Consider the following 275817-nt stretch of genomic DNA (forward strand, 5'->3'; position numbering starts at 1 on the left):
CAGCCGCCTCTTCCAGGAAGCCTACCCAACCCATACCACACTGACAAACTGGGGTAGGGGCTCGCCGGGGCCGTCGGGAGCTCTGTGGGTTGAAGCCGTCCTCTTCCCTCCAGGAGTGCTCAGTAAATCGTTAAAATGAAACAGACAGGTGGATGGAGATTTTGATGAAGGAAAGAAGAGATGGATTCAAGCATGGATGGATGGGTGGATGGCTGGGTTGGTGGCTGGATGATGGAGGATGGATGGACGGATGGATGGATGGATGGCTGGGTTGGTGGCTGGATGATGGAGGATGGATGGATGGATGGATGGATGGATGGCTGGGTTGGTGGCTGGATGATGGAGGATGGATGGATGGATGGATGGATGGATGGCTGGGTTGGTGGCTGGATGATGGATGATGGATGGATGGATGGATGGATGGATGGATGGGTGGATGGATGGATGGATGGATGGATGGCTGGGTTGGTGGCTGGATGATGGAGGATGGATGGATGGATGGATGGATGGATGGATGGATGGCTGGGTTGGTGGCTGGATGATGGAGGATGGATGGATGGATGGATGGATGGATGGCTGGGTTGGTGGCTGGATGATGGATGATGGATGGATGGATGGATGGATGGATGGATGGATGGATGGATGGCTGGGTTGGTGGCTGGATGATGGAGGATGGATGGATGGATGGATGGATGGATGGCTGGGTTGGTGGCTGGATGATGGAGGATGGATGGATGGATGGATGGATGGATGGCTGGGTTGGTGGCTGGATGATGGATGGATGGATGGATGGATGGATGGATGGATGGGTGGATGGATGGATGGATGGCTGGGTTGGTGGCTGGATGATGGAGGATGGATGGATGGATGGATGGATGGATGGCTGGGTTGGTGGCTGGATGATGGAGGATGGATGGATGGATGGATGGATGGATGGCTGGGTTGGTGGCTGGATGATGGATGATGGATGGATGGATGGATGGATGGATGGATGGATGGATGGATGGCTGGGTTGGTGGCTGGATGATGGATGATGGATGGATGGATGGATGGATGGATGGATGGATGGATGGATGGGTGGGTGGATGGATGGATGGATGGCTGGGTTGGTGGCTGGATGATGGAGGATGGATGGATGGATGGATGGATGGATGGCTGGGTTGGTGGCTGGATGATGGAGGATGGATGGATGGATGGATGGATAGATGGCTGGGTTGGTGGCTGGATGATGGATGATGGACGGATGGATGGATGGATGATGGACGGATGGACGGATGGATAATGGTTGATACATGCATCAATGGCAGGTGGATGGAGGATTGATGATGGATGATAGATGGAGAAATGTGGAGGGTAGATGGTTAGTTGAGTGGGCCACAAGGCAGGGGAAGGTGGCGACAGGTCGTTAGGAACAGAGGACAGAGACAGAATCTGCCTAGTAGGTTTTTTTAATTTTCTGAACTCCACACAGTTGTGCCAGGCATTTTCAAGTTAACCCATCCCTTTATGTGTCCAGTGCTTCTTCCCTCACCCCCGCCCGTCTGCCTGGTCCTCCACCCCAGACTGCCTTTATTACACATGTACCCTGAGGATCTGCGCTTGATCGGTTCCCCTTTTCATTCGCTCACCCCTTCTTTCCATCCCTCCCATTCAAACATGTTCCCGTTTCCTGATATTTGTTTACCTAAAAGGTTGTGTATACGATACTTCATCCTGGGCATATTAATACTTCACTCAACTAAATCACAGCTATACCATGTGCATATGCATGTTCCCTGTGTGTGTTTGCATTGACAGTTGTATGAAAGAAAGCATGTGCCCACATACTCTTTCTGGGCCTGGCTTATTTTACTCAGTTTGGTATTTTCCAGATCTATCCATTTCCTTGAAGAAGGTATCATTGCATTCCTCCTGATGGCTGCATAAAACTTGGTAAAGATAGTTGATAGATAGGTAGATAGATAGACGATAGGTAGATAGATGATTGATAGATATAGTTAGATGATAGGTAAATGGATATAGATAGATGGTAGGTAGATAGATGAGCGATAGATTGATAGGTAGGTAGGTAGATAGTTGATAGGTAGATAGATGGTTGATAGATATAGTTAGATGATAGTTAGGCGGATATAGATAGATGAGAGATAGATAGATTGATATAAGTAGATAGGGAGGGAGGGAGGGAGGGAGGTGGGATAGATAGATAGATAGATAGACAGACTGACTGATAGATAATGGATCAATAGATAGATCCATTCATCCTGCAGAACATCTAAGCTGTTTCCATAAACTGGCTATTGTGAACGTGCTACCATGAACGTGGGTGTGCAAGTGTCTTTCTTGTTTCCTGACGTAAGGCCCATGGTGGCGTTGCTGGGTGTTAGGGTAGCACCACGGTTACTTTTCTGGGGAGTCTCCACGCTGACTTCTGTAGCGGTGGCACGCATTCACACCCACGGGACGGGATCGTGGCTCCTTTCTCCCCGCTTCGTTGACACCATTTGGTGGTACTCGTTTTCTTCCTGGGATGGGAAAGACACTGAGCGCTGCTTTGATTGCATTTCCTTCCACCCAGGGCTGTTGAACACTCCTTCCTGTGTTTATTGGCCGTGTGTACTGCTTCCTCTGCAAAGTGTCTGTTCGGTTCCTTTGCCCACTTATTAGCTGGGCTATTGATTTGGGGAAGGTTTTGTTTCTTGAGCTCCTTGTATATTGCAAATTTGAGGCCTGTCAGATATACACCTGGCAAAAATCCCCCATTCCATTGGCTCTTTTTAGCTTCGTAACAACGTCCTTCGCTGGGCACACCCACTTGTCAGTCTTCCTACTTTTTGCTGAGCCCCTGGAATTCTACTCGGGAAGTTCCCACTGCCAGTGAGCTCACGTGTTTCCCTCCTCCTGCTACTGTGATGTTTTGAGGCCTGGGCCCTGCACCGAGGCCTTTGATGTGTTTGGCCTTGGCGTTACTACATGGTAACAGAAGGGATCCGGCTTCAGCCTGTGTGCAAGACGTCCGGCTTGGCTGGACATGTCTGCAGGAGGCTGACTGTTCCCAAGAGATGATCTTCGGCTCCCTGGTCACAGCGAAGGTAGCTGGAGACTTGTAGGTTTTGTGTCTGCTTTCCTGTGGGTTCCTTTCTTTCCATTACCCTGGGTCTCCTGAAATGGCCACTGCTACAGAGGCAGGGAATTGGGCTCAAGACTGGATAGTTTGAAGGGTTGGGGGCTCAGGGGCTGTCCCCCATCACCCGGCACTGGTGTGGGGCACAGCGGCGGTGCGGGGCACTGCTGGCGGCTGGCAGCGTGAGAGCCAGTGTCCAGGGGCAGCTGCTGATGCACATCAGGAACTTGCTGGAGCAGGGAAGACTGGGTGGGTCCAGGACAGTCCATGGAGGAGACATCAAGACCCCAAGGGGCACAAAAACAACCGATACCTGTGGCACCTGCCATCAGGAATCAGGAGGCAGACTTGGCGCTCCGCGGCCTGGCAGCGGGAAGGCCGCATTCCCAATGGCGTGAGGTCTGTGCTTGGCAAACGTACCCTGTCAATGTCCCGGCTAGTCAGGAAACCAGGGGCCTTCCCCGCCAGGCGGAGGGGACACAGCCCACATCTTCACCTGTGTCTCACGGACTCAGTCCTCCTCTGTCAGTCCTCCCCTGTGTCCGTCCTCCTGTGTCAGTGCTCACCTGTGTCAGTCCTCCCCTGTGTCAGTCCTCCTCTGTGTCAGTCCTCCTCTGTCAGTCCTCCTGTGTCAGTCCTCCTGTGTGTCAGTCCTCCTGTGTGTCAGTCCTCCTGTGTCAGTCCTCCTGTGTCAGTCCTCCTCTGTGTCAGTCCTCCTCTGTGTCAGTCCTCCTGTGTCAGTCCTCCTGTGTGTCAGTCCTCCTGTGTGTCAGTCCTCCTGTGTCAGTCCTCCTGTGTCAGTCCTCCTGTGTGTCAGTCCTCCTCTGTGTCAGTCCTCCTCTGTGTCAGTCCTCCTCTGTGTCAGTCCTCCTGTGTCAGTCCTCCTGTGTGTCAGTCCTCCTCTGTGTCAGTCCTCCTCTGTGTCAGTCCTCCTCTGTGTCAGTCCTCCTCTGTGTCAGTCCTCCTCTGTGTCAGTCCTCCTGTGTCAGTCCTCCTCTGTGTCAGTCCTCTGTGTCAGTGCTCCTCTGTGTCAGTCCTCCTCTGTGTCAGTCCTCCTCTGTGTCAGTCCTCTGTGTCAGTCCTCCTCTGTGTCAGTCCTCTGTGTCAGTCCTCTGTGTCAGTCCTCCTCTGTGTCAGTCCTCCTCTGTGTCAGTCCTCCTGTGTCAGTCCTCCTCTGTGTCAGTCCTCCTGTGTCAGTCCTCCTGTGTCAGTCCTCCTCTGTGTCAGTCCTCTGTGTCAGTCCTCCTCTGTGTCAGTCCTCCTCTGTGTCAGTCCTCCTCTGTGTCAGTCCTCTGTGTCAGTCCTCCTCTGTGTCAGTCCTCCTGTGTCAGTCCTCCTCTGTGTCAGTCCTCCTCTGTGTCAGTCCTCCTCTGTGTCAGTCCTCCTGTGTCAGTCCTCCTCTGTGTCAGTCCTCTGTGTCAGTGCTCCTCTGTGTCAGTCCTCCTCTGTGTCAGTCCTCCTCTGTGTCAGTCCTCCTGTGTCAGTCCTCCTCTGTGTCAGTCCTCCTCTGTGTCAGTCCTCTGTGTCAGTCCTCTGTGTCAGTCCTCCTCTGTGTCAGTCCTCCTCTGTGTCAGTCCTCCTGTGTGTCAGTCCTCCTCTGTGTCAGTCCTCCTCTGTGTCAGTCCTCCTCTGTGTCAGTCCTCCTCTGTGTCAGTCCTCCTGTGTCAGTCCTCCTGTGTGTCAGTCCTCCTGTGTCAGTCCTCCTCTGTGTCAGTCCTCCTGTGTCAGTCCTCCTCTGTGTCAGTCCTCCTCTGTGTCAGTCCTCCTGTGTGTCAGTCCTCCTGTGTCAGTCCTCCTCTGTGTCAGTCCTCCTGTGTCAGTCCTCCTGTGTCAGTCCTCCTCTGTGTCAGTCCTCTGTGTCAGTCCTCCTCTGTGTCAGTCCTCCTGTGTCAGTCCTCCTCTGTGTCAGTCCTCCTCTGTGTCAGTCCTCCTGTGTCAGTCCTCCTCTGTGTCAGTCCTCCTCTGTGTCAGTCCTCCTGTGTCAGTCCTCCTGTGTGTCAGTCCTCCTGTGTGTCAGTCCTCCTCTGTGTCAGTCCTCCTGTGTCAGTCCTCCTCTGTGTCAGTCCTCCTCTGTGTCAGTCCTCCTCTGTGTCAGTCCTCTGTGTCAGTCCTCCTCTGTGTCAGTCCTCTGTGTCAGTCCTCTGTGTCAGTCCTCCTGTGTCAGTCCTCCTCTGTGTCAGTCCTCCTCTGTGTCAGTCCTCCTCTGTGTCAGTCCTCTGTGTCAGTCCTCCTCTGTGTCAGTCCTCTGTGTCAGTCCTCTGTGTCAGTCCTCCTGTGTCAGTCCTCCTCTGTGTCAGTCCTCCTCTGTGTCAGTCCTCCTCTGTGTCAGTCCTCTGTGTCAGTCCTCCTGTGTCAGTCCTCCTGTGTCAGTCCTCCTCTGTGTCAGTCCTCCTCTGTGTCAGTCCTCCTCTGTGTCAGTCCTCCTGTGTCAGTCCTCCTGTGTGTCAGTCCTCCTGTGTCAGTCCTCCTCTGTGTCAGTCCTCCTCTGTGTCAGTCCTCCTCTGTGTCAGTCCTCCTGTGTCAGTCCTCCTGTGTCAGTCCTCCTCTGTGTCAGTCCTCTGTGTCAGTCCTCCTCTGTGTCAGTCCTCCTCTGTGTTAGTCCTCCTCTGTGTCAGTCCTCTGTGTCAGTCCTCCTCTGTGTCAGTCCTCCTGTGTCAGTCCTCCTGTGTGTCAGTCCTCTGTGTCAGTCCTCCTCTGTGTCAGTCCTCCTCTGTGTCAGTCCTCCTCTGTGTCAGTCCTCCTGTGTCAGTCCTCCTCTGTGTCAGTCCTCCTCTGTGTCAGTCCTCCTGTGTCAGTCCTCCTCTGTGTCAGTCCTCCTGTGTCAGTCCTCCTGTGTGTCAGTCCTCCTGTGTGTCAGTCCTCCTCTGTGTCAGTCCTCCTGTGTCAGTCCTCCTCTGTGTCAGTCCTCCTCTGTGTCAGTCCTCCTCTGTGTCAGTCCTCTGTGTCAGTCCTCCTCTGTGTCAGTCCTCTGTGTCAGTCCTCTGTGTCAGTCCTCCTGTGTCAGTCCTCCTCTGTGTCAGTCCTCCTGTGTCAGTCCTCCTGTGTCAGTCCTCCTCTGTGTCAGTCCTCCTGTGTCAGTCCTCCTCTGTGTCAGTCCTCCTGTGTCAGTCCTCCTCTGTGTCAGTCCTCCTCTGTGTCAGTCCTCCTCTGTGTCAGTCCTCCTGTGTCAGTCCTCCTCTGTGTCAGTCCTCCTCTGTGTCAGTCCTCTGTGTCAGTCCTCCTGTGTCAGTCCTCCTGTGTCAGTCCTCCTCTGTGTCAGTCCTCCTGTGTGTCAGTCCTAGTATACACGTGTCCCATCACCCATGTGTCCCATCAGCCTGTGTCCCCTGTGTCCTGTGTCCCCTGCTTCCTGTGTCCCCTGAATCCTGTGTTCCGTGCTTCCTGTGTCCCCTGCTTCCTGTGTCCCCTGCTTCCTGTGTCCCCTGAATCCTCTGTCCCCTGCGTCCTGTGTCCCCTGCGTCCTGTGTCCCCTGCGTCCTGTGTCCCCTGCTTCCTGTGTCCCCTGCTTCCTGTGTCCCCTGCGTCCTGTGTCCTGCCCACGGCGCTGCAGGCAGCTCTGTGATCCGCCATCTCTGACAGCTGTGGTGAACCGGCCCCTGAGGCCTGAATAAAGGACAAAATCCGAGCGCAGCGCCCCTGTCCCTCTGGGTGGAGACTCCCGGGCCGGGGCAGGACCGGCTGGCGGGCAGCTGTGTGCACAGGGCCCTGCTGGCCTGGCTCAGCGCTCACTCTGACTCCTCCGCCTCTGAGTCACGCGGCTCCCTGAGCCCCAGCGGGGATCCCACATCCCCTCAGGGTGTCCGGGCTCAGCTGCGTCATGTCTGCGTCCCAGCCCTCAGGCTGCCGCTCCCCCTCTGTGCCCGGGGGGCGCAGGGAGCGATGCGCCTCCCCGCGGCGGCGGCCCTGCCCGCTGGGCACCACGGTGACCCAGGTAAAGGTGACCGCGTCCTTTTGCTGGGGCTCGGGGAGCTTGGCCACCGTCTGACTTTGATGCCCACTCTGCGCCCCCACGCCCTGCCGCTCCTTTTCCGGGGGGGGGGGGGGAGGCTTCGAGCCTGTGTGAGCCTGTGCTGAAGCTCCGTGACACCCCCCCACGGCCCCCGGCATCCCCACCCGAGAAATGGGGTGAGGCGCCAGGCCAGCTGGTGAGCGCACAGCTGGCAATGAATGTGGTTCCCCAGCCTGTGGCCCGGGTCCCGCAGCCGGAGTCCCTCGGGTGTCCCCAGGCTCCGGGGCGCAGGCCGGCTGCACCCCAGGAAGTGCGTGTGCATTGTAATCATGTGTGGGAGACGGTGAAAGGTTAAACTAAAGAGAACAGGAAGTGAAGGGTGGGATGGTCTCAGGACAAATGTCGTGAGGGGATGCTTCGAGACGTTCTTTCAACCCATGGGAAAATCTAGACGTGGATCCGTTTCTTTAGACGCCCGGCCCGCAGCGCTGAGGCAGGAGAGGAGCCGCCCGCCGCAGCTCGACCAGACAACTCGCCCAACGAAGAGACGCGGACCCGAAGTGTCAGTGACAGAGTCCACCAGACCCGTAAGAAGAGCTGACACAGCCCCCCGCCGACCCGCGCTGCCCCGCCCCTCGGCTGCAAAGCCAGGGTGACAAACCAAGGACAAGACTCAGAAGAGAACAGGAGGAAGCCCCAGGGACTGTCACGTCTCCTGTTTTGGCCGTGACACCGCTGGCTGGTGATGTACCTGCAGCCCGATGGGGACCCTTGGCCACCCTGCGAGAGGGGCTCACGGAGCCCAAGAGCCCATCCGCCTCTGCCCAGAGCAGGGACTGGCAGGGAGCTGCGATAAAGGTCTGGAGACAGGAAGTGCCGTTGGCATGTGACGTCCTGTCCTCACAGGGGAGAGGACCGTGGTGACCGAAGGAACCGCCGAGCAGGGGCGACCGCAGGGCCCCAACACCCAGTCACAGCACGGTCGCAGAAGCAGAAGGAAGGGAGCTGGCTGGCAGGAGCTGCCGACCAGCCCGGCGGCGTCTCCACGCCTGGGGGCCTGGGGCACCGCCGCCCTCCCACGGGTAAACTGAGAGCCTGGGACCGAGCCACGCCTGTCCACCCAGGACCGGGAGCCGAGCCAGGCAGGACTCGGGGGCGGAGGGACAGCGGCTGGAAGGGTTACGCCATGTGTGAAGGTGGGGAGCGCCGGGAAATGGGCTGCACCTGATTGAGGAGCGAATGATCGGAAGGTGCTAGAAGATCAACGTCGCTCTCTGGGGAATGGGCCGAAGCCGCGGTCAGGCTGGCCTGCTGTCCCCCCGGGCCCCGCTGGCCTGCTGTCCCCCCCCCGGGCTCCGCTGGCCTGCTGTCCCCCCGGGCCCCGCTGGCCTGCTGTCCCCCCCCCCGGGCCCCGCTGGCCTGCTGTCCCCCCCCCGGGCCCCGCTGGCCTGCTGTCCCCCCGTGCTGCGCCCCCCTCGGGCCCCGCTGGCCTGCTGTCCCCCCTCCGGGCCCCGCTGGCCTGCTGTCCCCCCGGGCCCCGCTGGCCTGCTGTCCCCCCCGGGCCCCGCTGGCCTGCTGTCCCCCCCGTGCTGTCCCCCCCGGGCCCCGCTGGCCTGCTGTCCCCCCCGGGCCCCACTGGCCTGCTGTCCCCCACCCCAGGCCCTGCTGGCCATACTCTCGCTTTAGGGCGCTCCAGGTGCCAGGCAGCATACACCCCGAGCCAAGCGCCCTGGAGCAGACACTGCCGGGGGAGGGAGATGGAATTCTACCTGGAGGAACCAGAAGCTTTTACAGATGTCAGCGTCACAAACAGGAGCACGCTGAGCCCCTGGGGCACCTGTAGGATAGAAAGGAGGGACGCCTGGCAAGCCAGGACCCCTGGACCATAGACGAGAGCCCCCGCTCCATCATGAGGCTGAGCCGTGCGGTGCACCCACTTAGATAGGTTAAGCATCACCAGAAAGCTTCAGCTTACCGTGTGTGTGCGCGCGCGCGTGCGTGTGCGTGTGTGTACGTGTGTGCGTGTGTGTGTGTGTGCGTGCATGTGCGTGTACGTGTGTGTGTGCGTGTGTGCGTGTGTACGTGTGTGTGCACGCGTGCGTGTGCGTGCGTGTACGTGTGTGTACGTGTGTGTGCGCGCGTGCGTGTGCGTGTGTGTACGTGTGCGTGCATGTGCGTGTGTGTACGTGTGTGCGCGCGTGCGTGTGCGTGTGTGTGTGCGTGCATGTGCGTGTGTGTACGTGTGTGTGCGTGTGCGTGTGTGTACGTGTGTGTGCGTGTGCGTGCATGTGCGTGTGTGTACGTGTGTGCGCACGTGCGTGTGCGTGTGTGTGTGCGTGCATGTGCGTGTGTGTACGTGTGTGTGCGTGTGTGTGCGTGCATGTGCGTGTGTGTACGTGTGTGTGCATGTGTGTGTGTGTGTGCGCGCGCGTGCGTGTGCGTGTGTGTGTGTGCGTGCGTGTGCGTGTGTGTGTGTGTGTGCGTGCATGTGCGTGTGTGTACGTGTGTGCGCGCGCGTGTGTGTGCGTGTGTGTCAGTCCGTCCCCCCCCCCCCCCCCCCCCAGTGCCTCAGGCCTTCCTCTCTCTTCCCTGGCCCATCTGCTCTCTCTACTCATACCTCCTTCTACCTCTACCAGGAAAACCCCAGAAAGATTCTGATTGGCCAGGCTTGAGTTCTGCAAACATCCCTCAGCCAATCACGGTAGCCTGGGAAATGGGGAACTCTGATTGGCCAGGGTGAATCGCTTGGGCACGCCTCCACTGGAGGCAGCTGTCCCGGTGTGCCAGCATCTGGGGACGGGAAGGGCTCCAGAGAGGGAAAGGCCACAGCTGTCAGCAGAGGGGGAGGGAAGACACTCGCCTTCCAGCAGCCCAGGAGTTCCCTGGCAGGCAGCGCCTAGAACATCAGTCAGGGGCCGGCACCAAGGTGGTGGCTGAGCCATGCCTCCCGGGGAGCCAGTGCCGCCCTTGCCCGGCCCTCGGTGTGTGCAGGGTCTCTGGGAGGGGCCCCGGCTCCCGGGCTGTCCTGTGCAGGATGGACGTGGGTCTGCTGCCCCACAGAGGAGAGTAAAGGTGTGCTGGGGTCAGGGCTGGTCCCCAGTGAGGGACCAGCGCCACGCCTCAAGCCTGAAGGTAGAGGAGGAGCAGATGAGTGGCCTTGAGCATCTCCAGAGCAGACGCCGAGCCCACCGGTTCTGGCTGAGCTCCAGGGCTCCCAGCCAGGCTTCCCTAATTGCCTTCCATGCCCCGGCTCCACCATGCAGCCCAGCCCAGCCCACCCGGTGTTTGATCACCAGTTACAGAGGATCATGCTGCATTTGTCCAGGAGAGGTGGGTAGACAGGCCGCATCAGCTGTGTGATGGGAGGAGGAAGAGGAGAAGGTAGAGGAGGAGGATGTAGAGGAAAAGGAGGAGGAGAAGGAGGAGGTAGAGGAGGAGAAGGAGGAGGTAGAGGAGAAGGTAGAGGGGAAGGAGGAGGAAGACGTGGGAGACGCTTCCCAAAGCTGGCTTTGGGGAAGTCACACACCTCCTCTCTCCCCTTCTCTGTCCAGCGTGAGATGGCCGGCTCCGTGGAGCTGAGAGGTAGCGCATTCTGCAGATCTCCACATTGTCCTCTCCCCTCTGGCCCCCCAGTTTTTTGGGGGGGTCAGTCGTGGGGCTTGAACTCTGGGCCTGGGCACTGTCCCTCAGCTCTTCAGCTCAAGGCGAGCGCTCTACCACTTGAGCCACAGCGCCACTTCCAGGGGTTTTTTCTGGTGATTTACTGGAGATAGGAGTCTCACAGTCTTTCCTGCCCAGGCTGGCTTTGAACCGAGATCCTCAGATCTCAGCCTCCTGAGTAGCTGGGATGACAGGCGTGAGCCACCAGCGCCCGGCTTCTCCCCGCTTTTTCTTGGTGATTACTTGGAAGTCCCTGCCAGCAGCCTGGGGGACTGAGGGGGAGGAGACCCGCGTCCCCGCTGCTCTCAGGCACAGTGTGGGGTGTCCACAGAGGCCTTGGGATGGTCCTGATCGGGTGGAGCTGCCCCTGGGTCCCCTCCTTCCCCCCTCGGCCACGCCCCGACCAGGCAGAAGGCAGCCGCTGAGCTGGCCTCCTGACTGGGCCGGAGCCTTGTCCCTGGGGGTAGGACCCCGGCGTATCCCCCCTCCCCGGCCTCACGAGTGCCCCGCCCTGGGTCGAGACCCGCTGTGGACCTGCTTATGTTCTCATGCCTGCGCTTGGACAACAGCTCCGTCCAGTCCACTGTAGGGACCTGGGTTTGCATCAGCACCACCCCCCTCCCCCCCCGCCGGCACAGTCCCTGCCGTCCCATGGGACACCACCTCGTCCCTCGGCATCCGAGGTCCTGTGGGGCTGGCTCCTCGGAGGCTGCTCTCCTGGGACTCTTGTGGTGTCTGCGTCCCCATCTTCTCTTCTTAAGGGGTCCCCAGTCCCTTGGGACTGGGCCCCACCTTGGTGACCTCGGCTTGACGCAGCTGCCTCTGTGAAGACCCCTCCCGCTTCCCCGGGGGAGGGAGGCTTCGGCATGTGGGCCCCAGGGAGCACCGCCGAGCCCGCCGAGGCACGGAGGGACGCGCCCAGGCCCCTCAGTGCCCATCGGGGTCCAGTGTGTCCCTCAGGGACAGCGTGCACCGCCCCCTGAAACAGTGATGGTGTTTGGCAGTCACGTGGAGAGTTCTAGAAGCTCTTTGCCATCAGGGAAGGGAACTGGTACGTCTGAGTAGTGGATGGACGGATCAGAGCCAGGTGGGGCTCTTTGATCGTGTTTAGCAGACACACGGGCCGCGTGGCAGAGCGGAATCGTTCTTCCTGTCCGGGTAATTAATGAAGGACCTCAAAGGCTTGGGGCTTTCCTGCATGGATCAATTATTCAGATCAATGCTCGCGGAGGCCTGTGTGCAGGAAATGAGGAGAGAGCAGATTGCTGAGTGGCGATGACAGGGACTAAACGGGTTTCTTGTTAACCACGTGACAGATGGCGTCTGACCTGGTGTCCGCGAGCCGGCCTCGCGGCGTGGCGTGCTGATCTGTCAGTGCTGGGGGGCCAGCCTCGTGGCGTGGCGTGCTGATCTGTCAGTGCTGGGGGGGGGGGCCTCGCAGCGTGGCATGCTGATCTGTCAGTGCTGGGGGCCGGCCTCGCGGCGTGGCGTGCTGATCTGTCAGTGCTGGGGGGGGGGGGCCTCGCGGCGTGGCATGCTGATCTGTCAGTGCTGGGGGGGGGCCTCGCGGCGTGGCATGCTGATCTGTCAGTGCTGGGGGCCGGCCTTGCGGCGTGGTGTGCTGATCTGTCAGTGCTGGGGGGGGGGCCTCGCGGCGTGGCATGCTGATCTGTCAGTGCTGGGGGCCGGCCTCGCGGCGTGGCGTGCTGATCTGTCAGTGCTGGGGGGCCAGCCTCGCGGCATGGCGTGCTGATCTGTCAGTGCTGGGGGGCCGGCCTCGCGGCGTGGCATGCTGATCTGTCAGTGCTGGGGGGCGAGCCGGCCTCGCGGCGTGGCGTGCTGATCTGTCAGTGCTGGGGGGGGGGGGCCTCTCGGCGTGGCGTGCTGATCTCTCAGTGCTGGGGGGGGGCCTCGCTGCGTGGCATGCTGATCTGTCAGTGCTGGGGGGCGGCGGCTTCGAGGCGTGGCGTGCTGATCTGTCAGTGCTGGGGAAGGGTGGGTGCGCCGTGCTCCGCAGTGGCTCCCCGAGTCTGTCGGTGTGAGCATGAACCCCAGATGAGTGGGGCGTGGGGTCCAGGCTTCATGTGGCTCAGGCCACGGAGCTACCCTCCACGGGGAGCAAGCCGCGCTGGGGACTCCGAGCCTTGGGGTCCAGTCACTCGAGTCAGAGCAATGGATGGTAAGACACCAGGGAACAGACCCCGATGGCTGACAGACAGGAAAGCAGCAGGGAGGGGCTATGCCGGCCCAGCTGCTGGGTGGAGCGTTTTTGGGAGCTGAGCGTGCCCTAGCGGCAGGTGGGGAGGCCCTGGGCTGAGGGGATGCACCGGTGAGAAAACCAGAGAGGAGATGGCACCCAGACAGACTCTGGGACCAGCAGAGCCCCCAGAAGCTCAGCTGGGTGTTGACTAGTGCATAGATAAGAGGAAACTTCCAGAAGCGGCGTAGAGGGGCACCCAGAGCTCCATCTACCCACCCAAGTTACAGCCTCTGCCCAGCCGCCAGGCAGCAAAGGCCCCATGGCCATGGAGCACTGCTTCCACTGCAGAGAGGCCAGACCGAGCCTAAAGATGAATCCCACCTAAAACCATCTTCTGTGAAAGGACCCAGAAGGATGCACTACCCCAGGTCACTTGAACTGTACCCAGAGCAAAACTCAGGAACATTTATAAGAAGACAACTGGGAACCAGGCATCTGCCAGGCCCACACCTGTCATCCTAGCTACTCAGGAAGCTGAGAGAATCAAGGTTCAGTCAGCCTGAGCATAAAAGTCCACAGGCTTTACCTCCAATTAGCAAAAGCTGGGCTAGACATCTGGCTCAAGTCGTAGAGCACCAGCCAAGCATGTATGCCCAACACTGAAACAAGGGAGTGAGGGACTGAGAATGGAGCTGATGGACTGAGGATGGTGGTAACGTGATACCCAAAGCCTTGGGTTCCATCCACAGCACCACCAGCCCAAATTGAAAAGAAAACAGAGTTAAACTTCCAACTGTATGGATAATCATATTAAATGTAAATGGTATAAATACCCCGAACTAAAAAGACAAGGTTTTAAAGTCAACCATTTTTCCCTCCGAAATACAATTTAATTATAAAGTATTAGAAGTAAGGAAGGAGGAAATACACCGCACTAACAGGAATTCAAAGAAATTGGAATAGTTGTATTAATATCAAAGTCGGCTCCAGAGTAGAAGATACTGGAAGAAAAAAAGTTCTTCCATAGTGAAAGACATGAGGACACTAAATATGTATGCACCCCAAAACAGAGCTTCAAATGCATAAGGCAAACAGATAGACCTTCAAGAAACCTCAATAAAATGATGACGAGCATCGAAGAGCTCAGTACAGCAGCTATAGAAGAAGCAGGTGGGAAACCTTGAACAGGTCCATCCATCGGCTTTGCCCATTTGTGCCTTCCTTTTATGACACTTGGAACATTTTCGTCCACCAAGCAAGTCTCAGTAAGGTCAAAATCAGCTGATACCGATGGGTTCCTAAACTGTAGTGCAATCATTACACACAGAAAAGGCAGAGAAAATCAAGAGGAAGGTTCTAGAGACTCCCCAAATGTTTGGAAAGCAAATATGTTGTTCCGAGTGATGTATGCACTGAAGTAGAAATTAGAGGGGTGTTTAGGAAGCGTTGTAACCGGGTGCCAGTTGAAAGCGCAACACATCACCATGTGTGAGGTGCCGCGCACACCGTGCTTGTGGGAAACTTCACAGCATGGGTGCCTGTGTTCTTACTGCGGTGGCGAAGCTCAGCCAGCATGCCGGCTCACACCATCAGTCCTAGCTACTCAGGAGGCCGAGATCTGAGGATCACATGAAATTTAGAGAGTCCATCTCAACTAATATTAAGAAAAGAACCCGGGCCCTGGTGGCTCACACCTATGACCCTAGCTACTTAGGAGTGAGATGGGAGGATTGTGTTTCAAAACCAGCCAGGACAGTAAAGTGTGTGTGAGATTCTTATCTCCAATTAACCACCACCAAAAAAAAAAAAGCCGGAAGTGGGCTATGGCTTAAAGTGGTAGAGCACTAACTTTGCAAAAAGAGCTCAGGGACAATGCCTAGCCCCTGAGTTCAGGCCCCACAACTGACGAGAGAGAGAGAGACAGAGACAGAGACAGAGAGACAGAGACAGAGAGAGAGAGGAGGGAGGGAAGGGAAGGGAAGGGAGGGAGGGAGGGAGGGTGGGAAGGAGGGAGGGAAGAAGACCAGCTAGTGCAGAGACTGCCAGCTCTTGTGCAGCTACACAGGGAGCTTGAATAGGAAGAGCGTGGTTCAGGTCGGCCCAGGCATAAACACGAGAGCCTATTGAAAAGCGTCTGCGGATGTGGCTCGGGTGGAATGGATGCAGGACCTCGAGTCCAAATTTCAGTGCCACAACGAAGAACACTGGTGAACGTCACCTCTGTGGCCTCGACTTCCAAAAGAAGCAGGCGTGGGGCACACACCTGTAACCCCAGCATGAGCCAGGCAGCAGTGGGGGATTGAGAGTTCCAGACCAGCTTGAGCCACACAGACCCCGGAGTCAGAGTAACAGGGAAGAAGGAAGGGAAGCACGGAGCCCAAAGTAAACAGAAGAAAGGAACTAGTGCAGATCAGAGCCACTGAAGGAACAGAAAATCAGACACTGGAGAAGGAAGGAGCCATTGTGAGGTTTGGGAACAGCTTAACGTTGCTGAGTGGAAGAGCCTGGGGGGGGGGGGGGGGAGGGAGGGGCTGATCTCTGCAGGGCTGCTGAAGACTCTGCCAAAGCCCCATTCACGCCACATCCCTCTGTTTCTCTACTCTTTTTGCCCCCTTGTCTCTCTGTCCTCCTGCCCTTCTGTCTGTCCTGCCACACTGTCTTGATCACTGTAAATTTGTGACAAGCCCAGTGAGCAGCCATGAGAGCTACAGGAGACAAAGCACGGGCCGCGCTCGGACGGTCCTGGCCATGTCCTGTGTCTTTGCATTTCCACACAGCGTTTTCTCCCCGAAGCCTGCTGGCCTTGTGACTGGGGGTGCGTCGACCCCATCAGTCGACTTGGGGAGAGCCAAGACCCACCAAGGCCGTGCTGAGCCCTAGCCCATGCCAGCGGGGGCCCCGGCTCCCCAGGTCTTCCTGTGTCCCGCTGGGCCACGCGCCCGTGATTCTGGTGCACTCACCCCTTGGGTCTTGTCCGATGGTCCCGAGGCTCCTACGCAGCCTCCCGGGGTGCCCCCCCCCCACATCCTGAGACTCCTGCTTCTTGGGACCTGGATCTGGGGTCTGGACAGTGCAGGGAAAGGGCAGGCACCCTCTTAGATTTTGGGGGAGGTTTACATGGGCTCATCTGCCCTGAATGCAAGAAAACCAACTCCCATTGACAGTGTCCAGCACAGATGTGCACTTCCCATGCGTGTGCTCCGGACTGGCGTGGCCGGGCTCGTGGCCCGTCCCCCCAGCACGCCGCTCCTTCCTGGCCTTGGGCTTCTTCAGACAGCTGACCTCTGAAACCTGGGGAAAGCGGGTTGAATGGATGGATGGTTCCGCGGTTGCCTAGAACAATGCAAGCTACAGCATTGGCCGGGGTGCCCGGCCGTGGCGGCTCAGTGCTGGTCCTGAGCTCCAAAAGTAAATAAAGCTAAGCTCACACCTGTAATCCCAGCTGAGAGTCAAGGGTCACAGTTCAAAGCTAGTTCAGCCAGGGAAGTCTGTGAGACTCTTACCTCCAGCGAATCCCTTTGGGTAGAGTGGTAGAATGCTAGCCTTGAGCATAAAACCTAACAGACAGTGCCTAGGCCCTGAGTTTAAGCCCTAGAACACACACACACACACACACACACACAAAGGCATCAGTGGCTCACACCTGTAATCCTAGCTATCCAGGAGGTTTAAATCTGAAGACTACAGTTCTAAGCCAGCTTGGGCAGAAAAGTCCTTGAAACCCTTATCTTTAATTAATGACCAAAGATTGGAGGTGGAGCTGTGGCTCAAGTGACAAAGCACTAGCCTTGAGCAGGAAAGCTCAGGGACAGCACTCAGGTCCTGAGTTCTAGCCCCAGTACTGGCATACATTCCCTCTCCCCCCTCTCCTCTCTCTCCCCTTTCTCTCTCTCCCTCCCTCTCCTTCCCTCTGTCTCTCCCCCCCGCACGCCTATTGAGGGTCGGCCTTGGTCCCTGCCATGCAGCCTGCCATCCCGCGTGGCCCTAGGTGCCAGCCCCTCACAACCACGGGTCCATCCGGGACCCAGGACACAGGGGAGCAGGTGTGATGGTGCCCAGCGAACTCCGGATTAGAGCCCCGGCCGGCTCAGTCCTGAGCGCTGAAGCCTGCAGGCAGAGTCTGTGGGGTGTGTCCAGGGTGGGCAGTGTCTGTGGGTCTGCAGGGTGTGTCCAGGGTGGGCAGTGTCTGCGGGGTGTGTCCAGGGAGGGCAGAGTCTGCGGGTCTGCAGGGTGTGTCCAGGGAAGGCAGTGTCTGTGGGTCTGTGGGGTGTGTCCAGGGTGGGCAGTGTCTGTGGGGTATGTCCAGGGAGGGCAGTGTCTGCGGGGTGTGTCCAGGGAGGGCAGTGTCTGTGGGGTGTGTCCAGGGAGGGCAGAGTCTGCGGGTCTGCAGGGTGTGTCCAGGGAGGGCAGTGTCTGTGGGTCTGCAGGGTGTGTCCAGGGAGGGCAGTGTCTGCGGGGTGTGTCCAGGGCGGCCTCCTCAGCGTGGGCAGTGCCATGCACTTCCGGGCGGGGGCGGGGGTGGGGCCTCTGTGGGGAGCACCGTGACCGGCTGGGCCCCGGAGACAGTGTCCGGGCCCGCTGGCGGCCTCACCTCCTCCCCGCGCCGGTGGCATTTCTCTGCGGCAGAGATGATCCGAGTTCCCCGTGGCATTTATTCCCAGCTGCTAATTTAGCGTGTTTGCTGAAGGCTGTCATGTTGAAGGGGAACGTGTTCAAACAGTCGCAGTGACTCAGGCCCTGGCTTGACACCCCTGGAGTCACGGCAGCTTGGCTGCGGGGTCCGGGGGGAGCTGGTGGCCTGACACCTGCGGGCCCACGAAGCCTGCCTCCCTCCCGGCCGCCATACCTCAGGCTCCCAGGGGACCTCGTCTAAGACGGAGGAATCTTGGGGGGTGTAGCGACCGGGGCTCGGCTCACCTCCCCCTTCCAGCAGCGCCGCCTGGCCCCAGCTGCCCTCCCCAGATGGGCCTCCCGCCCAGACTACTGCCCTGCCCTCCTCCTGGCTTCAACACCAACGCTGCCTGTGGAGCGTGCTGGCCTCACGGCCCAGCTTGCAAATTCCCCCACTGCTCCTGCAGTGGGAGGAAGCATCTAGAAACTCCTGGACGCTTCCGTGGGGAACCTCTCCCGTGTCAGTCCCTCCTAAGGGACAGGGGTTGGTTCCTGGGCCCCGGGGCGCTGCCCGTGTGGCAGTGTGCTTGCCGGCGTGACAGCTCTGTCTGGCTCCTGGCACCTGAGCCAGGGAGGCTTTGTCCCTGGTAGTACTCAGAGTGCGGGGCGGAGGAGCGGCAGAGCCCAGCTCAGGGGTGGGGGCGGGGCCAGGGGCGGAGGGGGGGCAGGGGTAGGGCATGGGGCGAGGGCGGGGCAGGGGCAGGGACAGGGGACAGGGGCAGGGGCAAGGGCTGGGTGCGTCGCAAAAGCCACTAGGCCTCGGACTCGCAGAGATGGCTGGGGCTTTGGGCTGCCCGCAGGGGCTCACAGAGGCCACAGCAAAGTCACCCCAAAGTGGTCTCATCTGAGTGTCCACAGGAGGTGGGCATAGGGCAGTGCGGTCAGCCGCCAGTCAGACCGGGCCGGGCAGGAAGAGGCACAGAAGAACTGGGAAAAAAGAACTTCTACCAGTCCCGGGACGCGCTCAGGGCCGGGCGCTGTCCCCGAGCGTGTCCACGCAGAGCGAGCGCTTTACAAACCCTTGAGCCACAACTCTGCTTCTGCCTCTTGGTGATTAATTAGAAATAAGAATCTCACAGACGTTCCTGCCTGGGCTGGCTTCAAACTTCCATCCTCAGGTCTTGGCCTCCTGAGTAGCTGGGCTGACAGGCGTGAGCCACCGGAGCCCAGACAGAGAGCTGGAAATATGGGAAGTCAAAGAAGCCAGCGGGACCAGGCTGCACGCAGTCTGCTCCAGCTCTGACCCTCTGAAGGCAGTGACCTGTGCAGTCAAGGAGGGGGAGGAGGAAAGGGCAGGGGGGAGGGGGAGGGAGGAGATGGGGGAGGAGGGGGAGGGAGGAGATGGGGGAAGAGGGGGAGGGAGGAGATGGGGGAGGAGGTGGCTCTCTCCTGGGTGGATATAGGGCATTTGTCATTTTTTAAGACCCAAAGAGCATGCAAGGCCAAGGGTGAGCCCAGGATAAGCTAATAAGAATGTATCCATACCAGCTCATTAAAACCATAATTAAAATAATCTGTGGGCACTGGTGGCTCACGCCTGTCACCCCAGCTACTCGGGAGGCTGAGAGCTGAGGATCTTGGATCGAAGCCAGCCTGGGTAGGGAAGTCCATGAGACTCTATCTCCAATTAACTACCAGAAAGCTAGATGTGGAGCTGTGCATCAAGCGGTAGAGAGCCAGCCTTGAGGGAAAGAAACTAAAGGACAGGGCCCAGGCCCTGAGTTCAAGCCCCAGTATTGGCACCAAAACAAATCGTCACCATCTATGATCAGTTTCAGCCCTCGTGTTTCGCCCATGGTAGTAGAGTAGGATTCTGAGGGGGCCCTTCACCCCAAGAGGAGGGGATGGACAGGAAAGAAGTGGCTCTAGAATGATCCAGAATGTTCTAGAATGATAAAAGAGCTGAAGTTTTTTTAGCCCTGGTGGCCACCTGTCGGCTAGTAGCTTGTTCTGAGCCATGGGTAGTCTCAGGCTGGTGGTTCGTCCCGGGCCATGGCTTGTCCTAGACCGTGGCTCGTCCCGGGCCGTGGTTGTCCCGGGCTGTGGCTCGGCCCAGACTGTGGTTCGTCCCGGGCCGTGGCTTGTCCCAGGCCATGGCTTGTCCCGGGCCGTGGCTTGTCCCGGGCCGTGGCTTGTCCCGGGCCGTGGTTTGTCCCGGGCCGTGGCTTGTCCCGGGCCGTGGCTTGTCCTAGGCTGTGGCTTGTCCTGGGCCGTGGCTTGTCCTAGGCCGTGGCTTGCCCTGGGCTGTGGCTTATCCTGGCTTGTCCTGGGCTGTGGCTTGTCTCGGGTTGTGGTTTGTCCTGGGCTGTGGTTTGTCCTGGGCTGTGGCTTGTCCTGGGCCATGGTTTGTCCTGGGCCTTGGTTTGTCCTGGCTGTGGCTTGTCTCGGGCTGTGGTTTGTCCTGGCTGTGGTTTGTCCTGGGCTGTGGTTTGTCCTGGCTGTGGTTTGTCCTGGGCTGTGGTTTGTCCTGGCTGTGGTTTGTCCTGGCTGTGGTTTGTCCTGGCTGTGGTTTGTCCTGGGCTGTGGTTTGTCCTGGCTGTGGTTTGTCCTGGCTATGGTTTGTCCTGGCTGTGGTTTGTCCTGGGCTGTGGCTTATCCTGGCTTGTCCTGGGCTGTGGTTTGTCCTGGCTGTGGTTTGTCCTGGCTGTGGTTTGTCCTGGGCCGTGGTTTGTCCCGGGCCGTGGCTTGTCCCGGGCCGTGGCTTGTCCCGGGCTGTGGCTTGGCTCGGGCTGTGGTTTGTCCTGGCTGTGGTTTGTCCTGGCTGTGGTTTGTCCTGGCTGTGGTTTGTCCTGGCTGTGGTTTGTCCTGGGCTGTGGTTTGTCCTGGCTGTGGTTTGTCCTGGGCTGTGGTTTGTCCTGGCTGTGGTTTGTCCTGGCTGTGGTTTGTCCTGGCTGTGGTTTGTCCTGGCTGTGGTTTGTCCTGGGCTGTGGCTTATCCTGGCTTGTCCTGGGCTGTGGTTTGTCCTGGCTGTGGTTTGTCCTGGCTGTGGTTTGTCCTGGGCTGTGGTTTGTCCTGGGCTGTGGTTTGTCCTGGCTGTGGTTTGTCCTGGGCCGTGGTTTGTCCCGGGCTGTGGCTTGTCCTGGGCCGTGGTTTGTCCCGGGCTGTGGCTTGGCTCGGGCTGTGGCTTGGCTCGGGCTGTGGTTTGTCCTGGGCTGTGATTTGTTCTGGGCTGTGGCTTGTCTCAGGCTGTGGCTTGTCCTGGGCCAGGCTTGTCCTGGGCCGTGGTTTGTCCTGGGTGGTGGTTTGTCCTGGGCCGTGGTTTGTCCTGGGCGGTGGCTTGTCCTGAGCCGTGGCTTGTCTCGGGCCATGGCTTGGCCTGGGCTGTGGTTTGTCCTGGGCAGCCCCTACAGGGTTGTCCTGGCTGGGCAGTGACAAGGGGCCTCCCAGATGGAAGTCACCGGATCAGAGCCCAGGAAATGAGGTGTCTAATCCCTGTGGGGTGCGTCGCTCACTGGAGGGCTGGTTCTTCAGTTGTCTGAAAGCCAAGGCACTCAATAAATCACTTGCTGTGACTCGGAACAGGCAGGAGCTAAATTGAGCCATAAATCTCCCCGGCTGTGTGCCAGCCAGCCCAGCCCACACGCTCGGCCCTCGGGAGGGGCACAGCGGACTGGGGTGCTGTCGGGGCCCTGTGCGCAGATCCGGGGTGTTGTGGGGGCCCTGTACGCAGATCTGGGGTGCTGTCGGGGCCCTGTGCACAGGTCTGATGTGCTGTGGGGGCCATGTGTGCAGATCTGGGGTGGTCAGGGCCCTGTGGGCAGATCCGGGGTGCTGTCGGGGCCCTGTACGCAGATCTGGGGTGCTGTGGGGGCCCTTGCACAGATCCGGGGTGCTGTCGGGGGCCCTGTGGGCAGATCTGGGTGCTGTGGGGGCCCTGTACGCAGATCTGGGGTGCTGTGGGGGACTGTGCGCAGATCCGGGGTGCTGTCGGGGGCCCTGTGCGCAGATCCGGGGTGCTGTCGGGGGCCCTGTGCGCAGATCCGGGGTGCTGTCGGGGGACTGTGCGCAGATCCGGGGTGCTGTCGGGGCCCTGTGCGCAGATCCAGGGTGCTGTCAGGGGGCTGTACGCAGATCCGGGGTGCTGTGGGGGGACTGTGCGCAGATCCGGGGTGCTGTCGGGGGCCCTGTGGGCAGATCTGGGGTGCTGTTGGGGGACTGTACGCAGATCCAGGGTGCTGTCGGGGCCCTGTGGCAGATCTGGGGTGCTGTTGGGGCCCTGTGAGCAGATCCGGGGTGCTGTCAGGGGCACTGTGGGCAGATCCAGGGTGCTGTTGGGGCCCTGTGCGCAGATCCGGGGTGCTGTCGGGGGACTGTGCAGATCCGGGGTGCTGTCGGGGGACTGTGCACAGATCCGGGGTGCTGTCAGGGGACCGTGCGCAGATCCGGGGTGCTGTCGGGGGACCGTGCGCAGATCCGGGGTGCTGTCGGGGGACGGTGCGCAGATCCGGGGTGCTGTCGGGGGACTGTGCGCAGATCCGGGGTGCTGTCGGGGGACTGTGCGCAGATCCGGGGTGCTGTCGGGGGACTGTGCCCAGATCCGGGGTGCTGTCGGGGGACTGTGCCCAGATCCGGGGTGCTGTCAGGGGACTGTGCACAGATCCGGGGTGCTGTCGGGGGACTGTGCACAGATCCGGGGTGCTGTCGGGGCCCTGTGGCAGATCCGGGGTGCTGTCGGAGGACTGTGCCCAGATCCGGGGTGCTGTCGGGGGACTGTGCACAGATCCGGGGTGCTGTCGGGGCCCTGTGGCAGATCCGGGGTGCTGTCAGGGGACTGTGCGCAGATCCGGGGTGCTGTCGGGGGACTGTGCACAGATCCGGGGTGCTGTCGGGGGACTGTGCACAGATCCGGGGTGCTGTCGGGGGACTGTGCACAGATCCGGGGTGCTGTCGGGGGACTGTGCACAGATCCGGGGTGCTGTCGGGGCCCTGTGGCAGATCCGGGGTGCTGTCAGGGGACTGTGCGCAGATCCGGGGTGCTGTCATGGGACTGTGCGCAGATCCGGGGTGCTGTCGGGGGCCCTGTGGACAGATCCAGGGTGCTGTCAGGGGACTGTGCGCAGATCTGGGGTGCTGTCTGGGCCCTGTGGCAGATACGGGGTGCTGTCGGGGGACTGTGCGCAGATCCAGGGTGCTGTCAGGGGACTGTGCGCAGATCCAGGGTGCTGTCGGGGGACTGTGCACAGATCTGGGGTGCTGTCTGGGCCCTGTGGCAGATACGGGGTGCTGTCGGGGGACTGTGCGCAGATCCGGGGTGCTGTCGGGGGCCCTGTGGACAGATCCAGGGTGCTGTCAGGGGACTGTGCGCAGATCCGGGGTGCTGTCGGGGGACCGTGCGCAGATCCGGGGTGCTGTCGGGGGACCGTGCGCAGATCCGGGGTGCTGTCGGGGGACTGTGCACAGATCCGGGGTGCTGTCGGGGGACTGTGCACAGATCCAGGGTGCTGTCAGGGCCCTGTGGCAGATCCGGGGTGCTGTCGGGGGACCGTGCGCAGATCCGGGGTGCTGTCGGGGGACTGTGCCCAGATCCGGGGTGCTGTCGGGGGACTGTGCACAGATCCGGGGTGCTGTCGGGGGACCGTGCGCAGATCCGGGGTGCTGTCGGGGGACTGTGCACAGATCCGGGGTGCTGTCGGGGGACTGTGCACAGATCCAGGGTGCTGTCAGGGCCCTGTGGCAGATCCGGGGTGCTGTCGGGGGACTGTGCACAGATCCGGGGTGCTGTCGGGGGACTGTGCACAGATCCGGGGTGCTGTCGGGGCCCTGTGGCAGATCCGGGGTGCTGTCAGGGGACTGTGCGCAGATCCAGGGTGCTGTCGGGGGACTGTGCACAGATCCGGGGTGCTGTCGGGGGACTGTGCACAGATCCGGGGTGCTGTCGGGGGACTGTGCACAGATCCGGGGTGCTGTCGGGGGACTGTGCACAGATCCGGGGTGCTGTCGGGGCCCTGTGGCAGATCCGGGGTGCTGTCAGGGGACTGTGTGCAGATCCGGGGTGCTGTCGGGGGACTGTGCACAGATCCGGGGTGCTGTCGGGGGACTGTGCACAGATCCGGGGTGCTGTCAGGGCCCTGTGGCAGATCCGGGGTGCTGTCGGGGGACTGTGCACAGATCCGGGGTGCTGTCGGGGGACTGTGCACAGATCCGGGGTGCTGTCGGGGGACTGTGCACAGATCCGGGGTGCTGTCGGGGCCCTGTGGCAGATCCGGGGTGCTGTCAGGGGACTGTGCGCAGATCCAGGGTGCTGTCGGGGGACTGTGCACAGATCCGGGGTGCTGTCGGGGGACTGTGCACAGATCCGGGGTGCTGTCGGGGGACTGTGCACAGATCCGGGGTGCTGTCGGGGGACTGTGCGCAGATCCGGGGTGCTGTCGGGGGCCCTGTGGACAGATCCAGGGTGCTGTCAGGGGACTGTGCGCAGATCCGGGGTCCTGTCGGGGGACTGTGCGCAGATCCGGGGTGCTGTCAGGGGACTGTGCACAGATCCGGGGTGCTGTCGGGGGACTGTGCACAGATCCGGGGTGCTGTCGGGGGACTGTGCGCAGATCCGGGGTGCTGTCGGGGGACTGTGCGCAGATCCGGGGTGCTGTCGGGGGACTGTGCGCAGATCCGGGGTGCTGTCGGGGGACTGTGCGCAGATCCGGGGTGCTGTCGGGGGACTGTGAGCAGATCCGGGGTGCTGTCGGGGGCCCTGTGGGCTGTGGCATTGAACCTGCCTTCCTTCCATCTCATCCTCCCAAGCAGCTGGAACTACAGGCATGTACCACTGCAGCTGCCCAGAGGTCATGCGCCACACCTGAGCCCTGGGAGCCGAAGCAGAGCCCGGGGTCCCATCCAAGGGACTCCAGGAGCGGTGAGCACACGTGGGAATCCCGTGGCCGAGCCGCCCCATGGCCGTGGCCAGGCCCAAGCACTGATGTGTGTGCTCTGCAGCCCCAGGCGCCGCCTCCAGAAGAGTCTGTGACAGAGAGCAGCGACGTGGCTCGGGGCACAGGTGTCCCAGCAGGAGGAGGCAGCTGTCCACCAGATGTGTGTGAAGGCGCTAGGGCGAGGAGAAGCCGCATGGCCCGGGCAGCTGCCCCTGGCACGGGGCCTGCAGGACACCGGCACCAGCCGCCCCCTGCATGGGGGTGGCAGGGCCGGCTTCAAGGAGGCTCCTGCCAGCCGGGCTGTCACCGGCCAGGCGTCTGTGTAAACGCTTGTGGGGACCACGTGTCCTCAAGCGCGGCAGTCAGAACCAAGACTCCGGCCTGCTATGCTTGGGGTTCCCCAAGAGCCTAGCCCTCACCCCAAGAAGTTCTCTCTCTGCTTTTCCACGTGGGTCTGAGCTTTGCTTTTCCACGTGGGTCTGAGCTCTGCTTTTCCACGTGGGTCTGAGCCTTCCTTGAGGTCCCTCCTCCTCGTTTAGTACCCAGCCGTGCTCCGCCCGCCTGGCGGCCACAGCCTAAAAACCAAAACCAGAGCTGGACAGAGCAGCTGTGAGCACGCTGACCGCTCGGGACTCGCGGCGGGGAAGAGAGGGCCGGGAAAGGACGGCGGCTGAGGTGGGGCTGACCGGCCAGCCGGTGACGTGGCCGGTGGCACCCACATCGGCCGGGGGAGAGGATTTCCGCCAGGACACAGAGTGTAATCGGGAACCAGTGCCGCAGGACACACGCGCCACCATGAAACACCCATGAAACACCTGAGCGAGCAGGGAGCTGGACAGTCAGGCTTCAGGCAAAAAGAGGAGCTGCCTAAAACAGCCCTGGCTCGAGGACCCCCAGGGCAGGGCGGGGCGGGACGGGGCAGGGCGGGGCGGGGCAGCCCTGGGCAGGGTGGGGCGGCAGGGCAGCCCTGGACAGACGCCTTTCCAGAAGTGTGCCTCCCACAGCAGACGCTGTCATGGGAGGGGGGGGTCCTCCAGGGGGGTGTGCCAGGCCCTTTGGAGTTTAAGTTTGAACACACGGCTTCATCCTGATTCTATTCACACTACAGAATGAAAGCTAGCCAGGGCTGTGGCTCACACCTGCAATCCTAGCTACTCAGGAGGCTGAGATCTGTTCCCTAATCACAGAAAAAGCCGATGTAGAGCTTCAAGTGGTGGAGCACCAGCCTTGAGCCAGAATAGCTCAAGGATAGCACCCAAGGCTGAGTTCAAGCCCCAGGACCAGCAACAAAACAAACAAACAAAGCAAAAAACAATGCAAACTGGGTTGGTGCTGACCTTCCCTGGTAGGAGGATCATGAGTTCAAAGCCAGACTGAGCTCTGCAGGAAGTTGTTAAATGAGGCGGGGAGCTCCTGGGTTTGGGGTGCCCACCCACCTGGCCCCCTGTAGCAGGCCCCGACTGTCAGTGTCACCTGGCTGTGGGGGGGGGGGGGGCGCTGTACCCTCCGGTGTGAGACTGGGGTCAGACCCGTGGGGTCCCAGGCTGGCGGAGACGCACACTGGGAAGCAGTGACTGTTGGCTTGATGTACATAGCTGGTGTTTACTGCGTGCCGTGAGCCAGGCCCTGTGCTGGGGCCAGGCCTCCTGAGTCCCTGCCCGGCACCTGGGGAGCCACACAGTGCCGGTCTGCTCCCCTGGGAGGAAGCTGAGGCCCAGCAAGGCAGGTGCCACCAGGAGGGAGCGTGCAGCAGCCTGGCTGCGGGAGCCCACTGCCCGCCAGCGGCCTGGATGGCTTCCCGGAGTCACTACGGTGGTGAGACCCGCCCAGGAGGCGGCTGGCACCGCAGCCACGCTGCGGGACCGTACATACCGAGCAGCCAAGGGGCACCGAGGCCGCTGCTGGGCAGGAAGGCCGCGCAGCCTGGCTGAGGGGCTCAGAGCGCCGTCAGTGGCTGCGGGCTCTCCATCTGCCTGGCGCACGTGCCGGGGCACTGGCCTTTGCTCTGCCAAGCACCAGCCTACCGCTGGCACCGACATGAAGGGGCTCCAGGCCCTCAGCCCCTCCCACCCCCCCATCCTGCAGGAGGCAGCACCAGTGGCCGGCATGAGCGCCTCGCTGTGCAGCCCAGCCTCTGCTGCCAGCCATGAGCTCCATCCAGAGGGCTCCAGGCAGGGACTCGGCTGGTGATGGGCCGCCAGGTCCCTTCTCGAGGCCCCATGACACTGGCTCCCCCATGACATGGCCCAACAAGTCCACCGGCGCCGGCGGCCCTGGCCATGGATGCAGGATGGACACTCAGATCCCAAGAGGCAGGCAGGGGTTCCCACACCTTCTGCTTCCTGCCAATGGGAGGCCAGGGCACTGCAGAGGTGGGGTCAGGCCAAGTGGCCTGTGCCCACAGGGTCCTCCATGGTCTCTTCCCCTGGGACAGGCTTTTGGGCAATGGCCTTGACCCTGTCCTTCACGCCAGCTGCTGGCCACCATGACCAGCTGGTATGAAGGCTCAGTGTGGGCCTCCACTGGGAATCAAGTTTTGGCTTCTAGAAAAGTCTTGGGATGTAGCGGGATACAAGACCAGCCGGCCCCAGCCCCAGCTCTCCCTGCCATGCAGCCGCACTCCCTGGGCTCTCCGTGAGCTCTCTGGGCTCTCCATGAGCGGGCTCCCATGACCACACCAGGCCGTGCCCCACTCCGGGCGGCCGGTGCCCTGGCTCTGCCCGGGGATGCAGCAGACCTCGCCCGCGGGTGAGGACTCACCCTGCAGTGCCCTCGCGTGCGCGCACGCACCATCTGCAGCCCACGCTGCAGCCCGTGTGGGGGACCAACTGGCCGCACATCAGGATGCGCGTGTTTTGGGGTCACCAAGCCCACAGTCCCCGTGCCCGTCCTCAACAGAGCCTCAACAGGATAGGGGCTGACCCTATCCTGCAGCTTGAAGCAGAGCCGGGAGGCTGGGGTGTGGCATCCCGGGGTACTGGGGCTCCCTGGGCCTCCAAAGAGAAGGGCTAGCCACCCTCCCGGTCCCAGAAAGCCCGTGACTGCTCCCTGCCCCTCTCCCTGGTAGCGGGGAGCTGGTGAGCAGGCCACTAGACGCCCCGGGTTTCAGGAAGGCATTGCCCAGGGTCCACCATGCAGAGGGGCCTCCTCCGATAGCCTGGCACCCCCAGACCCCCCCATCAACCATGGTCAGACAATGTTACCTGGAAGATTCCAGAAACCAACTGTATGTGAGTTTTAAATGGTATGCTAGCAGGGTGGTGGAACCTGGAGCCCGCCCACTCCGTCGCATGGACATGAACCCATCCCATGCGTGGCGTGTCCACCCGTGCGTGGCGTGTCCACCCGTGTGTGCTACGCACCCGCTAACCAAGTGGCCATGTCATCATCAGGCCAGCTGCCTGGTCCTGGGCTCATGTCCCTTCACAGTGGCTCCACAGCCACTCAGAGGCACCAAAGAGAAGCTGCATAAAAGTGCTGCGAGAGAAGGCTTCTAAAGGACAAAGAAAAACGCTCCACGATGTCTCCCGTGTGGACAAGGGGCCTGATGCGCTCCCAGAGTCTGGCAGCCCTTCCAGCCAGCCGCGCCGGGGGCTGGGCCTCCCCGCGGGCACAGAGCTGAGGGGCCCTGGGTGGGCTCGTGCCCAGCGGGGCCCGGCTTCCCCGCGTCTGTGTGCTTGCTCTGAGCCCAACCCCGGCGGTGACCACCGCTCTGGGCCCGGGGCGGGGGGGGGGGGGGGGGCGCCGCACTGTGGAACTCTGGATAAAGTGGAAGCCACTGTGGTTGGAACTAGAGGCCAAATGTTTGATGAGCTGAGGGCCGACTTCTCCTTCCTTTTCTTTTGGTGCCAGTTCTGGAGTTTGAACTCAGGGCTGGGCGCTGTCCCTGAGCTTTTGTGCTCAAGGTTAGGGCTCTACCACTTGAGTCACAGCTCTGCTTCCAGCTTTTGGTGGTTCATAGGAGATAAGAGGCTCATGGACTGACCTGCCTGGGCTGGCTTTGAGACGGTTATCTTCAGATCTCAGCCTCCTGGGGAACTAGGGTAACGGGTGAGCACGGAGGCCCAGCCAGGTTCTCCTTCCTGAGGGGTTGTCTGTTCTGCCCTGCACTCAGCAGCCATGCTGCTCCCCCCGGGCACCCCCCACACTGCCTGTCCTCATCCTGGAGCCGCGCGGGAGCTCTGTCCACTCTCGTCCTACCCCACCTGGCGCAGAGGCCAGCGTGAAGTGTGAGAGCCCCGCCGGCAGCATCCATCCCACTGCCCCGCTGCCCAGGGCGTTTCCAGGGCAGCTCCCCCAAACCCGGAACTGGCAGGGCCCCAGCGCCCCCAGCCTCCCCCCGGGGTCCTGCCAGTCTCCCACCACCGCCACAAGCATCTGACAGGAGCAACTCTAAGGAAGGAGCAAGGCTCCGTTCTGGAGGCTCCTGTCCCCCGTCTGATGTCCGGTTGCTGTGGGCCTGTGACTCGTCGCCGTGTGGTAGAGGCCTGCTCACGGTCAGGTAGCAGAAGGGAAGGGTGTGTCCCAGTGACCTCACTTCCTCCCACCAGGCCCCACCTCCATGACCTGGCTTCCTCCCACCCAGCTCCGCCTCCAATGACCTCATTTCCTCCTGCTACTGTCCTGGGAGCATTACCTTCAACAGGATGTTGGAAGGACTTATCCAAACCGAAGCGGGGATGGTGTGGCTTTAGGATCACTTAGTCAAGACGCATTCCTCACCGGCGGGCAGCCAGCGATCTCACTCAGGTTCTCCGGCCTGAAGCCCTCGGGATCTGGGGCGCCCTCCTGCCTCCTCCAGCCTCTGTTCCCTTGGGTAGAGGGCTCCTGACCCCCAGGCCCCCCTGAAGGGGCCCATGGGGATGGGGATGGGGACCCAAGCCTTGGCTGTACCACGGCTCCTTGTCTCTGTTCATCATGGTCTGGCCCAGGCTTGGGTCCCGGCTGGCTCTCCTGTCCTCAGATGTCCAAGAGGTGGCGCTTGTTAGCCCCTGGGTACATCAACACCTTCCCCCACCCCCGGCCGCATGATGGCCCCTCGGCTGCTGCAGAGCCGGCCCACACACTGACGCAGCGCGGTTTATTTTAGCCCGAGCCTCATGCTCAGCTCCGTCCGACAGACTCAAACTTTAACGAGACGCCTGACAGGCCCAGCCCGCCCGCCATGTACAGCTGGCACCCTTCCGGTGCGCGCACAGCACCGTGCCGCACAGGGGCTGGGCGAGGGGCCCCGGCCCTGGGGAGGGAGGAGGGCGCGGGCTGGCCCGCGTCCCGGGTCTCACTGGGGACCCTGCGGAGGCTGCCTGCCCCTCCGTCCTGTGGCCTTGGGTGAGCCGGCATTCACTCTGTGTGCACCCCGGACGGGCAGCCAGCCCTGGCTTCCCCTGGGTCTGAAGGCACCACCCTGCTCCTCCTGGGCCCCTGCCTGCCAGTGAGCAGGGCTCTCCTCCCGCTGCACCCTCGTTCCCCAGCCCCCTCCAGCGGCCGCTCTCCGTGCTGTTCACCCCGTCCGGCCCAAAGTGTGCCACGCGCCCTTCAGCAGCTGGCGTCGTACCCGGCGCCGGGGGACCTAACGGTGGTCAGGTGACCGTGGCTGGAAGGACAGGCGGCGGCAGATGGAGGCATGGACAGGCAATGGGTGGACACATGATGGATGGGGGGTGGACAATGGAGGAAGGCAGAAGTGGGCCCGCGGGAGCTTCCTGGCGGGAAGCGTGGTCTCGGGCCGAGCAGAAGGCCCCGCTCAGGGTTCTGGGGACCATCCGAGTGTTCACGTGCGGTGCCATAGTTGCAGGAAGAGAACTGCGCATTTGTGGCACACACACACGTGCACACGCACAGGCTCTAGACACGGGCCCCTGGTGAGCTGTCAGAAGGCCCCCAGGCCCTGCGTCGGCCCGGCCCGCAGGGTGGAGGCCTCGCACCACCTGTGTCTGTGCAAAGCCGATGGGGCGTCTCCGGAGCCTGGCAGGCACCCGACCGCGAGGGCCCGGATTCCTTCAGAGACGCTGGGAAGCGGAGTTGAGAGTCCAAGCCATGGAACAGTACTCTGCCATGAAAAGGAAATGAGGTATGGACACATGGAGGAGAGCCACCTTGCGGGGTCACCCAGGGCTGCGTGCGGCCTGGCTCCCGCCCGACCCCTGCAGGCCCTGGAGGGAGGGGCCCGCGCTGTGTGCTCTGAGTCCCTCTCCCCACGGGGCCCTCGGAGGAACTCGCTTCCTTTAGAGAACGGCAGGGGCCCCACGGCGCTCACCTCCGGCCGCTGCGGGCCCAGTGGGCGGGGGGGGGGCGGGCTGCTGTGGGCTGGCTCCCATCGCTCGGGTCGGGCCTCGACCTCCGTGGAGACGGCCAGGGAGGAGCTGCTGTGTCCGGCCTCCGCCTCACCGCACCCTTCTTCGAGAAGTGGGTCTCCCCACACCAGACCTGCAAAGGCCGTGGAGGGGAGGGGTGTCGCGGTGTGGCTGACCCCACACTTGACCTCGTGGAGGTCTGCCCGGCATCTGTTCACTGGAGATGGCGGAGCGGGCCCTCGTGCGGGAGTAGCCATGCCTGCGTGGGTGTGGACTTGGGGGGGTGCAGTGGCACCAGTCAGAGTGTGGGGGGCACGTGTTGCCGGTGCTCTTGGGTTGAAGCGGAGTCTCACGTGCCTCGGGGCTGTGCCGGTCCTAGGCGCAGGCAAGCGGGCATGGACACCAGCGTCTGGAGGGACACTGCACCCACACCGTGAGCAGTGCAGGCGGGCAGGCCGCGCGGTCCATCCGCACAGGACCCTGTCGGGCCACAGAGAGGGAGGGCGTCCCGGCCAGGCCACAGCCCGGGTGACCAGACAGAGCGCAGGCGTGAAAAGGCCGACGAGCCGATGCTGTTTGTGAAGTGTGCACAGCGGGTCAACCCAGAGTGGGAGGCCAGAGGGGGCCGCGTGGCGTGTCCCGACGCCCGGCCGAGACAGGCGGGGGCTGCGCGGAGCGCACGAGTGGCCAGTGCGCCCGGCGGAAGCACCGGCCACCCGCGTGTCATCACCACGCACGCGAGGCCTCCTGGGCATGGAGGGCCTTCCGGGGCCTTCTAAAACTACCCAGAGCCAGCATCAGCCGTGCCGAGGGCACCGGGGGGGGGGGGGGGGGGGGCGGGGCACGGGTGGCAGCCAGGAGCTCGTGCTCACAAGCCTGGTGTCCGTGCGGCCTGGGCCCTCCCCATGCATGGGAAGGGGACAATAGCGGCCAGCCCAGGGCCAGGAGAGCGCAGGGAGCGCAGGGCGGTCAGAGCCGGGGGGGGGGGGGGAGGGAGGAAGGAGGGGACACACCACTGTCATCGCTGAGACCGACATGCAAGTCTTACTCACCCAGACTCTTCTGCCAGCGGGCAAGCCTCCCCTCGGGTAGGGTAGGGGCTCCTGAGCACTGGCCACCACCTGGGGTCCCTCCGGCTGCAGCTCCAAGCGTCCACTCACGCAGGGGTGGGGCTGTGCCTGGGGAATTTGCTCACGGATAGGCACCAGCCCCTCAGGCCTGTCACCCTCGCTGCTCAGGAGGCTGAGATCTGAAAGTCCATGGAATCATCTCGGCCAAACGTCAGATGTGTCTGACTCAAGGGGTAGACAGCAAGCTTGAGCAGAAGAGGGACAGCGCGGCTGGGAAGGTGGCTCAGGGGTGGAGCGCTCACCTCGCATGCATGAGGCCCTGGGTTCGATTCCTCAGCACCACATAAGCAGAAAAAGACGGAAGTGGTTCTGTGGCTCAAGTGGTAGCATTGAGCTGAAGAGCTGAGGGACAGCGCCCAGGCCCTGAGTTCAAGTCAATGGGTGTCTTGTATAGCAAAGCAAAGCCCAGCTAAGCAAATGGCCGACCACCCAGGGTAGCCGGGGAAATCGGGAAAGGTGCCTACAGGCGCAGGCCGGCCACTCAGGAGGAATCGGGAGGGCATGCGGCAGGGACAGCGCTGTCCCAGGAGAAATGGGGAGGCTCTGGGTGGGAGACTGAGCAGGTCCTGGGAGACAGCTTCCCGCAGGATTGGGTTGTAAGGAGACGTGGGTATCCAGAGCCCCAGCTCCTGGAGGCCGGCCCAGCTGAGCCGTGCCCAGTCCTGACACCAGCGGGGCAGGAGGTGCGGGGAGGAGGGTCGGACTGGGGTGCACAGGCGATGGGGGTGCAGACAGCAGCCCGAGAAGTCAGGGCGCTCCCCTGGGATGCCACTTCCAGGGGTGAGGGGCTGCAGCCGGCAGCTCCCCGCGGCCCCTCCCGTGCCCAAGGCCCTGGCTGTGGCTTCAAGCCCTGTGAGCCAGGTGCATCACCCGGTTCCCGTGGTGCTTGGGTTGAATGTCACCGCGAGCCACGTCCTCGGCACTGGGCGGGCGCAGCGCGGGGCGGGGTTGGGCGGGGTCAAGAGTCACCCTGGCTCCCTGAGCCTCTTGGGTTGAGAGCGTGCTCACCGTGGGGGACGTCGGGACCGGACTGCCGGACCGCTGACCGGACCCCTTCCCCAGGGACACGGGCAGTGCCCAGGGCCGGCAGAGGGGCCGAGCGGGGCCCCCCGGCCAGCTTCCGGCTTGGTTTGTATCCCTACCCCCACATTCCCAAGGGACGAGAGACTGGCTTCTCTCCCAGGAGCCTACCGTCCAGCTCCAAGGGGCAGCTGTGTTGGGGACGGACAGGGACAAGGAGGTTCTAGGCCTCGGGTGGAGCCATTGGGCAGCGTGGGAGGCAGAGAGGAGAGGCCAGCCTCCGGGCCCGCGCAGTGGCTCACACCGGTCATCCCACCGCTCAGGAGGCTGGGGTCTGAGGATGGTGGTTTGAGGCCAGCCAAAGAAGGAAAGTCCGTGACATTCTCACCTTCTGTTACCTAGCAAAAAGCTAGGAGTAGAGCTGTGGCTCGAGTAGTACAGTACTAGCTTTGAGTGGAAAAGGCTAAGGGAGAGCAAGAGCCCCTGAGTTCAAGCCCCAGCACCAGCAGCACACACAGAGGCAGCTGCAGGAGGCCCCAGGACTGGAGCTCGGGCGGAAAACCTAGACGGGGAGCTGGGAGAGCCATGCAGGCCCACATGGGTGAATGTTCCCAGACACACGGGGGGAAGCGGGGAAACACGCGTGCATGCGGCTCTCCGTGTTGGCTGTTTGCAATGACAGGGAGAGTCTGAAAACACCAGCACCCCACCCATGGAGGCCGGCACGCAGTCACGCGGGGCGTCTCCAGGATGTGTTGTTACGTGGGAAGGGCCGGGAGGGGAGAGACAGCAGGCTGCCTTCATTGTGTGTGTGGGGGGGGCCACACGTGCGCTCACAAGAGCTGCGCACACACACACGCACACCTACACACGGTGTTTGTCGGATGCTTTTTGTGTTGCCAGGCGTGTGGCTTGGACTTGGAGCCTGGGTGCTGCCCCTGAGCTTTTACTGCTCAAGGCTGGTGCTCAACTACTTCAGTCACAGCGCCACTTCCAGCTTTTTTTTGGTGCCTACTGGGTCCCCAGATCTCAGCCTCCGGAGTAGCTGAGCTCACTGGCATGAGCCACCTGTGCCCGCTGGGTAATCTGCTTTTTAAACTTTATCGAGATAAGAAGTAAAACGACTTTTCTGAATAGGAGCCACTTTGTACATTTCGGGCTGGGAAGGCATCTCGTGTAATGGTTGAGCAGTTAAGACTTTTTAAATCTCTAAAGATCCAAAAAGAAAGTCCCGTGGTTGAACATGGCTGCAAATGAAATGACAGGCACTAACAAGCACAAGCAGTTTCCAGCAACAATGTGTGTGCCACTGCCACTGCGAGGGGGCCGCCGGCGGTTGTCAGGGCGCCTTGTTAGTGGAGACACGGGCATTGCTGAGCTCCGACTTCTGAATGGCAGGCCAAAAACGAGCAGATGATGGAGTGATTAGTGATCATTTCCCAAGGTCTCAGGACGGAGATGTGAAGCCAAAGAACTGAGCCCATGGCCACGGTGAATTCGGGTAGAAACCAGGGAACAATCTCCGAGAGCCAAAAAGGCTCAGGGCCCTGTGCCAGGGCTCACGCCCATAATCCTAGCTACTCAGGCAACTGAGATGTGAGGAGCTGAGTTCAAAGCCAACCCCAGGCAGATCATCTGAAACTCTTATCTCCCATTTACCAGCAAAAAGCCAGACGTGGAGGTGTGACGCTAGCCAAACAGGAGAGCAGGACCCCAGTACTGGCACCAAAAAAAAAAGCCTAAAACTTGCCAGGCGCCAGCGGCTCAGGCCTGTCATCCCAGCTACTCAGGAGGCTGAGATCTGAGGATCGCAGTTCAAAGCCAGCCTGGCAGGAAAGTCCATGAGACTCTTATTTCCAATAAACCACCAGAAAACCGAAGTGGCGCCGTGGCTCAAGTGGTAGAGCGCTCGCCTTGAGCTGAAGAGCTGAGGAACAGCGCCTAGGCCCAGCGTTCAAGCCCCACGACCGACCAAAAATAAACCCTAAAACAGTCCTAAAACACACTGTAGCACGTCTAGTGTTCCCCACCCCATACCCAGCTTTCTCTTTGCTGCCCATGGTTTTGCCTCTCCACCATGTCCAGCAGCTACTAGAATCACCGCTGGCCTGGCCGGGTCCCCCGTCTTACGGCGGGCCCCGCTGCCCTGCCGCTGGCCTGGCCGGGTCCCCCGTCTTGGGGCGGGCCCCGCTGCCCTGCCGCTGGCCTGGCCGGGTCCCCCGTCTTGGGGCGGGCCCCGCTGCCCTGCCGCTGGCCTGGCCGGGGTCCCCCGTCTTACGGCGGGCCCCGCTGCCCCACCGCTGGCCTGGCCGGGTCCCCCGTCTTGTCGTGGGCCCTGCTGCCCTGCCGCTGGCCTGGCCGGGTCCCCCGTCTTACGGCGGGCCCCACTGCCCTGCCGCTCGCCTGGCCGGGTCCCTCCGTCTTGTCGTGGGCCCCGCTGCCCTGCTGCTGGCCTGCAGAGGGTGTCCTGGGTGTCCCCTCATTTCTGATATGCTCCCAAGAAGCACCTGCGTGCGGGTTTTCACGGTGGCCTAGCTTTCAGGATTGCGGGCCCCTGGGCCGGGAAGGCGGTGTTTTCTCCACACTGCCCGTGCGTTCCGTGTCTGAGCATACCCGCCCATACGTAGAGGTGCCTCCGTGTGTTTGCGATACTGGGGTGTGAAATGGGGGCCCTGTGAGCCGTAGGCAAGCGTTTCCCCCCCACCCCCCGTCCAGTCGTTCTGGATTTCGTTTGGTTTTCCGTTGAGCTCTCACACTGTCTTTGGCCTCGGACTGTGATGCTCCTACCTCTGCCTCCCGAAGCGTGTCCGACTGGTTTCTGAGACAGGACACTTGGTCCAGGACCTTCCTCTCCCCACCTCCCCTCGCCACGGCTGCCTTCTTATTGCTGAATTTGACTCTTCTTCTGCCTGTGTTTGCAAAGATTCGTATCTCTGGTGTCTTCACCATAAATTTTGCACGACACAGGCTTTTAATTAATGGTCCAGTCTGTCAATCTGCTTTTCCATGTTTACTTTTGGTGTTGTATTTAGACACTCGACGTCACCTGGGTGTCTCCTACATTATCTTCCAGGAGTTTCTGGCTGTGTGTCCTCCTTGTCCGACTGTGATGCACTGGGGTTGCTCTGTGGAAGGTTTAAGGTCCACACCAGCATCACCCTTTGCACCTGGGGGTCCAGCTGTCCGTCCTGTCCCCCAGGGAACCGCCTTTGCCCCTTGTCAAAGGACCGGCGGGCCGGATTCCCGTGGGTCAGTTTCCCCACCGTTGGTTGTTCTGTGGAGCGGTCTGTCCCTCGCGGGGACCCCGCCTCAGGGTCAGGTGGCGGCAACTCCCGCCGCCCTCCATCAACACTGGGTTTGCTATTTGGGTCTTGGCGCTTTCCCTACCAACTTGGTGAGAATCGGTTGGTTAGTGTTCATGAAATAACAGGGGATGGACGCTGGCTTCTCGGAGGCCGGTCCTATTGATGAGCTGCCCACAAGTGTCCTGGGCACATGATGTGAGGGTGAGCAGTCGAGACGAAGCCCAAAGCAAGCACAGCACGAGAAGCTGGGGGGGAGCACGGCGTGGGGAGGGCGAGGCGGGGAAAACAGATCAAAGAAGAAGCTGCCGCCTCGGAGCGAGAACAAAATGCTCCTTTATAAAAGAACACGCAGAGAACAAAATAAAGAGTCCTGGAAATTAGAAATATTAGAGCAGATGTGAGTATTTTGATAGATGGACTAAAAGATAAACCAGAGATTATGTAAAACCAAAGGGGAAAGTGAACAAAATGGGACGGTTTACCTCGAGGGAGGGGTGGGGGCTGAGGAGACGGGACGGGAAAGGTCCCCCACGCAGGGGCAAACGGCCCCCCGGGAAGCCCGGGACGGAGTGAGGCTGCGAGGTCCACGTGGAGATGAGACGCAGCACGTTTGGCGATCCGGCGACCGCGGGGTCTTCACTGATCTGTCCATGCGTCCCATCAACCTGAGCCGCCTACCTCTCCTCAGTCCTGCCAACTTTGCTTTATCCAGTCAAGGCCCTGTTATTAGGGGCATGCGTGTTTCTGATCGCCCCATCCTACTGGTGAATGGTATCATTTCCCCTCAGGAGGTGTGCCTCTTGGTTGCTAATATTTTTTCTTAACAGTTTTGCTGATGCGTAATTCACATATTCTAAGAACGGACCTTTGAAAACACAGAATCCAGTAGGTTTGAGCTAATTTTCAGGTTTACAACCATTAGCACTAGGTTGCTTTAGAACTCATCACCTCTAATGAAAGAAAATCTCATGGGGGTTGGAGACATGGCTCAGTTGGTAGAGCACCAGACCGTGAGCCAAAGTATCAGGTACTGAGTTCAAGTCCAAGTCTAGGGCCGAGAAAAAAAAAAGAACACATAAAATCTGGTGCCCATTAAAGCATGCAGGGCAGCCGTGGGCACGGCCACCAGCGCGTGTGAGCACACACCGGGGGGGGGGACCCGGGGCACACACCAAGGGGCAGGGGTCCGGGGACGCCGGAACTCTACATTTGACTTTTTTCTAGCTAGAAAACTACTTTTATGTTGGTGGGAGACTATTTTATTGATACTAATACAGTCACTCCACCCATGGGCTTTTTCCCTTTATTTACCTTCAACCTCTTGGTCTTCGTGTGGTCTACCTTTCAAGAATATAATTGCTGAGGTTGGTGAGTCTTTGAGTCTGTTTTCCATCCATCTCCGTTTCCCCTTCCCTCTGTCACTGTGGGTTATTGATCTGCTGATGGGGCTTCTGCCTGCCCTTCCTCGCGGGCCGTTGGCGGCGGCTCTAGGGTTACCACACACGGCCTGGGCCTCTCCCAGCCCACAGTGTTCGCCCCAAGCCCAAAGCCCTGGAACCACACGCAGGTCACCTGACCCACCGCTGCCTCTTCACGCTCTGTGCATTGCGTCTGAATACTTGTAAACAGTCCACACCGTGTGTTCTTTGTCTTAGTCTTTTTTTTTTTTTTGTCAGTTGTGGGGCTCGAACTCGGCCTGGGCGCTGTCCATGCGCTCTTCAGCTCAAGCGAGCAGCTCAAGGCTTGAGCCACAGTACTACTTCCGGTTTTCTAGTGGTTTATTGGAGATAACAGTCTCACAGACTTTTCTGCCCAGGCTGGCTTTGAACCAAGATCCTTAGATCTCAGCCTCCTGAGTTGGTAGGATTACAGGCGTGAGCCACCAGCGTCCGGCTATTGTAAAAATACCATACAGAGGGGTTACAATTACATGGGCAAGGTAATGAGTACATTTCTTATCAAGCATTGTTGCCTCCTCCTTTGTTTCCCCTTCCCCTCCCCCCTCCCCCTTCCCACCCCCCCCAAGCCCCTGGCCAAAGTTGTAAAGTTCATATTTTGACATAATGTCTTGTACAGCTCTCTTTGCCCTACTCCTATTTTAATCAAGAAGGAAAGCAATCTTCTACTTAACGTTTGACCATTTTTATGCCTCCGATCTGAAGGGGCTCCTCGGACACCTTTTCTGGGGCACTGTGGGCACTGGAAGCATGCTCAGCAGAGCTCTGCCACCCGCCCCGCCCCGCCCCTCCTTAGAGTGCTCATGTACCGCCCACACATAACTTGGTCTTTATTGGTGAAGGTCTTAGTTTGCCTTCATTCTTTCGAGGTATTTTAAGCAGACATAGAAAGTTCTTTCACACACTGAGAGGTTATGCCACTGTCTTCCGGCCTGCAGTTTTCTGTGTTGTTTTCTTTTGTGCCAGTCCTGAGGTTTGAACTTGGGGCCTGGGTGCTGCTCCCAAGCTTTTTGTGCTCAAAGCTAGCGAGCACTCTACCACCTGAACTACAGCTCCACTTCTGGCTTTTGGGTCTTTAATTGGATTTGAGTCTCGTGGAAGGGTTAGGGATTTAGCTCAGGGGAAGAGCACTTGCCTGGAAAGAGCAAGGCCCTGAGTTCAATCCTCAGCTCTGAAAAAAAAAAAAGTCATAGAGTTTTTTGCCCAGGGTGGCTTCAAACTGCAGTCCTCAGGTCGCAGCCTCCTGAGCAGCTAGGATCACAGGCGTGCCCACCAGAGCCAGCGCCAGCCTGCAGTGGCGGATGGAAAGTCATGGTGGCTTTAAGATCCCCACCTGGACCCTGGCTTTCAGCAAACTCACTAAAATGTGTCTACCCGTGCGCTTCTGTCTTGTTCAGACTTGCTGAGCTTCTTGGATCTGTGGATTTATTTCACCAGATAGAGGACATCTGGGGCCCATTGTTTCCCCAAGTTTTCAGTGATCCATTTCTCTCCTGAAATCATTACGTTGAAGCTGTGTTGTCCCATGCATCCAAACCACTGTTGATTTCTTCAAAGCTCTTCTTCCTCCCCTCCTCCTCTTCCTCCTCCTCCCCTCTTCTCCCCTTCTCCTTCCATCCTCTTCCCCCTCCTCCTTTCCTTCCTCCTCTCTTCCCTCTCCCGCTCCCCCTCCTCCCTCTTCCTCCTCTCCCTCTTCTCCACTCTTCCCCCTTCTCCTCCTCCTCTCTTCCTCCTTCCCTCTCCTTCCTCTCCCTCCCCCCTCCGGCTTGGGTGGGTTCTGTGGCGTCGCTGGCTCTTAGCCCTGTTGTATCTATTCTGTTCTGTACCACTGCATCTTTAAATGCTCACAGGTTGTATTTCATTGCTGATGTTTCCCTTTATTCATTCTCTTTTCCTTACCTAATTAAGTATTGTTATGGTGGCTGTTCTGAGTTCTTTGTCTGAGGGTTCCCGGTCCAGGGCGTCCGCGGGTCAGGGCCTGGACGTGTCCTGGGTGTGTGGCAGCTCTGCCCTCGGCCACCGTTTCCGTGCGATGAGACTCGCGCTGCAAGCTGGCTGCCCTGCAATGGCAGCAGCTCACATTTCCATCTGAGTGCTTCATCCTCACCTCCAAGATGCCCTGGTTTACCCTAGACTCGCAGACATAAACCAGAGGCCCAGGAAAGCCTGTCCACAGTGCGCAGCGCACGCCTTCCATCTCTCTTGGCTGAGACACCCTCCCCCCTCGGTATTCTGAGTGCTGTGGCCACCCTGGCTGTCTCGTCCAACTTCATAGGTTCCCTCTGGTGAGCTTTGGCAAGGGCCCTGGTCTGAGGAGGGCGCTTACTGAGGCCCCTGTCTGGAAGCTGCCTGCTGTGCTCAGACTCCAAAGCCTTTGAAGAGTGTTCCCATTTGGGTCGGGGTGGGGGGGAGGACTGTATTTTGTTCAGACTCTGTCCTTGTTACCTGCAGAGGAATTAGTACTAGAAGCTTCCTTTATCTTATCCTCCAGCCTCGAATTTTTATACCCAGCCAAAGTGCCAACTGTTACAGTAAAGCCACCGTGGTGTATATTGAAAACAATCCTCATACTGGGAGTTTAGGGGATATCTTCTGTCTAAGCAAGGCTGTGTGAATGTGTATGCACATGGGCCTGGCTTCAGAGACAGCCACGTCCTGAGATGGCAGCCATGGGACAACAGGCTTCGAACACAGAATACAACCACTCAGAGCAAACCACAAGACTTCGGGAGAAATTTCTTCAGGAAAAAGACAAATTTAAAATACCTAGTGGAGTTGAGGGTTTTGAAGTGATTCACATAATTAGAGAACTGTTTGGATTTGAATTACTGTTAAGTACACAGAAAATTAAGCCAATAAATTATTTTGCTCCACAGGAAAAATGTACAGGAAAAGACAAAGTAATCACAGTAAACTGTATGACTTCACTATGAATGGGTGCTGCATAGCCAGGGTGGAAGCCTAAAGGTTGGTGTAGTTAAAACGCTGATGTCGCCGGGCGCTGGTGGCTCACGCCTGTAATCCTAGCTACTCAGGAGGCTGAGATCTGAGGATCGCGGTTCAAAGCCAGCCCGGACAGGAGAGACCGTGAGACTCCTATCTCCAATAAACCACCAGAAAACCGGAAGTGGCGCTGTAGCTCAAGTGGTAGAGCGCTCGCCTTGAGCTGAAGAGCTGAGGGACAGCGCCCAGGCCCAGAGTTCAAGCCCCACGACCAACAAAAAAAAAAAAAAACGCTGATGTCAACACAGCTGGAGGACAGCGGTGCTGGGGAGTGGGGGAGGGCCAGGGGAAGGAGGCTCACACCTGTCACCCCAGCTTCTCACCAAGCTGAAGTCTGATCCCCAGCATCAGGCTTTGGGACACTTGGGGACATTTTGCTGACCACTTCCGACTGCACTGGGGCAGTGGGGAATAAGGGGGTCCATGTCACGTTCACCACCTGGTAGACGTACGCCTGTGGTCTGACGGAGCAGGCAGCACAGTGACAAATGGGGTGGACAGCTGCCGCCAGCACTGTGTGACCCGCCGCCCGCCGCCCGCCCCTCCACAGGGAGCCCGCCAGCGCCAGCCCTGCCCAGCAGCCCGAGCGCACCAGGCCTGTGCTCCGGGTGTCGCAGCAAGTCAGAAGCAACAGCCCAGGTGACACCAGGACTCAGCTCAAGACCAGCCACGTGCCAAGTTCATTTCATCCCTTTCCAAACTTAAGCAGATAGCACCCAAGGCAGCGGTGGCTGATGGGGTCACCAGCCCTCCCCACCAGGCCCATGGCAGCACACGCAGCCCAAGTCGGAGGCTCCCCACAGTGGGGCGGGTGGAGATGGGCTCTGACCTTCCTGTGTGCAAGCCTGACCGCTGACAAGCCCCTGACGACGCACGTGCGCTGGAGCACGGCTGGGCGGGGTTCCGGCCCTGGAGGCTGGGATGGACAGAAGGCACTGACGGCCTCTGGCACTGCCTGTCCTCTCCCGGCTGCAGCCTGGCTGGGGCTGCTGCCGTGACTGGGAACACAGCACAGGGCACCTCCTGCTCGTCGCATGGCCTTCTCCAGTGCAGCCCCTCCCTCCTGCCCCACGAGGGCACCAGGGAAGGCCAGGGTGCAGAGTCACGAGGCGCCCTCCTGGCTGTGTGGCAGACATTGTCCCCCGTGGCTCTGGCTCCAGCTGTGGCTTGGGGGTGGGTGCTCCTGAGCACACCAGGTTAGGCAGACGGCAGCTCGTGGGAGGGCCAGGACGGGGCTCCGGCCTGTCCAGCCCCCGCGGGGCTATGCAGACCGCAGGTCGTGCACGCATGAAGCCCGTGCTCAGGGTCTGGGCACTGTCCCTGAGCATTTTTTGCTCAAGGCTAGTACTCCACCTCTTGAGCCAGATGGCTTTTCTGGGGGTGCTAAATTGGAAATAAGAGTCCCACAGACTTCAAAGAGTCCCCAGGCTTCAAACCGCAATCCTCATAGCTCAGCCTCCTGAATAGCTGGGAAGACAGGCGTGAGCTACAGGCCCCAGCCCCTGGCCACTTCTAGCTTTTTGCCAGGTAATTGGAAATAAGGGCATCACAGACTTTCTTGCCTGGGCCGACTGCACACTGTGATCCTCAGATCTCAGCCTCCCAAGTAGCCAGGGTTATGGGATGAACGAGCGGCGCCCAGCTCCTCTCTGCCTTCTGGCCCTGCGTCCCTTGTCCCAGAAGCATGGAGACACAGCCCACCTCCTGATGCAGCACGGGCTGTGCCCTGCCAGCTCCTCAGAGCCAGCCCTCCATGCCATCTCAGGCCTCGGGAGGGAGAAAGGAGGCGCTGGGGAAGGGGCTGTGTCAGTGTGATGCATGCTTCCAAAATACACGGGAAACAAGGGTGGACTGTGTTTCTTTCTCACTGTGAAGATGGAGTGCTGTGCCTGCAGCCCCTGGACATCTTGGGGCACAGGGGAGACACAGAGCCGCGGGCCCTGGGAACTGGAGAACACTGGGGTGCGTGGCCTGGCTGCAGTGGGGGGGGGGGGCACGTGTGGAAGGTGCGGGCTGCAGGCACCCCACCCCTACAGTGAAGCACCCTCCAGAGCCACTGTGGTGTCGGGGCTCCACTTCCCAGCGGGGGACCCCAAATCTCTCTCCACCTGCCCCAGCCGGCCTGCCACCCACTGGTGTGCCCCGTCTGCCCGCAGGTCAACAACGAGAATGTGGTCAAGGTGGGCCACAGGCAAGTGGTGACCATGATCCGACAGGGCGGCAACCACCTCATCCTCAAGGTCGCCACGGTGACCCGGAGTCTGGACCCTGACGACACTGCCAGGAAGAAAGGTGCGTGTCCCGCAGGGTCCTCCTGGCTCCTGGCAGAGCAGGGGCCTCAAGGCCCGGACACAGACAGGGTCCTGACACTGGCCGGACCGGCCTCCATCCAGGGGACCCTGAGGCTGGGACACTCCGGGACAGGGCAGGGGTGGAGGGGCGCGGGCCTCCTCTCCCGGCAGCCCTGTGGCGGCTGGGCCTGGGGTGACTGTGGGACTGGTAGGGTCCCCAGATCCAAGGGCAGCCCCAGCCTTCCCCAGAACTTGCATTAGCAGGAGGGAGGTCTACGCCCTACTTGACCTCAGCAGAGCACCACGCAGAGGCCTGCTGCTCCCTCCGCCCGGCCGGTGCCCAGCCGCCCCATCCCCAGACCAGCAGCGCCCTTCGCCAGGGCCCCCTGTCGTGTTGGCCCCCCTGCGGGCCGCCCTGGAAAACCCAGGCTCTCCCCACCCTGGGGGCAGGGGGCGGCTGAGCCTGTGGGGGTCCCAGGGCTTTGCGGGGGTCCTCACGCCGGCCTTTGTCCACCCATCAAGCTCCGCCGCCTCCAAAGCGGGCGCCCACCACAGCCCTCACGCTGCGCTCCAAGTCCATGACAGCGGAGCTGGAGGAGCTCGGTAAGAGCCACTGCCCTCGCCCGGACCCTGCTGCCCGCCCGGGCCCCGGGGCCACCAGAGCCCCGCCCTGCCCGCCGCATGCCCTGTGCATGGCTCTGTGCTGCTGGCCTGCCCTCCACCCACCCGCGTGGCGCTGCTGCACGCCCTTTGCCCTCTGCATGCCCGGGGCCTCACGGGGTGCTGGTATGGTGGGGGTTATCTAACATTGTTTTATTTTGAATTTTTGGGCCTCTCACTAGTGGATAAAGGTAAGCCGCCCCAAGGGGTCCCTGCTGTCCAGGGCCCCCCTCTGACCCCGCCTCCGCGCGGCCCACCCCTCCCCCAGCCAGCAGGTGTGGCCATGCCCGGGGGATGCAGGAGGCTCTGCACACCGGGGGATGCAGGAGGCTCTGCACACCGGGTTCGGTTCCGTGCGTGCCTTTAGAGCAGATGGTGCCTGGGGGGGGGGGGGGGGGTAAGGGTGAGCAGCAGCCTGGAGCAGGCCACAGGGGGCACGGGGCGAGAAAGCGGAGGAAAGCAGGCTGCAGGCCGGCAACAGCGCCAAGGACCCTGAGCCGCCTGGAGGACACAGAGCCAGCGGAAAGCACATCCTGGGGCAGCACAGCAGGGCTCCTCTCCCCACCCCGCCCTTCCGGGGCAGAGTCTAACAAGACCCACCCCTCCTTCCAGGGCGGGGTCTAACAAGACCCGCCCCAGCCCTTCCGGGGAGGAGTCTAACATGAACACGCACACCCCAACCTTCCAGGGCAGAGTCTGAGGCTAGGCAGCAGCGCCCACTGCCTTCCCATCCTCCACGTGACCCACACCATGTCCTTCCCTTGTGAGCCAGGGCTGGGCAGTGGACGCGTCCCGTGTCCTACTCCAAGAGGAGCAGCCCTCACTGGCTCTGCCCGGGGCCTTGGGGTCCACTGGGGCATAAGCAAGCAGCACACGTTCATGGGGCTCCACAGAGGCCTCCCAGCCCTCGGCCTCCCTCCTCTGTGCTCCCAGCCCTCGGCCTCCCTCCTCCTCTGTGCTCCCAGCCCTCGGCCTCCCTCCTCTGTGCTCCCAGCCCTCGGCCTCCCTCCTCCTCTGTGCTCCCAGCCCTCGGCCTCCCTCCTCCTCTGTGCTCCCAGCCCTCGGCCTCCCTCCTCCTCTGTGCTCCCAGCCCTCGGCCTCCCTCCTCTGTGCTCCCAGCCCTCGGCCTCCCTCCTCCTCTGTGCTCCCAGCCCTCAGCCTCCCTCCTCCTCTGTGCTCCCAGCCCTCGGCCTCCCTCCTCCTCTGTGCTCCCAGCCCTCAGCCTCCCTTCTCTGTGCTCCCAGCCCTCGGCCTCCCTCCTCTGTGCTCCCAGCCCTCGGCCTCCCTCCTCCTCTGTGCTCCCAGCCCTCAGCCTCCCTCCTTCTCTGTGCTCCCAGCCCTCGGCCTCCCTCCTCCTCTGTGCTCCCAGCCCTCGGCCTCCCTCCTCCTCTGTGCTCCCAGCCCTCAGCCTCCCTCCTCTGTGCTCCCAGCCCTCAGCCTCCCTCCTCCTCTGTGCTCCCAGCCCTCGGCCTCCCTCCTCCTCTGTGCTCCCAGCCCTCAGCCTCCCTCCTCCTCTGTGCTCCCAGCCCTCGGCCTCCCTCCTCTGTGCTCCCAGCCCTCGGTCTCCCTCCTCCTCTGTGCTCCCAGCCCTCGGTCTCCCTCCTCCTCTGTGCTCCCAGCCCTCGGCCTCCCTCCTCTGTGCTCCCAACCCTCAGCCTCCCTCCTCCTCTGTGCTCCCAGCCCTCGGTCTCCCTCCTCCTCTGTGCTCCCAGCCCTCAGCCTCCCTCCTCCTCTGTGCTCCCAGCCCTCAGCCTCCCTCCTCCTCTGTGCTCCCAGCCCTCGGCCTCCCTCCTCCTCTGTGCTCCCAGCCCTCGGCCTCCCTCCTCCTCTGTGCTCCCAGCCCTCGGCCTCCCTCCTCCTCTGTGTTCCCAGCCCTCGGCCTCCCCCCGGTCCCAGCCTCCCTCTATCCTCCCTCCCTCTGCCTTCCTAGCTGGTCAACCTCAAGCCTGATTTGTGTCCCAGCCTCCCAGCAGAGCTCTCTCCCTCTTTGCCCCGGGCCTTCCCTGTCAGGAAGGGAGTTGGTTAGCAGATGAGAAGGAGCTGGAGCGCAGGCACTGGTCCTGGGAGCCCCTCTCCCCACCCCTGCACGGTGCCCTCCCTGCCTCTGCCATGAGCACCCTGAGCAGAGCAGGGCAAGGCCCTGGGTGCGCGCTGTGGGGGGCTCTGCCATCGGCCGTGGCTCACATCGCTCCCCTTTCTGTTTGCAAGCCTCAGTCCGGAAGAAGAAGGGTAAGGGAAGCCAGTGTCTGTCTCCAGTCCTCCTGCCCCTCGCTCCTCAGTAGAAGAGAAACCCCCTGTGACGGTTGTGTGAAGTCTAGAATGTGCTGTGAGCCTTGCATCCTCTCCCTGTCTCAGGGCTCTGCCCATGGGTCCAGCCCCGAGCACCACCCCTGTCCCCGTCCCCGTCTCCATCTGCTTGGCTTCTGTCTGTGTGTCCCCTGGGCTGTGGGGACATCCTGCCTGAGCTGGCTGGGAAGCCCTGAGGACCTCGGAGCCCAGGAGGAGCACGTGTGTGGCGGGCAGTGGCGGTCAAGGCTCAGCCTACTGCCAGGAAGCGGCTCTGCCTGCCCGACCCGGCTCCCGGCTGGGGACGCTGGGTCCACAGCCCGAGCACGCACACACACCCAGAGCCCCCCATGGGATTGAGAATGATTGAGAATGCGGCTGCCTGCCTGCGAGCTCAGCTCAGCCAGGCCCTTGACACCACAGCGGGAGGGGCTGGAGCAGTCAGGTCACACACTACAGGAAGAAGGCCGCCATGCTACCTGCTACCTGGCTGCCTCCTCCTCCCCTCCCCCCTCCCCACCACCCCGCCTCCAGGCAGGGAGCGGCCGAAGGCCCGTGCAGGCCCTCCTTTCTGGCGGGCAGCAGCAGATCGCCTGCCTTGAAGGGAGCCCTGCCTCGCGGGGGATGCGCTGGCTGGTTTCTGGAGTTGCCTCTCTAGGTGCTCTCTAACCTGAGGGGCCTGCAACCCCAGGCCCAACACCAGCTCCCACCTCCCTGACAACAATGCGCCCCCAGGGCCCCACAGAGCGGGCCCAGGGAAGCAGCACACGGGACCCAGGGCAGAGAAGGCGCCGGGGCGCAGGGCCGCCTGCCCGCCCCTTCCCCCCCCGCCCCCCCCGCAGAGGGCGGGCTCAGAGGGCCGAGTCTTGGAGATGGGACCCCACTTTGTTTGAACACAGAATGTGGTCCACACATTGGAGCTGGACGCCCTGCCCCAGGCTGCCCCTCCCTCCTCAGGAGGCCTGGGAACAGGAAACGGGCCTGGCCTTTCCGCTCATGTTGCAGAGCATGTCTCCCCAAAGTCTATGCCCAGCAGAACCTACAAAGGGGATCTTACCTGAAATAAGGCCTTTGCCAAGACGGAGTCCCACAGAGTAAGCAGAGGCCGTCCTGACGGTACGGAGGAAGGAGGCCTGCGCGGAGCCCTGCCGCCACCGCCGGCAGCTGGGAAGAGCAGAGCCTCCTCATGGCTGCAGGACTGAGAAGGGGCGGGAGGGCCTGCCCCGTCCTGCGACCTGTCCTGTGGCCTGCGACAAGTCCCCCCTCTCCCCGGGGGTGCACACTGACTGGACGCTGACACCCTGAGCTCAACAAGACGAGGACACACACCGGCCAGGGCGACACTGGCAGCGGAGGGTGTGGGACCACGACCTCTGACCCGCTGGGCTGGTGTGGCTGGTGCCCACAGGGCAACTGGGCCCAGCACCCGGGGCTGTGGCGTCTCTGGTTTGCTCCTAGAAGTGGCACTCTCATCCCAAGATAGGCACAAGGGCACTGGACTGTAGGTGAGCGAGAGAAGTAAGCCGTGGGCAGAGCGCAGGTCGTGGGCAGAGCTGGGCCGTGGGCAGAGCCGGGCCGTGGGCAGAGCCGGGCCGTGGGCAGAGCCGGGCCGTGGGCAGAGCGCAGGCCATGGGCAGAGCCGGGCCGTGGGCAGAGCCGGGCCGTGGGCAGAGCCGGGCCGTGAGCAGAGCCGGGCCGTGGGCAGAGCCGGGCCGTGGGCAGAGCGCAGGCCATGGGCAGAGCGCAGGCCGTGGGCAGAGCCGGGCAGTGGGCAGAGCGCAGGCCGTGGGCAGAGCGCAGGCCGTGGACAGAGCCAGGTCGTGGGCAGAGCGCAGGCCGTGGGCAGAGCCGGGCCGTGGGCAGAGCGCAGGCCGTGGGCAGAGCGCAGGCCGTGGGCAGAGCCGGGCCGTGGGCAGAGCGCAGGCCGTGGGCAGAGCGCAGGCCGTGGGCAGAGCGCAGGCCGTGGGCAGAGCACAGGCCGTGGGCAGAGCGCAGGCCGTGGGCAGAGCGCAGGCCGTGGGCAGAGCGCAGGCCGTGGGCAGAGCGCAGGCCGTGAGCAGAGCCTAGCCGTGGGCAGAGCCAGGTCGTGGGCAGAGCGCAGGCCGTGGGCAGAGCCGAGCTGTGGGCAGAGCGCGGGCCGTGGGCAGAGCCGGGCCGTGGGCAGAGCCGGGCCGTGGGCAGAGCCGGGCCGTGGGCAGAGCTGGGCCGTGGGCAGAGCACAGGCCGTGGGCAGAGCTGGGCCGTGGGCAGAGCCGGGCCGTGGGCAGAGCTACTCCTTATCCTGCGCACTCTGGAGCACCTCCCTGTGACCCTCACGTGAGCACCTGGGTCTGCAGACTGCATCCTGGGGGAAGTGAAGTGCTCTCCTCCCAAAGCCGTGCGCTCCGCATGAAAAGCAGCAAGCCGGACCAGGCCCCGGGCAAGGATTCGTGATGCCCCTCCCACCTGCACTCAAGAGCTGCTCTGGAGTGCCTGCGGCCAGGCCAAGGGGGAGCAGGCCCCAAACCACTGCCCCCCGCGGGAGATGGCGCATGCCAGCCCAGACTTCGCAGGTAGTGCGTGGTCTGCTGCCACCCGAGAAGCAGATTTACAGCTTCCGAAGGGGCCCAGCTGGAAGCTTGCCCCGAGCTCAGCCGCCCAAGAGGAGCTCTGTTCCTCAGTGTGCCAGACCTGCTCCCCCAGGTACCAAGGTCCTGGCCGCCAGCCGCCAGGTGAGCTTGGGCCCAACCTTCCCCGGAAGACCACTGCGTCTCAGGCCTCCACCGCCGCTCCAGCCGATAACCGCCCTTCCAGAAGCCCAGCCCCAGCTGCCACCTGGAGCCACGGAGCTCAACCAAAGCCCCACCAGGCCCTCCCGGGCCTTGCCCACTCCTCCGCTCAACAGGCCCCAGCGGGCCCGGCAAGGCCAGCAGCCCCATTCCCTTGCCTCCTGCAGCTCACGCATGGACTGCGGTGTCTCTGTCGGAAGCCCCGTTGCTCTGTCAGACTCCAGCCCCCCCACCCTGCCCCCAGCGCTGGGCCCCCGCTCAGTCTCCCTAGGCAGAAGGTCAGGACCAGCACGTTGATGAGAGGCGGTAGTTCGCGGGGCTCTCTGAAGAAGTGGACATGGCTCCCCAGTTCCGGGGAGACGTCGCCCTTCCTCAGAGAGAAACATGCGGGGGCCCCCAGTGGCTGCACCTCTCCTGAGGCGACCAGCACCCTTGACCCAAGCCAGCCGTGCCACCGCACTGGCCCCAACAGTCAGCCAGGCGCCCCTGAGCCCGGGCAGGGGAGAGCGAGGCCCGGCTGCCAGGGGTGGCAGAGCAGGGGAGAAGATGGGCACAGAGCTTGTTCAACCCAGCCATCGGCATACACGGAGGCCAGCCCAGAACCAAGGGCGTGGCTTCATGGACGAAGCAGATGCCAGGATGGGAAGCGGATGGAGGCAAGCGGGTGCGGCCTGCGTAGCACAGCAGCAGGCAGTGAGCTGGCCCAGCAGCAGGAGGCGGCCTGGACACCCAGCAGAGGCCAGAGGCCGGGGGTGCGAGGAGGCCCGGGGGACCTCGGAGCCCAGTCAGCTGGAGTTGGCCGAGCACGGAGCGGGGCCGGAGGCTGCCAGCCTGCCACATTACAGGAGGGCAGCAGAGGCCGCTTAAGGAATCTTTGCCACCTGTTGCTGGCAAGTGAAACAGGGACATGGTCCGGTGTCAGCAAACATCTTTCCCAAAGGACCAGCCCGTGAGCTCGTGGGTCCACAGCTGTGTGGTCGCTCCGGTGCCTCCGCCCTGCTCGGAGGGCGCTGCCCTCACCTGTGCACCCCTGGAACCCGGAGTCCCATCTGGCAGGAGCCAGAGGGGCTGTGATGGCACTGGCTCGTCCCCTCCGCCCCTCACCGTGGGGACCTCAGGTCTTCCTCACCACCCTAGGGGACGGCAAGGCAGCGGTGGGGGGAAGGGGACAGGGAGGCTGCCAGTGGCCAGCTCCTCCAGAAGTGGCCATCGAAGAGCCGCTTCCATGGCTCCCTGAACACCACAGACATATAACCAGCGCTCACTTCACAGGGAGCCACCTGATCCCTGCAATGGGCTGGGGTTTCCCAGGAGAAGGCCTTGAGCTTGCAGAAAGAACATTCCAGATGGTCTGCTCCTCCTGCCCTCTGTGGGTGCATGGGAGTGCCCGCAGCACGGCTCTGCACGGACTCCATCTGGGGTCATTTAGGGCCCTGCAGGGTACCTGAGGCTGGACACTGGCGCGCGGGTCTCAGCCTGAGACACGGCCCTTGACAACGCCCACCATCAATCGGGCAGCTCCAGAACACGCCCCACCTTTCAAGTTAGAAAACATGGCTTAAATGTTCATTCTAAAATATATATTTTTTTTCCTTTAATTTTTAAGGATTACCTAAGCTTTTGACTTCCTTGAGAACTGGGAATGTTCTAGTGCAAGGAGAATAAATGGTAGTTCCGTGTGTGTGTGTGTGCGCACGCATGCGTGTGCACACATGAACCTGCACTGTCTGTGGCCCAGCCCGGGGCACAGGGTTCTTATCTTGGAAACTGCATTTGATTACAAAAGGGAACCCCATTTCTGAGTCTTCTATTTTTAATTCTACAAGTTGAAGCTGGGTGCTGGTGGCTCACACCTGTAATCCTAGCTACTCAGGAGGCTGAGATCTGAGAATGGTATTCAAAGTTCAAAGCCAGCCCAGCAGGAAAGTTTGCAAGAATCGTTAACTCCACCAAAAACACCCAGTGGTGGCACTGTGGCTCGAGTGGTAGAGTGCGCTAGTCTTGAGCAAAAACTCAGAGACAGCACCCAGGCCCTTAGTTCAAGCCCCTGGACACACACACACACACACACACACACACACACACACACACTCCACAAATTGAGCCTGGCATGGTGATATAGCCCTATAATCCCAGTTCTCAAGAAGTAGCATCACAAGTTCAGAGCCAGCCTATGCTACAGAGCAAGACCTGATCTCAAAATATTAAAGAAAGCAATCCAAAAAGTGGATAAGGCAGACCCTGGCATGAGGCAGTGGAGACTCTGCTCCCGGCTCTGGTGATGTAGCAGCTGCAAAGGGGCGGGCTGAGCTGCTGAGGCCCGCCGCCATCCCACCTGCATGTGCCCCTCTGGCAGGTGCGGTCCGGTCATGGGGCCCTACTGGATGCATATGGCTGAGAAAGATGCATGCATGCGCCCCACGTGATCCGCCTGCCTGCAGCTCCAGGCGCTGGAGCTGTCGCTGCTCTTTTGCATTCTAACCAAGCCAGCTCCTCCTGGAGGCAGTGGTCGCTCCAATCCTCTCTGTCTATTGCAGACAAACCAGAAGAGATTATCCCAGCCCCCAAGCCCTCTCGGACTGCCGAGAATGTAGCCATGGAGTCGAGAGTGGCGACCATTAAGCAGAGGCCCACCAGCCGGTGCTTCCCAGCGGTCTCCGATATGAATGTGAGTAGCCATGCCTTGGAGCTAGAGATGGCGCTCTGGGGGCCCTGGAGGGCAGACAGATGGACTTCACATCGGCAGGAGGGGGCAGGCGGACTTTGCGTGTGTGGGAGGCAGGCTCAGCAGTCCATGTCACAACCCTCCTCACGCAGGCTCAGAGCCCAAATCCCTGCAGCCACAGACACGTGCCCTTGTCCAATGTAAGCCATAGTGGGGGCCGGGGGCCAGGGCCTCACGCTTCTACTCTTAACTTCTCAGAAGGATCATGGCTCAAAGCTAGCCAGGGCAGGAAAGTCTGTGAGGCTCTTATCTCCAATAAACAATCCAAAAAAGCTGTAAGTAGGGCTGTGGATCAAGTAGTACAGCACTAGCCTTGAGCAGAAGCAGCTCAGGGACAGAGTCTAGGCTTTGAGTTCAAACTTCAGGACTGGCAAAAACAACAACAAAACCACCATAGTGGGGGACCCAGTCCATTCTAAGCCTTTGTCCTGCCAGCCTGGGCAGCTCAGCCACTGCACCCCAAGCCTTGCGGGCGTCTATTATGGGCCATCTGAACGTGGACCGGGAGCTATGGGAGGGCTCCTCACACAGGGCTCTGGGCTCCTTGCCTGCGCAGACCTCGGAGCCCATCCCTGACAGCACCCGTGGCCCTCTGCAGGCAGAGTCCCCCACAGACATTTGGTTGGGGCTCTGGGTGACAGAACAGGGGCTGCCTCAATACCTCACGCTTCACTGTGCCAGGGCACCAGGCGCCAGCTCAGAGCCTGTGCCCGTGCTGGGCCCCCAGCCCTAGGCCGTGGGCACCATCCCATAAGGAAGGGATGGTGCTGCCCAGCAGCTCCCTTGGGCAAGTCCTGGGCCTGGGCGAGGTCACGCAGACCCCTGCACCCCAGGGCTTCTGGTGCAGCCCTTTCTGCCCCTCGTGGGGCCAGACCCAAACACTAGCTCTTTCCATTTGCTTTCTATTTGCTTTGCCTCCATTTCAAGTTGACTCTGATCTAGCCTTCCTAAACAACAGCCGCCACAAACTGCATACACTGAATACAAATTTTAGGTGATAGGCATTAAAACCACTGCTACCGAAGACACTGGAGTGTCACCTCAGGCTCCTCTCCTCAACCTCAGGATTCCACAGAGGTACCCCACCTGTCCCAGCTCCCCCAGACCCTGTGGGACTGTGTCCCTGACCTCCTAGCCTTCCCCAGAGGTTAGGGGCCCAGGATGACCTGTCCCTGGGCTGGGGACCCAAGAGCAAAGAGACCAACATGCTTCCAACACACCTCAAACCCCACCCCTCCTGCTCCCTCCCGGCACCGTGAGGCACGCTGGCCAGCAGCCTCGGCCTTGCGGGGAACGAACGCCCCGTGAGCGGCGGCTACACAGGAGTCGGCCTCCAGACCCCCCAGGGTGCCCCCTGAGTAGGACTCAGGGAAGCAGCCAACAATGCCCATCTGCTGCAAGTTGGGTGCTGTGTACCAGAGCAAGCCTGCACCCCAAACAGCCCAGGAACCCTGCTCGCCAGCCAGGAGCCTGGCACCCTGCCACCTCGTTGGGCTTTGTTTTGTTGTTTGGGCAACACTAGGGGTTAAACTCTGACCTCACACGTGACTGCCTTACTCGCTCATTTTGCTGGTGCTCTACTACTTGAGGCAGACCTTCGGTTAGGGGTGTGTGTGTGTGTGTGTGTGTGTGTGTGTGTGTGCATGCACACGCACACGCAGGTCCTGGGGCTTGAACTCAAAAGCCTGGGTGCTGTCCCTTAGCTTTTGTGCTCAAGGCTAGCACTCTACTACTTGAGCCACAGCTCCACTTCCTGCTTTTTTGCTGATTGATTGGAGACAGGAGTGTCGTGGGAAATCAAGACAGGGAAACGGCACCAAGGCTTCCGGGAAGCAGTATTTTCTATGCTCACACTGTCTTCAGCGAGTTTCGACCATAAAGGCTGGAGCCCTAAGAACACGGGGCTCTGCCTTCTATGCTGCAGCGAGCAGGTTACAGAAGCAAGAAGCAAAGCTCCTCCACACGGTCAGCGGCGGTCCCACCGGCTGCCCCGCCTCTACCTGTCTCCCCTTGGGTCTCTGTTCCCATGTTTCAATTTCTTGTCACTTCATCCCCTTCTCCAGAACGCAGGGCAATGAACTTAGGCAAGTCTGTTCCTTGCCACTCAGCCTTCCTGCTACAAGAATCTCACAACTTATCGTGCCCAGGCTGGTTTTGAACTGTGATCCTCAGATCTCAGCCTCCTGAGTAGCTGGGATGACAGGCGTGAGCCACCGTGCCTAGGCTCCAGCCAGGCTCTTGGTTGGCTCCTTTGGAGATGGAGCCTAGCGTACTTTGTGCTATCCTCAACCCATCATCTGAATCTCAGCCTCCTGCGTGCCTGGACTGCAGGCTGACCCTCAGTGCCCAGCACACACTGTTCAGCTTTCTGGAGGAAAATGAAGGTTCTTACATAAGGACTCTGCCAAGGTCAAAGGGCATGTGGGCCAGAATACTGGCCAGGTCTGACCCCACTGCCGTGCTGTAGGACAGCTGGCCCGATGAGTGGCTCCCCCGGACGGGCCGGCCGGCACGGCGGGCTGTCAAGGCTGAGGGGAAGGGCGCACAGGGAGCTCCGCCTGGCTGTCAGTGCTGGCCCTGGACAGCCAGGGAGGCCACAGTGACCAGCCTGCCACACCCCGCCCCCCGGCTGCTGGTCCCAGGAGGGGGCCCCTCTCACCCCAGCTCTCTGGTTTGCAGTCTGTGTACGAACGCCAAGGGATCGCGGTCATGACGCCTACCGTTCCTGGGAGCCCAACAGGCCCGTTTCTGGGCCTCCCTCGAGGCACGATGCGAAGGCAGAAGTCCATAGGTAAGAAGCCTGGCCCGCCCTTGGCCTGCAGCTGCAGTCCCTGGTGCCCCGGGGAGTCCTGGGCCCTGGGCCCCTAGAGCGGCTTGCGCAGACGCCCTCCTCCCCTCGGGTCACCGTGTGAACCCCGAGGGGTGGGAAGCCTTTCTCCCCTGACGGACAGGAAGTCCAGGGTGCTTTCTCTAATCTAGAAGCCAGGTCATGTGTGACGGTCCGGGCAGGTGGAGAGGGTGGTGTGGAAGGAGGGAAGGTGGAGGGTGGGAGGGCAGCAGGCAGGGTGAACAGACTCCCTACGGTCCCGTTTCCTAGGACGAGCTCAAGAAACAGACTTCTCCGGGCAGCCGGGTCAGTTCTTGAACGCAAATGAAACTGTGCCCTGTGTGTTGCAGAAAACAGCTTGCCTACCTCGCTCACACCGCTTACCCCCACTGACGCGGGGGCAGGCCAAACGAAGCCCGACCCCTAGAGACGGTCCCTTTGGTTGAAGCTACCAATAACCTCCCCAGCAGCCAAGGCCACTGCCATTCCCAGTGGAACTTGTGGTGGGAAAGAAGTGTTATGTGTGGCTCTGCCTCAGCTCCGGCTCAATGCCAGCCCAGGCCAGTCCAGACCAGTCCCAGTCCAGCCCAGTCCCAGGCCAGTCCAGCCCAGTCCAGACCAGTCCCAGGCCAGTCCAGACCAGCCCAGGCTAGCCCCAAGCCAATCCCAGACCAGTCCCAGGCCAGCCCCAGGCCAGTCCCAGGCCAGCCCCAGGCCAGTCCCAGGGAATATGGTTCTGTGTGTTCTAGAAATGCTGCTGGAGGCAGGGCTTACTTGTTCTTGTTTGGGGAGGAGGCAGCAGTAGCTGTCAGTGACCTAGTGGTTTCTGCCACCCATGAAGCTTGCCACTCCCAGTGGCTGCCCGCCTCCCCTCCCCCCTCCCCCAGGCTCCCCTCCCCCCCCCTCAACCCCGCAGGGCTCACAGCACCTCCACGCCTCCACACACCTCTGGATCTGTACTGGTTAATAACGATTGATCTCCCCCTCAGACAGCAGAATCTTTCTATCAGGTCAGTGAGCCTTCCGCTCGACAATCTGTACTTTGAATGTACCCCAGGTTATAAGGTGTATTCTTAAATTATTACTCCTTGGGAAGGTAAGACCACCAAAACAGAGGCACTACTACTCAACTAAGAACCTGATCTTTGAACTGCCAAATTATCCCCCACAGGAGTATGTTAAATTTGGAATACCCTTATCATTGGAATAAATGGCTGTATTTTGTCCTGGGGATTCCCCCTCCCCACCCCCCCAGTACTTCGTTTTGCTGCCTCTTTGGGAAACCCGCATGTCCCCAGCCCGAGACCCTGGTCCTTGGTGTCCGTCGCCGTGCACTGCTTCTGTCTGTGTCTGTGTCTGTGTCTCCGTTTCCCCGGGCTGCAGTCACACTGGGTGACACCATGACCACAGCAGGGCCTTGCCAGTGCTTTTGGAGATGGAGTTTGATTGGACCCACTCTCACTCCTGTTCAAAGCCCACGTGCTTTCATTAATCAAAAGTCTCAGAACATGACACTGATCTCGTGCCAGTCAGCTGCACTCGGGCCCTGGTTAACTCATGATAAGCTGCCCCACCTCGAGGCCCTGTTCCAGAGGATGCACAGTTTCCATGGCAACTCAGCCAGGGCCGGGCAGACCCGTTGCTGCACCTTTGCCCAGGACCCCACTCCTGGTTTGAGCTGGAGGCATGCTCCAGACCAGACTCGCCCTTCCTGTGAGCCAGCCTCCTGCACCACCCCGGCTGTGGACCCCGGCCGGGCTGCAACGCACACCGTCCTCACCGTGGCCTGCCAACGTCAGGCGACAAAGCCTTCTCAGAGACCACGAGCAGCACCAGTGCCTCCTCTCCACATGCCCAGGACCACCCACTAGCTTGCAGCCAGCTCTCCTGACAGGCGGTGGGTCGGCCTGGGAGCCGGGCAGGCACGACCACGCTCAGAAGCCATTTCAGCAGCGGTTCAGCCCTCGGCTCCATAGGCCAACCCGAGCACATGAGCAAATTCAGCAAGACCTGCGGCCCTAGTGTAGGGACAGGTGATAAAACCTGAGGCCTTCAGGGCCCTCGGCCAGGCGGGCACGGGTGGATGCCTGCTGCCCTCGCCAGTCGCCCGCCTCCCGCATGCACACCTACACGCACACGCAGTCACGGGGAGGTCAGATGGCCAGGGTGTGAGCTGGAGACCTGCCCGGGGCCCGTCGCTCTGGTCTCAGAGTGGACACCACGAGCACCCTCTCCACGCATGCACGTGAACACGGCTCCTGTGTGCAGCATGCGTGCACAGCGCCCCCAGCCCTGCGCTTTCCTTTCCTTTGGTTCTTGGCTAAAGCGGGCATCACTGGCCTCGCGCGTTGTGGCTTGCGCTGCGTGTCATCACAAACCAGTGTCGCCGCATCTGTGAGCTGTGGAGATGCAGTGTGTTGCTCAGCCCTGAAAGAGTGCGTGAGGAGTCTGTGTGTTGCTGTGCGGCATCTATGTGCTGCTGTGCTGAACGTGGCCTGTCTTCTCCTCGCAGGAATCACGGAGGAAGAGCGGCAGTTTCTGGCCCCTCCGATGCTGAAGTTCACCCGAAGCCTGTCCATGCCAGACACCTCGGAGGACATCCCCCCTCCGCCGCAGTCTGTGCCCCCGTCGCCCCCGCCGCCCTCCCCCACCACCTACAACTGCCCCAAGTCCCCGACTCCAAGGGTCTACGGGACCATCACGCCTGCATTCAACCAGAACGCGGCCGCCAGGGTGTCCCCAGCCACCAGATCCGACACCGTGGCCACCATGATGCGGGAGAAAGGGATGTTCTACCGGCGCGAGCTGGACCGCTACTCCCTGGACTCGGAAGACCTCTACAACCGCAGCGCCGCGCCCCAGGCCACCTTCCGCAGCAAGCGGGGCCAGATGCCGGAGAACCCGTACTCAGAGGTGGGCAAGATCGCCAGCAAGGCCGTCTACGTCCCTGCCAAGCCGGCCAGGCGCAAGGGCATGCTGGTGAAGCAGTCCAACGTGGAGGACAGCCCCGAGAAGACGTGCTCCATCCCCATCCCCACCATCATCGTCAAGGAGCCCTCCACCAGCAGCAGCGGCAAGAGCAGCCAGGGCAGCAGCGTAGAGATCGACCCCCAGGCCGCCGAGCCGCCGGGCCAGCTGCGGCCCGACGACAGCCTGACCGTCAGCAGCCCCTTCGCGGCCGCCATTGCCGGGGCTGTCCGCGACCGGGAGAAGCGGCTGGAAGCCAGGAGGAACTCCCCGGCCTTCCTCTCCACCGACCTGGGGGATGAGGACGTGGGCCTGGGTCCACCGGCACCCCGGGCGCGGCCCTCCAAGTTCCCTGAGGAGGGCGGGTTTGGTGAGGAGGATGGTGCTGAGCAGCCCGTGTCGCCCAGCCCGGGCACGGCGCCCAGGGAGCCAGAGAACCACTTTGTCGGTGTTGGGGAAGCCAGTGCTCAGGGGGAGGCCGCGAGGCCCCCTAATTCCATAGCCAAGGCCAAGGGGCCCGAGAGCGGCCCGGCACCCGCCAAGAGCGGTGGCGCGGCCAGCCCCGAGAATTACGTCCACCCCCTGACAGGGCGGCTGCTGGACCCCAGCTCCCCGCTGGCCCTGGCGCTGTCTGCGAGGGACCGGGCCATGAAGGAGTCCCAGCAGGGGCCCAAGGGGGAGGCCCCCAAGGCTGACCTCAACAAGCCCCTCTACATTGACACCAAAATGCGGCCCAGCGTGGAGGCCGGCTTCCCTCCGGTCAGCAGGCAGAACACGCGGGGGCCCCTGCGGCGGCAGGAGACAGAGAACAAGTATGAGGCGGAGCTGGGCAGGGCCCGGGGGGCCGAGGACAAGAAGAACATGCTCATCAACATCGTGGACACGGCCCAGCAGAAGTCGGCCGGCCTGCTGATGGTGCACACCGTGGACATGGCCAAGGTGGGCCGGCCCCTGGAGGAAGAGGAGGAGAAGCAGGACGTGGACCTGAAGCCAGACCACTCGCCCTCCGCGGTGCCGGAAGGCGTTTCCGAAACCGAAGGTGCTTTACAGATCTCCGCTGCCCCCGAGCCCGCCGCTGCGCCCGGCAGGACCATGGTGACGGCGGGCTCCGTGGAGGAGGCGGTGGTCTTGCCATTCCGCATCCCTCCTCCCCCCCTGGCATCCGTGGACTTGGATGAGGATTTTATTTTTACAGAGCCATTGCCTCCTCCCCTGGAATTTGCAAATAGTTTTGATATTCCCGATGACCGTGCCGCTTCTGTCCCCGCTCTCACCGACCTGGTCAAACCGAAGGAAAACGACACCCCTCCATCCCCTTTGCTGAGCTCCAGCCCGCCAGCCACCTCTGCAGACAGGAAGAAGCCAGCCGGCCTCTCCAACTGTCTGCCTGCCTCGTTCCTGCCACCTCCTGAGAGCTTTGACGCCGTCGCCGACTCTGGGATCGAGGAGGTGGACAGCCGGAGTAGCAGCGACCACCATCTCGAGACCACCAGCACTATCTCCACAGTGTCCAGCATCTCCACCCTGTCTTCCGAAGGTGGGGACAGTATGGACACTTGCACAGTCTATGCAGACGGGCAAGCGTTTGTGGTGGACAAGCCCCCCGTACCTCCAAAGCCAAAAATGAAGCCCATAATTCACAAAAGCAATGCCCTTTACCAGGACGCACTGCTGGAAGAGGACGCGGATGGCTTTGTCATCCCCCCGCCCGCGCCGCCGCCGCCGCCGGGCAGTGTCCAGTCCGGGGTGGCCAAGGTCATCCAGCCAAGGACCTCCAAGCTGTGGGGTGACATCACGGAGGTCAAAAGCCCGATTCTCTCAGGCCCAAAGGCTAATGTCATTAGTGAATTGAACTCAATCCTGCAGCAAATGAACCGAGAGAAATCGGCAAAGCCGGGGGAAGGACTGGAGTCGCCGGCCGGAGTCAAGCCTGGCAGCCTTGCTCCAAGGTAAGTTCACAGCTAGCCGGGACGCATGCCGTCCGCAGGTGCCAGCCAGGAGAAAAGCCCATAGACAGCAGCCCAAGCAGACGAGAAGAGGGGACTCGCCACGCCCGTGCTGGCCACACGTGTTAGGCCGTGGCCTTGCGTCCTCTGCCATCCTCCTGGACCCCAGGACCCTAGTCCAGGCCACAGACACCCTGGCAGCATGCGACACACACACCTAAAGACTGACCAGGAGACAAGTCACGCAGAGCTGTGCCCACTGCACACACACCCCCCACCCCGGGGAAGCTCAGCTCTCTGCACTGTGCCCTTCAGCTCTTTGCTAGGAGCACCCTGAAAACAAGCAGTCTTGCTAAACCCAAAGAAGCTTCACATCAGTTGCGAGAGAGTAGCTGCGTCGAGTGGGGGTGGTGAGCGCGTGGGGCGGGGGCAGGGGCGGCGGCGGAACGCGGGGGAGGGCGCAGACCCACTGGTGGTGGAAGGAGGGAGGCTCTGAGGGCTGGGGGCACTGTTTCTGGTGAATTCACAGAGGAACACAGGCCTCTCGGCCAGCTCACCCCACTCCAGCATCACAAGGAAAAGCCTCTGGCTGTCCCTAGCCAGCCATGGGTGGCAGCACGCAGGGTTTAAGCATGAAATAAATGAGGAATGATTTCTGAGCCGCTCGGGGACGGCAGCCCTCGCAGCTCCTGGCCGCGTCTCCCCTGGGGGACCGGCCCCGGCCCAGTGTGCCCAGGCCAGTGCTCCTCAGGTTTCATCATGGAGACTAATGAAGCCTCCTCATCCTCCCCCTGCCCCTGGGCAGGCATCTGATTCAAACAAGCGAACTCGGTCATCAGCGAGATCGCTCTGCACTCGGGTCCTGGGATGCAGGCCGAGCCGTCTTACTCACACGGCCTTGGCCATGTCCACGGTGTGCACCATCAGCAGGCCGGCCTTTCCGTGTGATGCACACCACAGAGGAGCCGGCTAGCTCCCATGCCCTCCGCGCAGTACCGGCTGGCAGCCTGGGAAGGCAGCACGCTGACCAATGCCCCGCCCACCAGCTAGGTGGAGAGAACACAAATGCCTTAGGAATCCCATTTTGATGGACATGTGCATACTCACCTGCAAACATTACACACTGGGCTCACGGAGCTCCTCAGTCTGCTGGGGGCCTCAGTGCTCTCCACGTAAGGCATCTCCTCCTGGGCGTACAGTGTTGACGACCACACGGGAGGGCAGAGACGGGTAGTCAACCCATTTTTCAGAGAGGCTGAGTCGCTGGTCCCCGCAGGGTGGAGCCAGAGCCAGGACTCAAACTGATGCATCTGGCCCCTGCCTCCCCTCATTCGCACTGCTCTAGAGTAAGACAACCCCACAGCCGCAGAAGCACATCCACTGTTCGTGCTGGTGAGGAGGTGCGGTCTGCCCGGAGCCAGGGTCCCCGGGCGGCGTGCAGGTCCAACGCACATCCAGGGCAGCCTGAGTGTGCGGGCCACTCCTGGACTGCCACAGCGGAGGGGGGCTCTACCTGTGCCCTTCTCTAGGTGCGTGTCCAGCAGTGAGGGGGGGGGTCTCAGAGACCCCATCTCCAGGGAATCCTGGTAGACTGCTTGAAGAGAACAGCCATGACCCACGCCTGCTGGTCAAAAGTCACCACCTCCTGGCCACTCTGTTCAGCACGAGTCACTCCGTGGGAGGGCCAGCCATCACCTCTGAAGCACCCACCTGCTAGACACCCTGTCTCACTGGCACCAGCAACAGGGTCTCTGCAGAGTCCCACTGCACAGATGAGAGGCTGGAGGCCAGAGCTGGGAAGCAGGGGCCTGCAGCGAAGGTGCAGAACCCAGGCGCCAGCTGGGGAAGGAAAGGCCAGTACCAAATGAGCACCGGTCTGTGAGCCTGAGGGCCTGGAGGTCGCAAAGGGATGGCGGAGCTGTCTGAGGCTGAGGCTCCTGGGAGGCCTGCAACCACCAGTGAGCAAGCACGGCCACTAGCTGTGACGCCACTGGCACTGCTGCTCACCCAGGGCCGTGGCAGCCTTTCCTGCCCACAGCCCAGGCCCACACCCAGGCCTCAGTGAAGAGCAAGGCCGCAGCTCCGACCTGCCTTTCCCTGACCTGAGGGCCCCACCAGGCAGGGCCCGGGGACAAGCCCTGGAGGGTGCGACCCGCGCTATGGCCAGCCAGGGGGATCACGCACGCCCTCTGGCACGGGCGCCTTGCTGCTGCAGACATGGAGCGTCCTGTCTGCTCACACCTACCGCTGATGCGCCCTCTCCACCACCTTCATTTCACGTTACCCACGTGAGGGTACTCTCAAGCCTGGGTGCCTCACTGCCACTGTAAATGCATCTAAACATTAAGAGCCATGAATTTCACTGAACAAAGTGAGGCTTCAAAGTGGATACAGGTTAGTCCTTCCTACCGGAAGAGGAAAAATGACAAGCAGCCCAGCTTTCTGAATGAAGACAGGCCGTGGTGCAAAAACCCATCTCCATAGAAACAAGTTTTGATCACCAAGAAAGGGGCAAGCTCCCATGGTCCTCAGGTCTCATTCCTCAGGTGGGCACCAGTCCTTGAGTGTGCTCTAATACAGCTGCCTTGCCCTTGGAGCCTTTCTGACGCTCCACACCTTGCTGGCCAGGACCCAGGAGGTGGAGAACCGGATGCCAGGCTCTTTGCTTTTCTGGGTATGTTTAATTTAAGCAGTGTCATGACTGAGCTTCTACTCCTCGAAGTGGTTCCTCGCGACGCAGATGGCAAGGTGTTTGGAGACGTCGTGATTAAGTACATTGTCAAAAGGAAGACAGGGGACTTTCTTCAGTCCATGGTGTCCGGGGCACTGAGCACCTGCAGGGGAGTCTACACCCGAGGTCTGTACAGCCACCACTAAGGCACAGGCTTCCCTACCTATACCACTGGCCAGCTGCCGCATGGGTGTGGCTGCGGGGCCCGGCTCTCCTCTCAGGACTGGGGCGCACATGCAGCCCCGCTGCGTGCGCTAGGATGGCTGTGCAGTGGCCCCACATCCGGAGCTTGCACCGTGCTCTGACCCCCCGAGCCCCAGCTCTCCCCTCCTCGCCCAGTGCGCTTGCTTCTTACATCACAGAAGGTGTTGAGCATCTGTGGTGTCCATGGTGTTCTGTGGTCTAAGAGCAGAGCGCTTGGTACAAACAAGCTGCCCAGGTTCGGACCAATGTGCCCTCATCCTTGGGCGTGGGCTGAGCTTACTGGCAGTTCACCGAGCTGCTGCTCTGCCTGAGCCCTGCGGCAGGCCTAGGGAGGAGCAGGAAGAGGACACGAGGAGGACGCCAGGGCCCTCAGAGGACGGGCAGACTGGCACACAGGCCTTACCACTGATCCACAAAACACGGCCCCTCTTCCCTTGGGAAGCTCGCATTCCTGCAGTGGGAAAGGACAACAAACACTAACCAAAGAACCCCAAATGTGCTGAGTGCGGCGGGGGAACCGTGGCAGGCTGGTGGCTGAGGGGAGCCGCCGTGAGGCGGTGACATCGGGATGCCTCGCGTGCACACGCAGGCCCCTGGTGTGGGGGCAGGGAGCCCCGGGCAGAGCAGGCCACAGGAAGCATAAGCGTCAACCGGGGGGGACGAAAGCCATCGGACCGCACCCCAGGCCCGGCACCGGCACCGCTGTGTGGCCAGGGGCATCCTAGGGTGTCCTGGGAAGGATGCTTTGGAGGTCTGTGCTCAAGATATGGCGGGGCCTGTGTGCTGGAGACAAATCGGTGTCTCAGAACCCAGGAAACCACCTCCTAGATTGTGCTCACCCCCTCCACACTGGCTGAGCTGTAAGAAACCATGCTCCACTCCCTCAGCCTCACTGAAGTATACCTGACAACGCCAGGCTCAGTGCGTGTGTGCGCGAGCGCACGCGTGTGCATGCATGTGTCAGCGTTGCGGCTTAAATTGGGGGCCTGGGTGCTGTCCTTGAGCTCTTTTGCTCAACGCTAGTGCTCTGCCACTTGGGAAACATGAGCTCCGCAGGAGAGAGAGGCACTAGCCCAGGCCCCAGTGGCAGGCCCGGGAGAGAGAGGCACTAGCCCAGGCCCCAGTGGCAGGCCCGGGACAGGCATCTTAACAGTCCTGCACCCCACTCTTGCTTCAGCGCCCATCACGGAGAGGCTGTACAGGCTGTTCACACACAAGGCTGGGCACTAACGTCTGCAACAGACTTAAAAGTAGAGATGAGTCAGTTCACACCAAGAGTGTGAACTCCAGCAGTGGTGTGGGGCCATGGGGGACGGGGCAGGCACCAGGAGTCCAGGGCCCTGAGCAGCTGTGGGCTCCACTACTGTTCAAGGGCTGAACTGAATCTGCAAGCCATTTGCGTCTCTCAGGAAACAGCAGTGCCTCTCTGAGTGGCTCCCCTCCCTCTTGGGCTGCGTTTTTCCCCCTTATGTTTCTATATGAATTTAATTTAAAAGGCAGGCTAGAGTGATCAGCCAAGAAGGGGGTGTTTGTGAGTGTGTGTATGTGTGCCTGTTCTAAATCAGGGCAGCAGATCCCTGTGTGTTCCGCCGGCAGACCCGCGGTTGCTTAGCAACATAATGATCTGCGCATGAGGGAGGATCCAGTGAATCATATCGGTGTGATTCACGGGAGGGGATCAGGCTCTTGGGAAGACACGCTGTGGGCCAGCTGGCCAGCCCTTTGCTCCAGCTGCTCAGCTCCCAATTACGCTCTTCTGTAGCTAGCTGTGCTGGGTGGACCCCAAGCCCAGGGCCGAGTCTGCCGTCCCTGGGTGGGCTGACGGACCGCCGTCTCATGGTGCAGACCGGGGCAAAGCCCAGATTCCACTAGAGATGCTCATTTGTCCTTCCCGAGCCACAGAAGGGAAAATGTCTCCAGGGCCCGAGTTAGGGAATTAACAGTGAGCTGCTTCTGAGGTTTCCAGGAGAGGCTGGAACCCTTCCTGCCCTCCAGGGCTGTAATGTCAGAGGCCAAAGTAGGCGGGGCTGTGGATTTCCTGTCTGCTATGAAAGAGAGCGGCCACCCTCCAGATTCTGGGCTGGTGGGCAGCCTGCCAGGTTAAGGGCTGCCACGGACCCCTGCTCGGCCCAGGCCAGGCCGTTCCATCCCACCCCGGAAGGAAGCTGCTGTGTTCTTGCTTTTTAATTGATTTTGCAGTGCTGTCTCATTTCCCTTTGCTCCCATGATGGGTGTTTGCAGAAGAGGGTCATGCTGAACAGAAGTAAGTGCCGCGTGCCTGCCGAGATGAGTGTCCTCTGTGTGCCACTGTCCCTGCTCCCACTGTCCTCGGGGTCAGCCTGGGCTGCGGGGGAAGTCCTTCCACGGCAGTGGGGCGGGCTCAGAGGCCCCGCCACGAAGGGCACGGGCTAGGGCAGATGGGGTCGGAAGGGTTGCCGGGTGTTCCCAGCAGGACCACAGGACAGGCGAGCGTCGGTCAGAGCACAGCCCCCACAAGGCAATGTTAGAGAACGCGCAGCCTTGCCTGAGCCAGGCGCTCCTGCGGGATGTGCTCCGCCGCACATCCCCCCGCTTCCCCCAGGCTCCTCTGCTCAGAGCTACGGTGTCAGCTCCGCTGGCCTGGCAAGTGCGGGCACTGGCCTCCGCGCACGGATGCACCTGCGCCGTGGAGGGACCCTGCACGGGCTGGCCCTGCCATGCGGGCCATCCTACCTCAGCACCTACACTCTCAGCTGCCCACGTGGGCTCCAGAGCCTCCGCTCGGACTCAGTGGTAGGGTGTGGCAGGGCTTCCCGGGCTTGCTGGTGGGACCCCCTACCCATGCAGGGGCGGGCTCAGGGACAGGCTGGTCACAGATGTCAGGGAGTGAGGGCTGAGGTCCTCACCCAGCTGTCCCTGGCCTGCGGTGTCCACCACCGGCCCTGGAAATCCTTCTCATAATAGGACGGACACTACACAAGGCCATGGCATGCTCTCCCTTCAGATGTGCCCCTCTTCCCTCATTCTGGAATGTTCCATACTTGAAATAATGACCAAATACGTTAACCCAAGTACTGTGAGGCTGAGAGCTTCTGGATAAGCACCTGGGGCTCCCCCCCCCCCCCCGCCTCCCCAGCACGTAGCAGGTAGAAAAGAAAAGCAGCCCAAAGGAAAGGGCCCCTGCGCTTGCTCCCTCCCTCCCTCCACTCCAGGAGCTTCTCACTTTTGAGTGTTTGGCAGCCCTAAAGGGGCCAAAGCCGGTGGCTCACGCCTGAGGTCTGAAGATCACAGCTCACAGCCAGCTGGGCTGGAAGGGTGCGGAGACTCTTCTCTCCAATTAACCCCCAAAAGCCAGAAATGGAGCTATGGTTCAAGTGGTAAAGCATCAGCCATGAGCAAAAAAACCTAAGGGACCATGACAGCACTCAGGACCAGCACAACAGACAGACAGACAAAGGCCTAAGCAGATGATGCTAATGCCCAGTGTCTGTATCACGCAGACTCGGGTCAGGGGCGTCTGGCTCATGGCAGACCAGCCGGGAGGGGAGGGGCACAGCCCACCATCCCGCCCCACGACTGACACAGCTCAGGGCTCCTCACTTCCCACCAGCCTCCCCAGAGGTGGGAGCCAGCAGGCCCGGGCTACACAGAAAGGCGTGGGGACGTGTGGGCTCCACCCACACCTAAACCGGCATTTGGCACATCCTGGCTCGACCAGATCCTGGTGGGTGGGCTGGTGAGCCTGGTGCCGAGATGCAGCCTCTGTTTCCTCTACAATGTGCATGGCCACGGGGCGGGGGGGGGGGGGGGGCAGCAGAGGGAGAAGCAGGCTCCACGGTGGTGCTAACATTCCCGGGTACGGCCATGCGCCTGCCAGGCTAACGCCGGTGACAGAAGGTCTCACAAAAACCCACTTCCACACAGGTGAGCAAGGACAGGTGTGTCCTCCTCCCCTCCCCCTTCTACTGAGACCTGGGAGGGGGCCGTTCCTCCCCAGCTCCGAGGGGGAAAGGCAGGGGGTCCTGTGGATACCCGTGTCCACTGCTGGGAAGTGGGGTTCCCATCAGCCTCTGCTTCTGGTCAGAAGATCATATTCTGCCAGTGAGCCTCCCCTCGTCCTGCAGGGAACCTGTCCAGTGGGCATCTGAGAAGTCCTGGCTTAGGACAGACCAGCCACTGTAAAGATTAGTAGGTAGTTTCACTAGTAGCGGATGAAGTGAACACCATGTGCTATTTAGACAGGAAAAGAAGTTTATTTACAACCTGCTGCCCCCGCCATGCACGTGCACAGTGGAGAGGCATGGCCGAAAGGGGAGACTCAACCCCCGCCCCCGCCCAACTCCCCGCACCCCCCTAGCCCCCGCCAGGACTCATCTAGACCAGGGTCAGGAAGAGGTGTGGCCAGGTGGGGAAAGATGTGGCCACACTGTATCCGGATGTGACCTCAGGGCCTAGGACCCTCCTAAAGCCAGATGGGAGCTGTGGCCAGAGGTGGCCCAGGGCGTGACCTAGCAGGAGGGGGAGGTGACTGCTTCCAGGTCTGCCAGTTACGTAGGTAACAGATACTGGGCGGAGACTTAGCCAGGAGGTGGGGAGGCCTCTGCCCAGGGCCCGCATGGCCCAGGCAGACCTGACACTGACCACACGAGCCCTGAGCACCTTTAGCCAGGGCAGCGCAGAGCGGGGCTCTCCAGGGCGCATGACCTCTGCCCGCGGAGATGGACAGGTGCCGTCACAGGCACCCTCCACGCCCTGAGGGGATGCCCTGCCCGCCTCTCCCGGCGGGTCGGGTGCGGGGCGGGCTTGCTGTGCTGTGGTGCTCCCGCCGTCCTGGCGCAGGTGGCCTCGGCTCGGCGCCTGCGCCTCCTTGCTCCTCGGGACTCGGCTGTAATGCTCTCTCTCTTGCTGTTTCAGAGGCGCGGAAGTCCTGAGCACTGTCTCAGGTGCACGCAGCACGACGGTCACCTTCACTGTCCGCCCTGGCGCCTCCCAGCCCATCACCCTGCAGAGCCGGCCCCCCGACTATGAAAGTAGGACCTCAGTTACGAGACGCGCCCCAAGCCCTGTGGTCTCGCCAACAGAGATGAGCAAAGAGGCTCTGCCCACCCCGCTGCCTGCCGCCGCCACCTCTCCTTCTCCCACACTCTCCGACGTCTTCAGCCTTCCAGGCCAGTCCCCTGCCGGGGACCTATTTGGCTTGAACCCAGCACCCCGCAGCAGGTCACCATCTCCCTCAATACTTCAACAGCCAATCTCAAATAAGCCTTTTACAACTAAACCTGTCCACCTGTGGACTAAACCAGATGTGGCAGACTGGCTGGAAAGCCTGAACTTGGGTGAACACAAAGAGACCTTCATGGACAATGAGATCGATGGCAGTCACTTACCAAACCTTCAGAAGGAAGACCTGATCGATCTGGGGGTGACTCGGGTCGGGCACAGGATGAACATAGAAAGGGCTTTGAAACAGCTGCTGGACAGATAAGGACGGCTGTTCCTCACCTTCATAGACGTTTTGTTATAAGTAGAGATGGGCTCATGCTGAAACATCCGATGGCCAAGCAGTCTGCGAGCACCAACTCCGCTCAAGGGTTTGTCTCCCGGTACCCAAAGAAGTGCTGAGGGTGTCCAGGGTGTGGCCAAGCCAGCGCCTTGAAATGTCCAGCTCCCCGAGAGGGGCTTTGTGGACAGCCTCTGTCCGACGGGGTGGGCGGGGAGGGGTTTTCTAACATGGGGGGGTCGCAGCACGCCTCCCTGCATGCGGTGGGCTGGCTTTGCCAGGCCCGGGGCTCTCATGGAGGTCACGTGGGATCCCTGCTCGCATAGGCAGACACCGATGCACTCCAGATACCTCCTGAGACCTCCCTCTTCCGCTTCCCGGGCAGCTCTCCCTACTCCCGGGCCCGGCACGTGGCCTTTTCTCAGTCCCGTGGCCTCTTGGAGGAAGCCCGCTGCTCACTTGCTCCTGTCTGTCTCCTGTGCTTTGTTTGCAGTGAGATGCTCCCAGACGGGTTTGGCCAGGGCCTCCTGGGCCTGAAAGGTAGAGACTCACTTTCTTCCTGTCCGAATCTTTGCCTGTCTCCTCCTGTGAGGTGCAGCATGGTTCTTTGCCCACAGGTTCTTGGCCATGGTGGGCGTTTACATGGGATCGTGCCCAGCTTTGCTTAGCTCGCTTGCTTGCTTTCTGCCAATTGACTAGTGTATTTCCAAGGTGGCTAAGCAGATGTCACGCAGAGTTAGGTAAAGCACACAGTCTCGATCCCGAGGAGTGAGGCCTGCCAGGGGGCCGGCCAGGGTGCAGCCGCCCGGACCCTCAGCCTCCTCCAGGACAAGAACAGGCCTTTTTCCAGGAGCACCGACCTGGGAGGGCGAGAAGGGAGGGCTCGGCCACTCACGGTTCCTTCCAGCCATTGAGGAAAGCCTGTTGAGCTCCGCACGGTTGGGGCAGGTGAGCATCCACTCTGACATGGACAAGAAGACACAGGCTTGAGGCGTGCACGTGCCGCCACCGGTGAGCCGGCATTCTCGGCCAGGAGCCGGCGAGCTGCCAGTCCCTCCACCTAAGCCTGGCACGGGCAGCATTGCCTCTCAGATGGCCCCACGGCTCTCAGAGGCCAAGCAAGGTGGACTGAGGGCCTTTCCCCCTTCTCTCGGGTGTCCAGGGATCCCACCAGCTTGTCTTAATAGTTCCACAGGGTCTGAGAGAGCCCTGTGGGCAGGGAGTGGGGCAGGACCCAGGGCAGGGGAGAGGCGGGGCGGGGCACAGGATGCAGGGGAAGGGCAGAGGCACACAGAAAGGACATCAGGGCGTACCCCTGAACCTCAGCCCTGCCTCTGGCTGGGCTGCTAAGCCTGCCCCCTTCTGGCCCTGGGGTCTCCCCCACCCTCCCTCCCCAAAACCATACCTCTAACGTCGAAGGGAGGTCAGCAATGGCACACCGGCCACAGAGCACCCAGCCAGGCTCTCCACACTTGGAGGAGACACGAGTGTCAGGTGTTTGGTTTTATTATGATTTCAGAACTAGCCCAGCCCATCTCTAATTATAAGACATGATTTCTTTTCTTTTCTTTTCTTTATGCTCATGACCACGTGTTTGATGAGGTCTGGAACAACTCTAGAATGAACTCATAAAATTTAGCAATTTAAAAATCTCTTTCTTTACTGCAAGTTTAAATAGGTGTACAGATAGTTTATAAGCACAATATTTTAAGAAAAAAGTGGCTGGTCTACTGGGCAGCCTTTGTGCCACTTCAGTGCTAGAAATGAAAGAACAAAACTTTTGTGACTTACTGACACTATTTCTGTGGGATAATTATACAAGTAAGACCTTTTTAAATCAACTTTATCTGGACGCATCTGAACCAGCAGAGCTGTGTTATATTTTCTATCTTTGCTAGAACTTCATCGCTGAAAGACAATTATTTCTTCAAAAGATGTTACAATTCATAATGCAGCAGTTTCTCCAAAAACAAAAGCAAAACACCCACGCCCCTCCCCTGCGCACGCATGCGTTTTTTTCTCTCCTCTCTCTCTTTTCTCTCTCTCTCTCTCTCTATCTCTCTCTTTCTCTCTCCTCTCTCTCTCAGTTTGGAGACCAAGTATTTGACCTTATTCTGTTCCAAATCCTTTGGCAGGCCCATCTTTCCATTTGGTGATTCGATCCACTCCGACAGGAAGCGAGCAGAGTATTAAATTAAGGCACTTTGCTTTGTGTACTTTCAGTTTTTCTACCACCTTAAGGCACGTTAAGTATCACTCTAGAGAAATTCCAAACCCAGCCCCCCACTGGCCACGGGGTGGGGTGGGGGGACTGCCCCAGTGTCTCCGAAAATGGAAAATGGTGGTTCTGCCATGTGTTTTGTCTTCCACTGGGCAACACTGCAAATTTTCCTCAACAGCCACTTCAGCAGATCATTCTTTGCCTTCAGTTGGCATTACCTCTAAAGTCAGTGCCAGGCAGGGTGCCAGACAGGAGATCTGGTGGCTCTGCGTCCACTAAACTTAGGCAGCCAGTCAGTGACGACGGCTACTCCCTTCCTTACAACTCCAAGCCACATGCCACTAACCGGAAGCCTCGGGAGCTGACAGCACACGTGGCCCTGTGGCGCCTGTCAGAACCCGCACTGGCCAACAAAACACACATTGCCAAGATGACTCATCCCTAGCTCTACCAGGCGATTCAGCTGAGAAAGCAATAGTCCTCGTTTCAGTCGCTGCCCACTCCCTCCCGCCCCTCCGGCCCTGTCCCAGGACTCTCTCTTGTGGCGGGGCAAATGTTAAACTGCTCATATAATGATCATGTTAATATTATTCCAGGTTTTAAGATCCACTTTTGTTATATACTGTAATTTAAATAAATTGCATTCAAATGCCTAGTTTCTGTAAAATTGTGTATACAAAACCAAAATCTCAAGATGTAAATTATGTATACCTGCCAAGATACCTTTTCCAGGTGTCTGTGCACATTTAGGTTAATTCATACACTATAAAAACTGATTCAATGTGACTGTTGATTTGCTGGACTTTACATAATTATTTGTGGTACCTTAGTTAATAAAATGGTGACTTTTTTCTGAGTTATTGAACAAGCAAACACTATCCAGTTGATCTGGCAACAACTTTTTGTGTGTGAGCCTCAAAAATTAATTTTCCCATTAACAATTTGTTTTTGTTTTTTGAATATGAATATGTTTCACACTATAGTTTGTGTAATGACACATGTTCGCATTATCTATGTTGCTGTTACTTTTGTGCTTTTGTTCTTTTTAGACTTTATTAAAAAAAAAAAAAAAAAAAGCTCCTGTAATTTGCACTTTCTCCCAATCCTTAAATCTCTTGTATGGCAACCAAAATTACTGTAAAAAAAATAAATATACTCTTGCACTAAGGTCGTGGTTCTGATTGCAAACAGTGAAAACTGTCTGAACTAAACAAACGTGGAGTTGCCAACCTTGCGATCTAACGTAGGATACTGGAAATGTCATTGCCAGCTTTACCTCTAGAAACTCACTGAGTAAAAAGGCCTTTTTTTATTGATCTATGAGTCGTGGTTCCCTCTCCTTACGTATTTTCAATGTCTAAATGGAAATGTGTATACTATCTCAGAAATGTGCCAAATGTCTAAATGGGCTTCTGTGACCGGGGGCCCCGGTGCCCACAGGATGGGACTGAGGCCTGGCCTAGGCGCACCCAGGAGTCTGAGCCGCTCTGCCGGCCCTCCTGCGAGGACAGCTGTCCCATGCCCCTGCACACTGCCTTCTAGCCATAAGGTCCGGCATAGGAGTGGCAGATCTGGGCAGCCCCTTTGGCTGACATAGCCCGACAACACTCTGATAAGCCAGCCACACACTAAAGCCTGGAGCAAAGAGAATGTGTGTCTTTCGGCGAAGAGCTGAGCCAGGAAGACCCGCGCTGTTCTCTTGTGCTTCATAAGGAAGCTTGTGTTTAACTTCAAATACTGAACCTCTCCAGCTGCCTCAGTGGAAATGGGTTCTCGGCTTCTAAAGCTTCTTCTACTTTGACCTGTCCCCAATTTATGCAGAAGTCTAAATAACCCCTCAGTCTCTGTAGTTTTACCCCCTGCCTCACCTTCTAATAGTTCACCACCCCAACATCACAGCCAACCGTCTCTTCCAGACCTCTTTCTTACATGAGGATTAGAATGTCTTATTAGGGGAAACAAATTATTGGAAGACTTTTTCTTCTGCCTGAACTTGGACACATTTGAATAGCAGTGATCTGGAATGTATCTCTGTACCCGTGGCGATCGTGTTCGCGCGTAAGTGGAGAAATGCCTCAGTGGCCGGCGGGGCAGGCAGCTGCACGCACAGGGGAGCGCCAGCTTTGTGGCGGCGCAACGATTGTCTCCGGACCCTCGACTTCAGCAGACCCCACCCCTACCCAGTCAGTGCACACGGTTGGTAACTGCTCCCCTCCACGCCCCGTGCCATGTCTCCATGTCTCTACTGTTTTATGATGTTAAAATTACAACACTCACTGTTCATAGCTTCTACTCTGGAACTCTTGGTTCATAGCAATTCTGAAACTTTAATATGAGCCTTCCAATAAATACAGAGAAGAAAACAAAAGGAAAAAGCAAAGTGTGTGCCTTGGGTGTTTTGAACCTAATTTGCATAAACCATATTGTATTCAAATGCTGTGTATTTAATGAGAGGATGAACCTATCTTCAATGTATCAATGTAGCTGATAAAATAGTTATAGTGCCTTGTTTTCTGAGCTGAGAAGCCCATATCAATGCACAGCGCAAATCAAAGATGATTGGAGGAGTGGAATGTGGAGAAGACCTCACCCTAATCTGGAGCCTTGCTCGTCAGAAGACTGGAATATGCAGTCATTTAAGTTTGAATAAAAACAACATTGAAACAACATTGTGTGATCAGTTAATTTCCCATTAAAATGCTTCCACTGCATCACGTTCAGTATTTTCATTTAGCTACGATACAAATGTGTCTGAGAGTTTTCCTAGAGGTGGTTTTGACGGAGTCCTGGGCTTTCAGTCCTCCCTCCCTTGTGTCCTGTCGCCCCCTGGGGGTTCGTGTCAGTAATACGCATCGAGGTCAGCGGCAGTCCTCAATTTTCATCAGTTCTCCCGTTTTGTTAAAGATGCACAAAATCTTCATGTTTAGTGATGAATGCCACACAACTGTCTTCCTTTGAAAAGAAAAATGATGTAAAGAAACCCATTTGCCTACCTCTTGTCTCAACACTGTCAGGCTCTGTTCTGGAGGTTCACTGTGCCACCTCCCCGGGCAGCCCCTGGCATCTTCGGTGACGGGCATGGGGGAGGTGGGGGAGCACTCCAGGTGCCAGAGCCTGCCTGTGGGGCCCGAGGCGCCGCGGTGAGAGCGTGGTAGGGTCCTTCTGCCAGGAGGGGAGAGCAGCCCACTGACCACTCCCGAGGCTGAGCAAACCCCACCTGCTCTGTCCACGGGCGTGCCGCCCTTAAGTGATCCTGCTGCACACCTCACAGGAGCAAGTCGCGTCTGGAGCTGCCCCCTGAATCTGCTGACCCCACAACACTGCCCTCGGTGCTGTGCCACAAGTTAACCGGACATCCAAATGGTGTAGTTTCAGGAACACAGGTAGCCAAGAGCTTGAGAACCTCTCTTCTGCCCTCCAGAAGCTACCTCCATCTCTGCTCTAGAGTACCTGCCATGGGGTCAAAAGTCAAAGGTAAGGCAGAGCACAACTGTGGCCCTGTGGGGAGAGGGCCAGGCGGTCGGGCCCTGGGCCCTACATGAGGTGCAGGTCAGGGACACAGCCGGGTCACAGAACCTGGAAATAAGTTCAGCAGCTACATTCTAAAAGGCCGGCCAGCCTGCCACTGCCTGGGATACGTGCACAAATACATTCTCCCAACTCAAGAACCCAGAGAGCAAGCAGAGTGCCCTGCAGGGCTGTATCAGCCATGCTGGCAGGCATGCTGTGGAACCCAGAGGAGTCTACCTATGCTGTCTTCCCTGGCACGGTGCAGAGCGCCACACCCTGCAGGCCTAGCAGCCCCATTTTACAAATGAGGAGACCCAGTCCTGCCAAGGTCCACAGTGAGTCTCAGACACCACTGTCTGTCAGCAGCCTTCCTGGCCAAGTCCGTCTACAGTGAGGGAAAGAAACCACAGGGCGCTGGGAGTCCCCACCCGCTCAGAGTCTGCCCCTGATGACAAGGACATCCTCTCTCCCTCTCCTCCTCCAAAGTCACTTGTGTGCGGGAGTGAGGGGGACTGGCAAGGTGAGGGTCCCCATGCTCGCTCAGCTCAGGGCAGCCAGACGCACGGAAGCCTGGGTCGCAGGAAGAACACCTGGCACTCACCATGGCTTCCATGGGGCAGGAGCAGTTGTTTTTATGAGAATCCAAGAAGAAAGTGTCAACGAGGTGACAGGAAAGTAAGGCTGGGAGAACAGATGCCCGCGCCGTGGCCCACAGGCATCTCCTGAAGCTCTGCACCACACACAGGGCAGACAGAGGCTTTCCCAGGCCCTCTGGTGACTCTCTTCCCAGGAACAACCCAGGAAGGAACCTCCAGACGTGCTTCGTCAGGGCCCAAGTCAGCCAGAGCCAGCTCTGGTGCTCACACTGGCCAGGCTCCTGACCCATGACAGTGTTTTCTCCCCCAGCTGCCCTCCTCTGGTGAGAACTGGGCCACCCAACGACATGCCGGCTGAACAAGGGACAGATGAGCCAGAGGCGCGCTGCACAGACCCACCTCTTTGAAGCAGACACAAAGCCAGCGGCATGGAGTGGCAGCAGTCTATCTTGGCCTCAAAACCTGCCATCTGGAGAAGCTAAAAATAAATGCCCCATTTTCAAGCACAAGTTTTATCAAATGTGACTACATAAAGGAACGTGGGCTCTGGGGGACCACACACTCTGAGACCTTTGGCACGCCGCAGGCAGCTCCCCTCCTCCACCCAGGAACCCAGAGCAGCCTTCCTGGAGGCTCAGGGGAGCCTGGGATCGTTCCTTCCAGGGAGAAAGAAGAATACACAGAGAGCGCTGAACACAGCATGAAAAGCAAGCCAGCTCCATTGATGGCAGCAGCACAAAGATGGTCACTCTGCCCCAGGCCCACCCATCCTGAGCCATCTGCCCCAACCCATCTGTGTCTGTAAGCAAGCCTCCTTCCCTGCTCACCTTGCTTCAGCCAAGATGTCAACAGAGGGTGTCCTCTGTGCTGGCTCCTGAGGTGCCTGGAAGGTCATGAGCATGTGTGTGCATGCACACATGCATGCACATGCACAGGCACACACACACACAAACACACACCTGTGTGGCTTCCTGGACCACCACACTTAGATCAGAGCATACACCACTCACACCTCACACCACCCCAAGCACTGATTGCTACTTCCAAAGGCTTACTACTTGTATGGCAGCTGACCAGATGCATGCTTCCTGCCCTCCACCCTCTCTGGAAGATCCGCCCTATGCAGCAGCTCTACTTTTTTTCGTGAACTGCCTTAGCTCAGAGCAGAAGATGACAAAGATTCCCCTCTTGGCTTAACTCCAGCCAGGCAACTCTCAGCCGTCTTCTCCACAAGCCCTCAGCCCTGGCCTAGAAAGCTAGACTCTTGCTGTACGCTACTGGCTCACACCTGTAATCCTAGCTACTCATGAGACTGAGATCTGAAGGCTACAATTCAAAGCCTGTCTGGGCAGAAAAGTCCATGAAACTCTTATCTCCAACTAACCGGCAAAAAGCCAGAAGTGGAAGTGTGCCTGAAGTGGTAGAGTGTAATCCTTGAGCATAAAAGCTAAGGGACGGAGCCCGGACCCTAAGTTCAAGGCCCAGGATCAAAACAAATGAAAAAATTAGACTCAGTTCTTCCCAGGTGTGGTGGTCACACCTGTAATCCCAGCACACAGGAGTCTGAGGCAGGAGGATCACAAGTTCCAGGCCAGCCTAGGGTACTTTGTGACCGTCATCATCACAGACCCCAAGCTAAGAGCTTTCACACCCTTCTCCTTCCACCCGATTGAACAGATAACAGTGCTAGAAGCCACACGGGAAATGCCCACCCCAGTGACCCCTGGGCCAGCCCCCAGCGCCCTGGCTGTGAAGGACTAGGCTGTGGCGCCTGGGAGGAGCTTGAGGCCAACCCCGCCCACCGTGGCTGGTCACGCCCACCAGGCCAGGCCACGCCCCTCCGCAGCCCCCTCCCTCCCAGCCTGCCTCACTCCGGAGCCGCGGCCTTCCTCCTTCCCGTGCCCACAGCGGCTTGCCCGCACGTCTGTTTCCCCTGCGCTTTTACCTTACACGGCGTCGAGGCCTTCACCCTCTTCAGGGCCCGCACAGCTCCTGGACTCTCCTGTCAAGGCTCAGCGGGGCAGAATGGTCCCAGAGAACCGCCAAGGCACGGGCGGCCGCGTCCCACCGTGGCGTCGAGGGCCGCTCGCTCCCGCCTGGCGGCTGAAGGCGCAAAGAATGCTGGGCTGACAGGTCACGTGTCCCACGTAGCCCAGTCGCAGGCAAGGCCTAGGATAGGCCTATGATTGGCTGAGGGTCTTCCAGCCAATCTAGATGGCTGAGGGTCTTCCAGCCAATCTAGATGGCTGAGGGGCGGGCACAAGAGGGGGGTGGGATGCTGCAGGCCCGAGCCCAGCCCCGGAGGCGCCCGGGGAAGCTGAGGACGGCAGGTGCAGGCCCCGGGGGGCCTCGCACGCGGGGAGCCTGGGAGGCTTGGCTCAAGTCAGAGCACAAGCTCCCCAGTGCAGACCCCCAGTGCCTCGGCGTAAATTAAGATCGAACACGGGGAGTCGCCGAAGCATGCAGAGAAAGCCCAGCTGTCCCCAGGCAGAGCCGACCTCTGGGCGCAAAGCCGCCCCAGCCTCGGGCCCTCCCCAGCCTCGGGCCCTCCCCAGCCTCGGGCCCTCCCCAGCCTCGGGCCCTCTCCCTCCAGCTGTCCCCAGGCAGAGCCGACCTCTGGGCGCACAGGCCGCCCCAGCCTCGGGCCCTCTCCCTCCAGCTGTCCCCAGGCAGAGCCGACCTGTGGGCGCAAAGCCGCCCCAGCCTCGGGCCCTCCCCAGCCTCGGGCCCTCCCCAGCCTCGGGCCCTCCCCAGCCTCGGGCCCTCTCCCTCCAGCTGTCCCCAGGCAGAGCCGACCTCCGGGCGCACAGGCTGCCCCAGCCTCGGGCCCTCCCCAGCCTCGGGCCCTCTCCCTCCAGCTGCAGAGCCGACCTCTGGGAGCAAAGCCGCCCTAGCCTTGGGCCCTCTCCCTCCAGCTGTCCCCAGGCAGAGCCGACCTCTGGGCGCACAAGCCGCCCCAGTCTCAGGCCCTCTCCCTTTCCCTCCCTCTCGGAGGGCTGAGGCTCGGCCGTTCTCTGCCTGCCCCGGGCTTGGTTGTGTGCCTGCAGGCATCCTCACCACTTGTTGGACGTGGTGGTGTGATATCTCCTCCACTGGGAGCATCAGAATCCTGACCCCAAATGGACCGCTACACCCAACTTCCTGGAATGTTGGACGAGTCACTCCCAGCTGAACATTTCATTTCCAGTTTTCACTATTCCTACAGCGCGTCCTACACCCTGCTCAGAGAGGGGATGGTTTACACATCACCCTGCGACTGCTACACGTCTCAACCCGGTGACAGACACCCACATCTATGCAGATGTGAGCTGGGTATCAGCTAGTCGGCCGTGGGAGACAGAGTCGGGGCACCAGGCTGGAGGAACACCTGTCCACCTACAAGTTCTGCATTTTGCGAGTATGTGGCCAGGACATCCTCACATGTACCCCTGGAAGCTGGCCGATTTACATATTCATTATATACCTGATGCCTCGTTTGGCTGGCATAACAGAAAGCAATTCAAAGACACTTAAACAAATAATGTTTTCTTGTTTCCATATGACACAAAAATGTCTCTCCCAAAGGAATTCAATCTTGTCTGTCTTGTCCAGTCTCAGCACCTACAAAGAAAGATTCCCAAGAAACATGGGGGGGGGGGGGGAGGAGGAGGTGGTCAATCTCTGTCAAATAACCAGTCGCCAAAAGAGCTCAGCAATACAGTGAGTACCTACCTAGCCAGCTCAAGGCCCTGAGCCAGTCACAAATGGCCATATTGTAAGAGACCTTTTATATGAAATGGCCAGAACAAACCAATACCCAGACAGAAAGTGGCCCAGTGAGTGTCCTATGGGGCCAGGGAAAGGATGGGCAGCAATTACTGAAAATACATGGTTTCCATGGGGATGAGCTAAACACCAGAAATGTTTCCATAATCTGTAAGTACACCCAAAGCCATTGTGTTACATTTCCTAAATCTGTGAATTATGGCTATGCAAACAATGCCTCAATATGTCTATTTTTTAAGAGGAAAAAAACTGCTTGTTTAAATTCAATGTGAAATTCTGGGTTGGATCTTGAAGTATCCAGAAAGCACTTAAGGAAAAATGTATGAGATCAAACAAAGCCTGTGGTTTAAGAGCATTACACCCTATCATAGTTTTCCATTTTCATAAGTGTGTTTCTCATTTTTGTAAGTGCACCAAAGCTAAGATGTTAATCTTGGGAGAAAACTCAGAGGCGGTGTGCAGGAACTCTCTGCATTCAATTTGCACTTTGTAAACCTGAAGTTACTTCACACTTCCACAAAGAGTTTGGTGAAAACACAATGGTAAAGGACAAATCTGCCACTCTTATCTCCAAGTAATAGCAAAAAGCCTATGACTAGAGTGTGGCTCAAGTGGTAGAGCACCAGCCTTGAATGAAAAAACAAGAGAGAACATAGGGTCTTGAGTTCAAGCTCCAGTACCAGCAAATACACAAAGGTGGTTAGAATAGCCAGACATGGATTCCAAATGCACATCTGTACTCTTAGCACTCAGGAGGCGGGGGCAGGAGGATCTTAAGACACAGTGAGTCTGGGCTACATAACAATACCTTATTCTCAAGTACCAAATACAAGTTGGGTGTCAGTGGCTCACACCTATAATCCTAGTAGTCAGAAGGCTTGAGATGTGACAATCATGGTCCAAAGCCATCCCAAGTAGGAAAGTCCATGAGATTCTTATTTCCAATTAACCAGCACAAGGGCAGAGTGGAGCTGTGGCTCAAGTGGTAGAGTACTAGCTTTGAGCAAGAAAGCTCAGAGACAGCACTCGGGCCCTGAGTTCAAATCCCAGGACCAGCACACAAAAAAAAACAAAAACTCCAAGGATATGATAAACAGAGCTTAAATAAATTACATCTGCCAGGCGCTGGTAGCTCATGCCTGTAATCCTAGCTACTCAAGAGGCTGAGATGTAGGCTGGGAAGGTGGCTCAGTGGTACAGTGTTTGCCTCGCATGCATGAGGCCCTGGGTTCCATTCCTCTGCACCACATAAACAGAAAAAAGCTGGAAGTGGCACTGTGACTCAAGTGGTAAATGCTAGCCTTGAGCTGAAGAGCTGAGGGACAGTGCCCACGCCCAGAGTTCAAGCCCCACGACCAACCAAAAGTAAAAAAAAAAGAGGCTGAGATCTAAGGATCATGGCTCAAAGCCAGCCCAGCAAATAAAGTCTATAACATCCTTTCTCCAATAAACTACTAAGAAAAAGCTGGAGCTAGTGCTGTGGTTCAAGTTGTAGAGCACTAGCCTTGAGCACAGAGAGGCTCAGAGACAGAACCCAGACCCTGAGTTCAAGCCCCAGGGCTGGCAAAAAAAAAAAAAAAAAAATCAAGAGATAAAAGACAAGTTTTCCTAAACAAATGAAAGATGTTGCCCAATGTGGTATCACAGGCACCTGCGGGTGCCTGGCTCCCCATGGAGGTAGCTGTCAGCAAGGACTGAAACTGAAACAGCCAAAGCTTGCCAGGTACAGTGGTTCACACCTGTAACCCCTGCTGCCAGAGAGGTGAAGGTCAAGATTAGGATGCAAGGCCTGCCTGGGCACAAAGTCTATGAGGCCCCCATCTCCACAAATAGCTGAGCACAATGAGTGGCGCACGCCTTCATCCCAGCTATGTGGGGGACTGAGGTCGGGAGCCTGCTTCCGGCCACCTAGAAGCGGGGGAAAAACTCTAGTGGTCCTGTCTCAAAAATAACCAGAAAAATGAGCTGGAGACGTGACTCAAGCAGTAGAATGAGTGCCTAGCAAGCCAGAGCCCTGAGTTCAAACCCAGTGCACGCGTGTGCGCGCGCGCGCGCACACACACACACACACACACACACACACACACACACACACACACACACGATGTTGTATTGGTTGTATTGCAGTTGACAATGTAGGAAAGCTAGCAACAATGTATCCGATCTGCCACTAGCAGATTTTAACTGTTCTCCCAGTCAGCATCAGCTGGAGGTATGTGCTGGTTAACAGCCTGATGTAGTCATCCAATAAAATACACAGGTAAGAAAAACATCATGCCGGAGGCCGTCAACAATACGTGTTATATGTGTTGGAGGAGGCTGGGGAGCTTAGTGGGAGAGAAGCTTGCCTAGCATGCAGGGATCCTAGATTCCACCCTCAGCACACACACAAAAAGCCAAAACCATAAAACATAAAGCTCATGCCAGGCGCCAGTGGCTCACGCCTGTCACCCTAGCTACTCAGGAGGCTGAGATCTGAGGATCACAGTTCAAAGCCAGCCTGGGCAGGAAGGTCTAAGAGACTCTTATCTCCAATTAACCGGAAGTGACGCTGTAGCTCAAGTGGTAGAGCGTTCACCTTGAACTGAAGAGTTGAGGGACAGCACCCAGGACCAGAGTTCAAGCCCCAGGACCAACCAAAAAAACAAAAACAAAAAAACATGCCACATTAACACCAACCTGCTCCGCTCACCTGTGCCCTAAGGTTCCATCTGATATGAGCACCTTCTGGTGCCCAGCATTGACCCAGCAGAGAAGAGAGTGAGGAGCCTGTGGTTGGAGCTCACACACACCCACTTCGCGTGCTGGGGTTCTGGGCCTGTAGCCATCATGCCCACAGATATGGTGGTGGCCCAAAGCACCACCAATCTACCCTTTCACTATTCTGTGGGAAGTCTGGCTTGGGGCTGGCACACAGCGTCCTGCGTTCCGCAGGCTTCCCTGAGAAGCTATTTCCTCTCCAAGCACAAGGCCTGAGTTCAAACTCCGATACTGCCAAAATAAAATGCTCACACCTTCAAACAAGCTTTTTTTTTTCCATTTGTGTGGGTGCTGGGGCTTCAATTCAGGGCCTGAGTGATGTCCTTGAGCTTCTATTTGCTCAGGGCCAGCTAGCATTCTACCACTTGAGTCATAGCTCTACTTCTGGCTTATTTGGTGGTTTATTGGAGACAAGAGTCTCATGGACTTTCCTGCCCAGGCTGGCTTTGAACCACAATCCTCAACTCTCAGCCTCCTGAGTAGCCAAAAAAGGTTTTTCATTGTGGCAAAATACCTATGATTTCACTATCTTAGCTATTGCCAAGGGCATTCATCCTGTGCAACCATCACCACATCCACCTTCAGAACTTTCTCATACGGTGCCATGAAACACAAGTCCCCTCCATCTGCAACTGACACTCCCAGGTGCTGGTGCCCGCTGAGTGGGCAGCGCTAGGAGCCTGCTGAGACATAGAGGCACTGGTTCCAATCACATCTGTGTGGCGCTTCCCTATCTACCAGCAGGAAGTTTCAGGAACAAAGCATCACCAGACACAACATGGAAAGATGGGAAACCTGCCCGCCCACAAATGTCAATTTAGCAGTCATAGATACTGACAATGGGGAATATCACCTCCTGGCTATCAGTTACTCTTTTGTTTTGTTTTTTGTTTTTTTCTGGTGCCAGTCCTGAGGGTTGCACTCAGGGCCTAGGCGCTGTCTGAGCTTCTTTTGCTCAAGGCTGTGGCTCTACCACTTGGGTCACAGCTCTACTTCCAGCTTTTTTGGTAGTTTATTGGAAATAAGTCTCATGAGCTTCCCTGCACAAGCTAGTTTCAAACCGCAGTCTTCAGATCTCAGTCTCCTAACTAGCTAGTGTTACAGGCTTATTATATTTTTTTTACTAAGTCCCTTCCACAACCCCCTCCAGCCATAACCAAGAACAGAGCGTGTTTTTCCAGGTTGCAAACAGCCAACAGATCAAATGTCGCCAAAATGTCACCAGGGAAAACAGAAAACAGCCTAGACTCTTAAGACATTGGTTTGTTATACCAGTCCTGGAGCTTAAACTCAGGGTCTGGGCACTGTCCCTGAGTTCTACTCAATGTTGGCATTAGACCACTTCAGCCACAGCTCTACTTCCAGTCTTTTGGTGGTTAATAGAACATAAGTCTCTGAGACTTTCTCGCCCAAGCTGGCTTGAAACCGCGATCCTAAATGGCAGCGTCATGAGCTGGATTCTGGGTGTCACTGATGCCTGCTGGCTCATCAGTGTTTTGAACAGAATTCCAAATAAAGGACCCAGAGATGGGGAACCTCAATGTGTCCTGTCACATCCTTCTGGTAAGGGACATTCAACCTGCTCCTCTCACTCCCTCTGCCGCCATCGATTCTTCTGCCAGGGTCCCACCCTGCTGCCCAACTTGGTCTTAAACCTGTGGACTTAAGGAACCCTTCCTTCTACCTCAGCCTCCAAGGGCTGAGTGTGGAGGGGCTGCTGCACAGGGTGGTACCCCATTTGTGAAGGCGTCCTGGAAGTGTCCAGCTCCAGCAGGACTGTGAGCTCGACTGGGAGGAGGCAGCAATCTCCAGCTTCATCTTTAGATGACAAGTCAGAAGGCAAGGCCGTGCACATGGCAAAGCCCATGGTATGTGAATCCCCACATGGGGGCTCCTGTGGCTCTGTGGCCTGCAGGGCAGAGCTCAGGAGGGCCTCTGCCAGCCCAGCAGTACCCACAGAGTTCCCGATCTGGCCAGCATCCCCTTAGGGCCAGAATCCATAGCTGGAACTGAACATCACCCCGAGGATTGCCCATTCTGCCGGCTGGCAGCACCGGGGGACCCAACACATCTGGACGCCCCCCCCCCCACCCCCCCCCCCCCCGTGGACATCTTGTGAAGACGCAGGAGTGAGCAGCTGACCTTCAGGCTATGCCCAAAAGAAGCCATCAGAGCCGCCTGCCCGGCCGGCCGCCTGCCCGGCCGTCCCCCTGCCCGGCCGTCCCCCTGCCCGGCCGTCCCCCTGCCCGGCCGTCCCCCTGCGCGCCCGTCCCCCTGCGCGCCCGTCCCCCTGCCCGGCCGGCCCCCTGCCCGCCCGTCCCCCTGCGCGCCCGTCCCCCTGCCCGCCCGTCCCCCTGCGCGGCCGTCCCCCTGCCCGGCCGGCCCCCTGCGCGCCCGTCCCCCTGCCCGCCCGTCCCCCTGCGCGCCCGTCCCCCTGCGCGCCCGTCCCCCTGCCCGCCCGTCCCCCTGCGCGGCCGTCCCCCTGCCCGCCCGTCCCCCTGCCCGCCCGTCCCCCTGCGCGCCCGTCCCCCTGCGCGGCCGTCCCCCAGCCCGCCCGTCCCCCTGCCCGCCCGTCCCCCTGCGCGCCCGTCCCCCTGCGCGCCCGTCCCCCTGCCCGCCCGTCCCCCTGCGCGGCCGTCCCCCTGCGCGGCCGTCCCCCTGCGCGCCCGTCCCCCTGCGCGGCCGTCCCCCTGCCCGCCCGTCCCCCTGCGCGCCCGTCCCCCTGCGCGGCCGTCCCCCTGCCCGCCCGTCCCCCTGCCCGCCCGTCCCCCTGCGCGCCCGTCCCCCTGCGCGCCCGTCCCCCTGCCCGCCCGTCCCCCTGCGCGCCCGTCCCCCTGCCCGCCCGTCCCCCTGCCCGCCCGTCCCCCTGCGCGGCCGTCCCCCTGCCCGCCCGTCCCCCTGCCCGCCCGTCCCCCTGCGCGCCCGTCCCCCTGCGCGGCCGTCCCCCAGCCCGCCCGTCCCCCTGCCCGCCCGTCCCCCTGCGCGCCCGTCCCCCTGCGCGCCCGTCCCCCTGCGCGCCCGTCCCCCTGCCCGGCCGGCCCCCTGCCCGCCCGTCCCCCTGCGCGCCCGTCCCCCTGCCCGCCCGTCCCCCTGCGCGGCCGTCCCCCTGCCCGGCCGGCCCCCTGCCCGCCCGTCCCCCTGCCCGCCCGTCCCCCTGCGCGGCCGTCCCCCTGCCCGGCCGTCCCCCTGCGCGCCCGTCCCCCTGCCCGGCCGGCCCCCTGCCCGCCCGTCCCCCTGCGCGCCCGTCCCCCTGCCCGGCCGTCCCCCTGCGCGCCCGTCCCCCTGCGCGCCCGTCCCCCTGCGCGCCCGTCCCCCTGCCCGGCCGTCCCCCTGCCCGTCCCCCTGCGCGCCTGTCCCCCTGTGCGCCCGTCCCCCTGCGCGGCCGTCCCCCTGCCCGTCCCCCTGCCCGCCCGTCCCCCTGCCCGCCCATCCCCCTGAGCGGCCGTCCCCCTGCGCGCCGTCCCCCTGCGCGCCCGTCCCCCTGCCCGGCCGGCCCCCTGCGCGGCCGTCCCCCTGCCCGCCCGTCCCCCTGCCCGGCCGTCCCCCTGCCCGCCCGTCCCCCTGCGCGCCCGTCCCCCTGCCCGCCCGTCCCCCTGCCCGCCCGTCCCCCTGCGCGCCCGTCCCCCTGCGCGCCCGTCCCCCTGCGCGGCCGTCCCCCTGCGCGCCCGTCCCCCTGCGCGGCCGTCCCCCTGCCCGCCCGTCCCCCTGCCCGCCCGTCCCCCTGAGCGGCCGTCCCCCTGCGCGCCGTCCCCCTGCGCGCCCGTCCCCCTGCCCGGCCGGCCCCCTGCGCGGCCGTCCCCCTGCCCGCCCGTCCCCCTGCCCGCCCGTCCCCCTGCGCGGCCGTCCCCCTGCCCGGCCGGCCCCCTGCCCGGCCGTCCCCCTGCCCGCCCGTCCCCCTGCCCGGCCGTCCCCCTGCCCGGCCGGCCCCCTGCGCGGCCGTCCCCCTGTCCGCCCGTCCCCCTGCCCGGCCGTCCCCCTGCCCGGCCGTCCCCCTGCGCGCCCGTCCCCCTGCCCGCCCGTCCCCCTGCCCGCCCACCCTTTCCCCAGGGGCCGAGCACACACGGCTTGTCCAGCCAGCCCACCCCTAGCTGGCTCTTCAGGGAAAAAGCGAGGGGAAGGGGGGGGGGCAGCAAAGAAAACCCTGGCCCCAAGGCAGTGATTTTTAAAACAAGCACTCAGAAAGGAAACCGGGTTGGGGGCGGGGGGAGGGGGGTTGGGGGTGAAGATAAGGAGGCCTGCGGTGCCCTTAGTAACCAACAGACCAGAACCAGAGCTCCTGTGGGCCTTTTCCTGGGCCTCTGCCAGCCATCTGTGCTCCTAGACACCGCCCGCCCCACTGTCACACTGGCCCCCAGCCCTGCCAGAGCTTCCTCAGGACCAGCCTCCCACAGGCCACTGAAGCCTTGCCAGTCGCTCGTCTCTTCCCCCCACCCCCGCCCCTGCCCCAGAACTGAGTGAAGGACAGGCCCTGCCCTCAAACAGGGCACCTGTGCAAGCCCTAACCTGGGAGGTCGGTGCAGGCCAAAGCCGTGCTGGGGACGGCAGGGCTGCTCAGGGGGGTGTGGTGGTGTGGGAGGTGGTCGTGAATGCACGAGCTGGAGGGAGCTTGTCAGTAAAGCCCTCAGGAGGCTCCACGGTGGGGGGAGGAGAGGGAGACAGGCCCTGCTGGCCCCCAGAAGCCCAGACAGCTCCACTCCAGACGGGGAGGGGCCACAACGGCCAGTCCCATCTTAAATCTCAAATCATGGGAAAGGAAACTGTACAGGACTGGTGCTGCAGCCGGGCCCATGCCACTGTGGACATGGGCGGCCCAGCAGGCCTCGTCCAGAGATGAAGGACTCATGGAGGTCTGGGCAGCCCCCCAGCGGGGCCACGGCTTGCTTGGGAGGGTGGTCACCAGCACAGGGTGCTGGCTGCAGAAAAACAACAGTGCACAGAGCAGCACGTGTGAGGGACTGAAAAGACAGGAGGCAAGCCTGTGAGCTGCTCAGGAAGCGGAGGCAGGAGCATGGTCCAAGGTCAGCCAAGGTCACAGGTATGAGACCCAATCAGGAAAAAAATAAAGCCAATAGGGCTGGATGTGTGGCACAGAGGGAGAGTGCCAGCCTAGCAAGCGCAGGGCCTGGAGTTACAACCCCAGCACCACCAAAACAAGGAGAAAAAAGAGGACAGGACGAGGAGGAGCCACCGCTGGGACTTGGGACTCTAGGCCTGTCCCCATCAAGACCTTCTGGTGGCAGGGGTGACACCAGCTCTCCTATTTCCTCCTGACACCAAGGCTATGGGCGGCCACTTCGGCTGCTGGACACCTTCTGCCCACCAGCCACTTCCCCGCACACCCGCTCTGCCCAGGGCCACTGGCTCCTTCCGTCTGAAGATGACCTGTTAGCTACACAGCACTTGGTGGGGTTGAGTCCTTATTCAGAAACAATCTGTAAATACATTTTCTCTTTTGCTTAGAATTCTTGCTCAAAAACCTGGTGGAAAAGTGTCTGTGTGGGCTCCTCGTGAGGAGCCTGTGTGGCTGGCAGGGGCGCAGCCAGGGGACCCGAAGGCCATGGGCCCCAGGGGAAGTCCGAGCTGGCCACTTAGGGACACACGGGCCCAACGCCACCTTCAACTGCAGAACAAAGCAACCAAACAGCCAAGGAAATAATGGAATCAAAAAAGTTTATTCTGAATACTTAATTTTAAAAAAATCATATCTATGAGGTGTGCTACAGAAATGCAGATACAGCAGGCGCCTATAAAACCTGTCCTGTAGTGGAAAGGCAGGGACTATGCAGAAACGCACTTCGAGAAAGAACAGGCAGGCAGCAAGCACGATTGTTCTGCGTCCCAGGCGGCGAATGTCTGCTGGTTTCTTGGGAGACACAGCCAGCCTGGTCCAGCTTCCCGGCTTCTCCACAGGGCCAAGGGGGTCACCATTGAAAAGCTGCAGGCAGGCAGGGACAGCCGCTCCGGGAAAAGCTGCGGCAGCCCCTGGCAGGAGCAGTCCCACAGCCACACTGCATTTTAACCCAGTCCATCCCCTGCCTTTTGCTGTGCTGGAACACAGTTTGGCAAACAGCACACTCCCTGACGGAGCAAACTTCTGCCATCTGCACTGAGGCACAAAGACACACGTTGGGTTGCCAGGCTGCAGGGGCTGTGGGCCTGAGCCCAACACCAGCGTCGGGCATAACACTAAGACGGGCTTTTCCACTGTGGCCTGGAACTGAGACAAGGCAGGGAGGGGCAGGGCCCTTCAGGCAGGGCAGGCCAGGCCAGGCCAAGGGAAGAGCCCTCACAGAAGACTGGAGTCCCAGGGCCGGTGTGGGATGGGAGACAAGGCAGGGAGGCCACCTAGAGGGCAGCCTGGGTTGTAGCTGTTATGAGCCCTGCAATTTCACAGCACACGACTGGAGGTCCTCATTCCAGATGCTGGACTCCACCACGCCCCTCATCTGGGAAGCCGGGCTGGCCGAGCAACTCCACAGCCAAGACCCACTCTGCACACGTGCTATGAGATGCCAGCCATCTCCCTGGACACTAGGACATGGCACTCCGCGCCGCAGGAAAACTAGCCCCTCAAGTGGCTGTGCATGACAGTCAACTTGGCAGAAAAAGAAAAAATCCTTCAATGGATAAACAATGACCCAAGTCCTCCTAAGAACATGATTATAATATATTAGCGAGTTCTGGGGCATAGACATTTCTGAAAGCATCAGCAAAAGTATTAAATATAAAAGCAATATGTATATTCCCCTCCCCTCCTTTGGAAAACAAAACACAAAAACCAAACCCCAAACCAGTGAAGGCATGATCTGTAGTGTCAGCTGGAATCAGCCGTGGCCGGCCTGCGGCCGCTGGCACCCTACTGCCGCAGCTCCACGTAGTTGGCCGGGAAGAGCCCATACCGGCCCTTGCATACCCCTCGCCACCAGCCATCATCGATCATTTCGATGTTGGTGATGATGTCATCAGGGTCAAAGGAAATCTCGTCATCGCCCGCTGGGGAGAGAGCAGAGAGACCGGCTCAGATGCACATACTGTCTCATCTGCGGCCGAGGTGGGGGTCAAAGCCTCAGCCCCAAGGACACGGGACCCATGACGGTAAAGGTGGGCACCACAGAGGTGGTGGGGAGAGAGCACGCACTCTGGACAGCTGCCGTAGTGGGGGTCAAAGCCTCAGCCCCAAGGACATGGGATATGGGATGGTGAAGGTGGGCATTGCAGAGGTGGTTTAAGGGAGCACAAGGAAATCTAAGAAGCTGAGGCTATGGGCTGGCCAGGAAGTAGGGGGACAAACAAGGTGTTCGGAATGCCCACAACACAGAGCTCCATGACACCCGGGCACACGTGGACACAGGGCCGTGTGGGAACCTCCTCACAGGAGAGTCAGCCTCCTGCTCAGAAGGCAGGGGCACTGGGAGACTGCTGTCAGAGGAAGCTGGGGTCTAAGGACCTCAGGGACCTGCATCCCAAAAGTGTTTTTCAACCACTAAAATAGTGGAGGCTCCGGACGAGGCAGCAGTGTCCACCATAACAGCAAGGGGACAGACACAGGGTGACTCGGGAAGGTACGGGAGGAACTGTGCCATTCACAGCCTGGAAGTGAGGACAGCAGGGGACATGCGGGGGTTATGGGCATGGAGTCCTCGCTCAGGCAGGGCATGCTCCACCGGAGGCCTTCAAGGACAGAGACCGCCTACAGAGAGTGAGGGTGAGGGGTGGGATCCGGGAAAGGTATCAAGAGTAGGGGGTGGGATCTGGAGAAGGGGTGAGGGGGTGGGATCTGGAGAAGGGGTGAGGGGGTGGGATCTAGTGAAGGGGTGAGGGGGTGGGATCTACTGAAGGGGTGAGGGGGTGGGATCTAATGAAGGGGTGAGGGGGTGGGATCTAGTGAAGGGGTGAGGGGGTGGGATCTAGTGAAGGGGTGAGGGGGTGGGATCTGGAGAAGGGGTGAGGGGGGTGGGATCTGGAGAAGGGGTGAGGGGGTGGGATCTAGTGAAGGGGTGAGGGGGTGGGATCTGGAGAAGGGGTGAGGGGGTGGGATCTGGGATCTACTGAAGGGGTGAGGGGGGTGGGATCTGGAGAAGGGGTGAGGGGGTGGGATCTAGTGAAGGGGTGAGGGGGTGGGATCTAGTGAAGGGGTGAGGGGGTGGGATCTGGAGAAGGGGTGAGGGGGTGGGATCTGGAGAAGGGGTGAGGGGGTGGGATTTACTGAAGGGGTGAGGGGGGTGGGATCTACTGAAGGGGTGAGGGGGGTGGGGTCTGGAGAAGGGGTGAGGGGGTGGGATCTAGTGAAGGGGTGAGGGGGTGGGATCTAGTGAAGGGGTGAGGGGGTGGGATCTAGTGAAGGGGGTGAGGGGGTGGGATCTACTGAAGGGGTGAGGGGGGTGGGGTCTGGAGAAGGGGGTGAGGGGAGCAGGATCTAGTGAAGGGGTGAGGGGGTGGGATCTAGTGAAGGGGGTGAGGGGGTGGGATCTAGTGAAGGGGTGAGGGGGTGGGATCTGGGATCTACTGAAGGGGTGAGGGGGTGGGATCTGTAGAAGGGGGTGAGGGGAGCAGGATCTAGTGAAGGGGTGAGGGGGTGGGATCTAGTGAAGGGGTGAGGGGGGTGGGGTCTGGAGAAGGGGGTGAGGGGAGCAGGATCTAGTGAAGGGGTGAGGGGGTGGGATCTACTGAAGGGGTGAGGGGGTGGGATCTGGAGAAGGGGGTGAGGGGAGCAGGATCTAGTGAAGGGGTGAGGGGGGTGGGATCTAGTGAAGGGGGTGAGGGGGTGGGATCTAGTGAAGGGGTGAGGGGGTGGGATCTGGAGAAGAGGGTGAGGGGAGCAGGATCTAGTGAAGGGGTGAGGGGGTGGGATCTACTGAAGGGGTGAGGGGGTGGGATCTGGAGAAGAGGGTGAGGGGAGCAGGATCTAGTGAAGGGGTGAGGGGGTGGGATCTAGAGAAGGGGGTGAAGGGGGTGGGTGGGGTCTGGTGGAGACAAGGGGGTTCTTGGCACCATATGACCAACTTTTCTAACATTTCAAAAACAAGTTGTTATTTTTTTTCTGTGTATGCGTCAGTACTCAGGACATCATGGTCTTGCTTGGCTTTTTCTGTTCAAGGCTGGTTCTCTACCACCACTTGAGACACCTCCATTTCTGGCATTTTGCTACATACTAGAGATAAGAATCTCTCAAATATGTCTGCCTGGGCTGACTTAGAATGAAACCCTCAGATCTCAGCCTCCTGAGTAGCTAAGATTACAGGTGTGAGCCACCGTTACCTAGCATGTTCTAAAACCATACCCAGAAACTAGCCATGGTGGTAGAAAGCCTACAATCCCAGGGTAACATAGTGAGGCCTTGCCTCAAAAAGTAGGTTAAGAGGGGCTGGGAATGTGGCTTAGTGGTAGAGTGTATGACCCTGGGTTTGGTTCTTCAGTACCACATAAACAGAAAAAGCCAACAGTGGCACTGTAGCTCAAGTGGTAGAGTGCTAGCCTTGAGCAAAAGCTCAGGGACAGTGCCCAAGCCCTGAGTTCAAGGTCTAGGACTGGCCAAAAAGAGAAAGAGAGAGAGAGAAAGAGAGAGAGAGAGATGGGGGGTGGGGAACCGGGTGCCGGTGGCTCACACCTGTAATCCTAGCTACTCAGGAGGCTGAGATCTGAGGATCACCGTTCAAAGCCAGCCAGGCAAGAAAGTCCGTGAGACTTTTTTCTCCAATAAACCAACAGAAAAACCAGAAGTGGTGCTGTGGCTCACCTTGAGCTGGAGAGCTGAGGGACAGCACCCAGGCCCAGAGTTCAAGCCCCATAATCTACCAAGAAAAAAAAAAAGAAAGAAAGAAAAAAGAGAGAAAGAAAAGGTACCAGTGGCTTACACATGTAATCCTAGCTACTCAGGAGGATGAGATCTGAGGATTGTGGTTCAAAGCCAACCCAGGCAGGAAAGTCCATGAGACTCTTATGAGACTCTTATCTCCAATAAACCACTAGAAAACTGGAAGTGGCACTGTGGATCAAGTGATAGAGCTCTAGCCTTGAGCTGAAGAGCTGAGGGACAGAGCTCAGGCCCAGAGTTCAAGCCCCATGACAGATGGGAGGGAGGGAGGGAGGGAGGGAAAGAAGAAATTATAACCAGGAGTAGTGGAGGGAAGGAAGGAGGGAGGGAGGGAGGGAGGGAGGGAGGGAGGGAGGGAGGGAAAGAAGAAGTTGTAACCAGGAGTAGTAGAGGATGCCTATGTGGTTCCAGCTACTAGAAGCTAAGACAGGACTGCTTATGCTTACCCAGCAGTTCAAGGCAAACTGGGCAACACAGCCATACCCCACCAAAAAGAGAAGGAAAGTATAGTCTAGCCAGACGAGACTCTCCGGGAGGGGCAGGGAGGGAGGCTCACCAGCCTGGTAGTCGTAGAGGGCGATGGCTGTAACACCCAGGTCGTTCTCGTACTCATCATATGTGTTCTCTGAAAGCAAAGTGAGAAAAAGCTAAGCAGAGGCTAGAGACCGACGCCCTCTCTACCCACATCTTCAGACAGCATGCCCCCAAGACCCGTGCCAGGAGGACACAAGGACAACACCTCCCTACCTAGCAGGGGTTGGAGAGCAGGAAATCAAGCCTCAGAGCAACAGAAGAAAGGCCTCCAGCTTTGAAGGGCAGGCCCGGGACTCCACCCCCAGAGAGCCCACCACCCAGCCAGGTGCACAGACCTTCTCCACTAGAGTTTGAGAGCAGAGAGCTCAGTGATCCAGGGAAGGCTAGGAGAGCCCTGGCCAGTGGGGAGGTGGGAAGACGCCTCACCCCAGCACCGTCCTCCTGACTGGAATGGGGGGACAGTGGGAAGATACCGCACCCCGACACTGTTTGCCTGACTGGAGTGGCTCCCACTCCAGAGCCACCCTACACTGCTGCAGGAAGGACTGAGGTTAGACCATCACGCACCACTGTGGGAAGGGCTGAGGGGGGCGGCCTGTGTCTCAGGAGGGAAGCATAGCATAGCACTTCTGGGATGCCTGGGCAGGGAGGAGCCCACAGATGGGGCAGGTAAGGCACTGAAGGACATGGATGGGTGGGTTTGGAGGGGTCTTCCCCCCACCCCTCACTGGCAGGTGCTAGAGTGAGGCTCACCTTCTTGGTAGTGGCCTGGGGCTTCCGTGGTTTCGTAGACGGCCTCCGTGGTGTAAGCCGGGCCCTGCTGGCCGGTGGCCTCAGGGAGGTCTGCAGCCTTGATGCTGTAGGCAGGCTCTGGCTCACTCCCACCTGTGGGGCCTCGGTAGCTGGGCTCTGCCTTGAATGAGGCTGCATCCTAGGGAGCAGTGGGGATTTCTCAAGGCCCATTCTGGCCAAACCATCGTTCCTAGTCCACCATCTCCTAGGAACCAATCGTAGCCCCCATGCCGGTCCCCAGGGCTGACATCTGGCCGTGCCTGGCTGTTTCTTTCAGGCCTGAAGTCTCTGAGGGCACACCAGCCCTCCCACCTGGCAGTGGCTTGCCACCCACCCCAGCCACTGCCTGGCGCTGGAAAGGGGAGAGCAGGCTCTGATCTAACCAAATCCTCCATCCCTGCCAGCACAGAGCTGCCACCGAATCACACTCTAGAACAACAAAGGTTTAGAGATAACCAACCACATGGTTATTTAAACCACCGGACCTCAAGCTGTCTGCTGTCTGAATCAAGGTTTCTGAGCAGCAACCCAACCCCTGCACACACACCACTGCAGGGCAAGACCGGGAATATCCTGCAGGGAGTCTCAGGGGGTGGCAGGTAGGACCAACAGCCCCTAGGCCAAGGACAACATCCACTTCCAGGCAGGGGCCAGGGTCCACGGAAGAGTTCAAGCCACGGGAGTGACAGGCCCTGGGTTCCTTCCAGCCAGCTCCCTGGCACCAAGGGGAGACATGAGGGCGGGCAGCCAGTTCGTGGTGTGGCAGCCTTGTGTCTGTCCCTCTCCTGGCAGGGCTGCTGATAATCACACAGCAAGCAGCACACACCGCCAGTCACCCAAGATCTTCTTCTGGAAGGAGACTGGCTACGTAGGGACAGCTCAAGGATAGGCGTTTGCCAGATTGTAGCTACAGGGCCACGTCCACTACATCCTGCGTCTGCCACACGGGGGAGGGGCAGTGATGGATCCCGGCAGTGATGAAGAGTGGCCCGTTCCTGCCAGTTGCCACGGGAGCTCCCTGACTAAGTCTTGCTGTGGTAAGAGGACCCTGTGGCCCTGCGGTGCCAGGGGCAGACGCATGGAAAGAGAGCCCCCAGCCCAGAGAGTGTCTGCCGGGCAGACAGTCCAGCGCCTCCGGGCTGAGGGAGAGCTGAAGAGGAGACGCAGAGCACAGTGAAGATGGGCCAGAGCAGGTGCCAGCCCAACCTGTGGAGAACAAGTGAGAGAAGACCAACATGGCCGCCCCAGCTGCAGGGCATGGCTGGGAGGCGAGGGAGAGCAGCCACACCCGCAGGAGTGCTGCCACCCAAGGCCCCGCTGTGCACACCATTCCACACAGGAATGACACTGCCTGGCACCACCCGTGTCAAGCAGTGAGCCGCTTGTTCACAAAGCAAATGAAAAGACCAACCTCGTAGACAGGGCTGGAAGGCAGCCTCTCCTCAGCCGGCTGAGGAGTGGGGGAGGCAGGGGGCGTTTGCTTTTTGGCTCTGGCTTGCTCCTGTAATGGGAAAACATCAACACCATCCTTACCAGGTCAGCCCAAGTCACACCTGTGTCCACAGAAACGGCGTGTCACAAGGTGGCGCTCGAGTGCAGCACAGAGAGGAGGGCAGGGCTTCCAGCCAAGGCCATGCGGTCAGTCAGGCATTCTCCAGGACGGCCCTGGTGGCCCACAATGCCAGTATCGACCAGACCTGACGATGCCAAGCCGTTCCACATAGCGTGTCGAGGACAGAGGCCCCAGCTGGCACAAAACTGTTGCTGATACTCATCTCATCACTGAATGATGGCCGATGGGCCCTGGGGGAACTGGGACTGAATGGGGGGGGGGGGGCGAGGGGGGGAGGGCGGGGTGAGTGCCTCTGCAGCGGGCAGACATGACTCTTGATGCCATCAGCTAGGCTGTAGGGATATGACGCTGCCCACAAACCCCACTCCCACCCCCAGCTTCTGTGACCACAGCCTGTGAAAGGGACTGTAGGTACAGGGGGCTGAAGGAACCTCTGATGGATAGACCGCTCCAGGCCATCTGGCGGCTGACATCCTGCCCTGTTTAACAGGAGGGGGTGAGGAGAGGGGGCAGCCAGGCCGTGTGATGCTGAAAGGAGGCACGGGAGTGTGGGGATGGGGCCAGGAGCCAAGGAGACTAGGTGGCCTCTAGAGGTGCAAAAGGCAAGGTAATGGGTCTACCCAGAGTGAGACCCTCTAAAGTAACAGCACAGGAAACACCTGGGGAAGGAGAGGGTGGCTGGGAACGTGGGGAGCCCATCTAATGGGGTGAGAGTCTCCTGGAAGACCCTGAGCAGAGCCTCCACATCTGTGTAGCTCTACTGCCCTACTGCCCTGCACCGCCCTGCACCACCAGGTCAGCCCTGGAAATGCCCAAGGCACCAGTGCCCCTCCCGTGGGTGCCTGAGGGCAGGACAGGCTGAGCAGCAGCAGGTGGAGGCCACGGCGGCTGGGCCTACCCAGTCACTTACAGGTGCTACTCCCAGCCCCTCCCCACTCCCAACACAGCTAGATTTGTACCTGTGTGAAAAACCCAACCTCACACACCACCCATGAGCACGCAGTCCTGCCAGCCAACTCTTTACTCACTTCCAGCCTCCTTCTAGCCTCCTCCTGCTCCTGTCTTTCCTTGGCCATCCGCTGAGCTCTCTCTGCCTCCGCCTTCCGCCTGTCTTCCTGCTCTCTCTCCTTGGCCAGGTTTTCAAAGTTAGCTCTGATGTTACTGGTTTTGCTGGTCACTGGAGAAAGGAGAGAGGACATCTCTCTCAAAACACAACCCCAGGACAAAAGCCGCTCAAGGGTGACCCCCAAGGGGGGGGGGGGCGCGCCCCATCCACGGGGCACCGCAGCCTCGAACCTGGGACATTCAGCTTGCACAGGCCCAACAGCCTAGCTCCCTTCAGGATGAAACACAGAAGGAAGTGCTGAATACTTGTCCTTCCGCTGACTAGTGGTGCAAGAGCTGTGTGGATCCCATGTCAGGAAGACATTTCCACCAAAGCCAGTGCCCGGGCACAGCTGGCAGCAAAGTACACTGTGATGTTTGTCACCAGGGGAAACTTGACGCTTTCCAGCAAACTCAGGGCTTTGCAGAATTTGTTGGGGCCACCATCAACATGGAGTCGCTTAAGATTCTGTTGGTGAGTTATATGACAGCAACACATGTCCACGCTGCACAGGAGCATAACCAAGTCAGAACTGCCCAATGGGCAGCCTGCAGAAGCACTGCAGGGCAGGAGTGCACAGCACGCCTGTACACTGCGTACACTCCTGCTGTGACTGAGAGGGGCTCAAAGCTCCTTCCCACCCCCTGCCTAAGGCAGGCGGGGAAAGGACGGGAGGCAGGCATGCAGCCTGCCATTCTCTAGGAGACAAACTGGACTGGCCACTCTTCTCACTAAGTGTTCTTCCAAGTTGGAAACTGCAGCTGCTTTCCAAAAGGAATGATATCAGGTCGGCGTAGTAATGGCCTTCTTGTTAAATGACCTAATTTCAAACTGCTGTGTAACCCAGTAGGCATCAGCTAAGATGACCACCAGAGCTCCCTGGCCCTCAGAGAGAGTCATGCATGAGTGAGTGTCCTGGAACACAGAATCAGGACCTCTGGTGACTGCTTCATCATGGCTTTGATGACTGCTATTCCGTATTACTTTTCTTCAACTACGTAATACTTTCCTCAGGGCGTGGCCTGGCAGCCTGTGACAGGACATGTATGAGCAACCTGGTCCATGGCACAGAGGGAGGACCAAGGCCTCTGGTTTTGTTCACAAGGGGATGCCAAGATACTGTCCTCCTCCAGTGGCTGTGGCCAGTGAGTTCAGGGAAGTGAACGTGTGGGTGGTTCTCAGAATCTGTCTCAGGACCCTTGGGGACACAGTCCCTCTCTCTAGAAAGTGCCCTCAAACAAATCCCACCCAGAGCCCTTACTGGAGGGCTTACTGGAGCAAGCAGGACCCCTGTCAACTGTCCCAGTGTCTCCCTGAAGATCCAGCGGCCACAGGCTCTTGGCCAAGCCCTCCGTGCTCCTGGTTCCCCTCCTCACTGGATCCCGGTGCACCTTCACCTACAAGCCCTCTCTGGGCTTTGGGAAAGCAAGACTCACCAGCCTCAACTGGGATGGTCTTCTGGTAGGCGGAGGACACCTGTGCAACTTCCTCAAAGGTGGACGCATTCTGCATACAGGAGAGAAGGAGGACAGCACTCTTCTCAGCCCTCTACCCACAATGACGCCAAACTGACTGACTGTCACAGCCTTCTCCATAGCATCCGAAGCCCCAATAGCTCAAAGCAGGCAGGCTCCTGGGTCCTGAGGCCTGGCCACACTGATCATCGTGAGTCAGCACCACACAAGGGCACACAGAGGGCAGGGTGCTGGTGGCTCATGCCTGTAATCCAAGCTACTCAGGAGGCTGAGATTTGAGGACTGCGATTCGAAGCCAGCCTGGGCAGTAAAGGCCGTGACCCTCTTATGTCCAATAAACTACTCAGAAAAACCTGGAAGTGGTGCTGTGACTCAAGTGGTAGAGCACTAGCCTTGAGCAAAAGAAGCTTAGGGACAGTGCCCAGACCGTGAGTTCAAGCTCCAGGACTGGCAAAAAAAAAAAAAAAGCATAAAGATCATACAGATGCCACCAAATCTTCGGGATGAAGAACTGGGCCTCTTCCTCAGCCCAGCCCACCCTGCCTACAGGGAAGCTGTGCTCCGTGGATGAGGACCCTGGACACACACAAGGCCCTGGACAAGTCCTCCTAGTGCATGTGATCATGCCTTCAACTCCTTTCATGGGCTCTCAACTGACAGCACCAGGCTGACCTGGGTGCTGGCTGTCAGGGCTCTGAGAAGCAAACTAACTCTAGGCCTCTGAGAAGGAAGCCAGGTTAGGCAGGCACAGAGCCACATCCCAGGCCACACGCTGACCACAGCTTCCACCTTCTCACACTTCCGTCTCCCTCACTCAAAGCGCTAACCTCCCCTGCTTCCACCCAGCGAGCCCAAGGTCAGGACACTGCCACTACCCTCAGCACCCACCAGACAGGACAGCAACTTCCTCAAAACCTGACCACAAAGCCACAACCAGACTTTCACTCACTCCCCACACCAGCTGGTTCCTCCTCCTTCCCCTCCTCCCCAGGCCTCCGGTGACCAGCCTGATCACTGTGGGGCAGCCCTGGGGGCAGCCAGCCCCATCTGTTGTCTCCTCACACTCTGCCCCATTCTTCATCCCTGCCGCCCAAGGTCCCCTGGTGTGCCCTCCTCTGTACCCAGAACCCCCGCCCCGCCCCTCTACCCCACACGCCTCAGGGCAGAGCCTCTCCACTCAAAATCCGAGGGGCTCACCTGCAGACTGCCCTCCCCGCTGTGGCCAGTGCCACTCAGTACATTCATGAAAGCCCTCACACAGTCTGGGGCTCCTCAGCTCCTCTGCCCTGTTGTACAGTTGTCTCTGCAGCATGTGCAGGGCCCGTTCCCACACCTGGCACGTACCACATCCTCTGCTCTCAACCCACGAACCGTCTCCCAGATGAACTCCTACTCACCCTTAAAAAACCAAATCGGACCACGCTGCCTTCCTCAGACCCCACCTGCCCTGTTGTGTTCTCAGAGCCCTCAGTGGGGCCTGCCTTGCTTGGGGGAGCGATCCAAGTACCATGTGCAACCAGCTGTGGCTCAGCAGAAGCAGCTGTCACCGAGGACAGCCGTGCTGCAGGTGGGCCTCGCAGAGCTGCGGGGGGAGGGACACGCAGCGGAGCTGACAGGAAGTGGACTCATCGCTGGCTGGGGACTCAGTGCCCACCAGGCAGCCGGAGGACCCCACTTTTGACATCACTCCATAGCTTAGAACTGATTTCCCAACACAAAAGAGCACAGAACCCCCAGGAGAGGACAGGTATGTTTCCACAGGAACCTTCCAGAGGCTAAGAGTGGGAAGGCGGCTCAGTGGTAGAGCGCTTGCCTCGCATGCATGAGACCCTGGTTTGATTCCTCAGCACCACATAAGGAGAAAAAGCCAGAAGTGGGCACTGTGGCTCAAGTGGTAGAGCGCTAGCCTTGAGCTGAAGAGCTAAGGGACAGCGCCCAGTCCCTGAATTCAAGCCCCATGACTGACCAAAACAAACAAACAAAAACACCAAAAGAGCACAGATTTAGTCTTGCAAGGTGGGGCACCCAGGAGGTAAGATAGGATGAAAGTGTTTGAGGCCAGCCTGCGCGAGACAGCCAGGCCTGAAGAAGCTGACATTGTCTCTCCAACCAACCATCTGCGGGCCGCGAGGGTCTGATGCACTTTGTCCAAGATGGCAGCCAGCAGCTGCACCTGACCACCTCACCAGCAGCCACATGTGCCCACCCCAGTGCGACCGTGGACCAAGTTCTTCTCACATGACCAGTGTGATAAAGGAACTCAATGCTCAACCTGAACCAATAGGAGTCAAGTCCAAATAGCCATGTGACTTCAAGGGCCCCAAGTTAAAGGTCTGGGCTCAGCTGAGGCACCCTGTCCTCACAGCTAGGCTAGGGCAGGCATGGAGCCAGCTGCCTGGTCCCCGACTGGGAAATGAACAGGTGTAGCATACAGGTGTGCTGAGGGGGCCACGCCAACCTCCCCAGGTGATGCCTGGCCCTCAGAGCGGAGTGCTAAAGGACAAGGGCACAGCCGCAGGTACACACAAACCTGCAGGCAGAGCACTGCCCATCTCAAACGCTCACCTTATCCATCCGATCCTTCTGGACCCCGTACTTCCCGCCAAATCCTTTGGCGTAATCTGGAAGGTGGTAAAAGACTTGCTGTGAGGTGAGGGCGAGGGTGGGGGGTAGGGGGGGCCCAGCTCACAGCAGGTGCATGCACACAGGTCCAGAGACAGCCAGGAAATGCACCCAGAGCCAAAGGACACGAGAGCTACCGGGGGACAGGCTTTCCTGGCCAGGCAAGTGTGGCATCTAACCGTGGCGTTCAGTGCACAGGCAGGGAGCAGGACGGGTAGGGGACATGCATCCAGCATTCTCGAGGGAACAGGAAGGGAAAGGGCAAAGGCTGGTGGGACAGAAGCCGAGGAAGGCGGGCACAGGACAGGCCTTTGCAGTGGGCCACTTCAATAGCACAGTCTTCTGCACCAGCCAGGGGCCTTATTGCCATCTGTCTCCCGTGCGCCTGCTCGACTGAGCGCTAAATAGAGGCTCAGCTGCAGTTCTCTTGCTTTTTAAAAGAAAAAGAAACTCCATGTGGAAACCTTGGCAGCCAGGGGGTGGCTGCAATACATGTCCACCTGACAGTCCTACTGCCTGGCAGCAGGAGGCCAGGCTGGCCCTAAACCTGTCTCAAGTCTCAACTCTGCCCTGCCTTCTAGTGCGGGCCCAGGTTCTAGTCCCCAGGGCCAAACCCTGAGGGCAACAAAGGGCTGCATACGGCAAGCCCAGTCAGCTCCGGCCTGCCTACCTACATATGCCTCTAGCTTTGTGGGCCGACACGGGGCTCTGTGTGGGGCAGGCTACACATGAATGGTGTCAGAAATACAAAACGAACGAGACACCAGCACAGACGCAACACAGAACCCACACGGAGCGCCTCCTTCCTCCCTGAGGTGACGAGGCCTGGCACAGAGCAAACAAGCTCCTGCAGGGGCCGCTGGCACGCGGTGGAGACCCCGCTCCAGGAACCGAACGTGACACGGGACCAGAGTGGCATGACCTGCACACTGCCTCTGGCCTCCACGAGGCTGCAGGGCGGAGGGGGAAAGAGGGCGGGAAGAGGACCCAGTTCCAGGTGGGCTGGGTGAAGGAGGCCAGTGCCCTGGCAGTGAACCTGAAGCCTGGCTACACGTGGCCACACTGCAAGGGGAGGCGGGGAGGGGACAACTGTGCCTTGCTGGGACTCGTGCTTGGCCAGTCTCTCCTTGTAATCAAACCCCACAGCGGAGGAGTCCTGCCTCTCGGACTGAACACCAAATTTGCCTCCGAAACCCGTCTTATAATCTGGAAATCCGCAAGCAACAGTGGGGAGAGCAAACCAAGAGCAAAGACAGGTCGGGTTAGAACCACGCAGGCGGTACACGGCTCTCACACAGGGCCCGACAGCCTCAGGTTGGCCAGGGAGGTTAAGGGTCAGACTAAAACCAGCATGTCCAAGCTGAGGCCTGAGCCAGCAGCAGGCAACTGAGAGACCCAGAACTACACTGGCAACCGAATAGCAAGAACACTCCACGCCAAGGCTGCTGGCCAGAAAGCGCGGCTCCGCATGGGAAGAGGCTCGGCAAACCTGAGGGCTTTCCCCCACACCCGTTCCCTGTTCCCCACTCCCCCCGCAACCTCCCAGGGCTCCTTCCCCTGGAAGGCCTCCTGTTCTGATAAGGAAACACTTCCATTTAGGAGTGTGCTGGGGCTGGGGCGCCTGTGACACAAGATTGCCTAATGGGCACAAGGCCCTGGTCCATCCCCAGCCCTCCAGATGAGGAGCCCACAGCAGGAGCTCCCTCCTGGGTGGGTGTGGCAGGAAGGTATGACCCTCCAGGAGGCACAGAACAGCTTCAAACAGTGAGGACGTGACATCACTAGGACAGGAATACAGTAGACAGCACAGGGATGGATCTAGGACAGAGGAAAGTTCCAGAATGCCTGAAGAATGTACCTTTTTGGGATTCATGCAGCTGCAGCTTCTCCTGGTGATCCCAGCCAAGGGCACACTTGTCTTGTCTGTCTGTCTGCACACCAAACTTTCCTCCAAACCCTTTCACATAGTCTACATGTACAACAGAAGGCCACAGTGGACCATCAGCCGTGGGGGTGGGGGGTGGGGTGGGGGTCGCACAGGCAGGACACCCCTCGTGGAACACACCCTCGCACGCACAGCTTCTGTCACTGTCTGGCTCATGTCCAACAGGAGGCCCTCCTCAGGGTAGCCCCAAAACCAGGGTGTCTGTAATGTCAGTGTCGTGACAGACAGACAGCCACAGAGCAGCTCCAATGCATGCGGCGCGGACAGCACTCCGACCGGCATGGGAACAGCCAGGGGCACCACAGGCAGGCACCGCAGGCACTTGCGGAGGTGTGGGCCCACAGAAAGCAACACCAAGGGTTTGGGGGCCCTGGGCACATTGGCCCTATTACAGTGGTAAAACCAACCCAGAGCCACACACTTTCAGGGCTTCCCCGTTCTGAGTGACTTCTAGTCCCCAGAGAGACCTGGCTGGGCAAGCAAAGGGGAGGGGGGAGGGAGGGGGAGGGACTAAGGCACCTTTCTGGGACTCATGCTTCTCCGTCTTGCCCTGGTATTCAAAGCCCACGGCGCTCTTGTCCACATTGTCCTTGTCGATCCCGTATTTGCCACCAAACCCTCTGGAGTAATCTAGGAGCAACAGCAGCCACAGACCAGTCAACACACCAAGGTCTCAGGAGCCACTAAAAGGCATTTTCTCTACTGACTTCTATTCTTAAGAAGCTGGGCGTCAGCTGGAAAGCACACATGCTGTAGATAAGAACTGCCATTTTAAGTCCTCAACTCCTATTTCCTGCACAGGACAAAGACAGTACTCTTCTCTACTTGATATACTGAAGTATATCCTTGCTATATTGAAATGGGCTCCAGGAAATGGAAAAAAGGTTTTTTTCCTTTGTTGTTTTTGTTTACAGAGGGGCACAGAAATAGAGGAACAAAGTGTGAACAAATGCAGCAGTGGTACTCACTAGACAATATATTGCAAGCGAACAATACAACTTGTAGATGGAGATGGGAGGGAAAAACTGGAGAGGAGAGGGATGACACTGTCCAAAAAGAAATGTACTCTATACCTGATTTACATATCTGTAACCACTCTGTACATCACCTTTAAAATAAAGGACCACACACATTACCTGATTTACATATCCGTAACCACTCTGTACATCACCTTTAAAATAAAGGACCACACACACACACACACACACACACACACACACACACATTACCTGATTTACATATCCGTAACCACTCTGTACATCACCTTTAAAATAAAGGACTACACACACACACACACACACACACACACACACACACACACTACCTGATTTACATATCTGTAACCACTCTGTACATCACCTTTAAAATAAAGGACCACACACACACACACACACACACACACACACACACACACACACACATTACCTGATTTACATATCCGTAACCACTCTGTACATCACCTTTAAAATAAAGGACCACACACACACACACACACACACACACACACACACACACACACACTACCTGATTTACATATCCGTAACCACTCTGTACATCACCTTTAAAATAAAGGACCACACACACACACACACACACACACACACACACACTACCTGATTTACATATCCGTAACCACTCTGTACATCACCTTTAAAATAAAGGACCACACACACACACACACACACACACACACACACACACACACACACGCTCGAGCGCTTTTGCTAAACTTTTTAAAAAGCTGCTGGGTACCACTGGCCCACGCCTGTAACCCCAGCTACTCAGGAGATCTGAGGATCTCATTTCAGTTCAAAGCCAGCCCAGGCAGGAAAGTCCATGAGACTCTTTTCTTTTCTTTTCTTTTTGCCAGTTCTGGGGTTGAACTCAGGGGCCTGGGTGCTGTCTCTGAGATTCATTTTGCTCAAGGCTAGTACTCTACCACTTGAACCACAGTGCCATTTCCGGCTTTTTCTGTGTATGTGTATAAACCCAGGGCTTCATGCATACTAGGGAAGCACTCTTCTACTGAGCCACATTCCCAGACCCTCCATGAGACTCTTATTTCCAATTAACCACCAGAAAACCAGAAGTGGTGCTGTGGCTCAATGGTAGAGTGCTAACCTTAAGGAAAAGAGTTCAGGGACAGCACCTAGGCCTCAAATTCAAGCCCCACAAATAACCAAAAAAAAAAAGGGGTGGGGAGGGGGACTGGAGGTACAGTTCAAGAATACTGAGTTCAAACCCCAGTACTACAAAAAAAGAAAGAGAGGGGCTAAAGGGAGGGAGAAGGAAGGAAGGAAGGAGGGAGGGAGGGAGGGAAGAGGACAGTGCTCTTACCTGTAAAGGCACTAGGAGGGGAGAGGTGCATACCTTTTTGGGACTCATGCTTCTCCGTCTTGCCCTGGTAGTCAAAGCCCACGGCGCTCTTGTCCACCCGGTCGGCTTGCACACCGTATTTGCCCCCAAAGCCACTGGAATAGTCTAAGGAGACAGGACAGTCAGCTTGGTGATTTTTCATTTTGTTAAACGAAATGTAAGTCTTTAGTGTTACAGCTCCCAAGAGCAATAATATTCTAAAATGGACACACAGCCCACAATTCCTTCCGGGAGGTGCACAATGGAGCTCTGACTCCTCCCACCGAGAGGGGCCTTCATCTGTGCTGGCCAAACCCACTTAAAACGACTGCTCAATCCTGGGTGCCAATGGCTCACACCTATAATCCTAGTTACTCAGGAAGCTGAGATCTGAGGATCTCAGTTCGAAGCCATCCCAGGTAGTTAAGTCCATGAGGCTCTAATGTCCAATTAACCACCAAAAAGCTGAAAGAGGAGCTGTGGCTCAAATGGTGGAGCACCAGCTTTGAGTGAAAAAGCTGAGGGACATCATAGGCTGAGTTTAAGCCCCAGGAGAGACACACACACACACGAACGAACACACACACACACACACACACACGAACACACACACACACACACGAACACACACACACACACACACACACACACACACACACACGGAAATGTCCAGAAAGTTCAGCAGCCTGGGGTGAGGAGGGCGCTGCTGCCTGGCTGCACCCACACCTTGCCCCAATGTACGGCTTGTGGGCTCATAGCTCTTTCCCGCATTGCAGGGGAACAGAGACAAGTAGAAACAAGCTTGCAAAAAAACCAAACTGATTCCTCAAAAGGCAGCAGCAGATCATAAATTCAAAGGCAACCTAGACTACACAGGAAGACCACATCTCAAAACAGTAAAACTAAGGGCCAGGCTTGGATTACAGACTTGTAATCCCAGCTCAAGAGTTAGAGATTGGAGGACTACAGTTTGAGCCTAAACCAGGCAGAAAATTAGTAAGACTCCATTTTAATAAATGGAGCACAGAAGTTCATGCTCCTGATCTCAGCTACACAAGAGACACAGGTATAAAGACTGAGATCTAAGGCAAGCCCTGGGTAAAAATACAAGACTATCTTAAAAAAAAAAAAGGATGGGGGGGGGGGGCTGGGAAGGTGGCTCAGTGGTAGAGCGCTTGCCTTGCATGCCTGAGGCCCTGGGTTCCATTCCTCAGCACCATATAAGCAAAAAAGAAAAAAAGCTGGAGGTGGCGCTGTGGCTCAAGTGGTAGAGCGCTGGCCTTGAGCTGAAGAGCTGAGGGACAGCGCCCAGGCTCAGAGTTCAGGCCCCACGACCAGACCCCACCCAAAAAAAAAAAAAAAAGGATGGGGGCGGCATGGCTGAAGTAGATGAGCACTTGACTAGTAGGTATGAGATCCTGAGTTCAAACATTAGTACTGCCAAAAAGTAAAACAACAAAAAAGATACTCAGCGCTGTAGGAAAGCAATACACATTTATCATGAAATAGACTGTGTGGCAGCGTAAAGATGCCTTTCCCGTGCAGCAACAGCTGTATGACGCAGTGCGAGTGGCTAGCACCTGGCAGGGCCAGCACCTGGCACAGCTCACCTTTCTGGGAGGCATGCTTCTCCGTCTTTCCCTGGTATTCGAAGCCTACAGCAGACTGAAATCACAAAAAAACAAACAAACAAGTTAACACATTTGTTTTAAATGCCTCTAAAAGTATCTTTTGGAGCTGGGAAGGTGGCTCAGTGGTAGAGCGCTTGCCTTGCATGCATAGGGCCCTGGGTTCAATTCCTCAGCACCACATAAAAGCAGAAAAAGCCAGAAGTGGTGCTGTGGCTCAAGTGGTAAAACGCTAAGCTCTGAACTGAAGAGCTCAGGGACAGCACCCAGGCGCAGAGTTCAGGCCCCATGACCGACAAAAAAAAAAAGCTAAATTTTTGACCCTTGGTTTTCTAAGCCAATTACCAGTCAAAGTAGTGGCAGGTGTGGTATTGTGACCTTACACACTGTTATCCAAGAACTGGGCTGTACTACCTGGCCATGCTTCCAGGGCATTGGTGCCCTGGTGTCTCCGCAGCCACACATAGCACCTACATACCCTGCCCACCATAGGCACAGTGTGTCCATGTGGCCGGAGGCACAGCTCAAGCTGGGAATTCCCATCACCCCCGCATTCCAGACACAAATGTGCAGCAACTAGGCCACAAGCCAGGCATGGACAGCCCAGCCAGAGCGCCCAGCATGAAGTATCTGACAGCCAAAGAGGAGAGAAGGAGGAGGACTGGGAGGCCCCCAGTGCAGAGCGCCTGGATGCTAGGACCAATGCTGGCTCTGATACAGATGTGCAGACCATGCTGCAGACAACAGGGTGGGAGTGGGCCCTGCTGGCCTGCTCTGGTCAACATCTAAGGCCAGCACCTATGAAAGAAGTGCGCGGGCCACTTGTGCAGCGGACACAACGAGGGCCTCTCCCAGCAGTGGGGCTCAGGGGGCCGGCCTGGGAGGTCTTGCCTGTACTGTGCCCTAACTCAGAGGACAACCCCATCCTGCTGCATGTGGCTCAGAGGATGACATGGCAGTAGTGTTTGGGGTGTGGGTCCTCTCCCCCAATCTCATCACTCACCTGATCAACTCTGTCCATCTGGACACCAAACTTGCCTCCAAAACCCCGGACTGAGTCAACCTGCGAGCAGTGCTTGGAAAGTTTGGACTGGTACTCATGGCCAACGGCTGACTGGAACAGAGTACAAAGGCAAGTGTCACCAACATCGCAATGTCACCTGCACACACCCATACAGCAGTGTCACCGACATCCATACCCCTAGGTGTCACCTGCATCCACATCTCTCGATATTACCCACACCCATGCACCAGTGTCACCCAGACTTTACTCCCCCTTGGTATCACCCATGTGCAGCAGAGGTGTCCCCCAGCAGGGATAGGGTGCCCCTCCCCCGACGAGGGTAGCAACACCCTCCGCGGGGACGACTCCAGGGACACAGTTGAGGTTGGCACTTCTGCTGCTCAGCCCAAGGCTGGGATGACACATTTGCCTGGCTAACTGCAACAGACGCAACAGCAGTAAAAGCTCAGCTTCAAGACCCTCACACCAACAGCACCAGGGCGATGCAGGCAGGAGCTGGGCCCTGCCCCTGCCTGGCACAGCATTCCTGCACCACCAACGACATCACCAGCCCCCATCAGGGAAGAAGGTGCCAGGACCTACTGATCACACATGAACCAGGGGAAAAACAAGCACCATAGCCCAGGATGCAGCACACATCCCAGCTGGCAAGGCAAACACCAGGCGAGGGGCTGCTCTCCAGCATGGTCCCAGCCCCACAGGCCCCGCCTTCTCCACAGCACAGGTGTCCAGGTGGCTCCTGTGCATGTGGTGAGGACACAGGTGCGTGTGGGGCCACCTGAGCAAGCCTTCTCACTGCACTCACAGACCCTGGGACAGCCGATCCTACCCCACAGGCCTCCCCTGGCTGTTGGCCTACCACGGGAGGACAGCAGGGCCTTGAACTTGACGATGGTCAGCCCATGAGTGACACCTGTGTCCCCTCTTCCTAACAATCTTTGGAGCTGTGATGCTGTCCTTCCCAGGCTCATGCTGAGTTCAACGGCAATGGCCAAGCCATGAAACATGGCCCCTCAAAACCTGTGGGGGCAGAGACAGCTGCCCTCAGCCTCTGGAGCCTCACCCAAGACAAGCAGGAGAGGGGCACATCACAGGACTAGCCAGTACACTCCCCAAGGAAGGATCTGCAAGAGAACGGTTCTAACAGCACAGCAGGTGCGAAGGCTTTGGGACTGGCCTGCAGTCCTCTGGACTGCTTTCCATCTCCCGCTGACAGCAGCCCATGCGGGAACAGGCAAGCAGGAAGCCCGCAGGATGGACCCAAACCACCTGTATCCCGAAAGAAGGGTGCAGTGTCGCCGAGCAGCCAGGGCCCCATCCGCACCCAGCCTTTTTGCAGTTTCTAGAGTGGACAAGTTACAATCAGCCAAGCAACTTATCCTCAGGTTTGGCACTGAGAGACTTCTAACAACAAAGAGTCTCGCAGCACTACCATGAGCCGGGGGACCTTGCCTGAACCGGCAGGACAGGACAGATGTCAACACTGAGCGGCGGTGGCAGTGGTGGCAACAGCAGCGCCCTCAGTATCTCCAGGACAGACAGGGCCTCAGCTGAAAGTTTAGGGACTGGTGAGATCAGCCAACAAGGGGAGCAGGCTGGTACAATCACAGCCATCATATTCCCCAGTGCATAGTTTGCAACCCAGACCAGAGAGCGCCATCCTTTCTGGAACTGCCTTCGGTTCCAGAGAGCATGACGTCACATGTGAGGCGTCAGTCACATCAGGAGGGGAGGTGTCTGGTGGGCTTTTAGGTCTGTCAGCTCACCTGCTGGTTTCGTTTGTTTTCTATAGATACTGGGGCTTGAACTCAGGATTTCTCCTGCTCTCCTGTGATTTTTTTGTGATTATGCCTGGTGCTCTAGCACTTGAGCCACACCTCTACTTTTTGGTGGTTATTTGGAGATAAAGAGTCGAGGAATTACCTGCCTGGGCTGGCTTCAAACCAAGATTCTCAGATCCCAGTCTCCTGCATAGCTAGAATTAGAATTACAGGTATGAGTCATAGTGCCCGGCTTACTCTGGTTGTTGAAAGGCTACTAGACTTCTTCTAGAATCCTGACAATTCTTCTCCCTACACTGCGTGCTTAACAAGAGGACATCTGGGTGGAGGGACACACTGACACTGCCAATGTCGCTCTGTCCTCATCAGACTCCAGCTCTACGAACTCTCTGGCTGTGGTCAGGGTACCTTAGCCCCCAGTCCACTCTGCTTCCTGAACCAGGCACTAATCAGATAGATGCAGCATGCAGCAGGGGGAAGAGGAATGAAGTACCACCTGAACCTCACACCACTTTTGTCCACCTGTCAGAACAATCTCATGTGCCTCGGACACAGAAATTCACCTGGACAACAGCACCTGCACAACGTCAAGACCAGCTTTACTGAAGAGACACACACACACCTCTGTCCACACCAACTCCTCTGAGGGGAGACCAGCTGACCCTGCTGGGAGAACATCGCTCCCTCTACTAGGGAGAGAGGTCCTCACCCCTTACCACTGAGTGCCAGTGGCTCCCACCTGAAATCCCAGCAGCACGGGAGGCTGTGATCTGAGGATCACAGTGAAGCCAGCCCAGATAGGAAAGTCTGTAAGATACTTCCCTCCAATTAGCCACTAAAGAGCCAGAAGTGACACTGTAGCTCAAATGGTAAAATGCCAGCCTCAACAGCACCCAGGTCTGGCATGAAAAACAACTTGCTGTATTTAGTCCACAGCTTCTGCTGCCACCTGCAGGGCGATTACCGGGACTGCTCCCAGAGGCTCGCCACAGCTGCTGCCCAGAACACACTGCCCCCAGCCTGGCTAGCACTGAGGCTCCACAGGAGGCATGGGCTGCTCCCTGAAATCAACAGATGTACATGGGCTGTTGGCCAGGCAGAGGCGAGCAGGCATCTGTGGTCAGGACTCTGCCCTGTTCACAAGGCTTCCATTTGCCCACAAGCCCTGCCTACTCACTGACCCTCTCCAGGCCCCCTGACACTGGGGAAGAGCTGCTGGAAAAGTGAGCAAAGGCTTGTGAGTGGCCCAGTTGGGAGGATACTGGGGACCTCGCCTCGACAAGCCGCCCGCTCGCTCGCTGGCTCGCACTGTGGAGCTAAGGGGTGCCTCTCGACTTGGCAGCCCTGTAAGCGCTTACTTTGTCCATCCTGTCCTGCTCCACGCCAAACTTCCCGCCATAGCCGTGCGAGGCTTTTGGTCCTGTTTCCAGCTCCTTCTCCTTGAGGGTCTGGTGTTCCTGGAAGACGTTTTCTCTCAGCTTGTGGATGCTGGAGGCAGACATGGAGACATGAGACACACAAACCAAGCTGCCCAAGGCAAAGGAGACCAGGTGACAGACAACCCATGCAGCACAGCTGGCTGTCCTCACGTGATGCTGGCCAATGGCCAGAACACCACCCTCCTCCCCCCACCCCCCCCCTCACTTCCCGGGCTCTCCTATCGCCACCTTTCCCTGACATGTGTCTGTGGGTCACCTACAACCTCAAGCAGCTCTGCTGAAACCCAAGCTTTACTTCATTTGGTGAAAAGCTGCTCATTTTAGTAGCTCTGTGATGAGGGGAAAACCAAGTCAAAGGCCCTGTCCTCAGATCCCCAAAGCCGCTCACCAGTTGAGGACCCTTGGCACTGGACTTTGAGTTAGCCCTTATTATTATTATTTTTGTTGGTCATGGGACTTGGACGCTGTCCCTCAGCTCCTTTTGCTCAAGGTTAACACTCTACCATTTGAGCCACAGCTCCACTTCCAGTTTTCTGGTGGTTAACTGGAGACAAGAGTCTGGTGGACTTTCCTGCCCAGGCTGGCTTCCACTCAATCCTTAGAAGTCAGCCTCCTGAGTAGCTAGGTTTACAGGTGTGAGCCATAAGCACCTGGTCCTTTTTAAAATTTTTGGTAGTTAATTGGTGATGAGTCTCATGAGGGCTGGGACGTAGCTCAGTGGCAAAGCACTTGCCTAGCAAGTACAACATTCTGGCTGTGATCTCCAGTAACAAAAAAAAGAAGAAGGAAAAAAAAAAACAAGAAACTTTCCTGCCAGTACTGGCTTCGAACTGCAATCCTCAGATTTCAGGCTCCAGCATGGCTAGGATTACAGGCATAAACCACTAGTACCTGGCCATGAGTTAATTCTTTTTAGATTCCAAGGATATGATAAAGACTACTGTACACTATCATTGCTGCATTATATTATTGCTGCCCTAATCACCATAACCAAGTTATGGAAACAACCTACATGCCCTGCAATGGACAAATGGGTCAAGAAAATATTTATACATATATATACACACACATATAAGAACATTTATAAGGCTAGGAGTGTGGCTTAGGGGTAGAGTGCTTGCCAGGTATGCAGGAAGCCCTGGGTTCGTATCCTCAGTACCACACACACACAGAAAAAGCCAGAAGTGGCGCTGTGGCTCAATGGTAGAGTGCCAGCCTTGAGCAAAAGGAGCTCAGGGACAGTGCCCAGGCCCTGAGTTCAAACACTAAAAAAAAAAACTTATACACACACACATGTATTTGTATTTACTCATCTATTAGGAAGATTATTTCATTTGCAGAAAACTGTCTAAACCTGGAAAAACTATGTTAAATGAAATGTCAAGCTCAGAGAGACAAAAGGATGTAATTTTTCTCATACATGTAAATTAAATATAAAATAACACATAGCTGGGCACCAGAGGCTCACAGCACTTCAAAGCCAGCCTGGGCAGAAAAGTCCATGAGACTCTTATCGCCAATAAACTACTCAAAAAAGTTGGAAGTGGCACTGTGGTTCAAGTGGTAGAGTACTCGCCTTGAGCAAAGAGAAGCTCAGGGACAGCACCAGACCCAGAGTTCAAGCCTCAGTTATGGCAAAAAAATAAATAAATAAATAAATAAAAAAGGTCATATGCAAATATACATGACTATATTGACTAAAGTATGGTATATGCAGACGTCCAATGGTGTAACTCATTCAAACAAGTAACCAAATGAATACCAAACGAAACGTGTTGACATGAGGGAGGAGGTCAAGAGAGAGGCAGGCAGACCCCTGGAGAGGAAAGGGGGGCACCTACCTATACGCCCATAATCCTAGCTACGCAGGAGGCTGAGATCCAAGGATTGTGGTTCAAAATCAGCCCAGGCAGAAATGTCCAGAGGTTCTTATCTCCAATAAACTACTCAAAAAAGACAGAAGTGGGGCTGTGGCTCAAGTCGTAGAGCATTAGCCTTGAGCAAAGCAGCTCAGGTATAGTGCCCAGGTCCTGAGATCAAGCCCCAGGACTGGCCAAAAATCCCCAAAAAACAAAAACTTAAGACAACTCCATAAAAGCACAGTAAAAGCCACTTTAATTCCATTCTAAGCAGCTGTCAACAAGAGACCTTAGAGGAGCACAAAGGCCAGCTCAGCACAGGGCTTTCTGCCCAGCAGACATCTCAGGAGATGGGCATGATGGCACTCACCAGTCACCCCAACTATACAGAAGGTATAGGCAAAAAGATTACAATCTGAGACCCTATCTGAAAAATAAGCCAGTGCCTCATGCCTATAATTCCCGCTATTCAGGAGGCTAAGACCTAAAGAATCATGGTTCAAAGCTAGTATGGGCAGAAATGTAACTGATATTCCACCTTCAATTAACCAACAAAAGCAGGACCGGGGCTGGGAAGGTGGCTCAGTGGTAGAATGCTTGCCTTGCATGCATGAGGCCCTGGGTTCGATTCCTTAGCACCACATAAGCAAAAAAAGCTGGAAGTGGTGCTGTGGCTCAAGTGGTAGGGCGCTGGCCTTGAGCTGAAGAGCTGAGGGACAGCGCCCAGGCCCAGAGTTCAGGTCCCAACAACCAGCCCAAAAAAACGCAGGGCCGGAGGCATGACTCAAGTGGTAAAGCACCAGCTATAAGCAAGTAAACCTTACAAATGCAAGGCCCTGAGTTCAAGCCCCAGTATCACCAAAAATAATAACTAAATAACTAATAAACCAAGCAAGCCAGCAAGCAAGTGAAAAGGGATGGAAGCAGAGGCACAGAAGGCCTGCCTAATCAGTACAAGACACTGAGCTCGAACTCCAGAACCACCAAGATTCTAATCATCTCAGGGGTGTGGATCAAGCCACATCAGGCCTGGAAAGCACCTGGTGCCCTGGAGCAGACAACACCCTAAACCTGAGAAGCACAACAGATATTGGGAACTTGCCCTCCCCCCTGGTCCTGGAGAATCTGACCCATCTAAAGACCAGGTGCACACTCCCATTCAACTCCCTAATGCATCCTGGAGACACAGGAACTGGAAGTGGAGGGGCTGAGCAGAGGTGTGGAGACATGGCCAACAAACCAAGGCTGCCACTGACTCCTGGCTTTCCTCACTCCAGATCCCCTCCATCCCAGCCCTGAGCTGCAAAGCCGGAGGGCTGGCATTTATACAGTGCCATGGACATGCTCACTCCGTTCCCCTGGTCTATCTCAGGCTCTTCAGGATGGCTGCAATTCAGTTCACATCACCCGACTACTAAATCTGCAGTGCACCACAGCACTATTAAATCTGCAGTGCACCACAGCACCGTGTTCTCAGGCCTCTTCTGGGGAGTGTGGGTGAGGCAGAGGAACCAATGTGAGTCTACAAGCGACCACGCACACTCTGCCTCCTGGCAGGACAGGCATGAAAACTGCATGCTGTGCATCCCTGCATGCTGTGCGCTGTACAGGCCTGCACACTTGGCACTTCCTGACCAGAAAGCAAGTGGCACACACTGCCGGCTGTTGATAGGATCAAGTCCTCCCATTTCAGACTCTCCCATAGCCTCCAACTTGGCTCACCATCCAACTATCAGAGACTGTAAACAGGGGCTTCTGGTCTGTTCCTGGAAGGGCCTCACCCTTTAGAAACTTCCAGTTCTAAGAGAAGAGCTTTTTACGAACTGGTCCTTGATGCAAAGCTCAGCATGGGCAAGCAGAGTCAACACATAGAAAATTGCAAAGGGAAATGTCACGTGACGTGTGTGCATACACATAATAAATACAGGCGTCAACGAATGTGTCCTGTCCCATGTCCACCTCCTGAAGCAGCAGTCAGCTAACGAGAAGCACGCGCCACCCGCTCAGAGCTCTTACTTGATGTGCTCCTGGTGCCCAGACCCCTGCACAGTTTTGGCACCCCATCTTTGCTCCTTTTCGCTCACATCATTCTGCAAAGAAAAACAAGCAGTAGCTCTCACACCCCACATGTGTGAACCAGCAAACACCCAACCCAACAAAAGCCCAGGAGAACACTTAGAGAGGGAGAAAGGAAAGCCGGCAGACTGCCTCCTACCACAAAATCAGGGTCAGTCTCCCAGTCATCGGCTCCCCCGTCGTCCTGGGTGATGGACACAGCGTGGCCTGCCGACGCTTTCCACATCTGCAAGAGCAGCACTGAGGTTAGAGAGGGCTCCCAAGGCCATGGGCAGGAGAGACACGGTCCCATCACTGCACCTACACCAGAACGACATATCCAGGGGTCAGATGCTAACCCACACCAGTCTCGCACTGTTACAGTCAGCACAGAAATACTCTGGCTTCACTTCTACTCTGCTAAAGCTTAGGTTGAGACTGTTTCTAAGCAGAAAAACAGGTGAATTTGGGGCTGTGCTGAGGGCAAATTTCACACTGCATTTACCACAAGCTTAGAGAGCACTTATTTTGACTTCAAACAGTTAGTGACTGTCCTAATTTAAACTGTAATTTAATAACTGTTTCATGCACCAAGTGGTGCTTGCTCTACCATCTACTCGGACAATCCACAGCAGGAAGGCCCAGTCTCCCTGTCCCAGCGGTCCTAGAAGCAGAAGTCACAGGTGTCATCTGCTAGAGAGACAGTGACGCAGCTCAAGACACCAGCAGGGTCCTGCCTTCTGTCACCTCAGGTATAGGAGCTCTGCAGGGAGTGTATAGATTCATTCCCCATGAGACAGACTCTCCCTTAGGCCAGGAAGGTAATGGATGAGAAGTTAAATCAACCAAAGCTACAGCCAGGGCTTATACCAGGGGGAGCCCAATTCCCTCTCGGTAACCCACAGGGGTGCAGGCCTTGAATCCCACAGGACAAAAGCTCTTGGCTGGCTTGAAAACCAACGTCTCTACTCTTCCCTCAGCTCTGCCAGGTCTCAAGTCCACACCCAAGATGCCATTGCGGGTTGGAGCAAGGGAAGGGTCAGGGTGAAGATTTGTGCCACCAGGTGGAGCAGGACATAAAACAGCCATCTTGAACTTTATCTAGAGGCCCCTATCACGGCAACAGCTTTCCATACAGGACCTGCTCCTGACAAGACGTTAAAGCGCGGATGAACACACCAAGAGGCCAGACTAGACCCCCAATCATCTGAGTGGACACAAAGGGAAAAGTTGAGGGCTGGGCCCTGGCTCCAGGTGTGGACAGTCAGGAGCTGCCTTCCATTTCACATACCAGGCAAACACCACGGAGGAGGGCGGCGGTCTCAGGGCAGGCCAGACTGCCTCACACAGGTGAAGGAGAGCAGCTCCTGTTGGCTGCCTTTAGATCCCTCAGGGGATGTTGGGAGGGAGGGAGGGAGAGAGGGAGGGACGGCCGGTGCTTCCAGCCGGGTGAGAGCTCCACACCTGATGCCTCACCACCCACGGGAGACCGCAAGTTATTAGTTCTAGCGCTGTCTGCAACTTCTTTTGTTTCCTTTTTCTTTTTTTCTAGGGGGGCGGGGGACACAGCTAGGGGATTGACAGTACTGATGTTTGAACTCTGGGCTCGAGATTGCTAGGCAAGCCCTGGACCACCTGAACCATGCCACCAGTCCTTTTGCTTTTGGCTGGTTTTTCAGGGAGAGTGTGATGCTAATACTTCTGGCCTGAGTCTGCAAGCTGGGATCTTTCTTTTTTTTTTTTTGTCGGTCGTGGGGCTTGAACTCTGGGCCTGGGCGCTGTCCCTCAGCTCTTCAGCTCAAGGGGAGCGCTCTACCACTTGAGCTACAGCGCCACTTCCGGTTTTCTGGTGGTTTATTGGAGATAGGAGTCTCACGGTCTTTCCTGCCCGGGCTGGCTTTGAACCGCGATCCTCAGATCTCAGCCTCCTGAGTAAGCCGGGATCTTTCTACCTCTGCCTCCTGAGTTGCTGGGGTTACAGGCATTGCCACCATACATGACCTGATTTTAGTTACTGTTGTTTTTCCTGCCGGTCCTGGGGCTTGAACTCCAGGCCTGGACTCTGTCCCTGAGCTTTTTACTCGAGGCTAGAAGCTCTCTACCACTTAAGCCACAGCGCCACTTCTGGCTTTTTCTGAGTAGTTTATTGGAGAGAAGAGTCTCACAGACTTTTCTCCTCAGGGTTGGCTTTGAACTGTGATCCTCAGATCTCAGCCTCCTGAGTAGCTAGAATTAGAGGCGTGAGCCACCAGCGCACCCGGCTCTGCTTTTAGTTTATAACCATGGAATTTCTTTTCAGAACATTTCTCTCAACATTCCAACACAAAGAACACCCCATGCCTCCTGTGTACTGAGGGAGTTCTCCCTTAGCCCCAGAGGAGAATGCTGGGCATTCACAGTCCACATACCTTTCTTTCTTGCTGTCCAGTGGCAGAGGTGGCTCACAGTGGGCTTGAAACCCAGTACTGCAGTGAGGAGCGGCTGGGCATGGGGAGCACTGCTCTGCAGAGACAAGGAGGAAGCTCACAAGGGTGTCCCTCTGTGCTTATGTGTGTAGATCTTCTCAAGCCAACCTCAGAAACCCCCCAGACGTAACAAGGCTTCAAAAGCACTCTGAACAGAAAGCAGGAGGACTGTATTCTACTAAAGAAAATGCTCAGGGCTGGGAAGGTGGCTCAGTGGTAGAGGGCTTGCCTTGCATGCCTGAGGCCCTGGGTTCGATTCCTCAGCACCACATAAGCAAAAAGAAAAAAGCTGGAAGTGGTGCTGTGGCTCAAGTGGTAGAGCGCTAGCCTTGAGCTGAAGAGCTGAGGGACAGTGCCCAGACCCAGAGTTCAGGCCTCACGACTGGACCCAAAAAAAAAAAAAGAAAGAAAATGCTCAACACAGCAGCTAAAGAAGGGAGCTCCAAGGTCTTCCAAGTACATGTTGTCTCTCCTCGGTGCCTCAACTGTCCACCCAGGGCTCCTGTGCTACAATCCTGATGGTTTCAACCTAAGACATTGGTAAAGATAATAAAATTCTACTACTATTTTTTTAAAAATCAGTAATAAAATCTCCAGACTGTCTCAAAAAAAAAAACCCAATTGGAAATAAAATAATAAAAAGAACTCAGCACGGTGAGCCAATGGCTCATGCCTGTGGCTACTGAAGAGGCTGAGATGGGAGGACTGCAATTCAAAGTTAGCCCAGGCAGAAAAGTCTGTGAGACTCTCATCTCCAATTAACCACCAAAAAGACAAAAAGCCAGAAGTAAAGCTGTGGCTCAAATGGTAGAGGGCTAGGCCTTGAGTGAAAAAGCTCAGGGACAGCACCCAGGCCAAGTTCAAGCTCTAAGCCTGACACCAAAAACAACAACATAAAAAAACTGTGCTTCAAAAGACACCATCAACAAAGCATAAAGAACCAGGCACACAGTAGTACATGCCTGTAGTCTTAGCACTCAGGAGGATCAAGTAGAATTGCTTGAACCCAGGAGTTTCAGCATGGCCTGGGAAACAGAGACTCACCTCAAAAAAGGGTTTGGGAGTGCAGTGGGCTGAATTCAATGGTAAAGCACATGGGCCGTATGGTCAAGGCTCTGGACTCCATCTCCAGCACAGAGAGGGGGTGAGCACAAGGCAAGGTTAAGGGAGTGTGGAGGACCAGGGCATCAGACGCTGACACACACAGCTGATGGGAACCCAGCCTGGGAAGATGGGTTAACCACAGGTACCACACCGCCCAGCAACTCCACCTGCAGCTATTCACAAGAGCAAGGAGAGCCAAAGTCCACACAAAACCCTGCACGTGGATGCTCAGAGCAGCAGAATGGAACCACCTAGAAGAGGGAATGGGGCCAACACCCGCAAATGGAGCTATGTTACAGATGCACAGTGGAATAGTAGTCAGTCATAAAAAGGAGTAAATGATACGCACTGCACTGTGAACGAACCCTGAAGTCATGACTCAAAGACCACGGGCTACAGCCTCATTCTTATGAAATGTCCGGAACTGTGGACAAAGTGTATCAGTGGCTATCCAGCACTGGGGCGCCAGGGAGAATGGGAGATTGTGAAGTCATGGCTGAAAGGTACAGGCTTCTTTCTTCTTTAAGAGATGAACTCTCACTGTGGCTGGGACTACTCTGTGCCCCTACTGTTCCTTCCAGAGGTGATAAAACTGTCCCAAAGATGACAAGTGGGGATGGCTGCCCTCTCTGAAAATACCCAAAAGCATGGAATAGTACACTTAGTTTTTTGAGGCAGTCTTGTGCTACGTAGCCCTGACTGGTCTTGGTTTTTGTTTTTTTTTTAAGTGAACAATACAATTATTTCATCTTTTTATAATCTTCAAGTAGTTGTATAAAAGGGTTTCAGTTGAACACTGGCCTTGTTTTCAAGGCCTCCAGAGTGCTTAACTGCACCCTCTAAATGGGCAAATCGCATGGTATGTGAATTATATTGCAATAAAGTTGTTACAAAACACACTGTTGAACAGATAATGCATCCACCCAGGAGGAATGCAGCCTCCCTTCCTTTCCAGCATCCCCACAGGCCGAGTGCACTGAGCCAGTGGTCCATGCTGCCATGTATAAAGCAAACATCTCCGCCCCCTCACAGAACGTCTTACTGGTCTGGTGAACGCACAGCCCAGAGCCAGCTTCCCAGACACCTGTCTACCACCTTACAGAAGAAAGCCAGAGAGCACAAACAGCAGTGGAGCGGCCCAGGCAGCCTCACAAGCCTCTCCTAACAACCCGGGATGTCCACAGTGCACCTGGAACCCGAGGCCAGGCCCACACAGAGGGCTCCCTTGCCCCGTGACACTGAAGGGCAAGCTGGTGGGCACATACCTTCCCTGCTGTCAGCCGGCCTGTATGAAGAACCCTACACACAGCTGGGGTGCTGCCACTCTGCACCTCCTGAGGGCACAGACAGGTGACTCACCATTGTGCTCAACGTATTCTGTATGTGTCTGTCTGGGCTAGAGCTTACACCAAGGACCTTATACGATCACTTGGCTTCTTCCTCTCAAGGCTGGCACTCTACAACTTGGGCCTCAGCTCCATTTCTGGCTTTTGGTTTATTAACTGGACATGAGTCTTGTGGACTTTTCTGTCTGGGCTGGCTTTGAACCGTGATCCTCACGTCTTGGCCTCCTGAGTAGCTAGGATGACAGGCATGGGCCACCAGGCCCTGGCCTGTACTCACAATCCTAAGTCTGGCGAAGGCCCATCCAGCACGGAGTCTCCATTACAAACTCACTTTAGCCCAGCACTGGGGGCTCATGCCTCTTAGTTCTAGCTACTCCAGAGAATGAGATCGAAGGATAATAGTTCAAAGCCAGCCCGGACAGGAAAGTCCATGAGATTCTTACCGCCAGCTAAACCGCCAAGAAACCGGGAGCAGAGTGTGGCTCAGGCGGTAGAGGGCCGGCTTGGAATGAAGAGGCTAAGTGGGGGCGGCGGGGCCCGGAGCCCGGCCCGGACGGGCGCGCGCACCGAGGGCCCGCGCGCACCGAGGGCCCGCGCGCACCGAGGGCCCGCGCGCACCCAGGGCCCGCGCGCACCCAGGGCCCGCGCGCACCCAGGGCCCGCGCGCACCCAGGGCCCGCGTGCGGCGGCCCAGCGCAGGGACCGACGGCTCCGCGCGCGCCTCCCGCCCGGCGTCGGAGGCACCGGCGTGGCCTCGGGCTCGCGCGGGTGACTCACTGCGGGCGTCGCGGGCCCGGAGAGCCGGGGCGCGGGTCACGCCCTCGCGACGCCCAGAGGCCGGCGGACCCCGCCGGGCCCGGCAGGAAGGACCGAGGCCGGCGGGACCCCGGACGCCGCAGAGCTCGCCCGAGCCCCGGACCCCCTCCGCGGGCGGCCCCGGCCCCTCAGGCCCGCGCGGCCCCGCACCGCTCCGGCCCGCCACAGCCGCCGCCGCCCGCCGCAGGCCCGCGCGGCCCCGCCCGCCCTCTCCTCACGCCGGAAACCGCGGGCGGAAGCGCGGCGAGACGGCCGCTTCCTTCCCGTTCCCCCGCGGCTGCTCGCGGCTCCCCCGTCGCCGCCCGCGCCCGCGCCCGCGCCCGCGCCGCTCACCGCCGCGGTCCCGGCCGGCTCCAGCCCCCAGCGCCTGGCCCGCGTCGCGCCCGCTGCGCCGGCCCGCTCACTTCCGGTTCCCGGGGGCGGGGCCGCATCCGGGACCGCGCGAGGCCACGCCCCCTGCGGGCGCGCGCCGGCCGCCCGGCGAGCCTGGCCCTCCTGGGTCCACCCGCACCGGCCGCACCTCCCTCGCCGTCCTCCCACCTCCCGTCCCGGCCTTCCACCCGCCCTCCACCCCGCGCCCCTGCCCGCCCTCCACCCGCCCTCCACCCCGCGCCCCTGCCCGCCCTCCACCCCGCGCCCCCGCCCGCCCTCCACCCGCCCTCCACCCCGCGCCCCCGCCCGCCCTCCACCCGCCCTCCACCCCGCGCCCCTGCCCGCCCTCCACCCGCCCTCCACCCCGCGCCCCTGCCCGCCCTCCACCCGCCCTCCACCCCGCGCCCCTGCCCGCCCTCCACCCCGCGCCCCCGCCCGCCCTCCACCCGCCCTCCACCCCGCGCCCCTGCCCGCCCTCCACCCGCCCTCCATCCCGCGCCCCTGCCCGCCCTCCACCCCGCGCCCCCGCCCGCCCTCCACCCCGCGCCCCCGCCCGCCCTCCACCCGCCCTCCACCCCGCGCCCCCGCCCGCCCTCCACCCGCCCTCCACCCCGCGCCCCCGCCCGCCCTCCACCCGCCCTCCACCCCGCGCCCCCGCCCGCCCTCCACCCGCCCTCCACCCCGCGCCCCGCCCGCCCTCCACCCGCCCTCCACCCCGCGCCCCTGCCCGCCCTCCACCCCGCTCCCCTGCCCGCCCTCCACCCCGCGCCCCTGCCCGCCCTGCACCCCGCGCCCCTGCCCGCCCTCCACCCCGCGCCCCTGCCCGCCCTCCACCTGCCCTCCACCCTGCGCCCCTGCCCGCCCTCCATCCATCCTCTACCCCGCGCCCCTGCCCGCCCTCCATCCACCCTGCACCCCGCGCCCCTGCCCGCTCTCCACCCTCCACCTCACCCACCCGTCCACAAAAGGCCTGATATGCCAGGAGCAGGGTCAGTGGAAGAGACGTGAGCCTTGCTCAGGAGCTTCTAGAGGACAGCCATAACCACAGACGCCTATAATTCAGATGTGAGAAGCCTTATGAAGACAGAATTTATACTCGGGATAAGATAGGACAAACCGGGGTGATCAGAGGTTTTTCTAGCAAACTCTGAAGTCCAAGTTGGAGTAAAAGAGATAAGGCAGACCAGGCCCCTGGCTCACACCTCTGATTCTTGTAATTCTGGCTACTCAGGAGGCTAAGATTGAAGGATCTCGGCTCAAAGCCAGTAGAGGCAGGAAAGCCCAGGTGATTCTTACCTCAGATTAATCAGTAAGAAAAAAGCCAATGGCTCATGTAGAGCTTTGAGCACAAAAATCTCAGCAATAGCACCCAGCTCCTTAGTTCAAGCCCCAGTACTGGCACCAAAAAACGAGGGGGGAGGGATTCCAGGTCTGACAGGTCTGTCTATGGGAAGTACTAAAGGGATGGGCATTGGTGGGTGTGTCTTGATGCAGTAGAGCAGTGTCCTAGTATGACAAGAGCACATCATGCAGTCTGGAAGAGCACCGCGTGGTCCTTGGAGGAGAGAAACCCTGGATCTCAGCCTCTAACCTGATCCTTGGCTGTAGCCAATTCCAACAAAAGTCATAGCAGGTAAGATGGAAGGGAGATTAGTTTTGTTTTTTTTTTGTCAGTCGTGGGGCCTGACCTCTGGGCCTGGGTGCTGTGCCTCAGCTCTTCAGCTCCAGCCTAATGCTTCGCCACTTCAGGCTTTTGTGCTGAGGAATCGAACCCAGGGCCTCATGCATGCAAGGCAAGCACTCTACCACTGAGCCACCTTCCCAGCCCCAGGTGAGTACTTTTTAATTCTACAGAGAATTAGAAAGTTACGCAAACAGAGGCTGGGAAGGTGGCTCAGTGGTAGAGTGCTTGCCTAGCATGCATGAAGCCCTGGGGTTGGTTCCTCAATACCACATACACAGAAAAGCTGGAAGTGGCACTATGGCTCAAGTAGTAGAGTGCTAGTCTTAAGCAAAAGCAAAAGTGCCCAGGCCCTGAATGCAAGCCCCAGGACTTGCATATAAAAATTAAAAATTAAAAAATAAAATTAAAAATTTTACATAGACAGTAGGATAGGTTGGAGTGTGGGATGCAGAAGAAAATATCTGCCATCAAAGGAGAATTTTTTCAAGAAAATATAGACTCATGGCTTTAATATACACTTTATTAAATAAAAATCACGTCATTGTTTTAGGCTAAACTCCTATACTGAGCCACACATTAAATAGGACTCATCAGGTTAAAGTCCCTCATTGTCAAGCTGAGGCTGACTGATCTATGCTGGGTGTGGTAGAGTACACTTACAGTCCCAACACTCAGGAGGCCACCCAGAGCAACATGTTGAAGAAAGAAAGGGGAGAAGAAAAAGAGAAGGATGGGTGGATCTGACTTTCTGAAAAATCAGGTCAGTTTCAAATTGAATGATCAAGCAGCTCTCTCTGCTTTAATAAGTAACCTGAATAATCTAGTATTAACTAATCACTTACTTCACTATTTTTGTCCTGGCACCATCTCCTTACGTTGCTGGCCTGAAAAAGTAACTTTGAAATACCTAATCTTGCTGTTTGTTGTTCCTTCAAGCCCTTCCATTTAAACAACCCCTGGGCCAGGTGCCAGTGGCTCACACCTGTAATCCTAGCTACTCAGGAAGCTGAGATCTAAGGATCAAGGTTGAAGCTAGCCTAGGCAGGAAAGCTTATACTACTCTTATTTCCCATAAACTATCAAAAAAGCTGGAATTGGAGCTGTGGCTCAAGTGGTTGAGTGCTACCTTTGAGCATAAGAAGCTCAGAGACAGGGCCCAGGCCCTGAAGTTCAAGGTCCAGGAGGGCACCAGCAATGCTGAGGAAGGAGGAAGATGTAAGGCCTCTGATTTACTGCTTGGATTATAAAGGGCAGGGTAGGAAGCACGCGTAGCTAATCAGTCTCGGCAGAAGGTGTTTCTGGCTGATGATTAACTCAGACTGGTCCCTTGGGCGGACCCTGAGAAGCCATTTGCTGCCTAGGGGAGCACACTGGATGCTTGGCTTGTCACCGAGATGTCTCCCCCACCCCCCCTCAATGCTATGGAAGCGACCCCGTGTGGTAAAGACATGATGGAGTGGGTATCTTGTGGGGAGGCTTGGCCCTAGATTACCCCTGGTCCCTCAATCCCACAACAGATCTCAGTTCTCTCCCCAGCAAGGAGGCCCTGTGAAGATCAGGGCTTGTGCTGGAGGCCACCACACTGTTTCTGGGAGAGGCGGCCCTGCTGACGCCTCAAATTTGAACTTGCCCTCTGGAACTGGCAGGGAAGAAATGTGCCACAGCTCCCATGGCAGTGGGCCGGGCTCTCCTAGAGTTGTTCTTCTGAGGGAGTCTGGCACCTGTATGCTATCCTGGGTATGACGGTCCCTTTGTCCTCTGGGAGGAGGGAATAGGTGGCCTCTGGGCTCTGCCTGTGGAGGAGAGAGCTGGCAGGGGGCAGGGGGCTTCCCGTTGTAAGTGCTGTGGGGTCCTGGGATTAGACTTGGGGAAAGCAAGGACAGGGAAGGAAGCCTGGGGCCAGGGTCTCCAGGCAAATGGGAGGGCCCTGCAGACCCTCCTTCCTCATCCATAGGGTCACGCACACTTGCTGTGTGGCTTCAGGAAAGGCCACATCCTTTCTAGCTTCTCCATTTCGGCCTGAGTAAACTGGAACTATCAGCCCCCAGCGGGCTGCTGCCACCTCTCCTGCCAGCACTTCCAGGCACTTCCTGCATGCTGTGTCTTGGCTAATGCTCAGAAAGACACAGTGACTTTCCACTGTCACACAGCACCCACGTGCTTCTTCTAGAGCCTTTGTGCTCCGCAGGGGGAGGCGGCTGGCAGAGCCTCCCTCCCCACCGCGTCTCTGTGGGAAAGCAGGATGGCGGCTCTGGTGACCTGCTACCACTCAGTGGCTACCTGCACCACGCAGCCTCCCCCAACCTCTGCCACCAAGGGCTGGATCCCGACTGGGTGCAGCTCTGATATGCAGGCTTGCAGGCTTGTGGATGTCCGGCCCTGGGGAGAGGAAAGAGCTGGGGAGAGGAAAGCGCTGCCTCAGAGGCCCCCACAGGCCAACATGAGCCCTGGGTTGAGTCAAGGTCACCTGGGTACTTGGGTAGCCTGGTTGGGTACTACAGGAGGCCCCTTTCGCCTTTGCCATACGGGGTGCTGGGGGGGGGGGGGGCGCCACTGCAGCTTCTGCTTTCCAGAGGACCCAGAGCAGACAAGGAGCAGTGTGGCCACTTGAATACATTCCATTCCCACCTCAGTCTGGGCACGCTACACTGGCAGTGGAAAATGCTCCAGCACTTTATTGAAAGAAAGCAATAAATAATACTGTGATAAAAATAGTTCAAAAGTAGACTGTACATTACTTTGTTACATAGTTGAGAAGTTCACAAAAGATTAATAGAAAAACAGAATGGTAACAATGAATTATACAAGTGAATTAAAAGCAGAACAGATGTAAAAAGGCATGCTGCCTCTGTGTATCAGTTGCATAATAAATAACGCACCTCGATCTGACTCGTTTCCTGCTGGCTTTTTTAATTTGCCATTTAAAAAGTAAAGGTTACATTTGCTACTTGTACAATCCAAAATGGCTATACCATCAAAATCTAAAAATGTATGACTAGGTTCATTCTTGAAACATGTTAGAAACAAATGTAAAAAGATGATTTACATTAAGAAAAATAAGGCCTTTATTAGAGCTGCAGGGCGGGCTGTTGGGCCAGGCCTCGCTGCCCTGCTCTGCGCTCAAGTCCGTGAGATCACAGTGCAGTGCTCCGTGATTGGTCCTCAAGGAGAGGCTTTTCACCCTTCACTCCCCCTCCCCAGAGTGCGACTCCCCAGCTGGGGCTCTAATCTGAACCAATGACCCAGGTCCAGAGGTGGGGCTGGAGAGGGGGAAGCAGGGCTTGGGGATGAGCTAGAGTTGTGACACTGCTCCAGGGCTGAGGGAAGGCCAGCATTCCTCTGGCATTCTGACACTAACACGGTCCCAGGAGAAGCCGAGAGCCTGGTATAAACAGTACAGTCAGGCCAGCCATTTGAAGTCTGCCACGCTGTCTGCAATGAGGCCTGCTCGTTTGGAAATGGTGGTTGCAGAGCTGGGTAAAGGGAACACGCACCACCAGGGTCCCGAGGATTCGATGAACGCCGCCAAATTCTTTCCTCCGTCACGGTTTATCACGAAGAAATTACAGACAGTGGTAATCACAACGAATGCATCATTTACAAAAACCCTCTATTTGTTCACAGGATTTATACATACAAGCATTACAGTACATTCGTTCCAAAAACTAAAATCAGATATAGGAACATGAATTTATTCAAAAGGATATTTATAGCCTGGATATACATGAAAAAGTAAGTAACTATATAAATGAAGAGCATAAGTTTACATAAATATAAGAAACATTAAATTCTAAAATATTTTCTCTATGATATTCATGAATTTTTCACTAATTTAAAAACTCTGTAATAAAATATCTTCAGGTCCATATAACAAGACTCCACTGGGTTAAACGCGGTCCTGCTGCAGAGTCACCTGTAGAAGTAGTGTGGGTAAACTGGAAAACAAGAATGAACAGAAAGTTACCTGCCACAGGCCCTTGGTCCCACACATGTGCACAGCCCAGCCTACCCAGGCTGCCCACTCCCATTCAGGAGGAATCCCTGACAGGCTATACACAGAGAGAGGGTGGAGGGGGGTGGGGGAGACGGGGAGGGGGAGGGAGAGAGACAGAGACAGAGAGCGCCAACCCCAGATTCCAGCTAGGCCACGAAGCCTGGACAGAACAGGCAAAACTTTATCCAGGGCTGAGTGGAAGATCCAGGGCTGGGCCTCTGCGGGGCACAGGCTCCAGACCAATGGACAGTGGCAGGTCAGGGTCACTAGAACCAGGCACAGCAATTGGGCTTTGTGTTTAAAAACCATCTGAACTGAAGGCTATGAGTGTCACATGCTCAGATGTCACATGGCACATGACTACCCACCAAGCAGGGCTGCTTCACAGTGGACAAAGCTATCTCCATCCTGCTTCTGACCCTCCCTGCCACACCTGGTCCAGACCCATCCCAGAGATACACAGACACACAGACACACAGAGTGAGCCAGCATTTTCAGAGTTAAGGAAAAACATGGAAATGTATCTTTCCCTTGAACTGATGCCACACTAAGCTCTTTATGATCAACAACAATACCAAAAGCACCCTACTGGGTGCTGAGAGCCAGTGGATCAAGATCTTCACGTTGGTGCTCTGGCCCCAGGTTCAGCATCTGGCCCACGCCAGCTGCAGCTCAGGACAAAGCCTACGGTTCCAGCTGTCTACTCACCGACAGGGCAGGAGCTCTAGCAGGAGTAAGTCCTGACTGTAGCAGAATCCAATCTCTGTGTCGCTGACACACTGCCTGTCTCCACCACCACGAGAGGAAGCGTGCAAACACAGCGTGCAGTTAGTCTTAAAACACAACAAAGGGCACAAGACACATCCCGCAACTCTGATGACAGGCGGGAGAGGGGGAGAGAGAGGGGCTGAGGGGAGGGTCTGCCCGGGGCACTGGCAGCTACTCGCAATGGCCACGAGCACCAGAGGAGAGACTTCAGAATGACCTGTGCACAGGGACAACTACACAGGACGGCTGGTTCTGTGTTCACTGCGTTTGCACCCAGAACTGGTCCTATCTGCACCTCCCAGATGGGAAGGGAGAGGAGGGCAATCTGCTGGCATTGGGACAGGGTAGAGGGTAAAGAGGGGAGGCAGGCTGGCCAGGGCAGTGACTTCTCTTAGAAAACCCAAGCTCAGTGTTGATAAATAACCGAGGCTGAGTTTTTGGCTGAGCTGCAGGGAGGGCAGCCCCTGGAAGGGGGGGGGGGGGGGGGGGGGGGGCGCGCGCAGCTGCAGCATCTGTAGCCCAAGTTGCTGCACCAACCAGCTGCACAGCACCTGTGCTCCACATTCACAGGTGCGACATCCTGTCACCTTCTAGAAAAGATACCGAGGCAGCTGGCACTGGGCGTGATGACGGAGCGCATCTGGAAATCCTCCCAAAGCCTAGGGCACCTTGGGAGGGCCCTTACCCTCCCCCTCACTGACGAAGCCAGTAAGATAACCATGTTCGTGGGCCTTCATTACTAATGACAAAAGCTTTGGCCTAAGAAATTTACCCTCATATCCTTTTCTTTATTTGGGGGTGGTCGTAGGGCTTGAACTTGGGGCCTAGGCCCTGCCTGTGAGCGCTTCTGCTCAAGGCTAGCACTCTACCACTGTGAGCCACAGCACCACTTCAGTTTTCTGGTGGTTAATTGGACAGAAGACTCTCAAGGACTTTCCTGTCGGAGCTGGCTTTGAACTGTGACCCTCAGATAGCCTCCAGAGCAGCTAGGGTTACAAGCATGAGCCATTGGCGCCAGGCGTGAGCCACTGGTGCCCCGCTTCCAGTTCTCAACAGAAGAATTAACAAAAGGAAAGGGGAGCTACAATAGGGCAGCAGAACAAGGCCCAGGCAGTCACATGTAATACTCATCAGTTACCTACAGGCTCCGTGAAACAATGCTGACTCTTCATTAAAAGGACGCTAGTTAGAAGACATACTGGGTTTTACTCAACTCAGGCAAAAGAGCTCACTCGCTCTGTTTTTATATAGGACACTGCGAGCAAACCCTACTTATGAAAGAGACTAATGGCAGAGAAAAACCAGGCAACCCTTGCCTCAACTTTTAAACGCACACTGACTAGCGGCCCCAATGTGCCTGGCAGAGGGGAGGGGCAGGGGATTGCCAGGGGCCATGCGCCCATACCGACGTGGTCCAGACTTTCCCAGCTTCCTAACAGAGTTTTGTGTAATCACCAAAACCACCCAGGACTACTCTACCGCGGTGACAGGCAGGGCACAGATGGGGAGACTGAGGCAGGGCACAACTGTTCCTAGTACCTCCTAGAAGCAGAGCCAGATTCAAACCTAGTCTGACTGGGGCTCCACAGTGCCTCTAAGCACAAAGCCGGAATGGAGATGCCGAGCTCCGGCCAACGTGGCCGCCACAGCGGATCCCTCATCGCCCAGCCTCGCCAGCCTCGCCGAGCACCCAACAGGTCCCCAGTGTCCTCCCCGAGGCTCCAGCTTTCCTTCCCTGTCTCCCTCTAACAGGGACATGCATGGCTCCAGAGAGAAGGAAGACTGGAAGGGGAAAGCTCAGGGTGGTGACAGTCCGATGGGCCACTCTGGAGAGATGACCTGTCACCAACATGGTCTCAGCCTGAGAGGAAACAGGTTCTGGCTCAGCCAGGGATTCAACGAGAAAAGAATTTTTAAAAATTCTGTTATCGTTAATCCTTAATAAACAAATGTTAGCGTTAATTTTCAAATGCATCTGGGCATGCACCCCGACTCAAATGCCCTGAACACACTTAGCAATCACTCTGAGTGACACCCACAGCGCCCACTCACAGGGTGGGGTGACAGGGCCACCACGTACCGTCCATCTGCATCTTCTTTGGCTGCATAGAGGGGGAAGACATGGAAGAAGTCACCCGGAAGTTTGCAGGCAGCGTCTCTGCAGACCCCGCGGCCAGGCCCCGGATATCCTTGGGTCGGAACTTTTTCCTCCAGGAAGGCGCCCTCCTGAAGCTCTTATCGTCGTCCTGGCAGGTGGAGAAAAGACTCGCTTCATTTCAAGTATGGAAGACACGCCCACTACAGTCTGCTGCATAGGCATGTAACCCTGCCTTCTGGGCCCACGACGCCCAGGCTAACAGAATTGGGTGGCCAACCATGCAGGGCAGGCCCACGAGAAAGACAAAGATGGTCCTGGTCACCTCATGTGTCCTACACACCATTGGTCACACTGGCTTACAAAGTAACTTTTATGGGGAATAATACATTTTTATTTGTCTTCAGAGGTTTGAGACCTTTCCATCTGGTTGTTTGTGTCCTTACTTAACAGTACTGGGAGTGGGGTCAGGGGCCTCACCAGGTGGGCTACCACAGGTCAGACCTTTTGGCTGAACTTCTTTTTCAGAAAGGGCCTCCAAGCTGACTTTGTCCCAGCTGCCTTAGACCATGATCATACCTCTGCCTCCTAAGCACTGGGATTATAGGCTATCGCTAACTATGCCCAGCCTTAACAATGGTTTCCAAGCTATAGGCAAACCTGCCTTCTCTCAGGACATTGTCAGCAAGTGCTATGTCTCTAGAGGTGGCTCTGATTCTCCCCGTCAGACACAACTTGTCTCAAGGCCCGACAAAAGTATCGTATGTTCCTTAATACTCTTGTATGAACATCCACCTAAGTAAGGGGTTCTGGACTGGGGTGGATGTAGGCTAAAACATTTTTTAAGAGATTTTATTATTATTAAGGTATTGTATAGATCTCTCTCTCTCTCTCTTTCTCTCTCTCTCTCATCTTGGGGACTGAACTCTGGACCTGGACACTGTTTCTGAGCTTCTTTTGCTCAAGGCTAGCACTCTACCAGTTGAGCCACAGTGCTACTTCAGGCTTTTTCTGCGTATGTGGTTATTGAGGAATCAAACCCAGGGCTTCATGCATGCCAGGCAAGCACTCTACCGCTAAGCCACATTCCCAGCCCCAGCTGCAAACATTTTATGACGTAGAAATCATTTTTGAGGGATATGAAACACTGGAGCTGGGAGGTGTGACATGTGGTAGAGTGCCTGGCTGACAAATGCAAGACCCAGAGTTGTCTCCCCAGTACCACAAAAAAATGAAATAAAATAATCAGCAAGAAAGCAAGCAATTTCAGCCTTTGGGAGGCTGACATGGGTGGAACTACCAGCTGGAGTACTCACTAGGCTATACAGTAAGGCTGTCTTATCAAAAAAAAAAAAAAAAAAATTGTGCTGGTCCTAGGGCTTGAACTCAGGGCCTGGGCACTATCCCTGATCCTTTTTGTTCAAGGCTAGAGCTCTACCACTTGCCCCACAGCTCCATATCCAGCTTAGAGGCATTTAACTGGAGATGAGAGTCTCATGTTCTTTCCTGTCTTGGCTGACTTCAAATCATCTTCAGATCAGATCTCAGCCTTCTAGGTAGCACCGGTTGACTCTGTGTGTGTGTGTTGTTTACTTGCTAAGGAGTGTGCAAGATGAAAGTTCAACTCCTAAAGCAACATTATTTATACACAGTCCTAAATACAACAAAGTACCTTACACACATCACAAATTTAAGCAGACATGCCAGGTACCAGTGACTCACTCCTATAATCCCAGCTATTTATAGGAGGCTGAGATCTGAGAATCACGGTTTGAAGCCAGCCTGGGTAAGAGATCTGAGAATCACGGTTTGAAGCCAGCCTAGGTAAGAAAGTTTATGAGACTCTTTTTTTTTTTGTTCTGGTCGTGGGGCCTGAACTCTGGGCCTGGGCGCTGTCCCTCAGCTCTTCAGCTCAAGGCTAGCGCTCTACCACTTGAGCCACAGCACCACTTCCAGCTTTTTTCTTTTTGCTTATGTGGTGCTGAGGAATCGAACCCAGGGCCTCAGGCATGCAAGCCACCTTCCCAGCCCCAGTTTCTGAGACTCTTATAACTAATTACCAGCAAAAAACCCAAAGTGGAACTGTGGCTCAAGTATTAGTTCGCTAGCCTTGAACAAAAAGGTCAGGGACAGCATTCAGGCCCTGAGTTCAAGCCATAGGGTCTGTGAGTGCAGCACAGTGGTAGAGCATCTGCCTAGTGTGAAAAGGCCCTGTCTTTAATCAACAGCATCACAAAAAACAACCAACCAACCAATAAAAATCCCCAAACCATTAGGCTGAAACTTACCTCATCAAACCTCCTGTCAGTTCCCATGACTAAAAGGTTGTTAAACTCTCTTTCCAGGACCGCTCGAGCCTGAAATAACAAAACAATCCCTTCATCAATGTAGTTGAAAATTATTTACATAATGTAATTATCATTATTACTACTACTATTATTAATTTTGTGCCAGACCTGGGATTTGAACTGAAAGCATGGGCACTGTCCCTGAGCTTTTTTGCTCAAGGCTGGTACTCTTATCCCTTCAGACATAGCTCCACTTCTGGCTCTCAGTAGTGGATTAGAGATGAGTCTCATGGACTTTCCTTCCCGGGGCTGGCAATCTCTGCTAGGGTGACGTGCATGAGCCACCAGCACCTGGCCCTGCATTTATTTTTTTTTATTTATTTATTTTTTTTGGGGTCCGGTCATGGGGCCTGAACTCTGGGCCTGAGCACTGTCCCTCAGCTCTTCAACTCAAGGCTAGTGCTCTACCACTTGAGTCACAGCGCCACTTCCGGCTTTTTTCTTTTTGCTTATATGGTGCTGAGGAATTGAACCCAGGGCCTCTGGCATGCAAGGCATGCGCTCTACCACTGAGCCACCTTCCCAGCCCCCTGCATTTATTTTTTAAACCAAGACTTATAAAAGGCACTTACTGAGCCAAGTACCTGTGGCTCACACCTGTCATTCTAGCTATCAGGAAGCTGAAATCTGAGGACTGTGGTTCAAAGCCAGCCCAGACAGAATAATCAATGAGCCTCTTATCCCCAAATAACCACCAAAAAGTCAGAAGTAGAACTGTGGCTCAAATGGTAAACTTAACACTTGAACAAAAGAAGCTCAGGAACTGCACCCAGGCTCTGAGTTCAAGTACTAGAACTACTACTAAATAAATAAATAAGCGGTATCATTACTAGGAACGTAATGATTCATAATAACACCTGACATTAGCAACCTGTAGACACACGACAGAGAACAGGGACTCATGTGTTGGAAATTACGAGCTTTAGAAAGTGTGCTGTGTGGGTGGGTGAAGGTATTGGAAAAGATAATCAACGTTCTGTAGGGTAATAAAAATTTGCAGATTTTCAATTGTGTTCATGAGTCATGAAGAATGACATAAGAAAATTAACACAGAAGTAAAATTAAAACTTCTATGCGGCATACCTAAAAATTTCTCTTTTAGTCAGGAACACACACACACACACACACACACACACACACACACACACACACACACACACACACACACACACACACACACACCACTTTTTCAAATGCATGCACTAGAATTAAAGCATCCTTATTCTATCATAAGAGCACATGCTTGCAATAGAAAATGAAGAGGTTGGGCTGGGAAGGTGGCTCAGTGGTAGAGAGCTTGCCTTGCATACATGAGGCCCTGGGTTCAATTCCTTAGCACCACATAAGCAAAAAGAAAAAAGCCGGAAGTGGCCTTGTGGCCCAAGTGGTATAGCGCTAGCCTTGAGCTCAAGAGCTGAGGGACAGCGCCCAGGCCCAGAGGTCAGGCTCCACGACCGGACCCCCCCACCCTAAAAAAAAAAAAAAAAAAAAAAAGAAAAGAAAAGAAAATGAAGAGGTAATGGAGAAAATCATGAAAGAAAACATTTGCTGATTTTGAACATTATTACAGATGACGAGAAGGGACTGATTGCTAGTTGTCTGAGGGCTTTTCATCCTTGAAATAAACCACTGGGTGTCTGCTCAGCCCCAGCTAAGTAGGGTAAGGACACACGGGACTGTTGCGTCACCTGTGTGTTCTGTGTGGGAATCTGCAGCAACAGGGCCAGTGTGCTGAAGTCGAAGGTCTCATCCAAGGCCAGCAGGGCACCGTGGACACCGCTCTCCACCAGGTTATTTGCATACTCTTTGAGACCAATGGACAGGATCCACCGCACCACTCGGTCATTGCTCCAGACAAGCACATCTGTAAAAGAAGTGAGCAGTGCCACTGCAGCCCCCAAGCCCGCGTCCGCACACTCCAAGGCCCCCAAACCCGCGTCCGCACACTCCAAGGCCCCCAAACCCGCGTCCGCACACTCCAAGGCCCCCAAACCCGCGCCCGCACACTCCAAGGCTCCCAAACCCGCGTCTGCACACTCCAAGGCCCCCAACCCCACGTCTGCACACTCCAAAGCCCCCAAACCTGCCTCTGCACACTCCCGCCGCACAGGAGAAAGGGGCCCTTGTTTCTGAAACCAGGCATGGACCCCAAGGGCCAAAGACATTGCCAGATGACACCTCACAGCCTGCTAAGTCCCCACCCCCCCCCCACATGTCATGCACTGTTTTTGCTTATTGGACAAAGCCATGTAGGGTAAGTAAGAGGAACAAAGTTGAACTGGGTATAGTAGCACTTGCTGGAAAATTTAGGGACTCTGAAATTGAGCCCAGAAGTTTAGACCAGTTATAACTTAATTTTTTAAAAGGGTGAAAAGTCAGGCACTGCCGGGCGCTGGTGGCTCACGCCTGTAATCCTAGCTACTCAGGAGGCTGAGATCTGAGGATCGCGGTTCAAAGCCAGCCCGGGCAGGAGAGACCGTGAGACTCCTATCTCCAATAAACCACCAGAAAACCGGAAGTGGCCCTGTAGCTCAAGTGGTAGAGCACTCGCCTTGAGCTGAAGAGCTGAGGGACAGTGCCCAGGCCCAGAGTTCAAGCCCCATGACCGACAAAAAAAAGAAAAGTCAGGCACTAGGGGCTCGCGCTTACAATCCAACTCAGGAAGCTGAGGTCTGAGGATCACAGTTTGAAGCCAGCACGGACAGGAAAGCCCATGAGACTCTTCTTTCTAGTTAACCACCAAAATGCCAGAAGTGTAGAGCACTAGTTTTGAGCACAAAGCTTAGGGATAGCAGGGCTAGGCTGTAGCTCAGGGGCAAAGCACTTGCCTAGCAACTGCAAGGTTCTGGGTTCGATCCCCAGTACCAAAAAAAGAAAAGGCAAAAAAAAAAAAAAAAGCTTAGGGATAGTGTGTAGGCACGAGAATGCGCTCGCATGCACGCGCGCGCGCACGCACACGCACACACACACACACACACACACACACACACGAAGATAAAACCAGAGGGCTGCCAATCCTAGCCTAGCAAGCTGTCTTTGCGACGCCTTAATGTAAGGATGCATTCATGTACAATAGATAAAGGAGACAGTTCCCTACTGCTAGAAGATCCTCTAGGTGAAAAATTATCCACATCACCAAGTCCCAGTGGCTCATGCCTATAATCCTAGCTACTTAGGAGGCTGAGAGTTGAGGATTGCAGTTAGAAGTCACCCTGGGCAGAAAAGTCCCTGTGTGACTCATCTCCAGAGCGCTAGCCTTGAGCACAAAGAGGCGCAGGGACAGCACTCAGGCCCTGAGTTCAAGTCCCAGGACCAGCATTTTAAAAAAAAGAAAACTATCCACATGACAATTTGTTTAAAAAATGGAATTTTCAGCTGGGAATGTGGCTTTCAATTAAATCATTAAATTTGCTCTCATTGTTATCTAAATCAGATGTTATTGATTACGATCACTTTCAGAATCAGAGTTTATCAATTGTGTAACAAGAAAGAACTAGCTGGGTGCCAGTAGTTTATACCTGTAATCCTACTAATGAGGCTGACATCTGAGGATTGTGGTTCAAAGCCAGCCCAGGCAAGAAAATCTGTAAGTCTCTTATCTCCAATTAACTACCAAAAGAAAAAAAGCTGGAGGTGGAGCTGTGGCTAAAGTGCTAGCTTTGAGCACATAAGCTCAAGGACTTGCACCAGGCCCAGAGTTCAAGCCCCAGGACGCAAAAAAAAAATTTTTTTTTAAGAACCTAGAAAACGCATGTCATTTTCAATGCCTTTCCTGGTGGGAGGCCATGTGCCGTGCCGTGCTGTGTAAGTTCGGTGATGCTTATTCAAGTGTGCCCTGCACACATCACTCGGCTGCGGTGGAACAGCACAGCCTTTCAAGCGTGTTTCTATCTAGGTCTCCCAGGTAAGTCAGAGAGGAGCAGGTACCGGCCTGCGATGAGGATGTGGTTGACCATGGAGTGTCCTGAGCAGTGCCCCCCACCCCCACTAGCTGCTTCACTAGGGCTGGCCTTTCCCACTATGGCCAGGTCACCACTGACTTCCTGACTATCCTCCTTCCCCGGGGCCTAGCATTTAGGGTCTTACTTAGAGGCAAACGGACTGTCCCTGTCATTGGAGGGCGCTACAAGGGAAGCAGGCCCCATGAGCAGCAGGTGCTCCTGCGCCTCCTAGCCCATTTCCTTCCCACAGGATGCCCTGTATCTCACCTCCTAGCCCATTTCCTTCCTGCAGGACGCCCTGCCCTCCTAGCCCGTTTCCTTCTCGCAGGCTCCTTTCTCAAAGGCTGGCTGGAAGCGGTGTGGGCCTATGTCCCTCTCTCTGAGAACGAGTGCCCTTTGTGCTACTGTACCCTCACACTTCAGCCCAGTGAGCAAGCAGCAGGGACCCGATCGCCCCTGTTCCACTGTGCTTGATACAGTAGGCACAGCCTTTGGGCGTGAGAGAATGCATGCTGTACACAACAAAAGGAAAACTAAAGTCACAGGGAAAACACCACCCACACACAAAGATATGCACAAGCTTTCAAGAGCAGTCCCTCTCTCCTGCCCTCTCCTCACAGTGCGGGCCAAGCACCCTTTCGGGGCCCCTGTACAGCAGGCAGCAGTCACCCAAGGCAGCTGGTGCAGGCAGCAGAGGTGTGCTCATCCACCAGGCACCAGGAGCTTACCTTTTACTTCATTCTGACTCTCTTCTCTTTTTCTTTCCAGTTCCTTACGGTCATAATTTAACCTTCTCAGGCACATAATTCCACACTGGAAACTGTTTCTATTTACAAAAAGAGAGAAGAATCAGGTGGCAACTATAAAGAGTCTCTTTGTTAGTCCACTGGTAGGACCTCCGCACTGACTGACCTGTGGAAGCTGTCCACCATCTTCAGCTGCCCCCGCAGGTCTTTCTTGGTCAGGTGGTCCAGCATCCTGGCGTCTACCAGGCACTCCATGAAGTAGCTGCGGTACTGGGGGAGCCCAAGGCTGGGCAGCCACTCGTTACCGATCCACTCGTGGTTCATGTCCCCATAGGCCAGCGTCTGCTTGGAAGAAGTGAGTGCCATTAGGTACAGATTCTTAATCCACGCCAGGTTCTACCATAGATTAATGACAACGGTTTCAAGTTCCAAATGACTTGATCTCTGTCCCCACCTTTTAAATTTGTTAGTAAAATTTCAGACAAAAGGAATCATACCATTAAGAACTTACAACTCATTTGGGATAAAATGAACAAACCACACTAAAGCTGTAACTAACAATAAATTCTCTTTCTGAAATAGTTTTTAATTCAATAACATAACAAGAAATGGTTACGACTCATGAACAAGTTTGAAGAATTCAACTTTCCTCATTAAATATGATCTCTATCTGGTTTTCATTTTAATATTTTTTCTTTCCTAGATAAAACATCTGATTACTTCAAAATTAGTAAGTTAATTTAGAAATAGTTTTAGAAAAGTGATAAACCAATGGCTAACAGGACTGAATGGAGAAACAAGCAAATACACAATAGTAATCAGAATACAAATATTACCAGAAGACTTCAACTCTCTTCCTCGGGGAATGGGGGAAGGGGAGATGGGTTCCTCGGGGAATGGGGGGAAAGGAGGGGAGATGGGAGAACAGGAGACTCATGATGGATACAGACTAAAGCAACACAATCAACCAGCTTAACCTGGTCATATTTTATATAGGCACCACCTAGCAGAATATTAATTAGCTAATTAACTAATTAGAGGGATGCTGCCATGCTGCCCTGACTGGAGTACAGAGGCCACTCAGATTTGCTTCCACTACTGACCATGGACAGGAGTGCAATACTGATGCCAAACCTAACACCTGATGGGCACAGTGCACTACAGCCTCCAGCTCCTAAGATCAAGCGATCCTTCTGCCTCAGCCTCCCAAGTAGGTGGGACTTGGGCATGCCACCATGCCTGGTTTCAGAACACACCTCTGTCGCATGTGTGGTTCTGGGGATTGAACCCATAGCTTCACACATGCTAAGCACACATTCTACTACTGAGCTATACCTCTAGTCTCTTAATATACTTACATTTCTAAAACCATACAATGTGTATTCTCTGACCTCAAGAGAAGTCAATTAGGAATCAACAAGCCAGGTGCAGTGACACACACCTGTAGCTCCAGCTACTCAGGAAGCTGAGACAGGAAGACTGCTTAAGCCCAGGTATTGGAGGCCAGCCTAGGCAAAGTAGTGAGACCCTGTCTTAAAAAAGACAAATAAATAAAAAGTAAAAAGTCTAGAAACCCACCATAATAACCCATGCAAAGAAAACTTACAAAATATTAGCAAATCCCATCAATACATTAAAATAGAAGCTATGGCCAATGATACATTGGAACACAGGTTGAGTCAATAGTTGGTGGGGGAAAAAACGTGAAATATTCCCCATGGAGAGACTGACAAAACAGACTATGTCACTGCAAACACGTGTGCAAGTGCACACTGAAACCACTGTGCAATTAAGGTGTGCTAATGAGAAAAAGAAAGACTCAGGAAACACAGTGGCCCACAGAGCCCTCAGAGCTGCAGGAGTGGACGTTTCCTTGGAGGGCAGGCCAGAGGTGCTCCCTACAATGAAGGGCCAAGCAGCAGCACTGCATCTCAAGTTCTGGCCCCTATCACAGGAAAGGAAAAGGCAGACGGTCGTAGGAGGCGGAAAGAACACAGCTCCTTTGGAGCAGATGGCACAATTACCAGTGTGGAAAAAGAGTCTGTGAAATTAGCTGGCAACACTAAGCCATGAATCAGCAAAGGTGCCTAACACACAATTCCTACACATCAGCCAGCTTTCTAATACTACAGCTACTTCCTAATGACAATATGCCTGCATCCCAGAATACTGACCAGGATGGCACAGCAAACAGGTGTGTGGTATCCCCCTGCCCATCACAGGAAGGCCCTGATGCCCTCCACCATGTCACAGGCGCCCCGCCCCGCCCCGCCCCGCCCCGCCCGCGGCGTCCTCGCCTCACTCTGCCTCCGCCTTTCACAGTGGCCTCTAGTACCGCTGGAAAGAACGGCTGCCTTCTAACAAGAACACACCAATTCTAACAGAAAACCCTCATTACTTCCTCTCAAGAAGTGGAGAGAGAAGCAGTCACTAGGTCTGTGTGCAGTGAGGCTCTGTAACGCTTTCTCTTGGTATTCCTCGACTGGTGGGAGTGGCAAACAACTGTGTGATGAAGGGAAGGAGAGGAAGGCCGCAGCCTCCTTGGCCTCTGCGCTGCCTCCTCCTCCTCCCTTGCACACTGCAGACCCCACATACAATTCTGAGGCAGCTGACAACCAACTACTAGCACGAGTTAGATCAGTACAGGCCCCCGGCCTGTGGAAGGGAGGGAGCCACGGCTGGCCACACTGGGGTGGAGGAGACATAGCCGTGTGGCTGCAAAGGCAAGCCAGCTTTGCGCTCGGGCAAATGTTGAGTACAGGACAGCAGGAAGTGCGGCTGTCCTGCTCACCACTGCGGCTGCTAGAGGGGGACAGCGTCCTCATGGCCGGCGGCGCGCTCCAGACTCACGCAGCGACAGCAGGCATGGCTCTGGGTCGCCCTGGATTGAGAGCTGGTGCGGGGAGACTTTCTGGCTGGAGAGAGGTGGTGGGTGTGAGCGCCACCTAAGCTTCCTCCGGACATACACAGTGAATCTCTAATTCTAGTGTCTCCTGCACCACCCTCTCTTTAAAAAAATAAAAATAAAATTGTAGACTGGGATTTGAGGGGTGCTCTCACTGAAGTGGGGTGATGTTTTGTCATGTAAGTGTATAACGTGTATGTAATTCCAAGCTGGTCCCAGCTCAACTCACCAACAGACACTGCTGGCTGACCTGGTAGAGGAAAACCAGATTTTCTAGCTACAACCGACTCACTGCACTGGAAAAATACAAGAAAGAGAAACAGGCGCTGTTTTGAGCAGCACCTGGCAGCCGGGGAGCTCCGATGGGACAATCTGTACTTTCTCCAGATGCACCTGTGGCTTCCTGGCGCCGCAGCACGGCCTTGGCCACACTGGGGAAGTGGAGGAGACACAGCCGCTCCACTGACCCCAGCTGCCTCAGCGTGGAAGTGAGCTGTGCACTCAAATGTACGCAACACAACAGGAGGCTGAATTCCTGAGAATTCCCTTAGTAGCATCTTCAAATCAACATGCTACTAGGCTGGTACACAGCAAAACACGGAGGTGTGGGGCTTTTTCTTTTTCTTTTTGCTGGGAACAGATGGAAAAGGCACTACACTAACTTCTGGGTTTGGAGATTTATCTCCGACTTTTCCACAAGTAGATATTAGAAGTAAAGTCACAAAGAGTGCCAGGTACGTAATCTCAAGAGCTGCCCAAGCCAGGAACTTAGTATAAAAGGTCCTAGGATAAATAAAGTGACTTACAGTCATTTAAAGTCATTATCATAGTTCCCTATGGGAAATGTTCAAAATTGTCCATGAGACGCACTTCAATCCTATGCATTGCTTGACTAGTGCTTTTAAATCATTACTACTACAATTACATTAAGACTAAAAACATCCAGGAATGCAAGTGGCACATTTTCATACTCAGGTGCTTTTTGTTGCTCACACACAGAGTGAAGAATATAGAAAGACTCCAACCTGAGCCCAGCTTCCCTCCTCATCTTCCTGACGGTACGTGGTTAGGAATGCAAGAGAACACAACTATTAGTATTGGTGAGCTGCGGTGATGTCAGTGGTTAGCTGTGCAGAAAACCAGGTAAAGCGTTCGAGTATGACAGCATCATGCAAAATCATGCAACCTGTCAATGTAGTGTTCATGCAAGCTGCAGACTTCCCATGCCAAGCAATCCATGAAAGGAGACCGCTGGGGCAAGACAATCACCACGGAGGGTTACACTGTGGCTCTTCAAAAGGAGGAGGAAATCACATCTGTCCTAACGGATCAAGTCTGCGAATTTTAAGTTACTGGCAAAATCTGGAACAAATGCAAATGCTACTTTATGTGTTTAGTGAATAACCTAAAGGGAATGCTTATCTCCAGCAGCCAAATGTAGAGAGACACAACAGGGCAAACGACCACGGGGCACAAGCACCGGGGAGCGCGAGCGGGCACCGAGACGTGACTGACCGTTTGTGGTGTGGCTGCGAGCGTTTCCATCTCTTCGTGAGTTAACCAGACATTTCCTGTGGTCTAAGGTGACCCCCGTCCACCAGCCACATCCAGGGCCAGGGAAGCGTGACAAAGAGGAGAGGGGCACACACATAAGCCACAGGCACAGAAAGAGCCCTGAGGCACAGGCTACCCTGCACAGCAAACCAAGCCCGCCCCCTGGACGACGGCCACACCCATGGACACTGCCATCGAATAGAGGTCACCATGCTTACCTTGGTAGTTAAGTAAAAAAGTGAGGAAAGCACACATTTTATGCTTCTCAAAGTTCTGCATCATTCTCCACCAGTTAACAGATTAATTCACTAACGGTCTCTCTGGGCTGGAGGTGGAGCGCTTGCCTGGTATGCACTAGGCCCTGTGTTGATCCCCAGCACCACAAAACTCCAAAACCCAAAAGGAGATGAACAAGTGGGGAACACAGCTCTGGCCCCAAGGCTGCTTTTGCTGGCATCAGGGTGAGGACCATAGCTAGAGAGAGCCTGCAAGGTTCGGGCGGGGCACCAACCAATGAGGATGAAAACCAAGCACTGTGAGGTGGGGACCGCTTGACCGCCGCGGAGTAGGGGCAGTGGCCACGGTGCCTGCAGCATGGCGGGGGCGCGTAGTGAGGGCCCACAATGGATCTGAAAGCGCACACGAACGTGCAGCCAGCTTATCGGGAAGCATTTTTTCTGGAAAAAGACATCTCTCAGCCACAGGCAGGAAGAATAGCTCAGTGCTCATTTCCTTTTTTTTTTTTTTTTTTGGGGGGTGGGGTGGGTCCATCATGGGGCATGAGTGAGGCATAAGCCACTTCTGCTCAAGGCTACTGCTCTACCACTTAGGCCTTCTGGTTTTTTGGAGGTTTATTGGAGATAGTTTCATGGACTCTCCTGCCTGGGCTGGCTTGAACCGCGATGCATAGGTCTCAGCCTCGGCTAGGATGACAGGCGAGAGCCACCAGCGCCCGACTCTCACTTGGCTTTTTCACTCTCACTATAGCTCTATAGTTTTTTTGTTAATTAATTGAAGATGAGTCTCCTTGACTTTCCTGGCTGGCTCTGAACCAGGATCCTCAGATCTCACAGCCTCCTGAATAGCTAGGATTACAGGCAAGAGCCACCAGTGCCTAGCACCATTTCCATGATTCTTCTAAGAAAAAAGAAAATGAGAAAAAAAATTGTACATTATAAAGTAACTGCAGGCCTGGGTCTGGTCTTAGCCAGTTCTTCCCTCCGAAGTAGACTAAAGACAAGGGTGGAGCCATCCCGTGTTCAGTCTCACCTTTACCAGCGAGGACGTGGCTAGGCCTCGTCTCAGGCGATCACTGCTACACTCACCAGAAGAGCTGCCTTTTTTTTTTTTTGAGGGGTGTAGCTTGAACTCAGGGCCTGACTGCTGGCCTTGAGCTTTTTTGCTTAAGGCAAGTACTCTACCACCTGAGTCACAGCTCTGCTTCTGGCTTTTTTGTGGTCCATTGGAGTCTTAGACTTTCCTGCCCAGGCTGGGTTCAAACTTCAATTTTCTCAGATTCCTGAGTAGCTAGGATTCCAGAGAATGCTATAAGCTTCGCTTGGATTAGAGTCTCTCTCTATGCTCATGTTGGCTTGGGCTTCAATCCTCCTAGATACACTTTCCATGGTAGCTAAGATAATATATACCACCCTAGACCCAGCTTTATTGGTTGAAGTAGAAGTCTTGCAAACTTTTTGCAAGACTTAAAACACAATCCTTCCTCTCTTAGCCCACAGAGGAGCTACCAATACAGGTACCCAGACTCTTCCAACATTTTCAACCAGAAGAACACTTTAGGAATCCCGAGGACTCCTCACATGGAGAAGGTCCTCAGTAATACCGGTAAGTTTGGACAACTGCGACTGCTTAAGCCCTGAGCCTCTGGGTCCTACAGAGCCAGACAAATCACGGACTGTGACAACGATTACATCAGCACCAGTGAGCTCATCTCTTCTCCCTTTAGGTTTAGATTTTGTTGGGGGGGGGGGGGGGTGAGGGGGTGAGGGGAAGAGGGAGAGAGGGGGAGAGGGAGAGAGGGAGAAAGGGAGAGAGGGAGGGAGAGAGGGAGGGAGGGAGAGAGGGAGGGAGAGAGAGAGTGCTTGCTGCTTTTTAATAGGGACTTGCCTCAGAATGTGGCTCGGTGGTAGAGTGCTTGCCTAGCATGCATAAAGCCCTGGGTTTGACTCCTCAGTACCACATAAATAGAAAAGGCCAGGAATGGCCCTGTGGTTTAAGTAGTAGAGTGTTAGCCTCAGAGCAAAAGAAGCTCTGAGTACCTAGGCCTGAGGTCAAGCCCCAAGACTGGCCAAAAAAAAAAGACAGGGATTTGTAGGACAGGAGGAAGAAAATGGGCAAGAACCGCAAAAGGGGTGACATTGACTAGAAGCATTGTACTCATAGCCTGACTTAAGTGTACCATTACTTTATTATTTTGGAGTCTATTTTAAAGGAGAGAATAAAAAGCAAAAAGACAATATATAGCCCAGTCTAGCCTCAAACTCTCCACCTTTCTTTTTTTTTTTTTTGGTCGGTCGTGGGGCTTGAACTCTGGGCCTGGGCGCTGTCCCTCAGCTCTTCAGCTCAAGGCGAGCGCTCTACCACTTGAGCTACAGCACCACTTCCAGTTTTCTGGTGGTTTATTGGAGATAGGAGTCTCACGGTCTCTCCTGCCCGGGCTGGCTTTGAACCGCGATTCTCAGATCTCAGCCTCCTGAGTAGCTAGGATTACAGGCGTGAGCCACCAGCGCCCGGCACTCTCCACCTTTCTGCAGGGATTACAGATGTGAAACACTATGCCCAGCTCCCCTCATTTTCGCAGAAAAAACTCCTGCTTGAGAAGAATCAGAACGCTCTGGGAGCAGTGAACAGTCTTTCCTATGTTATCAGCAGCACTTTGTGGATGCCACAAAGCATTTCAAGAAGTCAAACATCTGACTCCTTAAGTCCTACTTAAACATCACCTAACATCACGAGGATGAGTCTATTTCCCACCCCCCGCCGACCCCACTTTCTTTTTTGCTGGTACTGGGGCTTGATCTCAGGGCCTACAGCTCTGCTTGAGCTTTTCTACCCAAGGTTGGTGCTCCACCACTTAAGACATACCTCCACTTTTAGCTATTTGCGGCTTAATTGAGATAAGAGTCTCTTAGATTTGTCTGCCTGGGCTGGCCCCAAACATCAATCCTTACATCTCAGCTTTCTAAGTAGCTAGGATTAAAAACCTAAGCAATGGCACCCAGCTTGTATTTTTTTCTTTTAATAGACCCTTGCATTGAGAACTGAATTTCCATATATTAGAGGGAGGGAGTAGATATGCTATCATGACTGGGCCACAAACCTTTTCTTTTTTAAATTTTTTCATAGAAACTTTATTTCAAATAGTTACGATATACAGTACAAAATATATTAACAAATAAATATGCATTGTGATATGTTTAAAGATTAATTTCTGTTCTGAAAATAATGGTTGGGCTGGGAATGTGGCTTAGTGGTAGAATGTTTGCCTAACATGCATAAAGCCCTGGGTTCATTTCCTCAGTATCACATAAACAGAAAAAGCCAGAAGTGGCACACTAGCTCAAGTGGCAGAGAGAGCAAAAAGAAGCTCAGAGTCAGCACCCAGGCCCTGAGTTCAAGCCCCAGGACTGGCAAAAACTAAAAATTAAAAAGTTTGAAAAAAGAAATAAAAATAATGGTGGCGCAGTGTGAGGGTTACACAGATCAGGCAGCTCGCGGCCGCCCGAATTGGTGGCACATGTGCTTGTGGTAGGCCATTCTGGGGCCCACAGTCCAAAGAAGGTTTATGCCAAGCTCTAGGGAGCAAGGGCAGTAAAAATATAAATACATTTTTTTAAAAGTTCAGATTTTTGGACTGGGAAGGTGGCTCAGTATAGAGTGCTTATGAAGCCCTAGGTTCGATTCCTCAGCACCACATAAGCAGAAAAAGCCAGAAGTGGTGCTGTGTCTCAAGTGGTAGAGCGCTAGCCTTGAGCTGAAGAGCTCAGAGACAGCGCCCAGGCCCAGAGTTCAGGCCCCATGACTGAAAAAAAAAAGTTCAGATTTTTTTTTTTACTTTATATAAAGGTGATACACAGAGAGATTACAATAAGGAGTCCGGTAATGAGTCTATTTCCTTTTGTACAGTGTCTTCCCTTCCCTTGCTCTCTCCTAGGCCATCTCCCATCTGCTCCCATGAGTTGTATAGTTCACTTTCCTCAGTGCACATCCTATTTTTATGAAGTAGAATAGACCAGTCTACAGTCGCAGCAGGATACAGCCCCCAGGGAAGGAGCATTAGGGGCTCTGGCCCTATATTTATGATTTAATAAAAATTTAGCTTAGCCGGGTGATAGTGGCTCATGTCTATAATCCTAGCTACTCAGGGGGCTGAGATCACAGTTTGAAGCCAGCATGGGCAGGAAAGTCCATGAGACTCTTATCTCCAATTAATCACCAAAAAGCTGGAAGTAAAGCTGTAGCTCAAGTGGTAAAGTGCTAGCATTGAGCAAAAAAAGCACAGGGACAGTGCCCAAGCCTCAGGACTGGCACACAGAAAATAAAAGCATTTATACTCTAAAATTTGATTAGCCAATATCCTTATATTACAGTGTAAATACTAATTATGAGGAGCTGAGAAGGTAGCTTAGTGGTAGAGTGCTTGCCTTGCATGCATGAGGCCCTTGGTTCGATTCCTCAGCACCACATAAGCAGAAAAAGCCAGAAGTGGCGCTATGGCTCAAGGGGTAGAGTCCTAGCCTTGAGCTGAAGAGCTGAGGGACAGCGCCCAGGCCCAGAGTTTAAGCCCCATGACCAGCCAAAAAAAAAACTAATTATGAATGATAAAATAAGCAGAAAATGTTAAAGTACACACATAAATAGTAATTTTTAATTTTTTCCTTCCTTGAAAAGCCCTTACACTGACTCAACTTTGATACATCCAATTTTTTATTTTTAGGGTCAGTCATGGGGCTTGAACTCTGGGCCTGGGTGCTATCCCTGAGCTCTTCAGCTCAAGGCAAGTGCTCTACCACTTGAACCACAGCACCACTTCTAATTTTCTGGTGGTTCATTGGAAGTAAAAGTCTCATGGACTTTCCTGACCGGCTGGCTTTGAACCAGGATCCTCAGATCTCAGCCTCCTGTGTAGCTAGGGTGACAGGCATGAGTCACCAGCTCCCAGCTACACCCAAATTTAAATTGATCAACTTCTAGCTTTTTTTTTGGGGGGGGGGGGGAGGGGCGAGAAGGGAAGAGTAAGATAGGTACCAGTTCTGGGGCCTGAACTCAGCCCAGATGCCGTTTCTGAGCTTTTGTGCTCAAGGCTAGTACTCTACCATTTCAGCCACAGCACTACTTTGGGCTTTTCTGCTGGTTAACTTGAAAAGTCTCATGGACTTTTCTGCCTGGGCTGGCTTCAAGCTGTGATCCTCAGATCTCAGCCTCCTGAGTAGCTAGGATTACAGGCGAGAGCCACCAGAGCCTGGCTCCTAACTTCTTATTTTTTTTAGGAGGTCTTTCTGGGCAAGAATGCTGCCCAGGCTGGTCTCAAATTCACTGTATGGCCTTGAACTCTTAATCTCCCCTACCTCGGCATCCCAAGTGGCTGCTACCTCATTACTGGCACACATCACCGTATCTGGCTCTCATTAAGCTTGGTTTTGGTGTACCAGTGGGGGCTGAACGATGGCCTTGGGTGTGTTAGGCAAGGGTTCACCCATTGAGCTACATTCTTAGCCCAAAGCATTTTGTAAAGTTAAGTTCTTTAGACTGCTCACTTCCCACAAACTACAAGTAGCAGTAAATCTGAATACTGACATTTTAAACTAGAACTGCCCTGGGTGTGGTTCTGAAGACTACAGGAGCAACGCAAGGATGATGCTTCCTTCTTCCCAAGGACAAGCTGCCTGTGTGCTTACCGTCCTGGATGTGGGTGGGGCAGACGGGCTGGTCAGCGACATGATCTCCTGGATGGCCAGGCGGAGCTTCAGCCTGTGCAGGGGGTTGCTGATGCCAATCTCCCGCTGGATCTCCGTGTCAGACAGAGCTGACATGATGGCTCCACTTTTAACATTTGCTCGGCAGGCTGCCACATACCAGGCGGGCATCCCAACCCAGAGCTGGAGGCAGGGACAAGGAGACCAGAATGTCAGGCATACCGTGCAAGGGCGCACAAACCAGTTCACAAAATTTGGTATATAAAAGGGAAGTACCTCTAGCCATACGACCACTGTGGGCCCGTCCCACTGAGCAAAAGGCAAGCCTTGCCTTCGGGCTTCCTCCAGCAACTCGTGCCTATGATGAGAGGCATTCAAAAGAATCACTGTGAGATGCGAGTCTAAAGGAGTTCTCTTTGAGCACTTTCAACAGTGTAATAATGCCAGAAGCTGTTGACTCATGTCTGTAATCCTAGCTACTCAAGAGGTTTATATGTAAGCATCACAGTTAGCCACCTAGACAGGAAGGTTTGTGAGACTCTTATCTCCAATTAACCAGAAAAAAAGCCAGAAATGAAGCTGTGGATCAAGTGGTAGAGGACCAGCTTATGGACAGTGCCCAGCTCAAGCTTTAGGAGCATCCCCGCCAGCACCCCTGCCCCCGTCTCTCCGCCCCCCGCCCCCAAATGTAACAGTTGAATTCCTCATTGCTGTCCTTTAACATTTTATACAGCTTCATACAACCCTATTTTGTCCTCCCTTTCTTTCTTTTCTCTTCCCTCACAATTCCCCACGGTCAGTTTTGCACATCTTCAAGAATGTTCATGTGTTGTCCAATGTGAGGACATGCTCGCTGACCCAACCATCATAGCCAGTTTCTAGAACACTACAGTGGCTGGACATTTAGGGATAAACACAACTACTACCCTTTCAAACAATGTCTAGCAGAAAGACACACGTGCGTCAGGACACAGGCATCTATCTATCTCTGTGAGAGTTTTCACAAACAAAAAGTATAGATTCTTTTTTTGGTTGGTCGTAGAGCCTGGGCGCTGTCCCTGAGCTTTTCTGCTCAAGGCTAGCACTCTCCCACTCTGAGGCACAGCGTCACTTGTGGACTTCTGGTGGGTAATTGGAGATAAGAGTCTCATGGACTTTCCTGTCCAGGCTGGCACTGAATTGTGATCCTGACCTCTCAGCCTCCTGAGTAGCTAGGATAACAGGTGTGAGCCACCAATGCTCCCGGCTATAGATTCTTAATGTTGAAAATATTTTGACCTAGGGGCTGGGAAGGTGGCTCAGTGGTAGAGCGCTTGCCTTGCATGCATGAGGCCCTGGGTTCGATTCCTCAGCACCACATAAGCAAAAAGAAAAAAGCCGGAAGTGGTGCTGTGGCTCAAGTGATAGAGCGCTAGCCTTGAGCTGAAGAGCTGAGGGATAGTGCCCAGGCCCAGAGTTCAGGCCCCACGACCGGACCCCCCCCCCCCCAAAAAAAGAAAGAAAATATTTTGACCTAAAAGCAGCAAGCATCTCCTGGCAGTTTCTAGTTAACAGTTATTGAGCTAAATAAACTCCCTGGGTCATTCTGTGCTCTAACCCACAGGCTTCCTTTCTAAAAGAAGCCTAAAACGCAACAGTTCCCTCAGTGCAGAAAGGCCAAGGGCGCAAGAACGCAAGAGCCATGGAGCTAGACGTGCAAAGGAATCAGGCCTGCACATGCTGTCACACAGTCAAAATACTCTACAGGGCTCAATGGCAAACCCCAGTCATGGTTTTGCCTGTGGGAGATGATACTGGATGCTCGCTGCATCATATCTACTTCTACCAGTTAGAAAATAAATAGCCTGGAAGGCAGGTCAGCATTAGAGTGGAGACAGGTACATTTAATTTGCCTGTAGACACATCTTCATGTCAACTTGACTTTTCTTTGGTATGTGGGAATGAACCCAGAGCCTTGTGCAGGCTGAATATACTCTACCCCGGAGCTTAATCCATAGCCCGCCTTCCCAATCATTCCTACAAGACCTGGCTATCTTTGCTCTGACACCTGTTTGTGGCCCCAGAATCAAGGCTATATCCTGCATCCCTCACATGATCCAGACCAGGAGCTAAACATTCTTTTTTTTTTTTTTTTTTTTGGGGGGGGGGGGGCGGTTGGGTTGTGGGGCCTGAACTCTGGGCCTGGGGGCTGTCCCTCAGCTCTTCAGCTCAAGGTGAGCGCTCTACCACTTGAGCCACAGCGCCACTTCCGGCTTTTTTCTTTTTGCTTATGTGGTGCTGAGGAATCGAACCCAGGGCCTCATGCATGCAAGGCAAGCACTCTACCACTGAGCCACCTTCCCAGCCCCGAGCTAAATATTCTTGATAGAAGGGATAAAAAACACATTGGAAGTCTGGGAGCAGCAGGGACCCAGGAAGGATGGAGGCCTCCGATGTCACTAGACTAGAAAAACAGTCTCAGAAGTTCAGTGCAGACCTGAGCCTGGAATGACTGAGAGTACCCCATAGCAGGCATCCTCAAGAGAGTGCATGCTCCACGCCACAGAGGGGCAGGAGGGACGCTGGGCTCCTACTGCCCAGGGAGCTCAACTACAGGTGCTGCTCCAGCCACAGCAGAGAAAGACATCTGAGCTCAGGGCCCTGGCTGGAGTCACAGTGCGCACCTCAGCAAGCCTAGTGCCTCATGAAGCACAACACAAGCTGGCCGGTAAGCCTGCAAGGCCTGGCATACCTACGTCAGCTTGGAAGTCAAGGGCACACCCTCAAGGCTATTGGTAACTCAGAAGGCAGAGCATCCTCTCAGGTAGGGGACAATGGCAGCCAACAGCACTTGGGGGGACACAAACTTTCATTCTTAAGTCAATAATGCCCCAAGCAAGGGAAAGGGCTTTGTGGTAAAATACTTAACACACCAAAGCCCTAGGCTCCAGTTCCAGCACCCCCCAAAAAATAGAAAAAGAATAATGTCCAGTGCTATTTATTTTATTTTTCTGCCTGTTCTGGGGCATGAACTCAGGGCCTGAGTCCTGTTCTTGAGTTCCTTTAGCTCAGAGCTAGTGCACTACCACTTTAGGCCACTGTTCCACTCCTGGTTTGCCAGTGATTGATTGGAGATAATCTCACAGACTTTCCTGCCTGGGCTGGACCCTCAGATCTCAACTAGGATTACAGGCATGAGCCACCAGTGCCCAGCTGAACTTTTTTTTCATTCTTTTAACTAGAGAAGTTTTGACTGAAATCCATTTTACTCAGGTTCGTTGACAGACAAAAGTGCCTGCTGTAGTCAGATGAGCGACCTTTGTACTTTGAAATGTCCGCTATCTGTCAGTGCATTTCAGAGCCTACACATGTTCTCCACATGTGGCTAATACAGTACAAAGATCCAACTGAGATACAGCCATGGCCACACAGGCAGACAGGCAGGCAGACATCTGAACACCCCGGCCACACAAGCAGATATCTGAACCACACATATACAGAGGCACACGTGCACAGGCACACACACCTGACGTAAGTTCAATCAGGTACTCATCTATCCTCATACAGAACACCTCCTGAGAAATATATTTCAGAGAAATAACACATTTTTGGCAAGTTTCTACTATTTTTTTCCTCATACAAGAAATACAAACTTCCTGGTTGCAGGTGGAATGAGAAAGTCACTGCTGCAGACCACGCTGTTTCTCACAATAGGGTGGCTGATGGAACACCTTTGCTAAGAGGCAAAAGGCCCAGTTTCATATGACGCTTCACAAAGTCAAAAACTACCTAAATTGTCTTTTACGCAATGAAAGCATAAGAGCATTCAAACCAAGCTCTATGCTCTACACACACCCATCTGCAGAGGGGCAGGCTGAGCACCAGCACTACTGCTAGCAGCACAGAGGTCACCTGTGCAGTGCGGTGCCAGCCTGTGTGCAGGTCAAGACAGCGACCGTGAGCAACATGAGGCCCATATCACAACCGACAACTCCAGAAGCAAAAGAAAAACTAGACACTGGGTGTGGAGGCTTACTACTACCTACTTGGGAGGCAGAGGTCAAGGGACTGTAGTTTGAGGCCAGCCCAGACAGAAAAGTTCGTTAAGACCTCATCTCTACCAATGGTTGGGTGTGATGGTACACACTTACCACGCCAAGCTACGGGGGGAAAAATGGGGGTGGGCAAGGGAGCACATGGCTGTCAGCAAGGCCAATGAGGGAAGCACAAATAGGAGGACCACAGCCTGGACATAAATCAAGACCCTCTCTTGAACATAGCCTAAGCACAAAGGAACTGAGTATGGCTCAAGTGGTAGAGTGTTTGCCTACTAAGTATGAAGCTTTAACTTCAAATTCCAGTACTGTCAAAAGAAAAAGGAAAAAGAGAAAAAAAGATAAAAAGAATAAGAAGAAAGAAAAGCTGGGCTCTGGTGGAAAGGACTCACACAGCCACAGTGCAATCCTGGCCCCAGAGCTCAGTGCAGTTTCTCAGGCATGCAGAAGTGGCCACCATGAGACATCTCAGTCAGAACAATCAGAAACAGGCACTCATCACCTGGCATGAGCCTGTGATCTTTGACTTTTGCTCTCCTTCCTGAGATAGTCTTCATCTATTAAGCTCATCTCTCTCTCTCTTTTTTTTTGGTCTATATGGGGCTTGAACTCAGGGCCTGGGCACTGTCCCTGAGCTCCTTTGCTCAAGGCCAGTGCTCTATCACTTTACACCACAGCGCCACTTCCAGTTTTCTGGTGGTTAATTGGAAATAAAGAGTCTCACAGACTTTCTTGCACAGGCTGGCTTTGAACCGCGATCCTCAGATCTCAGCCTCCTGAGTAGCTAGGATGACAGGCGTGAGCCACAGGCACCTGTCCCTTATTCAGGTTTTGAGTGTTGTCAACTCACCTTCTAGTCTACTTCAGAGAAAACTGAGAAGTAAATACACATCCTTACTTATTAACAGTCATTCCAAACATTGCTTGCTTTTATGCGGAGTGGGTAGGTACTGGGATTTGACTGCTAAGCCTAAAAAATTTGAGCTACACCTTCAGCCTTATTTTTTATTTTCAGGTAGACTCTTGTGTTTTTCCTCAGGCTAGCCTCAAAAACCTCAATACTCCTGACCTCTGCCTCCTGAGTAGCTGGGATTACAGGCAGGAACCACTGAGCTCAACTAGTTCATTCACTTATTTATTTTTCTGCAGGGCTGAGGACTAAATCTAGGGTCTTGCAAATGGTAGGCAAGCACTTTACCATTAAGCCATTGCCCCAGTTCTTCAAGACTTAATTTAGCCAGGTACCAGTGGCTCACGCCTATAATTCTAGCCACTCATGAGGCTGAGATCTGAGGATCATGGTTCAGAGCCAGCCTGGGCAGGAAAGTCTGTGAGACTCTTATTTCCAATTAACCACCAGGAAACGGGAAGTGGGACTGTGACGCAAGTGGTAGAGTGCTCGCCTTGAGCAAAAGAAGCTGACAGCACCTAGGCCCAGAGTTCAAGTTCCAGGTGTGTGTGTGTGGGGGGGGGGGGGGGGGGGGGAGGGGAGGAGGGAGGGGAGAGAGTTAGTTTAGAATTAAAATTTAATATAGACTACGAAATGTAGAGTCTATGTGAGATAAAAGAACAGAAACTAGGAGACAGTGCAACACAGTGAATGCACGAAGACAGGTCACACATGTATACTGACACCTACTTAAGGGCCTGCAGTTACAACAGCCCCTTGTTTGCATATAGAGCTCCCCCCGACAGACACGTGTATGTGCGCACGTGCAGGTGCACATGTGTGTGTGTGTGAGAGAGAGAGAGAGAGAGAGAGAGAGAGAGAGAGAGAGAGAGGGAGAGAGGGAGAGGGGGAGAGAAGGGGAGAGAAGGAGAGAGAGAGGGAGAGAGGAAGAGAAGGAGAGGGAGAGGAGAGAGAGAAGGAGAGAGGGAGAGAGGGAGAAAGGGAGGGACAGGGACAGGGAGCAAGCCTATTTAATACTCGTAAAGGCCATATGCGGTATGAACTACAAGGGCTCCCATTTTATAGGTGAGAAAACTGAGCATAGGGCAGGTGCCTGGAGAGCGGAACTGGCCTGGGAAGTGACAGGGTATGGATGGCTGAGGCCAGCAATTTCCCACTCCTGTGGCCAACTGGGAACCTCTGTGAGGACTTTTAAAGTGAATCTTCCAGAAAGTGTAAAGTTCAAAGGCAAAAAGTTATTCTTTCAAAAGATACTGCATATACAGTTATGTGTTGTACTTAACAAACAAACATTTAATGTATAAGCAGCAAATATCTCAACCCCGTTGGCCCTGAAAACTGCTCAATGAGATAGAGGTTATAAAAACTTACTTTTTCTGAAGTTTACGGTTTTTCTCAGCCTGGCCTCCCAATTTGCTGAGCCCTAAGGCATCTTGAGATGAGTTTTCTGTCTCAGAGAGAGCAGCTGTGAGGAAAGAGAAACTGAGGTAGCATTCCCAGCAGGCAGAAGGCAGCTCTCTGCCACACACATACAGTAAGTAACACATGATGGCTGTTTGCAACCGAGCATATAGAACTGCAACTCCCATCTGAATTGCTAATGGTTCATAACAAGTGAACAAAACCAGCAATCGATTCACTGGTTCACATCAGCACCGACTCATGGGACAATGCATCTGGGTGCTGGCCATGCACGCAGACACAAAACGAGAGCCCACCTACGCTTACTGCAAACCAACCAACCTTGTCCTGGTGAGTCTTTGCCCATTTGTCCAGGCCGGCCCTTTTCCTTCTTGCCAAACAAGCGGCCAATAGAGGACTTGATGCCCTTCTTCTTCGGGGCTTTATGGAGTGAGTCCTGGCTGCTGTTACTACTGCTGGGATTGCTCACGGGGCCATCCTGGGAGCCTGTCGAGCTTTGAGAAGAGAAATCAGGACTTTGTGACACGCCCTTATAACAACACTCTATACTCACAGGGGCTATGACATTGTTGACATTTTCCTGGGTTTTTTCCAGACAAGGTCTCGGTATGTATCCACCCGAGCCAAAGGAATACAGGTGTGTGCTGCCATGCTCAGCCGATTGCTCGGCTTTGTATTTACTATATTTATTATTTCTAAAGCATATTAGTATGGGGGGATTATGGTGACATTTCCCCACATGCATACAATGTACCCCAACCAAACACACCCCTGTATCATTCCCCTTCACCCTCCTCCCACCTTCTTGGAACAATTTTGACAGGCTTCACTGTTCTATCTTCATTCACACACCTGAAGTACTTCCACCCTATTCGCTCTCATCTGCCTTTTCCAAACTACCCTCTTGAGCCAGTAGCTACCCTCAACATTGCCTGTCTTACTTTCTTCTCCTCCTCTGTTGCTGCTACTTTTTGGTGTATATTAATTGTACAAAGAGGTTTTACAATGGTAATTCATATGCACATATATAATTTAGTCAGATTAACCTTATCTATTGTTCTCTTTCTAGTATTGCTTTTTGGAGAAAAGGTATCATTATGTAGCTCAGGCCGCCCTGAAGTTTGAGATTATCCAGTTTCAACCTCCCTAACTGGGATTACAGGCAAAAACCACCACACCCAGCTTACTTTGCATTTTGAATATTTGTCTCTCAAACCTCCTAAAAAACCTTTTAAGTCTTACACCGCGTGTGTGTGATGCTCTATAACACAGCCACCAGCGCAGCTCAAAGAACACTGTTTTCTGAAGCCTAGATTTCTTCCCAGGTGGTACTCCCTTTTGGAGCAGGCCTGACCCCAGCGATGGCCCTTCTCAGGAGCCTCCCTCATCCCATGCGAGCTGCTCCCAGGCCCAGAGATGAGGGCTGGCAGGAAGAGCACAGCCCTGGAGAGAAAGGGCAGAGCTCCTGCCCCTTTCAGCAGCTGTGTGGTCATGGCACCGGTGTGTCCCCCCCTTAGCACGGTGTCACCCAGCAATGACGGGACAGGGTGGGAAGCCGCTTCAATAGAGAGGTCTCAAGAGCAATAAACAGGGCTATCCACAGAGGAACATGATCAAAAGCTGCCATTTGTGGGACAAATTCAACATCACCAACAGAAAGGTCTCAAGAGTTCACAGTTGGGAATCTGAAGCAACAAGAACTGACTTCACATAACACCCCTTTCCGAACTTTGGCCACACAGAAGCATCTACTGCTGGATGTCATGTCAGGCCAGCAGTGGCAGCCATCCCAGGGCTAGCGCTCAGTAATTACAACTCAGCAGTAAAAAGGTAATAACTAAGGCCTTGTGCTTACTAAGCAGGGGTGATACAACTTAAGTTACAGGTTTTTGGGGGAGTTCCAGCCCTGAGGCTTGCCTTAGGGCCCAAGTATAGTCCCTGAGCTTTTGCTCTACCACTTGAATCAAGATCTACCTCTGGCTTTTTGGTGGTTAATTGGAGGTAAGAGTCTCACAGACTTTCCTGCCAGGCTGACTTCAAACCATGATCCTCCGATCTCAAACTCCTGAGTAGCTAGGATTATAGGAGCCACCGGCATGGGGCTTGACTATTTTTTCTTTTTTTAATCATTATTCTTAAGCCCAATACAAGATGGTTTCTGCACAGCATGGGGGGTCCATATACTCCACTCCTTACTTTCGCAGGTCCCTGATGTCTTCGTGGCTGACCGTATGGAGTGCGCCTTTGTGCAGCCTGTCTAAGCGCAGGGACCTCGGGGAGGAGGGGGGAGAAGTTTCACATTTTATGGTTGTCTTGTCATCGCGTACCTCTTCTCTGGAAGCTGGCAACTAAAGGGTAAGACAAAAGCAAAATTACTTTACAGCAGACGGCTAATAAAAACCACACTGTCTTTTAATTATACTCATAAACTTCCTTGAGAACCTCAGGCTACATTTTCCCACTGGAAGGAGGAAGGAGGCTGTGGCACAGAAGGCCACAGTCCGCCTCCATGCATGAGGATGAGGAGCCGCAGACTTGGGGACACCTGCTGCCTCCTCAGCTCAGCTCTGCTCTTCTAGGCACACTCAGCGACACTCATCAGAGGGCAGTAAGGACGTAAGCACTGCTGCCAACATCACCCTCAGCAATAAAAGAAAAAGCTTACCCCATGATGAGGGGCCATGGCAGGCATGTCACTCAGGAGCGCTGGGAAGGGGAGAAGTCACTCTGAGAAATGGGCAGTACATTTTTGTCTATGGGGAAATACAGGAATGGGCTTGGACCATGAGCCAAACACATATCCAATGTGTGTCTGGACTGGAATCGTTGGTCCACAGCTTAAACCCTTGGGCTCCATGTGTTTAGAAAAACAATGCTGGGTTTGTCTTTAAAGGAGGACCTGACAGACCTGTTGGGGTTTTTTGCCATGAGTCATGAGCACAGATGTGTCCCTGGGAACACAGGGTAGTGGACAGATCAGTCTGAAGGCAGACCCAGGCAGGCTGCACAGAGAGGCCCATGCTCCTGGTTTGAAGTAGGACTGAGTTCATGAGATACCAGAGGCAGGCACTACACAAACACTAGGACCTGAGCAGCTACCTTCTCCTGGAGGGAGCAGTACTGGGGCTTGAACTCAGGTCTTGTACTTGAGCCATGGCCCCTGCCCTTTTTGTTACAGATTGTTTTTCAGATAGGGTCTCATGTTCTTGTCCCTGAGTGGGATCCTCCTGCATAGCTGGGATCACTGAGGCACACCAATAACCCTGGCGTATCGACCAAGATCGAGTATTGCTAACCTTTTGTTTGAGATGGCCTTGAACTGTGATTTTCCAGATTTCTATTAACTTTTTAAATGGGACTGTGTGTGAAGTACATAGGTCCCACTGCAGCTGAATGAGACTCAATGGATTTGGCTTAGTGGAGCTGAGTCTACTGAGGATATACCCTAGCCACCAGCAGATACCTCTGCAGTGTCCCTAACCTCTATGTGGCCACAGCAGAAAGGGATGTCAAGGCTCAGGCCAGGCTTAGTGCTAGAGTACCTGATTAGGAGGCCGCTGGCCCCAGGTTCTAGTCTAGCACTGCCCCCTAAAGGCCTAACACAGCCAGAGATTATCCATATGACACTTAACAATTTAAATATTCAGGTTGAAGCTGGTAGCTCACACCTATAATCCTAGCAACTCCAGAGGTTGAGATATGAGGACTGTGGTTTGAAGCCAGCCCAGACAGGAAAGTCTGTGAGACTCTTTATCTCCAATTAACCTCGAAAAAAATCCAAAGAGCTGAAGTGGAGCTATGGCTCAGGTGGTAAAGCACTAGCCTTGAGTACAATAGCTTAAAGACACAGTGTCTAGGCCCAGAGTTTAAGCTTCAGGACCAGGGGGAAAAAACATTCAGGTCACAACAATCATGTTAGCTGGGCGCGGGTGGCTCACGCCTGTAATCCTAGCTACTCAGGAAGCTAAGATCCGAGGATCGCAGTCCAAAGCCAGCCCAGGGAAGGAAAGTCCGTGAGACTCTTATCTCTAATGAACCACCAAAAACCAGAAGTAGTGCTGTGGCTCAAGTGGCAGAGTGCTAGCTTTGAGCTGAAATGCTGAGGGACAGTGCCCAGGCCTAGAGTTCAAGCCCCACAACCAAAAAAAAAAAAAAAAAAAAATCAAGGAACTGGCCAGGTACCAGCTGGGGCAGAAAAATCTGAGAGAGACTATCTCCAATTAACCAGCAAAAAAGCTGGACTAGAGAGAGGCATGGCTTAAGTGGTAGAGTGCCAATCATGAGTAGAAAAGCCAAGGCGGAGTTGAGGAACTGGCAATTCATATGGCAGGAGGTAAGCTAAGAGGTCCTAGCTGGACGCCATGGTAGCAGGGGCTCCTCACTGGGCAACCCTGAAGGAGACTTGTGGGCTGGTCCGGCTTGCACTGCCCTCTGTGCTAGCACCAAGGTGGGGCACAGACCTGCCCTACATGTCTCAGACTGTCCTACAAGAGGCGTGAGGGCAGGGAAGCCCCTAAGTCTAGCCAGCAGTCCGAAGGAGAAGGTCAGACGCAGGCAGTGTCTGGCCCCGTGCCATCTCTGTGGACACAGTACTAGATCAAGCCACAGAGCCTCCAGGACAGGCTGCTCCAAGTTTTTTTAGGCTGCACACTGAAAGTACCAGTGACAAGAACACAAGGTGATCTTGTGCCTGAGCAGGTTGGGCTATAAAAGCCCAAGTCAGAACCAACTACAAGTCAGCTGTCCAGAGGGTATTCCCAAGGTGAAACACTACAACAGACTAGCCAAGCACAAAGCCTGGTGCCTAGAGCAGAGCAAGACTTACTGATCTTATCTACACTTCCCGCCTAGCTAGAAGGACAGGCACATGCAATCACACAAGCTTTTTTTATCTGCTGAGATGAGTTCTCGTAAATCCAGGCTGACTTCACACTGTAATCCTCTGTATCTCAGCCTTTTAAGTAGCTAGGATTTCATTCAGTTTTTTTTTTTAACTCTGAATACCATGCCTACCATAAACAAGCATGTGACGCTTAGCTGCAGGACCAGTGAGCAAGCAGCACTGGCTCCCATGTTCCCAGCCATGACACATCAGTCATTCAGCATCACACCCCAGCACAGCGCTACACTTGTGAAATACCATATGCCTCAACCATTCCGGAGACAGGAAGACATGTGACGTTACTAAGTAGTTTACCTTTCTACGATGCTTCCTTAAATCACTAGGCTGATAGATGCATGCAAAGAAATGAAGAGAAATCAGATTTACCACACACTTTGAAGTTAAATTTCAAGCATTAATACAGACAAACAGATATTAAATGGAAATGACAGGGCAGATATAAGTGACAAAGAATTTAGAAAAATATTTCTGTAAGCAGAATAAACAGAACACATTTTCAATGTAAACTTAATAAAAATTATTCATCAGAGAACCACTATACATTAGTGTTCAGAGATAAAATTCTATTTGAACACACTGTAACTTACTGAAACATGGCTTCTACAACAAAGGGCCCTAATGATTATCTTCTCCAAGTCAACTCTCTGTGTAACTTAGCTTTAATACAAAACAGAATTGTGAACATTCTAATTGGTCCTAACTTATTGTAACACCTATTATTAAAGCAAAACAAACTTACTTTTAGTTAATAATCTATTGGACATTAATGCAAAATCCTTACCTAGAATTTGATTTACAACTTCTTAAAAATAAATTTATTGCGTAAAGCAAGGTATCCTGTGAAAATATGTAAGAACAAAAGCTAGCATAGTATCAGGTAAAATCTTACATCTTATGATGCATGTAAGACATTTCATTAAAAATCATCTATAACAGATACCCTCAGTAAGCTGATGATACTGACGTCTCGATTACAACCACCTTTAAGAGCTGAATGCACACTTTATGCACGGAGTTTCTGCTGATTCCACACTCACCGGCTCATCTGTTTATATAGCAGTGTCTCACTGCCGAGTCACACAGATTGTGGGTGTAGAAACACTCAACCAACTATCCCATGACTGTGTCCTTTATAATGCAAAGGACTTTTTATGAAAACTCTCGACCAGCCACTGCATAGGCTAGTGCAGCACAGATCTGCCCTGGTGGCCAGGTCCCCAGGCAGGTCATGAAGAGGGTCAGAGCATGGGCCACTGGATGGACACATATCGAACGATGGAGACCTGGGGCCTGGATCCAAAGTGACACACACAAGGATGACGACAGAAGCAGATCCTGCCAGCTAGCACACTGCCTATGAAGCTAGGAAAACGCATAGTTACTGCTAAAGTGGCAGGAAGGAAATAAGGATGAGGACCCAAAAGAACCCATCAGAGTGTAAAATATTTCCTGACTAGCAAGTGATGTACATTATAAAAACTCTGTGTCAAAACAGCACCAAATAGACTGCTGACCACTTACTATGCCGCTAAACGATTTAATGACGTGAGCAACAATGAGACTGCAGTGCATCTGGAAAGGGCCGAGGAGGTGATTCAGGTGTGGCTGGAGAGTCATCTCACAGGCAGAACAGCCTATACCCAGGATGGAAGTGGCCCCAGCGAGGAGTGAAGCCCCCAGCCTCTAAGAGGCCTTAGGTGGCTGCAGAACCTCCTCGGCCTTGTTTCCTGACCTCATTCCTGGAGCCCCCTGAAGGTCTCTACAGTAACCAGATGCACACCACTCCGTATACTGAGACATCTGTCTGCGTTTTCTTTTGTTAATTGTCTATTCCTACAAAACATGAAGTATTTTCCCATCTGGCTGCTGTGCCTTGCACAAACCCCTGTCTAGTATTACATAACTAAACGTTGCTCTGATAACTTGGTTACATCAAAATTTACTTGGCATAGTTGAATGGTTAAATACTAGCTAGTGAAAAAAATGTGCCCTTAAAATAACACATCAACTTGATTTTCATCTGGGTAAAGAGATGTGGGTTCTGAGTGTGACTTCACACAGGGTGCTTACCAGAGTCATGACGCCCAGTCTGTCCACCTCCCGAGCGGGGCTATGAGGCACCCTTCTTGGGGTGGAGCGGCCGCTTCCTGGAGGGGAGGAGCTGGCAAGTGAGGAAGCAGGGTAGGGGGGAATGGAGCTCATCGACCTAAAACGACCAAGGTTGTCTAAACTCCCACTGCCGACTCGACTCTCAATCTCCTCTGCCCTTTGCTCTGTGCTCTCCTTCTCTTCTTGGATCAACCTAAAATCAAAGCAACAACAGTCACCATCTCTCCAGCAGCAAACAAACGTCAGGGTGTACACAATGAGGAGCTTTGTTCTGTATCTGTGAGCAAACTACATCGAACACTTAGCAAAACTCTTCTACTCCCTCATGAACAATAAACAGTAAACTTCCCACTGAGTCTTGCTAAAATGGTTCTATCATTTGTATTTGCTTTTACATAGAGGAGGCTGGTTGGCACCTACTTCTATGGTTGTAGCTATTAATCTCCTTGCTAAAGCAATGGGGTAAACCTTATGACTCTTAGCCAGGTGCCAGTGGCTCACACCTGTAAGTAATCCTAGCTACTCAGGAGGCTGAGATCTAAGGATCACGGTTCAAAGCCGGCCCAGACAGGAAAGCCCATGAGACTCTTATTTTAGAAAACCAGAAGTGGTGCTGTGGCTCAAAGTGACGGAGCACTAGCCTTGAGCTGAAGAGCTCAGGGACAGAGCCCAGGCCCAGAGTTCAAGCCCCAAGACCAACAAAAAATAAAATAAAATAAACTTTATGATTCTTACCTCCCTACTCTTAAAACAAAGCTGTACATTTAGCTACAGATTTCACTGAAACTCAGGAACCCTGACACAAAGAACTGACCTACGGCTGGGAAGGTGGCTTGCCTTGCATGTATGAGGCGCTGAGTTGGATTCCTCGGCACCACATGAGCAGAAAAAGCCGGAAGTGGCGCTGTGACTCGGTGGTAGAGCGCTAACCTTGAGCTGAAGAGCTGAGGGGCAGTGCCCAGGCCCAGAGTTCAGGCCCCATGACCAGCCCCCTCACCCACCCAAAAAAAAGAACCAATCCCCGTGGGAGTTCCCAGTGTTTCACTGCGCACTGCTTAGATTTCGGTATAAGCTGCAGGGGTGGACCAGTCTGGACTTCAAGACTAACTCTTCTGCCACACAGCACTACAGATGACCCAACACAGCTGTAATACCTGACTATACCAATAACAACTGTTCCAAAGAGCACAGAAGCCTTATTGTGACCCTTCAGCTAAAGTTCTACTTCAATATTCTAAGAAAAGTTATTTATTATTACTAACAGAAAGCAGTTTAGAAGCCAAGGATGTATCTTACTCTCTGTATCTGATCAACTTGATTAATAAAGAATATTTTTATCAAGCAATACTGTCAAAAGCAAACGCTAAATGGAAGTAAATTTCTCCATTTCCCGCAGCAGTGGGAAAGGCTCTCTTTCCACACCCACCACCTGCAGATTCAGCTGGCGTCAGAAACCCAGGCAGCAGCTCACTTTGCTCTGAAGCCCGTGTGCTTGGGAAGTTGGCCATGCTGACCTCTCCTCTGCCTGGCCCTCTCCAGAAAGGAAAGGGCACTTCCCCCCTTTCCATTTTGTAGAACAAAGTAGCAATGCCCTTAGCTCTCAGCAAGGTCCTGCTGGCTGCTGTTTGCAAGGGCCCAGGCCTGGTTGGGGTTCTACCTGGTCTCAGCCCATGCAGCTCTTAGGGCACTGTGACCTAGTGCTGTGCCCCAACGCCACCCTCCTGACCACAACGGGGTCCTAAGGCCTCTCACCCACTGCATGGGCAATGCGTGGCTCCGATTCCACAGGCAGCCGCTGTTGGGCCACATCCTATTATAACAGCTACCAGAGTTACTGAAGAAAAAACCCTTTAAGACATCGATGACAGTGAGAAAAGTCAGATGACAGTTGTTGGCCCTCATTTTCCTTCTGAGGAAGAAGTAGGAAACCCTGTGCCCAGCATGAGGGTGTGCAACAGGAACTGGATGGCGGGCTTGTGGGCATAAGGCTGTGTGCTGACCATGCTAGGGGATGCATGGGGACTGCGAGGCTCGGAGTCAAGGGGCACTCTGCTTGGGCAGGTTGGTAAGTAGCAATCTACTTCCCACCACACTCTCCATCCTCTGCTGGCATGTCTCCTTGTCCCTCTGTCATCCAGCACTGGCTGATGGCTCATAGGGTACACACACATCTTCCCTGTGTACCACTGTCCTGCAAGGCACAACTCTCTGGATGGCCCTGGACCCTCCAGCTGGGTCTCTCCATTTGTCTTCCACCACTGGGAAGGGCACTGAATACCTTCCTCCCAGCATCCTATACCGAAGCCTGAGTCCTGTGATTGTGGGGAGGCTGCTTGGGTTATCTGAGCTGGAATCTAAAATTCTTCACACTGGCTTTCAGCTCGTCATGATGGGCCCCTGGGCCAATGGGAGCACGCTGGCCCTACGTACTGCAGGCGCCGCTGGGAATGGGCCCCCAGCATACCTGATCTCCTTATTGATGGCATCCAGCTGCTCCTGAAGCATCATGGCCAGTGTCTGTGCATCAGCCTGCCCACTGGGCGACAGCAAGTCCACCGAGCTCAGCAGAGGGTCCCTGTCATCTTCACCGTCAGACACATCCACATCACTCTCGAACGCCTGGGCCACATTTGCCAAGACGCTGGCCTGCTGGGCTCGTTCCCAATCTTGCTCATTGAGAGTTTGCACCTGTTGATGGGAAAACACATCTTAGCACATTCAGCAACAGGCCTTATTCGGTCATCAAAAAGTCAGCAACAGGCCTTATTCGGTCATCAAAAAGGTCAATGTTTTAAATAGAGGCCCAGAGAGTATGGAAAGATGGATGGGTCACCTCCTCAAGCTGCTGATATATGCTAACCAGATGGTATTTAAGACAGGAGAAGCTGGGAACTGGCGGCTCACATTTGTAATCCTAGCTACTCAGAAGGCTGAGATCTGAGGATCATGTTCTAAAGCCAGCCCAGGTAGGAAAGTCCATGAGACTTTTATTTCCAATGAACCACCAGAACACCAGAAGTAGGGCTGTGGCTCAACGTGACAGAGCACTGGCCTTGAGCAAAAGAACTCAGGAGCAGCACCCAGACCCTGAGTTCAAGTGCCATGACCTAATAAACAAACAAACAAATAAATAAATGAGACAGGGAATAGTCATCCAATCACTCAGCAGGCTATGATAGGAAGACTTTTAAATCAAGTCCAGTCTGGACTAAGTAGTGAGATCTTGACTCAACAAAACATTTAAAGGAGCCAAGCACCGGTGGCTCACGCCTCTAATCCTAGCTACTCAGGAGGCTGAGATCTGAGGATCATGGTTCAAAGCCAACCTAGGCAAGAAGCCTGTGAGACCCTATCTTCCATTAACCACTAGAAAACCAAGGAACTATGGTTCAAAGTGACAAGAGCACTAGCCTTGAGCAAAAAGAACTTAAGAGACAGTGCCCAGGCCCAAATTCAAGCCCCCAAACCCACCAAAACATAAAAAATAAAAATAAAAGGAAGAAGAAAAAGACAAAGAACTGGGAGAGGAGGCTAATACAGTGTTCGGACCACCTTGTGTGTGCCTGACATGTGACTCGTGACTGGGAGATAGCAATCAAACAAAAACTGAACATTAAAACCAGATATCCATCTTGGCTCCAACCGGTGCTCTTTAATGGGAAGTAAAAAATGACCCAACTTGTTGAGTGCCAGTGAATCACATCTCTGATCCTAGCTACAGGTAGGAGCTGAGATCTGAGGATCACAGTTCAAGGCCAGCCCCAGCAAACAAATCCAAGAGATTCATATCTCCAACTAACCAGCAGAAAGCCATAAGTGGAGGTATGTCTCCAGTGACAGAGTTCCAGCCTTGAACAAAAAAAGCCAAGAGAGGGTGTGAGGCCCTGAGTTCAAGCACCAGTATGGGAAAAGCACGAGTAGGGAAAAATGATCAAACTCCATACCAGTTGGATTCACTTAGCTACACAGCCACTACCACACCCCATGTCAGTAGTGCCAAGGTGATCCTGAGCTCCAAGCTTCCCTTTCCTGAGCCCAGTCCCTTGCCATCCAGGTGGCAGGCAGCTGGCAGAGGTGGATTTTTTTAGAGCAGCAGCTCGCGTGTAAGACTTGAATTTGTAATCAGAACACACACAGGACAGCCGGGTGTGATAATTTCACACTCCCCTTTCTGATCTCACCCCTGTTCTGTGGGGGTGAGAACCTGCCCTGATCCCTAGGACCTCCTCCCTCCTAGGGAGCGCTCCGTCCTATTAAGCTAAGAACAGTTACTCTTGCCTCCTACCTCAAAACAAACAATCACAAAACCTTCACCTCCACTCCAGTCTTCTGCCTCCTGCCCCCCCACTTCTCTGCTCTGCCGTGTGAAACCTCTGTAGCTGCTCGTTCCCGCTGTTCTGGGCATCACACTCACCAGCAGAACTGCAGCAGGGCAGTGCTGTAAGACCTCATCTCTCCTGGCTTCCTCCTACCTGACGCTCTGTTCCATGTCCCTCTGGCTTAAGTCTGGTGGCTCAATGGACTGTGGCCCTGCCAGCTGCTTCCGTGAATGATCACACCTTGTCTCACATCTTTAAATGCCACCTGCAGACAATGCTCACAACCGCTCCCCCTCCAGCCACACCTAGTTTTTTATCCCCAGTTCTGGGTGACTGCATTTTCTGCAGCTGACTCCTCCCTCGATAGGCCTGTCAACCTGAACACAGCCACGGCTCAGGTCCACCTTCCCCACCCACCTCAGGAAGCAGACTCCATCCTTGTAGATGCAGAAGCCATACCCTCCATCCTTTGCCCTGCGCGTCACACTGCACACCTGCTCCCTCAGCAGGCCCTGCTGCGCCTGACAGTCCAGAATCAGATCCATCCCTGCCCTCTTCCTGCAGCCCTCTGCTCTCACATCATCCTCATGGTGATGGCTCTTGGCTACTCTGGTTAAGATTCTCCTCATCACTCTGCAACTCAGGCACGTGGCACCCTCCCTCGTGTCCTGCTTATTACCATCTGACAGAATGGGATGGATGAGAAATATGTCCACAAACTCTGTAGCTTTAGAAGTGTGTGACTTCCAGGATGAGGAGGCGGCAAGCGCCTTCTCCTGGCAGTCTCCAAACGTGTGCTCTGAGGGAAGGACCCTCAGGCACCTAGCTACGTGAGTACGCCTGCTGCCTTCCCACAGCTGTAGGCAAAGGAGTGCCTGCGCCTGAGGCATCCTTCGGGTGACTCTTGGACTCACCTGCGAACTGTCAAGTTCACTGAGGTCCCCACTCGGCCTGGTCACCAGCTGGGTATGTGGCACTGGATCACCAGCCCCAGGCTACACCTCACCAATGGCTCATTCCTCCTCACTAAGCTGTGTGCTCCGGGACACGGACACTGCGCCTGCCCTGCAGGTGACCATGGCCACAGAGTGGACACTGAGGTGGATCCCAGCCCATGCTGTGGCAGAGGTCAGTGCGAGGATGCTGCAGCCGGCTCTGGGCAGCACCTGGGGGAGTCTTCAGAACTGGTCACCAGGGGAAAGGCTGCTTCCCCACCACAAAGCGAGCAGCTCCACTCCATCACCAGGCTGACCAAACGCACACCCAAACTCACAACCGTGACTGAAGTCAACCTTTTGTCTTCGTAAGCAGACTGTCTCAGATATGTATTCCGGTAGCAGAAATGTATTCATTTAGCCAAAACGTGTACTCATTTAACCAACATTTGTGTTAAAGGAAAAGAAAAAAGAACAGCAGCAACAAAAAAAGCAAGCATGACCTTCAAGTAACTCGTAGCAGAAAAGCCAGGAGACAGGCACGGGGGAGAAGTCACAGAGGCAGAAGACAGTGGAAGGGAGGGCTCCAGGACAGAGGTGAGGGTGGACAGTGGAGGGGAGGGCTCCAGGACAGAGGTGAGGGTGGACAGTGGAGGGGAGGGCTCCAGGACAGAGGTGAGGGTGGACAGTGGAGGGGAGGGCTCCAGGACAGAGGTAAGGGTGGACAGTGGAGGGGAGGGCTCCAGGACAGAGGTGAGGGTGGACAGTGGAGGGGAGGGCTCCAGGACAGAGGTGAGGGTGGACAGTGGAGGGGAGGGCTCCAGGACAGAGGTGAGGGTGGACAGTGGAGGGGAGGGCTCCAGGACAGAGGTGAGGGTGGACAGTGGAGGGGAGGGCTCCAGGACAGAGGTGAGGGTGGACAGTGGAGGGGAGGGCTCTGGGATAGAGGTGAGGGTGGACAGTGGAGGGGAGGGCTCCAGGACAGAGGTGAGGGTGGACAGTGGAGGGGAGGGCTGAGGGACAGAGGTGAGGGTGGACAGTGGAAGGGAGGGCTGGGGGGGCAGAGGTGAGGGTGGACAGTGGAGGGGAGGGCTGGGGGGGCAGAGGTGAGGGTGGACAGTGGAGGGGAGGGCTGGGGGAGCAGAGGTGAGGGTGGACAGTGGAGGGGAGGGCTCCGGGACAGAGGTGAGGGTGGACAGTGGAGGGGAGGGCTGGGGGGACAGAGGTGAGGGTGGACGGTGCAGGGGAGGGATTGGGGGGGGGCGCGGAGGCCTTGCCTTGGAGGGCTCGTCCCGCAGAGCCGCCAGCCGGCCTTTCTGGGGGCGCCGTAGCACGGCACTGGTGCTGAAGGCGTCCGTGTGCCCATCCGCCACGGGGAACCGGAAATCCGGGACACTGCCCAGGTGGGGTCTGCTGAAATGTCAAAGGAAAGGGTGTTATTAGAACAGTCCAGTAACTGGGTGACTTGTCATTCAGCTGGAAACTGGCCATCTGGAAAATGCGTGCTCTCATGCAGGAAAAGGTAGGCAAGAAGGCAGGCCACCTGTGAGTGCCTCCAGAGCCACACGTTGCTACTGCTAGGCAGCCATTTACTGCTCATGGGGCAGGAGAAGCGCATGGTGGCACACAGGGAGGAGCAGGGAGTCCAGCCACCCGGTCTGAAAATCTGCCTTCAGCTAAGTTCAGGTCCTGTGCTTCCCTGGCTGACCAGCAGGGCGCCTGGCTGCCACATCCAGGCTTTCCCCGGACGCCAAGATCCCTGTGGGAGAGGCACCAGCCACAAGTGCTCCTGGAGGCCCTGAATGCCGCTGAAGTCCTTTCAGCTTGTCTGGGGAGGCTGGGGCTGGCTTCTAGGTTTCTGAACCCAAGACACAATTGTGCACAGTGAGGCCACAGAAACCAATCCTCAGGCTGAAGGAGTCTCCAGAAAAGGGGGTAGAGAGAGGGCTGGACCAACCAAGATGGCAGAGCTGAGGAGCAGTGGCCATTCCATTCCCATGGGCCAGGCACAGCGGGGCAGCGGGAGTCAGTCATGGCGCCCACCACCACGTCCATCCTGGGGCAGCCTTGTTTCTGCTTCCTCTAAGCTCTTAGTTCCTGAGAATGGAGGCTGCTGTGGGATGCTCTGCAGTGAAGCCCACACTACCCAGCAGGATGGCTGTGCCTCAGACCCAGGCTCTTCATTCCTCCTACCCAGGGCCCATGCCATCCTGTGGTGACCAGTGTCTTTCTAAGTCTGACATGGAGTCTCCAGATCCACCTCCTGGCACTGTCCCCTTGGGGTTCCCAGAGCTAACACCTCCTCTCCCTTGTCACATGCCATTTATCACACCCCAGGCTAGGCAAGCCTATCTTAAAACTTGCCCTTGGCCAGACGGCTGTAATCCTACCTACTCAGGAGGCTGAGATCTGAGATTCATGGTACAAAGCCAACCCAGGCAGGAAAGTCTGTGAGACTCATATCTCCAATTAACCACTCAGAAAACAGGAAGTGGCGCTGTGGCTCAAGTGGTGGAGTGCTAGCCTTGAGCTGAAGAGCTGAGAGACAGTGCCCAGGCCCAGAGTTCAAGCCCCAAGACCAACCAAAAACAAAAAACACACACACAAAAAAAACTTACCCTTCTTTTTTTGTTAGTCGTGGGGCTTGAACTCAGGGCCTGGGCGCTGTCCCTCAGCTCTTCAGCTCAAGGCTAGCGCTCTACCACTTGAGCCACAGTGCCACTTCCGGCTTTTTCTGCTTATGGGGTGCTGAGGAATTGAACCCAGGACCCATTGCATGCAAGGCAAGCGCTCTACCACTGAGGCACCTTCCTAGCCTTGCCCTTTTTATTTTTTTAAACCAATCATGGGGCTTGAACTCAGGGTCTGAGTGCTGTTCCTGAGCTCTGTTGCTCAAGGCTAGCACTCTACCATTTAAACCACAGCTCCACTTCCACCTTTTTGGTGGTTCACTGGAGGTAAGTCTCTGGGACTTCCCTGTCTGGGCTGGCTTCAAGCTAAAATCCTCAGATCTGGCCTTCTGAGTAAGTAGGGTTACAGGAGTGAGCCACTGCTGCCCAGCTTCCCCCTTCCTTTTGTTGCCACTTCAACCTCTCTCCTCTTTATTACTACAGCTGTTAGTTCAAGAAAGCCATACATCAAAGTCAGGAGATATGTGGAATCACAGCACTCAGAAGGCAGAGGAACGAAGACTGAAAGCCAGCTTCACAAGCCTCCTGCCAAAAAAGGACTGAGAACCTGGCTCAAGCAGCAGAGCACCTGCCTAACCAACAGGAGGCCTTGAGTCCAACCCTGAACACCACAAATCAAGTGGGGAGGATCACACATTGTGTTGTTAGTAACTGTTCAGACACACATCGCACCGCTCCTCCCTCACCTGGGCAGGACCTGTGGTGGCCAGGGCCCCACTGACCACATGAGCCTTTTAGGGTGCATTCCACCCCAGCTCTCCATCCTCCTGGCCCTCAGCAAGCAGTAGCACTGCCCCTGGAAAGTTCTCTGGTTATGCAGAAAGTCAACCTTTCTGGCTCTCTGAAACTGTCCTCAGTGCCTTCTCTTGCAGCTGTCTAGAAGTAGGTTCAATAAAGATGCCCTCACTTTTCCTAGTACCCAATGCACAAGTGTGTGCACTGGCTCTGCCCTCTCCACTAAACACGCTTCGAGCAAAAGCCTGTTTCCTGTAACCTGCGGTCACCAGGGAACCACTCGGGAACTTCTGCCAAAGTTTAATTTTCACTTGATGGTGGTTTTCTTCAAAGACACAAAATTTAAATATTTTAATAAGAACCACCTCCATCATAAAGTAAAAAAAAAACAATAAGGATGCAGGGTTGTATGTAGGCGTGTGACCAGATCCATTCACAGCCAAGTGACTCAGCCTGTATCAGCCTATCCCAAGTCATACCTCAGCCGATGTGACTATGATGGAGTCCCCTGAGCTCTGGCTGTACAGACACTCCTTCAGCACCAGCAGCGCTGTGCAGCGGGCAGCTCTTGAGAAGATGGGGTCTTTCTATAGCCCTGGACTCCGTGCTGTCCCCACAGCATCCGCATCACACTCTGTGGGAGTGGTCATGCCTACACTGAACCTGCTCTATTGTTTCTGAGTGTTTCCAGCCACACGCTGCCCTAGCACAAGTTCCTGCCTTGAGATGGATGCTTTACTCTCAAGATCAGGCCCTGTGCTATCTCCAACCACACTGCCACATGGCAAGGCGTACAAGGTGCTGAAACGCAGGGACTAGTTTGTTAACAACATACCCATGGTGAAGTGAGGCGCCTCTCAGTCTCATCTGGTCTAGTTCGGCCCTCAGCGCTTCAATGTTGAGGACTAGCTGGTCCTGTAAGACAGCAGATGATTTATAGTAAAAGCTCTCTTTCATGTTAAAGAAGTATTTGCAGCCGGGCGCTGGTGGCTCAGGCCTGTAATCCTAGCTACTCAGGAGGCTGAGATCTGAGGATTGCGGTTCAAAACCAGCCCAGGCAGAAGAGACCGTGAGACTCCTATCTCCAATAAACCACCAGAAAACCAGAAGTGGCGCTGTAGCTCAAGTGGTAGTGCGCTCGCCTTGAGCTGAAGAGCTGAGGGACAGTGCCCAGGCCCAGAGTTCAAGCCCCACGGCCGACCAAAAAAAAAAGAAAAGTAGTATTTGCAGGGAGAGAGCAAGGGAAGGGATGACATTGTTCAAAAAGGAATATATTCATTTACCTAACTTTTGGGGTTGTTTTTGTTTGTTTTTGGTAGTGAGGCTTGAACTCTGGGCCTGGGCACTGTCCCTCAGCTCTTCAGCTCAAGGCGAGTGCTCTACCACTTGAGCCACGGCGCCACTTCCGGTTTTCTGGCGGCTTATTGGAAAGATGAGTGTCACAGACTTTCCAGCTGGGGCTGGCTTTGAACCACGATCCTCAGATCTCAACCTCCTAAGTAGCTAGGATATGAGCCACCGGCACACAGCTTACCTGACTTTTGTAACCATAGCCTTTCTATCACCTTTATAATAACAATTTTTTTTAAAAATTTGCATTGAACACACATAAATGTTGAACATAACTGTAGCAGGTTAAATTAGCAGTTATAAGTACCATTTCCCACCTGAGAAAATTTTCTCCATGAGTTATGTGATAAACAAACTGACTACCAAATTCACCTATAGCCTGTTGAATGAAAAGGTGTGAATTAGTCACAGAAATGTTTCAGAATCTTAGAGAACAGAATAGTGCTCTGTACTGTTTCTCACAGTCCCACATCTCTTATACAACACTCTCCTGTCCAGTGCAGAAATGACTGTCACACATGGCTTCCTGGCTATGAATACACAAACCCAAATGACGTGTGTAGTGACTCCAGAGTTCACACAAAGACTTAGTATAAAAATAATTATAAAGTAGCTTATTAATGTCACACTATATATAATGAAATAATAACATTTGGATATACTAGACTAAATAAAATTAATTTCACCTATTTACACTTCTTCAAATGCGGTTACCAGAAAGTCCCAGACTATATAGTCCATAATACATTTCTGTTTGACAGTATTGTTCCTTTTTTTATCCGTAGGGCTTTTTTCTTGGTATATATGGTGCTTTTTTCTTGGTTTGATTGGAACCCAGGGCCATACAAATGCTAGGCAAACTCTCTACCTCAGAGCTCCATCTACAGCTCTTATAGCACTGTTTTTGTTGTTATTTTATTGTTGTTTTATTTTGGCAGTACTGGGGTTTGAACTCAGGACCTCATACTTGCTAAGCAGGCATTCTACCCTGTGAGTAATGCCCCTAATCCCTGAAAGTATGTTTCTGATGAAAAGTTTATGCTAATTATTTTACTCTCAAACCCAAAAGGACTCAGGATTCTGAGCATGCATTTCAAATACAAAAGCAGTCGATTGCTTTTAAATCCACACGTGTTATGCATCTTATGCTGACAGACTGAGAGCACTCTGAGCTGACCTCAGCTTCCACTAAGCGTATGTGGTAACTATAACTGCCAGTCAGCTCCTAATGGCACTTAGTGACTCAGAGAAGACATTAGTACCTTATCATGCTGTGTTTCTTCCAATTGCTTCTTTGCATTTTCAACTTCTCGTAATAAAGAATTCTGGAAAAGATACAGAGTACTTCAGTGTTGATTCCCAGTAATCCAGTATGGCCACACTTGTGGAAAGCTATGGCACCGCACAGAAGGAAAGGTGAGATGGAAGCACTGAGGAGTGGCACCCAGTTAGCCTGACCACAGGGCACGGACAGCTGCACTCATTTCTCTGGCTCATATACAACTGGGTTCTTTTTGGATCAAATTTCCAAACATAAGCATGCTGAATCCATGGTATAAGTTTGTTTAGAGCAGGTAAACTGGCTTACACTGACTTTCAGGTTTGGCAATTCATTGGTGACTTGAGAAACATGAAATTTGTTTCACATGTAAAATTAAAATCTAAAATAAAAATATTCCTACCTGAGTTTGATCCACTGATGAAGAGGCGAGAGGAGCCACCCTGTGTGGTCTGTAATCATGCCTTTGTGCTTAGTTTTATGTAAAATACACGTGGAAAGTGGTAATCATCAGTCTCTGAACGGGATACAACTCTCCCTTGTGTGCCAACCTCAGGACGTTTCTGAGTGTCACCTCAAGGGACGTGGCACACTCATCAAACTGCTGCCTGCTCAGCCCTCTGTTCTGCAAGGACTCTGCAAGTAGCTAGTGTACCTTACATCTGAAGGGCTGGGAGCCAGGCTTATGCTGTGGGTGCTGGGAGCATGCTCGGCCTTCTTTAAACCAAGTGGAAGAGAAAGAAGGCAGGGCTTGGTACAGAACATTTGGTTTAACTTGATTCAATACCTTCTATGATGTCATGTGCCTAAAATGCTGCATCCAAAGGTTGGGTCAGATAGATTCTAGTGTAGGAAAGGGAGACTAGGGTTTACTGGCCAAATCCAGCCCATAATCTAGTTCTTTAAATTTAAAAAGAAATTTTTTTTTGAGACTAGGTCTTGTGATAATAGTCCAGGTTGGCCCTGAACTCATAATCCTCCTGCTTCTGCTTTTTGAATCCTAGGAATTCAGGCCAGTGCCACTATACCAAGCTTGTAAATAAAATTTTATTGGAACACAGCCATGTATGTTCATTTATGTGCTATCTCTGGCCGTTTGTCTGCTGGTACTCTACCATATGAACCATACCTCTAGTCTTTACCTGTCCAGGCCTTGGAAGAAACTACTTATCTACTTCTCTAATCAAGAACAGAAAGTAAGAACAAATAATTTGCCCCCAAAACAAATGCAGGAACAACAACAAATGCAGCCAACAACAAAATCAGCTCAGTGACTGGATGAGGCAGCTTGTCCCAGCCGCCACCTCCCCCAGGAGAGGCGGGGCTCGCTCAGCGGCAGGGCCCTGCAGTGCAGCCGCCTGACTACCTTGTCTTCCAGAGCAGCCATTCTCTCCTTCAGGTGAAGCTGAAGCCTCTCATTGGACTCTGAAAGAAGCTTGTCCACAGTGTCTGATAAACGCTTGTTATGCTCCTCATTCATCTTTTCTCTTTGTCTGGCCTAAAATAAGAGAAGCAGAGACTTCAGACTTGAAGCAGATATATAGTCATTCCATTAAGAGCAACAGGACCCAGCACGGAGCCACACATGTGCCACTGCGCCCGGTCTGCTCCTTCCCACTGCCATTCCTAGTCCAAAGGCAGGCAAGTAAGTCTTAGAAAGCCACTACTTAAAAGGGGATCTTCTAGAAATGCTAGCATTCAGGGGCTTGAGAAATGGTCTAGCCACCAGCTGTCAAATGGATGTAGAAGGTAGATTCATCAGTATCGAGTTGATATCTACATGCTGGCAGAGAAATTACCCTTGTATAAATGCATTTGAGACAAAAGATGAGTTAGGCCAGCTTCACGTGGCTCAGGGCTATACTCCTGGCTACTTAGGAGGCTGAGATCTGAGGATTGAGGTTCAAAGCCAGCCTGAGCAGAAAAGTCTGTGAGACTCTTACCTCCAATTAACAACCAAAAAGTCAGAAGTGGAGCTGTGGCTCAAGTGGTAGAGCACTAGCCTGAGCCACCAAAGCTCAAAGACAGAGCCCAGGTCCTGAGTTCAAGCCTCAGGATCACAAAAAAAAGATAAAAGACAAAAGATGCACTGGGGGGGGGGGGGGGGGGATGGGAAGGGATGGGAAGGGATGGGAAGGGAGGGGAAGGTATGGGAAGGGATGGGAAGGGATGGGAAGGGAGGGAAGGGGAAACAAAGGAGGAGGCTACAATGCCTGATAAGAAATGCACTCATTATCTTGCCCATGTAATTGTAACCCCTCTGTACAGTATTTTCACAATAAAAAAAAAAAAAGATACACTGAATTACCAGATGGCTTGCATCTATAATCCTAAATGTGGTTTGAAGCTGGCCCAAGCAAGAAAGACTGTGAAGACTCTTACCTCCAATTAACCACCAAAAAGCCATTAGTGGGGCTGTGGCTCAAGTGGTAGAACGCCAGCCTTGAACACAAAAAAAGCTCGACAGCCAGTGTCAGTGGTTCATACCTATAATCCTAGCTACTCAGAAAACTGAGATGTGAGGATTACAGTTTAAAGCCAGCCAAGGCAGGAAAGTCTGTTAGACTGAGACTCTCATCTCCAAGTAGCCACCAAAAAGTCTACAGTGGAGGTATAGCTCATAGCTCAAGTGGTAGAATACTAGCCTTGAGAGAGAGAGAAACACACACACACACACACACACCTGAATTACAAAGCAGAAGTGACACACACACACACACACACACACACACACACACACACACACACACACACACGCACACACACACCGAATTACAAAGCAGAAGTGAAAAGTATCAGTAGGGCCTGGGAGATGTTTTGTTATGCCAGTCCTGGGGCTTAAACTCAGGCTCTGGGCATTGTCCCTAAGCTTCTTTTGCTCAAAGCTAGTACTCTACCACTTGAGCCACAGTGCTACTTCTGGCTTTTTGCTGGTTAATTGGAGATAAGTGTCTCCCAGAATTCAATCTTCAGATCTCAGCCTCCTGAGTAACTAGGATTACAAAGGTAACTCATGGGCTAGGAATGTGGCTTAGTGGTAGAGCGCTCGCCTATCATGCATGAAGCCCTGGGTTCAACTCCTCAGTACCACATAAACAGAAAAAGCCAGAAGTAGCATGTGGCTCAAGTGGTAGAGTGCTAGCCTTGAGCAAAACAAGCTAAGGTACGGTGCGCCCAGGCTGTGAGTTCAAACCCCATCACTGGCAAAAACAAAACAAATGTAAGGCACTAGTGCCTGGCTTGAGACTTTTTCTTTATATCCCTATTCTGACTCAACTCTCATAACGTAATTTTCTACCCTGAGAATTGTAGATAAAGACCTAAATGACTTTGAAATGTGCTAACAAAGTTTCAGACCCATGTTTTACTGAACTGTAATCAACATCAACACTTAAAGGCCTTGGTTTTACCCCCGAAAGAATCCATGAGAGTAGAAGGCAACAGGCACTAAGAGGCAGCATCCAAGCCTATGACCAGATCACAGTGGCGGTGCTCTCCGACTCTGTCATCATCTAAAAAGCCACACAGCCACAGACCTCACAGTACATGTCCTTCCTTTCTTTTTTTTTTTTTTGGTCGGTCATGGGGCTTGAACTCTGGGCTTGGGTGTTGTTGCTGCACTCTTCAGCTCAAGGTTAGCACCCTATCACCTGAGCCACAGTGCCACTTCTGGTTTTCTGGTGGTTTAGTTGGAGATAAAGAGTCTCACTCACAGACCTTCCTGCCCAGGCTGGCTTTGAACCACGATCCTCAGATCTCAGCCTCCTGAGTAGCTAGGATGGCAGGTGTGAGCCACTAGCACCTGGCTCCAATGTTCTTTCTTTAGAAGTGTCTGCTTCTTTTGCCAAGCAATTTACTTTTATAGCAGAATAGCTTAATATCCAGTTATATACCTCCACAACACAATACTCCATGAACTGGCTCTGACAATACATAACATGCTGTTCTCTGTTTACAGGGTAAGAGTGTGTAGAGGTAGGGGGAGGAGGGGAAGAACTGAGCTTCATAGTGATCATTTCCAGGAAGCTAGTCTGATTCTCTGCAGTACATGGCCAAAAATACAGGCATCTACTTATGAGTGGGTATGGGGGGGGAAAATTGAAAGAGCAAGGGAAGACGTGACATTGTCCAAAAAGAACTGTACTCTTCGCCTGACTTACACAGCTGTGACCCCGGCGCATCACCTTTACAGTAACAATTAAAAAACTTTTTTAAGTTGCTCTTCTCTCAAAAATTCAGGTAAAGCTTCATACAATGGTCAATTTCAAAAAAAGAGGAAGTGGCGCTGTGGCTCAAGTGGTAGAGCGCTCGCCTTGAGCTGAAGAGCTGAGGGACAGCGCCCAGGCCCAGAGTTCAAACCCCACGACCGACAAAAAAGAAAAAAAAAGAGAGAGAGAGAGAGAGAGAAAATAAGCTGGGCATTGGTGGCTCATGCCTGTAAGCCTAGCTACTCAGGAGGCTGAGATCTGAGGATCGTGATTCAAAGCCAGCCCAGGCAGGAAAGTCCGTGAGACTCTTGTCTCCAATTAACCACCAGAAAGCCGGAAGTGGTGCTGTGACTCAAGTGGTAGAGTGCTACCCTTGAGCTGAAGAGCTCAGGGACAGCAACCAGGCCCAGGGTTCAAGTCCTACAATCAGTCACAACAACAACAAAATACAGGACTCATGTAAAAACATGATCCAGCAGTCTTCAAGCTAATGTGAAAAAGTTGGCTGATGTGGAGGCACGGGGCTCCACATCAGATATAAATGCTTCCTTCCCCGTCCTCTTGTTAAAAGACCCCACCCTAGACACGGGGCCTGGCAGCTTCCCGCTGCTCCACATGCACAGTGGCTCATTTCTGGCAAGGGAAACTTGGAATTGACACAACCCTCCACCACCGCATTTCCTAACACTCCTCTCACTGCAGCTCCATCTTGGTGCTCCTTTGGCTCCAAAATACTCATTCCAACACCTCCCAACAACTCTGGATCTGGAGACAGAAGCCAGGCCTCTGGCCCAAGGCTTTGACTACAGTGCCCCATGCTGAGCAAGCACACATGGGTCATGAGCCTTGCTCTAGGCTCCTGCAGGGTGTCCTTATGGGCACATACTGGGGAGTCTGTAGGGTCATTTTACCTGAAGCAGTCCTGATCACTAGATGAGCAAGAAACCTTCCTGGGTTTGGTGGTCCTGCCCATTCCATAGCATCGTCAATGACACATCTCTTCTGCTATAACGTATCCTTAATCTCCAAGTGTGTGGAGTGTGCACATCAGGGCAGTAGAAATGAGGCCACAAACAATAGCCCATGACAAGCAAAGTCTGGGTTGAAGTGGGAGGCCACAGAAGAGGACCAGTAGGAAGGAGGTCCAATAGCTCGGCCTGGGTCATACCTCAGCCCTAGGTTCAGTGTCTGCTCAGTACGTCCAGCTCTATACATACCCGCTGCAGTTCTTGATTCTTCTCCTCCAGCTGTGCCTCCATCTGCCGTAGCCTCTCCTCAATGTTGCCGTGTCTCTCCTCAGCCTGCCAGCAAAGACATGGTGAGCTGACCTACTCACACTTCACCGATGACATGCTCTATACTACCGCAGCAGCAGCAAGCATCACATGCTGTGCGTGGACTTCAACCGGATGGCAGGGACAGCGTGTACTCATCCATCACATCCTCTGTGGTGCTGTGTGCTGCTCACTGAACCAGCCGACCTCTCGCGTGCAGGTGCCGGCAAGCCTGTGTGTCCCCCCCCACCCCGGCGGGCCTCCGTGGACTCAGGTCTCCCCATCCTCAGACTGCTTCTGTGAGTCAGCATGGAAAGCAGAAAGCAGCAAGCAGGGGAAAGGAGCAAGGTACACATTCTACCTTCCTAAGCTTGGAAGTAAGTTCCAACAGTTTAGCTTCCTTAGCGGCAGAGCTCCCAGAAGACAAAGGGTCAGACTACAAAGCCAACAAGGACAGGAAAGACAGTAGGGAGAAAAGAAACGAAGATTTTAAAATAGTTCACTGAGGGGAGGCAGGGTTCTGCTATGGCTGAGAGCAGTGCACTCCACTGGGGCGGGAGGGGGGCGATGGGGGGGAGGCAAGCCTGTGGGTGTTGGGACCACCAACTGCCCCCAGGGTTCCCTTCCCTGCAGGGTACACTCTCCTCTCCCTGTCCCTTCACAGCAGCTAAGTCCAAGCTAGTGCCAACAGGACTCCTGCCAGGCACCAATATGACGTGTGCTCACGCTGCTTTTGGGCCTGGCGATGCTTCTTGCTAAGCCTCTTTTGGCCCCTGTGTGGACCGCCTGAGCTGAGTCCCATGCCCTCCCCCTCCCCCTGGAGCGACATCTTTATCTGCCTCCCTCTCCACAGACGGCAGGAACTGTCCTGTACATGCCTTGCTAGCACTGGTTGAACAAATAAAGATTGCTTTAAACCCATCTATTTTTTAAGCCAGAAATGACAGAGTACATCCATAGTCGAGCTACACAAGAGGCAAAGACAGAAGAACTGCTTGAGCCCAGGAGGTTGGAGCCAACCTAGGCGTTTTAACCAGATATCATCTCAAAAAACACATTTGTAAGTAATTTCAAAACAAAACATTACTTAAAAATTTACTCTAAGTGTATTCAACTGTCTTTAAAAGAGAATAGCATTTTCCTCTACTTTTTCTCATTTCTCTTTTCTTTCTGTACTCTCACTGGCCTTTTTCACTACTGGCTGGCACTTTACTACTTGAGCCACAGCTTCATTTCTGGCCTTTGGCTGGCTGGCTGGAATTTTTGTCTGCCCTGGCTCCAAACTGTGACTCTCAGACATCAGCCTCCTGACTAGCTAGGATTATGGGCACAAGCCACCTGTGCCCGGCATCACTTTCCACTCCTGACAACTCTATTAACCTGTCCCACACAGCTTCCAGTCTGTGCTTTGAGCTATGACTAGAACCACAACACAGTGTCACAACACTGTGGACAAACAACACATTCCTGAGAGACAGGAGGGTGGTCCAGGGAGGACAAGGGAGGACACTGTCTGACCAGTGAGAAGCGGTCTCACCTCACACTAGCACTGACAAACAGTCAGAGCCACTCCACAGGTCCAGGGACCCTGACTAGAGACACCAAGTTCTGGCGCTTGACCTGTACCAGCCCAGACGCACCTTGGAGAGCGCAGCCACCCTCTGGGCCAGCTCAGCCTCCACCTCCGGCAAGGTCTCAGCTTTCCGCAGGGTCTGCTGCAGCTTCTGCTCTGCCAGTTCCAGGCGTTCCTGTAACTGACGGTTTTTGTCTTCCGTCTACAGAAGGAGAGCTGAATGAGAGAGTGCAGTGCCCCAGCTCCTTCAGTGACAGCAAAAACCATCAGAGCCTCCGCTTACAAGCTGACGGCAGTACGGAGGCAGCCTGCCGCGGGGCAGCAGCTTCAGAGCCAGGCTTTCCTCATCTACCTTTTTGGGCCTGAATTTGATGAGCAAACATCTTTCACAAAGCATTTGCTTCTAATATCTTCAAAGAAACCTTCTTTATTTATTTTTGTTTTTTGGTTGGTTGTGGGGACTGAACTCTGGGCCTGTGCGCTGCCCCTCAGCTCTTCAGCTCAAGTCTAGGGCCCTACCACTTGAGCCACAGCGCCACTTCTGGCTTTTTCTCCTTATGTGGTGCTGAGGAATCGAATCCAGGGCCTCATGCATGCAAGGCAAGCACTTTACCCCTGAGCCACCTTCCCAGCCCCTATTTATTTTGGGTGCAAGTCCTGGGTCTTGAATTGAGGGCCTGGGTGCTGTCCCTGAGCTTTTTCACTCAAGGGTAGCATTCTACCAGTTGAGACACAGTTTCATTTCCAGCTTTTTGGTGTTTAATTGGAGATAAAGAGTCTCACGTACTTTCCTGCCCAGGCTGGCTTCAAATCTCAGTCCTTACATACCAGCCTCCTGAGTAACTAGGATGACAGGCATGAGACACAGACACCAGGCTAAGCTTGCTCATTCTTATAGACAACTTAGGGTAAGAATACTTGGTACTATTCCTTGGCAAAAACAAAAAAGTCGGGCGCTGGTGGCTCATGCCTGTCATCCTAGCTACTCAGGAGGCTGAGATCTAAGGATCGAGGTTCAAAGCTAGCCCCGGCAGGAAAGGCCGTGAGACTTTTTTCTTTTTTTTGTCAGTTGTGGGGCTTGAACTCTGGGCTTGGGTGCTGTCCCTCAGCTCTTCAGCTCAAGGCAAGCAAGTGCTCTACCTCTTAAGCCACAGCACCACTTCTGGTTTCCTGCCTGGACTGGCTTTGAACTGTAATCCTCAATTCTCAGCCTCCTGAGTAGCTAGGATTACAGGCGTGAACCACCGGGGCCCAGCTGCCATGAGGCTCTTATCTCCTATAAACCACCAAAAAGCCGGAAGTGTTGCTGTGGCTCAAGTGGTAGAGCACTCGCCTTGAGCTGAAGAGCTGAGGGACAGCGCCCAGGCCCAGAGTTCAGGCCCCACGACCGACAAAACAAAAACAAACAACCCCTCAGCACTAGCGGCGCACTGGCCTTGGCCTCTAATCACAGGCCTCCAGACGTTGAGGAAGCGCACCCCGGCCGGAGCACAGAGAGCTCCCCATCTTCCAAGAGCTTGCTCAATGACAAACCATTCCAGCTCCTGTTACTTTGTTTGAGGCAGGGTGTCACAGGATTTAGCATAAGCTGGCCTCAAACTTCCAATCTTCCTGCTTCAGCCTTCTGAGTGCTAAGGCTATAAGTGTGTGCCTGACTCAGGTTTTTCTGGTTCATTCTCAGATATCTAAGATTACACAGAAGTGGGAGTGAGTGTGGTTTGTCAAGAGTACAGAGATGCTAATTTTACTTCTGCTTTTTGTTGTTTGTTTGTTTTTTGTATGTTGTAGGGCTTGAACTCTGGGCCTGTATACTGTCCTTGTGCTCTTCAGCTCAAGGTTAGTGCTCTATCACTTGAGCCACAGCACCACTTCCGGTTTTCTGATGGTTCATTGGAGATAAGAGTCTCACAGACTTTCCTGCCCAGGCTGGCTTTGAGCCATGATCCTCAGATCTCAGCCTCCTGAGTACCTAGGATTGATTACAGGTGTGAGCCACTGGCACCTGGCCTGATTTCTTTTTAACTTGCCATTCTCATATTGTTCCTAGTTACCAACAAGCACCTACCTTGAAATTCTGTCACTCTGCTCATTTAGTACAAATGATTAAAACTTTAAATATAGACATAATTTAAAAAAAAAAAAAAAAAAGGTGTGAACCTCTATCTGATGACTGCACCTTTGGTTTTCCAGTGCTGGAGATTGAACCCAGGGTGCTACATATGGATTAAGTTTTAAATAACCACAGCTTCTAAGCTGAAGTAACCACCCTCTTCAAGGTAATATTCTAGGATCATAAAAACTGCTATTTGGACTTGATTTGCCACATGCAACTTACAAGGGGGGGGGGGGGGGGGGAGAAGAAAGATCTTTAACTTCATTAATAATTAACTGAAGCCAGAAACAGGCCCATAAAGTTCATTACCTGCCGGTGCATAGAATCCTTATTTGCAATCTCGTTTTCCAGTTTGTCATTGAGGTCATGTACTGAAGTGGCCTCTCGCTGTGCAGCAAGGTAACGCTTCTCAAGGGTGGTGATCCTCTCCTCCATGTCTTCCTTCTGGGCCATCGCCTATAGTTCAGAGGAAAAAGGCAGGTGACAATACTTAACACATTCCAATACTCCAGAGAGAAAACTGGACGAAACTAAAATCACAGTCCCCCAAACTAAACTGATACATGTCAGTTTTCTGAAATTGACCTGCCTCGGACATCATACACATCCAGCTGTGAGGTATGACAAGCACAGGTTCATCAGGCTTAACATACTTGATGGCTCATGTCACCAATTTTATTCTTTTCTACATATGAAATGTGTAAAAAGTACATATAAAAATAAGCTTGAAGGGGCTGGGAAGTTGGCTCAGTGGTAGAGCACTTGCCTTGCATGCCTGAGGCCCTGGGTTCGATTCCTCAGCACCACATAAGCAAAAAGAAAAAAGCCGGACGTGGTGATGTGGCTCAAGTGGTAGAGCGCTAGCCTTGAGCTGAAGAGCTGAGGGACAGCACCCAGGCCCAGAGTTCAGGCCCCACGACCTGAGCCCCCCCCCCCCCCCAAAAAAAAAAAACTTAAAAAAAATTAAGCTTGAAGTGAGTCATCAAGTATATTTTAAAATTTGTATAGTAAGCCACCCCAAACACTCTAAGAACCCAAGCAGATGAAGGTGTCCCCAAGGTGTCCCAAGCAAGGAGTGCCCTATTGTCTGCCCCAGCTACAAAAGGGCTTCTTATTGGATATAGCAGCAAGATGCAGGTCTCAATTTTGTACACTAAAAGTTGGATAAAAGTCTCATACAATTGTGACGCTCAAACACACTGACAAGTGGAAACAGAAGTCAAAGTTTAGTAAGACACCACTAAAGTTTGTAACAAAATTAATATTATGCACTATCTGCTACTGAAACCAGGACACAAATTATCTAATGTAGGCAAAAAAATAATAAAACTTAGTAGGTTCTGTAATGTATGTGAATATTTTCCTTTGGTCTAAATTCTTACATAAAATTGCTCATGCTAAGCTTCCCTGCTCTCCACACATGCTCAGTGGCAGGGAGATCCCATGGACAAGTACCAGACGGTCTCCCATACATGTTTATTTTGTAACTGTGACCCAGGCAGAAATGCAGTCAGAATACATCCAAATATATTCTTACAACACGGTCCAGAGGACCCAGGTGTGAGTGAGTTTCATACTCACTGCTGGCCTGACCTCTGATATCCAACCCCATACCATCCATGAGAGAGGTACACCAAAAAACAGGAGCTGGCCTGTCACAGACCACCTCACATCTCAACAGGACGGCCGATACCAAGTTCACCTGCTATCTGGATGACAGAAAGAAACCTAACAAGACAAATACACACGCACAGCTCACAGTCTGGGGCAGCACAGGAGGGAACCTAAGAAGGCTCTGCCCTTAAACATCTGCCCACCATGGCATGAGGCAGCCTGTCCATCTCATCATACTGGCTCCTTCTCACTATCACTCATACAATAACCCAAGGCTGGAAGAAGCTGGGCGGGCACAAGAGAAAAGCGGCACTGGATAGGACTTGAGCACACACTGCGATCTCGGCCATCACTTACTTCTCGGACATCTCGTTGCAACTTTGTGTTCATTTCTTCAGACTTGATGAGATCCTTTCTGGCTGTGTCCAGATCTTCTTCCAGCTCTGCTACATGACTGGAGAGGGCAGCCAGACGCTCCTTCATCTGGGTCTGCTCTCTTGACTGTTTGTCTATGACTTCCTGGAGCTCCATTACCTTAGCAAGGTCTTCCTCGTGGCTGAGGGAGCCATCTGAAGATCTCTGATGGAAAAAATATGGACCCTTATACAGACAGCCATGTTTGGTACGCTCTAGAATAAAACATTTCCAGCAAACCAGGTCCACCAAAACAAGATTTCTATAGTCTGCATGCAGGCATGCCAGGTACATGCAGGTGCTGTATTTTCAGCATAGCTGCTCAACAGCTTTATCTAGGTGCCAGGGACCAAAGATACCAGAAAGGAAACCTAGAGAAAGCCCAGTGACTTGCCTTTCCATTCGTGCTTGGTGTGTTTTCCTGCTCATGGTTGATGTCAAGCACCCCATCTGTTACTGTTTTTTTCTGATTATTCTGTTCTTTAAGAATCATTAGCTAAAACAGAAATGAACATGAGGAGGATAAAACACCTTAAATGCCTTTGGGAAAAACAAGACTAGACAATGCTAAATGAAGAAAAAAAAGCATACGGTAAAGCTCTCCTACTGAACACACAGGTTACTAGAATTCATACCTACTAGACAAATGATCCTGAATGCTGACATCAAAGTCTAGCAACCCCAGCAGACTGGTCCACAACTAGAAAAACACCTCTGACATCTATTACTCTGTAAACTTAGGGGTAGTAATTCTATTAACCTCTGACAGTGCCTCCAGCTCACCTCTTTGTGTGTAGCACCCAGTTCTTCTTCTAACAAGCTGCACCTCTCCAGGGCTACTCGGAGCCGCTCTCGCACCTGGAAATAAAAGGGTCACTGTGAGTGCATTTATTTCACAGGCACATCTATGTACAGTTATCTAACATGGTGCTAGTGAAACGTAAGAGGAACTGTAGTGTCTTCCATTGACATTTACTGCCCAGAAACTTACTAATGCATTTAGTTTTGTTTTTGTTTTCTGAGACCAGGGCTTACTAGGCAGACCAGGCTGGCCTGGAACTCATGATCCTCCTGTCTCAGGCTCCCCAAAACTCAGGTGACAGGTTTCAATTTGGGGAAATTTTGCCCCTGAATAGATTACCAAGATCTTCACAGCAAATCAATGCAGATAATTCATCAATGTTAAGATGCATATGCCAGCTGGTACTTGTTAACCGTGTAGTATACTGTCTTCTACGAGAGATGCCTTTATAAGAATTCAAGGAGCTATAATGTCGGTACTCCACAATGCCCATACCCACCATATCAGTGCCCCATAGGCATTGGTGACCACAGTGCTAGGGGCCCACAGTCAGTACTGGTACCCACAGCATTGGTGCCCTGTAGTGTCAATGGCCACGGCATGTTGGTGCCCCACAGTGTCAGAGCTTGGCAATACCTTCTCATCCAGGGCTTTGTGGTGCTCAAACAGGGACTTCAGAGCTTTGAGCACCTCCACCTCACTAGACACACCGGCGGGAGACTGTGCCTGTCTCTTTACCACTGTCATCCTAAGAGAACGCTCGTGCCTGGACACAAGGCACTCCAAATGCTCCAGCAGCAGCTGAAACAGAGGGATGGAAGAAAGGTACAAGGAGCAATTTTCAATCATGTCTACTCTCAACCACACACTCAAGTCTGAATCCCTTGAGCCCAGCAGAAAGGTAGAGACACTCCTTCAGCTCTCAGAGTTCTGTTAATCCCAGCCTCATGCCTTGTCTAACACCGCGCTGACAGAGCAGTCTACACTGTGACCCAGGCAGGAAAGGTTGTCTGTCCCCTCCTCGGGCAGCAGGACTGGTCCTCACACTGACTGCAGAGGCAGACAAGACCCAGAACCATTACTAACCCTGGTGTTGTTCCTTTCTGCTTTCAGCTCTGCAATTTCCTCTTCCCTCTCGAGGAGCTGCTCCCTGCACACATTCAGTTCTTTCGTGAGTGCTGCAAACTCCTAGAAAGCGCCAAAAGAGAGGAATAAATAAACACATAGAGGAGAAGGACTTCCAGTAGCCTCCCCAGTGTCTGATCCTCCAGAGAGAGACCACCAACAGGCTGCAGACCAAGATTTACTCTAGATCAGGCTCCCAGCTATGTATGCCTTCCCTCTACTGGGGCCATGGAGTACAGGTAGGGGAGAGCAGGGGAGAGTGGGGTCCAAGCCCACCTAAGATCAAAGTAATTCCCAAACTGGGGCATGGGATGAAGCAAATAAAGACATTTTTAAGTGATTCACAGACACATGACCTAGAAGGGAAAAAGCTAGAACAGAAGGCCACCACCTGGTCTGCCTTCTCCTCGAGATGCTGAGTCTCCCCTGGGAGATCATAAGGCTATGGAGATCCCCCAGGGAGAAGGCTGAGCAGTGTCTCAGACCCAGTTTCTTAAGTCTGCAGAAGTTGCTTAGTCAACTATACAAGACGGATTTTCCCAAGTATTGGTAAGCCTTTTGCAAAGTCTAGGAAGGCTGTCTGGGCATCTGGGTGAGCTGTGTCCAGCTGCTCCTGTGGTGCTGCTTTGCACTAGCTCTGCAATACTGCTCTGAACACAGTGGATAAGGAGAGTCAAGTAGAAACCTACAGCCTCCTTCCTTTCCTCCTTCCTGAAAGGAGTACAAAGCTCCCATCTCTGGTCAGTGACTCATCCCTAGAGGCTCGCTTCTCTTTTTCTTTTTATGCAGGCCCTAGTCTCGAACTCAGGGCCTAGGTACTGTCCTTGAGATTTTCTGCTCAAGGCAGCACATGCTCTACCACTTGAGCCATAGCTCTATTTCTGGCTTTTTGGCAATTAATCGGAGGTAAGAATTTCATAGGCTTTCCTGCCAGGGCTGGCTTCAAACCACAATGCTCAGATCTCAGCTTCCTAGGTTTAGAGGCGTAGACCACTGGTGGTGGTGGTGGTGGTGGTGGTGGTGGTGGTGGTGGTGGTGGTGGTGGTGTGTGTGTGTGTGTGTGTGTGTGTGTGTGCCATATTGGAGTTCAACTCAAGAGCCTTGTGCTTGGTAAGCAAGCTCTCTACCATTTGATTTACATATCTAGCTCCTCACCCATTTTTCAGTGGAACAAAAGGCCTTCAAAGGGCTGGGAAGGTGGCTCAGTGGTAGAGTGCTTGCCTTGCATGCGTGAGGCCCTGAGTTCCATTCCTCAGCACCACATAAGCAAAAAGAAAAAAGCCAGAAGTGGTGCTGTGGCTCAAGTGGTAGAGCACTAACCTTGAGATGAAGAGCTGAGGGACAGTGCCCAGGCCCAGTGTTCAGGCCCCACAACTGGACCCCCCCCCCAAAAAAAAAGGCCTTCAAAATAAGCTAAAGCTTACTGGGCACTGGTGACTCACATCTGTAATCCTAACTACTCACGAGGCTGAGATCTGAGGATTGTGGTTCAAAGCCAGCCCACGCTGAAGAGTCCCCATGAGACTCTTATCTCCAATTAACCACTGAAAAACCTAAAGTAGATCTGTGACTCAAAGTGGTAGAGTGCTAGCCTTGAGCAAAAGAGCTCAGTGACAGCATCCTGGCCTTGAGTTCAAATCCCATAACCACCAAAGAAAAACTAAGTTAAAGCAACTGCTTTGTTTTATTGTTTCTTTTTTTTGGCGGTCATGGGGCTTGAACTCTGGGCCTGAGCGCTGTCCCTCAGCTCTTCAGCTCAAGGCGAGCGCTCTACCACTTGAGCTACAGCGCCACTTCCGGTTTTCTGGTGGTTTATTGGAGATAGGAGTCTCACGGTCTTTCCTGCCCAGGCTGGCTTTGAACCGCAATCCTCAGATCTCAGCCTCCTGAGTAGCTAGGATTACAGGCGTGAGCCACCAGCGCCCAGCTATTGTTTCTCTTTAAGGGACAGAGAAGGTTTGATAATCAGCCCTTCAATAGGACAGCTGTGTAACTTGTGTCCATACCTATCTTCGCAACCCAAGGCCAGTGTGGGCCATGATGGAGCCAAAACTCTATCTGTACTACATGGGACAAGCAGGCAGCAACAGGAAGAGTGAAATTAAACAAACGTATTGCTTCTCGAGTATTATTTCAGAGGAACAAACTAAAGGACAGGAGAGAGAGTTTGCAAAGAACCTGAAGGACACTGAGTATTTTCATGGTGTGGCAAAGTAACAGTAATTTTCATTTACTCAGTTTCTCTTAAAAGAAACCACCAGTTCTTCTGTAATCTACTCCTAGTCTGGCAACAGGAAGACCTCTGGAACCGGCCTCCAAGGGAAAGAGGAGAAAAGGATGAGAAAACAACTCTTCAAAGCTCCTGGAAACTGCTCCAAGTACAACCGCAAATGATGAATATTCATTGATTGGTTGTGCTGCACAGTACCTGGGGGTCTGAGACTGCAGAATTACAAGTTCTAGGCCAGCCTAGGTTATATAGTGAAACTTTGTCTCAAAACAAAAAAACGAAAAAAACAAATAAAACAAGCCAGGCGCCAGTGGCTGAGGCCTGTAATCCTAGCTACTCAGGAGGCTGAGCTCTGAGGATCACAGTTCAAAGCTAGTGGGGGCAGGAAAGGCCATGAAACTCTTTTATCTCCAATAAACTACCAGAAAACCGGAAGTGGCACTGTGACTCAAGTGGTAGAGCTCGGGCACAGTGACAGCACCCAGGCCCAGAGTTCAAGTCCCACAATAGACAGAAAAGGAAAAAGAAAGAAAGGAAACAAACAAACAGCTGGACACCAGTGACTCACACCTAGCTACTCAGGATATTAAGATCTGAGGATCACAGTTTGAAGCTGGCCTGGGTAGAAAAGTCCCTGTGAGACTCTTATCTCCAATTAACCACTCAAAAACTGGAAGTAGCAGTGTGGCTCAATAAATATAGTGCTAGCCTTGAACATAAAGAGGCTCAGAGACAGAGCTCAAGCCCTAAGTTCAAGCCCCTCATACTACAAAAAGGGAAGGGGAAAAGGAAGGGGAAGGGGAAAAGGAAGGGGAGGAAGAGAGGGAGGGAGGGTAGGAGGGAGGGTGGGAGTGAAGGAGATGGAGAGAGGAAAAAATATGTATAAAAATTCAGGCCAAGCACTGGTGGCTCACACCTGTAATCCTAGCTACTCAGGAGGCTGAGAACCTAGGATCCCAGTTCGAAGCCAGCCTGGGCAAGAACGTCCATGAGACACTCAGCTCCAATTAACCACCAAAAAGCCAGATGGAGAGCTGTGGCACTGTGGTTCAAATGAGAGAGTGCTAGTCTTGAGGGGAAAAAAAGCTCAGGGACAGCACGCAGACCCTGAGTTCAAGCTCCAGGACTGGCACAAAAAAACAAACAGTACAAAAGGTAGGAGTCCAAAGTTGCTTCTTGCCTCCTTTCCCAGCTTAGCAAGGCAGAGACTCACTCCAGACTAACGCTCTACCCTGAAGACCAACCACAAGCCAGGACCTGTTCCCTCTTGCTAACTAAGTACAACTCATCCCAATATGCTACAATACTTGACAAAGTCGCTGTGCTATAGGTCGTGAGCAAAGGGGGGAGCCTGCCTCCTCATTTGGGCTGCTGGACCACAGACCGAGGGCCAGCAACAGGGAGTGAAAACCATTAATATCCAAGTGCTTAGTTTAGCACAGGGAAGAGTGCTGTGCTAAAGCTGAGCTGGAGGAGAGAAGAGTAGAAAACCAGCAACAAGTAGCAGTGAAAATCAAAAAAGGGGGCGGGGGAAGGGGGGGAAGGAGAAGGATTGGGATTGGGGGGGAGGGGGGGAGGCTGGGAAGGGATGTGAAGGGTAAACCAAAGGAGGAGGCTGCAATGCTTGGTAAGAAATGTACGCATTATCCTGCCCATGTAATTGTAACCCCTCTGTACAGTATGTTCACAAATAAAATTAAATTAAATTAAAAAAAAAAGAAAATAAAAAAAAGAGGATCTGAACTAAGATTAATGTTAGGAGAGGGACACTGAGAATGGATTCTCAAAGGAAGCGCAGCACCTGACACGTGCTAGAAGGCACGGGCTAGGCCCTCCAGCTTTCACAGGCGCACATGCCATGCCCCGCCCCGCCCCCACTGAGCCTGTTCAGAAGTCTGTGAGAGGAGAAGTAGGGATTCCTGACTGGATGGATGAACGCAGAGTGAAGAATGGAGTCACTGCTTTCTGAGAACAAATGAGGGGGGAAAGTTTCTGAATGGCAGAGTAAGCATTTGTTTTCAGGAATGCTGAATATGGAAAGATTATTGTGCAATTCCAAGTGTGAAGTTCTCAGCAGTGCTGGGAAGTAGATGTCCTATCAGCTTCATCCTATACAAATTACTAAGGCACCAAATGCAGCCTCAACAGTCTGCCTCAAAGGGCATCAAAACGGAGCCTGGGACTGGCCAGTCAGGCAGGAGGAGAGCCAGGGCACACTGACACGGCCAGGGCAGGTCAGCTGACCCAATGCTGACTGTGGGATGGGTTGAAATGAAGGGCAATAATGACCCCACATGGTTATAGCAACTGTTTGGTGCAGTAGTAGGTTGAAAACAACAGAGAATGGGGAAAGGAAAAATACACAGACCTGAATCATACATGAGAAAGAGAAAGAAGACAAAGGCTGGGTCACAAATGGCCTGAAGATGAGACCGATGTTTGCACGTGATGGCAAGAATCCAGGAAATGGGAAAAAGATGGAGCGGTAACTGAGCAGCTTCATGCAGACAGGGTCAAGTGGCTGAGAGGACTGCCTCTTCAGAGAGGAGAGCAAAGTATCAATCCAAACTAGGAGGGGATGGAGGGGAGTTGGACAAAAGTTCCTTTTGGATTTCTTCCAATTCACTGAGAAGAAAATAAATGCACTGTCATTGGTTTGCATTTGTAGATGGGAAGAAAGCATCTGGAAGTGGACAGGACAAGATGTCACTGAGGAGAGGCATACAGCCACCCCTCCCTGTATCGTGCTTCATTTATTGCAGCTTCACTATATCACAGGTTTACTCAAAAAAAAAAAAAAAAAATAGTGATCCCATACCTATCACAGGAGCTATGTTCCAAAGATCACCATGACAGACGAAAATCCACGAAGCAGCAATAAGCGAATCGCGATACAGCAAGGGATGACTAATGCTGCTACTTCATGGATTTTCACCTATCCCGGGGTCTCTGGAACATAACTCCCACAATAGGTGAGGGATCACTGTGCAGTCTGCAGATCATGGTATAAACAGGCATGAGCAGGATGCAAGTCTCAGCAGATACAAGCAACAAAGAGAAGATGCAGTATGCACAGGACTCAGCTGTCAGGCTGTCACAGGATTTCAGGTGGGCAAGGAGAAAGGCAGACAAGGTGAGTGAAGCACAGTGTGGCAGCAGGACCTGAGGACATAGGCCTAAGGAAGGCAGAGTACACATTTATTTTAACAATGAGGCTGGAGGCATGGCCAAAGTGGTAGAGAGCCTGCCTAATAAACTCAAGGCCCTGAGTTCAAACGAGGACCTGGAAGCTGGGAGGGCACCTGAGACACAGGCATCATTATGATGCAGGCTGGACCCCAAAAGGTGAGTGTGGCTGAATGTCCTCTACCACAGCCTTCTCTCAGTGCTCCTGTTGTCTGCCTTTGCCTTGTTTACACCCTTTCTTAAAACTCTGCTGACCTCACACTGTCTTCAATCGTATAATGGTTAGCTAACTCCAAAGTGAGTGTACTCAGTGGCAGAGTGCCTGCCTAGCATGCACAAGGCGGTGGGTTCGATCCCCAGCACTGACAACATATATATAAATATAGATACCACTGTTCATTCCTATTATTTTGGTTAATTATAAGTATTTCCAATCAATTCAGGACCAAAATCATCCTCTAGTACACAGCTCTAGTTATAGAAGAAAATAGTCAAGTGCCAGTGGCTCCCGACTGTAATCCTAGCTACTCAGGAGGCTGAGATCTGAGGATCACGGTTCAAAGCCAGCCCAGGCAGCATAGGCCGTGAAACTCTTATCTCCAATAAACCACTAGAAAACCGGAAGTGGCGCTGTGGTGTAAAGTGGTAAAGCACTTGCCTTGAGCTGAAGAGCCCAGGGACAGCGCCCAGGTCCAGAGTTCAAGCCCCATAATCTACCAAAAAATCACAGAACATTATTTTATTCGAAGAAAAATCTTTCTCTTTGCTCAAAAGAGTTGGACAACTAAAAATGTATCAAAGCAAATTTAACTTAGTAGTTTAGATAAACATTAGGCAGGAAATTCCAGAGTTTAGGATTATAAATCCAAACCTGATGTGAACTGCTTGTATCATTATTGTAAAAAAAACTACAGCGTTGGACAAAAAATATACTTATTACTCGATTTATGTAACTCTATATATCACCTTGACAATAAAAAAGCCTATAGCAAACCTTGAATATGTGCTATAAAGATCAATTTGATTACCATCATAGTAATCTAATGGTTAGCATACATCATTTTCTCTTTAATAAGTTAATTTAAAGAAAGAGAGGGAACAGTTAACACTATCCAAGAAATGTACTCTTAGCTGAGTGCTGGTGGCTCATGCTCGCCTTAAGCTAAAGAGCTGAGGGCCAAGAGTTCAAGCCCCATGACTGACAAAAAAGAAAAAGAAAAAAAGAAATGTACTCTTTACCTGACTTTTATAATAATGAATAAATAAATAAAACACATACAGTTAATTTAGCCAGGTACCAGTGGATTATGCCTTTAATCCTAACTATAGCTGAGATATGTGGATCACAGTTCAAAGCCATCCCATGTGCTTCACACGTCCATGTGCTTCTTTTCTCCAATTAAGAACCAAAAAGCCAGAAGTAGAGCTGTGGCTTAAGTGGTAGAGCACTAGCCTTGAGCACCAATGCTTAGGGACAGCGTTCAGGCCCTGAGTTCAAGCCCTAATACTTTCTCTCTGTGTCTCTGTGTCTTTCTGTCTGTTTCTCTGTTTCTGTTTCTGTCTCTCTCTGTCTGTCTCTCTCTCTCTCTCTCTCTCTCTCTCTCTCTCTCTCACACACACACACACACACACACACACACACAAACACACACACACACACACACCTTCCAAGAGCAGTCTGTACTCTAGGTGACCCATGACCGCTGCCTCACAGCTCACAAACTGTCCCTCATGACCTGTGTGCCTGGGACCCTCCTCTCTCCCTACGCCAGACCCTGTCTGTGTCTGTGGCCGGCCTAAGATTCCAGGGCAGTCTCTGGGGCTGGCTCAGTATCTGCCAGATGCTGAAGATCCAACAGCAGCTCACACTAACCCTGTCCAAAATTAAAGGCGGGTTCAATGATCATGTAAACAAGAAATAGGAAACAGAAAAAAAGTCAGTGTGATTTTCATTTGGAGCAGGAAAAAAAAAGGCTATTTTTAAAATACATGGTGGATGAGAAGGGATGGAGAGTGGGAGAAAAATGAGAGAGGGGGTAACAATGTTTGAGAAGAAATGTACTCATTACCTTACTATATAACTGTAATACCTCTGCACATCACCTTGACAATAAAATTGAATTTAAGGAAAAAAATAAGATACATGGCCAATAGCTGGGCGCTAGTGGCTCATGCCTGTAACCCTAGCTACTCAGGAGGCGAAGATCTGCAGATTGTGGTTCAAAGTCAACCAGGGAAAGAAAGGCTGTGAGATTCTTCAACAAACTACTTAGAAAAAACTTGAAGTAGGGTTGTGGCTCAAGTGGTAGAGTTCTAGCCTTGAGCAAAAGACCTCAGGGACAACACCCAGGTCCAGAGTTCAAGCCTCAGGACAAAACAAAAACAAAAACCACATTCACCAATGCAACCATTTTAAAGTGCATGCCCAGTAGTTTTTAGTCTACGCTCTGTGCCACAACTACCACACCATCAGAACATGCCAGCTTCACCCTCCCAGCCTCTGCTCTCTGGCTCTGCCATTTTGATGTCCCGTAGAAAGGGCGCCCTGCATTAGGAGATGTCTGTACCTGAAAATGTCATCAAGGGCCACCTACATGCTGCAACATGACACCACATCAAACTTCTGTGTACTTTTTCCTCTTTAGAAGATTTTTTTCTTTCAGGCAAAATTGAACTTCTTCATTCATGAGGCTTAAGTACATATTTTGCTTCACTTTTGTTCTTTGAATCTTTCTAGTAAAGAGCAAACCTGGGGATAGAGCTCAAGCAATGCAGTGCCTGCTTACAAAACACGTGTAACGCCCAACACTCTGGGCCCTGACCCCAACATCACCAAAAAAAAAACCCCAAAACCCTCAAAACCATGGTCTGTTGGTTAATAAGCATTCCACTGTGCAAGTGCTTCCTTAAGAAAAAGGCAGTGTGAGATGTTAATGCGCACTGATGCTTCAGAACAAGCCGAGTATTAGCACTAATGCGCACTTCATGCACTTCAGAATGCAAATGTAAAATACAATGAAAAATCTACAGGAAGTACAAGTGATAGGAAAGTTTATGAGACAAAGAATACTTTCAGGGGCTGGGAAGGTGGCTCAGTGATAGAGTGCTTGCCTTGCATGCATGAAGCCCTAGGTTCGATTCCTCAGCACCACATAAGCAGAAAAAGCCGGAAGTGACGCTGTGGCTCAAGTGGTAGAGCACTAGCCTTGAGCTGAAGAGCTGAGGGACAGCGCCCAGGCCCAGAGTTCAGGCCCCACGACCGACCAAAAAAAAAAAAAAGAATACACTTTCAGGAGAGGGGGAAAGAGAGCGTCTTAAGGGTAAAAATGACAATTACCCACAGGAAAATATTCTAATTACATTTTTAAATATTAGCAAGGTGGGGGCAAGGTGGAAAATAGAAGGAATGAAGTAAAACAATCAAGGGCAGAAATCCTTAGTACATCCACAGGTATGGAACCTGCAATCTCTTGCTCATACGGCATGTTGACAGAATTATTTTAAAGAACGCTAGCTGTGTGTGTGTGTGTGTGTGTGTGTGTGTGTGTGTGTGTGTGTGTGTGTGTGTGTGTGTGTGTGTGTGTGTGTGTGTGTGTGTGTATAAGCTTAAAGTTTCAAATAAATTAAAAATATTAGAAAATAAAATCTAAAAACAATACGGAAGCCAACCATCAATGGTTAACACCTGTAATCCTAGCTACTCAGGAGGTTGAAATCTGACAACCAAGGTTCAAAGCCAGCCCAGGCAGGAAAGTCCATGAGATTCTTATCTCCAATTAACCAGCAGAAAGCCAGAAGCCAGAAGTGAAGACGTGGTTCAAATGTCAGAGTACCGGTCTTGAGTAAAAAAGTTAAGGGACAATATCCAGGCCTGAGTTCAAACCCTCGTACCAGCACCAAAAAGAATAAGGGAGGGGCTGGGAAGGTAGCTCAGTGGTAGAGCACTTGCCTTGCATGCATGAGGCCCTGGGTTCGATTCCTCAGCACCACATAAGCAAATAGAAAAAAGCCGGAAGTGGCGCTGTGGCTCAAGTGGTAGAGCGCTAGCCTTGAGCTGAAGAGCTGAGGGACAGCGCCCAGGCCCAGAGTTCAGGCCCCATGACAGGACCCAAAAAAAAAAAAAAAAAAGAGAGAGACAGAGACAGAGACAGAGAGAGAATGTGCGTGTAGGGTCAGGCATAAGTGGTGTGCATCTGTAATCCCAGCACTCGAGAAACTGAGGCAGGATTCAAAGCCAGCCCAAGCTATGTAGTGAGACTCTGACTCAATTAACAAAAAAACAAAACATGAGGTAATTAACACAATGTAACAAATTAACACTTTATGTTTTTCCACTTTTCAAACTTCCTAATAAAGTTAAGTTTGTGATTTGGGGCATGTTCATCTTTATGAAAGTATGAAATGAGCTAGGCGCTGGTGGCTCACGCCTGTAAACCTAGCTACTCAGAAGGCTGAGATCTGAGGATTGTGTTTGAAGCCAGATGAGCAGGAAAGTCCTTGGGACTCTCATCTCCAATGAACCACCAGAAAACCCCAAGTGGAGCTGTGGCTCAAAGTGGGAGAGCGCTCGCCTTGAGCTACAAAGCTCAGGGACAGCACCCAGGCCCAGCGTTCAAGCCCCATGACCAACAAAAAGAAAGAAAAAAGAAAAGTATAAAATGGCTTTCATTTCATAGATCAACACATACCAAAAGGTAACCAAGCCTCAAAGAGGCTGTCTTCAAAGGCCTGTCTGAGCTTGACAGTCTAAGCCCTCAAGCTTTTTTGTGCCGGTCCTATGATTAAACTCAGGTCCTGGGCACCATCCCTGAGCTTTGGCGCCCAACAGGTGATGTTCTGGCTTTTGGTGATTAACTTGAGATTAATTGGTGATTAATTGAAGAGTCTCAAATTTTCCTGACCAGGCTGGCTTTAAACAAATATCCTCTTAGACCTTACCTTTCCTGAGTAGTTAGGATTACACAACAGGCATGAGCCACTAGCACCGGCTCCATAACTCAGACTTCTGTAGATATGTTTTGGACTTAGCAAACTTCTAAAAGACCATGAGAGACTGCAAGCCACAAGAGAAAGGAATTTAAGAATAGAGGTTGTTGTGTGTGTTTTGTTTTCAGTGATACTGGGGTTTGAATTTAGGACTGTAGGCTCCACTCCAAACACAGGACCTGTCCATTTTGTTTCAGTTATTTTCCATGATAGTTTAAGACCACGATCTAGTCTCCTGAGTACTTGGGATTATAGTACATGCCACAATTACCCATCATATTTGTAGGGATAGGGTCGGTCTCACTTTTTTTCCCAAAAAGCCTCAAACTGAGATCCTCCCCAGCTTCACCTCCACATACTCAAACCAGAGTGGTTGGCGCTGCTTTGTTTTGTTTGTCCTGGGACTTGAACTCTAAGCCTGGGCACTGTCCCTCAGCTCTTCAGCTCAAGGCGAGCATTCTACCACTCTAGCCACCATGCCACTTCCGGTTTTCTGATGGTTTATTGGAGATAAGTGTCTCATGGACATTTCCTGCCTGGGCTGGCTTTGAACTGCAATCCTCAAATCTCAGCCTCCTAAGTAGATAGAATTATAGGCGTGAGCCACCAGTGCCCTGCCTTTGGTTGGCTTTTTTAAAAACCAGTTCATCTGACAGAGTACTAGCAACCATGTAATCTTGAGTTTAAACTCCAGTACCATCAGGCCTGGCCTCCAAGCATTTGCCATTATAATGACACAAGAACAAGTAAATGTGGGGAGGGAAGGGATTGTAAGGAAAAAACAAAGGAGGGGTAACAATGCTTGGTAGAAAATGTACTCATTACCTTACTCGTGTAATGGTAATCCCTCTGTACAGTATCTTTACAATACAAAAAAAATTAAGAAAAGAAAACAAAAGAACAAGTAAATGTCAGGTGCACATGTGCCAAGGACAGCTGGCAGGTGAAATCCCAGGATCTCTAGAGGCCAAAGGGTTCATAACGTTTAAGCAGTCACCTAGGAAAACCCTTTCTGTGTAAGCTGGTCCCCCAGTGTGGTTATGGTTTAGCCTTAACTCTTGATCTTCCCAGCCATGGTCCATGCCTCCTGCCTACCACACAAGGGTGCATAAAATCTGTTCGTGGGCAGCAAGCCCAGGCTGGATGGGAGAGGGTCAGGGAGCAACGTGTTTTCTGTGACACTTTGTGCCCCCAGCCCCATCTAGAGCAGGGAACTACACAGCCATCTCACCGGAAGGGAAGACCATCAGCTGGCTGGCAAGACTGCAGTCAACAGTCTACATAGTAATGGCTTGTTATCCAAACTGAAGTCACGGTCATTAACTTTCCTCTCATCACATACAGACGACATCCGCTTTTACTGATGGCAACAACGTAAGCAGCCACCTCTTTGTGCTTTGGGACTTTCTTCTGCAGTGAACCATCATCTATCATCTTCTCAAGCCCACACATTTTGAGGAGGGACCAACACCTGCCTCACGTCTTGTAGATCGTCCAGTCCTGCCCAGGTGTTTATATAATGAAACACTTTTCCCTAAGCCAATTTCCTTTTGTTTACTTATATTACAAGAGAGGCACAGTATTGATTTTCTAACATCATATATTTAGATAGGCTTTTTAATAAATGTCATTTTAAAACAAATATAACAATTTAAACTATTACAAAAAGGAAGTATTAGATTGTTCTAACATATACACTTAGAAACAGACCTGCTGAGTCAAAGGGTTATATGCTTTTTCAATCATTCCAATGTTATAAACTTATAAACTGTGTATTAATACTAATTTCACTATGTGGGGTATTTTTTTGTTTTTGTTTGTCGTTGTAGAGCTTGAACTCAGAGCCTGGGGACTGTCCTTGAGCTTCTTTTGCTCAAGGCTAGCAGGTGAGTCACAGCACCACTTCTAGCTTTTTCTGTTTATGTGATACTAAGGAATTTAACCCAGGGCTTCATATATGCTAGGCAAGCACTCTACCACTAAGTCATATCCCCAGCCCTTACTGTTAGATTTTGGAGATATTTTGTGTTGTGACAAAACAAAAGTTCAAGGTCACGGGCAATCAGTTCCCCTCCCATGGTAGTCCTCCACTGCAAGGCAGCCTAACATACTCTTATTTTCTTTCTTTTTTTTTTTTTTTTTTTGGGGGGGGGGAGGGGTCAGGTCGTGGGGCCTGAACTCTGGGCCTGGGCGCTGTCCCTCAGCTCTTCAGCTCAAGGCTAGCACTCTACCACTTGAGCCACAGCACCACTTCCGGCTTTTTTCTTTTTGCTTATGTGGTGCTGAGGAATCGAACCCAGGGCCTCATGCACGCAAGGCAAGCACTCTACCACTGAGCCACCTTTCCAGCCCAATATCCTTTTATTTTCTAAAATGTAGGGCTAGGGGCAGGGTTGAATTTGTAAACATTGAGTTCAATCCTAGAAACACCAAAATAAATACTTTAAAAAGTATATTTCTGGGGCTGGGAAGGTGGCTCAGTGGTAGAGCGCTTGCCTTGCATGCATAAGGCCCTGGGTTCGATTCCCCAGCACCACATAAGCAAAAAGAAAAAAAGCCGGAAGTGGCGCTGTGGCTCAAGTGGTAGAGCGCTAGCCTTGAGCTGAAGAGCTGAGGGACAGCGCCCAGGCCCAGAGTTCAGGTCCCATGACCAGACCGCCCCCTCCCTCCAAAAAAAAAGTACATTTCTTTCATTCAAAGCTCAGCATAATTTCTCTCCATTTCAATTGGGGGGATGGGGGTGCTGAACTCAGGGCCTGGGCCCTGTGCTTTATTGTTCAAGGCTAGCACTCTTACTACTTAAGCCACACCTCCACTTCTGACTTTTTGAAGTTTTATAAGTCCCTTGGATTTGTCTGGCTGGGCTTGCTTTGAACCTGGATACTCACATCTCAAGCCTCCAGAGTAGCTAGAATTAAAGGCATAAGGCATCAGAGCCCAGTTTAGTCTGTTCAACCTCACTGTGGCACTAATGTCCTATTACATGTCAGCAAAAGTAATCATAAAGCTCTGCAGGTTAGCCTGACCTTCAATCAATTTTACTTAAACATGACATAGCACTACCCATGAACACATGCAGCAGCTAGGACCAGAAGCAGCACTGCCACTGTCCAGGGACAGCAGCCAGCACACAGCTCTGGGCCACTGGAACTCGTCAGTGTAGAAACACAGGCTGAGAAGTCTGCACTGACTCACACCCAGCTTCACACTCACACGTTGGTTGAAATCCTCAGGCACGGAAGTTGTCCTGGTTGCATGCTAAGGTACTGCATGTGACTTACTTATTTCCTGTCTACAGTTCTAGCACATGCATTTAAAATGCAACAGAGACCTTTAAATGGTGTTCTTTTGGGCTGTGACAACACAGCCTTTTGGTGAGCCATCTGGGCACCCTGTGACACCATTATTGGTGACCTCACTGCTATCCTGGGAGGGAATCATCTGCTCTGCCTGCAGGACACTAGGCCAGTGGCAGCCGCCTCACCTAGCATGGCCATCCCCGGGCTTCCAGGGGCAGCAACAGGACACTCACAGCATGGGGTACTGTACGGGAGCCCAGGCAGAACCAGCCTGGGACTCTGTACACCTGAGAGGGTGGACACCACTGCAGAGAGGAAAGGGCAGGGAAGGGAGGCACAGAAATGGAGGGACAAAGAGTGACAAACACACCATGCTCCTCACTGGACACTAGGCTGAAATCAACTATACAACTTGTAATGGGATGGGAGGGAAATCGAGGCAAAGAGTGAGGGAAGGGGTGACGCTGTCCAAAAAGAAATGTGCTCTTTACGTAGCTTACCTTTATAATAACATTTTTTTTTTTTTTTGGTCTGGTCGTGGGGCCTGAACTCTGGGCCTGGGCGCTGTCCCTCAGCTCTTCAGCTCAAGGCTAGTGCTCTACCACTTGAGCCACAGTGCCACTTCCAGCTTTTTTTTTTTTTTCTGCTTATGTGGTACTGAGGAATCGAACCCAGGGCCTCGAGCATGCAAGGCAAGCGCTCTACCACTGAGCCACCTTCCCAGCCCCAATAACATTTTTTTTTAAGGGAAGGGCAGGACTCTTGGTTCCATGACCCATTTCTCTAGTAACAGGATGTCATGCTGGCCTTCCTGGATAAGGAAGACAGAACTATGGAGTGTTCACCCTATCCCCACACACCTCTCAATGCTTCCACACCAGTGTGTGTGTGTGTGGGGGGGGGTATCCCCACTTCAAGCATCTCTCTCAAGCAGACACTGGCTGATTATCCTCTACTTAAATTCAATTCTGCACTACCATCTTGAGATGGCATCAGACTCCACCAGTAAGGGCTCCACTCCAGAGAATCCCCCCGCCCCCAACACCTTACACATGCCAGCTGCAGCCCCTATGTGACCAGTGTGTCTGACCAACTGGCTACAAATCAGAGTCCCACAACTCCCTCCCTCATGTGTGGCTCCCAGGGCTTGGGGAGACACATCCATCCACTTACAGGATGAGACCAAGGATGCTGATGGACACGGGAGGGAGGGACAGGGGGGAGCTTCTACACTCTCTAGGGGGCGGGGTGGGGTTCTAGGAAGGTGGGCTCCTACATATACTCAAGGCACCTCCCTGAGTTCTGCAATCAGTTCTCCAGACACAGTCCTTTGGGGTCTGTTGAGTTTTGTTTTTTTGTCCCTGAGCTCTTTCTGCTCAAGGCTAGCACTCTTCCACTTGAGCCACGGATCCACTTCTGGTTTTCCGGTAGTTAATTGAAGATTAAGAGTCTCCAGGAGGGGATGGGAAGGTGGCTCAATGGTAGAGTGCTTGCCTTGCACGCCACATGAGGCCCTGGGTTCAATTCCTCAGCATCACATAAGCAGAAAAAGCTGAAAGTGGAGCTGTGGCTCAAGTGGTAAGAGCACTCGCCTTGAGCTGAAGAGCTCAGAGACTGCGTCCAGGCCCAGAGTTCAGGCCCCATGACCGACCCAAAAAAAAAAGAGTCTCCAGGACTTTCCTACTTGGGCTGGCTTTGAACTGTGATCCTCAGATTTCTGCCTCCTGAATAGGATTACAAGTGTGAGCCACCAGCACCTGGCCAGTGCTTTGGGTTTTAATGGGGGCTTTTATGTCACAGACAGGAATGATCACATCCCAGGCATCAGCCGACCAGCCTCCAGGCCTCTCCTCTTCAACTGATTATACACAAGACACTCTTGCCACTTGGAAACTCAAAGGTTTGGGAGCCGTGAGTCAGGGCAGAGGAGTGGAGCCCTCCCCCCCCACACACCCACCCAGAGTGATTGTCATAACACAATGTCACATCAGTCAGGAACTGTCTTACAGTTTATGTTAGCAAATCTCCAAAAAAAAAAAAAAAAAACTGTAGCATATGCACAAGGTTGTGCTACTTCACTACCCATTCTAGTTTCCTTTTTTGTGGTTCTAGGATTTGAAGTCAGGCCTCACACTGGTCGGGCAGGCTTTCTATTCCTACAGCCACAACTCCAGTCCCTGATTCCCATTTCTCAAGAAAGCCACAATGGAGTTTCTTTCACGTGTGATTTAGCAATCTGCAAGATATCCCCAAGGTGCAGATCAATGAGAAAGACGGCTGTGGCACTCTGACTGACAGTACTTCCCAAGGATGCTCGCTGAGCGCCAGCACATGCAGCGGTCAGGAGCCAGGCCCAGGGAGTCTCTGCCAGCTGTGGGAAGCACTGCCCATGGGAGGGACACTGACACATTACAGGGTCACCCAACACTACATTTCACTGGGGTGGAGAGCAGCAACCAACTCGGAAGGAATTCCGACACACAGAGGGACGCTGGCCAGCTCTAACAGAAAGCCAAGCCTGGGGGCTGAGGGGGCAGGAAGAACCAGGCAGGCCACTTTCCTTTTGATATCTGGTACAGTTTTGGACACATCAGGTGAAAGACAGCAAGCTTTAGGTTGACAAGCAGTTATTCTAGAATGCATCAAAGACCTAGGTCTAAAACTCACCTGAAAGCATTCTGTCAGGGACTCCTTCCATTGGAAGGAGTGGGTCTCCCAGTATCTACAGCTACATTTATGGCATTTCCTGATGTTCTTCTAACAAGTCAAAGTACAAACGGCCCACTGTTTAAGACCATATGTCTAAGGAAGGCTGGTTGCAATAAATATAACTGAACTTGAAAAGGCTTTTCATTCTCTCCCATGCAGTTTTCACAACCAGAATGACATGGCCTACAGAAAGGACTACTGATTAGTAGAGAAGATAAAGAGAATGGGCTGACTGTCAAGCAGGAAGCGTCTGGACACGCCTGTCTCCAGCCCTTCATAGCCCCTCCAACGCCAGGGCAGGCCACATCTACCTTGATCCTCCCCCACAGAAGTTCTTTCGGTGAGCTCACAGTGCCCCTGCCTTTCCTTTTCCCACACCTCCCAGGGGCTACAGTGTGCTTCTCTTGCTGAGCTCTGTCCCCAATGCTGCCCAGGCCCAGGCCTTCTCCCACATTTCTAATGTGACCTCAGACCAAGCACTGGTCTCCAGTCGCCTTGACTCTATGGAGGAGCTCTGGGTCCTCCAGGGAGATCTGATAAGGTCTTCCAGGGCCACACAGGGTTGTCTGCAGGCCCCAAAGCACCACCAACATTGTCCAGCGCTTTCCTAAGTCTATTTGAGTCCTACATTTCTAACAGGAAAGCATTTTCCCTTTTCTGTTCAAATCCCAAGCCCTGGCAAAGAGTGTAGCAGAGTGGAAGTGTCCACACTTAAGTACACATGAAATTTAATCAGTGATATACTGTCTTGGACAGCTAAAACTTCTACTATGCAGTCTTTCTCCCTACACCTACATGTTGTGTATACAAGTGCCCCACAACACCAGCAGTTCTATCCTCTAACTTAACAAGCAGGTAGATCAAAATGAATCAAAGTCTAGATATAAAACTTATGAAGAGGGCTGGGAAGGTGGCTCAGTGGTAGAGTGCTTGCTTTGCATGCATGAGGCCCTGGGTTCGATTCCTTAACATCATATAAAGCAGAAAAAAGCTGGGAGTGGTGCTGTGGCTCAAGTGGTAAGGCACTTGAGCTGAAGAGCTGAGGGGCAGTGCCAAGACCAAGAGTTCAGGCCCCACCACACTCACACACACACACACACACCCCTAATGAAGATCATTAAATGTTTTTCTTCTGGGTGCTGGTGGCTCACATCTGTAATCCTAGCTACTTAGGAGGCTGAGACCCAAGAATCACAGTTCGAAGCCAGCCAGAGGCAAAAAATTCCCCACAAGACTCTTATCTCCAGTTAACCACTCAAAAACCAGAAATGGAACTGCAATTCAAGTGTAGACCACTAGCTCAGAGCACAAAGAGGCTCAGGGACAGTGCCCGGCCCGAGTGCAAGCCCCACGATCAACCAAAAACAGTTTTTCTTTGTGGCTTAAGTTTAGTTAATAGCAATTTAAGCTCAAGAATGAATAGTTTTGTTGATGCTATTGTATTTTTTTTTCCAGCTGGGCTTGAACAGCCTGGGCACTGTCCTTCAGCTCCAGGCTAGCGCTCTACCACTTGAGACACAGCGCCACTTCCGGTTTTCTAGTGGAGGTAAATGTATGTGTGTGTCCCCAGTTGGGCTTGAACTCTAAGCCTGGGCGCTTTCCTCTACCACTTGAGCCATAGCGCCACTTCCGGTTTTCTAGTGGAGGGGTGTGTGTGTGTGTGTGTGTGTGTGTGTGTGTGTGTGTGTGTGTGTGTGTGTGTGTGTGTGTGTGTGTGTGTGTGTGTGTGTGTGTGTGTGTGTGTGTGTGTGTGTGTGCGCGCTTTCCTCTACCACTTGAGCCATAGCGCCACTTCCGGTTTTCTAGTGGAGGGGTGTGTGTGTGTGTGTGTGTGTGTGTGTGTGTGTGTGTGTGTGTGTGTGTGTGTGTGTGTGTGTGTGTGTGTGTGTGTGTGTGTGTGTGTGTGTGTGTGTGTGTGTGTGTGTGTGTGTGTGTGTGTGTGTGTGTCCCCAGTTGGGCTTGAACTCTAAGCCTGGGCGCTTTCCCTCAGCTCTTCAGCTCAAGGCGAGCGCACTATACCACTTGAGCCACAGCACCACTTACGGTTTTCTGCTGGTTTATTGGAGGTAAAAGTCTTACAGACTTTCCTGCCCTGGCTGGCTTTGAACCGAGATCCTCAGATCCCAGCCTCCTAAGTAGCTAGGATTACAAGCGTGAGTCACTGGTGCCCGGCTCTATTGTAGTTTTTAAGAAAGGGCCTCATTATGTAGCCTAAGCTGGCCTCCAACTCATGATTCTTCTGCCTTGGGCCTCCAGTGCTGGGATTACAAGCGCACATCACCACGTTAGCCCTGAACAGCTTATTAATCCTAATAATTTCCTGAAGTGGGACTCTAAGACACTATGTTCAATACATATAAGACACAAACTACCGTAACTCTATTATTTGGTTAATATTTTTCTGTTTTTCAAAGTGTTGTCATATTATCATATTCTAGCAACCCAGTAAGACACTGTAATTACCTCATCTTACAAATAAAAATACAGAACCAGGCAGCTTAGGAAGGTGCAAAGTCTCCTCCTAAGTAAGTGGCTTAAGACTTAGAAGCCACAGAAGACATGACTTTCAGGGAAGATTGCACGGTACCAGGCGAATCCCATCAAATGTCACCAAGTGACATGTGGGACTGGCAGAGGGATTGGCAGGCAGGTGCCTGCTCCCTGCCGGATGACTGTTTTGTGAGGGTGTTAGCCCTCCCTAAATCTGTCCATAATACTGAAAATAAACAGTATCTCAACTTCACAGATAATTAACAGTCTTACTGGTAAAATATCTTGGTCAAGAGCAGAAAGTTAATAGGCTGAGGACCTGAGACTTGAAACAGGTTTAGAGAAAACAGGGCAGAAAGATGCTCTCCTGTCAAGCAGGGGTCCTTCCCTCAGAAGAGGAGGACGACACTCGCAGGCACCTAAGAGTATCCGTGACTGCTTTTGCCCCTCAAGGATGGTTTCAGTACATACTTGATCCTAATTATTTCAACTACGTTCTTAAACTAGAGTGAAGGCAAAGAAATGGTGTAAGATGTAAATCAGCCCTGGCATTGGTCCCTGACCTCATCTACAGACACCAGGAGGCCTGCCCATGAACAAGGGACCAGATGGTGTGCTACTGTCTAACTCACAAGGACCTAACCAGAACCCGTGTTGGTAAGCAGAACAGCAATGGCCTGGCAACTTGATGGTTGAGTGAAAGAGCAATTGCCTAGACATCTTAAAAGACTTACAGCCCGTGAAGTGATTTCAACTTAGTATTTTACATGTCCATATCTCCTCTTAGTGGTCCTGTAGTATTTCAGGCAGTGTCCTGAAGCATAAGGAAACATGCCTTCTACCTCAAGACACCAAGTCACCTTGTCACTGAGCCTGTCCTTGAGGCCTCTGAGCAGCAGCAGTTTCCAGGCCCACACAGCAACCTGCTACCTGCTAGGACATCTGCTAACAAGCAGGCTATTGTACGAGCACAAGCAGGTTCATTCTAGGCAAGAGGGCTTCCGGTAGCACCTGGCTTCCCTAATGACGTCCATCTATAGTGGAGATACAACTCAGGGAACAGAAGGGTGGGGAAAGGAAGCAGCAGGCATTCAAGGTTTGTGAAATGCACAAAGACTCTATCCACAGGAATGTGCTTTCATGCAAAGTCATAATTCACTGCTAAGCTGTTTTTGGAACAAATATTTCTATGGTCTGCACAAGAAAACAATCATGAACATACATTTCCCCCCATTCCACGCCTTATTCTAACCGCCCACTACCATTTCCTGCCATTCCACCATTCAGCTGTCAGACCTCTCACGAGTCTCACGCACGCGTGTCTGAGACAGTCTCCTCTCTGTCTCCTTGAGATGGATCAGAAGGGAAAGTAACAAGGGCAGCAAAAGAGTTAACGGAAGAAGGAAATCTGAACAGCTCACTGGGGACAGATGGCAAGTTGTCCTGATCCAGCAAGGAAGCACAGGTCTCTTGCCTGACAGTCAACTAGCCATTTGGTGCTACCATATGCCACCCAACACGTGAGCTCTTCCTATGGCCAAAGGTCCACCCTTGAGAAACAGCGACTGACTCCAGGGGCAGCTGATGCTTCAGTCTCTTCTTCCCCAGCCTCTGTGGCCCTCATCGTCACTCAGCCTCAAGGTGACGTTGAGCAGGAAGGGAACTAGCCCTGAGCAGCCACTCAAACCACTGGGCCTAGCTAGCAGTGATGTCAACAGCACAGGGTGCAGTACAGGACAAGCAGCCTCCCCAAGATGGGCCTCATCAGCCTCCCACCTTCTCAGAGACAATGTGATCTACTATAAATCCTTCCAGCAGTTTGTCTGCACTATCACACAGGCAGTCTTACAAATAAGCTTCCTCTACACTTCTCAATGAGAAGTATGAATGCACATTAAAAACACCACTCCAAACAGTGTAATCTCAGCACTCCAGAGAAGCGGAGGCTTTTAATAGAATCAAGACTTCAATACCATCCTGGGCTAAATAAAACTCCAAGCCAGCCAGTACTATATAATAAAACTGTCTCAAAACCAAAACCCTAACACCACCCTCTACTCTCGTCACAGTGCACGGAGAGAGACTGCCACAGTGAATGTCAGTATCTCTACGGTATGTGCAAATTCTCCCCATCTTTTCCTTTTCTTCCTACCAATTATCACCAACTTTATCACCAAAAAAGGCATTCTTCACCACAGCCACCTCCACTACCCCAGCAAGAGTGACGGCCAATGGCCACACCTGTGGAGTGCCCACGCTCCACCAGCCTAAAGCAGGTCTCACGGTGAGCAGCAAGAGCGGAGGTGACAACCCTGACTGAGGGCCCACACCTGCCCAGAGCCACACTGCACTGCCAACTGCGACACACACCCAATCAAGAAAATTCTCCCTTTTGACTCCTCTCTCCCCCCCTCCTCCCTCCCTCTGTTGGTCATGGGGCTTGAACTCAGGGCCTGGGAGCTACACCTGAGCTCTTTTGCTCAAGGCTAACACTCTACCACTTTGAGCCACAGCACCATTTCCGAGTTTCTGGTAGTTAACTGGAGGTAAGAGTCTCACAGACTTTCCTGCCTAGGCTGGCTTTGAACTGTGATCCTCAGATATCAGCCTCCTGAGTAGGATTATAGGCATGAGCCACCAGCGCCCAGCTTTGGCTCTTCTCTTGAAACGTCCCTTCCTACACTCAAGGCAGAACTACAATCTCATGCAAGCATACCAGATACTGCTGAGTCTTAGGTGGGATCATCTATATCCACCTAGGATGCTTCAAGGGCCACCACAGAACAGGAAGCAGGAAGAAATGAGGTCTTGGCAGATGAGGCTTCAGGAAGACTACCTTTGGTATAAGCCCCTTGCAAAGGTCTGTTTACTCACTGGGGGAGGGGGGGGGGGAGCTGGACACTGGTGGCTCATACCTGTGATCAGAACTACTCAAGTCTGAGATGTGAAGATAAAGGTTCAAAGCCAGCCCAAACAGGGACTCTTATCTCTAATCAACCACCAAAAAGGTATATAAGTAGAGCCATGGCCCAAGTGACAGAATCCCAGCCTTGAGTGAAAAAGCTGAGGGAGAATGTAAGACTCTGAATTCAAGCCCCAGTACCAACACACACACACATAGACAAACCCAAAACCTCAGAAATGTGATTCTTTTGGAGGGCTCTCATCTATTGGATCCATTCGACATCTTGTTCTAGAGAGAAGTAACCTCTGAGGTTAGCTGACAAACCAGAACGAGAGCCACCTCTCAGCTGCCAGGACGTGTGCCGCCACCGTCTGCCACTCCACATTCCACCGATATCAAAGGCAGGGCACAAGGGGAGCCCTTGACCACTGGAACACAGAACAATGCCTGGCTCATCTCTCATCTTCCCATTTTCCTCTATACTGACCTAGTAATTTGTTTAGTTATCTTTTGTTGTTGTTGTTTTTGGTCATGGGGCTTGAACTCTGGGCTTGGGTGCTATCCCTCAGCTCTTCAGCTTAAGGCGAGCGCTCTACCGCTTGAGCCACAGCATCACTGCTGGTTTTCTAGTGGTTTATTGGAGATAAGAGTCCCACAGTCTTTCCTTGCCCCAGCTGACTTTGAACCGTGATGTTTAGTTATCTTTAAAATACTTAACAAAGACATACATCAACAACTTTTAACTTTACAGTAGGCCAAGAGTTGATGGACAGGAAATAAAACAAAAGTGACGCATGCCTGCATAGGCTAACATATGGCACCTTAAACCCTTGCCCCAGCACAGGAAGAAGTTTCTGGGAAAAGCAATGAGGAAAGAGAAATAATCAAAACTCTAAATGTCTTGGATTGATCAAGGTAGACAGAACTAGATTTCTAACAGGTGACTTAGAAGACTAGCCACGAGAGAGACCAACTTCAGATCTTTTAATAGTACTTTCATTAGCATACATTATACAAGGGGCAGGGGGGCTTCGCTGTGACATTTCCACACACGTATACAATAAATTCCAACTAGTCACACCCCTCCCTCCTCCTTTGCCCAGAGATCATTTCTTATTTGATGCTGCTGTGTTGCCCACTTGTGCCAGGCCACATGGGAAAGCAAATGGCTTTGCCTCAGGCCTGGCCGCAGGCAGAGGAAGCTTGTGCAGCCGTACAGAGGACAGAAAGGCAACTGGCCGGGCGGGAGACAAGAACCTTGGCCCAGAATGATGGGACAGGTCCAGCGGCACTTGGGGCCAGCTGAGGGGCCCTGTTTTGGCCAATCTGTCCTTCAGTCCAACAACTCTGGAGCTCAGAATACTCCAGCACTCAATACCCTGAGCTAGTCCCCAGACCTCTCTGTGCCTCAACGTTCTTTGCGAAGTGAGCACTAACATCACCCTGTCTCAGAGGCCCATAATGACATCAGAGAAGTCATTACAAAAAGGCCAGGAGGCTGTGAAAGTTAAGTATTATGTCAATAAATCTCCTAAACATCCCGATTCTCAGCTTTAGATGCTGCCTAGCTCATAACAGACAATAAGTATTTGCTAAGTAAAAACTAAGAACTGGGGGCTGGGAAGGTGGCTCAGTGGTAGAGCACTTGCCTTGCATGCATGAGGCCCTGGGTTTGATTCCTCAGTACCACATAAGCAGAAAAAGCCAGAAGTGGCGCCATGGCTCAAGTGGCAGAGCGCTAGCCTTGAGCTGAAGAGCTGAGGGACAGCGCCCAGGCCCAGAGTTCAGGCCCCATGACCAGAAAAAAAACAAAAGAACAACTAATAACTATCATCCCAAATTTACTGAGGAGAAACCTGAAGTCTCAGAAACCAAATGACCCAACAAAGGTAACAAGGGAAAAGAAGGTGACCTCTAAGTCCCAGTTGGTTCCAAGCCCATGCTCCATTGGAACATTTGGGCTTGTCTTGAGGAGAGGTTGGAGTGGGGTGCATCTTAGAAACACCCGGAAGGGCAGGCGCTATAGTGCGGCACAGTGACAGGCACACAGCATGTGACCTGTATGAACCACTCACTTCAGTCCTTTGCAGCAACCATGACAAGGAAGGGGGGAGGGGAAGGTGCTGAACTGTTCCTGCAATGCCTCCACATAGCATGAAGAGCAGCTAGGGTGTCCTCCACGTGCACACATCCGTGCACAGCAGGGGAGTGGCCACAAAGCAGCAAAGCTCCACACAGTACTTCTTTAAACCTCTCTGCAGCAACTGGACTTGACATTTGTTCACAAAGACCTTCCTATGTTAATCTACATCAGATTACTCAAACACTCAGACTGTTACAGTCCCCCCTCTATGACCACGCCTGCTGCTCATGTTTTCTCTCTAAGTCACATCCGAGATGGAGGACAAGGAGGGCTTCAGAATCCACGGAAGATCAACTCCTCAGCAACACTGACCAGCCTCGGGCAGAGCCTTCTTTTTTCTCTTTTGCACATGCTAAGGACACTGAAGAGCCAGCACGTGCTCAACCCTACCTAGCTCTAGCTTTTCCTTTTCTATACATGAGTCAACAACTTCAGGGTATCTTTTGCTTTTCTGCACCGCCCACCTCAGTATCAGAGCTTGAATTTAGAGCTTCATGGTCACTTGGCTTTATTGCTTATGGTTAGTGCTCTACCACTTGAGCCACACCTCCAGTCTGGCTTTTTGCTCTTGTTGGTTAATTAGAGATGCAGTCTCAAGGACTCCTCTGTCTACACTGACCTTGATCTGTGATCCTCTGGATCTCTGTCTTCTAAACAGCTAGGGTTACAGGCCAGAGCCAGCAGCATCCAGCTCCGTTATTACATTAGGACTGGCAAAGGTTCAAGACCACAGCCCACTGGAAAAGCAGAAAAACTTGGAATGCAGGGTATGCTTCAAGTTTCCAAATTTATTTTTGGAGCAAAATGAAATTTACTCCTCTGCATAAGAATGAGAGTCTGTGAAAAGCAAGACTACAAACTCCACAGAAGACCCGCCCCCCCCCTAGCCAGGAGAAAGAACCACAGCCCAAAAATCTGCAGGATTTAGCCAAGTACTTACTTTAGCTGCAGTGAAAAAAACCTGCCAAGTGGAAGCGTTCTGTCCACATCTCTACAGCAGCGCCAGTGGGGCCAAGAAAACCTCAGCTGAGAGCTAAACAGGCACTTCACTAACTGCTCCAGCGAGAGAACGAGCAGACCCACGGCCACCCTCTGTGGAGTGCTGGGAACAAGACCTCTCCGTGTACATTTTGTTGTTGGTGGTGGCAGTGGTTATGGGGCTTGAGGGGCACTGTCCCTCAACGCTTCAGCTCAAGGCGAGCACTCTACCACTTGAGCTGTAGCGCCACTTCCAGTTTTCTGGTAGGTTATTGGAGATAAGAGCCTCAAGGACTTTCCTGCCAGGGCTGGCCATGATCCTCAAGATCTCAGCCTCCTGAGTAGCTAGGATTACAGGCCTGAACCACCAACACCCAGCTCCCACATACATTTCTTTTTTGGGGGGAAGGACAAGGAGTTGGTTGTGGGGCCTCTGGGCCTGGGCGCTGTCCCTCAGCTCTTCAGCTCAAGGCTAGTGCTCTACTGCTTGAGCCACAGCGCCACTTTCGGCTTTTTCTGCGTATGTGGTGCTGAGGAATCAAACCCAGCGCCTCATGCATGCAAGGCAAGCACTCCATCACTAAGCTACCTTCCCAGCCTTCCCATGTACATTTTTTTTTGTTGTTGTTCCAGTCGTGGGGCCTGAACTCTGGTCCTGGGCGCTGTCCCTCAGCTCTTCAGCTCAAGGCTAGCGCTCTACCACTTGAGCCACAGCGCCACTTCCGGCTTTTTTCTTTTTGCTTATGTGGTGCTGAGGAATCAAACCCAGGGCCTCGAGCATGCAAGGCGAGCGCTCTACCACTGAGCCACCTTCCCAGCCCTCCCGTGTACATTTCTATCCAACTGATTCTGAGAAAAAATAAACTCAAGGTTAACTGAAGCCAGGCACCAGGCTCACGCCTGTAATCCTAGTTACTCATGAGGCTGAGAGCTGAGGATCATGGTTCGAAACCAATCTGGGCAGAAAAATCCATGAGACTCTTATCTCCAATTAATCACCAAAAAGCAGATAGAAGTAGAACTGAGGCTCTATGGTAAAAGTGCTGGTCTTGAAGTTTTGTTTGTTTTTTCGGTTGTGGAGCTTCAACTCCTGGCTGGATGCTGCCTCTGAGCCTCTCTGTGCTCAAGGCTAGCGCTCTATCACTTGAGCCTCAACACCACTTCCAATTATTAAGTGTTTACTTGGAGATAAGAGTCTCTCGGAGATTTTTCTTCCTGGGCTGGCTTCAACTGCAATCCTCATCTCAGCCTCCTGAGTAGCTAGGAATACAGGCATGAGCCACCAGTACTTGGCTTTTTTTTTAAATGTTTTCCCCCTAGTTTCTTGAATAGGTATGGCATAGGTTTATTTTATCCTTTTTTTTCCTAATTTGTATATTTAAGGCTGTAATTTCCCTTAAGCACACTTTTAGCAACATGCTATAAGTTTTGGTAACTCAATGTTTTTCATTATCTTTTATGAAAAAATAGTTCAATTTATACAATTTTTTAGTATACTGCTTAGCTGTCTCACAGGGACTTTGCTGTGGCTGGCTTCGAAATTCGATCCTCATCTCAGCCTCCTGAGTAGCGGGGATGACAGGCGTGAGCCACTGGCACAGGCTTAGCCTTGAACTTTTTTATAAACCTCAGGGACAGGCTGGGAACGTGATGTAACTCAGCGGTAGAGTGCTTGCCCGGCATGCATGAGGCCCTGGGCCGGGTTCCGCAGCACCACACACAGGAAAAGCCAGAAGTGGTGCTGTGGCTCAAGTGGTAGAGTGCTAGCCTTGAACAAAAGAAGCTCAGGGACAGTGCCCAGGCCCTGAGTTCAAGCCCCAGGACTGGCAAAAAAAAAAAAAGCTTAGGACAGCACTCAGGCCCTGAGTTCAAGCCATCATTTCCAAAACTAACCAGCAAAAAGCTGGTTCATGCCTACAATTCCAGCTACTTAGGAGGCTGAGATCTGAGACTGTGATTGGAAGCCAGCCCAGGCAGGAAAGTCTTTTTTTTTTTTAATTTTAAGGTGATGTACAGAGGGCTTACAGTTATATACATAAGGTAGTAAGTATATTTCTTGTCAAACTTTTTACCTCTTCCCTCATTTTTCTCCCCTTTCCCTCCCTCACCACCCCACAAGTAAAGTCTTTAAAACTGAGACTCTTATCTCCAATTAACCACAAAAGAAACAAAAAAAAACCCAGAGTGGAGCTGTAACTCTAATGGTAGAGTGCCAGCTGTGAGTGAAAAAGCCAATGGACAACGCACAAGACCTAAAGTCAAGCCCCACTGCCTGGCACACACAAAAAGTAATTGTTCATTTTTAAAAAGCTGTGTTAATAGCATGGTAGAGCGTGGGGCTGGGAAGGTGGTTCAGTGATAGAGTACTTGCCTTGCATTCATGAAGCCCTGGGTTCAATTCCTCAGCACCACATAAGCAGAAAAAGCTGGAAGTGGAGCTGTGGCTCAAGTGGTAGAGCGCTAGCCTTGAGCTGAAGAGCTGAGGGACAGCGCCCAAGGCCGAGTTCAAACCCCACAACCGGCAAAAAACAAAAACAAGAAACAGATGGTAGAGTGCCAGCTGAGCAATCAAGCAAGCTTGAGGCTGTGATTTCAAACTCCAGGAGCACCAAAAGACAGAAAAAAGAAGCTAAGCACTAGTAGCTCATGCCTGTAAACCTAGCTACTCAAGAGGTTAGCACCTGAGGATCAGAGTTCAAAGCAAGTCTGACCAGGAAAGTATAAGATTCTTATCTCCAATTAACCACCAGAAAACTGGAAGTAGAGCCTTGGCTCAAAGTAGAAGAGCACTAGATTTGAGCAAAGAAACTTAGAAACAGCACACAGGCCCTGAGGTCAAGCCCCATAACTGACCAAAAAAAACCAAAAAACAAAAAACAGTAGTGTTAACATAATTATATCTGGAGATTATCAGGATAAAAAAGTAAAAGTGCTGGGTGCCGGTGGCTCACACCTGTAATCCTAGCTACTCAGGAGGCTGAGATCTGAGGGTAGCAGTTCAAAGCCAGCCTAGGCAGGAAAGTCCGTGAGACTCTTATCTCCAATAAACCACCAGAAAACTGGAAGTGGTGCTGTGGCTCAAGTGGTAGAGCGCTAGCCTTGAGCTGAAGAGCTGAGGGACAGCGTCCAGGCCCAGAGTTCAGGCCCCACGACAGACAAATATATATATATATATATATATATATATATATATATATATATATATATATATATATGAAAAAAATGAAAAATGAAGTTTTAATTGATGAAGTCAGGAGTTCTTCAACGAGTAACTTTTCTGGAGCTCTGTCCATTGCTGTGGCCATGACCATGGTCCAGAGACGTGGCTGGAGCAGGGACTCCTGGGTAGGACGCCCGGAGAGCACAAGGTGGGCTTGAAACAAACGGTTCCAGAAAGCAATGAAACCCTCCTCCAAACTAACAGTGCCAGCTGAAGGCCACAGAATGTGAGGACAAGGTTCCAATGAGGGGCTGCAGTCCTAGCACTGAGTGAAGACCCAGCATCCCTCTTCACAGTCTGCATCTGCTGACAAGCCCAGAGCTGCAGCTCTACCTGAAAACAGCTAGCTAGGCAGGGGCTCAGCTACTGCGGAGAGGTCTGCAGTCCAAGTATAGGACTCCTGAACAGTGTCCCCGAAGGAGCGAACTGGGGCGAGGCAGAGGGAAGACACCGCCCCTCTACAGTGAGACTATACTGTACACATATTTTCATTTTAACTCTGAAAACTGTCTACCAATAAACTATGTGAAAATCCAAGCTTTGAGGTAAACATCATTATACACCCTTCTTCCAGGAAGAACAAGAATTCATTCCTCAGACCAAAAAAACTGCTCTGTCACAAGATGAGTGCGGATTTGTTTTTGTTTTTGTTTTTTGGAGGGGATGCTGGGGGTGGAATCCTGGGCCTTTGGTGAGTGAGCACTGAGCCACACCCCCAGACAAAATAAAAGCACTTTTGAGGAACTTTGGGCATAAAGCAGAATTCGTCCTCCAAAAAGCTATACTAAATAAATCATTTAGCCCAAGTCAGCATAGGGTTGGCAAGCAGAAAACAGGACAACAAAGGCCTACGCTTAAAGAATAGACCATCTGGCAAGCAGCTACAAGGCAACAATGAGCAGGTGCTGGTGGCTCATGCCTGTAATCTTAGCTATTCTGGAGACTGAGATGTGAATATCGAGGTTTGAAGCCAGCCTGGGCAGAAAAGCCCATGAGATTCTTATCTCCTCTGAACCAGCCAAAAAACAGAACTGGAGGTGTGGCTCAAGTGGTACAGTGCCAGCCTTGAACAAAAAAGCCAAGTTTAAGAGAACAAAGCCCTGAGTTCAAGTTCCAGAACAAGCACACACAGAGAAAAAGAAAAATGAATCCTTAGTAAGGCACTACTAGCAGGAATCAGAAGAGACAGGAAAAAGTCAGGAACATATGTGATAGACGCACTAGGAGACTTGTCTTTCACCTGAAGAAGATGGAGATCTGAAGCATCTCAAGCTAAACAAAGCTGGAATTTGTTTTTTGGTTTTGACATGGTCTTGCTATATAGCCCACACTGACCTCAAACTTGCAATCAGGAGAGCCTCAATCTCTGGAGTTCTGGGATTACAGAGAGGTGTGTGTCACCACTCCTGGTTGGATTTGTACTTTAGAAAGATCACAGCAGTCAATGCAGTCAGCCCAATAGACACAGGGTCCAGATCCTATCAGCGGGTCTCTGAGAGATGGAAAGGTCCATAACACCAGACTAGCAAGTTGAAGTCACGCAGAAAAGAGTCACAGCTGGGGCTGGGAAGGTGGCTCAGTGGTAGAGGGCTTGCCTTGCATGCTTGAGGCCCTGGGTTCGATTCCTCAGCACCACATAAGCAGAAAAAAAAGCCGGAAGTGGTGCTGTGGCTCAAGTGGTAGAATTCTAGCCTTGAGCTGAGGCACAGCGCCTAGGCCCAGAGTTCAGACCCCACGATCACAGCTGCTCCCAGCTGTGCTGCCCATCACAGGTTGCCTGACCAGACCACTAGTAGAAAGTGGCAACATTCACAGAAGGAGGGAGTGATCTGGGGGAAAGATGGCTTTGGTCAACATTGATTTAAGCAGCTTAGCTGGGGTTATAGTTTAGTAATACTGCTTGCCTAGCATATGCAAGACCCAAGGTTCCCTCGCCAGGTGAAGGAGGGAGGCAGAGAAGAAGGGAAGGAAGGAAGGGCCTAACATCTGCCAAATGTAATGATAAGCAGGTGCTCTACCCACGTGTGTGTGAGGGATGGCGCTATGACAAGAGGGCAGGTGGGTCCCTGGAGTGAGCAGGGAACACCACTTGCCTGCACACAGCCTGTGTCAACACAGATGAACATGCCAAATCCCCCCACGTAACTTGCTCAAAGTGGAGTAATATGGAGTCTTTCCTTCATCTTTTCTTCCCCCAGGTAAAAGACGCATGAACTGTGTCACCATTATTTCATATTGACTATTCAGCACTAGAACAGTGCCTGAGACCAAGCAGGTCTCCATAATGGACCACTGGAATGTCAATGGGTTTTTTGGTTGTTTTTTTGTTTTGTTTTGTGGGGGTTTTTTTTGTTGTTATTGTTTTGCTTGTTTTGTGCCAGTCTTGGGGCTTGCACTCAGGGTCTGGGCACTATTGCTGAGGGTTTTGTTTGTTTGTTTGGGTCCAGTCGTGGGGCCTGAACTCTGGGCCTGGGCGCTGTCCCTCAGCTCTTCAGCTCAAGGCTAGTGCTCTACCACTTGAGCCACAGCGCCACTTCCGGATTTTTTTCTTTTTGCTTATGTGGTGCTGAGGAATAGAACCCAGGGCCTCAGGCATGCAAGACAACGCTCTACCACTGAGCCACCTTCCCAGCCCCTACTGCTGAGTTTTTGGATCAAAGCTAATGCTCTACCACTTGAGCCACCGCGCCACTTCCGGATTTTTCTGTTTATGTGGTACTGAGGAATTGAACCCAAAGCCTCATGCATGTAAGGCAAGCACTCTACCACTGAGCCACCTTCCCAGCCCCTGAGGATTACTGTTTGAAGCCAGCCCTGACAGGAAAGTCTGAGACTCTTATCTCCAATTAACCACCAGAAAAGCCACTTGCCTTCGGCTGAAGAGCTGAGGGGCAGTGCCCAGGCCCAGAGTTCAAGCCCCACAACTGACAAAATAAGAAGAGTAGCGGTGTATTTTGATATTTTGATACAAGGTGGACTTAACTGCTTCTCAAACCACAACCAAGACTGGAAGTGTTATTCTAAAATGATTTGCCAGGGCTGGGAAGGTGGCTCAGTGGTACAGCGCTTGCCTTGCATGCATGAGGCTCTGGGTTTGATTCCTCAGCACCACATAAGCAAAAAGAAAAAAGCCGGAAGTTGAGCTGTGGCTCAAGTGGTAGAGTGCTAGCCTTGAGCTGAAGAGCTGAGGGACAGCGCCCAGGCCCAGAGTTCAGGCCCCATGACTGGACCAAAAAACAAAAAACAAAAAAAACTAAAATGATTTGCCAACACGCCACAGGGCGTGAGGGGCTCAAGGCTGCCGCTCCAAAGCTCATCAGCTGCCATGCAAGGCTGGTTCTCCTGCAGCTGGACCAGCGGGCAGGACGCCCTTGGCGGAGGCACTGAGTGGTTCCACGGTGCCTGACAGGTGACACCAGCGCTCCTGCGCTGGGTCCAGACAAATCTTTGTGGTGGGCCCCACTGAAAGGGTTTCAGAACCCTTGCCCCAGTCCTGACAACACCAACACCCACCACCACTGCTGCCCAACTTGACCTGGGTACTTCTGCTTCTCCCTCATCCTCCGTGCAGCGGCTCTTCTCCAGCAGCCCCTCATCTTCCAGTGCTCTCCTCCACAGAACTCATGTTCACAACACAGAAGCACCTGCACCTGGCCTCTGGGCGCACTTCCGGCTTGCCTGCCCGGCTTGCTGAGCCCCCGACCTGTATACAGGCTCACACCTGTATTCCTAACTACTCAGGAGGCTGAGATGAGGACTGCAGTTCAAAGCCAGCCCAAGAAGAAAAGTCCCCGTGAGACTTTTGTCTCCATTTAAAACACTCAAAAACTGGAAGTGGCGTTGTGGCTGGAGTGGTACAGCGATAGCCTTGAACACAAAGAGGCTCAGGGACAGCACCCAGGCCCTGAGTCAAGCCCCACAACTGACAAAAAAAAAAAAAAACAGCAAGAAAAAAAAAAGTAGAAGGCGGGCTGGGAAGGTGGCTCAGTGGTAGAGCGCTTGCCTTGCATGCCTGAGGCCCTGGGTTCGATTCCTCAGCACCACATAAGCAAAAAGAAAAAAGCTGGAAGTGGCGCTGGGGCTCAAGTGGTAGAGCGCTAGCCTTGAGCTGAAGAGCTGAGGGACAGCGCCCAGGCCCAGAGTTCAGGCCCCACTACCGGACCAAAAAAAAAAAAAAAAGTAGAAGGCTAAGAATAGACCTTAAGCAGGGCGCTGGTGGCTCATTCTTGCAATCTTAGGGAAGGACTCCCAGCTCAACCAACAGCTGGACACTCCTGGACATGCCTGGCATCCCAGGTACAGTAGAAAATATAAGTAAGTAGAAGATCAATGTCCACGTTGGCTTGGAAAAAATAAATGAGACCGCCAGGCACTGGTGGCTCACGCCTGTAATCCTAGCTACTCAGGAGGCTGAGATCTGAGGATCACGGTTCAAAGCCAGCCGGGGCAGGAGGGACAGTGAGACTCCTATCTCCAATAAATCACCAGAAAACCGGAAGTGGCGCTGTGGCTCACGTGGTAGAGCGCTCGCCTTGAGCTGAAGAGCTGAGGGACAGCACCCAGGCCCAGAGTTCAAGCCCCACGACCGACAAAAATAAATAAATAAATGAGACCTTATTTCAAAAATAAGCAGAGCAGATGGGCCCCAGTGGCTCACCCCTATAACCCTAGCTATGCAGGAAGCTAAGATCTGAGGATCGTAATTCAAGCCCAATGCAAGGAGAAAAGTTAAAATTCCATTTCCAAAATAAACAACAAAAAGCCAGACTGCAGGTGTAGCCCAAATGGTAGAACACAAGCAAGCTCCATGCCCTGATTCAAACCTCAGTACTAGCAAGAAAATATACAAGGCTGTAGGCATGGAGCAGAGGTAAGTACCTATATACCAAGAGCAAAATTCTGAGTTCAAACTCCTAGTACAACTGCTTAATGAACAAAAAAAAAAGCATATATTGCCCATAGGAAGAATTACTTAAAAGGAAGCCAAGTGCTGATGCTCATGTCACCAGTGTGAAAAAAGAATTCACAACAAGGGACATGACTACAGCTCTTGCAGATAAACCACTTGTTCATGTATTTATCACTGTGCTGGTGCTAGGGCTTGAACGTGTGCTCACCTAGGCTGGTACTCTGCCACTTGATCCACAGCTCTACTGCTGACGTTTTGCTCATTACTCAGAAATAAGAGTCTTTTCAGATCTCAGGATTACAGGCATGTGCCAGCCACCAGCATCCAGCTATCATAAAGCATTTGTTTGTAAGTGTGCCAATACTGGCGTTGGACTCAGAGGCGAGGTGCTGTCCCTGAGCTCTTTTAATCAAGGCTAGCACTCTATCTATCACTTGAGCCAAAACTCCCCTTCCAGCTTTTTATGGTTAATTGGCTGGCTTCAAACTGTGATCCTCAGATCTCAGCCTCCTGAGTAACTAGGAATATAAGCCTGAGCCACTGGCACCCATTTTTTTTATTTATTTACTTATTTATTTTTGTCAGCCGTGGGGCTTGACCTCTGGGCCTGGGTGATGTCCCTCAGCTCCTCACCTCAAGGCTAGCGCTCTATCACTTGAATGACAAGGCCACTTCCAGTTTCCTGAGTGGTTTATTGAAGATCAGAGTCTTACAGACTTTTCCTGCCCAGCTGGCTTTGAACCCCGATCCTCAGATCTCAGCCTCCTGAGTAATTAGGATTACAGGCATGAGCCACCGGCGCCTGGCTACTAGAACCCATTTTAAACCTACAAACTGGAAAGTTTGGGTGGCTTAAACAAATCCCTAAGCAGAGAATGCCTTATCTAACAGACAAGAAATATTGTATCAGAGAAATGCTTAATTAACTGGACTAGAGTAAAATTGATTCTGAAATGTTTCCTTCTTTTTTTTTTTTTTTTGGGGGGGGGGTAGGTCATGGGGCTTGAACTCTGGGCCGGGGCACTGTCCCTCAGCTCTTCAGCTCAAGGCTAGCGCTCTACCATTTGAGCCATGGCTCCACTTCCTGTTTTCTGGTGGTTTATTGGAGATAAGAGTCTTACCGACTTTCCGGCCCAGGCTGGCTTTGTACCGTGATCCTCAGATCTCAGCCTCCTGAGTAGTTAGGATTATAGGTATGAGCCACCAACACCTGGCTGAAATGTTTCCTTCTTAAAAGGAAAATCCCACAATCATCTGGTTTTCCCAATGACTTCTTCCTGACAAGGAGGAAAGACCAACTTTACAGAAAGCCTTCCAAGAACAGAAAACTAAGCAACAGTGTCCACCTTGTGGATTCCTAATGCCAAAACTCAGCAAGGAAGTAAAACAGTGTCCAGTAGATTCCTAATGCCAAAACTCAGCAAGGAAGTAAAAGTACAGGCCAATCTTCCTCATGAGTATAGAGACAGTAAGAACATATACAGACAATGTTGGGATTGTTCTAGAGATTTTAAAATGCTAAATCACCACATTAAAAGTCTTTTGACTATCTCAAAAGATGCAGAATATTCTACAGTTATTCATGAGTTCATAACTGGGCACTGCAGTATGTACCTGTTAACTCAGCACTTGGGAAGCTGATGCAGGAGGATCGAGTTTGTGACCAGCCTAGGCCACAGTGAGCCCATTTCCAGAAAAACCACTTAGCAAACTTGAGAATCAAAAAGAATTCTGAGAATATATGCAAAATGCTGCCAACTCATCTCATTCATGGGCAAGACTCGGGAAGCATCCCAACACCACAAGCAAGACAGGACTCTTGTCCCCACTCTGTCCCACCCACACGTACCGAAGGCTTCAGTAAAGTATCGCAAGGCAAGGGACTGGTCAGGGCACTTGAAAAGGAAAAACAGGAAAGAAGAACTGCTAAATGTGCAAAACATTGGTTTTACACTAGCAAACAATTACACAGGTACTTCCTTGTGTGGACTAGATCAATACTAACAACATCTCTTTTCTCCCCACAGCAGTCTATATATCAAAACAATCTCACTTAAATCCCAGCACTTTTTCCTGCAGAGTGCCAGCACATTCTACTTTGGCGTGTGTTTTTGAGACAGTGTCTCACTGTGCAGACCTTACTCTGCCACTCAACCTCCCAGGGTCTGGGATTTCAGGCGTGCACTAGACCACACACAGCTCAGACTCCACAACTTTCCTGAAAATGTAAAGGGTCAAGGTTAACTAAGGAAATCTTCTCTGTGGTTGTTTTTAGGGTCCTGCTATTGTATGTCAGACTGGCCTCCAACTCATAATCTTCCCGCCTCAGCCTCCCAAGTGCTAGGATTGTAAGAATGTGCCTTCGTGCACCTAAGGGAGAGGATTTAAATTAGCAGATGTCGAGACAAACCCCATAATTTAGACATGAGATCTGTGCAAAGAGGACAAAACATCAGCGGAGCAAAGGAAAGACCATCCATTTCCAGTCACTGTACCACTGAGACACACCACCACCCCAGCCTAGCACTAAACATTTCTGGAACTGCCGACCAACTAAGCTACATTAAAATACAAACCTTTCACAGATGCACAGATACTGCTGGGCTGGGCTGGTGGTCCATGTCGGCAACCCCCATACTTGTGAGTCTGTGGCTTCAAGACTTTAAATTGCAAGCCAGCCCGAGCTACATAGTAAGTTTACAACCACAGGCTGCATAGAGATCCTGTCTAAAAACCACCAATAAAGAAGATACTTACAGGGCTGGGAAGGTGGCTCAGTGGTAGAGCACTTGCCTTGCATGCCTGAGGCCCTGGGTTCCATTCCTCAGCACCACATAAGCAAAAAGAAAAAAGCCGGAAGTGGCGCTGTGGCTCAAGTGGTAGAGCGCTAGCCTTGAGCTGAAGAGCTGAGGGACAGCGCTCAAGCCCAGAGTTCAGGCCCCACAACCGGACCCAAAAAAAAAAAAAGAAGATACTTACAGAGAGTGAAAGGACAAGCACAAGAGTATAAAAATAATCTGCCATGTGCACACGTACTCAACTGTACAAACAATTCCTTCAAACCATTAAGAAACAGGACAACACTACCAACAAATCATTTCACAAGACAGCCAGTGAACATCACAGAGAAGCTCAAGCCTACATGCTGGCTTCTCACAAGGGGACAACAAGGTCAGCCATGCTGAGCCTTCTCCCACTAAACACCACCAGGAGAGGACGGACACACACACGGACACACACACACACACACACACACACACACACACACACACACACTTCTATTGGTAGTGGTATAAAGTGCCAAACTGTCATTTCTGACAATTCCCCACAAGGTTGAGCAAGCATAACTATCATTCTGCAATTCTACTCCTCTGAACAAACCTGGTGGAAATTCCTACCCATCTGTACCCCTCTAAAGGAAAGAAACAGAGCCGGGTGCCGGTGGCTCACACCTGTAATCCTAGCTACTCAGGAGGCTGAGATCTGAGGATCTTGGTTCAAAGCCAGCCTGGGCAGGAAAGTCCGTGAGATTTGTATCTCCAATAAACCACTAGAAAACTGGAAGTGGTGCTGTGGCTCAAGTGGTAGAGCTCTCGCCTTGAGCTGAAGAGCGCAGGGACGGCGCCCAAGCCCAGAGTTCAAGCCCCACAACGGACAAAAAAAAAGAAAGAACACTCATGGCAGCATCAACCAAGACTGGACGCAACCTGATGAGTGCCAGGGAAAGAAAGCATGGCACGTCTGTGTGCTGGGTGACCTGCCAGTGGGACAGCAGGCACACTTGGGGGAGCACAGCTGATCCTCACACACAGTGCTCCTTGACAGACCAAGAAAGAGTACACAGCCTTCCACCTCCATCACCAGCAGGCAAAGGTCATCAACAGTACAGACCAGAACCCTGCTGACAACTTGGGACAGTTCTCGGGACTAAATCCGGCACCTGATAACATCTCATCTCTTGATCTGTGAAGTCTCACAGGTGTCACCGTGGTAGGGTTCAAGAGGTCACATTCCTGTGCTTCTGAAATGCTGGACTCAGGAGCTCAGGTGTGATGGGAGCCATCATCATCACCACGTCAGCCACTCTCAGAGGCATTTACAAGCTGCTTCACTGAGCAGCAGCCAGAAACAAATCACCAGGCAACCAGCTACTCAGCCAATACCCACTGCCAAGACTAACTGCACAAAATTCCTATCACTTCCCTGCCACATCCTGGATGCCCATTCCTCCCCAGAACTACCTTACCATAGACAGTAAGTATTAAACACTTCAGAATTACGATATATTACCATAGCCAGGCAATGGTGGCTCATGCCTGCAAGCATACCTACTTGAAAGGCTGATACAGAAAGGACAGTGTGGGTAAAAAAGTTCCCAAGACTCCTTCTACACCAACAGGTGGTTACAGTGGCAGTGCCTAGCACTAAGTGTGACCCTAGCTCACAAGTAACTAGAGCAGAATTGGACTGTAGGTCTGCCTCAGCTGTAGATCACCTACACAGCGAGCAAAAGGTGCTGAGCTCAGACCCCAGGACTGGGGGGAAATTACAATTACGAAAACAAAACTACCAGAAATTTACAAATAAGTACAACAAAATCCTGGAAAAACATACATTGCCAAGCCAGGCACCGGAGCTCACGTCTGTCTTCCTAGCTACTCAGGAGGCTGAGATCTGAGGATCACGGTTCAAAGCCAGCCCAGGCAGGAAAGTCCGTGAAACTTTTATCTCCAATAAACCACCAGAAAACCAGAAGTGGCACTGAGCTGAGGAGCTGATGGACAGTGCTTAGGCCTAGAGTTCAAGCCCCACGACCGACCGAAAACAAACAAAAAAAAGCATACATAAATTGCCAATCCTTATAAGATTGTGGTAATTAAAATCTGACCTAGACAGACTTTAATTTGTAAGATTTCAGTTTTAAAAAAACGCCTTTAAGCTGGGTGCTGGTGGCTCACGCCTGTAATCCTAGCTACTCAAGAGGCTGAGATCTGAGGATCACGGTTCAAAGCCAGCCTGGGCAGGAAAGTCCGTGAAACTCTTATCTCCAATAAACCACCAGAAAACCGGAAGTGGCGCTGTAGCTCAAGTGGTAGAGCACTAGCCTTGAGCTGAAGAGCTGAGGGACAGCGCCCAAGCCCAGAGTTCAAACCCCACGACCCACCCAAAAAAAAAAACAAAACGCTTTAACAAAAAAAGAAGCAGATAGAACAACAGGTTGTTACTAAAAATGAAATTCAAATATATGCCTTATCAATCTTTCAGTAGAATTGACCAAAGCCAAGAAGTGCATTAAGGCTAGTAATCATTCACTTGCTAATTTATCACCCAGGACCCACTGTGAATATAAATGCATGCTTATTCAGGTCTACTTGAATACACCATCAAGAACATCTACTCTAAATCCGCCAGGACAGTTCACAAACTTTCAAGTAACCTACTCATCTCCCCCTGCTCCGTGAGCTGTTCACCCTGTACTTATCTCTACCACTTTCTCCCCTCACCAACACTGGTCCAAACGTGACATACTTAGAGAACACTACGACACTGGGCCCAATGTGACATACTTAGAGAACAGCTTCAGTTGCACCAAGAAGGAGGTTCCATCTTTTATGCACCCTGAGCAATAAATCACAAGTGTTCTGATAAAGGTGTGCTGTGGAAATACTTTTTCTGTGAAGCCAATCCAATTCATATATTGTATTTATTTAGGAAAATGAAAATCCACGAGATATAGCTAATGGTAAAGACACACCCAGTCCCTGAGATACAGTGCACAGAAGTCCACAGTTAGTAAGAAAAGATGTAAGACAACACAATGGAAGACACCCGTAGCATAGTTACTTCTGCTCTGGGACCTTTTTATAAAATCTCCAAAATACTTTCCCAGATTTTAGGCACATGACTTTGGAAGACTCCAGCTTTTCTTTTCTTTTTTTTTTTTTGGTCAATCATGAGGCCTGAACTCTGGGCCTGGGCACTGTCCCTGAGCTCTTCGGCTCAAGGCTAGCACTCTACCACTTGAGCCATAGTGCCACTTCCAGCTTTTTCTGCTTATGTGGTGCTAAGGAATCGAACCCAGGGCCTAATGCATGTGAGACAAGCACTCTACCACTGAGCCACCTTCCCAGCCATCCAGCTTTTCTAAGAAGTAACTTTATGTGTGTTTACCAACATCACAAACCACCATCTTACAAATGGTTATACCACACACTCAGCTAACACATTAACAAGAGACCACCAGATACAGACAGTGGGAGAACATTGTAGTTTCAGGTTGAACACGTGCATACCTGTGGAAGCGCAGTGTTGAGCTGTCTCTGCAAAGAGTCTCTTTCGTGTCCCACCTCATGTAATTTCCCCTGGGTTAATGCCAGTGTTTCTTGAGTCTCTCTCAGCGTGTCCAGGAGACGATCCCTTTCCTCTAGCATGGACACCATGAGTTGTTCAAAATGGGAGTCTGCATCTGGCTGTGATGGGGAGCCTGACCCATGGCTCCCACTTCCTCCTGGGGGGCCTTCTGCTTCACTGATGGTTGGCATCACCTCGCACATCATCTTGAAAGAAAAGACCCAAATGGGATCATTAAGTGCAGGATCCAAGTCGCCTGCAGCCTTCAGAGTATCTGCAGCTAATAAGTAAAAGGCAGACAGCCTGCGCTGGTGGTTCATGCCTGCAATCCTTCCTATTCAGGAGACTGAGATCTGAAGATAGCGGTTCAAAGCCAGCCTGGACAGAAAGTCTGAGAGACTTTATTTAAATTAACCATCAATAAGCCAGAAATGGGGGTGTGGCTTGAGTGCTTAAGAGTGCTAGCCTTGAGTGCAAGGTTCAGGGACAAGTGCCCTGGCCCTTGTTCAAGAGCCAGGACCAACACCAAGCCAGGCTGACCGCCTGGCTGTCCTCAGCAATGTTAGGCTTCAGATGCAAACAGGACTCCAGGACGGTAAGAAAACGGGCGGACACGGCAAGGACCAGGCCAGGCCACCCCTCGCAGGAGGAGCCAACCCCGGGAGCGGACGCTGAAGTGGTTGAAGGCCTCCGCCACCCCCTTCTCCCCCGTTTCCCAGTGCGGGGGGCGGGGGGGGGGGGGGTCTGAACACCCCTTCGGTCCCCGTGCGCGGCGCGCGCGGCCGGACGCGCCGGCGCACGGACTCCATCAGGTGTCTCCCGGGAAGGACCTGGCGGGCTCCGGCGCGCTCGGCCGGGCTCCGGAGCGGCGTCTTCGCGGGGCTGGCGTGGGCGCTCGCTCCCCCGACCTGACACGTCCGCGTGCAGCGAGGGACGGAGGGTGAGGAGGCTCCGCCGGGGGGTCCGGGGGGTCGCCGGAGGCCGGGCGCGGGGCCTCGGGCCGACGCCGAGCCGCGGAGGGGCGCCGGGCGCCGCCGGCGCTTCCGGGCAGGGCCGACCCCCCCACCCCGGGGACGGCGGCCCGGGGTCGGCGCACCTGACGCCGGTGACCTCCAGCCGCCCGCCCCGCCCCGGCGCCGCGGAGCCCGGGCCCCGCCGCCCGCCGCAGGTGCGGCCCCGCCCCGGCGCGGGGGGTCCCGGGGGCGCCGGGCCCCGAGGTCGCGCTCCGGGCCCCGCGCCCGGCCTCCCGGCCCGGGGACGCTCGCGAGCGCGCGGCCGCCCGGCCCGGCCCCGGCTGCCCCGTCCCCCGCTCCTCACCTTGCTCGCCGGCGGGAGCGGCGCGGGGGCTCCGCGGAGGCCCCGCGGCAGCCGCTCGCTGCGGGCGAGCTCGGGGGGCCGACGAAGGCAGCCCGCGGCGGCGTCCGCGCCCGCCCCTCGACGCGGCCCGGGGCCCGCCGCCCCAGTCACGAAGGCCGGCCCGCGGCCGGACACTGGCTGGCGCGGAGGAGCGGGCCCGGCGGCGCGTCGCCGGCGTCAACGTGCCCGACGTCGGGAGCGTCGGCGCGAGCGTCAGCACCGCCCCCGGTGGGAGGGGGCCCCCCCGGAGGAGCGCTTCGGGCGAGTGCGCATGCGTCACCTCTGCGGGAGGAGGCGGGCGCCGCATCCAGAGTTCTAATTGGCTGAGTAGTGCGTGAGCCCCGCCCCTGCCCCGCCCAAGTAAGGTCGCCGGCGGAGCCGCAGGTGGGAGCGCAGGTGGGACCGCGGCGCGGTTCCTGTCGCTTCTACACCGTCACCGGTGTCCTCCCACGGCTGCGGGCCAGACGCCTCCCGAACGTCACGTCTGCTCCACGGCTCCACCCCTGAGCCCGCGCCGGCACCCCGCGCCCCGTTCCCGGGGCGGCCCGGCCGGGTGAACGGAACGGTGTGTGGCTCCAGCCCGCGGGGGTCGTGGGAGGAGCGGGCACCGGCGCCCGGGTCCCCGGCCACACCGGCCCCTCCTGCTCCTCTTTCCCTCTGCCCTGGAGCTTGGCCTGCGCGGCGGAAAAATGACACAGTGTTGCCAGAGCCCGCGCCGGGGGCTCACGCCTGGGACCCTGGCCACTCCCGAGGCCCGGATCTGAGGATCGCGGTTCGAGACCAGCCCGGGCAGGAAAGTCCGCGAGACTCTTACCGCCAGTTAACCAGCGGAAAGCCAGAAGTGGAGCTGCGGCTCAAGGGGTGGAGCGCTAGACCCAAGCAAAACAAAGCTCAGAGACAGCACCCAGGCCCCCAGTTCAAGACCCAGAACCAGCACAAAACCAACCGTGAAAACCAATGAGGTACTAACCAGTATCTATACTGTCACCCTAAATGCAAAAAAATAAAACTGTCCGTATTCAGGGGACAAAGTGTTGTACCCAACGTCATATCGTATACATGAACACTGTAGATGTTATTAAAGCGATCTTTTTAATACTTTTTATTGGCATACATTAGTTGTACAAGGGGATGTTTCACTGTGACATTTTATACATCCATACAATGTTACGGGGATATGTTTTTTTGTGTGTGTACAGTTCTTGGGTCTTGAACTCAGGGTTTGGGTGGTGTCTGTGAGCCTTCTGACTCAAGGTTAGTACAACCACTTGAGCCACTGCTCCATTTCTAGCCTGTTGGTAGTTAATTGGAGACAAGAGTCTTGACTTTCCTGCCCCAGCAGGCTTCAAACTGCGATCCTTAGATCTCAGTCTGCTGAGTAGCGCCCAGCCCAATACTGAACTTTTTAAATTAGTTTTCGTCAGGCACTGGTGGCTTATGCCTGTCATCCTAGCTACTCAGGAGACTGAGATTTAGAGGATGGCAATTCAAAGCCAGCCCAGGTAGGAAAGTCCATGAGACTCATCTCCAATTAACCACCAGAAAAGCAGAAGTAGAGATGTGGCTCAAAGGGGTAGAGTGCGAGCCTTGAGCCCCCGCCCCCAAATTCAAGCCCCACAACAATAAGTTTTCCATGAACTGAAATATTTTTGAAAAATAACTAAATTTTACCTAAATTTAAACAATATATGTATATATGAAAATGTTCCTGCTGTTTTCCATTATTTCTCCTCCCCCATATATGTGTGTGTTCCTTCCTCTGTCTCCCTCCTGCACTCCCTCCCACCACTACACGTTCCTGGAAAGAGATATATCAGAATATTGACAGTGCTTCTCTTGAGTGAGATTGTGGTTAGTTTTCATTTCCTTTTGAGTGCTAGTCTGTATTTCTAGATGATTCATTGTGAACAGGCACTGTTTTTATCATTAAGAAAACCGCCACAAATGTTACTTTGATAAAAAAAAAAAAAAAAAAAAAAAACCTCAGCAAAAGAGAACAGTTAAGAAATGCTTTCAAGAAGCTAAAAATAGTCTGGTACAAGAGAACCGGAGGCTCACGCCTGTAATCCTAGCTACTCAGGAGGCTATCTGAGGGTTGTGGTTCAAAGCCAGCCCAGGCAGGAAAGTCTATGATACTCTTATCTCCAATCAACCACAAAAAGCCAAAGTGAAGTTGTGGCTCCGTTGGTCGAGTGCCAGCTTTGAGTGAAAGGCTAAGGGACGGTGCCTAGATCCTGAGTTCAAGCCTAGGTATGGCACACAGACACACAGATACATACACAGAGCTAAAAATGCTTTTAGCTATGCCATCCATGTACACTGCAAAACCCACCACAAAGAGTGGATGGCATCCCTAGGAGCCTCTTTTTTTTGGGGGGGGGCCCGGTTATGGGGCCTGAACTCTGGGCCTGGGCACTGTCCCTCAGCTCTTCAGCTCAAGGCTAGCGCTCTACCACTTGAGCCACAGCGCCACTTCCGGCTTTTTTCTTTTTGCTTATGTGGTACTGAGGAATCGAACCCAGGGCCTCACGCATGCAAGGCAAGTGCTCCACCACTGAGCCATCTTCCCAGTCCCTCTAGGAGCCTCTTACTAGAGTTGGTGCATGGTGGCTCATACCTATAATCTTAGCTACTTGAGAGGCTAAATCCTAGAGGATTGCAATTTGAGGCCAGCCCATGGAGAAAAGGCGGAGAGATCTTCTCAACAGAGAGCTGGATTTGAACATGATAGCTACACAGGAAATGTAACATTGCAGACCAGGTCCAAACAGGAAGCAAGACTCCTGGACTGAAACCAGCACACAAAAATGAGGGCTGGAGGCATGGCTCAGTGATATGAGGGTTTGTCTCATAAACATTCAGTCCAGAGTTCAAACCCTGGTGCCAACTAAATCAATAAAGGGTTGGAAACTGATCTCCTCCAGTTCTAAAGGCTTGATAAGAAAGATGTGTAATCCTGCTATTTAGGAGGCTGAGATCTGAGAATCACAATTCAAAGCCAGCCAGGACAGGAAAGTCTGTGAGACTCTTACCTCCAATTAATCACAGAAAAAGTCAGAAGTGGCATTGTCCCTGGGCACAAAAGGATCAGAAACAGCCCAGGCCCAGCATTCAAGCCCCAGGACCAGCAAAAAAAAAAAGGTGGGGCCTAGTAAAAGGACACTAGGTTCTTCACAGCTGCCTGAAGGAAGTAAGTAAGGTAATTCCTGCGTGGTGAGTGATTATCAAACAAGCAAGACCAGCCCTTCTTGCTCTCCAGTTTTCCCATCTACCCATGTTATCTCTTCAATCTCTTCAGCATTCATTCCCACCATGGTAATGCCACCCACTCTGAGGGTGGCAGACCTCCAACAGTGTGAGCTAAGTAAACCTCTTGTGCACTGCACCAGCCATGGGTCTTTCCTTACAGCAGCAGAAAGGAGACCAAAAACAGTTATCAAAAAGGAGCCTTAGGGCTGGGAAGGTGGCTCAGTGGTAGAGTACTTGCTTCACATGCATGAGGCCACATAAGCAGAAAAAGCCGGAAGTGGCGCTGTGGCTCAAGTGGTAGAGCATTAGAAGTTTAGGGACAGCACTGAGGCCCTGAGTTCAAGCCCCAATACCAGCATAAAATAAAGGAAGAAAATCACATTTATAGAACACCGTATGTGGAACTCCTTTCCCAAACAACCACACACACAACAGGGACAGTCCATGTGTGTTCACAAGAACACTGACACTTTACAGCATACACACCATTTAGTAGTGCTTGAACTTGAAGCTCTTTGGATGCAAAGCCTATATGTACTCTTATGACCATATTAAAAGAAGACCCCAGGGCTGGGGGTGTGGTGTGATTCAGTGGTAGAGCATCACCCTAGCAACGCCCAGAGTCTCACACACACACACACACACACACACACACACACACACACACACACACACACACACGGAGAGGGTCAGCAGGTACCAGTAGCTCAGGCCTGTAATCCTAGCTACTCAGGAGACTGCTGAAGATCTCAGTTTGAAGCCAGCCTGGGCAGGGAAATCCAGGCAACTCTTATCTCCAATTGGAGATAAGAGGCTCAGTGGCAGAATGCCAGCCTTGAGCATATAAGCCAAGGGATAGTGTATAAGCCTTTAGTTGAAGTCCCAGTACCAGTGCATGCTTGCGTGTACACACACACACACACACACACACACACACACGGGAGAGAAGGGAGGGAGAGGATCTTCAGGCTCTCAAAGATGGCATCAGTGATGGGCCACTGAGCCCTAATGCCTCCCACCCAAACTCTGTGATTCTTTTTTTTTTTTTTTTGGTCGGCCTTGGGGCTTGAACTCTGGGCCTGGGCACAATCCCAAGCTCTGCAGCTCAAGGCTAGCGCTCTATCACTAGAGCCACAGCGCCACTTCCGGTTTTCTGGTAGTTTATTGGAAATAAGAGTTTCACGGACTGGGCTGGGAAGGTGGCTCAATGGTAGAGCGCTTGCCTTGCATGCCTGAGGCCCTGGGTTCGATTCCTCAGCACCACATAAAGCAAAAAGAAAAAAGCCAGAAGTGGAGCTGTGGCTCAAGTGGTAGAGCGCTAGCCTTGAGCTGAAGACCTGAGGGACAGCGCCCAGGCCAAGAGTTCAGGCCCCATGACCGAACCCAAAAAAAAAAAAAGTTTCACAGACCTTCCTGCCCAGGCTGGCTTTGAACCGAGATCCTCAGATCTCAGCCTCCTGAGTAGCTAGGATTACAGGTGTGAGCCACCGGCGCCCGGCTCACGCTCTGTGATTCTGTCTTACCTTGTTGTCCGACACGGCCCTGTGACACCACGAGACACGGGGAAGACACCAGCGCCTAGACAACCCCGGCCTTCATCCTTTAGTGTGTAACAAATCCATTCTTCTCTTTTCTCCCCCCACCTCCCACTACTGGTAGTAGACTTTGAAACCTGGGACTCAAGATTTCTCAGCTTGCTTGGCTGGTGCTCTACACTTGAGCCACATCTCCAGCCTGGCTTTTTGCGAGTTACTTTGGAGATGGAGTCTTGCAGACTTTCCTGCCAGGCTTGGAGCCCCAATCCTATGGATCTCACCCTCCTGAGTAGCTAGGACCGTAGGCAAAAACCACTGTGCCAGGCAGTGTGTACTTACATTCTAAGAAGAGCAAGTCATAACATTTATCCATTTGTTTCACTTGAAAATCTGATTGTATTCATCAGAGTGACCTACCAGAAATGTGCAGCTATTATAGGGAGAAGGACCAGGGACAAGGCTAGTCCAACCTCTCAGAACGCTCTGCCAACCCTAGCTCTGACCTACAGCTTGACCCAGGGCAAGTTTCTAACCTACACCAAGCCCCAGTCTCCTCATCTGTCCAACAAGCCTTTCAACATACACTGCACCATCGCTACCCAGAGACTCAGAGTGGACCCCTCCCACCTGGGCGCTCTCTTTGGAGGTAGTTATATGTGAAGTGTGTTGTGGGGTTTCCTGGTTTGAATCTTGCCTCTGCTTTTTTTTTCCCCCACCATACCTGCGCCTTATGTGTGCATGCACACACCCGTGCCAGTGCAGGGGTTTGAACTCAGTTCCTGGGTGCTGTCCCTTAGCATTTTTGGTCAAAGCTGGTGCTCTACCCCTTAAGCCACAGCTCCACTTTTTGCTGGTTAATAAGCGTCTCACAGACTTCCCAGCCGGGACTGGCTCTGACCTCAGATCTCAGCCTCCGGTAGGCCACACACAGGCTAGCAGCTGGACAAGCTCTGCATTCTTTGACAAAGCCGTCTGACTGTGAGTCAAACATTTCTTCATTTGGAGACAAAGATAGGAACTTCACACCAGGGGAATTCCTTTGATCTGGGCAACACCCATCTTCATCTCCAAAGGAGATCAGATGCCTTTCTTTCCTCTACTATGGGGGTGGATAGAGTAGGAATTGGCCTAAGGGTGGGGTTCTCATCTGCGGGGGTTCTGGGGTTCTTTTCCAATGACAGAGAGCAACAGAAAACCCTGTGACCCTCCCCTCCCTCCTTAGGACTCTGCCCTTGAGGACCAGGCTGTGGTAGCAGCCATCTTTGGATGGGGGCAGCCCTGGGTTGGAGGCGTGGCTTGGTGATAAGCACCTGCCTAGACCCACCTCAGGGGAGTATGCTCCAGGCCCTCCTTCTTGTTATTATTCAGCAGCATATACAGTAACTGCAGTGTGGTGCGGGGATGGAGCCCAGGGCCTCTTCCTGCAGTCTAGGCAGGCGCTCCACCTCTGAGCCAGACCCCAGCCTCCTCTGAGGTTCTAGATTCTGAACACTGACATTTGGATGGATTTATTTATTGGTCAGTTCTGAACTCTGGTCCTGGGCGCTGTCCCTTAGCTCCGCAGTTTGAGGCTAGCGCTCTACCGCTTGAGCCACAGCGCCACTTCCAGTTTTTTCTGTGTATGTGGTACTGAGGAATGGAAACCAGGACTTCATGCATGCTAGGCAAGCACTCTACCACTGAGCCACTTTCCCAGCCTCCTTGCCCCAAATTTTGAGACAGGTTCTTGCTTAATGGGCCAGGGTAGTTGGCCTAAACCTTAGGATCCTCCAACCTCAACCTCCAGAGGCAGGTTTACAGGCATGCACTCTATCACTGGCCTTTTTTGACCTTCTTTCTCTTTTTTTTTTCTTTTTTTTTAAGGTGCTAAGGATCAAACCCAGGGCCCATTCCTTGAACCTTTGTGTGTGGTGTGTGTGCCTGTATCTGAGCTTGAACTCAGGATATTAAGCTCTTGTCTGACTTTTTCCATTCAAAGCTGGTCTACCACTTGAGCCATAGTTCCCGCTCCAGCTTTTTGGTGGTTACTTGCCGACCAGAGTCTGTCATGGTCTTTCCTGTCCAGGCTGGCTTTGAATCTCAGCCTGCTAAGCATTACAGGTATGAGCCACGGGCCCCTGGCTCAGAACCCACTCCAGCCTTCGTCTTGGCCATGGGATACAGCTTAGCTAGGCTGAAGGAAACCTTGGGCTGTGCAAACAACCTGCTAATGGTTTAGGATGCATCTTCATCATTTGGATGAATTATTTTGCTCCCAGTAATATTTCCCCTGAGCTGTGGCGGAGATGAATGCAGGTGTGGCTGGCACCAGCAGTGAGTGAGTGAGCAGCTGCCAGGGCAGAGCTGCAGAAAGGAGCTCCTGTGCTTGGCTAGTGCTTGGCTTGGAGTAGGAGCAGCGTGTGCGGCCAGTGGCCAGGCAGCTGTATGCGGCGGGGTCAGGAGGAAGTCCCTGTGCACCACCACCCATTTCCAAGAACTGCATCTGTGTCCTTCCTGTGGAGACACCAGGCTGGGCTCTGGCCTGCACGGGGCGGGGGGGGGGGGGGGGGGGGAGGTGCCGCGGGACCTGCCCTCTGTGACTCACAGCTCCGATGACTTGTCTCACAGGTAAGGCTGTGTGGCCCTTCCTGCCGGGGACAAGGAGCGAGGCGGGCCTCCCTTGCCTACACTCACAGGTGCTCTGGGCTGCAGAGGCCAGAGAGAGGCTGCGGGCGGGTCTGGGACTACAGGCAGAGGCAGCCCTGAGCTGGGAGGAGGATCCTCATCTGTGACTGTGAGCTAGTAGGGCGACAGTCCACTCACCGGTCTGCCCATCAGTGTGGCTCTGGCTTGGAGCGGGAGGTCAGGCGTGGTCTAGGGCCAGCTGCTGCCCACAGGAGCTTCCGGGCCGCCCTGTCAAGGCGGCAAACATGGGAGCTGCCTGCTGCTCCTCCATGAGGTCAGCATCACTGTGGACACCTCCCTGGGGCTCACCCCACCCTGCAGAGCCTCCTACCAAGGTCGGAAGGGTCCTAATTCCCTGAGACCCCTGACAGGTCCAGGGTCAGATCCAGGAGGGCGGGGTAGGGAGAAGGTGTGCCTGCACGAACCGTTGCACCTGCCCTCTCTCTCCATCCATGGTGGGACGGCCCCACCCCTGCAGGGTGAGGATAGGACATCTGGAGAGCCGGAGAGCCGTGGCAAGCTTCCCTGGGAGCCTTGAGCCAGTCTGACAGGCAACAGGCCAGAGCCGGCTGACCGCAGGGCCGGAGGGCAGACCGCTGCCGCTCTGTCTCCTCCCAGACCTTAGAAGCCTCACTGTGCCCTGAGTAACCCCCATTCATCCTGCAATTCTGCTACCAGAAAGCGTAGAGGGAGCTGGGCACTGGTGGCACACGCCTATAATCCTGCTACTTGGGAGGCTGCGATCTCTGATTCCAGTTCAAAACCAAATTAGGAAGTTAAGTCTGTGAGACTTTTTTTTTTTGTCAGTTGTGGGGCCTGAACTCTGGGGCTGGGTGCTGTCTCTCAGCTCTTCAGCTCAAGGCAAACAACACTCTACCACTTGAGCCACAGGGCCACTTCCAGTTTTCTGGTGGTTAACTGGAGATAAGACTCTCACAGAACTGGGTGCCAGTGGCTCATGCCTGTAATCTTGAGGATCATGGTTCAAAGCCAGCCCAGGCAGGAAAGGCCATGAGACTCTTACCTCCAATAAACCACTAGAAAACTGGAATTGGTGTTGTGGCTCAAGTGGTAGAGCGCTAGCCTTGAGCAAAAGAGCTCAGGGACAGTGCCAAGGCCTACTTCAAGCCCCATGACAAAAAAAAAAAAAAAAGCACATAGGCAACCCACCCTGAAAAAGAGGCTGAGGGCAGCCCGATGTGTAGTCAGACACAGATAGTGCCAAGGGCAGCCCTGTCCTAGCACTGAACCCCTGGCATGTCCCCAGTGTCCCTCCCTCAAAGGCACCCCAACTCTGGGACCTGACGTCAGCCAAATTCCAAATAATGGCACGTGTGCGGGAGAAAGTTAAGCATCTCAAGGGAGGCTCGCTGGGCCGTGCGTGGGTGCCAGGGGAAAGCCGCATGGAGACAGAGCAGAGATGCCAGTCACAAGCAAGGGGCCTCCAAGCCTCACCAGTGGTCCCAGCAGCTGCGAAGAGGCCCGGAGCCAGAGCCTCCCTCCCTGGCCTCCACTCAGCCTTCTGGCCTCCAGGGCTAGGAGAGAAATTACGTTTTTGTTGTTTGCAGCGCCTCATTTGTGCTTATTTGGGAGAGCAGCTGCGGGAACCTCACACGTGTGAGTCCTTGGGCTGCAAACACAAGCAGTGAGTGTTCACACTCTACCTCTACAGGGAGTGGGGTGCAGGCAGGAAGCAGGGAGCAGGGAAGGAGAGGAAGAGGGCCAGGGGCAAGGGCTCACACCAGGAAACCTTGACTACTCGGGAGGCTGAGAGCTGAGGATCCTGCTTTAAAGCCCGACCAGGCAGTTAAGTCTGTGGGACTCTTACCTTACCCACTGAAAAAGCTGGAAGTAGAGCTGTGACTTAAGAGGTAGAGTGCCAGCCTCGAGTGAAAAAGCTTGACGGGACAGTGCCCAGGTCCTGAGTGTAAGTCCAGAATCTGAATGAAAGAAAGGAAGGAAGGAAAGGAGGGAAGGAGGAAGGGGAGGGAGGGAAAGGAAAGGAAGAAGAGAAGCAAAGGAAGAAAGGAAGAAAGAGAGAAACAAAGGAAAAGGAAGTCATGTCTTCTTTTATATAAGCAAGGTGTTTTCCCAGGCTTGGGGGGCAGGCTTGGAGTGTGGCATCATGCTCCGTGACTGAGGCCTCCAAAGTTCTCTGAGCCTCAGTTTCCTTGCTGGCTAGGCAAGGGCCGTTCCTTCCTGGGGGCCACCCTTCTCGGGTCGAGCATGCCCATCTGCGCCACGAGGCTGTCCCAGGTCCTTCCCAGCGAGAGAAGGGTCCTTTGGTCCTAGCACTGACTGACCTCCGTTTCTCAGCATACCTTGTACCTGGGTGGGGAACTGGGCATGGGTGCCGGGGGTTCCTGTCTCCATCTCCATCTCTGTGGTGCTGAACAGCAGGTTCTCTTGCTGTGGCTCACGCCTGCAACAGCCCTGGGAACCACAGGTGACAGCTGGGCTGGCAGCTGCCTCTCACACAGCGTGCCCTCCCCGTGCCCCCCTCGGAGGTGCAGGGCCGGCCGAGGCTACGGCTCCGTCCGTCTCCCCGGGACAGCAGAGGCTGCGGCTCCGCCCGTCTCCACAGCCCCGGATGAGCCACCAGGCAGCGCTGGCCTACTCAGACTCCCTGGCTTGTGGCACACCTGGAACAAAACCCATAGCCTTTACGCCCTCATGTGGACCTCTACGGGGCCCTCAAACCTGCTAAGCTGGAGCCGCTGCCCCGTGGTGTGGTGGTGTGTGGGGTGGGTGAGGAGGCCTGGCTGTGCCCTTGAGGAGGAGGATGCAGAGGATGGCGGGTATTCCTTGAGGGATGGGACAGGAGGCCTCGTCTGGCGTCCAGGAAAGCCAGGTGGGTGGCCATCCCGGAGGAAGCACAGCCGGTGAAGATGAGCAAGGGCTGACCGCATAAGAGGGAAAGGCATAGCCGGGCGCTGGTGGCTCACGCCTGTCATCCTAGCTACTCAGGAGGCTGAGATCTGAGGATCGCGGTTCAAAGCCAGCCTGGGCAGGAAAGACCGTGAGACTCCTATCTCCAATAAACCACCAGAAAACCGGAAGTGGCGCTGTAGCTCAAGTGGTAGAGCGCTCGCCTTGAGCTGAAGAGCTGAGGCACAGCGCCCAGGCCCAGAGTTCAAGCCCCATGACCGACAAAAAAAAAAAAAAGAGGGAAAGGCAGTGGGAGCGGCAGGGTCAGGCTGTCCTTCGGGGACAGGAGGGGCGCTCCTGGCCAGGCCGGCAGGGCAGTGACCTCCAGGGGGCCACACCGGGCTCCTGCCCTCGCTTTCCCACGCTGCCCGGCGGGTTTCTCTCTCCCGGGCGGGAGAGTGGCGTGGGAGCAGGTGCAGGCCCCGCAGCTCCGCCCACTGGCCAGCAGGGACTTGCCTGCGGATAATAGGCCTCAGTCACTCATGAGAACCATAACCAAGACCGCTAATAAAACTCAAAGCTAAGCAGAAGCCTCAGGGCTCCCAGCAGGTGGGGCAGGAAGGGCCAGGCGGGGCATGAAGCTGGCAAGGACTTGGCAGTGAGGGGAAGCCAGCAGGCTGCAGACAGACCACTGGACCCAGGCTGGGCCGGAGGGGCCTCTGCTGGGGACACGGGGATCCTCAGCAGAGCACATCCGCTCCACCCCGAGGAGGAAGCTCCTGTCCCCCCGCCCCATGAGACGGGAGGGGAGAGCATACGGCCAGACCCCAACACCTAGGGGGCCCAGACGCAGAACCCCAGGTCTGGTCTGAAGTTGACCAATGACAGAGGAGCCGGTTCGATGGCCCAGGGCAGGCGGTGGATGGATGTTCTGACTCTGTGTGCCAGGCACCATGGTCTCGAGGCCAAGGGCCCTAGCTTCCCCTCCCTGGACCTCTCAGAGCCTAGGTTTCCTCATCCGTCACGGGGAAACCACAGCAGTGCTTCCTGCTGACCCTCCCCACGCCCTCCCGTCCTCCCTCCCATCCTGGTCCCCAGCCCTGCAGGACTCCAGTGCTCCTACATTGGCCTCAGGAAGCCATGCGCACGAGGTGGGACACTGGGCTGTGGTGAGGGAGGAGACCCCGCAGCAGGCCTCACCAACATGGTGTGGATGTTGAATCTCCCCCCCCACACACACCCCAAAAACTAAAGGCTCCAGTGTGGAGAACTCAGTCTCCAGGGCGAGGCTCAGGGGAAGGGCTCCTATGTCACAAACGATCCCTCCATTGATGGACGTGGAGGAAGTGGGTCTCGGAGGGTGTGCCTTTGGAGGGAGGGTCTTTTCTCTGGACCCCCCCCCCATTGCTTCTCGGCTTCCAGGCTCTGGCCCCACATCCCTGCTCTAACCTGCTCTAACCCCTCTGCCGGGCCGGCCCGTCTCTGCAGCAGCCTGACAGACGCTCCCACATCTCTCCAGGGTACCATTCCCTGCCTCGTTGGACGCCCTGATAGGTGGACAGAGGACGGTAGATGGGCCAGTGGATGTGGGCCGAGGGTGGAAGGACAGGTGGGTGAAATGCCAGGCTGGGACGCAGGCATCCCTGCCAGGAAGGGCCACATGGAACAGCACCGAGAAGAGGGGAGGGAGGGAGGGAAGCAGGTGCTGCAGAGCATGCCGGCACAGCTCAGGCCCCTCACAGGGCAGCTGGGCCTTGCTCCACCCCTCACCCTCCCCAGCCTTCTTAGTCACCGGGCTCACGGAAGGAACACCTTCCCAGGTGGCCGGCCAGGCGGCCCGGCGGGGCCCAGTGGCCACCTCCCCCAGGTCTGACTCACAGCTAGCTCCAGGTTCTCACGGGGAGCAGAGGGGGAAGCGGGAGGGAGGGAAGCAGGCCCAGGACCCTGTCCTTTGTCACAGAGGCAGGGGGTGTCCAAGCTCCCAGTTTGTGCTGTGCCACCCCATAGCTCTGTGCCCTGCTCTGAGCCTGGGTCTCTGCTAGGAAACGGGCTCCCAGGCCCGAGGGCACGGCACAGAGACACCTCCAGGCCCACAGCTCCAAAATGAGGCTTCTCCAGGGGCACGAAGGCCAAGGGTGGGCGTGGGGCGCGGCGGCCCCAGGCATGGGCAGTCTTCACAGGGGTGTCAGGGGCCCAAGAGGGAGAGAGGCAAGGAACTGCCTCCCTCCGCCCCCTCTGGCAGCGTGGCGTACCTGTACCTGGCGTCATCTGATGGGCTGGGGCGGTTGTTCTGGAAATGCAGGCTGGGGTTGCTTATCATGGAGATCAGGGGCGGCGGGGGAGGGCACTGGATGGTTAGTGAGGGGGGGCAGTGCCCAATGGCTCAGACATTCCATCTCAGAAGAGTGAATGCTCGCGGGGAAAACAAGGCAGCCTAAGTCTCACAAATTCTAGCCAGTGGAGGACCTCAAGGAACTCGGCTCAGGTCAGCTGGCTACCAAAGGGCCCATGCTGAAGGAGGTCCCTGGGGCACTCATCCAAGGAGAAAGTCGGGTGAGGGGCCAGCAGCCCGGGACACACTGCTTAATGGGGACAGACAGATCTTCAGTTTGGGAAGACAAGAGAGTTCTGGAGATGGGCAGGGTGATGGCGGGCCAACAATGTCAATATAATACAATTATTCAAGCTCACTCTTAAAAACCGTTAAGAGGTGCTGGGCTCCATAGTTTACACCTGTGATTCTTGCTACTTTGAGGATGGTGTTCCTGGCCAGCCAAGAAGGGAGACAGACTTCCATCCATCTAAATAACCACAGCAAAATGGCTAGAGGTGTGAATCAGTGGTAGAGCACTTGTCTAACACACACAAGGCTGATTTTAGACCTCAATACTGCACCCCCCCCAAAGGTGAAGATGGTGTTGCAGTGGGACTAGGAGGTACCCCCAATGCACCTGTGTTAAAGGCCGGGTCTGCAATGCAGATGTGAGCCTTGAGAGGTGTCTGTGTCCAGAAGGCCCAGCCACATCTCTGGGCCTGCTAGGAGGTGCAGCCTGATTGGAAGATGCAGGCCAGGGGGCGTGGCTTGTTCTCACCCTTTCCTCTCCCCCCTGCATCCTGGCTGCCATGAGGAACAGCCTCTCCCACCATCTAGTACCTGGCGTCAGGCTGCCGTGAGCCTCTCCTTCCTGCTGCTCTCGAGGACTGTGCACGAGAAGCTGGCTACTCCAATCGTAAATGTTACTTGTGTGCATTTAGCACAGTGGAAGGGGGTTGATGGGCATCAGATTCTATCGGAGCCAAAGCTGGCAAGGTGGCCTAGCACCCAAAGGCCCTGCCATCTACCCAGCACTGGAGGAAAAAAAGTGATGTCATCCTAGCTACTCCGGAGGCTGAGACCTGAGGATCACTGACCAAAGCTAAGCCTGGGCGGATTAATCAATCCTTTGGGCTCTTATGTCCAAGCAGCCAGCCAAAAACTGGAAGTGGAGGTGTGGTTCAAGGTAAAGCGTCAGTCTTGAGTGAAAAAGTTAAACGAGAGCTTCAGGCCCTGAGTTCAAGTCCTAGTACTCAGCATAGACAAAGGAACGAGGCGGAGGGAAGCTGAGTAATCACAGGAAACAGCACCCAGGGCACAGCACCCAGCAGCTCAGCACTGGGCATCTTAACTGGAGCCTGGAGCGGTGGGGAGAGGCAGGAAGAGAATTCAGAGGGTGGGAAGGTGTCACAGGTGCTGTGAAGTGCAGTGCCCCCTGGAGGGCCGTGGGAAGTGCAGGAGGGGCAGGGCTCTCAGATGACTCAGTGACCTTTCCAGACCTCTCCACACCTCACCCACGGCCCTCATGGCAGCCCTGGGAAGTCGGGACCAAACAGGAGAAAACAGGTTAGAAAGAGCTGTGGAGTGGGTCTGGGCAGAGCCACTGCAGAGCCAAAGTCCCCAGCTCAGGACGCCTGGAGCACTTAGGTGAGTGCATGAGGGAAGAGGGCTGGAGCAGCCTGTGCAGACATGGGGGTAGAATCTCCTTCCGGGGGGCCTGGGCAGCACAAAGTACTGCTTCCGGGTCACAGTGGTACTTGAGCCAGGGGTGCTGGGGAATCACCTGGGTCAAAGACCAAGGTACAAACCCGACCCTGTGGGGAAGGCCAGTCCCTTCCCCTACCCCTGGGCCTGTCTGGCTGAAAGCATGAGCTGCTGAGGTGGGGGCACGCGGGCGGGCCTTTTATCACGGCTAGGTACTTATTTTTACTCAGCAAATAGACTGAGCCTTTCTCAGATGTGGCCACAGGGGAGTGGGCAGGGCAGGGCAGGCAGCAGGTGCACACGGGCTGATGGTAAGAAGTGCCTGGGTTGGGCCCCGGGCAGGCCGCCTGATGGCTGTACACATCACCACCGAGGACAGGGATGTGGCCCAGGCCCTCATCCTGGGGCAGCACCATCCCAAGTCTCGCAGTGGAGACCAGTTTTGAGCAGTGAAAGGCTGGTCTAGACAGACATCTGGATGTAAGCTCGTGCCTGTAGCGGCTGTAAACTATTAATCACCAATAAAAGTTCCAATTGGGAGAAGCGTATAAAACTAGCATACACTGGTGACAACTGGGCGTGGCAGGGCCCGAGCTCAGGGCCTCAGCTCTATTGCCATCAGTGGCCCGTGTCCAGCTCACCCTCTTTTGTCACTTGGCTTTGGCTAAGTGAGGACAGCCATCCCTGGATCTGTGTGACTCGTGTGTCTAGCTAGCACATGGCTCAAGAACAGCGCGCTGGGGGCTGGGAAGGTGGCTCAGTGGCAGAGCACTCGCCTCGCATGCCCGAGGCCCTGGGTTCCATTCCTCAGCACCACATAAGCAAAAAGAAAAAGCTGGGGGTGGGGGGAGGTGTGGCTAGGAAGGTGGCTCAGTGGTAGAGCGCTCGCCTTGAGCTGAAGAGCTGAGGGACAGTGCCAGGCCCAGAGTTCAAGCCCCACGACCGGACCCCAAAAAAAAAAAAAAAAAAAAAGAACAGCAGACTTCTGACAGAAATGGCTTTCCACCGCACATTCCCACGGGGGGAACCCTGTCTTGGTGCCTGCAGCCTGAGCACAGGCCGCCCCAGCCATGCTTGCCCACCAGCTTCTGGGCCCTCGGCCAGCGGGGGCCACAACAGCCAACTACATGACTCAGAACCCTAGCGTGGAAGTCATAATAGGAAAAAGCAGGCAGAGCCCGGCCTCTAAGGCAGAGGTCAGCCTGTGCTTCTGGCCGCTGGAGGGGGTAGGAGACAGGAGTCCCAGGGTCACTCTTGGCAGGGAGCTGGGGAGGCAGTGCCTGGGGGCAGGACAGCTGGTCCTCCTAACCTCCTCCCCCCCTAACCAGGCACCATAGGGCAGACCTGCCCCTTCCCAGCCCTGACTTGGCAGAAGGGCTTCTGCACTGGGGCCCTGTCCCGGTGTGGGCCCAGGAGTGTCAGAGGGGTGCAAGTGGACTGAGCTCCAAGATGGCGGCAGTGCCCAAGTCACAGAATGCGGTGGCCCAAGAAGCTGAAGCAGCCCCAGCTTTCAGGCAGGAAGGGGGGTTGCAGACCTCCACCAGGCAACGGGGAGCCCTGGGGCCAGGCGAGAAGGTAGCAGGGCATGGCTGTGAAGACCCAAGGGTGGAGGCATTCGCTGGAGGGAGAGGTGGCGAGGGTGGGAGCCTGGTGAACAGTGGGGGCTGTGGGCTGGGAAGGTGGCTCAGTGGTAGAGCGCTAGCCTTGAGCTGAAGAACTGAGGAACAGCGCCCAGGCCCAGCAGGGTGAACAGGTGCTTGTAAAGTAGAAGGGAGCGGCTCTCTGGCCAGGCTAGACACCCCCATGAACAGATACCTACGTGCAGGAGAAGGGCTGCCAAGTGAGCCTCCGACTACCAGAAACACAGACCACAGAATTATAGAGAGGAAGATTTTTTTTCCTTTGGTTCCATTCCTGGGGCTTGAACTCAGGGCCTAGGTGCTGTTCCTGAACTTCTGTGTTCAAGGCTGGTGCTCTACCACTTGAGTCAACAGCTCCAGTTTGTTTTTTTGGTAGTTAATTGGAGATTAAGAGTTTCACACTTTCCTGCCTGGGCTGGCTTCAAACTGAGATCCTCCAATCTCAGTCTCCTGAGTAGCTATGCCTACAGACATGAGCCAACAGTGCCTGACCATTTGTGCTTTCTTTGAGCCATGATCTTGCTATGTAGCCACGGTTGGCAACCTGCCTGTTTCTGTCTCTAGAGTGCTGGGATTACAGGCATTCACCAACACACCTGGCTGCTCCTATTCACTTTCCCTTTTGTTTTAGGAAGGACCGGCACGGTGCTAGGATGGCGGTATGCCCAAGCGCCACCTTGAAGGGGATGTATGTGCAAGTTTGCCCATCGCTCTGCTTGTGGCTTGGCTGCCAGGGGCTGCCCCATCTTCTCCCTGTCCTGGGGAAGACCAGCAGTGGAGTCTTGGGATTCTTAAAGCCTTGTCCTGGCAGAGTCGGGTGCCAGGGCAGGTCGGGGGCCTGGAGGGCCTTTAAGGCTCATGTCCCACCTCAGTGGAACAGTGCTCCCTCGGACCGTGGCTAAGACCTTAGCAATCCTAGATCACAGCTGGCATTAATGATGTTTGCCTGGCTTGTCCCTGGTGGCAAGGTAGCCTCTGTGACAGGGTCAGTGTTCACTGCTGGTGGGCGTGAACCCTGAGAAAACGCCTTTCCCTATCCACACGAGGGTTGAGCACTTGGTGGGCTCCGTATCGCAGGACATCAGCTGCAACAGCACTCGAAGATGCTGGGAATGAGAAACAGGAATCCCGCGGCACAGAGGGCCCCAGGGCCGCGGCACTTGTGGGACTGACACAGCCTGAGGCGCAGAGGGGCTGCTGCAGCCACAGGCCCTGCCCTTGACAGCTCTGCTGCGAAGGGATTTGGATTGGAGGCCTTGACAAAGCAACGATGGAACTGGTCAGGAAGACCAGGCCCTCCGTCCCGCACAGCCACCGCTGTTCCTGCTTGGCAAGCTGCCGGGGCCCTGAGCGCATGGACGTTCTGACTCCTGGACCGGGAGGCCACCCAACCCTGCAGTCAGGTCCACCGGAATGCCCCAGGCCAGCAGTGGAGACAGCAGCAGGCTGACGTGGGCTTGAGAGTCAGATGTGCTGTAGTCCGGCTCAGGTCTGTGAGGTGCTGGGCTGCCAGGGAACCTCCATGGTAGCCATGTCTCAGTCCCATGACATAGAAGACACAGCCTCGCTCTCATTTCTGGATGCCAGGGCCTGCTGCTCCTCCTCCACCAGGTCAGCTACTAGGTTCATCTGGCAGGCCCTTAGCGCCCCCACCAGGCGCTCCACGGTGGCGTTCTCCCTCTCTGCGTCCTTCCAGATCCTCAGCGACTCCCTCACGCGCTCCATCAGGCTGCGAGGGTACCTTTCCTCGATGCCATCGATCCTGGTGTCTGAAACCTTCAACTGCCGGGCCAGTCTTCTCCAGTCTCTCCCGACGTGGTCACAGACAATATCAAAAGCCGCCCGCAGATCTAGGAAGGAAGGAGCAGAACAATAGAGGGCGGTTCTGGCATCTCACCCAGGGAGGCTGGCCGGGCAGGGTCCTCTGAAGCTCTTTGTAGGAGTGACTAAGGGAGGGCCCTGAGATGGCCAGCTTTACAAGGCACACAGGGGAGGCACGTGACCATGGGGGCAGAGCCGGACCTTGGCCGAGAGAGGGGAAATAAGGCAAGGCCGGCCCTTGGACCTTCAGGAGCGTGGCCCTGCTGACACCTGCCTCTTCCCATTTCTGGCCTCTACAACTATGTCACAACAAATTCTGACACAACAGACTTCCGGTTCTCCCAACCTACGGGGCGGGGCGGATATGTCGGGCGCAAAGGTCGGGCACAGACAGGGCTCCAGGGGCCCCCAGCCCCGCTCCCTCCAGGGTCCCCCTGCTCCCAGCCCCGCTCCTGTAGGACCCCCCGCCAACCTGCGGCCCCCCCCAGCCCTGCTCCCTCCAGGCCCCCCCCCCCCCGCCCACCTGCGGCCCCCGCAGCCCGGCTCCCTCCAGGGTCCCCCGCCCCCAGCCCCGCCCCCTCCAGGGTCCGCCCAGCTCCCTCCAGGCCCTCCCACCTGCGGCCCCCCCCAGCCCCGCCCCCTCCAGGCCCACCTGCGGCCCCCGGCCCCGCCCCCCCCCCCCCCGCACACCTGCGGGCCCCGTCCCCCCGGCACCGCCCCCCGCCCCCCCCCCCCGCGCCGCCCGCCCACCCCCCGGCCCACCTGCGGCCCCCGGCCCCGCCCACCCCCCCCCCCCGGCCCACCTGCGGCCCCCAGCCCCGCCCCCCGGCCCACCTGCGGCCCTCGCCCCGCCCACCCCGGCACCGCCCCCGCCCACCTGCGGCCCCCAGCCCCGCCCTCTCCAGGCCCCCCTGCGGCCCCCCAGCCCCGCCCCCCGGCCCCCAGCCCCGCCCCCCGGCCCCCCTGCGGCCCCCAGCCCCGCCCCCCGGCCCCCCTGCGGCCCCCAGCCCCGCCCCCCCGGCCCACCTGCGGCCCCTGGCCCCGCCCTCTCCAGGTCCCCCTGCCGCCCCCAGCCCCGCCCTCTCCAGGCCCCCCTGCGGCCCCCGGCCCCGCCCCCCGCCCCCCTGCGGCCCCCAGCCCCGCCCTCTCCAGGCCCCCCTGCGGCCCCAGCCCCGCCCTCTCCAGGCCCCCCTGCGGCCCCCGGCCCTGCCCTCTCCAGGCCCACCTGCGGTCCCGCCCCGCGCCCGGCCCCGCCCACCCCCAGGCCCACCTGCGGCCCCGCCCCGCCCACCCCGGCCCCGTCCCCCCGCGGCCCCCGCCCCGCCCACCCCGCCCCCTGCGGCCCCCCCCCCCGCCCCGCCCACCCCTCCCGGCCCACCTGCGCCCCCGCCCCGCCCACTGCGGCCCCCCAGCCCCGCCCCGGCCCCGCCCCCTGCGGCCCCCCAGCCCCGCCCACCCCTCCCGGCCCACCTGCGGCCCCCCAGCCCCGCCCACCCCTCCCGGCCCACCTGCGGCCCCCCAGCCCCGCCCACCCCTCCCGGCCCACCTGCGGCCCCCCAGCCCCGCCCACCCCTCCCGGCCCACCTGCGGCCCCCGGCGCCGCCCCCCCCGGCCCACCTGCGGCCCCCGGCCCCGCCCACCCCCCTGCGGCCCCCCCAGCCCCGCCCACCCCTCCCGGCCCACCTGCGGCCCCCGGCGCCGCCCCCCCCCGGCCCACCTGCGGCCCCCGGCGCCGCCCCGGCCGCCGCCCCCGCCTCGAAGTCGTCCAGGCGCCGCAGCAGGTCGTGGCGCCGCAGCGAGCCGAGCAGCTCCCGCAGCAGGCCCAGGCGCCCGGGCTCCAGGTCGCTCTGCTCCAGCAGCACGGTGAAGAGGTCCAGGCCGCTCTGCACGCGCTCCAGCTTCCGCTTGCCCACGCGCCCGAGGCACAGGAACTTCAGCTCCGTCAGCTCGGCGCTCGACAGGCCGGTCGACACCGAGTGCAGCAGCACCAGGAACGGGTCCATGGCGGCGGTACCGGCCCTCGCCCCGCCACCGGAAGTCGCCGCGGGCCTTCCTGCCCGACGTCTCGCGAGAACCTGGCGGCCTGCGCATGCGCCCCGCGGGCGGGCGTAGCGGTTTCCGCCCGGACTGGGGCACGGCCACTTCTGCGCATGCGTCCTGCAGTGCGAGCTCGGTGTGCTGCAGTCAGTCCCTCCCGCGGCCCTACTGTGTGCAGGGTTGGTGCGGGCCCGAAATGGTAGCCGCCAGTCCCGCGTGTGCCAATCGCGTAATAACAATAGACAGCAACGTTTGCAAATAGGTGGCCAGTGTGCGTGTGCGCGCGCGCGCCTGTGTGCCGGCCCTGGGGTTTGAACCCAAGGCCTGAGCGCTGCCCCTGAGCTTCTTGGCTCAAGGCTAGCGCTCTGTCCTTGCAGCCACACCGCCACCGCCTGCCCTTTTGGTAGTTAGAGTCTCACAGACTCTCCTGCCCGGGCTGGCTTTGAACCGCGATCCTCAGAGCTCAGCCTCCTGGGCAGTTGGGATGACAGGCGTGGGCCGCCGCGCCTGGCTGGGCGGCGGGGATTGTTCTGTCTTCTTTTGCTTCTTCTATGGCCTCAGCATTTCCTGGGTCACTCTTTCATCCCTTTGGTTTGGTCTCTCTCCTTTCCCTGCGGACTCTTCCTACACTCTTACTCTCTTCTTTCCTCCTGTTCTCTCTCCTTCCCTCCTCCCTCCCTTTCTCCCTCCCTCCTTCCTTCCCTCCTTCCTTTCCTCCTCTGTCCCTCCATCCCTCCCTCCCCTCCTTCCCTCTTTCAAAGAAGGCGTGTCCTTCTGGATCAGATGGACTGTCAAACACCATCTCCAGTATGTGCAATTCTACCGCAAGCGTGTGACACTGCAGCAGAGGCCTCGTCCAGGCCCAGCGGCTGCGTGGCTGCCCCACTGCACAGCCAAGGAGACTTATGCATGTGCTACAGATGACGGCCTGGGAGGAGAGACCCTCTTAGCTTATGGGAGTGGACTCCATCCACTTCTGAGTACTGTGAAGGAGACCTAGGGAGATGGCCACCAGAGAACCTGGCCCATTTGTTGCCCCTGGAAGACCAGGCAGGAACTCCTGTCGCCGGCGAAGATGGCTTCTATCTTGGCCTGCAGAAGGGCGGGCTGGCCAAGCTGTGAGCCGAGCCCAGTGGGGTCCCATCAGCCATTGACCTGCAGCGCAGCAGGTACTGCACAAGGACGGTCTCTGTGCCCAGGGACACAAGTGCAGCTCTCCAGGACACCAGCAGAGGGCGGCAGCCACCAACAGGAGACAGGCAGCCGGGTTTCTATGGTAGGGTGGGTTCGGGGTGCTGAAAAGGACCTCTGTGTGAGGGGACAGAGGCTTGGAGGAGCTGTATCTTGGTGGAGGGTGAGCTACTGTACCTTATGGTATGTAGGTACAGTGCCATTAAAAGTGAAAGCAGAAAGCCCCATGCCAGTGGCTCACACCTGTAATCTTAGCTACTCAGGAGCTGAGATCTGAGGATCATAGTTCAAAGCCATCTATCCATCATCCATCCTTCATCATCCATCCACCCACCCATCAAACATCTATCATCCATCCACTCAACAATCATCCATCCTCCACCACCCCTCACCAGCTGTCCATCCTTCATTCACTTATTCATTCAGTGCTTTAGCTGCTTCCTCCGAGCCTGGCGCTATGCCAGGTGCTCCTTCCTGGCCAGTTTCCTGGCAGAGTGAGTCACTGGGGAGAGCATGCATGACTTCTGGAGGCCTACAGCTGAGCGTGAGAGGGGCTGGCACGGGGGTGGTGGATGGGTAGATGGATGATGGACAGAGGCCTGGGGTGGGGCTCTGAGCCCACATGGGTGAGGACAGCCCTGTGCCAGGCAGGGACGCCCATTGCCGCTCCCAACCCAGGTCAGGGACCTTCACAGGAGGCTCCAGAGTGTTGGGAGCCAAAAGTTAAGTCTCTCAAACTTCATAGGCTTAACTATCTCACTGGAACAACCTGAGCCTGAGTTTACAGAATCCCACCTTTTCACCACGCCTTAAAGTAAACACCCTGCAGCTACTAACGACCACCTTTTCACCCCGCCCTAAATCTACTAACGACCACCTTTGCACCACGCCCTAAGTCCAAGCATATAAATACCCTTGTGTGAAAAATAAAAATTGGCAGCTTGATCAGAACCCTTGTCTTGCTGTCCTTCTTCATGTCTCTTGTCCCTTCATTCCTTCTCGCTTAGGTTCACTGCCCTCGTTGACGTCCTGCGGGTCGGGACACCAGAGCAGCCCCTCCCTCCTGCAGGTGAGCTGGTGATGTGATGTGTAGCAGAGTTGTGAGCAGTTACCTGCTTTTTTTTTTTTTCTTCCTGAACTCAGGGCCTGGGCGCTGTTGCTGTTCCTGAGCCTCGTTGTGCTCAAGGCTAGTGCTCTACCACTTGAGCCACAATGCCACTTCTGGCTTTTTCTCTGTACTCTTTTGAAGAGAAGAGTCTCATGGACATTCCTGCCCAGGCCAGCTTAGAAATGCCATCCTCCCTCCTGAGTAGCTACAATACCAGGCATAAGCCACCAATGCCAGGCTTCCCTGCTATTGTGTGTATGCCAGTAGTGGGGTTTGAACTCAGGGCTTTATACTTTTTTTTTGCTCATGGCTGTTGCTCTACCACTTGAGTCACAGCTCTACCTCTGGCTTTGAGCTGGTGAGCTGGAGATGAGTCTCATGGACTTTTCTGCCTGGGCTGGCTTCAGACTAGGATGTTTAGATCTGTGCCCCCTGATGGCTAGGGTTACAGGTGTGAGCCACAGGGCTTGGCCCTGCTCTCCTGATTGTACCTCAGTAGCAGGAGTTGAGCAAGCACTCTGCAGTGCTGCATCCCTACAGCATGCTTAGGAGATTGTGTCCTGGACATGTCTTAATACAAGGGCCAGGAAGACCTCATATTTGTGGGCTTTGGGGGCCCTTGGGAGGGGGCCTCTGTAATGTTGATGGCGAGGCATTCTCCATGGCCCCTACCCGTCTGAGGAAGTGTTTGGCTTTGGCACTGTGCAGTTAACTGTGGATCACTGGGCGACTGCTTTTGAGAGCTGCCGTTTTCTAGGGGGCAAGGTTGGGGGTCACCAGACTCGAGGGAGCCAGAAGCTGCTGCCGGCTTTTAGCATCTCCCTGTGCCAGGTGTGAGCTTTGATGCCATCCTGGAAGCCACGTAGGAGCATGTCACCAGCTGGAGGGACGGATGCCTTGCTGGCCCCTCACCCACAGGAAAACACTGCCAATCAAGGCTGTTCCTCAAAAGGGTTTGGGAAATTCTAGTCTGCTGGGTTATGAGGTCAGTGGCCTGGATTTGAAGGCTGTGTTAAGAGATTTCTGGGAAGGCAGGATGACGACCCCTCATCTCACACACACACACACACACACACACACACACACACACACACACACACGCACACACGGACACTTTTATGTGTGCACATGCAACTGTATACAAGCACATATACACACGTGTGCACACACAGCAGAGGCAGATCCACAAAGCCGTGCAAACACAAAGGCACACACAGCACATACACCAACATACCAACACAGAGTACCCATGCCTGTGTGCACACACAAGCAAATGTACATGTGTTTTATACATTAACACTTGAAATCACAGCCATCCACTCACACAGTAGGCACAGAAATAGCACACGCAGGAGCCAACACAAGCATGTACATACACGTGCACACGCAGGAACACACTCGGGGAGATGAGGCCCAGGACGCTCCCTGGGCCTGGCAGGTTCTCCCGCCTTGGTCACCGCCCAGCACACAGTGCAGACCACGCCCATGACCCGGCACTGGGGGGGACAGGCTATTGAGTTTTCCTGGACAAAAGTCAAGGGCAGAGAGCATTGTGTATTCAAATTTATTCAGATGAATGTTGAGCCACAGTCTTCTGTGGAGTTGTTGTACATTCTGCTTTTCTCTTTTAAAAAATGGTCTTCATAAAAGGATTTTTGGTAATCACCTACTCTTGTTGATACAACATTTATATACAAAACTTTGTCGGAAATGACTGACTGTACAGGAGGCGGGGGAGCAGGGAACCGTGGGATCTGAGTAGGGGAAGAGCCGTGTGGCAGCTGAGGGCTTGGGTCCCAGCGGGCAAGCCCAGGAATGGCAGCCATGACACACCATGACACATGTCACCGTGACACACGCCGGGCTGTCTCCCCAGCACGGGCCCCAGGGAGACACAGCTTCCCAATCAGAGGATGGCTTAGCACCCCTCTGCCAATCTAGACCTCAGATGAGAGTTGTTTCACCAAGTGTTAAAAATGCCAAGTGCCTAAGGAAACTGTGAGGAAGAAGAAGACAGAAGAGCATCCATAGAATATAGAAGAGCATTAGCAAAATAGAAGCCTTTATTAAGAAAAATCTTTGGTAGTAACAGTATCTGAAATTCCTGTCAATGGTATCTAGTTGACTAATAAATTCCTTCCACCCTGAACTAAGAAAAAAAAAATCCTCAAATCCACCACACCACTGATTTTGTTTTTAAACAACCAATAAATAGGTTAAAGCTTCCAACAGACCCACAGAAGTGCTGGGGCTTACTGAAACCCTTAAACCTTTAGGGATGGCCACCTAGGGGGTCCCCTCCCCCTCTGCTTCCTGTCACCCCATCTTTTCCCACAGGGGGGATGGTCAGCTGATCTGAGGTCAGCTGATCTGACCTTCCAGGGACCCAGGCACTGGCTCAGCAAGGACAAAGGCCCCCTTCCTTCTCCAAGACAAAAAAGGATCATTTCAAGCCCTCCCCGTGGACAGGCTCCATGTCATCTTCTACCTGGGACAGCTTGGCTTCTGGACTTAGGAAGGAAGAGACAGACGACTCAAAGCTGTCTGGTTTGTTCTTCCTACCTATGGGCAGGTGAATGACTTTTAATCACCTTTTCTTCCTTCTTGTTTATTCTCTTCACTTTTAAAAATCACCCTTATAACCATCGCCGTTCACTCCGTCTCGGCGTCTCCGTTCCTGCCAGTCCCGGTCGTGGAGTCTGCACACTGGGCTTCTTCGGGTCTATCTTAAGGCATCAGAGCAAGGAGGGTTTCTGGGGTCTTGGCCCCCTTCCCGCGGAAGAGGCCCCTCATCTCCCCCGCGGCGCTCAGCACAGCCGCCCTTTCCATTCACCTTGGATACTAAAGATAAAAAAATTTCCCTGCATAATGGTTTTGTGCAAAAACAAGAAAAAAAAATAAAGAGAAAAGAGTCCTCTCAGGGAATAGTCGTGGTGTTTGCAGAGCGCACAGGGGCCTCGGGCCATGCCCGGTGCGGCACTCGGGCCAGAGAGGTGCGGCCGCCCCCCGCCGCACGGCGGCCCTGCCTGGCCTCGGCCGCAGCTACAGCGCATCCCCGCAGTAGTCGGGGCCGGGCGCCCGGGGGCCGGCCTTGGGCATGTGGTTGTTGCAGGAAGCCTCTTTCTGGCAATCCTTCTCCATCCACGTGTCCAGCAGCTGCTGCTTGCCCTGTTCCTCCCGCATGAACAGCTCCACCATCAGCACCTTCTCCTTGTGGATCTGCTGGCTGATGTCCTTGGGGATGTCCGGGATCACCCAGTCCACAAAGTCGCTCATGAACATCACCAGGTTCTGCGAGGGAGGGCGGGGGACAGAGTGGGGGAGGGATCCACACCTGATACACCTGTGAGCCTGTATACCTGACTCACCTGTGTACCTGTCCCTGCCTGTACCCATCCCCTCCTGTGAGCCTGTTCCTATCTGTGCGCACCCGACCTACCTGTGTGCCTGCTCCTGAGTGCCCGCCCCTCCTGTATGCCTTCCTCACCCGGCGGAGCCCCGCCCCCGCACTCTGCCCCAGCCTGTGGGGCCTCCTGTCCCGGGAGGTAGGAGAGGGGCACGGGGGTGGGGGGGCCTTGCAGCAGCCATGGCTCTCAGGGGCTCCCTCCCTCGGACCCCCTGGGTCACAGCTGCTCCACAGAATTCAGCCGTGTCCCTTCCCTAGGCCCCCCCCCCATGGGCTGGGTCACGGGGGAGGGGTGGCTGCCTGTGTGGACCTGGCCCCGTTCTCCACGCGGGGCGGCAGGGGCAGGGGCTCCCGCCCTCCCTCAGGCGCCTCCAATAAAGCAGCCCAAAGCCCCTTTCTTGCCTTCTTCCCTGGTCTCTTGGGTCAGGTCAGGCACAGGGCCAGGTGGGGTGCCCTCCGGGAGACCCCAGGGGTGCAGCCCCGGCCTTGGGGCACAGGGCCCCGCAGCCCTGCCGAGCAGCTCCCAAGGGTTGCCCCACACACCTGGAAGACGATGACGAAAGCCAGCCGAGCAGCCAGCACGGCCCAGAAGTCCTTGGAGACGTCATACTTGTGCTCGGACCATGGCGGCTCCCGGTAGTCTTTGTACCTGGGGTAGGGGTGTGGGGAGCTGAGGGTGAGCCCTGGTCTGGGCTGGTGGCCCCCCAAGGGGGGTCCTGCTGGGCCCAGGGACTTGGCAGCAGTGACCAGGGGGGAAAGGCGGGGCAGACTTCATCCCCTGAGGGCTCTCCCCTGAACCCAGCAGGTGTGTGGGGGGAGGGCGCCCAGGCTGAAATGGGGTCCCAAGCTGGAAAGCCGGGACTCCTCAGAGCTTCCTGTCCACCGTGGCCTCCTGGGCGGACCCTGCTGTGCCCAGAGACTGGCGCAGTGTGGGGCGGCCTGTGGGGGGACCAGGGCCCCTGGGGCACACGCCCTCCTCCGGGGAGGCCACTCTCCCACTGACCCCCATTTCCCACTTCTGCCTGAGGCCCTGCGGCGCATGGCACTGGGCCTGAGCCACACCCCCAGGCCTTTGGGCGTTATTTTTTTCAGATAGGATTTGGAGTTTGCGCCAGGACCACAATTCTCCCACCTCTGCCTCCCGTGTAGCTGAGACTTCAGCCTGGGCCCCGCTCGGTATTCATGGACCCCCAGGCTCTGGCTGAACTTTGCTCCCCTTCCATGGTCCTACCTTTTCTTTTTTTGTCAGTATTAGGGCTTTGGGGCCTGGGCACTGACCCTGAGTGCTCATTGAGCCACGGTGCCACTTCCGGTTTTCTAGTGGTTAATTGGAGATGAGTCTCTCGGACTTTCCTGCCCGGGCTGGCTTTGAACCGTGCTCCTCAGATCTCAGCCTCCTAAGTAGCTGGGATTATAGGCGTGAGCCACTGGCTCCTGGACCCTTCCTTTTTTTTTGTACATTTGCCAGAATTGGAGCTTGAATCCAGGACCTTGGCACCGTCCCTTAGTTCCTTCCACTCAAGGCTAGTGCTCTACTACTTGAGCCACACCTTCGGTTCCAGCTTTTTGCTGGGTAATTGGTGATACGACTGGCTTTTCTGCCCAAGCTGGTGACGAACTGTGACCTCAGCCTCCTGAGTAGCTGGGACTGCAGGCGTGAGCCTCCAGCGCTCTGTCCCCTTCCTCCTTGTAACAGACTCAGCCATGGTCTGCTGGCAGAGGGTGAGGTCCTGCCTCCGCATAGGCCTCCCTTGTACCCCCCGCCTTCCCCCACCCAGCCGCTCGTGTCTGGTGCAGGTCACCTGCCCAGTGGGGCTTGAGCACACTGGAGTGAGCAGCCGGCGCTGCACTGCGCTGCACGCATTGGGGGGGGGGGGCAGAGTGTCCAGGCTGGTAACTGGAGACAGAGATGAGGACGAAGCCAGTGCTGCAGGCAATGTCCTGGTCTGGATCCACATGCCTGATGTTCTGCCCACGTGAATTGCGAGCTTGCTGTGTGTCTCTGAGCACCAGCTTGGCCTCTGGCCTGGGCATTCCCCAACTTACGCTAGAAGCATTTATTGAGCAACAGCTGTGTGCCAGCCCCTGTGGGGGCGGGGAGGGTGAGGGGAGGGGCAGCTGGGGCTGCCACCGCCTGCCACATGGCAGCTCTGCTTTGGAGGAAGCTGCACGCGTCTCTACCAGCCTACGTAGGCCGGCACTGCCAGGTCTGAGACAGGATCTGTGCGAACCTTCCCCAGAGCTGCAGCCACACAGGCTTGTGCGACCTGCTCTCCTGGGGAGCGGGCAGCCCCAGTCCTCTCTGCCACGTGGACCCCAGGGAACACATGCACCTGCTCCCCCTCCCTCCTCCTCCATCCCCGGACAGCTCCCTGAGAATGCTGGGGCATGTTCTTGGGCTGGCACTTGGCAAACTCTTATGCACCCCTGAAAACCCACTTGTGGCTGAGCACAGACACCGCCTTCCGCCACCTGTGCTGCTCTCTCTCAGAAGTGAAGTGTTTTCCTCGTTGATGGTTCAGCCCTCCCTCTCTCCCAGGAAGCAGACAGCCTCAGAACCAGCCCAGATGGGGGTGGGGCGTGTTAACAGGACAGCGCTTGTTTGAGCTCAGGAATAAGCAGCAGCTAGCGCAGTCCTGCCTCTGGCTGGAGGTGAGGCCAATTCCACGCACCCCCCCATCCTGCGGGAGCTGAGGAGCTCCTGGTAACTGCGGCATAACGGGAAGCCTGGCTGGAAGCTGGGCCTGGGGTCTCTCTCCACAGGATAGAGACTGGAGGTGGCCCAGCGCCTGGACTGGAGGCCCGGCTCACCTCTCAGTCTGGAGGGAATTGCTGAAAAGCCAGAGCCACTTCTCAAGTTGGCCACTCCTCCTCTGGCCGGGCCAAGTCTGGTGTTGGCGCAGAAGTCCGAGCTAGGTCGAGGTGTGTGTGGGGCTGGGCGGCCCTGGGGTGATCCAGGACGGGGGAGGGGAGGCTCATTCCCCCCTCAGCGCCCAACACAGCCCCTGCCAGGACCCGTGGAGGTGGGTGGCCACGTGGCCTGTGTGTGTGTGTGTGTGTGTATGTGTGTGTGTGTGTATGTGTGTGTGTGTGTGTGTGTGTGTGTGCGCGCGCGCGCGCGCGCACATGAGCCAGTACTAGGGCTTGAATTCAGGGCTTGGGCGCTGTCCCTGCGCTCTTTAGCTCAAGGCGAGCGCTCTACCGCTTGAGCCACAGCGCTACTTCTGGTTTTCTGGTGGTTAACTGGAGATAAGAGTCTCATGGACTTTCCTGCGGAGGCTGGCTTTGCACTATGATCCTCAGATCTCAGCCTTCTGAGTAGCTAGGATTACAGGCCTGAGCCACCAGCGTCGGCTCATAGATTTTTTTTTTTTTTTTTTTTCTGGTTATAGGGCTTCAACTGTGGGCTTGGGCACTGTCCCTGCGCTCTTTAGTTCAAGGTGAGTGCTCTACTGCTTGAGCCACAGCCACTTCCAGTTTTTTAGTGGTTTATTGGAGATAAGAGTCTCACGGACCTGCCCGGGCTGGCTTTGAACTGCAATCCTCAGATCTCAGCCTCCTGAGTAGCTAGGATTACAGGCGTGAGCCACTGGCACCCGGCTAGATTTTTTTTTTTTGAGGTAGGGTCTTGCTATTATGTAGTCCAGGCTGGCCTCAAACAATCCTACCTTCACTAACACATCCAACAACCGACTTCCTTCCTTCTTGACTTCCTTCCTTCCTTCCTTCCTCCTTCCCTCCTCTCTCTCCCCCTCTCCCCTCTCCTCCTCTCTTTTCTAGCAGTGCGTTTGTAGCTGGGATAACACACATGTACCACTCTGGTCAGCATCTTATTGGTCGAGGCCTGGTCTCGCAAGCTTTTTCTTTCTTTTTTTTTTTTGGGGGGGGGGTCTGGTCGTGGGGCCTGAACTCTGGGCCTGGGCGCTGTCCCTCAGCTCTTTAGCTCAAGGCTAGCGCTCTACCACGAGTCACAGCGCCACTTCCGGCTTTTTTCTTTTTGTTTATGTGGCGCTGAGGAATCGAACCCAGGGCCTCAGGCATGCAAGGCAAGCGCTCTACCACTGAGCCACCTTCCCAGCCCTCCCAAGCTTTTTCTTGACCAGCCTCAAATCATAATCCTTCCAATCTGCCTCCCAAGTAGCAACAGGTGCGAGCCGCCGTGGCCAGCTTGATACTTTGAGCTGTCCTGCCCACATCCATGGCTCAAACCCCGGCTTCCCCAGAAGTCCCCCCACCCCCCCAGTGGCCTCTTGCAAGAATGAAGCGGGAGCGCACCTGCAGATCTGCACCTCGTAGCCCAGGTCCAGGGGGTCGTTGGGCGCCGTCCCGTTCTGGAAGTCGCTGACGTTGAAGGAGGAGAGGGTGTGGTTGACGAAGCCGTGCATGGTCCCGTTCTGGCTGTACATGTAGAGGTACACCAGGCGTGGGATGAAGTCGGACGTGAAGGAGATCACGAAGGCCTGGCGGGGAAGGATGGGCTCAGACTGTCCCGTGATTGAGTGAGGGGCACGCAGCCCCCCGGCCCCTCCCCAGCCCCGAGGGAGCAGGGAACAGCAGGGTGGGGTAGGCCAGGGCTGGCTATGCTGATAGCTGTGTGGCCTGGGACTGAGCGCCTAGCCTCTCTGTGTGAACAGGCCGTGCATTAGAGCAGGAAAGTAGCCAGAGCTGTCCAGTTCTTGCCTGCCTACCTCATTCTAGCACCAGCCTGCTGTGTGTGTGTGGGGGGAAGGGGACAGGAACCTACAGCCTGACAGCTTCCACTGGGGAAGTGGGTGGTGCCCAGGGGCCCTTTCAGGGCGGCAGGGAGCAGGTGGGGAGGGGCTGCGTGCCAGCCGCCGTGGGTGAAGGCCCTGGCACAGCCTGCGCTGCATGGCCGCCCTGGCGTCCCGGCCCCAGTCACCACGGCCCGGCTGCCCGCGCATGCGCCCTCAGCAGCGGCCTCAAAGCCTCAGTGGGGCTGGGGCGGGGGCCGGCAGGAGGGAAGGGCCGTGTCCGGTGGTTCTGAGGCCCCTCCGAGCATCACCCTGCGGGGCCTTGCTGGGAGGGGGAACCCCAGGCCTGAGAACGTCCACCTTGGGGAGCTGCCCCCACCCGCGGTGCGTGTGGTGCCTGCCTGGGGGCTCAGGCCTGCTCAGGTGGAGGAGATGGGGGCCGAGGCCCCCAAGGTCTGGTGAGCCCCGGACTTGGTATTGCTCTGGAGGAGGCCGGGCTGGTGCCCTAGCACCGAGTCAGGAAGGCGTGTGGCGGTCAGGGGCCGCAGGGGCAGCGCTGAGCTGCGGGCCGGCATGCGGGGGACAGGGCCGCGGGCTGGCCCCCACAGCGCTGGGGGAGGGGGAGGGGGCAGAGGGCCTCAGGCCTCAGTTCCTAAAGTGTCTTGAGAGAGCAGGCTGCATTGTAAAAATGTAAGGAAGACAGACTGACAAGGAGGGTGCTGTCTGTCTCTTCCTCCTCCCATTTGTCTCTTTCTTTGGTGTTTTCTCTCCCTCCCTCTATCTCCTCTCTCCCTCCCTCCCTCTCTCTCTCTCGTGTGCCAGTACTGCGCTTCGATGTAGGAGCTGGGTGCTGTCCGCTAGCTCTTCCACTCAAGGCTAGTGCTTTGCCCCTTGAGTCATGGCTCCCCTTCTGCAGCTAAGACCGGCACAGGCTTTTTCTGATCCATGATCCTCAGCTCTCAGCCTCCCGTGTGGCTGGGATGACAGGCGTGAGCCACCCGTGCCTGGTTCCCCTGTCTGTTGTCTGTGGTGTTCTGAGGACTCTGGGCAGAGAGGGCACCGAGGTGCAGGTGGGCAGGGCGGAGACAGAGCTGGCCGGAAGCTGCAGGCCCAGGACCAAGTCCCCCTCCCCCGCCCCCGGCCGAGGGACATTTTAAAGGGTGATGCCCTGCCACCAGGGCTGCAAAGACCTGGATTGGGGAACAGGCTACCTCGCAGGTTCCCCCCCCCCCCGCCCTGTCCCAAGGAGGGTCCTGGACTCTCCGCTGTCCAAGCTGGACGCCCACCGCCCAGGCCGAGGTCCCGGTCACTTACATTGATGATGACAGCGAGCTTCCCGATCCCACTGAGAATGTTGTACCAGATGCCTGGAGGGGGAAGCACACACCAGAGCCCTCAGCCCGGCACCCTGCCGCCAAGTCCATGGGACTCTCATCTCCAATTAACCAGCAAAAGGCTGGACTTGGAGCTGTGGCTCAAATGGTAGGGCACCAGCCTTGAGTGAAAAAGCTAAGGGACAGCGCCCAGGCCCTGAGATCAAGTCCTAGTACTGGCACAAAAATCAAAAGATAGAAACACCATCCGTTTCTAAGAAGTGCTTAGGATCAGAGCTGGGGGCTTGGCGAGGGGCCGCCACGCATCCACCCACAGCCCAGGGGTGCACGGCGGAGGCTCTGAGAGGCTGCGAAGCCACGCTCCCCCAGGCTGGCGCCCTGGGCCAGGTCATCACATATAGATGCGGCCCCGCAGGGATGGGCTGCCCCGCCCCTCCACCATGTGGCATAGAGCTCAGGGCACCTGCACTTCCGGGCCAGCCACAGCCCACGGGCTGCAGGTCATAGAGGTGCTGTGTCTCCAGGACGCTGGCCCCGAGGCCCTGCACGGATCAGAGGAGGAACACAAAAGCCCATTGAGCAAAAGGTTACAGCCCCGGAATCCATAAACATGTGTGTGAAAGACGGCAGAGCAGGCAGGCAGGAAGCAGGAAGCCAGCAGCCCATCCCTAAGACTGGGAACAACAGGAGGGGGCCCCTGAGTTGGCTGTCCCCCAGAAGGCCCAGGGTCTCCAAGAGTTCAGAGGCCACCAGGTGGCGCTGGTCAGCTGCAGAACACCCGTGGAGCCGTGGCGAGCACACACCTGCCATGCCAGCCCTGCGTGCAGGGCCAGGGGAGTGGGGGGGGGGGATGGGGGGGGCGGGGCCAGGGGAAAGAGCCGCGGGGTCCCTGGCCTGGCGCCCGTGGCCTCAGGTTCAACATCCCTGGGGAAAGCCCACGGCCCCTGTCTCTGGTCTCTGCCTTGGGTTCTACCTAGCTGCAGACTCCCTGTCTGGGACAGGGGCTGAAGACCCACCTGGCCTCCTCTTGAGGCCCCTCTGAGAATCCCAGGGTGAAAACGCTCAGGAAAAGCTCAAGTTCCACACAGCTCCCGAGGTGGTCTTCAGGGTGCGGGTGTCTATGTGATCCCGGGGTGGGGCACGGTGTTTGGCTTCTGAGGCTCTGATCTAGCCCAGGGTCCACTTTCTATCTGGTCCATCAGCTAAGCATCATATACATACGTATGTGTGTGTGTGTGTGTGTGTGTGTGTGTGTTTGCAGTACTGAGGTTTTGAATTCAGAGCCTTGAGTTTACTAAGCAGGCGCTCTTACAGCTGAGCCACGCCTCCAGTCTGGGTTTTGCTTGTCTTTTTGAGGTGGGGTCTTCTCGACAGGCATGTGCCCAGACATGATCCACCTCTGGAAATCAGGGCGAGAGGCACGCCCAGCTCTTCACTGAGGAGTCTTGTGATTTTTTTTTTCTGCCCAGGCTGGCCTTGAACTGCCTCCGAGTAGCAAAGATTCCAGGGGTGAACTACCAGGTGTCCAGCAAGAATGGCCTTTTCCATGCTTAAGAGCAAAGTGACAATTGTCTGGAAGATTCTGCTTGTGTAAGATCCATCCCAGGGGACGGGCGCCCCCGGCCTCCCGACCCTCGCCCGATGAGCGTCAACAGCACATGCTTTTGGTGCCTTCTGCAGGGTCCAGCCCTGCCTGGTGCCCCAAGTCCTCCTGGCCATTTAGGGGTGTGGCTGATGGCTCACATGACTATGAGTGGGCGGAGCCTGTGCCTGGGGAGGCCCCGCCCAGGGACTTAGGGATCCGCTAGCTATGAGGTTTTACTATGTTTTCAGTTTGGAGACAAGATCACAGGCGTTCCTGCGGTACCCATGGCCTGAGTTGTTCGGGCCTTCTTCCTCCCACAGCACCCCACCTCTGGGCACCCCCCTCAAAGCTGAGGGTCTCTCTCCAGGCCTCAAAGCTCAAAGGTGAGGCTGTGGGAGCAAACGGACACCATGGCCGCTCTGTGGCGGTGTTAGAATCGGACGCGGCATTCGGCCGGGCACGGTCTGAAGAGCCGGGACGTGGAGAGAAGCCGAGTGCTGGGGGTCTGCTCACCACTGGGGGCGGGGAACACCACCCCCGGCCAGGGGGCTGCCAACTGGGGCAGCGAGCTCAGATGGTGGGATCCGAGGGTGCCCATGGGGAACCCCCAATGCCCAGGGCTAGAGATGCCCCTAGAAGGACCTCCCACAGTGGGCGAAGGCCGCCCCTGCTGGCTCTGGCGGAGGCTCGGGAGGGGTCTGCCACCCTGCCCACCCAGGCACCCTGGGATCCTGGACGACACCATGTGCGTGAGTGCTTCTGCTGACACGCGCTCGCCGCCTCGGGGAGCAGTGCTCTGCCTCTGACGCCTCTATTACTTAGGGCCATCCTGGGGCTTGAATTCAGGACCTGGGCGCTGTCCCTTAGCGTTTCCTCTACCACTTGAGCCACAGCTCCACTTTCAGCTTTCTGGTGGTTCACTGGGGATAAGAGTCTCCTGGACCTTCCTACCTGAGCCGACTTTGAAGCGCGATCCTCAGCTCTCGGCCTCCTGAGTAGCTAGCATTGCTGGCCTTCACATGAGCAGCGCAGCCCCCGTCCCAAGCCGTCCTCCCCGGCCTGGCCCCGGGCCCACTCACCGATGTCCTTGGCTCTGACGGCCACCGGCCTCCGCAGCTCAGTGACAAACTTCTTGGCGTCCAAGCGAATCTCGATGATGTTGTTCAGTAGTGCAAACAGGGGGGCCAGCGGAAAGGACGCCACGAACAGCGTGACGAAGCCGAACTGGATGACTGCGGGGGAGGGGAGGGAGGGGAGGGGGGAGAGGGAGGGGGGAAGGAGGGGAAGGGGGGAGAGAGGGGAGGGGGGGGAGAGAGGGGAGGGGGGAGAGAGGGGAGGGGGGAAGGAGGGGAGGGGGGAGAGGGAGGGGGGGAAGGAGGGGAGGGGGGAGGGAGGGGATGGGGAGAGGGAGGGGGGAGAGAGGGGAGGGGGGGAGGGAGGGGGGGAGGGAGGGGAGGGGGGGAGAGGGAGGGGAGGGGGGGAGAGGGAGGGGGGGAAGGAGGGGAGGGGGGGAGAGCCGGGGCCTCAGCTGCCACGCAGGCATTGCTGCCCGTGCCCGCCCGCCCAACAACTCAAGCTCTGGGCTGGCTGGCTCTCCACTGGGGTCGGTCCACCTGCACGGACCCAGTGCCCAAGAAGGGCTCTGGGGACAGAATCACCATGGCTCTGGGCGACCTCCACACCAGAACAGAACACAAGACAGAATCTCAGCGCATGGACCTTATGTCATGGCAGCTCATTTCCACTACTTCTAATCTTGCGTGCATGTGTGCGTGCGTGCGTGCATGTGTGTGTGTGTGTGTGTGTGTGTGTGTGTGTGTGTGTGTTGGGAGCAGGGCTTGAACTCAGGGCCTAGGCATTGTTCCTCAGCTTTTTCCTTCAAGGCTAACACTCTACCAGTTGAGCCACAGCTCTACTTCCAGCTTTTTGGTGGTTAAGTGGAGATAAGTGTTACAGACTTTCCTGCCCAGGCTGGCTTCAAACTGCAATCCTCAGATCTCAGCCTCCTAAGTAGCTAGGATGGCAGGCGTGAGCTGCTGGTGTCCGGCTCCTAGGTTTAAGCTTCTGGCATGGGAGCAGTGTTCTGCTCCAAGCCTGGCCTGCACCCCATCCCCATGCTGGGCTGGTGAGGGGCTCAGTTGGGGCTCCATTGTTCTGTACAGAGGCCTGACTCGCTCAGTAGGAGGCCCAAACTGCTCCTGGAGGCCTGGTGTGGGGGGGAGGGGGTCACAGGCCACTACTCTTCAGGATGGCCTCTGGGCCTCAATCTGTTGGTTGTCCTGCCTGGCTGGCTCTGGGGCTTCGTTGGCCCCGGATGCCACACCAGGCCTGGGCTGGGCTCTGAGGAGGTCGGGAAAAGGTCCCTGGAGGAGCCGTTCTGGGTGCTCTTGCCAGTTGGTAAATAAGGAAGCCAGTGGTGTCCCCCTGTGCCCTGCCGGCTGAGTGGGGCCTTTGTGAGCCCCAGGGGGAGGGGCAGGGCACTGTGGGAGCCCTGTCCCCGGGCTGTCTGACCTGGGCAGGGTGGGAGAGTTCCCAGGGCTGCGGGGTTGGGGCAGGTCACTGCTGGATGGGGGGGCTCTCACTTCTGATCGACAGCGCTGGCTTGTTGGGCACTAAGTGGGTGAGGAGGGTGGAGGGGAGGCGGGGGCCTGTGTGTGGGGGGGGGGGCTTGGGACACAGAGGGAGGGACCCTGGGCCTTTCTGTCTGTCCACATCCGGCGCCCTGCCTGGCACACTGGTACAGGCCTCCTCGGGAGGCAAAGGTGCCCACTAGGGTGGCGGAGATGCCAGGTAGCACAGTGGGCCCTGAGGGCGGGGCTGGGTGCTTCCATGCGTGTGGGCAGAAGCAACCTAGTCTGGGACCAGACCTCCACCAGGGAAAGACAGAACGTGGAGGTCTGATTTCCAGTCCCATCCCAGACGGCCTCCATCTGCTTCCTGGTCCTCCGGGTCCCCGCAGAGGGGCGCAGGCCAGGCAGCCCAGGGCCCGGACCCTGACGGGCGCTGCCCCAGGCTGAGCCTCTGCAGCTTGCCTGCCTGTCTTGGCCCAGCGTGGTTTCTCTTCCAAGGGCAAGAGCACGGCCACCGTATTCCAACCCCCAGCAACCTGGGCCGGGAGGGCTGGGCGGGAGGCGCTCGCCAGCACGCAGGAAAGCACGCAGGAAAGCATGTGTGCGCGGTGCAGGGAGCAGTGTGGCTCCGCCGGCGCCCTGCAGCTGAGGCTCCTGACAGGGACAGAGCCATTGCAGTCATGGCATGCTTGGCCGGCCGCCTCATTTCAGGCTTGAGAAAAATGCTGACCCCTGGAGGGTCAGGCTGGGCCCAAGACCAGCAGTGTGCGTGTGTGTGTGCGTGTGTGAGTGCGTGTGTGCGAGCGCGCGTGCGTGCGTGTATGTTGGTCCTGGAACTCGAACACAGGTCCTCAGTGCTCTCTTAACTGTGTTGCTCAAAACTGGCATTCTACCATGTGGGCCCAGCTCTCCTGCCAGCTTTTGGTGGTTCACGGGAGATAAGAGTCTCATGGACTCTTAGTCCAGACCAGCTTCAAACCACAATCCTCAGCTCTCAGCCTCCCGAGTAGCTAGGATGACAGGCATGAGCCACCGGTTTCAGCAACTTCTGCTTTTACTTTGGGGTCTTGCGCTGTTTCCTGGGCCAGTCTTACACTGTGACCCAAGGAGCTGGGATGACAGGTTTGAGTTACAGTATGTGCTCTGGAAAGTGTTTTCCAAACCCTCCATAGTGTCCAGAGGGAATGGCACTCTGAGAGCCTTCTGTGTCTGCTCCTCCATTCACGGAGCATGTACTGAGCACCTGCTGTTTACTTGGGCCCGTACTGGGTGCAGAGCTGGGAGGGGGAGGGCAGGCTGGCCTGCTTGTACTTGAGGAGGAGTGTGCTAGCAGGGCACAGCTCGTGCAAAGGCCCAGTGGCTGGCCTGAGCCAGTGTCAGGAGTCCACTGAGGCCAGAGTAGAGGGGACAGGGCCAGCATACTCCAGGAGCTGGGCAGGCCACCCCTGGCCTTTCCCCATGTCCCGCCACAGGGCCATACACAATCTCAGCATGGTGTCCACATACAGGATTGCAGGTGGCAAGGCTCAACCTTAAGGTCTCTACTGGGTCTTTCTGCTCACTCTGGGGAGAGGAGTACCTCGAGTGCCTCAGGGCAGGCAGGGGGGAGGAGTGGGGAGCTGAGGGCAGGCAGGGGGGAGGAGTGGGGAGCTGAGGGCAGGCAGGGGGAGGAGTGGGGAGCTGAGGGCAGGCAGGGGGAGGAGTGGGGGTTCAGAGCAGGCAGGGGGAGGAGTGGGGGTTCAGAGCAGGCAGGGGGAGGAGTGGGGAGCTGAGGGCAGGCGGGGGGAGGAGTGGGGAGCTGAGGGCAGGCAGGGGGGAGGAGTGGGGAGCTGAGGGCAGGCAGGGAGAGGAGTGGGGAGCTGAGGGCAGGCAGGGGGGAGGAGTGGGGAGCTGAGGGCAGGCAGGGGGAGGAGTGGGGAGCTGAGGGCAGGCAGGGGGAGGAGTGGGGGTTCAGAGCAGGCAGGGGGAGGAGTGGGGAGCTGAGGGCAGGCAGGGGGAGGAGTGGGGGTTCAGAGCAGGCAGGGGGAGGAGTGGGGAGCTGAGGGCAGGCAGGGGGAGGAGTGGGGGTTCAGAGCAGGCAGGGGGAGGAGTGGGGAGCTGAGGGCAGGCAGGGGGAGGAGTGGGGAGCTGAGGGCAGGCAGGGGGGAGGAGTGGGGAGCTGAGGGCAGGCAGGGGGAGGAGTGGGGAGCTGAGGGCAGGCAGGGGGAGGAGTGGGGAGCTGAGGGCAGGCAGGGGGGAGGAGTGGGGAGCTGAGGGCAGGCAGGGGGAGGAGTGGGGAGCTGAGGGCAGGCAGGGGGAGGAGTGGGGAGCTGAGGGCAGGCAGGGGGAGGAGTGGGGAGCTGAGGGCAGGCAGGGGGAGGAGTGGGGAGCTGAGGGCAGGCAGGGAGAGGAGTGGGGGTTCAGAGCAGGCAGGGGGGAGGAGCGGGGAGCTGAGGGCAGGCAGGGGGAGGAGCGGGGAGCTGAGGGCAGGCAGGGGGAGGAGCGGGGAGCTGAGGGCAGGCCTCCCTAAGGGCTCTGGGGTGGAAGGAGTGCCTGTCATGGGCCGGCGTCACCGGGGTGTGGCTTGGGGGCCGCGAGGGAGGGCCGCGGGCACCAGCCCCCAGGGGCACCGGGGTGGGTCGGGTGGCTCAGCCCTGCACTCACTCATTTCCATGTACTCGGGCGTGAGGCCGGCGAAGGGCTCCAGGTTGTAGTCTACCTCATAGCGCTGCTGTTGCTTCTTCACGTGCTCTTCGTGGTCGGGGGCCCTCCGCCGCCGCAGCTTCAGGTAGCGGATGAACTTCTTCATCTTCCTGGAAGACACGGACGGAGGGACGGACGGACGGACGGACGTCAGCAGGCTCGAGGGCAGGCCGGGGTCTGGCCACATTGACCAGTTCCTTCCTCCGCCCCCACCCCACCTCTTTCTCTCTCCCCTTCCCTCCCTCCCTCTCCACTCTTCTCTGTCTACAGTACTGGAGTTTGAACTCAGGGCCTTGTGTGTGCCAGGCAGGGCTCTGCTGCGTGAGCCACGCCTTCAGCCCTCTCTCACGTCAGCCACGTTTCAGATACAGTCCTGTATTTTTGACCAAGCCAGCCTCAGATACCTGTCCTCCTGTCTACGCTTCCCAAACCTCGGGAAGGACAGAGGTGAACCACACACCTGGTTTGTTCTTTGAGATGGAGTCTAGATTTTTGTGCTGGTCGTGGGGCTTGAACTCAGGGCCTGGGTTCTATCCCTAGCATTTTTTTGTTTGAAGCTAGTGCTCTACCACGTGAGCCACAGCCCCACTTCTGGATCTAGATTTTTGTTCAGGCTGGTCCTTATTGTAATCCTCAAACTTTCTTCCTTCTCAGTAGCTGGGATTACAGGGGTGACCCGCCATACCCAGACACCCTTCTAGTTTTCTGCTTTCAGCCCCAAGTCCAGCGGCTTTCAGCAGTGAGACTGCGTTTTTCAACAGCATGGCTGCTTGTGCCCTTTCTCTGGAAGGCGTGGCTGTGTCGGTGTCACAGGAGACAGAGACAGTGCGGCAAACGGCCCCTCTGCCCACGGGTGCTCTGGCCCGTCTCAGGGACATGAGAGCACCGATTTGATCTTGTTCTGTCTCCCGGGAGCCAGCTGCCCCGCCTGTACCCATAAACCTGGGGGCCAGCACAGGGGCGCAGGGGCTGTCAGCGGCGTGGGGACGAGCCACTAGCCTCCCTCCTCTTCTTGTCACAATGGGGTAACTTTCCCGCCATCGCTCCTCAGCGCTGTCTCCCCCTCCCTGTTTCTAGTGGGGCTGGATATCAGTAATGGCCGAGATCACCACAAAAGCCCACCGGAGACCCCAGACCCCAGCTCCCCACTGCCCCCGTGGAAGCCGCGCCACACTCACGGAATGCCGATCTCAAATAGGTTGTTCTGGATCAGCTGCTTGCCCAGCATGATGATGCTCAGCTGGATACAGAGCTCCATCAGACAGCCCCCAGGGGCGCACTGTGGGAGGAGCGGAGCGCATCAGCCCCGCCCACAGGGGTAGGCTCCGCCCACAGGAGACAGCCCCACCCCTAGTGTAAGCCCCACCTTGCATGGAGCTGGCCCCCCCCCCCCCCTGCCAAGCCAGCCAGAGTTGTGGCTGATTTGTGTCCTGACTCCCTGGAACCTGGGGGTGGGTGGGATCTTTTTCTGGAAAAGGGGTCTTTGCAGATGGGGTTAACTAAGAGGAGGTCCTGAAGTAGGGCAGGCCCTAGCCAATGAGCAGTGTCTTTATGAGGAAAGAACACAGAAGGAAGACAGAGTAGAGGGCAGAGGTTGGGGCACTGAACAGGGCGGTAGAGGATCCAGGGCAAAGGCTGGAGGGTCAGTGAGACAGGTGTGCAAGGCCTGGCACACCTTCAGCTTGCACTTCCAGCCTCCAGACAATGAGCAGGCACATTTTCCTCATGTCAAACCCTGGTTTTGGGAGCCCCCGGGTCTGTGGGCTGGGTGCCTGGAAGCAAAGCTCAGATTGGGGTGCAGGGTGTGGAGGGGTGGGCAGTAGCGAGGCCAGGTCCCAGCGCCTCCTCCCTGTCCTGGGGCCGAGGGCACCAGGCCCACACGGGTCCCCTGCATGGCTGCGGAGGCCCGGCAGCGGCCTCCCCATCCAGCCCAGGCCGCCCTCAGCCGGCCGTGTTGGGGGAGATGCTCAACTTGCCCAAAGGAAAGGGTGCCTGGTGAGTTCCCGGGCACACAGCCTGAGTTGCGGAGGAACTTTTTACAGAGTTTCCGAAATGTCTGTCTTGGAGAGGCATCACGTCATCACAAAGATGACACCTCCGCTCTGTTTTATAAAGACACTTCCCCAGGGTCTCTGAGCATCACGAGTGTGGCAAGGCGCCACAGGGGGGAGGAAAAGGATGACAGCCAAGGTACTCTGTAGGTCTTTCGCAAGGCCCCAGCACAGGGGAGAAGGCTGGGGTGCCCGGACTTGCGTTCAGCCGGCTGAACTTCCAGGCTGTGCTCCAGAGCCAGATCTCCCTGGACCTGAAACCCACCCAGCCCTCTGAACCTGGCCACAGTGCTCTCGCGAGGAGACCCGCCCAGTCTTTCCTGATGAGGGGAGTTGTTCTGTGAGCTGGAAACAAGGGCTGGGGACCCGGGGCCTGGAATGAGGATGCCCGGCTGGGCTGGTGGAGCCACTGGTTGCGGGACAAATACAGTGAAACAAGCCCCGGCGCGAGTCAGCAACGGGAGGTGCTGCGGCCAGAATCACGGGCAGAAGCCAAGGGTGCCCTGCTTGTCTGAGGCCAGAGACAGACATTGCAATGGAATCAAAAGAAAGAGTGGCTCAGCTCTGGTTGCCTTCCTCGACTCATTTTAACCACAGAAATACTCAGCCTAAACAAAAAAAGAAAGGAAAGCAGCTGTCATCTCTGCCGCTGGGAACAGGCTAGGCTTCGACAGTACCGTGATGGGGACACTAAGACCAGCACCCAGCAAGGCGGATAAAAGCAGATGACGCCTGTCGAGACAGAAGGCCAAGCTACACACGTGCGAACACATGGGTGTGCGCGCGCAAAGCAGACACGCTGGGAGGCAGAGCCCAGGGCAGGAGGCCCATACGGGTTTCCATTACCTCCTCCATCCGGAAAGAGCGGAAAATGTACACGTAGTCCCCCGGGCGTCCGACAAATCTGGAAGGATTATGGTGTTTCGTTAAGGACACTTCACACTCACCCAAGGGGACTGTACAAGAGGGGGTTGCCCTAAGCTTGAGCCTTCTGGAAGCATCGGCGGCCTTTCCTCCAGCTGTGTCCTGTTCAGGGACAGATCTCCCTGGCTTGCCTGCAGCCCAGTTTGGCCTTGCCTCCTGCTGGGCCCGCTGCCTGGGCTCTGCATTACTGGGGCCGCCACCTGGGGTCTGTGTGGCCGAGGCTCTCCTCCACCTGGGGTCCGTGTGGCCGGGGCTCTCCTCTACCTGGGGTCTGTGTGGCTGGGGCTCTCCTCCACCTGGGGTCTGTGTGGCCGGGGCTCTCCTCTACCTGGGGTCTGTGTGGCCGAGGCTCTCCTCCACCTGGGGTCTGTGTGGCCGGGGCTCTCTGCTACCTGGCTCCTCACATCTGGGGTTCCCTGTCTTCTCTGGAGTCTGTACTGCTGAGGGCCTCCCCTGTTTGGAGGCCCTGCTGTCTGGGGTCTGTCTTGCCTGGGGGGGGGGGACTGTCTCTGCTGTTCTGCTGCTTCTGCCAGAACCAGGCTCTCCCTGAACCCCACACGGCAGGAGCCTGCTGCCCACCCCAACACAGACTCTGTGGCCTTCCGCATATGAGGACAGGCAGGGCAGGGCAAGGCATGGCCAGAGGTGGGGGATAGTGGGGGTGGGGGGAAAAATGGGGAGGTGTGTGGAGGAGCAGCAGGCCAGGCTGCGGTGTCCCTACCGGCCTTTGAAGAATGCCACGTAGAAGATGGGGGTGTAGGAGTTCACAAACTTCAGCAGGAAGGCCTTGAAGATCAGCCTGTCCTCGAAGCTCTTCTCTGTCTTGGGGACCTCTGGGGGAGAAAAGGGGCTGGGCTGCAGCCATGAACACCATGGGGCGCCCCACACCCCAGCTTGTGGCCGGTTGGGAATGAGCCCCGGGCAGCACCTTGGCCCCGGCACGGGCACTCACCGATCTTGGTGAGCCAGCGGGCTATGCAGCCGTACACCTCGTCCAGCAGGATGATCACCACCAGGTTGATGATGACGGCGGTGGCCGTGACGGTGACCCGGATGTTGGACCGCACGGACGGGGAAGAGTTCATGGCCAAAGCAGCGGCCGTGGAGATCCTGTAGATGATGACCCCCAGCACAATGGCGAACGTCACGGCGATCTGCATGGGGAGAGGGGACAGGCTTGGGGGAGGGGGGCACAGGGGCGGCACCCCTACCCTCCACCAGCTCCTCTAGCCAGACCTCCTGTCAGAACCAGGACTGACTTCCTGGGTCCGCCCGGCCCCACTCTGCTTTGGGGTAGGGGGTGGGTGGGTTCTCATCTGCCTTCTTCCTGGGACCCCGTGTGCCCACACCCCAGCGCCGTCCGGGGTGCCCCAGGGCAGGCTGGTTGCGGGAGAGATCTCTAATGTGGGGTGTTGGAGCTAGGCCAGGCCCTCACCCCGAGGAGGGCAGGCATCGCAGTGCTGAGGGAGGTGTGGGCTGCACTACAGACTGGGGACACGGTCAGGCCCCTCTCCTGCCTGCCCAGGACTCACCAGGAGCCTTCTGGCTTCTCCATGAGAGCCAGCCTGAGGCCTGGCAAACCAACGCAGGCCAGAATTCTCCCTAGATCTCAGGCTGGTGCTTCCTGGCTCCCTGAGAGACAGCGGGGAGCTATTGGGCAGATTTGCTCTGCCTACTTCATCCGTCTGTCTGTCTGTCTGTCCAGGATGCTTTTCCCATGAAATAACTACATCAACAAGACCAAAGGAACGTGGCACCAGTGGCTCCCGCCCGTCATCCTAGCTGCTCAGGAGGCTGAGAGCTGAGGACCGAGGTTTGCAGGCAGCCTGGGCAGGAACGTCTGTGAGACTCTTATTTCCAATTAACCATCAAAAAAGCCAGAAGTGGAGGAGCTATTGCTCCAGCCTTCAGACAAAAAGTTAAGGGACAGAGGTTAGGCCCTGACATACACACACACACACACCCCACAAACAACCCCACAACTGGGCACCGGTGGCCCACGCCTGTCATCCGAGCTGCTCAGGAGGCTGAGATCTGACGATCCTGGCTCAAAGCCAGCCTGGGCAGGTGGGTTCATGGGACTCTCATCTCCAGTTAACCACCAGAAAACTTCTGTGGCTCAAAGTGGTAGAGCACTAGCCTTGAGCCAAAAGAGCTCATGGAGAGCACCCAGGCTCTGAGTTCAAGCCCCACGACTGATAAGCCAAACAACAAACCAAACGCCAAGGCAGTGAATGCCCCACTGGGCTGGGCAGGGGGAGCGGGGGGGGGGGGGCGGCAGGTTCCAATGTCCCACGCAGGCTTCTGCATCTGCGTCCCTGGGTCTTGGAAGCATCCTTCCCTCACGGCTCTCAGGCCTGGCTGAGAGAGCTGAGGCTTGCTACCCCCAGGGAACCTTCTAGAAATGTTGGGGGCCACCAACACTGGCTTCGGCAGACACGATCTGGTCACTGATGATGACCGCACTCTAGTGGTGGCCCCTGCTACACCCAAGCAAAGGGGCCACCGTGCGGTGAGGTGCTGGCCTCACTGGAGCAGTGCCAGGGAGCCAGGGGCTCCTCGGAACTCCTGCCAAGAGGCAGACACAGCCCGGTCTATGGAGGTCGAGGCTCAGCATCCGGCCCACGGGACCCGGCAGAGAGGCCCTCAGCCCCCTTCGCCATGGGGCGGGCGTGCTCAGGACGGGCTGGCCTTGGGGCTCTCATCGCCTGCAGTGCACGTGCCAAGGGCCTGGGCGGCTGGCCTGGCCACACTGGCATGTTCAGGACCAGGGCGGCTGGCCTGGCCACACTGGCATGTTCAGGACCAGGGCGGCTGGCCTGGCCACACTGGCATGTTCAGGACCAGGGCGGCTGGCCTGGCCACACTGGCATGTTCAGGACCAGGGCGGCTGGCCTGGCCACACTGGCATGTTCAGGACCAGGGCGGCTGGCCTGGCCACACTGGCATGTTCAGGACCAGGGCACGCGGAGCTCTGCACGTCACCCAGCTCCCGTGAGGCAAGGCGCGCAGTCCCGCAATGCGGGGGGGTGGGGGTGGGGGGGCCAAGGCAGGAGGCCCCGAGTCCTTCAGCCCAGGGGTTCAGAGGCAGCCTGGGCAACACAGCAAGACCCCGGCACAAATAAACCAGCATGAAGCTGAACGCACCCCTGCCCCATCCCGTCCCCCAGAGAGGAGTGACGCGGCCCCCCGAGGCGTGGGGGGGCCCTGGGAGGACTGTTATCTGGGTCTCTTTACGTGAGTCCAGGTCCCTTGTTGTGGGAGACAGGATCTGAGCCCCACGACACCCTCCAGCCCTGGCTCAGCCCAGCAAACCCAGCCAGGCTCTGCCTCCGTCTGTCCAAGCTCCTATGGGACGAGGGGCCTCCGGGGCAGAGTAACCAGCCCCGCCCCGTGGGCCCTTGAGGCCCCAGCTTCCTCCCCAGCTGGAGGGGCCTCGTCCTGGCCAGTCCTGAAGACCAAGCGAGCCACACCCTGCCAGGGCGTCTGTCCAGGAGGCCCCGGGAGAGGGGAGTGTGCCAGGCTCTCTCTCAACCTCCCGCTGGGAGGATGGGACCACAGCGGCCCTGGCCACCTGGAAGGACAGGAGCCACAGGTGGTGAGGGCCGAGGAGAATGCGCGGGGGCCACAGCCTCTTGTGTCAGGGGGAGAGGCTCGGTCCCAGGTCCCAGGAGCAGTAAAGTCATGGTTTTTGTCCAATCTGTGTGCTATTTTCTTAATACTTTCACTGGACTTTGAACTCAGAACCTTGGTCTTGTGGGGTAGGTGCTTTACCACTTGGACTATATCCCCAGAGCTTTTTTTTTGTCGGTTGTGGGGCCTGAACTCTGGGCCTGGGCACTGTCTCTCAGCTCTTCAGCCACAGTGTCACTTCTGGCTTTTTCTGCTTATGTGGTGCTGAGGAATTGAACCTAGGGCCTCATGCACGCAAGGCAGGCACTCTACCACTGAGCCACCTTCCCAACCCTCCCTCTCCCCCCAGAACTCTTTGCTTTGGTGATTGCTTTTGTTTTAAGGCAGCCTCCTGAGTCTTTGCCTCAGGCTGGCTTTATTTTGATCCTCCCACCTTTGCCTGCTGTGTATCTGGGATTACAGGTGTGTACCACCATGTCCAGCTTTGTGTATGTGTACACGTGTGTGTGTGTGTGTGTGTGTGTGTGTGTGTGTGTGTGTGTGTGTGTGCCAACGCTAGGGTTTGAACTCAGGTCCTATGTGCTGTCTTTGCTCAAGGTTGACACCCTACCACTTGAACCCCAACTCTCTGGACTTTTGGTGGTGAATTGGAAATAAGAGTCTCAAGGAATTTTCTGCCCAGGCTGGCTCTGAACTGTGATGGTCAGATCTCAGCCTCCTATGCATCTGTGATTATAGGTGTGAGCTGCCATACTTGGCCTGTGCCCAGTTCAATGGTTTGTAGAAGACTCCTCAGTTTGGTCCGAACTGATTTTGACCATCAGTGTAACAACTACACAGCTAATTCTTTCAGCAAATACCACTCTCAACGACAGCTGACTGTCAGCCAGCACATGGAGCCGGGGTGTACTTGGAGCCAGGGTGTACCCGGAGCCGGCATGCATGCAGAGCCGGTGTATACCCAGAGCTGGCACTCAAAACCAGCTTGCCTGCCCTGGGCTCCTGTGGAACTCCAGCTCTGTGTCCATCACAGGGGCCGTTGCTGGACCGGAGCCCAGGGCAGCCACGTCCTGGGACACAAGGGTGCCACAGTGCTGTGGCAACACTGCCTGTCACCTCTGGGAGGGCATCCCAGATCTCTCCCACCTTTGCCTTCTGGAACTTACCATGAAGATGATGGACACTAGGTTGGTGAAGTAGGCCGGGAAGCGGTCCTTCCAAGTCAGCTTCACCTTGTCTGTCTGCAACAGAGAACAATCTGGGTCCCTTTCAGGAGTCCCCTGAGCACCCTGGACAGGCGGGGAGTCCTGTGTGTGGGAGGACGTGGCTCTAGAGGCCCACCTGTGTGCAGCCGAAACACCAGGAAGCCTGAGGCCCATCTGGGCACGGCTGGCTTCCTCACAGGGCTTCCTGGGTGGTCTACAGCCCCTGAAATAGCAGGCCAGTGGCCACACAGACTATCATAGTTCTGTCCCTTTGCTGAGCAAGCGGGTTCAAGCAGCTGGTGGCCCAAGGTAAAATGGTGAGTGCCGCATAGGCCCATTGGCTGTGGGGCAGAGCCTGGGAAGGTCTGATGGCAGTAGCCGGGGGCCGGGGGCTCACACCTGTCATCCCAGCTACTCAGGAGGCCCAGAGCAGAGGCTCACAGTTCAAAGCCAGCTGGGCAGGAAAGTCTGTGAGACTCTTATCTCCACGGAGCCACCAAAACCCCAGAGGTAGCGCTGTGGTTCATGTGGTAAAGTTCTGTCCTTGAGCAAAAATGCTCAGGGACAGCTCCTAGGTCCCGAGTGCAAGTCTCAGGTCTGGCGCGCGCACGCGCCTCTGTGTGTGTGTGTGCACGTGCACACGCGTCCACTCAGTCACACGCACGATGGCCGAGCGCCAGCCTGATGGTGTGGCTGTGGGGAAGGTGGCCTCCTGCGCCGGGAGGGCACGGGTGGCCTCACACCCAGGAGGTCACGTCACAAGCCAGGCTCATTAGGGGCCATAGCTGGGGACCAGAGCTGCTGCGGAGAACCACGTGGAACTGACCACGTAAGAGGTGTGGCCATGGGAAACAGAGAGCCCCAGGCCACCCTCGTCCCGGAGGCCCAAGGAAAGGAGCTGAGCACCTCTGGGTTTTCTGCGACTGAGGAGCCTGGGCAGAAGCCAAGCTGGGGCCGGCAGGTGGCTCCGGGCCTCGGGGCGCAGACCCTCCCGCCGGCGTGGCTTGTGGCAGCCCTTTGCTGCCAAGAGTGGGCATAGTGGGGACCACAACCATTGGCGCTGAGTGAGATGAGCAAAGTCCCTCTGAGCCACGGCCCCGTCCCCTGAGACATGGTGCCTCAGGCTGGGAGCTGGGGACAGGCCCTGGGACAGGGCAGGCCTGTGGGGCCTCAGACACTGCCGCGCTGTGCAGCAACTGGGCCGGGCACGCTGCTAGGCTGTTGGCTCTTGCTTTGGGGTTCCTTTCCATACCAGAGCCTTGCTCAGCCCCCGGGGGCGGGGGCAAGGCTCCTTCTGGCCCTAAGAGGAGGGGCTGGCCCCGGTTTTATGCTACAAGAGCAGGCTCTCAGGAGGGGCTGGCACCCTCCGGGGTGTGGCCACTGTGTGCTGTGACACGGTCCCCCCCTCCCCTGCCCCACTTCAAAGGCTGGAGTGGGAAGGGACAGCCTGCAGTCCCAAAGAGCGTCCTCCAAGGACCCCCGTGACCTTGTCCAGCCTCAGCGAGAGGCGGCCAGGGCCGTGGCTCCAGGATAGTCCCGGCATTACCAAATGACAACCAGGCACCTTGAGGGGCGGGTGGGGGGAGGAATGTTAAACCCTGCCTACATGCCACGAGCAGACAGTATCCGCTAACCCCGTCTACATCGTGAGCAGTGTCGGCTGACCCCGTCTACATCGTGAGCAGTGTCGGCTGACCCCGTCTACAGTGTGAGCAGTGTCTGCCGACCCCGTCTACATCGTGAGCAGTGTCGGCTGACCCCGTCTACATCGTGAGCAGTGTCTGCCGACCCCATCTACATCGTGAGCAGTGTCGGCTGACCCCGTCTACATCGTGAGCAGTGTCGGCTGACCCCGTCTACATCGTGAGCAGTGTCGGCTGACCCCGTCTACAGTGTGAGCAGTGTGGGCTGACCCCGTCTACAGTGTGAGCAGTGTCGGCTGACCCTGTCTACATCGTGAGCAGTTGGCTGACCCCCGTCTACATCGTGAGCAGTGTCGGCTGACCCCGTCTACATCGTGAGCAGTGTCGGCTGACCCTGTCTACATCGTGAGCAGTGTGCTGACCCCGTCTACATCGTGAGCAGTGTCGGCTGACCCCGTCTACATCGTGAGCAGTGTCGGCTGACCCTGTCTACATCGTGAGCAGTGTGCTGACCCCGTCTACATCGTGAGCAGTGTCGGCTGACCCCGTCTACATGGTGAGCAGTTGGCTGACCCCTGGGCTCCCCAAGGTGAGCACACGGTGTGTGCTGGCCTTCCGCCGCGCTGAGCCTTGCGTTTGGCTGTTGGGGAAGGCGGCAGCACCATACCTCTTTGTGCGTGGCCTCTTTCCGGAGGGACTTCTGCAACACCCTGGCTTCGTATTCAGCTCGGGGGTGATCCTGTGGAAGGAAGCGGGTCACACTCACGGTTGCCAGGCAGAGACCCTGGCGGTGCGGGGCTGAATCCATCCCCCTGTGCGCGCCCGTGGGGGCGAGTTCGCGGCCACCTGTCACACTTCCACTTTGAATTCCCTGTCTGCCCCTCCCCTTGCCGGGCTCCGAGGAGCGGCGCCGAGCCGTGGACCCAGCCCATGCCCTAGCGTGGGACAGGGCTACGCCCAAGCTTATGAGGACCCCCAGCCACGAACTGGCCCCGAGGACACTGTGAGAAAGAGAGGCAGTAAGAGGCAGCAAGCGAGGGCACCCGCGGTGCCAGGCCCGGGACAGCCCGGAGCAGATGAGCGGGCGCTGGAGGGAAGAAGGGGCTAGGACAGGCCCAGGAGGAAGCAGAGACCCCGCCCAGGTGGAAGAGCCCACAGGTGTGCGAGCAAGGCCCTCTCCCGGGACAGCTACGGAAGGTAAGAGTGACCAAAAAAACAACAACAAAAAATATTGCAAACCTTAACTGCCTCCTGCAGGAACCAGAAAATAAAAACAAAACAGAGAGAGTGGTTACTGAGGCTGCTCCGCCCGCCAGGGGGCCCCGCCCGCGCCCGGGACCAGGGCGAAAGCAAAGAGTGCGGGGCAGGTGGGTTGGGAAGAGCGGGGTGGGGGGTGAGGGGGGTGGGGTGGGGGGGGGAGGGGATGGCAGTGGGGGGGGGACGATCTGGTGGTGAGAGCCACAATGGGAGTTCTCAGCCTCTGCTAAGGAACCCCACAGGCCGAGGATGACCCATCCTCCTTGAGCCCAAACTCCCCTAGGTGGGGAGACAGCACCATTCCATTTGAGGTCACCCCACTTGGGGTAGCTCATTCAGCCTCCCCTGGTCGCCACCCTGAAGTCAAGGCTGGCCTTCAAGGTCAGGAGGTTGAGGGGTGGTCCCCACGGAGGGGACACAGGGACTGTCCCTGCCCCCCAGTTCCCCTCAGAGGCAAGCACGCGACAGGACATTCTACGTCCGCTTCTAAAACAGGAAGACGGCAGAGGCTCACTGTACTATTTGGCTCCCCCCCCCCCAGTACTAAGATTTGAACTCAGTGCTCGCTAGGCAAGCCCTCTACCGCACACACGACCCTTTCTATTTCAGTTATTTGGTTTTTGGGTGGTCTTGCTCCCCCCGTCCCAGGGCCAGTCTCTGCCCACGATCCTACTATAGCCTCCGGCATGACTGGAGCCGCAGGCGCACGCCGTCCCGGCCTGCGGCTGGAGTGGGGTCCTGTAGCTTCCTGCCTTGAACTAGCAACTCCTTCCTCATCTCACCTCCTGCAGAGGTGGGATTACAGGCATGAGCTACCCCTCTCCACTCAATGCCAGCGAGTCTTTCTAATTAACAGCAACGAGGAAAGAACTCACCCTGGGCCAGCTGTGTCCGGCCCTGGAATGTGCCCAGAGCTCAGCTCTGCCCTGGCTCTGCCCTGAAGAGCCACGGACCGAAGCCAGTGGCCTCAGCCCGAAGTGGGAGAATGAGTTGAGGCTAGTGTATAGATGGGTGGCGGGCGGGGCTGGTGGCAGCTCATCAGGTCTCCACGTATGGGAGCTTCGTGTATGTGAGACTTAGTCTGAGGTGCTGGACTGGGTCGAGGGTGTCCCACTGACACACTGTCTAGCAAGGACTGCTCTCAGTGCTGCTTGACAGGCACAGAGAAGTTGGGTGACCTGGCCCAGGTCACCCAGCCAGCTGGCGTCCTCAGGATGGAGCTCAGGCAGCCGCTGAGGCCGGCCTTGTAATCACTTTGAGGCTGCGGAGCCACAGTGGCTCCTTGGAGCCACGTGATCGAGGCAGTCTCCAGCGGGCCACAGGAGAGAAGCCAAGGCGAGCGGAGCCGCAGGGGTGCAGCAGGGCCTCACTGCTCAAGTGAGCATCCCAGGCAGGCACGGAAGCCTGTCATCCCAGCTACCCAGGAGGCAGAGGTCTGAGGATCGCAGCTCAACGCCAGCCTGGGCAGGAAAGTCCAGGAGACTCATCTCCAATAAACCAGCAAAAAGCTGGAAGTGGAGCTGTGGTTCAAATGGTGGGGCATCAGCCTAGAGTGAAAAAGCTGAGCATAGAGTTTGAGGCCCTGTTTGAGCCCCTGTACTAGTTCAAAAAGAAACAAAAAGTAAGCATCTTGGGCTAGAGGCGAGGCATAAGCAGTAGAGCACCGGCCCAGCACATGCAAGGCCCTGAGTTCGAGTCCTACTGCCAACCCCCAGCCCCCAGGAAAACGAGAGTGCATTTCACGAGCGGGCTTACTGGCCGGCACCCTGGGCAGGGGCTCTGCCCTCCGCTGCTCTGCGGGCCCCGTCCCTCCTCATAGCCATGCACCCTAGGAATACCGCTGGAGATGGCCGTTGGGGGACTCTGCCCCTGCTGACGCCCCTTCTCTGTGAAGGCCACCCCAGCCTCGGCCATACCCACTCACGGCCGGGGAGCGGCCTCTGAGCTCTGAGGGAGATTTCCCAGCTGCCTTTGGGGCCCCGGGCCGGGGAGCCCTGGCATGTGGCATCCTGACCGTGGCTAGGCCGCTGGCTGGTGCGTCCACGTGAGCACAGAGGCCAAAACCACAGGGGCAGACGTCACACCGTCGCCACGGCAACCGAGGGCTCGGGAATACCAGGGCGATGAGTGGGGAGCGGGCGGACGGGGAGCGCCTCACCCCCGCAGGACAGACCGCAGGCCTCCACGGGAAGCCCGGGGGTGGGGGAGCCGGTGGGGGCACTGGAGGGGAGGGCAGGGCGGGGGAACCAGCCCAAGGTACCAACCTCCTCCTCCTCGAAGCCCGTGAGGTCCCAGTGGTAGTTGAGTCGCATCTGTTTCCGCTTCCAGTGCTCCATGAAGGTGGCGGCTGCGGGGGGGGGGGGGGGGGGGGAGCCATTAGCAGGGGCCTCGTCCATTCTTCCCCTTGGCACTGGCTGAACCAGGGCAACAACTCCGGGGAGCCAAGGGACCATGGCTCTGCCATGTGCAGAGGAGGGACCAAGGCCCCAGAGCCAGGGACCTGTCCCTGGCCAGGCCGGCCAGCTGGCAGCGCCCGCCCACACTGTTCACTCCTCTGCTTTGGAGACTGAAGGCCCAGGCGGGCGCAGGGGTGAGGAAGGAGGGGGCTGGGGGCAGGGCTGCCCCAGGCTGCTGCCCCCTCCTCTGGGAGTCTCCCAGACTCGGCTCGGAGGACCCAAGTCGGCCCAGAGCAGCAAGGCTCTCCTCATGGGACCCGCCAGGGCTTGTTTTGGGGGCTTGGGTGTCCCCCAAGGCCTCACGTGATGGCGTGTAATCCCCAGTGTGAGGGTTGAGGTGATGCTGGGAGGGGGCCTTGGGGAAGGGGTTGGCACGGGGAAAAGTCATCCGGGAAGCTTATAGGAACAGGGAGAGAGACCATGGCCCGCACCGCGGGAGGTCTGCCAGCAGGAAGCCATGCGGCCCTTGACCTTCAACCTCCAGAACCCTGCACCATGATCCTCTTCATAAAGGACCCCCCCAAGCCTCAAGCAGCTCATCGCTACAGGAAAAGCATATGAAGACAGCCCCTCCCCAAGCCCCATCCCGGCTCCCTGTGCTGTTCATAAGGACAGCCGACTGGCCAGGAGTCCCTCCTGCGCGTGCGGGGCAGGGGCCACTCCTTGGCCTGTGGCACAGGGGGTCCCTGACACACACAGGCGCTCTGGACGTTCACGATGAATGACTCGGAGCCAGGCTGCATCTCAGGAGCCTCCCCTCCCCTGACAACCAGCCTGGCTGAGGAGGAATGGCAGCACACGAAGCCACAAAGCCACAAAGCCAAAGGAGCTGGGGACTAGAGCTACGGCCCACCAGGTGTTGTTCAAAGCGCTCTTGTAGAGCACAGAGCAGAAGCCCTGAGTGCCACGTCTCCTCGTTCTACAGGGGAGACGGAGGCTCAGAGGAGCACTTGATGTCTCCAAGATAGAAATAAAATGCCCCAGTTCAGTAGACTACACGCAAAGAGGCGAGAGGAAGGGGCAGGAGGAGGAGGAGGGGCAGGAGGAGGAGGAGGAGGGGCAGGAGGAGGAGGGGCAGGAGGAGGAGGAGGGGCAGGAGGAGGAGGAGGGGCAGGAGGAGGAGGAGGAGGGGCAGGAGGAGGAGGAGGGGCAGGAGGAGGAGAAGGAGGGGCAG

At 55.1% G+C, this 275817-nt stretch overlaps 6 protein-coding genes across 15 annotated transcripts in view; 2 read left to right on the forward strand and 4 right to left on the reverse strand.

Annotated features, from left to right (window-relative positions):
* Shank2 (SH3 and multiple ankyrin repeat domains 2) overlaps positions 1-70947 on the forward strand; it is a 289122-nt gene extending 218175 nt beyond the window's left edge. Inside the window, exons 16-22 of one of the 2 annotated variants that reach the window (XM_042670380.1) lie at positions 42832-42967; positions 43489-43569; positions 51218-51348; positions 54085-54196; positions 55222-55242; positions 56745-59148; positions 66974-70947. In XM_042670380.1, coding sequence (XP_042526314.1) covers positions 42832-42967; positions 43489-43569; positions 51218-51348; positions 54085-54196; positions 55222-55242; positions 56745-59148; positions 66974-67544 — 3456 coding nt within the window. In that variant the 3' untranslated portion in view covers positions 67545-70947. The remainder of the gene's footprint in view (positions 1-42831; positions 42968-43488; positions 43570-51217; positions 51349-54084; positions 54197-55221; positions 55243-56744; positions 59149-66973) is intronic. The other variant, XM_042670381.1, reaches the window with a different exon arrangement.
* Positions 70948-86064: 15117 nt separating this feature from the next.
* Cttn (cortactin) lies at positions 86065-118543 on the reverse strand. 5 transcript variants are annotated; one of them, XM_042670374.1, is made up of 18 exons: positions 118477-118543; positions 114821-114914; positions 112573-112659; positions 112374-112447; positions 108418-108547; positions 105258-105368; positions 104237-104291; positions 102642-102752; positions 100791-100901; positions 100185-100295; positions 99422-99532; positions 98270-98325; positions 95666-95735; positions 94153-94301; positions 92963-93052; positions 91513-91690; positions 90782-90850; positions 86065-87404 (listed from the first exon to the last, which is right to left on the reverse strand). In XM_042670374.1, the coding sequence occupies exons 3-18, from the start codon at positions 112657-112659 to the stop codon at positions 87268-87270; spliced, it is 1650 nt and encodes a 549-aa protein (XP_042526308.1). In that variant the 5' UTR covers positions 114821-114914; positions 118477-118543; the 3' UTR covers positions 86065-87267. The 5 variants fall into 5 exon arrangements, with proteins under 5 accessions (XP_042526308.1, XP_042526309.1, XP_042526310.1 ...); XM_042670375.1 differs by lacking the exon at positions 118477-118543 and adding an exon at positions 117771-117786; XM_042670376.1 differs by lacking the exon at positions 99422-99532.
* Positions 115981-119489, forward strand: LOC122099886 (basic proline-rich protein-like). Its single transcript, XM_042670384.1, has 2 exons — positions 115981-116021; positions 118001-119489. The coding sequence occupies exons 1-2, from the start codon at positions 115981-115983 to the stop codon at positions 119487-119489; spliced, it is 1530 nt and encodes a 509-aa protein (XP_042526318.1).
* A 3359-nt stretch (positions 119490-122848) lies between these two features.
* On the reverse strand, positions 122849-223082 carry Ppfia1 (PTPRF interacting protein alpha 1). 4 transcript variants are annotated; one of them, XM_042670367.1, is made up of 30 exons: positions 223016-223082; positions 221641-221904; positions 182254-182355; positions 181804-181968; positions 181149-181223; positions 180760-180861; positions 180309-180530; positions 178647-178793; positions 176292-176426; positions 175013-175087; positions 174595-174678; positions 170536-170667; positions 169153-169215; positions 167376-167455; positions 164393-164528; positions 160326-160549; positions 157823-158054; positions 153046-153197; positions 151171-151343; positions 150799-150892; positions 144760-144841; positions 144466-144666; positions 138512-138574; positions 134258-134433; positions 134074-134171; positions 131093-131268; positions 129345-129413; positions 127042-127207; positions 124902-124976; positions 122849-124134 (listed from the first exon to the last, which is right to left on the reverse strand). In XM_042670367.1, the coding sequence occupies exons 2-29, from the start codon at positions 221902-221904 to the stop codon at positions 124918-124920; spliced, it is 3747 nt and encodes a 1248-aa protein (XP_042526301.1). In that variant the 5' UTR covers positions 223016-223082; the 3' UTR covers positions 122849-124134; positions 124902-124917. The 4 variants fall into 4 exon arrangements, with proteins under 4 accessions (XP_042526301.1, XP_042526303.1, XP_042526302.1 ...); XM_042670369.1 differs by lacking the exon at positions 175013-175087; XM_042670368.1 differs by lacking the exon at positions 138512-138574.
* Positions 223083-239484: 16402 nt separating this feature from the next.
* On the reverse strand, positions 239485-242873 carry Fadd (Fas associated via death domain). The gene is made up of 2 exons (XM_042670371.1): positions 242567-242873; positions 239485-240878 (listed from the first exon to the last, which is right to left on the reverse strand). Exons 1-2 carry the CDS (start codon positions 242850-242852, stop codon positions 240565-240567), a joined length of 600 nt encoding a protein of 199 aa, XP_042526305.1. The 5' UTR covers positions 242853-242873; the 3' UTR covers positions 239485-240564.
* A 3935-nt stretch (positions 242874-246808) lies between these two features.
* The window catches only part of Ano1 (anoctamin 1), an 83203-nt gene continuing 54194 nt past the window's right edge, over positions 246809-275817 (reverse strand). For both annotated transcript variants that reach the window (XM_042670383.1, XM_042670382.1), the window contains 14 exons: positions 274452-274534; positions 272170-272181; positions 271598-271669; positions 269249-269323; positions 265402-265603; positions 265171-265282; positions 264372-264429; positions 262653-262753; positions 261436-261584; positions 257302-257454; positions 254618-254670; positions 252867-253051; positions 249135-249240; positions 246809-248476 (listed from right to left, as the gene is read on the reverse strand). In XM_042670383.1, the coding sequence (XP_042526317.1) occupies positions 248228-248476; positions 249135-249240; positions 252867-253051; positions 254618-254670; positions 257302-257454; positions 261436-261584; positions 262653-262753; positions 264372-264429; positions 265171-265282; positions 265402-265603; positions 269249-269323; positions 271598-271669; positions 272170-272181; positions 274452-274534 (1610 nt within the window). In that variant the 3' untranslated portion in view covers positions 246809-248227. The remainder of the gene's footprint in view (positions 248477-249134; positions 249241-252866; positions 253052-254617; positions 254671-257301; positions 257455-261435; positions 261585-262652; positions 262754-264371; positions 264430-265170; positions 265283-265401; positions 265604-269248; positions 269324-271597; positions 271670-272169; positions 272182-274451; positions 274535-275817) is intronic.

The sequence above is a fragment of the Dipodomys spectabilis genome, unplaced genomic scaffold, assembly GCF_019054845.1.
Source record: "Dipodomys spectabilis isolate Male_0828 unplaced genomic scaffold, ASM1905484v1 ptg000544l, whole genome shotgun sequence".
NCBI lineage: Eukaryota > Metazoa > Chordata > Mammalia > Rodentia > Heteromyidae > Dipodomys > Dipodomys spectabilis.

Coding starts and splice junctions, on each gene's coding strand:
- LOC122099886 (XM_042670384.1), top strand. CDS start 115,981: ATGGTCAAGGCTCTGGACTCCATCTCCAGCACAGAGAGGGG. Junction 116,022..118,000: donor ATCTCCAGCACAGAGAGGGG/GTGAGCACAAGG, acceptor GCGCGCACCCAG/GGCCCGCGTGCGGCGGCCCA.
- Cttn (XM_042670374.1), bottom strand. CDS start 112,659: ATGTGGAAAGCGTCGGCAGGCCACGCTGTGTCCATCACCCAGGACGAC. Junction 93,053..94,152: donor AGGCTAGAAGGAGGCTGGAA/GTGAGTAAAGAG, acceptor TTCCCATTACAG/GAGCAAGCCAGAGCCAAAAA. Junction 91,691..92,962: donor CTTCCAGCCCTGTCTACGAG/GTTGGTCTTTTC, acceptor ACTGCTCCCTAG/GATGCAGCCTCATTCAAGGC.
- Ppfia1 (XM_042670367.1), bottom strand. CDS start 221,904: ATGATGTGCGAGGTGATGCCAACCATCAGTGAAGCAGAAGGCCCCCCA. Junction 153,198..157,822: donor GACTGGGCGTCATGACTCTG/GTAAGCACCCTG, acceptor CTTACCCTTTAG/TTGCCAGCTTCCAGAGAAGA. Junction 144,667..144,759: donor CAGTGGTCGTATGGCTAGAG/GTACTTCCCTTT, acceptor CCCTGCCTCCAG/CTCTGGGTTGGGATGCCCGC.
- Fadd (XM_042670371.1), bottom strand. CDS start 242,852: ATGGACCCGTTCCTGGTGCTGCTGCACTCGGTGTCGACCGGCCTGTCG. Junction 240,879..242,566: donor GGCGGCGCCGGGGGCCGCAG/GTGGGCCGGGGG, acceptor CTTCCTTCCTAG/ATCTGCGGGCGGCTTTTGAT.